This window comes from Megalobrama amblycephala, linkage group LG21 (genome assembly GCF_018812025.1).
Source record: "Megalobrama amblycephala isolate DHTTF-2021 linkage group LG21, ASM1881202v1, whole genome shotgun sequence".
In the NCBI taxonomy this organism is placed as follows: Eukaryota; Metazoa; Chordata; class Actinopteri; order Cypriniformes; family Xenocyprididae; genus Megalobrama; species Megalobrama amblycephala.
In genome coordinates, this window is record NC_063064.1 from 29419504 (window position 1) to 29707861 (window position 288358).

Below are 288358 nucleotides of genomic sequence, written 5' to 3' on the forward strand. Positions count from 1 at the left end.
ATTTGGTTTTACCAAAATTTCGGTTTTACCAAATGACACTTTTGGTTATACCGAATGACAATATTTTCAGGCTGATATCTAGCTAGCTAGCTGGCAAAAGGGCAATCAAATATTTTATATTTAGTACAAGTGTTTTAAATATTACAACATTTTCCATGTTTTATAGCAGTTGTACCAAATGACCTGATGTTTCGGGACATGTGTATGAGCAAGTGAAAACATGAATTTTTCAAGCAGTTAAGAGAGAGTTTGTTACGTCCATGTGGTCCTTTGCAGGTGTCTGAATGATGTCACATCCTGTCACATGATATTGACTTGATCCAAAATGGTCCCTTTATATTGGTTACACCGAGTGACATCAATTGACAACTTCTACACATAATTTTAATAGCATTTTGCACTATGTTGATATATGATGTTATAAAATCATGCCAGAATAAAAAATATATAAATTTATTACATTTTAATATATTTTAATCACAAATTAAATTGCTGTATTGGCCTTTGGACACTTTTGGACACTTTTGACACTTCAAAATCTTTAAAATGTTGCAAAATATAATTAAAACCTTTTGGATTCAATAAAAGAGATCTAGTTGAATGACCTTACATACTTTGGATGTCATATCTTTGTTTATTATTATTATTAAGGCCTTTGGACAAAAAAAAAAAGACCCGTCATAATAGTGTGTGTGTGTGTGTGTGTGTGTGTGTGTGTGTGTGTGTGTGTGTGTGTGTGTGTGTGTGTGTGTGTATACAGTACAGTCCAAAAGTTTGGAACCACTAAGATTTTTAATGTTTTTAAAAGAAGTTTTGTCTGCTCACCAAGGCTACATTTATTTAATTAAAAATACAGTAAAAACAGTAATATTGTGAAATATTATTACAATTTAACATAACTGTGTACTATATAAATATATTTGACAAAGTAATTTATTCCTGTGATGCAAAGCTGAATTTTCAGCATCATTACTCCAGTCTTCAGTGTCACATGATCCTTCAGAAATCATTCTAATATGCTGATTTGCTGCTCAAGAAACATTTATGATTATTTTCAATGTTGAAAACAGTTGTGTACTTTTTTTTTTTCAGGATTCCTTGATGAATAGAAAGTTCAAAAGAACAGCATTTATCTGAAGTACAAAGCTTCTGTAGCATTATACACTACCGTTCAAAAGTTTGGGGTCAGTAAGAATTTTTATTTTTATTTTTTTGAAAAGAAATTAAAGAAATGAATACTTTTATTCAGCAAGGATGCATTAAATCAATCAAAAGTGGCAGTAAAGACATTTATAATGTTACAAAAGATTAGATTTCCGATAAACACTGTTCTTTTGAACTTTCTATTCATCAAATAATCCTGAAAAACAATATTGTACACAAATATTTTGTACAATTGTACACATTAAATGTTTCTTGAGCAGCAGATCAGCATATTAGAATGATTTCTGAAGGATCATGCGACACTGAAGACTGGAGTAATGATGCTGAAAATTCAGCTTTGCATCACAGGAATAAATTACTTTGTGAAATATATTCAAATAGAAAACAGTTATTTTAAATTGTAATAATATTTCACAATATTACTGTTTTTTACTGTATTTTTAATTAAATAAATGTAGCCTTGGTGAGCAGACGAAATTTCTTTTAAAAACATTAAAAATCTTAGTGGTTCCAAACTTTTGGACTGTACTGTATATATATATATATATATATATATATATATATATATATATATATATATATATATATATATATATATAGAGAGAGAGAGAGAGTGCAGAATTATTAGGCACGTTGATTTTCTGATCATATTTTTTTCCCAAGCACATTTTACCAATTCCAATCCACATCAATCTTAATAACTACTATTAATATTGTTTTTAATCATTTATAAGTGATATATAATTGTTCATGAAGGCTGGAAATGAAAAATGCCTTATATTCAGGTGTGCAGAATTATTAGGCAAGTTTTCTTTTACAGGCAAAATGAGCCAAAAAAGAGATTTAACTCTGGATTTAACTCTTAAATCTGGCAGTAAGTTTTGGAAGATCATTTTTAGTCCATCTCTGCAAGACAGACATTTCAGGATAAGAGATGGACTAAAAGTGAACTCAAACACCTTACTGCCAGATTCTGGATAAATTCTTCAAACAGTGGTACAAGAGGATGTGGTGCTGGTCCATCAGGAGTCATTCTCAAGCTGTCTGTCTATAAGCCCTATTAAAACCCAGTCTTCGTGTATTTTATAACACTTCAGCTTGTGATTCTTATCAAGTGCAGGTCATTTTTTAGGATTCTTTAGCTAACCTAAGTCTCTGAGATCCTGAGACCTTGCACTTCTGGAGACTCCAGGTAGGTTGCAGTTCTGGAAAATGGTGGCGCTGGAGACTAAAGGGTTCCTGATGGTTTCACACATAATTCTTAATTATTTTGCAGTTAACGTGTCTTTTCTTTTCCACCTGTTTTTGTCTGACCCCGCTGACCCAATGAGCATTTTGCTGTCCCTTGGTCATGCTTTAACTTTGCAATTTCTAGTATTGCATTAGTATTGCGTCCTTCTCATGAGTATTTAATAATTTTTGACTTTTCAGTCTGAGTTAAATCTCTTTTTTGGCTCATTTTGCCTGTAAAAGAAAACTTGCCTAATAATTCTGCACACCTGAATATAAGGCATTTTTCATTTCCAGCCTTCATGAACAATTATATATCACTTATAAATGATTAAAAACAATATTAATAGTAGTTATTAAGATTGATGTGGATTGGAATTGGTAAAATGTGCTTGGGAAAAAAATATGATCAGAAAATCAACTTGCCTAATAATTCTGCACTCCCTGTGTGTATATATATATATATATATATATATATATATATATATATATATATATATATATATATATATATATGTGTATATATATATATATATATATATATATATACACACACACAATAAAAAAATTAAAACAATAATTTTTGTGTATGATTTCATCTAATATTTGTGTTACATTTGTTTGAATGGCAAAGAGAGGCCCTTATTATACTGTGTGTATGTGTGTGTGTGTGTGTGTGTGTGTGTGTGTGTGTGTGTGTGTGTGTGTGTGTGTGTGTGTGTGTAGTGTATGATTGTACAAAAGTGTGTTAGACACACACATTCCCACTTGAGTTCTTCAGGCCTGTATCGTCGAGGGTGGGCCAGTCAGGCTGGGCATCAGAATGAATCTTTTTCACCATGGTGCCACACAATGAGAAATGCCTCACCGTTGTGCTGAGGGCATGTTGATTGCTAAAACTTATCTACACTTACTTTAACTGTTCAGTCTGTAGGACACACGTTTTGTAAACCCTCAGTCTTAAGTGCCCAAACAAACCCAACAGCTTGAAGACTGGAATACCCATGAGCCCACACAACTGCATCCTCTGATGTTGTGTGTTTATTTGTGTAGGCATTACATTGACTTTCCCATGGGGAATTCTCTGTTTGTTTATGAGAAATACAACATGCTTCATAGTGGGTAAAACCCCTTTTAGGGAACATCCAGTTGGTCAAAAATAGGGACTGTCTTGATGGACGATCAGCAAACACAGTCAAATGAGAACATGTTTACAGTAAGTGCAACCAAAAATTTAAATTCGTTCATCATTTACCTTAAACTTCACTCTGTTTGGCATACAAACTAATTTAATGTATTATAGTGAATTAATAATATTTACTTCTTTTAAGGTGATCTTTTGTCATGGTGAGTATTTTTTCTGTCCTCATTGTCTGCTTTATGGTTCACGGTTTTGTTTTTTAAGACTCAAATGAGGGTGATTAAATGATTTTTTAGGGGAACAAGCCCCTTAAATGGTGTAACAGTAAAGCACAAACCTCCTTTTTACAATACTGTCCTCTAGTGGACAACTGAAGTATATATTTTATAGTTTATGCTTTTTTTGTCTCTCTTTCTCTTTCTCAATATTAAGGAAACCACATAAAATGATCTTCAAACTAAAAATTATCTTAAATTTAAAATTAAAATGAACACGGTGAGGATTTTAAAAGTAATTTTTAACGTGTTAACTCACATCCTGCCTTTCTTTCCTTAACTTGGCCGCCCATTTCCTATTGCTTAAGCTGTTGGTGTATAAAATAAAATTGCCTCCTACTCTATTTAATTCATAAAGGATCACAAAACCAGGACAGCAATGTCACATTACGTGTCAGTAAAAATCTACCATGGTAAGCATGGTTTCTGCCAAAATACTAGTTAATTTTCCTCCAGTTCAGATTTAATGTTGACTTTAAACAAATTCAGAAAACTGTTTAAACCCACATGAAATATTACTGTAGTTACAATCCCTGTGGTTAATGTGGTATTTTGCCGGAAACTGGTCAGGATCAAGTGAAATCCTCAGTCTCACGGTTATTCTCTGAGCTGCTGACAACATTAAACGCTTCAGCGCTCATATGCGTTGTGTGGATTTCTTCCGTGACGTCATTGTGCAAATAAGGTCTGAGGCCACTGAAGGACTCAGCAGATCTCTGTCCTGAGAAGTGTCTCTGTGGGTGTCACACGTATAGTGTGTGTGTAGGTGTGTGTCTGTGTGTGAGCTGTACTTTCCGCTGGTCTGGTCTGCTACTGCTCTGGGGGTGTCACTCTGGCTTTTCGCGCTGAAAGATGATGTGCTTTTGTTCGAGTGACTCCGTGATGGAACTTTCGCGGCCTACTCTGACACCTCTGCTGTGTGATCTTAAACTCAGACCAAGATGTGTGCGTGCGTGCGTGGTCTGAGGTCTTATTCTGAATATCACCTCTCCTCCACCCCCATGCTTTAGAGCTATATTCAGTTTGGCCGCTGTTAAGCCGCTTCTGGCCTGTCAGTTGTGCAGTGAAGCCCAAATTCAACGTGAAATCATAATGAACACTGTTTACTTTCTTAAAGGGATAGTACACCCAAAAATGAAAATTCTGCAATCATTTACTCACCCTCAAGTTGTTCCAAACCTGTATGAATTTCTGTCTTCTGCTGAACACAAAAGAAGATATTTTTCAAAATGTCATTAACCAGACAGTTGATGGTCCCCATTGACTTCCATATTATTATTTATTTTATTTTCAAGTCAATGGAAGTCAGTGGGGATCATCAACTGTCTGGTTACCAACATTCTTCAAAATATCTTCTTTTATGTTCAGCAGAAGAAAGAAATTCATACAGGGTCAGAACAACTTGAGGGTGAGTAAATGATTGCAGAATTTTCATTTTTGGGTGAACTATCCCTTTAATGCATGTTAATAAAAAATAAAGCTAAATAGAAATATTAAAAAATACGGAAGAGGATTAGGGCCAAGCAATAATAAAAAAATAAAACCATCTCGAGATTAAAGTTGTTAAATTTCGAGAAAAAACTCATTAAATTTCGAGAAAAAAGTCGAAATAAAATGTTGAGAATAAACTCATTAAATTACGAGAAAAAAGTCGTTAAATTATGAGAACAAATTCATAATTTAACGAATTTGTTCTCGTAATTTAATAACTTTTTTCTCATAATTTAATGAGTTTATTCTTGAAATTTAACGACTTTTTTCTCATAATTTAACGAATTTGTTATCGTAATTTAACGACTTTTTTCTCATAATATGAGTTATTCTCGTAATTTAACAACTTTTTTCTCATAATTTAATGAGTTTATTCTCGAAATTTAACGACTTTTTTCTCATAATTTAACGAATTTGTTCTCGTAATTTAACGACTTTTTTCTCATAATTTAATGACTTTATTCTCATAATTTAACAAATTTGTACTCGTAATTTAACGACTTTTTACTCGTAATTTAATGACTTTATTCTCAACATTTTATCTCGACTTTTTTCTCGAAATTTAACGACTTTTTTCTCATAATTTAACGAATTTGTACTCGTAATTTAACAACTTTTTTCTCATAATTTAATGACTTTATTCTCAACATTTTATCTCGACTTTTTTCTCGAAATTTAACGACTTTTTTCTCATAATTTAACGAATTTGTACTTGTAATTTAACGACTTTTTTCTCGTAATTTAATGACTTTATTCTCAACATTTTATCTCGACTTTTTTCTCGAAATTTAACGACTTTTTTCTCATAATTTAACGAATTTGTACTCGTAATTTAACAACTTTTTTCTCATAATTTAATGACTTTATTCTCAACATTTTATCTCGACTTTTTTCTCTAAATTTAATGAGTTTATTCTCGAAATTTAACGACTTTTTTCTCATAATTTAACGAATTTGTTCTCATAATTTAACGACTTTCTCGTAATTTATTGACTTTATTCTCAACATTTTATCTCGACTTTTTTCTCGAAATTTAACGACTTTTTTCTCATAATTTAACGAATTTGTACTTGTAATTTAACGACTTTTTTCTCGTAATTTAATGACTTTATTCTCAACATTTTATCTCGACTTTTTTCTCGAAATTTAACGACTTTTTTCTCATAATTTAACGAATTTGTACTCGTAATTTAACAACTTTTTTCTCATAATTTAATGACTTTATTCTCAACATTTTATCTCGACTTTTTTCTCTAAATTTAATGAGTTTATTCTCGAAATTTAACGACTTTTTTCTCATAATTTAACGAATTTGTTCTCATAATTTAACGACTTTCTCGTAATTTATTGACTTTATTCTCAACATTTTATCTCGACTTTTTTCTCTAAATTTAACGAATTTGTTCTCGTAATTTAACGACTTTTTTCTCATAATTTAACGACTTTCTCGTAATTTATTGACTTTATTCTCAACATTTTATCTCGACTTTTTTCTCTAAATTTAACGAATTTGTTCTCGTAATTTAACGACTTTTTTCTCATAATTTAACGAATTTGTTCTCGTAATTTAACGACTTTTTTCTCATAATTTAATGACTTTATTCTCAACATTTTATCTCGACTTTTTTCTCGAAATTTAACGACTTTTTTCTCATAATTTAACGAATTTGTTCTCGTAATTTAACGACTTTTTTCTCGAAATTTAACAACTTTAATCTCGAGATGGTTTTATTTTTTTATTATTGCTTGGCCCTAATCCTCTTCCGTAAAAAAAAAGACAAAAGTGCATAGCAAAATTATTAAACTTAAACTAAAATAAAAATGATAAAATGTGCCTGTCGTGAATTATGCATCTGTGTATGTTATTCTAAAGAAATATTTTACAATCTAATCAATACCCAATGGATGAATCCAAATCCCATCTCATATTTACTTCTAATATTTACTTTTTTACTTGTAAATATGTCACACTAGGTGCATGTGTTTTGTTATTTTGTCTTTGGCTTGGTCAGCTAGGGTTTAATATTATCAGTTTAACCGCACTGACACCATCAGATGAGAACAAAACTTGAACTGAATTGCTCTGGATAATGACTTTGCAACATTGATACTGTTATTGAACTGAATTTAGCTGAATAACAACACTATTGCTTCACAGCAGCACATCATGAATCAGTCGTTTTTTTATAATTGAATTTGTGTGTGAATTGTTTTCTGAACAGGAAATTGCTAAACAGCTACAGGAAGAAGAAGAAATGGAGATGAAACGGCAGAGGGCTGATGCTGGTCACCATGAAAACAGCTGTGTTTCTCCGCTATGTGAAGGTAAATGTTTTTTGTTGTTGTTGTTAATGTAAGTACATTCATAATATGTTGCACAACTGTGGTAGGCTTTGGTCTTTAACAGCTGCTCTCCCTCCATCAGGGTTGGGAATCTGGGAGCAGGTGCTTCAGGACGCCGAGTTGGCCCGTAGACTTCAGGAGGAAGAGGACATGTTGCCTCGCAGAGATGTACGTTACGTTGAACATATTTTATTTGCTTACACGCACATTGAGGTCTGCTACTCGACCCGAGCCTGCTTTCGAACCAGGCTGGGGTTAGTTTTCATGTATAACTTCAGGTTTGCATATGGTTCGGGACCAGTATTCCTTTGTTTTTGGAGATTGTAAGCATATGTGTGCCTGTGTCTACTGCTTTGAGAGAGAATAAAAAGAAAGTGCATGGACTGGATTGGATTTGACAGTATTTGAATGAAATTTAATTTTAAATTTAAATCTAAAATTTTATTTGAATGTAATTAATGCCAATGCAGTACTTTGACTAACTTTCACCAATTTATTTATTTATTTGGTAATTGAAATAAAATAAAATACAGATTACTTAAATTTAAAAAACTTAACCTTAAAAAACTTAGAATGAAAATTAGAAATGTTGCTTAGGCAACTAACTGAAATAAAGTAAGTTGAAGTACTAAAATTACTAAAACTAAAAATAAATTAAAGCTATAGACAGAAATATAAAAAAAAATCATATAACAAAATTACTAAAACAAACTAAAATTAAAATGAAAACTGAAAATATAAATATAAAAGCTACTTTAAAATATTAATAAATAATATAATTTTATTAAGTGTATATAATATATTCTATACTATATTATATAATATTATTTAGTATATAATACTAAACATAACAGTAATAATTTTTGTCTTTTTGTTACATAAGCAAAAATTAACTAACTCAAATTAAATAAGTTGAAGTTGAAGTACTAAAATTGCTAAAACTAAAATAAATAACACTAAATATTTTAAATATATATTTCTAAAAAAAAATTAAATTACTAAAACTTAAAATAAACTTTAAAATGAAAACTGAAAATATACAAATAAAAGCTTCTAAATATGAATAAATATTGTAATTGAATATAAATAATTACTAAAACTAAATTATAAATTTACTACTAAAACAACACACATAGTATTTTTTATTATGTCATTTGTTTAGCAGTTTCCTCGCAGCTCTGGATCAGAGGTGGACTTCATTGCGGCTCAAGTAGCCCAAGATGAGGTAAAAAAATATCTTCAGGATAACTAAGATTACACTGTACAGATGATAAACAGATTGATTAAAAAAAATATATATATACAACTCCATATTTTCTTGTAATAAAGATTATAACTTAAGTACATCAAATCACATACTTCTTCTCGATTCTCAGATGTTTAAAGAAATATCATCTGTGATGTTGCCCTAAAACTCTCTAAAATACTCATCAGGAGATCGCACACTACATGCAGCGGCACCAGAGGAGAGTCAAAGACAGGCCACAAGACCTAGAGATCCAGACGAGACCTGCTGAACCAAGAGATGAAGGAAACACCTCAACCAGGAAGGTCTGAATGAACCTCATCTGCTTAATGAAAACACAGCTCTAATAATAAATGAGGGACTTGATAACACAACCTCAAACATTTTATTGATTTGATGCATGCATATACATAAAACAAACAAAATATTTGGTGTAAAAATATTTTTCGCTCAGAAATCGGTAATATAGTTCACAAACAATTACAAAGAAACTGCATGTAGCACACTGAATTAAACAAGAAATTTTGAAGCAGAAAAACCGAAGTAGTATTTTCTTGTAAAACTTACTCCTATAATTTTTGTTTAACTTAAAAAAATCTTTTTTTACAGTATATAGGTTTGAGTATTTAAGGTGAAAGAAATCTGTAACATTAAATCACAAGAATGCTTCTTTTGCATTTGGTGTGCATATATCTTTTGCAGACTTTCACATTTAAAGATTACGCCCTTTGTCTTAATTTTGTTTACTAAAATATTCAAGCATGAAAATGTTCAAAAAACACTTTGTTTTCCTCATATTCTCCATTGTTGCAGCTCCTCTCTTCCCAGTCTGTCAGTAACGCTCTGTTTAGTTTCTGTCTCTATGAAGCCCCTCCTTCCGAAAAGAACTTTGTTCTCTGATTGGTCGGCTGAATAAGTGTGTTGTGATTGGTCAAGCTCTTCCAGTGTGTTTGGGAAATGTCAGTTTCAACATACTACTAACTAACTCAACCAGGCCGTGCTTCATTATTTTGCATATGCATTGGGCGGAATTATTTAAATGTGGAAAATTGTGACATTTTTGTTTCCTAAAGACTTTCTGGGAGTTGACATTGATAAAGAGAATGACTCCCTATGGAGTGACCTTTTTCATGCTCAAACAGCAACATTAGACACTAAAGAAAGATGTAAAAAAGCACAATAGGTCCTCTTTAATTCATGGTGTGGATAGACCTTTCATTTGTAATGTCTTTCACATTATCGTTTGATGTAAATGGACATTTTCCAGACCATGTTGTCTTGAATTTCAGGCTCTTCAGATGTTGCGAGAGAGGCTGAACTCAGACGGACTGCATTCGCCAGTGGAAGAGGAAGACTACACCATTGAAAACCATCTAGCAAGCCCATCATGCACTACACTGTAAGTCACACATGCTATAATTATCACACACAATCTGCCATTCCTCAAGACCGCATTTCAACCGTTACTGTATCTTTGCAACTTATCTCTTTTCAGCCGAAACCAACACTTACACAACATTGCAGAGGAACTGGACCCAACGTTCAAGGCTAGAAAGCGTGAGAGCCAAATTTCCACCAGCCCCCCGTCAGGTACCAATGCATTGTTATATAATAGGAAAGTTCAATAACTATATTTGTGCCACATCAGCAGCCATTTCCTGTTTCCTCAGCAGGTCTGTGCTTGGCCCCTCGTAACCCGCACAGTATCTTTTATGACTATTTACCAGAACCCACCTTCATACCACCAACTAAGCGGCAGAGCGACAAAGCAGGACGTCACAAAGCCAAAGACAAGAAAGAGAACTGTAAACAACAGTGAACAAATGACTAATTCAGTAGAGTCTCTCAGTTCTGTCTTTTGAGTGAATAAACAAGTATTATATAATCAATTGTATAGACACAGACTAATCTGTTGTTAGACATTCTCTGATTCATTCTGTGATTCTCTGATGTTCCATCCATGCACTCTTAGGATAAAAAAGGTTCTTTGGGGTTCTATATAGATGTTTAAAGACCCCCTGTGGTGAAAATCAAGTTTTTAATATTGTTTATATGTCTATGGTGTTTTTAATATGATTTAGGACAAACCATGTGCACATTCATAAGTCGACACCATTGCAGAGTATTTTCTGTTTAAAACTGCAGCGATCTAAAGACACGGTTTGAAATCGCTGGTGTTTCTGATATCACAAACTACCTTGTAACCAATCACGTCACTGTGCCAGCAGGCTTTAGCATATCATTAACTATGACCGATCTGAAGCAGGAGAGTCTCAAGAGAAGGTTATCCCGGTATATTTTTCTGTTGACATGAAAAATCGGGTGATTTAGCAATATAGCGAGTGTATGATGTGTATTACGATGCTATAATGAACTATAAGCCTTTCTAAGTCGTTAAAAAAGTTTGTAAAGATGCTGATTTTTAGAAGACAGCTGTCTGACTCTGAGATGAAGAACGGGAACATGGTTTGCAACACATTATTAGTTGTTTGATAACATAGTCAAGCAAAAGGCTAATCATATTAATTACCGTTATGCGTCCGACGTTGTAAAAAGTGATACCATTGTGCAGCGTTTACATCAGTAAGTTGACCGAGTGGATCTCTGAGCTCGTGCGAGTGAGTGGAGGCGGGGCTAATTAGCATATTCATAGATCCGTGTATATTAAATAATGCATTCAAGCTTTTTTAAAGCATGAAGACATTTTTTCACAGGAAAAAAACGTGTAAATATGTCATTTTGTTGAGTTTTAAGGGATAAAATTATTCACTACAGGGGGACTTTAACGGGTTATTTCAATTTTTTCTGTTTAACTCATAAAATTTAATCTAAATAAAGAAGGAATTAAAACTAAATGTATTAAATCTAAATCCATAAAACGATCCCATGATGGAAACCCTTGAAGCTCCTGACAGAACCCTTTAAGGTTCTATATAGAACCTTTTCTTCTAAAAGTGTGCAACTTGTAAATGGAACACTTGAAGTTGGTCTTCAAACTTTGACTCTAAAGCTGCGATTCCATCCTGTTGTTGAGGGAAATGTATTATACATAATTAATGTTAAACACTCGCTTTTAATCGTTTAAAATACACTGAGTCAAATTCTTTCATTGAATGATGATGAAACCTGTTTTGCATGCACTTGTGTACAACACTATCATTTTTTAAAATCTCTGTTGTTAATTGTACACCTGCAAAATGAGTATTAGCATAGAATGCTGCAGGGATTATGCATTTTTGTTGGCCAAAACTTGGAAACGAGTTAGTATTCAAGTCAATAACATTAAATGTCATTAGCCTGAACTGGGAAACTCATCTACATCTACTCAACCTCATTGTTCATAATCTTGTTCTTGTAAACTCAAACTTTAAGAGAAAATGTTTTAAATAAAAGGTGCATACACGCCATAAATACCGTAATTACAAGATTTCAACTTGTAAAAAGCATTCACGTCCTCACAGAGCTCATAAATACAACTTTTTTGTACTTTACAAGCATTTTCTGAGAGCTCCTACTTGTACCACCTGACCACTGCAGATTCATTTAGGCACAAATGAATAGTTAGTTTTGCCACAGTAATTACGACATGGCGTGAATGCAGCACTTTGAACGCATTTTACAAGTTGAAATCTTGTAATTATGATAATTACGATATGGCATGAACGCACCATGGTGACATTGAAGTCATGGTGTATTTTTGTTTATAGCCCACGTTTAGCTTTTCACTTCTGCCAATTATATTTAGGCTTCAAAATCATAAAAGTTTATCATGATGAAGAATCAAGAATCACAAACTTTTGTTGGTCAAAGACCTTATTTTCTGTAATAATCCAAAAGACAATGCAAAAATCAATGTCAACTGAGCCTTACGAAAATACGTCATCACTGCAGCTTCCTATAAGTGATGTTTCACAATTAGATATCCAGGAGACATCTTGTTGACAATCAAATACCTGCTAAGAGAACACCAAGTCCCTTTAAGACAAGTCATTTCACTCGGCGGCCATCTTTGAAACGCCTCTCGGGCATCCTAGGCATCTTCTGACAACAACTGTCTCATAATTTTTTTTTGTCTAAACGCTCGAATCATGACAAAAAAAACTGTATTTTTTAGGCTGGATCAAGCTAATGCGCATGCGCAGACCTAAATGCGTCTCTTGTGCCTCATTTCGGAGGCGTGCGTCTGACTGTTTCTATAGAAACCAAAGCTTCTAAAGGCCACTGCAGTGACGCGATGACTTTACCAGTCGGCGATTGGCTCTTATTTTGAAGGCGGGACTTATTCCGCCATATTGCGCGTTACACTTTCTCCCATTCAAAACAATACGAGTGACATGTCTTGTGTTATTCTATAGTCTTTGATAACACTCTCCACATGTTGGGCAATAGATCATCTTTATGGTCAAAAGTTGGAAATATCGCGTGTGATTTTGGATAGAACGCAGCATAATCTGTGATCATGTACAAGACTTTTGAGGTTAAATACAAATCTGAATATATAGTTTTTTAATCTTCAGGTTAATAGGAGTCTTTTAATAACATCTTTGTTAAATAAAACAGGTCAACTGGAATACGCCATAGACCTAAGTTTGTATGAGGGATATAATGCCTTATTTCTGCTGTCTTTGTGTTGTGCCGCACAATTGCTTTATTTCACAGCATTTTCAAAGGGTTTTAGTCCACATTTGTTTTGTACATTTATGTTCCTCATTTTCACTTCTAAAAAAAGAGCAGCGTTTAATGGTATTGCGCAACATGATGCTAAAGGTCAGAGGTCAGAAAAGACCCCGAGAAGTCTTTTACCAGAATGTGAAGATTCAGGGGTTTTGCACTTGGAAATTCAGTGGATTTCAAATAATGCTATGCAGGGGAATTCTGATGGTGTTGAATTAAAATATCAAATGCAGTCACATCCTGACAGCCTACAGTATTTCAGTGCCGAGGTCTCCGCTCCCCCCCACACATACTGTAACCTTTTGTGCATGTGCACCGTGGCGATGACATCAGCCGCTTGAACGCCTCTTTGATCTCAAAGGCTAGAGGTCGACTGAACTTCTACAAAGTTTAAAGGTCTCATATTTTGAGGATTTCTTTTTTTTATGTAATATGTGTTAACATCGTGTGTGTCTTCATAATAAAAGTCATCTGAGCACATCATTTTGTACTTGTTTTGTTACAGGCTGATTTAGCATCAAACATTAAACAATTATCAATTATTTCACTTGTTGAAATTATCTATTGATTCACAACAGAATAATGTTTTCCCAAACTGGGATTTTGTGAGCTGATAAAAAAACAAATTATAAAAATGTCAAATTAACATAATTCTAAAATAAAGCAAAAAAGCTTACTAAAAAGAGATATTTGTTTACCTGCATGTCATGTGACCATTGGCCAACATCAGAAAACATGCAAATATATAGTTAAATTATTAAAATATTTTAAATATAAAAAAAAAAAAAAACATTTTACAACAAAGGGGTTCACTAAAAAAAAGTCACTAAAAAAAAAACATAGTTCAACTTTCTCAGTAGGCATATGATTTTGCCAAATTTGATCCTGGAGCAAAAACATTTCACGCGATGCATGTTGTAGAACACGGATGGACAAAGGCTGTGTCCGAAATCGCATACTCTCGACTACATATTTTGAATAAGTACTTTGCGAGCGCTAAAAAAAGTATGTTCAATCTAGTATGAATGCCTACTCTTTTATGAGTACTGTGAATTCGGACACTTTTCATACTGTTTTTCACCTACTATGGAAGTATGCAATTCCTAACACCGCCAAAGTGGTAGTTCGCAAAATCACAATAATGTATTAAACAAAAATGAACCCTAATATTAAGTTTATGTAACTCTCAAGAAGAAGTTTTGACCCACAGAGGTAACCCTGAGTAAATAAGTACTCTAGAACACGGGCATAATATGAAAATACTGCTTTAATGGCAACAAAATGTCACTGACATCATGATTTACAATTTCAATAACAGGATTCTAGTAGAATTCAGTAAATAAATTATACATTACATAGCAACACTATACATATCCTCAGATAATTACAAATTATGTTCACAATACATGTTCATGCTTCTAAAGGGCCGATGCTCTGTGAGAGCAGCGAGTCCATCGAACTCTGACTGCTGCTGCCGTGTTCCTGCTGAGGAAAACAGAAGCTGCCCGCTTCAGAATGACGTGCTGGAGTCTGTTCTCCTTCTGATCACAAGACACAAAAAAACATGTCTGCATGAGGATACGGGAACCCTTTGTGCTGGGTAAATGTGTATAACTAAAGAAAACCGTTTACCTGGTTGCTTTTTTTCTTTATTGGTGGCCTTTCTTTTTCTCCACGCCAGGAAGAGGATTACAGCAACAGGTATTGATATGCAGAGGAGCCCAAAGCTGATGAGGATAGCAATGACCTCTGTAGCAAAGAGCAACAATGAGTGAATCACTTGAAAAGGTCATGGTCAGAAATACTGCATGAATAATTACCATTTACATTTGTTTTTAAAGGGGACCTTTTCACAATATTTAATATAAGTCTCTGGTGTCCCCAGAATGTGTCTGTGAAGTTCCAGCTCAAAATCCCCCACAGATCATCTATTATAGCTTGTCAAATTTGCCCCTATTTGGGTGTGAGCAAAAACATGCCGTTTTTGTGTGTGTCCCTTTAAATGCAAATGAGCTGCTGCTCCCAGCCCCCTTTTCCAGAAGAGGGCGGAGCTTTAACAGCTCGCGCTTCGGTTGCTCAACAACAACAAAGCTGGAGAATCTCACGCAGCCAAAATGAGGATTGTCAGTAACGGTGTTCAGCCTTACATTGTTCAAACCGGAGTCGACACTGATGGAGAGACTCAGGAAGAAGTTACAACTTTTAGATATTTCTGAACGGTAGTGGATAAATTTATGTAGTTGCTGTGGAGTTGATTCAACTCATCCACTAGCATGTGCCGTCATGTTAATCTTTTGTGCAAATCCAGCACTGAATTGACCCTCGTTTGTGAAGCAGTCCGGCGTAAAATGAATGTATGTCAGGGTCATCAGTGTGGTCGCTATCACACCCACAGATTTCATACGTACTGATTTCTGCATCAGTTGTCGGCATCGCTGTTGGTTTGTTATCTGGTTTAGGGCCACAGATTACATCTGTAGATGAATTTCCAGGAATCATTATTTGATGGTCAGGCGTACATCTGTGGGTTGAAAGAACATCTTTTTAAATAGCTTGTTTCATCAGCTCTAAAACATTTTTAACAGACAGATCTATATCAGAAACAATGAATAGATGTGAAATGCATCATACTTGGTCCAGTTCATGCAGTATTGATGGATCTTGTCATTGTACATCCCTGAAGGACATGGCTCACACTTGCCTGAATTCATACAAGAAAGACCTTGCAGTTAGATGCATATTAGTTATTCATATCAAAAGACTGATCAGTTATCTTTATCCAGACGTACCTTTTGCAGTGGGTTGCTCTCCCTTGCCACACTCGGTAATGCAGTTAGAGCATTTATCATTTCCACATCGAAATCCTTGTGAACACTCACAAACTGTGTCTCTGCTGGGGGTGCATTTCTCCTTCACCCGCCTGCCACCTGAAGCAGAGGAGAGGAGCGAGACTTCATCACAACTTTTACAATACAGTTCCAGCATTCAAAGCTTTGATGACACTTGACGTGAACAGCACAGAAACAGGTCAAACACGTTCTCACTGTTAATGTTGCTAATCTCCGATACTGCTGCATGTCCAAATTAACGTGGCTGTTCAAACTAAAAATCATACCTAAATATTATACTCCAACACAAACTAGCATTAAAGGGTTAGTTCACCCAAAAATGAAAATTCTGTCACTTATTACTTACCCTCATGCCGTTCCACACCCGTAAGACCTTCGATAATCTTCGGAACACAAATTAATATATTTTAGTTGAAATCCGATGGCTCAGTGAGGCCTCCATAGGGAGCAATGACATTTCCTCTCTCAAGATCCATAAAGGTACTAAAAACATATTTAAATCGGTTCATGTGAGTACAGTGGTTCAATATTAATATTATAAAGCGACGAGAATATTTTTGGTGCGCCAAAAAAACAAAATAACGACTTATTTAGTGATGGCCGATTTCAAAACACTGCTTCAGGAAGATTCGGAGCACAAATGAATCAGTGTATCGAGTCATGATTCAGATCGCGTGTCCAACTGCCAACGGCTGAAATCACGTGACTTTGGCGCTCCGAACAGCAGATTCGACACACTGATTCATTTGTGCTCCGAATCTTCCTGAAGCAGTGTTTTGAAATCGGCCATCACTAAATAAGTCGTTATTTTGTTTTTTTGGCGCACCAAAAATATTCTCGTCGCTTTATAATATTAATATTGAACCACTGTACTCACATGAACCGATTTAAATATGTTTTAGTACCTTGAGAGAGGAAGTGTCATTGCTTCCTATGGAGGCCTCACGGAGCCATCGGATTTCAACTAAAATATCTTAATTTGTTTTCTGAAGATTAACGAAGATCTTACTTACGGGTGTGAAACGGCATGAGGGTGAGTAATAAATGGCAGAATTTTCATTTTTGGGTGAACTAACTCTTTAAGATATGATTTCCATGGCTTTTGCATCAGTCTATTAACGCCAACAGTTTATCATTGAAAGCAACGATGGGCTCGCCAGTTCCGCCTAATTATTAAATAGCTCACCCAAAAATGAAAATTCTGCCATCATTTACTCACCCATATGTCATTCCAAACTCGTAAGACTTTCGCTCATCTTCGGAACACAAATTAAGATATTTTAATTAAATCTGATAGATTTCTGTCCCTACATTGACCGTCCACACAACTGCCATTTTGATGCTTCAAAATGTTCATAAAGAGATCGTAAAACTAATCCATATGAATCAAGCGGTTTAGTCAAAATTTTCTGAAGACACACGAAAGCTTTATATGATGAACAGATTGAATTTAGGCTTTTATTCACATATAAACATTCATCAACGTACACATGGAAGCTTAATCATATTTGCCTGACACGTGAGAACCAAAGAGGTTCATTCTTGTGTTACGCAGCACATTTGTTCTCACGCATCAAGCAAGTACGGTTGAGTGTCTGTTTGTTTGCTGATCAATTTTTATGACATTAATAAATAAAAGCCGTGTCTCTTCAGCCTAAACCGCTCAATTCATACGGATTAGTTTTACGATCTCTTTATGAGCTTTTTGAACCATCAGAGATAGTTGCGTAGCTTTCTATGGAGAGAGAGAAAGCTTTCAGATTTCATTTAAAATATCCACATCTGTGTTTCGAAAATGACTGAAAGTCTTATGGGTCTTGACCGAAGTGAGGGTGAGGAAATTATGACAGAATTTCAATTTTTGGGTGAACTATCCCTTTAAACTCACTTGGTTGAGGCTGTTACCTGATTGGTCCTTTCCCTAAGACCCGCCCACACCTCTAAGCATACTGGGGTCAGTCAGGGTTGCCAAGTCTGCAGTTATTGAACTTGCAGAGGGTTTTAAACTTGCAGAGGGTTGCTTTTCCGCCGCTGGATTAAGGTTTGACATATTGCATAAATTATATTTGACTGAAATGCTTGAGATGAAGTATTTTATATTCTACCAATGATAAAACTGTGCTTAAAAAGTTAAGTGTTGTGAGGGTAGGGAGCCTTTGAGACCTAGCGAGTCTCTTTATGAAAACAGGCTATGTTTATGTTTACTATTACTATTATTTTGCGACTGCAAAATATGTATTTTAGGTATGCGAGTATGTACATATTTTGATATTTTATTTTATTAGGCTAGTTTGGGGCTAGTTTCACTGATCATGGTCTAGTCTTGTTACACAGACCTGGCAACCCTGCAGTCAGCAAATGCATTTTTGGCATTTGTATCGTGATTGTCAGAGCACTTGAAGAAAAAAACACAATGAAGAAGTCTTTAGCGTCAGTTAAAAAGTAAAAGATATATACTGAATGCCGTACCTCCTATACACTGATCACACCTCGGACAGATCCATGGATTTTCGTCACGATTTGTGTCGGAGATGAAAGTGTCATTTTCACAGGGTTTACACAGTTTGCTTGGGTCTGAACCGCATTGACTGACTAGACGGTTTCCTGCAACAAACACACACGCATACAGTGGGATTAGAAGTCTGAAAACCAACACATGTCCTCTTTTTCATACCTTAAAGACATAGTTCAGCCAAAAATGAAAACCTTGTCATCATTTACTCACCCTCAAGTTTTTCTAAACCTTTCTTTTGCTGAACACAAAAGATGATATTTTGATGATAAAGATGATATAAAATTGGTCACCAAACAGTTGATGGACCCCATTGACTTCCATCGTATAGAAAAAAAATACTATGGAGGTCAATAGGGTTTTGGTTACCAACATTCTTCAAAATATCTTCTTTTATGTTCAAAAGAAGAAAGAACTTGCGGATGAGTAAATGAGGACAACATTTTCATTTTGGGGTGAACTATCCCTATAACCAAAAGGAAAGAGTTGGGAGCTAAATTATAACATTAGTTAATGCATTTGGTAACAATAAACAATATTATTTTATACATTTATGAATAGAGGTTAATGTTAATTTTTACATATACTAATAATATACTGATATATTACTAATTTTAACACTTAAGTTGTTTAAATAGTATATGTATTCTTAGATTAATGATTGCTAATTCATTAAATAATGCATTAATAGTAATCTTATTTTTTTTCTTTTTTTTTTTTTTTTTGGTGGGGGAGCACAATATGTTTACCCTAACATAGATTTAGTATATATACATATACATACATACATATATATATATATATATATATATATATATATATATATATATATATATATATATATATATATATATATATATAAAACAATGAAACATTGTGTTATAAAATGAACAAGAAATATTTAATATTATGCACTATTTCTAAGTGAATGTCATGTGATCATGTGACTGTACAGATGAACCTTGAGCAGTGAAGCACAAGATTCTTAATCATGCTGCCATCAGTCATTAACTCAAAAGATGGACACACCAACAGTCATGATAAGTATTTTGTTTACTTTCAGTTGCCAACTGTAATAAATTAAACAGAAAATGCAACATAGAAGCATTTTCACAAGTGGACTTTTGAACCTCACTCTGTTTCTAAATATATATATATATATATATATATATATAATATACTAATACATTACTAACCCTAACCCTACATCTGACTGAGTTTCCTTCCTGTGAAGATTATACATCTCTGGTGCACGATAATAAAAACGAAAGTAATGTGTATAAGGAAAGCAGCTGTGTGTTGTGGTTTTTTTTAATCACATGATCACACTGTGTCATGAGGGGAAACAAGACACACATTATATCAGTGTTCATGTGTAATTAAATACAGGCTAAACACTGTGGACTACATTTACATAGTTGTGTTCACTTGATAACATTATTATTAATAGCACAAATCAATAACTGTATATTCAATTCTGACATCTGAGCTTCACAAGCCTCTTATGAAAACATAATTACATTAAAAATTATGCATATCTGAAATTAAATGGACAGACAAAAATGGTCAGTTCACAAAGTTACATACTATATATGATTTTTTCCCCATTTGTTTTCCATTTATATTTGTAGTGTTGTTTGATAACACATTGTTATTAATATTATCAAAGTAATAAAATATGTAGGCCTAACAAAATTCCAGTTGAGACAAAACCTTAATGTTACTAAAAAAAAAACGAGCAATTAAACAATAAGCATAGACCATTGTTTCTCAAACCTTTCTGAACCAATGGCCACATTGAAAGCCAGCTTTTTGCAGATCTACAATAAGTGATTTAATTTTTTTTTCCAAATTCACCCTATCCACAATCATAATCCTTACTATGGAAACACTCCTGTGGAGCACTGTATGTTTAACTATAAACTTATAATATATTGTATCTTGATACTTATACCCAAAGGTAAAGTCAAGATCCATAGTTTATCATATCTATACTTGCCCTTTTTTGCCACACACAATCCTGTTGAGTTTGAGAAACTATTATTATTGCAGACAATGCAGAGGTTATATTCAGGGTTTTATCAGTCATTTTATCCCAGAGCTAAATCTGCCTTTGCAAAACTCACCTGGTTTACACTTCTTACAGCACACAATTTTGGGGTCATCACTCATATTCCAGTCGTGACATCCAGATTCCACACTTTGTCCTGCAGCCAGAACCAGGACAGCCACAGCCAGGATCAGTCCATGGAGCAGCTTCATCCTCCACGACACGTCTGTCTGTTCACACACTTCACACACAGTTCTCTGCTGAGAATAAAGATCTTCTCAAGTGAGCTGCTTCTATACAAAGTCTGAAACGCTCACACAAGGAACCACAATTTGTAGTTCCAAAACGTCAGACACCCCCCCCCACACACACACGCACGCACGCACACACACACACACACAAACACATACTTAAAATGTCTAAGTGACTCATCAGCTTTCAGCAGTTTTTTCATCGATGATGATGATCCAGTTCAAAAATGCAGGGATATTCCTTCATGTTAAATTATCAAATAATGTTTTTAATTTCATTTTAGAGGGGAACTACAACCATTGTGCAATCTGTGCCTATTATTTCTTTTTTAAATACATTTTATATCAGGAATAATAATATAATGATTACACATTTACAATTACAATCCAACGTATGTTTCATTATTTAAAGGTACACTACAGTTTGTAACTTTTTGCCCTCAAGCAGTAAAAATGAAAAAGAAACTAGAAAAAAGAACTTTGTTTTTGTTGTGCTTCAGCTCTGACATATAATCAGATTACCCAGTTTAGATGGAAAGGACCTATAATTTTACCAATTAATAGACACGGTACTTCCTTGAAAAAAAATTCCAGTACAGCGCTAAACTACTATAATGAAAGACACAGTAGATAATGCTTTACAATGAACACAATATGGCAATTTATCTGTTTAATTAAATACCTTACTCACCTGTTGAGTAATACAAACGCCACCATCTCCACGTCGCTTTTCCAACATTTCAAATCCCTCAATTCTCGCCATCTCCAAAAAGCCAAGCCGATGTTGATTCTTGTTTTATTACGAGCTCTGTCGCAGTTTCTTTTTGCCAGCAGATGCTCTTCTGTTCACCATTTATTTAACTATCTGGTGTTGTTTGGTCATTTTGACCGAAAAAAACAAAATGTTTTGAATTTTTTAAAATCGCTACTTCATCAGAATGGTACAATACTACGGAAGAGGATTAGGGCCAAGCAATAATAAAAAAATAAATCCATCTCGAGATTAAAGTTGTTAAATTTCAAGAAAAAAGTCGAGATAAAATGTTGAGAATAAAGTCATTAAATTATGAGAATAAAGTCATTAAAAAAAAGTCGGAATTTAACGAATTTAACATAATTTAATGAGTTTATTCTCAACATTTTATCTTGACTTTTTTCTCGAAATTTAATGACATTTTTCTCATAATTTAACGAATTTGTTCTCGTAATTTAACAACTTTTTTCTCGTAATTTAATGACTTTATTCTCAACATTTTATCTCGACTTTTTTCTCGAAATTTAACAACTTTAATCTCGAGATGGTTTTATTTTTTTTATTATTGCTTGGCCCTAATCCTCTTCCGTACAATACTCTGTGTGACCACAAAAAAGTTTTGACTCAAAGACTTGAGATATAAGACTTGATTTGAAAACGCTAAATGGTCATAATAAAATAGCCTATGACACTAATATGCCTTCAAAAAATAGATTTTTAAGGCTTTCTCTCTATTTTAAAATGAAATACAGCTTTAATTGAAAAAATAAATAAATAAATGTATTATTTTCAATGGGGGAAAAAATTGTCATAATTATTGCATAAATATTCATTAGTAACATAAAAATAAAAAAGGAAAAATATTATTGTACAAAAACATATTACATTGATTTTACTGAAAATAAAAAAAAGTTATATTTTAGTTGTTCCGTCACTTTTGACTTCAAACAACACAAGTGTGACTCCCAAATGAACAATTCCAGAGGGTTAAAATGGGTGATTCCCCGGATTTAGTCAGAGCAACTTCTCCATTTATGGATATGACGAAAGACGAGTGACGTATGTACACAATTTCCCACTAAAACCATCCCAACAGGTCTAACATACACAAAAAATAATAGACTTACCATAGTGAATCAGAACACGTTTTCAAAGGAGTATTGATGATTTTGACTCATTGAAATTTATTTTAAACAAAAAAAGTTACAAAAAAGGTACAAAGTGTACCTTTAAGAAACAATTTTCTATTATATCATAAAACAAACTATTTTTTTTATACTTGAGGAATTTTGTTTAATCTTAGCAGCCCGTCCAGTCCAGAAAGGTCTAATGATTTAAAATCAACATGAAATTAAATTTGATCCTTACGCTTTCCTGGTATATTTGGAATGATTCCCTCAGTGCACATTATTCCAAAGGTCTTTCTTTGTAATCTTTAAATAAAATGTAATAACCTGCTCCTCTGAAGCAACTTTCCTTTGCAGCCGATGGATGTACTGAAATAAAACAGGCTGCAAACATAATTTCATGATGACTTAATGAGCATATTAGAATATTTGTGGTATTCAATTTTATAAATGAAGGTATATCTTAAATGGTAGGCAGCATAAACATTTGACCTTAAAATTCCCTTTTCATTGAGAAAATATGACAGTTCATAGGTCATGAGTCCATCACATCTTTCAATAACACATGTAAATCAGGCATATGTTAATAGACTTATTCTTCAAGTGTGACATCATTGCTGATGAATATTTACTCTCATTAAGCAGGAAACTCCCCTTGTACACGCAGCGCTGCTTATTACAGTAATATTTACATATTTAAATACGTGGGAATTATTGTAACACTGGTGATGTCATTGTCTGGGCTTTCCTGCATAACATCAGTGCTCCTCCTCACTTCTATGGCTTCTGAAAGGGGATCGCCACAGTGGCTCCCTCTGCAGGCCAAAGCCGGGAGTTCTGAATCCAGATGAAAACACGCTGGGCATGTTCCTCAGCATTCCCGATTTAACATCATCGTTTCTCTTTTTCATAAGTGCCAGAGCTGGAGTCAGAGGAAGATTGTCACAGTTCTGAAAGACAATAGAAATTTCTTAGAGTTTTAAAGATATATCGCATGATTAAGCGTTGAGTGCACCAGCATGTCTTTTTGTCGATTTCCACGGAAATCATGACATATGGTGTGCATAAATAAATAGAAATGCATCACAGTAAAATGCACTTAACATTAGAACATAATCAGAGGGTTGCAAGCACCGTGCGTTCAAGTCTTCCTGGGAAGCTCTGAAATGAAGATCAAATAATATGCATCACGTGTGTTCTACTTTTTATGTTTTTAATGAATGAATGAATGAATGAATGAATGAATTGTTATATTTTGTGCTGGCAGCTTATTTTGTTGTCGGTTAAATAAAAATCCCCAGTGTCACTGCTAAATACCTATACAAGTATTGTTGTATTACACCATGTTTCTCAGTGACGCCACCAACTTGTAAACTCTAGGCTTAAAGAAAATCCCCAGCTTCCCACTCGTAATTACAACATGTGTTGGCGTTCATGTGCGTTCAGCTCGTAAATACGATCTTTCCAACAATTGACTTGAATGCATAAGCTCTTCAGTAAAATGTGGGTGGGGCTATTTTCAAGGACAATGAACTTATGATTATGCATTGACAATATAGGATTATTTGCACAAGCAGGCTAACTGTTCAAAAGTTTGGGGTCTGTACAATTTTTTTTTTTTTTTTACATTTTTTAAAGTTTTATGCTCACCAAGGCTGCATTTATTTGATTGATAAAAACTGTAGTATTGTGAGATATTATTACAATTTAAAATATTTGTTTTCTACTTGAATATAGGCTACTTTAAACAGTAATTTATTCCTGTGATTGAAAGCTGAATTTTCAGCATCGTTACTCCAGTCTTCAGTGTCACATGATCCTTCAGAAATCATTCTAATATGCTGATTTGCTGCTCAATAAACATTTATGATTATTTTCAATGTTGAAAACAGTTGTGTACTTTTTTTTCAGGATTCCTTGATGAATAGAAACTTCAAAAGAACAGCATTTATCTGAAATACAAAGCTTCTGTAGCATTATACACTACCGTTCAAAAGTTTGGGGTCAGTAAGAATTTGTATTTTTATTTTTTTGAAAAAAAATTTAAGAAATGATTACTTTTATTCAGCAAGGATGCATTAAATCAATCAAAAGTGGCAGTAAAGACATTTATAATGTTACAAAAGATTAGATTTCAGATAAACACTGTTCTTTTGAACTTTCTATTCATCAAATAATCCTGAAAAAAAATATTGTACACAAATATTTTGTACAATTGTACACATTAAATGTTTCTTGAGCAGCAGATCAGCATATTAGAATGATTTCTGAAGGATCATGTGACACTGAAGACTGGAGTAATGATGCTGAAAATTCAGCTTTGCATCACAGGAATAAATTACTTTGTGAAATATATTCAAATAGAAAACAGTTATTTTAAATTGTAATAATATTTCACAATATTACTGTTTTTACTGTATTTTTAATTAAATAAATGTAGCCTTGGTGAGCAGACGAAACTTCTTTTAAAAACATTAAAAATCTTAGTGGTTCCAAACTTTTGGACTGTACTGTACATAACTATGTTTTCAGTGGAGACCTTACATAATTATTACCTTAGAATGAGGCATTTCTATCTACATAAACCGTGGGACCCCTTACATCGAATTCGGCATTTTGCGCCGCTATGTTTCTACAGTAGCCCTAAATGGACAAACTGCTCTACAGAGCGTGTTTGCTTGACTGGCTACTCTCTGCGGTCTCAGATGATGACATTTTTGTCCTGTGTCGGCCACCGTAGCTTCTCTATGTGCTTTGAAAGGGAGGGGTGAACAGTGGACTGAGCCGTCGGTTGCATTTCACAACCTCACCGCTAGATGCCGCTAAAATTTACACACCGCACCTTTAAATGTAGAGTACATTTCTTCTAGGCTTCTGTTGTACATTGATTTACTGTAAACATGTGCATTTGTACACACTTAGGAATGAGTAATGTCATAACTGACAACATGCACAAATATGGTTAATAGAAATTCAAAATAATCATTTTCCGTTATTATTACTGAATAAGACTTGAAATGTCAGCTGAGCAATATTTAGTTATGGCTATTTAGGGCTAATTGTATGTTTTGTTCCAACTGCTGCCACATAAACTGCATATAAATATGAAATCTAAATCTGTCTTACGGTGGTTCGAGCAGTTGATGCCGTGTCTGAACGCTGTAGATTGAGCTCCAGCGTGGATTTGCTGATGCCTGGCGCTTGGTTTTCTGTCCTAGTCTGTCCTGAGGAACAGGCACGTGCATTGACCCGTTTAAGAATGTCACTCAAAGTGCTGAAAGTCTTGCTCCGGGAAAGTTCTGATGACTTCTGTGTAAGAAAACAAAACAGGAAAGAGAACAGAAAGAATGATAAAAGGTCATAACGTTCCGAAGCTTCATGAAGCAGTGTTTTGAAATCGGCCATCACTATAATTAGTCGTTATTTTGTTTTTTTGGCGCACCAAAAATATCCTCGTCGCTTTATAATATTAATATTGAACCACTGTACTCACATGAACAGATTTAAATATGTTTTTAGTACATTAATGGATCTTGAGAGAGGAAATGTCATTGCTCCCTATGGAGGCCTCACTGAGTCATCGGATTTCAACAAAAATATCTTCATTTGTGTTCCGAAGATTAAATCGTGAAGACGACATCTCCCATGATTCTGCGCTCAATTTTACCTATATAGGCGACCTCTAGTGGCGAAAAGCTACATAGTGTTCCTTTAATATTTATACTGTGTGGTAATCATTTTATAAAAGCAATAAGGTACGAGAGGCCATGCTGTATAATGCGAATACAGTCACTGCTTCGCCTCGTGCCCAACACAAGTAACAACACCCGAGTGCATTCACTTTAAAGCACGGCCTGTTGTACCTTATTGCTTACGTATAGCAGCAGCATATACCTTTAGATGGGATTGTGTGGTTCCTTCTGGGTTTATCGTATCTCCTAAAACTCTGTCCCTCCTCAGGAAAGAATCTCGTCTCATCTCTTCCTCTGATGTCATGTCGTTTCTGTGGATGCGGGATTTGTACACAGGATACCTCTCCTCATTTTCAGGATTCAGCAGAGGATACATGATTCTCTCAGGTATCTGCAGATGCCTTTGGATGAAAGAGATGAGCACAACTCTCTAAGAGGTTTGCTAACATCTATTCAAATAATTGCCTTCTTGTTTGTCTCTTGTCTTTTTTTCTCTTGGACCGCTTGTAGTATTTACCTGTTCATCAAGTCATTGCTATGCATTTCGCCTGGAGAGTAATGCCGCCTATAAAAAACAAAAGAAAGCACATATGTTGCACAAACACATCTAACAATGCATCCATACTTATGAGCTCACATGAAAAGCCTTTTGAGAAATGCTGACCTTTGCCTTTGATATTCTGGATGCCTAAAGTCTGACAGAAACATAGAATTGAACCTGAAATGCAGATAAGACAGAGTGAGTTTAAACAGAAACTGCCTTTTAAGGGCAAATATTGTAGCTTATTCTGAAATACAACAGGCAGCAGCTTTAAGATTGTGCTCTTAAAAGTTATCACAGTATATTAAATATGGAGTCATACATGTTGGGGTTTAGTCATCATCACATATCAAAAACTGCATATTCAATTCTACAAGCCGTTCATGAAAACACAAAATACATTCAAAACTTTCATTCAATTACAGCATGTTTATTTTTGTTACCTATCTTTTTTGTCATACGCTCCTGCACATTAAAGTTGGATTGAACACATGGAAGCGTGAATTATGAATTTTACAATAATAATTTTATATATTTAAAATTTTTGTTACACAAGTGATGTCTCCATTGCATTTTATGTTTTATTTTGTGGCAATATGTAAAGTAATATTGCAAAAAATTGCAGTCAAATTCTGCTTTTAATTACTACACTTTCAAATTACGGTAATTTCTTGTTGTTTAATGCAGATTGATCTTTTCAAATGATGCTTAAAGTTGTAATTTTTAATTGAGATCATCTTTTATATGCACTACCGCTCAAAATTTAGGTTTAGAAAGATTTTTGTTTGTTTTTGAAAGACGTCTCTTATGCTCACAAAGGCTGCATTTATTTGATCAAAAATACTGTATGATGAAACATTACAATTTACAATAACCGTTTTCTATTTTAAAGGTACACTATGTTACTTTTTTTGTTCAAAATTAATACTCTTTAAATAATGAGTCAGTACATTATCCAAAACATATTTTTGTCTTACCCTGATGCTCACTACAGTAAGCCTAATATAAGTGTTTATATTTTAGACCTGACGGCATGCTTTTCGTGGGAAATTGCAAACATATGCGTGTATCTCATCATATCTGTAAATAGAGAAAAATTGCTAGTCAGCTTAAAATCATTTCCGTCTAAACTGGTTATATCTCTTAAGCCTCGTAGTGATTGTTTTATGAGAAGTAGGAAAACCACAGTCATCCTCACAGGACTGTCTAATATTATATCTGAAGTCAAATAACTTTGTATTTTGTACTTACTTAACCTCCTCTTGATGTCCAGGCAGCAGTCTGCTGTTAAAGTCATTGTAGGAGACCTCCCATCCTCCTGGATGTCTGTCCAGGTGGTGTCGATGATGGAACTGCATCTCCGCAGCATCAGGTGCAGGACTAAGAGGGCTGTCCGGGAATCTCTTGATGACCCCCATCTCCTCCCAGTCCAGAGGGCTGTCCATAGGAGGAGGCGGAGGATTGGAGACGTACTCGGCGAGTTCGATTTTGTTGCTGTTTATGTGCAGGGGTGGGAGTTTATTATATATTTTGGGTTCAGTTGCTGGTTTTCCAGTTTTCCATGCTTCTGGGATTGGGAGTGAGGCAGCGTAGAGGGTCCGAAACTCACGATCGAAAGATTCCACGACTGGGCCGCTCATAAGGGTGACGAGCTGACGATGCAGGTGAGCATCGCTCCAGGTAAGACTGATCAAGACAATGAAATCAAAATCAAGAGATTATAAAGGATTTAGATATAACTATCCAAAAAGGGACAAAAGTAGCAACTATAATAAAGTAGTCAATATGACTCGTGCAAAAATTTCCACGACTTCATTTGAAAGAAAAGACATCGTTATTAAATGAAAATCTCATTCAAACATTAATGCATATGTCTTGTGACAGACAGCGATGTGTGTTTGAATGCATATGTTTGAATATTTCATATCTCTTGTCACAAAGAAAAAAACATTTGTTCCTTATATAAAGTGATAAAAAAAAATCGTGGTTTCCACAAAAATATTAAACAGCACAACTGTTGTCAGCATTAATAATAATAAGAAATGTTTTTTGAGCAGCGAATCAGCATATTAGAATGATTTCTGAGGGATCATGTGGCACTGAAGACTGGAGTAATTAAGCTTTGCATCACAGAAATAAATTATATTTTAACATATATTCAAATAGAAAACAAGTCTATAAACTATAATAATATTTCATAATTTTTAAGGATGCATTGATATGAGAATTTTGGCCGATACCAATAACCGATAATTCTTTATATGTGAAGGCCGATAACCGATATATTGGCCGATAAATCTGAATACAAATTGTTATTTAATTTTTGAGAGCCTGATTACAAAGACAAAAGTTTCACATTATAATGTTCTCATTATGATTTTATGTAGCCTATATGACAGACTTGCGCTGCCCGTGTTTCACTGTCAACTGTATTTTCCTTTTTGAAGTGATTTCAATCATATTTCAAGCAATTCAAAACCATCATGGTGAACAGTGTGCATCTGAAGTGTCTCAGATGGAGGAAATAATCCATTATTCATCAGCTTTAATATATTTGTCAAATTTTCTTATTGAGCCAATAACATTAAAAATGAACATATATCAGCCGATACCGTTATGGTGGCAGATATATCATGCATCCCTAATAATTTTACAGTTTTACTGTATTTCTGATCAAATAAATGCAGACTTGGTAAGCATAAGACCTCTTTAAATAAAGCATTAAGACGTCTTCAAAAAGTATTAAAAAATTCGTACTGACCCTAAACTTTTTAACAGTAGTGAACTTTAACAACTGTGAAAGAGGCAAAAAAAAAGTTCCCACAGAGTGTTAATTTCAATAATTGTCTGTAATGTAGGGGTGGTGTGGCTTATAGTCTTTAAAGGTATGAGCTGGCAACCCAAAAGTTGGTTCAAATCCCAGAATGTTCCCACCCTTATTCCCTTGAGCAAGTCGTTCAACTGCAGGTAATGTGTTTCTCGACTCTATAAAAAAACTGATTTACAAGCTCTCTTATGAAACCATCCTTTACCTGTAGCTCCCCAACATCACTGTCTCCAGATCCACCAACACAAAGTTGTCCTTTAGTTCTCCAACAACCATCTTCGTGTCATGCGTCAGGAACGTTTTACCTCCAAGAATGCGCACCATGATATTCTGAAAAATGTCATCAAGGAAGAGATTCCCATGAACTACATCGCAAAATCAATCTTCAATCTTCAATGCATAACTCAACTGTTTTTTCAGTTGGTTTCCAGAAAATTCTAAACTTTCAGCTTTCAACCAAAGGTCAGTTCCAGTTAAGTTTCAGAGATGTGGAGTGATTATCCAAGCCAAAAACATTCCACAACCACACGCCAATCATCTGCACCGGATGAATGTAGTTGAACCTGTTCACCATGGCTTTGTGAGTTCTTCTCATTCATACTTACAGAGACAGAAAGAGAAACTCTGTGATGAAGAGTAACATGTGTCAACAGATGCAGAGTTATCCACTAAGGTGTGTCCAAGTCTTTTGTTTAGAGGAACAGCCTAAAGTTCAAGTCTGTTAAGGTGTGCATGGAGTTTTTGTTTCTTAAAGGTTACAACTCGCGTAACTATAAGTGGACCAGTAAAACCAGCACAAACTCATGCTCGAGTCATTGATCGCTGTAATAATTTTATCCACTCACCGGATGTTGAAGCTGATGCGAAGAGCAGTTCTCCTCCGCGGATCTTCTGTTGAGGATGATGTAAACCGGAACCCCCCGGGATGCAGCGTTTTGGAGGTCACTAATCACTGCTTTGTCCGACAATTTATCTGTTACCACGGCGATCACCTGCCCAATACAAATGCAGAAAACTAGTGGACTTCCTGCAGGTTCACGCTTAGATTAGTTTTTTGCATTCAACCAACTAAGGGCTTGTTTTGGCTTTGACACATTAAAGTTTCTGAAATTTTCCTATGAATGATTTATACAACATCCATATGCAGAAAAAAGTTCCCTGTATAAATCACAGTAATTTTAAAGTCACAAATGGAATATTGCCGTAATTATTATAAATTAATTATCTGTGCATGTCATTATTTTTTAATTCATGTGTCCTCGTAATCTTTAATCACATCTCTTCTCTGACGTTTACTGGTGCAAGGGCGGGGCAACCTGTCACTCACATGAGATCCACCAATAGCAAACCACAACCATCCAATCAATTCCCCATGGACAAAACCAAGCCCCGCCCTACATTTTTTCTTGTTCGAAAAGCCGTTTCATTCGGATATACGTCACAATAGAGAAGAAAATACTTTTTCAACTTCTGAATTTACAACTACAAATGAAGACTTCAGATGCAAAAGCCTCTAAGTGCCGTCTGATTTTCTTGTAAAATAAGCATTTTTATCAAGCTCGTATGTTTATGTTCACTTATTTCACTTTAATGGCAATGAAAAGGACCTATTAATTGCCATTAAAGTGGAATAACTGAACCTAAACATACGAGCTTGATAAAAATGCTTATTTTAGAAGAAAATTTTAGATGGCACTTAGAGGCTTTTGCATCTGAAGTCTTCAAATATCTCTTTATAGTTCAGAAGTATGGCTCTCATCATCAATAGGCGAGGAAATCCAAGGAAATCAGAAAACGTACGAGCGCATAGACCGGTTTCTGTTAATATTGTTATTATTTTCAGGAAATCATTAATATTAATTAATTTCAGTGATGCAATTATTAAAATGCAATAGTTAAATGCAATAGTTAAAAATGTTACATAAACACATCACAATATGCATGAAATAATTGAATTACTGGTATACGAGGCCAATACGTTTCAGTTGGGGTATGCATAAGAACACTTTCACATCGGTTTCTGCCTTTATAGGCTAAATGCCGATTTGTTCCTCACTTTTGATGTACTGTAGGATAAAATCCATGGTATTTAGGATCAAATCCGACTGTATAATTGCGTTTTATAAATGAGGCCCCTGGTCTTACCTAATTTTTTTTTAAGATTTACGCAATTTAAATAATAGTAAAATTCTATCAAATTGAGTTGAATAATCCGTATGCAATTACGAAGGTACGTTCACTCCAAGAATGATAACTATAAAGATAACGATAAAGATAAAGTTCTAAAAATCGTTCTAAAAAGTAGTAAAAGAATAGCACAGCTATAATGCTATAGAGAAACAATATCGTTTGGATCACTTTTAGAACATTTTTTTCCAGCTGTTGAACGATAAAACGACAGCCAATCAGAATCCGTTCTATTGTATTTAAAATGGCAGGCGACATTGCGGAGAAGGTCCAGAAAAAGCCACCATCCACTTTTCAAGAAGGATACTTTAAAGAAAATGGATATATTGAAAACAATCGGTCAAACCCTCGGAATAAATGGTGAAAAGTATTAACGGAGATGAGATCATAATGCCAGGCTAGCAAACAGTGTAACATAAAATGCCCTCAGGTATCCAGTGCCAGTTTCGACAACATTGTCTTGCTTCCTTTGAAGTTGCAGTGAAAAAGACTAGGCGTTGTTTTTTCCACTATTTTGACTTTGTCAGCGAAATTCACTGTTAGATTAGATCGATTACACATGAATTCATAGCATGCTGAGGACATCTGCTGGTTAAAAACGATTAAATGCAACAAAAACATGTTGTAGACACTTTAAAGCAGAACTCAGTAAGATTTGCGAAGCTCCCCCTACAGGTTCCTTCCGTGAATCACACTGTCGTAAATACTCCAAGCGCAGCTCTGGACTACAACGCTCACCAGCGCAGTAGTTTTGCAAATACAGTACAAGAAATCTCGATGGAGGTTGGTAATTTTAGAAATTGTCTTATAAAGTCATAATATATACATTGTTTTTGAATTACCATAAAGCATTTTGGAAAGATCACTCTCGCGTGGACGTGAACATGAGGTGAGATTGTGTCGGGTTGGCGCAGCTCAACTTGCAAGTGCTGTTTTCTGGCGTAGACGTGCCAGAGGGTGTTAGTACACGCCTCAAACACACCACTACAAGTCAATTAACCATCGTAAGGACTTAGAAAACTATTTATGAAGGTAAAAAAGTTACTTAGTTCTGCTTTAAAACCGCAGCCAGTTCGTTGGTGTGGACGCAAATATAGTTATCGTTATAGTTATCGTTCTCGGTGTGAACGTGCCTTATTTGATGGAATTTTACTATTAATTAAACTGTGTAAATCTAAAAAAAGTCTTAACATTTTTTGAGTGCACTGTCTCCTTTAGAGATGCTTTATAGCTGAATCGACATTCTTTCATAATTGATGAATTTTACAACATCGACACTGTTATCAAACTCAACATTGAACTGACTCAAGCTGAATAACATAACTATTGTCTTCTGCTTGTAGCTGAATTGAACCCATTTCATAACTGCCAAACTTTACACAGTCATTGAACTGAACTGAGCTGAATAATGACACTGATGTCTTTTTAGAACAGAATTTGAATTTCTCATATCTGATTAAGTTTGCATCTGTTATTTTTCTGTTTATTTAACAATATTTTATATTTTATAAAGTGCTATATAAATAAAGCTGACTTGACTTACCCTAGTGGCCCCTTGTAAGAGTCTCCTGAGGACTACCCGTATGGAGGGCTCCGGTTCTGTAGGAGGATTGGTATACACATGAACCTGACCCATGTCCATCCAGTTGTACCTTTCTGGCCATCCTAGTTCCAGGGATGGTGCCGGAGTGTCAGACTCTGTGGGAAAATAATGTCCAGAGAAGTCGTCCCCATCAGAACCGACCTCCACCTCACCATTTCCATCCTCCAGGACCGCATCGCTTTGATGATAGTCCTCGACCCAGCTGGAGATCTGGTTCACCTCGCCGGTGGACAAGAACGATCCGACTTGTTCCCGGTGGAGTTTGGTGTAGAAAGCCTCAGGACCGGAGCTCACCAGGCTTTCCACACAATAGCGTTCTTCCTCGCAGTGCAAGAAGTCCGGACTGGATTCCGTCAACGGAGTGAAGATGACATTCTCATTGAGGCTCTGCTCATGAGAGTTTGACATGATTGGAACCCGATGATGGATGGAGGTCTTCTACAAAAAAATGACTGTGGAAAATTGCATGTTGAGGTGTAGATAATAACTGGCAGCTGCTCTAAGTTACTTGGAGGAGGATGTTGGTGAATTATTCAAATAGCTGAGGTTCTTCCTCATGCGTTGAAGATATTTAACTCTTTTTAGCCACCAAAAGTCAAGAGAAAAGCAGGATACTCCATGGAGGAATTGTCGCCATAGTTCCTGGAAGATTTGGAGAACTTGAAGACGGTCTTGAGGGAAAATAGCAACATCAGAGTTTAAGAACATTCCCAGCCTTTTCCAGACCTCTTTAATTTGATTTTGTGACCACCCTTGTGGAAAAGAAGTGCACTTAATTGTATTGAATGTGCACTTGTAGTGTTCTTCTTCAAAACTTAAATGCATATTTAAAATAAATAAAAGGCCACTTACTTAAAGAGAGCTTTTAAAAAGTTCACTTTGTCAATTTAAAAGTTTTATTTTAAGGTGAATTTTAAAGCCAAACCTTTGCCGTGTTTTAAAGAAGCGCACTCATTTTGATGTGTTGACTTGTGAAGTACGTGATTATAATTTTAGCTGTAGTGTGTTATTCGATAGTCAGTATATTGTAATTGTAATTGCAACATCATCACTACAAATGTGTAATTAAATACATGACATAGTTTCAATAGGAATGTCCTTAGAGTAAATTTTAGTTTACCATAAATGCTTGACATTACATTCGGCAGTACACTTTAAGCATACTTCAAAAGACAATAGAAGTAATTATGAAATTACATATAAAGAGGGCCAAAAAGCACTCTGATTTTAACATAAATTTTAACTTATTACAACATTTTTTTTTAGTTACAATTAACATGCAATTAAGTGTCAGAACTATTACACACTTAAAAAATAAGTCTTTCTTTATAAAGTATGCAAATGTGTACTTCTTTTTCACAAGGGCGTGTTAAAATCTATGCATTTCTATTTATCTATTTTATGTTAATACTTAACAAGAACAGATTGTGTACTAAAAGTCGAGACTCACCCGTCAGCGCCTGTCTCACTCACACACCCTCAGTCCATCGCCTCTTTCCATCAAGTTCTGACATATCTCTGCTATCTCCTCCCATTCTAAATGGCCTCACTCTGTCTGGTGTTAAATTACTCCCCGTCACCAGCCAACGTGAGCAACAAGTCATCGCTGTGATCTGCCCATTTTTAGCTTCCGTGCAAATCCATGTCTTGAGTCAGCAAATCATCAACCATCCCCAAAACATGTTCTGAAACACTCTGGTCTCCCTTCAGCCCTCGTCCTTTCTCATAAGGTTAGATTTCTGTCTTTCTTGTGACTTTAGTAAACACATAGAGTGCCTCTCTGTTGCCGGCGCTCTATTGTGACTGGTTATACCAGCCGAGCCAGTCCTCTCTAGGGAGCAGAGATTGAGACCTTCCTTCCCTCCCAGCTACAGTCAAAAGGGGGCGAGGCTGGAACTCAACACCTGCCTAGTGGTCTCTTTTCACATCATACACTTCAAGCATTGATGCTTAGACACGTGTGGAGAAGTTACATGTGTTTTAATCCCCTGAAGATAGTATGGGGAGCTCACCTTTGTTCACCTTTTGGTTCTGCATGAACAAGTAACTGGAATTCCATGCAACTCATTAATGCACACATTCCTCTTTAATCACCTCTTCTATCATCTCTAATGCTAACGTTTATTTTGTCCCTTTGACAGAATCAGCAGTGCTTTTAAAAGCAGATAATGTGTGGTACGATGGTATGTTGTTCTAAGTCATGTACACAACAACCAAACACAATGATATAGTTTTTTTTAGAGCTGTTCAAATTGAATATTTGAGTATTTAAAATAGCATTGAAGATTGTTAATAATTACTAATTCAAACTCATTACTATGTAAACCACTTAAACAGCACTAAGACTTACAAGTTACTAGAGGACAAGTTCCTGTTGATCCTACTTGAACTGCAGCATTTTTGTAGCACTATTCTTCTGTTTTGTTTATTCATAGTTGCACTGATTGTGTTGTTTACTCTAACCTAAAACAACAACTACTGAGGGGATTTTTATAAAATGTATTTTATTTATAGAGTTTGCATACATAAAAACATATAATAATACAAAGACACATATTCAATATTGGGGTAAAAGAAGGGGTTTGAGGTTTCCAGTTCTGAGATTTTCACTTTGGAAATCCAACGAATTGATCTAGAAACCTTTTCTGTTTATTACACTCCAGTTTTCTTAAAGCATGATTTAAGCATTTGGTATTGAAATCCCACTATCAGCATCAAACTTAAAGCAGCAGTTTCCCCACTATGGGAAATTCAGCATTTTTTGATGCAACTTCCCAAAAGCTGCAAAGCAGATGTTGGGAGTTTGATCCTACGGACTAGTAGGATAATAATAAATTACAAATAGCAATAAGCCATATATCATAAACTGGCTCACCTAAGAAGAGCCATAAGCATATATAATCTCATAGAAGACTAGACAACTAAAGTACATGTGTGGTGTTAAAGGTTTAGTTCACCCAAAAATGAAAATTATCCCATGATTTACTCACCCTCAAGCCATCATCCTGGATGTATATGACTATCTTCTTCAGACGAACACAATCAGAGATGTATTTAAAAATATCCTTGCTCCTCCAAGCTTTATAATGCTTAGGAATGGGAGGCACGATTTTGAAGCCAAAATTTTTTTTAAAAATGCATCCATCCATCATGAAAATAATCGGGCATCCGCCGGAAGCTAATTATTTGAATTTATAAAGTTTTAAATATGGATATTTTTCTTACAAAAATGCATAGCTTCGCTTCAAAAGGCCTTTATTAACACCCTGGAGCCGTATGGATTATTTTTTATAGTGGATGGCTGAATGTTTTTGGGCTTCAAAAAAATTCAGTACCATTATAAAGCTTGGAAAAGCAAGGATATTTTTAAATATATCTTCGATTGTGCTTGTCTGAAAGAAGATGAGTAAATCATGGGATAAATTTCATTTTTGGGTGAACTATCCCTTTAAGCAGAAAATCAGGCCCGTTTGCGCAGATGCACATAAAGTGCACCACTAATAAGTAAAAGGGGCACACAGACCCAGGCTAGAATGTAACAGTAGCCAAAACGACCCATTTTCAGTTCCCGAACATCTTGAAGAATCTCGCTCCTTTGAAAAGTGTAGATAAGAACAGCTGCAAATGCTGCAAAACCTGCGAGAGTGGAGAGGGTGAATGGAGTGAGAAGAGAAAGTGGCCACAAGGGGGCAGCACATATGGAACTATATAGGAAATAATATTGTGACATCAATGTACTACTTAAATAAATACAAAATTATAGTTTATATAGCCTAATTAGTTTATAAGTATTTGATGAAAACACTTACCTGCGAAAAACTGACACAGGCCAGTGAAGTAGAAAAGTCCCCCTTTGGACATGGTGAAGAGCTGTCCGAGGAACACCATGAAGGAGATGGAAGAGAGCACCACAGATAATATCATGAGGGCCTGGACTGACTGCAGCCATTCTGAGAGAGAAAAAACAGACAAAATTGCTATTTATTTAAAAAGATTATTAGTCAACCTCAGTGTACACATAGTGTGCAGTCAAAGAAACAACAAAAACATCATTTTAAATGTTTTTCTGATGCAACGTCGTAGTTATGCTGTCAGTTAGTAAGCCATGAAGTTACGTAACTGGTACATGGTGTTAGCTGCATGCATGTTCATTCTATTCATCAGTATCAGTGTCCATGTGTTTTATTAAGAGTTCATGCGAGTATTGTATATTTATCATAGTAACTGTAGTTACCCACCGTTCTCGCCGACAGATGCACATAACCAGGTATCTGTGCCGTTGTCATACATGCACTTATACCAGAGATCCGTGTTCTCTATGTCTCCCCAAGACCACCAGGACTAAAAAAAAGAATAATAAATAATAAAATACATAAAAATTAATAATAATAATATTAAATTCATTTTATTTGTATAACAACAAACAAACAAACATGCTAACTTAGATGTAACAATGTGAAGATGCTTTTACAAAATAAAAGTAAATTTTTCAGTTTATTGCAGTAGCTACTGATGTTTGTGTCAGTGAATTCTGACTAACCTTCTCCATGGTGGCAATGAAAAGCATGGCCAGGGTGACCAAATGCAGAAGGGTCACAAACATCAACAGGAAAGACATTTTGGTAGATTCTGTTGGTAGAATAAAATACAAAAAAAGTTCAGTTTGAGAGCATCCATCTCAGTCTCATTTACTCACAAAGGAAAATGAGGAATCATTTGGGATTTATAAAGCCTCTGATGTGGCCGACATTCGGAGCGCTGTGTAAACATACAGTCAGTGTCTGATCTCCAGCCTTGAATGAGATTACACAAACTGAAAGATACATTTTCTTCTGTTCTGATGTTAATACTATGGAAGCTTGTTTCCACCATGAAATAAAAAGTAAAAAAGGTAATTGCAACTTTTTATCTCACAATTTGTTTCTCAGAATTGCATGACAAAAACTCACAATTGCAAGAAAAAAGTCAGAATTGCCTGAAAAGTCAGAGTTTATAACTCGCAATTTTGACTATATATCTTACAATTCTGACTTTATAACTCACAATTCTGACTTTATATCATGCAATTTTGACATTATAACACAATTCTATCTTTATATCTCGCAATTCTGACTTTATACTCACAATTCTGACTTTATAACTCGCAATTCTGACTTTATATCTCACAATTCTGACTTTATACTCACAATTCTGACTTTATAACTCGCAATTCTGACTTTATACTCACAATTCTGACTTTATAACTCGCAATTCTGACTTTACTGTATATCTCACAATTCTGACTTTATATCACGCAATTCTGACTTTATATCTCGCAATTCTGACTTTATATCTCACAATTCTGACTTTATACTCACAATTCTGACTTTATAACTCGCAATTCTGACTTTACTGTATATCTCACAATTCTGACTTTATATCACGCAATTCTGACTTTATACTCACAATTCTGACTTTATACTCACAATTCTGACTTTATAACTCGCAATTCTGACTTTACTGTATATCTCACAATTCTGACTTTATATCACGCAATTCTGACTTTATATCTCGCAATTCTGACTTTATATCTCGCAATTCTGACTTTATATCTCACAATTCTGACTTTATACTCACAATTCTGACTTTATAACTCGCAATTCTGACTTTACTGTATATCTCACAATTCTGACTTTATATCTCACAATTCTGACTTTATATCACGCAATTCTGACTTTATATCTCACAATTCTGACTTTATACTCACAATTCTGACTTTATAACTCGCAATTCTGACTTTACTGTATATCTCACAATTCTGACTTTATAACTCACAATTCTGACTTTATATCACGCAATTCTGACTTTATATCTCGCAATTCTGACTTTATATCTCACAATTCTGACTTTATACTCACAATTCTGACTTTATAACTCGCAATTCTGACTTTACTGTATATCTCACAATTCTGACTTTATATCACGCAATTCTGACTTTATACTCACAATTCTGACTTTATACTCACAATTCTGACTTTATAACTCGCAATTCTGACTTTATACTCACAATTCTGACTTTATAACTCGCAATTCTGACTTTACTGTATATCTCACAATTCTGACTTTATATCACGCAATTCTGACTTTATATCTCGCAATTCTGACTTTATATCTCGCAATTCTGACTTTATATCTCACAATTCTGACTTTATACTCACAATTCTGACTTTATAACTCGCAATTCTGACTTTACTGTATATCTCACAATTCTGACTTTATATCTCACAATTCTGACTTTATAACTCGCAATTCTGACTTTACTGTATATCTCGCAATTCTGACTTTATATCTCACAATTCTGACTTTACTGTATATCTCACAATTCTGACTTTATATCACGCAATTCTGACTTTATATCTCGCAATTCTGACTTTATATCTCACAATTCTGACTTTATATCTCACAATTCTGACTTTATATCACGCAATTCTGACTTTATATCTCGCAATTCTGACTTTATACTCACAATTCTGACTTTATATCTCGCAATTCTGACTTTATATCTCGCAATTCTGACTTTATATCTCACAATTCTGACTTTATACTCACAATTCTGACTTTATAACTCGCAATTCTGACTTTACTGTATATCTCACAATTCTGACTTTATACTCACAATTCTGACTTTATAACTCGCAATTCTGACTTTATACTCACAATTCTGACTTTATAACTCGCAATTCTGACTTTATACTCACAATTCTGACTTTATATCTCACAATTCTGACTTTATATCTCGCAATTCTGACTTTATATCTTACAATTCTGACTTTATACTCGCAATTCTGACTTTACTGTATATCTCACAATTCTGACTTTATATCACGCAATTCTGACTTTATACTCACAATTCTGACTTTATACTCACAATTCTGACTTTATAACTCGCAATTCTGACTTTATACTCACAATTCTGACTTTATATCTCACAATTCTGACTTTATACTCACAATTCTGACTTTATATCATGCAATTTTGACTTTATAACACAATTCTATCTTTATATCTCGCAATTCTGACTTTATATCTCGCAATTCTGACTTTATATCTCGCAATTCTGACTTTATAACTCGCAATTCTGACTTTATATCTCACAATTGTGTGATAAATAGTTGCAATTAACTTTTTAATTTTTTTTATTTAGTGGCAGAAACAACCTTCCATAGAATATGCATCCCATACAGTACAAAAGTTTGTTTTTGAAAGATGTAACTGAAAAAATGTAATTTATTCCTGTGAGCAAAGCTTAATTTTCAGCATCATCACTCCAGTCTTCAGTGTCACATGATCCTTCAGAAATCATTCTAATATGCTGATTTGCTGCTCAAGAAACATTTCTGATTATTATCAATGTTGAAAACAGTTGTGCTGCTCCCTATTTTTGTGGGAACTGAGATACATTTGGTTTTCAGGATCCTTTGATGAATAGAAAGTTCAAAAGAACATCATTGTTTTTAAAGTTTTTTTGGTGTCACATTTGATGCATCCTTTCTGAATAAAAATATTTAAAAAAACAAATCATACTGACATGTACTGTATGATGCCAAATAGAGGCTCTCTGGAAATGTTCTTGGCTCATGGAGAGGCTGAATGAGGTTTATTTGATCAAAATTATGCCATTTGCTGACAGCATCTTTCCAGGAAAAAAATGTAGGACTTGCGTGTGAACTTTAATTCAAGCGCTGTAATAATACTTCACTGGCATCATACCTATAAATGAATTTTCACCTCACTGCTAGACGCTTTTGCATCATCGTGTTTCCATAACATGGCTATACCACAAACGCTCCATGACTTTTCCATCCATAAGATGAACGTAGACTTCAACAAAACGTCCATTCATAACTAAGGAGTGTGTGACGGATCGGGATGGGGAAGGAAGACTGGGAACGACACACACAGATCCCAAGATTCCACACCCTCTATGTCACTACTGTGCGGTGAAAATAACTTGCACTGCATGTAAGATCTCTTTCCAAAATAGAGACCAAGAGGCCCTTTGTGGTGGCCGTAAGATTACGTATTTAGTCAACATTCTCTAACTCATGGTTTTCATTATATCGGCCCCCACCTCTCCATGTTTACATGCAGGAGCTGCTCGTTATGTGTTCCTGGCACCGATTCGGACAGTTCGTTCTCTTTAGTCACTCTGTCTGCCATGCAAGACTTTACTGAGATGCTCTTTAAACTACAGAGGAGCTGTAATTACCAATCGTAAAAGCTACATCTTACAGAAACACCTCCGACAGACCAGGACAGACACATTTTGTATGTATGATTGCAGAATCTTCAAGTCTGTTTGGTTGCATCTTATTTCTACATATAAGATCTTTATGGATTGTTCTATGAACAAACAAACAGAAGAACAGAAGAGTTTGACTCTTAATAATAAAGGTTTTTCAGTGGTTCTTTCGCATATGAACTATTAGGGTTCTTTTGAAATGAAGTATTCTTGATGACCGTATTGGTTCGTAGTCTCATGCATTAAAGTAAAAGACCTTCTGCGTTCCTTATGCAGCAGTACATCCAAAGTTTTCTGAAGAACCATGGCACATCAGGCTCTAAAATTATTATTTTTAAGTGTGGAAATACTTTCTGTTGTTGAAGAAATAAAAATGCAGCTTACCTTGTGTTCTCGTACCAACAGATCTTCTGAAAACTTTCGTCTCTAGAAGTCCTGTGTAGTTTCTCAGCAGGTCTCCTCCCCTCTTCTCTCCTCCACACACTCACTCTCTCCACAGTCTCCCACGTTTGGGAAAAAACGGTCCAGGAAGGAATGCGGGCTCGGTTAGAGGAGGAGTTTCCTTCACAGCTCCAGAAAAACGTAGTTTCTGCAAACTAAAAATGGGATTGAGTTTGTGTCCGCCCAAACCCAGAGAGAGTCTATTACACAATTACTCAACAATCAATGCAGTGATGTTCTGATATGGCAGATTTAGCAATAAAAAAGTGCATTTTTGAATTAAATGCATATAGGCCTATATGTTTTCAAAGGTTATACACTTCTTTGATGATTAATGATTATATTCACGCCTTGTTCAATTCATTGATGGTCACGTGCTGTTTACAAAGCAATTAAAAACTCATGGAGCAATCTGGACGATTGTTTCCTGTTGGAGGAAACACAGACCACCCAGAGAAACATCAGTTCACACCCATAAATCCCCTGTGAAGTGTTTCAAACTAAATTTATCTAGTCCTGTACATTCAAGAGGTTATATTTAGTTAGCTTAAATAAGCTAAATACTCTAATGTGAAGAAAGGAATCTTTAGTAATTTAATCCAATATTTTATTATGTACCAACATGCTTTTAATATCTGGGTCATTCCATGAAAAGGATGCATTTTGTGTCCCTCATGAATAATGAATGTTTTTAAAAACAATGAAAAACTGACACCAGTTTTGATGTGTTGTTATGCATGGTCTTATATGCATTATATATATATATATATATATATATATATATATATATATATATATATATATATATATATATTGGCATGGTCTTTAGACAGTGAGGAAGGATGCATTATTATTTTAAAACAAATTTTATGCATTATTATTTTATATATATATATATATATATATATATATATATATATATATATATAATGCATCCTTCCTCAATGACTAAAGACCATGCATATATATATAAAAATTCACTTTTTTAATGCATATATATAAAAATGCACTTTAAATTACCTTTTCTACGTGTTAAAGGCAGACTGGACCTTATACTTGTTTGGGAACCGCGTTTCTTATTACGGAGTTTATGGGGTTCTTTTGCAGGACGTCCCACACAAAGACACTCACACGGTCTGCTGTCGCTGATGAACGTACATTCCAAGTAAATTCTGAAAAATACTGAAGGTGGTGATACATTAACATCGGTTACTAGGCGACAGTGAACATCTGAGAGTTTTGTAAGGACGCGACAGTTATATGAAAGAAAAACAGTTCAGTCAAGTCACTTTGGACAAGCGGCGATGTGATAATTCTCTTATAAGGCAATAATAACTCTTAACAATAGCTAAAAAGTAACTTCAATGGTTTTGAATAACGGGAGGAGATGTGCACAGCACAGGTAAGATCTGTTTTTATAAACCTTTCCGAGGAGAATCGCTCATTTTACTGATTTTTTTAAAGGGCAACACATCACGATCTGGCTTTGTGGTAAATATCAGTCTGTTATAAGTTATGTAAGTACTATCTGGTACGTTCGCTTTATTATTTTCGCAGAAAAACAAATGTAACTGAAAGTAGTAAAGTTTTCATGCTAGAAAACCGCAAAGTCGTTTAAAAGGGGAAAAACAGATGTGCGCATGTGCGCCACCTCCTCCGATCTCCAACAACAACTGTCAAAGGATGTTTAAACAACATGCCAAATGTCTTATTCTCTTTACTGTATGTTTACTGTAATGCAATAAATAAATATTTAGTGTATCATTGCAGTAGGCCTATATGTTGTATGTGTCCCTAATGCTGATTTAATTTTTTTTAAAAGTGCTTAATTGTTATAAACATAATGTCACAATCTTAATAGTACTAAAATAAGCTTTGTTGTCTTGTGATTTTTATAAGTGAAATGCAACACTGATGTATTTCTTGCACAATGCAACCAAACGTCTCAAATTCGGTAGTTTTGGTTCTGAGACACCATAATCTCATATGCAAAAGAGGGTAGAATTAGTAAATGTGTGTCTGTAAGTGTTTAGAAGGCGCTTTCATGGGGTTTATGCCTCAGCGAACACATTTGGCATGTGCACCACCTCCTCCGATCTCCAACAACAGCTGTCAAAGGATGTTTAACAACATGAGCAGATCACGTGTTTGATGCAAACATTCTAAACGCCGATCTGGGATACAGTTAGATACATAGACAGGCACATACAGATAGACATAACATGGATCTTTATGTCTGTTTAGGATGGAAAGATGTTGCAGGACATGGAGCAGCGGCTGCAGGAGGAGGGTTTGGACCCCTCGGCCTCCGTTAATGAGCGCTTGTCTCTGCTGTGGCAGCTTTACAAGAGCAGTGAAAGTACCGTGAAGTCCCTCAACCAACAGATACAAGATCTTCAGAAGGAACGTGTCGCTGAGATTGAAAAGGTGAGTTGGGGTAAATCATCATTTACTCACCTGCGTTTAGTATCAGATCCATATGATTGCGGGACACAAAATGAGATGTTTAGGTCAGTGGCATGCGGTGGTGTTCTGAAATGAGGAGGCACATTTTTTTAATTTTTCATGAATCAAATGTAAATCATGTGCATTACTCTTAACATTGACACATCTTCCTTGTTAAATGAACATTACTTTACATTACATCAAAAAAGAAAAAAAGACCAAATACAATTCTATTTTGGAATTTTACATTAACAATGTAATGTTCTATTTATCAAAACCAAGTCAATCTCATCAAGTCAGTGTTTTAAGCATTTCTGCATTAATTCCAAAATAATAACTACATGCAATAATAATTTAAACAATATATTTTATTTGTGTATTGATGTTTTTCTTTTTAATAGTCAACTTAGGCTATTTTGGATCATCAGTCATGCTCCGTAAACACCGTCTGTCACAGACACAAGATGTATTTTTAATTTCACCAAGCTAATTGCACTAAAAATCATGTTTTCAGTCCATTTCAAGTTTGATTTTGATTTGATATAAAGCGGTGATATCTAACTGGGTGATCTGTTTACTTACTTTTCAATTAGTCTTCCCATTGACGCCATCATTTGTCAATCATATCCAATCATAACCAATTACAACCAATCATAGCGTGATGGAGACATTGCCTCCTCTCACGTGACTTTCCCCCATTCATTCTCAATTAACCCCACAAAATCCACTGCACGCTTTAGGGGTCTAATGGTTTTCTATGAGAGCAAAGAGAGGCATGACTCCTGCTGTAACTTCACCTGCGGGTGTCGCTGTTGGGCAGTGTTCTTTTAGAAATATGAGTGACTTGCGCTCTTTTAATGTCATAATTTGTAATATTTGTGTTGTTTTATATGTAATATGGATTAATTTCTCCTTTTTTTTTTTTTCTTTTTTTTTTTTGAGGAGGCACTGCCTCCCTTGCCTCCTCGGAGAAAATGCCCCAGGTTTAAATAAATAGACAATAAATAGAGACTATGTGTGTTCTCAGGTTCAGCAATACATCAATCACATTAAGAGTCTCACAAAGACCCGAGACTCTGTGGCTTTACATCTCGAACAAGAAAACATAACGCTCCGTGCTACTCTGGATGACATCCACCTGCAGCAAGGTGCGTTTTTGTCTGTTCTCTCCTCTATCAATCTGGCTCTTCACCACTCATATGACATCTGAATCTATATGTACAGAGGCACAGAGGAGCGAGGTCTCGGAGATGTTACTTCAGGAAGGTCTGGCTGATATTATTCCCATCAGCTTGAGCGAACAGGTGGCCTACCTTCTCGCAGACAGAGCATCCCTGCTGGAGAAAATACAAAGCCAGGATGATGTGGATGTGAAGACCGCATGTGATCCTGATGTCCATAAGGAGCAAACGTCACAGGATCATGGAGACAATGTGGTCAAAGTAAGAGAATCAGTTCCAAGGTTATCCTACATGTTAAGTCAAATTTATTTAAATACATGTTTTAAAGCAGGTTTACAGACATTCATGATGTTAGTGTTTATAATATCATATTATAAACCTTATAGTCACATTAAGCTGATTGGAGCTGGATGATAATATAGTTTATATTTTGCAATGATGCAAACAATCAAGCAGTTGAAATTTGCTATACAGTATATATTGCTTTATGTGAGTATACTGTATATAATTTAATATAGTTTACATTTTTCAACATTGCATCATGTTCCTGACCTAATTATTGTTTTCTGTTTTTGATGAAACTGCAAAATGTCTGATTAGAGACTTAATAAAAATACCTCCTCGTCTTTCCACAAGGTGTCAGCACTACACGTTCAGAGCCCTTGGAAGCGGCTCCTAGGACTCAGAAAGGCAGCTCAGAGTAAACAGAAATTAACGCCTGTATGTTTATAATGATTAACCTGATGAATGTAACTGAAATGCACAACAAAAAGCAGGAGGAGAGATTTCAGAGGCTTTAGTATTGCTTCTTGTTGTCTTATTTCAAGTGGATTCCAAAAAACCTTGCAGTATACTGTGTGTTTAAAGGGTTAGTTCACCCAAAAATGAAATTTCTGTCATTAGGTACTAACTCTCATGTCATCCCAAACCCGTAAGACCTTCATTTATCTTCAGAACACAAATTAAGATATTTTTTGATGAAATCCGAGGGTATCTGATCCACACATAGGCAGCAACAACATTGCACCTTTTGAGGTCCAGAAAGGTACCAAAGACATTGTTAAAGGTGCCCTAGAACCAGTTTTTACAAGATGTAATATAAGTCTAAGGTGTCCCCTGAATGTGTCTGTGAAGTTTCAGCTCATTCTGAATCATTCTTATTCTGCCTATTTTGGGGTATCATTAACTATGCACCGATTCAGCGCGTGGCCCCTTTAAATCTCGTGCTCCCTGCCCTCCTGAACTCTCGACTATAATACAGTGCATTTACAAAGTTCACACAGCTAATATAACCCTCAAATGGATCTTTACAAGATGTTCGTCATGTATGCTGCATGCATGCATCAGATCATGTAAGTATAGTATTTATTTGGATGTTTACATTTGATTCTGAATGAGTTTGATAGTGCTCCGTGGCTAAAGCTAACATTACACACTGTTGGAGAGATTTATAAAGAATGAAGTTGTGTTTATGCATTATACAGACTGCAAGTGTTTAAAAATGAAAATAGCGACGGCTCTTGTCTCTGTGAATACAGTAATAAACGATGGTAACTTTAACCACATTTAACAGTACATTAGCAACATGCTAACAAAACATTTAGAAAGACAATTAACAAATATCACTAAAAATATCATGTTATCATGGATCATGTCAGTTATTATTGCTCCATCTGCCATTTTTCGCTGTTGTCCTTGCTTGCTTACCTAGTCTGATGATTCAGCTGTGCTCATCCAGATGTCCTGCCCTTGTCTAATGCCTTGAACATGGGCTGGCATATGCAAATATTGGGGGCGTACATATTAACATATTAACAGTCGGTGTTATGTTGAGATTCGCCTGTTCTTCTGAGGTTTTTTAAACAAATGAGATTTACATAAGAAGGAGGAAACAATGGAGTTTGAGACTCACTGTATGTCTTTTCCACGTACTGAACTCTTGTTATTCAACTATGCCAAGGTAAATTCAATTTTTGATTCTAGGGCACCTTTAAAACAGGGTTTACGTCTGAATGGTGGCTCAGTATTGGCCGGCCAATAGGGCTGGGTATTGACCATAGATTTTCACGATTCGATTCGATTACTATTCACATGCTTTCGATTCGATTCGATTTGATATCGATTATTTTGTATGTAGTGTTTCAGTTACAGTACATGGCAAATTTTCTAGAGGAAAAAAATCTCTCAACTAATGCTGTAAACTACACATGTCAGTCAGTTGGTGCTACTATAATAATATTGATGGTTAAATTAACTTATTTATATACAAAGACTTAAATTACACTCAATGATGTTTTTATTATAAATAAAGTTTAGAATTACATAATCATATTTGTACTCCAATTCGTTTTTTTGAAATGTAAACATATAAATCGCGGCTGTCATAACTGATTTATTCAAACATGCATTAAATATTGAAGAACATTAAAAATTATAATGAATATGTAATGGTGCATAGCTATATTTATCAGAATGCCGCTTTCTAGAGTTCACTTTTCTAGCTGACTGAGTTTATGGTCACTGAATATGTTTTTCTGAGGTCAATGTGACGTTACGTGACATTGTTTACAAGCTGTTTTATTGACGTCTTTCCGCGGTTGAAACACTGATTGAGCGATTACACGAGACATGATACGGATTTCAGTAAGTTGTACAGTATCATTTAACATACCTTCAGATGTTCATGCATGTTTATTTCACACTGTAACTGCCATTAAAGCGGAGGAGAGGATGTTCACATGCTTCTCTTTAACTGAGGCGCTAAAGCGATCTGTCACGCCACATTTTGAATCTCATAATAAGATGAACGTCATTTGAAATCTGAGACTTTGCTTCATATCAAAAGTAACAAAGCACAAAGATTATTGCGATTTATTGGATGGGAGGCGCGCTACATGTTCTATTCATTCATCAACTGAAAACAGACTAGACTAATCAATTTTTGGGATTTAAGAATCAATATCGGTTCGTAAAAATGAGAATCGATTAAAATCGAGAAATCAGTATTTTTTACCCAGCCCTACCGGCCAATGCTGAGCCCGCATTCAGACATAAACACTGAAGCTTTGCAACGAAAATAGCATAGCAGTATGACAAGGGAGAGATGAATTTGTTGAATAAAATCATTATTTCTGTTTTGTTTTTGTGCACAAAAAGTATTCTCGCCGCTTCTTAATATTAAGGTTGAACCATTGTAGTCACGTTAACGGTTTTAACGGTGACTTTAGTACCTCAAAAGCTGCAAATGAACAAAGGTCTTAAGGGTTTGGGATGACATGAAGGTGAGTAATTAATGCAAAAAATTTTGGGTGAACAAAGCCTTTAATTTACACACAGACCACTTTTACTAACCTTTGGTTTCTTCTACTTACACTTTTAATACTAATACAATTTACTTATTTTACACTTTTACTTACTTTACACTTACTGACCTTTACAGTATACATTTTTTTAATTGACGCAAGGACCACTTTTACTAACCTTTGATTCCTTTTCTTGTGAATGTTTTTTTTCCAAGCATGCAAGTTGAGGATTTCTTGAAGTAGCATCTTAGTTCCTGTCGGGCTCAGCGCCTATAAAGCATGCAGTGGTTAATGAAATACACAAAATACCCACTGTCAAATGTCTTAAATGAGTGTTTGTGTTTGTAGCAGGCGGTTGACCTGCAGTGCAGTGGGGACGACAAGCTGAAGGGACGGACGTTGCAAGAACTGGAGCGAGATGTAGATGAGGCCTCTGCTCGGCTCGCCATGGCCCACAAGGAGATCCGCAGACTCACAGATGAGCTGGAGTCTGCTCACTTGACGCAGAAGGCTTATGGTAAATCACTTCACTGATCTCACACTAGGGATGAGAAGGTGGGAGACACTCATGAACATACTGACATCAAAATCGTGCTTTTGTTTTAGAACCAGAGCTGCAAGAAGCTCAAATGGAAGTTGAGCACCTCCGACACGAAGTGGAGAAACTGAAGCGCTGTGGTATAATTTAGTCCCCATTTCTCTTTAGTAGTATTGACCTCTCAGCTGAAATCACCTTTAGTCTGAATTCTTTTGGTCAGAGCGCTTTTTTTTCTTTTTAGAAGTTGCTGAACTGCGAAAAACAAAAGAGATAAATGAGAAACAGGAAGAAGAATTGTGTCACCTTAGGCTGACTGTGAAAAGACTACAGGAAGAGCGTGCGAGGTTGCTTGAAATGGTAAGATAATCATCTATTTAAAGATACATGAATAAATAATTCTTCCGGAAACATACACACACACACACACATTGAAAGAATCTTTTATTTAGAAAGGATGCATTAAACTGATCAAAAGTGACAGTAAAAACATTTATAATGTCACAAAAGATTTTGATTTCAAATAAACACTGTTCTTTTGAACTTTTCTATTAATCAGAAACATCCCCAAAAAATGTATCATACTTTCCACAAAAATATTAAACAGCACAACTGTTTTCAACATTGATAATAATCAGAAATCAAAAAAATTTTGAGCAGGAAATCAGCATGATTTCTGAAGGTTCATGTGACACTGAAGACTGGAGTAATGATGCTGAAAATTCATCTTTGATCACAGGAATAAATTATATTTTACATTATATTAAAATAGAAAAAAATTCTTTTTAATTGCAATAACATGACCAATTTACTGTTTTTACTGTATTTTCGATCAAATAAATGATGGTGAGAAGATACTTTTTTTTTTTCAAAAACATAAAATATTTTTACATATTCCAAAATGCTGAATGGTAGTGTATAAATATATATAAAACTATACAACATTTGCACGCTTAAATTCATCTTGAGTAAATTATGCCATAAAAATGACCAAAGCACCATTCATCTTATTTTACTCTAACAGGAAGTAGCTCCTGACAGCAGTTTCACTCCATCCAAAGGCAAAAAGCTGCTGGAAGTGGATATTCATAAACGGTTTGGCCTCAGTTTGACTATATAATCGATAAACATACTCATGCTAATGGACCTTATTTATATATAGAATTTGGGCCTGGGCATCAATCAAAACATTGACAAACCTCTGAAAGCTCAGGTCTCATGTATTTACAGGTGTCTCGACGAGATGCAGGAGAGGTTGATCATGCTGCAAGATCTGACGCAGGTCACACTGAAGCTGCGGATGGAGTTTGAGATGGAGGCGGACCTGCGGAGGAGGGCAGTGGACGAATGTGAAGAGCAGAAGAGGAAGAGGACGGACGCAGAGCAGCTAGTGCGAGACTTCCAGAACCTCTGTGAGAAGCAGGCGGACGATTACAGGACCACCGTCGGCAGCCTTCAGGTGGAGGTGAGGACTGAGAAGGCAAACAAATACACAAGTTTAATATACAGTGGGTACGGAAAGTATTCAGACCCCCTTACATTTTTCACTCTTTGCTATATTGCAGCTAAAATCATTTAAGTTCATTTTTTTCCTCATTAATGTACACACAGCACCCCATATTGACAGAAAAACACAGAATTGTTGACATTTTTGCAGATTTATTAAAAAAGAAAAACTGAAATATCACATGGTCCTAAGTATTCAGACCCTTTGCTGTGACACTCATATATTTAACTCAGGTGCTGTCCATTTCTTCTGATCATCCTTAAGATGGTTCTACACCTTCATTTGAGTCCAGCTGTGTTTGATTATACTGATTGGACTTGATTAGGAAAGCCACACACCTGTCTATATAAGACCTTACAGCTCACAGTGCATGTCAGAGCAAATGAGAATCATGAGGTCAAAGGAACTGCCTGAAGAGCTCAGAGACAGAATTGTGGCAAGGCACAGATCTGGCCAAGGTTACAAAAACATTTCTGCTGCACTTAAGGTTCCTCAGAGCACAGTGGCCTCCATAATCCTTAAATGGAAGACGTTTGGGACGACCAGAACCCTTCCTAGAGCTGGCCGTCCGGCCAAACTGAGCTATCGGGGGAGAAGAGCCTTGGTGAGAGAGGTAAAGAAGAACCCAAAGATCACTGTGGCTGAGCTCCAGAGATGCAGTCGGGAGATGGGAGAAAGTTGTAGAAAGTCAACCATCACTGCAGCCCTCCACCAGTCGGGGCTTTATGGCAGAGTGGCCCGACGGAAGCCTCTCCTCAGTGCAAGACACATGAAAGCCCACATGGAGTTTGCCAAGATGGTGAGAAATAAGATTCTCTGGTCTGATGAGACCAAGACTTTTTGGCCTTAATTCTAAGAGGTATGTGTGGAGAAAACCAGGCACTGCTCATCACCTGTCCAATACAGTCCCAACAGTGAAGCATGGTGGTCGCAGCATCATGCTGTGGGGGTGTTTTTCAGCTGCAGGGACAGGACGACTGGTTGCAATCAAGGGAAAGATGAATGCGGCCAAGTACAGTGATATCCTGGACGAAAACCTTCTCCAGAGTGCTCAGGACCTCAGACTGGGCCGAAGGTTTACCTTCCAACAAGACAATGACCCTAAGCACACAGCTAAAATAACGAAGGAGGGACTTTACAACAACTCTGTGACTGTTCTTGAATGGCCCAGCCAGAGCCCTGACTTAAACCCAATTGAGCATCTCTGGAGAGACCTAAAAATGGCTGTCCACCAACGTTTACCATCCAACCTGACAGAACTGGAGAGGACCTGCAAGGAGGAATGGCAGAGGATCCCCAAATCCAAGTGTGAAAAACTTGTTGCATCTTTCCCAAAAAGACTCATGGCTGTATTAGATCAAAAGGGTGCTTCTACTAAATACTGAGCAAAGGGTCTGAATACTTAGGACCATGTGATATTTCAGTTTTTCTTTTTTAATAAATCTGAAAAAATGTCAACAATTCTGTGTTTTTCTGTCAATATGGGGTGCTGTGTGTACATTAATGAGGAAAAAAAATGAACTTAAATGATTTTAGCAAATGGCTGCAATATAACAAAGAGTGAAAATTTAAGGGGGTCTGAATACTTTCCATACCCACTGTAGCTAATGCATTCATGCATGAGTCTTGTGCATTCACAGATCAGAGATTTAGTATCTAAGGTACGAGAGCTGGAGGTGCAGGATGTGGAAAGACAGTGTGATAAACACCTGAAGCAGGTAACCAGAGCGATTTAACTTTGATTTGGTCACTAGTAATGCTAAGGGACTAAATCACTGACTTTTTTAGTTGTCATCTCTGGACGATGAAGTTCGCCGGCTGAAGTTTGACCTCCAGGAAGAGCAGCAGAAGACCAGGCAGCTGACAAAGACCATGCAGATGGAAACTGATCAGGCCAGAGCTTTGGTCCAGGTAAAGGAACATCTATAGAGTGCATTAATGCCCACCTTTTTTTCAGCAGCTTTGGTTCCGGAAGTATTTTTTCTATTCATTTTTCCCATAGGGATTTCAAAAAAGTCTTCAAGTGTTTAGCCATGAACTAAGTCTACCAGCTTTGAGGTGATTTATAATATTTTGTATTTGAAAGCATTTGAAAATCATACAAAGGTACAAGACTGTGTACTTAAAACAATAAAAAACGATGAAGAAATACAAAACTTGTCGGTTAAAAATATTGATTATATGTATGAAACGCTATATATTTTAAGTTTATAGCAAAATATGCATATATATTAAAATATATAAAGTATTTTCAGAGCATAGGGAGACATTTTGCTCTTTCAGCTCTCTGATTGGTCGAGTTTTCTGTACAGCATCATGGGTAATGTAGTTTTTACCACAAATTCTGCAGTTGAACACGATTATTTTAAAACTACGTTGAAATAATGTGGGCTAACAGCTTCAACAGAAGCAAATAGTGCAGTTAACCACCTCATAGCTCACAGTAAGGCTGTCTTTAAAGGTTTATGAGCTATCATTAAAAATCCATTTCCTATGGAGAAAATGAATAGAGTTTTTACTTACAGAACCTTTTCTGACCCAGGGTTCCCTAATGGGGGTTCGTAAGGGAATGACAGGGAATTTGTGAGTTAACGAAAAGCTAATGATTAAACTGAATGTGAATTAAAATGAATAAAGTGGGCTGCACAGTTAATCAAAACAAATTAGAAATCGTGATATAGCTGAGTGCTATTATCAAATCAAAGGCTGTTATTTAATTAAATAAGTGTGCAATGTGTGCTTGGCTCACATTTACACATTTGCATAATTTCTGAGAAAGTTTACAGCATTTCACTCTGCCAAAATAAAAGTTTGAGGATTTGAAATGTTAAAAGCTTGAGTGTTTGAATGTTTAAAAGTGAAGAATTTAAAGGTGCCCTTGATTCAAAAATTGAATTTACCTTGGCATAGTTAAATAACAAGAGTTCAGTACATGGAAATGACATACAGTGAGTCTCAAACTCCATTGTTTCCTCCTTCTTATATAAATCTCATTTGTTTAAAAGACCTCCGAAGAACAGGCGAATCTCAACATAACACCGACTGTTACGTAACAGTCGGGGTGTACGCCCCAATATTTGCATAATGCCAGCCCATGTTCCCAACATTATAAAAGGCATTAGACAAGGGCAGCCAGTTAACGTCTGGATGTGCACAGCCAAATCAACAGACTAGGTAGGCAAGCAATAACAACAGCGAAAAATGGCAGATGGAGCGAAAACTGACATGATTCATGATAACATGATATTTTTAGTGATATTTGTAAATTGTCTTTCTAAATGTTTCGTTAGCATGTTGCTAATGTACTGTTAAATGTGGTTAAAGTTACCATTGTTTCTTATTGTATTCACGGAGACAAGAGCCGTCACTATTTTCATTATTAAACACTTGCAGTCTGTATAATTCATAAACAACTTCATTCTTTATAAATCTCTCCAACAGTGTGTAATGTTAGCTTTAGCCACGGAGCGCTATCAAACTCATTCAGAATCAAATGTAAACATCCAAATAAATACCATACTTATGCAATTAGACATGCTGCATGATGAACACTTTGTAAAGATCTATTTTGAGGGTTATATTAGCTGTGTGAACTTTGTTTATGCACTGTTTAAGGCAAGCGCGAGCTCCGGGGGTGGGGGAGCACGAGAATTTAAGGGGCCGCAGCTTAAATCGGCGCATATTTAATGATGCCCCAAAATAGGCAGTTAAAAAAATTAATTAAAAAAAATCTATGGGGTATTTTGAGCTGAAACTTCACAGACACATTCAGGGGACACCTTAGACTTATATTACATCTTTTGAAAAGACGTTCTACGGCACCTTTAAAATAAAAACAATCAAAATAAAACATTTACTGAAAAAAGATTCAATACTTTGTGTTTACCTTCAGGTCATTTGACCTTTAACCGACATCAGAGAACCCTGAATATGTTGCTAAATTATTTAAATATGAACTTAAACTCTCATTAGGTACTTTGAGTAAATATTTTATGGGGTCCATTGATAAAAAATTTTGGGGACCCCTGCTATGACATTGAACACACACTTCAGGTCTTCGCACTTTAACACCAGTCACAGGAAGTCCAGCTTCAGCAGGACGCAGAGGAGCAGAAGAGTCTGCTTAAGGAGCTCCAGGGCATCCAGAACATCCTCAGCACCACCGAACAAGAGCTGCTGTCCCAGCGGAGAAACAACACGCAGCTTCAGAACAGCATCAGTGACGCGGAGCAGGAAAACCTCAGGGTACCTGATGCAGATCTGACATTGATTGTTTTAGTTTTATAAACCAATTTTAACTCGCATACTAACTCTGAATCTTTTGTTTGCTTTACGAGCAGCTCCAACAAGACATCAACGACTTGAGGAACAGACTAACCAGCAGTCAACAGGAGACGGACGCTCTGAGGACCGAACTTCAGCTAGCTCTAGTTAGCGTGGATGCTGAGAGGAGGTACAGAGAGCCAGGGTTATAATAGTCGACATGAAACGGAAGTTGCGATAGTCTTTTCTTCTCTATTGTGATGTATATGTAAGTGAAACAGCTTCTCAAACAAGAAAAATGTAGGGCGGGACTTGATTTTGTTCGTGGGGAATTGATTGGTTTGCTATTGATGGATCTCATTTGACTGACAGGTTGCCCCGCCCTCATCATCAGAGAAGAGATGTAAAAAGTTGAAATGTAAAAAGATGAAAGGGTTATTTTGATTAACTAATATAAGGGCACAAGAATTAAAAAAATAAATAATAATTGGCTGAGATAAATCAAATATAATAAACACTGCAATATTCCATAAAAAACAAGAATTGTCCATTTTGACTTCATGGTGACCAGTTAAAGGTGCCGTAGAACGTCTTTTTAAAAGATGTAATATAAGTCTAAGGTGTCCCCTGAATGTGTCTGTGAAGTTTCAGCTCAAAATACCCCATAGATTTTTTTTTTATTAATTTTTTTAACTGCCTATTTTGGGGCATAATTAAATATGAGCCGATTCAGGCTGCGGCCCCTTTAAATGCTCACGCTCCCCGCCCACGAAGCTCCCGCTTGCCTTAAACAGTGCATAAACAAAGTTCACACAGCTAATATAACCCTCAAAATGGATCTTTACAAAGTGTTCGTCATGCAGCATGTCTAATCGCGTAAGTATGGTATTTATTTGGATGTTTACATTTGATTCTGAATGAGTTTGATGGTGCTCCGTGGCTAAAGCTAACATTACACACTGTTGGAGAGATTTATAAAGAATGAAGTTGTTTATGAATTATACAGACTGCAAGTGTTTAATAATGAAAATAGCGACAGCTCTTGTCTCCGTGAATACAGTAATAAACGATAGTAACTTTAACCACATTTAACAGTACATTAGCAACATGCTAACGAAACATTTAGAAAGACAATTGACAAATATCACTAAAAATATCATGATATCATGGATCATGTCAGTTATTATTGCTCCATCTGCCATTTTTCGCTGTTGTTCTTGCTTGCTTACCTAGTCTGATGATTCAGCTGTGCACATCCAGACGTCCTGCCCTTGTCTAATGCCTTGAACATGAGCTGGCATATGCAAATATTGGGGGCGTACATATTAATGATCCCGACTGTTACGTAACAGTCGGTGTTATGTTGAGATTCGCCTGTTCTTCGGAGGTCTTTTAAACAAATGAGGAAACAATGGAGTTTGAGACTCACTGTATGTCATTTCCATGTACTGAACTCTTGTTATTCAACTATGCCAAGGTAAATTAAATTTTTAATTCTAGGGCACCTTTAAATGAAAACCATAAAAAAGCGTTACTTGAAATAAAATAAATGTTAACTGAAATAAAATGTAAAATATCCTTAAACTTATTTTATTTTAGCTAGTTGCCAATGTGATGTACTAGAATAACTAAAAATAAAAATGAAATTTTTTTTTTTTAAAAACAAAAGCTAATAATAATGTCAAGAAACACAGCAAAAATACTAAAATTTAACTAAAATTAAAACATTTAATATCTTAATAAAAGCAGTTTTTAGTTAGCGTCTCAGTGACACTAAAACAACACTGCAGAGAGCCTCAAACAATTTAAAATGCTTCCATGACGAGTGATTTAAAGTGTGCAATTTATTTATTTATCTGCTTTATATTTCCAGTAAATACAACGACAAGCGAATCCACTACAAAAACAAGCTGAGCCGGGCCAGAGGGGTTTACCTGAGAGAGACGGGGTGGCGTGATGAAAAAATAAAAGAGCTGGAGAAAGAGATTTTTATTCTCAGGAAACAGGAGGAGAAGGTAACATGGCAGACTAATAAAATATTCAAAAATTGTGTGTGACTTTTAAACGATGATCTCTGCTCCTCATCAGACGTCACACATGATGACGATGGTCACGTCGGAAAACGAGAGTCTGCTTCAGAAGAACAGAGATCTTCTTTTACAGCTGCACGACTTTGAAGAAGCACAGAAAAATGCTTCGGATACAGTTTCCTCTATGCAAATTAGGTACTTTTAGTTGAATATGTACAAGAATGCCAACCCCCCAAACTTTTGATCTTTTGATGGATTTTTCCAATGCATCCATCCATACTGCATTTCTTGTTTAACTTCCTCAGGATAAATTTCCTTGAAGAAGAAAACGGTCAGCTACAACAGACAACAGCACAAATGTCCGAGCACATCGAATGCCTGACGATACTGGCCGAGACGAGTTGTGATGTAAGTACAAGTACATTCATTTAAATCCAGTTTACAGGTTTACAAAGTAACAATGGATGGTTTAGGTTGTTTATGATCAATGTTCATATGTTACTGCAGGAAGTCACTGCTGAGAGTCGGGTCATAGAGGGCGAGGACCAAACCACTCTTCCTACATAAACAACTTCATTTTTCTTTCCAGTGTAAATTGTTTAAATTATTTTTGTAAACATAAATATTTCTAAAATAAAGATCTCAACAACTTTTATTTCTTCATTATCTCAAAAAACCTTGCCTTTTCCTCATGTGAAAACATTGACACGCTCAGACTGCAGGTAAATGTGGCCCAAATCTGATTTTTTTTGCTCATATGTGACTAGGTTGACGTTTGACTAGGTTTAAGTTCCCTTTCACCAACACCAGAACACAAATGTGACTCTGGACCACAAATCCAGTCATAAGTTGCACAGGTATATTTGTAGCGATAGCCAACAATACTTGTATGGGTCAAAATGATCGATTTTTCTTTAAAATCATTTGGATATTAAGTAAAGATCATGTTCCATGAAGATATTTTGTAAATTTCCTACCGTGAATATATCAAAAATGTATTTTTGTGAGTGGATATGCATTGCTAAGGACTTCATTTGGACAACTTTAAAGGCGATTTTCTCAATATTTTGATTTTTTTTTGCATCCTCAAATAGTTGTATCTCGATCAAATATTGTCCTATCCTAACAAACCATACATCAATGGAAAGCTTATTTATTCAGATTTCAGATGATGTATAAATCTCAATTTAAAAAAAATTGACCCTTATGATTGGTTTTGTGGTCCAGGGTCACAAATGTGTAACTCTAGATTATCTACATACTAGAAATCACTAAGCATTATTAATGATATTATTGGTCACTTTTTAAAAAAGGTTGGGGAATACCAGTTATCGGCTTACCTGAGAGTATATCAGCAGCATTTCACAAACAGGAAGTGTGGACTGCTCTAATTGGACAGAAGCTTTGCTTATTTGTCATAATACAGACAGTGACACGAAGATCAGTTTAACACTGATATCCTGTCTGCTTGTTTTCATCAGAAAAACTATTTCAAGTCTGACCAACATCAATGTATTCGCTTCATAATCATAAGTATTTGTGATAACCTAGCATGCATAAACGCACACACCGACACAGAATTTTCTCATATATTTATTTGCTTACTTTTACAAAGTCCGTTCCCTCTCCGTGTCTTGACTTTGCATGTAGCAGCCAAGGCAAATCTTATAGAGTACCACATTTCAAGACAATTAAAAAGGTATATTTTATAATAACTAGACATGTAGTCATTTTATATAAACTGGTTAACACTTAAGTACTGTATAGTTTATTTACAGCATGTTCATGCTAGGAAATAAAATTACATAAAAGTACGGAGTACACAAGTAAACACCAATATGGTATAAAATATATAAAATGTGATGGTAAACAACTAGTGATAAAATGGTTAAGGCTTAAAATGTGTAAAATTAACATGTTAGTTGTTAATATTTAAACATGATAATAAGTATAAACATGTATAATAAGCCAAGGAGGTATTCTAGACATCGATGCAGCTACACAAATCTCATGGGCAACTCCACATTATAATCCAGCTCTTTCCCCCCAATATTGTTCTGTCCTGTGTGAAATTTAGAACGGCATATGGCTGAATCGTTACATTTCACCCCAAAAAAAACAAATGAAAAATACTAAATTGTATTTTGAATAAATGAAAATGAAGCCTGTTTGTAGGACCGTTGTTTGCATTATGACAATTAAGAGCATTTTCCCCAAAAAATCCCCCAAACCAAAAGAAAAAATAAATGAACATAAAATAAAATCTCATTTCTGTAATACAGTAATAAATACTGTCTGGACAGGACCTCATTTTTTATTCCAAATGAATATTAATACTTAATATTAAAATAAAAGCTTAATATAACTGTAACACTTTACAATAAGGTTTCATTTGTTGACATTAGTTAACTACACTAACTAACAATGAACAATACTTCTACAACATTTATTATTCTAAGATAATGTTAGCAAAAGTTGTATTTGTTATCAGTTAATGGACCGTGAACTGACATAAACAATGAACAACTGTATTTTTATTAACTAACATAAAGTGTGTGAATTTGAGTGCATGAGAGCAGAAAAAGATGTGCTTTCTGTACATAATAAAACGTAATTTTGTGGCAAAAAACATGGGAATAATTTGTCGTTTTTATCTTATTTATTATATTTTAGTGCTGTCAAATTGATTAATCATGATTAATCACATCTAAAATAAAAGTTTGTGCTGTAAGGACTTTTGAAATAACTGAAATCATTTGGCGAAGTGATACGGAACTGTAATGCGGTCAAGACCTGCCTGGAACTACTTTAGCTGTGCCTTACCCTGAAAATAACTGCACACCTTAGAACGTTCGTCAGCCAATCAGATTCAAGCATTCAACAGCCCAGCCAGTAGTATAATAAAGATTAGGGGTTGACCGATTATCGGCACCGATATTAAGCATTTTTATGGTTACCGTTCATTTTCAAAACCGATTTTCAGATAAAATAATTTAATTTTTAAATGAGCTATTTGGCTCTGATGCAGCCACCTCTGTCGGAACTCACCACTCTGTGGCCTAGAGCAAGCTCCGCCCACCGCCAATCTGATTTGTTGGGAGTCACGAGTCCGGCCAATCAATGCAGAGGGCTGAAGGCACTGAAAGTTTTGCATTCACACAGAGCCATTGTTATTCTTAAATTTGACATTAATTTTCATTTTTACACCAGACATACATATCGGTTCAAAATATCGGTTATCGGTCTACTGTAATAATCGGCATTGGCCCTGAAAAACACATGTTGGTCGACCCCTAACAAAGGTCAATGAATGTTGTAAGTAATGCATTGCTCACTGTTAGTTCATGTTAGTTAATACATGTTAACAAATGAGACCTTTTTGTAAAGTGTTACTAATACAACAAAAACAAATTCTACAATACTGCACTCCACAATTTAAATAATAAGGGGGAGGACGAAAATAACGGCTTTAATGCAAAAAATCTTCATTTTATTTATGCAAAATATAAGATTGTGGACATTTCTTGGCAGTTTTCACCAATTTAGAATGTCAAATGCATGCTGACAAATGTGTAACGTAACACGGTGTTTGAGTCGTCGCGGGTTTACACTTTTATAAAGTGTAAATTCTAAACACTGTACGTGTTCATTCTGAAACATCCGAATTTTCTGCCATTTTCATATTCCATTTTTTGGCACCAGACCACTAAACAAATTGGTAAAGCACTAAGATTTGTCTATAAAGTCCTCTGCAGATTTGTAACAGTCCTCTTGAGAAGTTTACTTTAATGCTAAAGCTATTTTTAGTACAGTTTCCCTACAAGCAAGGAAATGAAAACATTTTACGATTGACATTATCAAAACACAAGACCATTGGTCTCTAAACCAACTTTGAGTTGCCCAAAAGAAGGGGATTTTTCCCAGACACTATAGAAAAATATGAGAGGAGGTACTGGACTTGGTCCAAGCTTAAAACATACAACGTATGTCTTCTGATTTTATAATGCATAATACCTACAGTCCCAAACGTTTAGCTGCCAAGAGCAATGCCTTTATTGTCATAACAGACCAGAAACGTTTAAAGCCAAACTTGTGTGGCCTGAAAGTGCTGTGAAACCATCTTTGGATTTCCCGACTGTTCCCTCTCAACTCAACAATGAGTTCCAGAAGAGGAACGCGTGTAACAGAACCTTCCCAAATCGCTGCTGTGTTTTGAGCCTCTATCCACACAGTCTAATACCTTTTGGAATGTTCTCAAAAAGTAAAACAAACAAACACACACACACAAAAAAAATAGTAATGTCAAACCACCAAGAACAGGCGATTTCGCTTGCTTATGCCAAGGTTGGGAAAGACTGACCACAGGACCGGGGATCTCAGATGAGGGAAATGCGAACGGGAACGTTGGGGGATTCGGTCCTTTGCGGCGAATGCTGACTCACTAGATGTTCTACCACCGTGTGCTTAGACATGTGCTTCATTAGGTAGGTCTCCTGGGAAGTGACATTATATGACAAGATTAAAGATATTGCATATATTGCTAATAAACTGCATGAATATGTTCACTAAAGTGGTATATTCCACAGGGCGATAAGACGATGAAAGCTCTAGTACTCACAGAGGTGTAGGCTCGACCGCACATGCTGCAGCAATACGCCTTGGCGTTTTTGATTGCGTGAGCCGACATGTGGATTTGGAGGGAGGCGGAGTCTGAGTAAGCGCGGTAACAGTTGGAGCACTTGTAAGGCTTGTCTTTATTATGTGATCTCTGGTGAGACTGCAGAAACACACAAAGCTCTCGTTATACACACAGACAGACAGATGACAGCAGATGCTTTCTTTTTTTATCAACACTTAAATGCAAGTAAAGGTAAGTTTCAATAAAAAAGCAAGATTTTGAACAAAAACTAAAGACTACAATGTGCATAAGCAATGCTTTTATCACTTGATTCTGCTCCTTTTTTGCCTGTGTTTTGATTCGGAGCTTCTGTACTCTTTCAGAAGGTGAAAAATAGCGCCCCCTACCCCATAACAGTGAAAACACAGAAATTCCGTCTATGGCGGGGAAAGAGTTAATGAAGCATGTGAACGATTACAAAAGAAGAGATATTTGGGTCTTACTTGCAGATTGGAGAGCTGCGTGAAGGCCTTTTCACAGCCTGGATGGAGACATTTATACGGCCGATCACCTGTGTGGATTCTGTTGAATGCAAAAAACACAAGATTAAATGTCTTACAATCTCAAAACATCCTAGTTCATTCTGGTAATACCATGCCGTCGCCATTTGTGTTTGTACACGGCACGTTTGTCGACACGAGCTCTTAAAAGTCAAATATAACTGAGGCTGAAGAAGTACCTGGTGTGCTGCTGTAAGTGGGAGAGCTGGCGGAAGGATTTCTCGCAGTAGGAGCAGTGATACGGCTTCACTCCCAGGTGAATGCGCAGGTGCTGCGACAGGTAGGACGCGTTGGCGAAGGACTTGGTGCAGTGAGGGCACTTGTGTGGCTTTGCTTCTGTGTGAGACTTGGAGTGTATCTGCATGTCCGACTTGGAGAAGAACGTCAGCGGACACACTTTACATCTGCAAAATGTAAAAAATCTTTATTGTTTTTATTTTGAAAATGGGGGTCGGGACTCGGGAGTATGGATTATTCTGTGGTTAGTACTGTTTGTATATGGATGCAAACCTATGTAGATGACATATACTGCAGTTTGAAGCCAAATATAACAGTGAAAAGATAATTCAATTTGGATTTGGACCAAGAGATCAAGATCCGTAGACCATGCTCTATGTCTTAACACACCATATTTGTACACAAATAAAATGCATATAATAAATGTCATGAAATATGAGAGCAATACTAGAGGAGAATATTTTAATTTTGGGGCGAAGTGTTCCTTTAAACATAAATCATTTTAACTTTTACCTGTATGTTTTGCCTTCTTTGGCAGTGATGCTGACAGGTGATTGGTCGGCTCCAGAGGCCAGGATTGGGTAAGGAACGACTAAGAGCGGCCCAGAAGGGTTTTCAGCTTTGATCTTTTTGCGACCTCGTCCTATGCTCTTGGGAGGTGGACCCAGCAGTCCTGCCAGTCCTCCGCTGTTTTTGAAAGCCTCCATCCCCGGCCCGCAGGCCAGTCCTGAGATGAGGTTTGGGGAAGGAGCGCCGCCCTGACGCGTCTGACTGCTGGTGGTTGGAGTGGTCGGGGTGGTCGGCGTCACGCTCTCTGACGTGTTGTGGTTGGCAGTTCGAGAAGACGTCAGTGACAGTCCTGAAAACACACCTCAATTAGAGAGGCCATATTATGCCCTTTAACAAAGTCTTGATGTTGTTTTTAGGCTCTACTAGAACAGGTTTTCATGCTTAAATGTTCATTATTTTTCACATATATGACATTGTTGCAGCTCCTCTCTTCCCAGTCTGTCAGTAACGCTCTGTTTAGTTCCTGTTTCTATGAAGCCCCTCCTTCTGAAAAGCTCAATGTGCTCTGATTGGTCAGCTGGACCAGTGTGTTGTGATTGGTCAACCGCTTCAAGCATGTTTGGGAAATGTCCCGCCCCCTTACCATAACCGCAAGTTTCAACACACTACGGCTGAATCCCAAATGGCACACTTCTATGCAGTTTCGGTCTTGTGGACTTACAATGGCTGCTGCGTACATGTGTCCGTTAAGTCCACAAGACCATAGGGTGTCCCTTTAATCATTTTAGGTTTCAGAGGGTTGCTCGCAAGCGCCCCCCTTTGCGGCCGCTATGCGCCCTCGATGCGCACTTCAGCTGAGCCCGCATGTTTACAAGCTACGCAGAGGACTTTACCCATGACATTACGTCATGAAAGTGCGGACTCAGAGGAAGGCCGTGAGGGTTTAGGGTGCCATTTGGGATAAACCAGGCCCCGCCCCTTTATTTTGCATATGCCTTGGGCGAGAATTATTTAAATGAGGAATATTGTGACAGCACCATTACACACTAAAGAAAGATGAACTTGTAAAAAGGCATAATAGGTCCTCTAAGTATATTGTGGAAAAACATAATTGCATTAAAGGAGACCTATAATACCCCTTTTACAAGATGTAATATAAGTCTCTGGTGTCCCCAGAATGTGTCTGTGAAGTTTCAGCTCAAAATCCCCCACAGATCATTTATTATAGCTTGTCAAATTTGTCCCTATTTGGGTTTGAGCAAAAACACGCTGTTTTAGTGTGTGTCCCTTTAAATGCAAATGAGCTGCTGCTCCCCGCCCCCTTTCCAGTAGAGGGCGGAGCTTTAACAGCTCAACAACAACAAAGCTGGAGAATCTCACGCAGCCAAAATGAGGATTGTCAGTAACGGTGTTCAGCCTTACATTGTTCAAACCGGAGTCGACACTGATGGAGAGACTCAGGAAGAAGTTACAACTTTTAGAATGAAACTGGACGTTTCTGAATGGTTAGTGGATAAATGTATGTAGTTGCTGTGGAGTTGATTCAACTCATCCACTAGCATGTGCCGTCATGTTAATCTTTTGTGCAAAACCAGCGTTGAATCGACCCTCGTTTGTGAAGCAGTCCGGCGTAAAATGACGCAAAACTCTACTACAACAACTCTTCCTCTTCTCTAAAGCAGCCCAACATGGCCTCACCCCCTTTGCTGTGTGTTCCTGGGGGCGGGGTTTATGTAAATTTTGGGGTTTGTGATGTCACCAACCCGGTAAGAAGCTTGTTGTAGTCCCTACCAGCCGTTAAACGGTGAATTCTTTAAAAGAAAATATCTCTCTTTGCATTGAACTTTGAGCATCATAACTTTGCAGATGTTGTTTATGCTCAAACAGCAACATTACACATTAACTAAAATTAAAAAAGTGAAATCATAATCAAGGACCCGTTTAAACAATAACAATAATTTACATGCACGTACCTGACAGATGATTCACTCTGGATGGCTGGTCTATGATTTGCCGCAAATGCCAGTCTTCCCACAATCCTCTTGCTTTAATGGCAGTCTTGTCGTCCAGATTCAAGTTCACGTCACCCAGAATACGACCTGCCCATGTTATTGCACAATTAGCATTATTCATGTGCCTCAGTGAGCAGATTTGTTCCATGCAATTGAGAATTTACCTGCGACGCTGCTGGAGGCGGGTCGTGCGTGTAGGGCGATGTCGGGCTGGGAGGTGCTGTGCACATGGAGCCCTGGCATCTGCTGCAGCTTAGGCGTTGATATATTGTGCTGCCCGCCTTCTGTGGATGTGGGTGGAACCAGCAAGGGCTGCTGGGAAGGGACAGAAGTGGGCGGCAGGTGTGGAGGTCTGATTTTCTCCGCCATGAGCTGCTCTTTGATCTTGTTGATCAGCACGAGGTTATCCAACTGGGAAAAAGTGAGATCAACCAGATGGTTCTGACATGATGAGCAGAACTTGTGTTTAACCCTATAAAACCAGCATGGTTGATACACAATTTTTTAAAGCCTTCATGCCTTGAATGATAATTTATATACCTTTTTAGCAAGTAAAACACCTTTTAGTATAATTCTAAAAAATTTTCTGTACAATTTTTTTCTGATTCTTATGAAGTAAACGTAAAAATAACTTTTATATTGCTAGTAATATTTTAAGATGAACATTGCTGGACTGAAGCACCTTAGGTTTACTTGATTTTCCATGCATTTAGAAAATTCATGTTAAAATGTGAATATCAAATATGATTCACCAGGCTTTTGAGGAACGTTTATTTGTACAGTTCTTAATCATCAATGTGTTGCATGTTTCCACCCACAATAAAAACTAAGCATTGCAGAGTGACAAAGGATATTTATATGCATTTTCTACAAGTAATCTGTTATAATGTGATGAAGACTATCAAGCTATCAGAATTTCATCTTTTCTTTTTGGATGTATAAATATCGGCAATTGCATATCTTTTGAATAAAATTCAGATGTTTTTCCTTTTATGAGCTCCATATTCTACTATATCACACTATATGATAATACAGTATATCATACTATATTACAAAAGCACTTGTGTATCAAATATGATACTGAACAAAAATTTGATTTTTTTCTGAATATTATTTCACTTTCCAGGCATAAGAGTGTTTATGGACTAGAGAAAGATCTGACTGTTTGAAGAACTCTAATCTTTCGAGTGTTTGCGCCCTTATCTAAGACAACTAGTAAACAGCAATGATTCTGAGGACTGGTTGTCTAGAACTAAAGTAAACTATTGATTATGTTACTGTGAAGATTCTTTTTAGATAAGAGACCAGGATTAATTATGTCTGTCCATTGATGCATGTTCGTGTTCCTTACCTGACCAGGAATAGAAGGTGGAGGAGGCCAGAAGTATGGATTATTAAATCTAGGTTCTGCCATTCTGAAACACACACAGTCATGCTTGATTAATGATGCTTTATTTTCAGATCATTCGCTGTTAAGTGAAAACATCCAAATTCTCACTAAAGGCTCTCGGCTCATATGTGAATGAATGAAAGTGAGGCGAATGAAAAAAGAAGCATAGATTAGGTCTGATCTCCTTGGATTATTTATCGATTAGAAATGCAGATCTAATCCAAGGAGGTGACTTAAAGTAAACAGCAGCTCGGTGCAATATATGTTGAGAAATGACATTCACAACCAATTTAACTTTCAAAAAGTGCCATATTTAAGAATAAAACAATATATTCAAGAAAGTGCTCAAAGATTGAAAAACCAAATAGTTCACCCAAATAGAAATTTATCCCATGATTTACTCACCCTCAAGCCAGCCTAGGTGTATGTGACTATCTTCTAAATATGGATATTTTTCTTACAAATACCCATTGCTTCGCTTCAGAGGGTCTTTATTAACCCGCTGGAGCTGTATGGATTATTTTTATGATGGATGGATGCATTTTTTGGGCCTTCAAAACATGCCCCCCATTCACAACCATGATAAATGCTTGGAAGAGCCAGAATATTTTTTTAAATATATCTCCAATATCTTCGTCTGAAAGAAGGAGGGATGGCTTGAGGCTGAGTAAATCATGTGATAATTTTCATTTTTGGGTGAACTATCCATTTAACAGAATAGTTTTCTTTAAAACACTGATCATTCATGCACAACATGACCAGTTAGGATTAATTTCCACTTTAAAAGGTATAATTCTGATTTAATCAAACGGATCAAACACTACAGTAAAGCTTCATTACAGTGACATAGAATCACTGCCGTTGTTCAGAAGATTTTGTTGTTGGCTTAAGACTTGCACAAATACTTATTAATTGCAGACTGTGACTTTAAATGCATCGGAACATTATTCGTGACACAGTGGTATGAATATGATACAACGCAGAACAAGTATTTCAAGCAAACTCACACTGTTTGTTCACACACCTACAGCAGGTTATTAAAAAATGCCTCAACATGACACCCGTTGGGAAAATCAAACAACTTCTTAATGCAAGACACTTTGAGTGCACTTTGCTTGTTGCATTGTTATGGCAAAATACAAATGCATAAAAAAAATTAGCAAACATGCTTTGCTGTGATGTTGCAAACTGCTTCAAATTATGTTGGTCTTATCACAACACTGTAAGAAAATTTCCACCTATTTCAACTTAAAAACTTAAGTTCGGCTGCTGCCTTATATTTTTAAGAAATCAAAATAGCTGGTCAAGTCATTTAAACGTATATTAATATTTATATTAAACTGACCTAAAAAAATCAAGTTGGGACTCATATAACTTATAAAATGAAGCTGAAATTACTTAACACCTTGCCTTGACATATTGATCATATCATTTTTTACACCGGAAAGCTTATAAACAGAAAGCACTTTATTAACTTGATCTGAAAACTACGTAGAGAAAAGGAAATGACAATATTTGAGTATTTGAAGCTAAAAATGTCAACTGCATGTAAAAGCATCAGATTCATATGGAAAAGTGAAAACTCTACCCCACAGTTTTAGCAGGAAGTGAAACAGACACCCTTTCAGCATCATTAAGGAAATATTCAGCAGGGTCTGGGCTCATATATTTGGACGTATCGCTTTTATTATTTTTGGCTCCGGTAAATGAACTTCTCTGCAAGGCCCCTTAGTCAAACACTCTCAAGACCCATAAGCACTGCCAACACATTCATAGCGCAGTGTCATAGACATAATGTATGAAAATGATACGCCTAAAGTAATCACACCGTATGGAAACGTTTCTCAAGGTCCAGCGCTCCCAACCGAGCAGGTAAAGATTAGAAGGGCGGAAGGATGGGCATCATTATTCCTGTTTGTTCAATACAACCACTTCAAGGAATCATTTACTATTTAATAAAAAAGTACTGTGGTGAAAACAAGGTACAGCGCTGGACTGTTTAGACCTGCAAAGTTGTATGAATGGGTCAATGACATGATGAGTCTTTTTTTTGTCCAAAGGCCTTAATAATAATAATAAAAAACTAAGATATGACATCCAAAGTATGTAAGGTCATACAACTAGATCTCTTTTTATTGAATCCAAAAGGTTTTAATTATATTTTGCATCATTTTAAAGATTTTGAAGTGTCAAAAGGTCATTTGGTTTAACCGTCCAAAGGCCAATACAGACATTTCATTTGTGATTAAAATATCTTAAAATGTAATAAATGTATATGTTTTTTATTCTGGCATGATTTTATAACATCATATATCAACACAGTGCAAAATGCTATTAAAATTATGTGTAGAAGTCGTTGCTTTGTTATGAGAAAGAATGTCCGGAGAAATGAATTTCATTGATGTCATTCGGAGTAACCAATATAAAGGGACCATTTTGGATCAAGTCATGTGACAGGATGTGACATCATTCAGACACCTGCCAAGGACCACATGGTCATGAATCAAATTAACTAACTCTCTCTTAACTATTTGAAAAATTCATGTTTTCATACGCATGTACCGAAACATCAGGTCATTCGGTGCAACCGATATAAAACATGGAAAATGTTGTAATATTTTAAAAACTTGTACTAAATATAAAATGTTTGATATGTTAGCATTTTATGAAAATATCGTCATTCGGTATAACCAAAAGTGTCATTCGGTAAAACCGAAATTTTGGTTAAACCAAATGACTTTTTTGTTGACAAATTTTGTCCATCTTGTAAAAAATGACAAAAGCAGTGTTAATTGACTATAAAAATCACATAATCTCATTGTTAACACTTAATAAAACTTCAAAATTAATTATATATCCATTATATTTTTTTACACGTTTAAAAAACATATTCGTCAATGACCCAAATAATAGTATGAAGACAATGAAATTTACAAAATAGATATAAAATAGCTTATCCACACTAAAAATGAACATTGCAGGGTATCTCAAATTATTATGAAGATCTCATCAACTAATGTGGCACTGAAATTCATGTACACTGGTAGTATTTCCATGGTACTACCATAGTAAATGTCCCTCAAGAAACAAACAAACACACAAAAACATGAAAGTACCATATAAGTGGTGCATATAGAGGTGCATTACAAATATATAAGTTAGTCTAAATCTCTGAAACTACAAAGACTTCTCCCTAGTTTTTTTTTTTTTTTTTAATGAAATCTGTGAAGCCTCCTATGACATTTAAAACTATTTAACACGCATTTAAATTCGCCCAGCACCTTTTTAAACAACATGTACATATCAAAACAAACATTTCAGCGAGGAATGACACGTCTCTGAGTCTCGATATAAACTGAGATCAAACTTACTCAACTTTTTCTTTTATTCTATCGGCATCCTTGAAATCATTCCCAATTAAAGCACGTCGTCTTTGATCAAACATCAAATTAAAAACTCTCGCGCAATAAGGCGAACGGACGCATTTCGAGGCTTCTGAGAGTGCAGGTCCCCGGTGTCTGCCTCTCCCACATTCTCAGACAGTTTTATTAAAAATTTCAGACAAAAGGAAAACAAAAATGGCAGCCTGTCTTATTTTTATAAGGACAGGGCGCCATATTCTGCAGATCCCACATTTTTTAGCGACAAAAATAAAGCGCGTGAATTCAGATGAAAGGAGCGACGCGTAAAACGCCGCATTATTTGCATTAAGTGAGCGAATGATTGTTTACTTAGATCTGCAGGTTTGAATAGCCCGGCTGGAGGAGAGAAAAAAAAACGGGAGGAAAAAAAAAACGAGAGACTTCCTACAACAATCATGCGATGCGAACAAACCACGCAGATGGAAACAGACGCGCATCCCTCCCGCGAAAATATAACATTTCTATCATGACGCAATTATGCACGAGAGTGCAGATGGTAATATTGTTGCAACACGCGTCTGCTTTTGATTTTTTTCTTTTATTTGAACTTTTTTGCTCACTCGAATGACTGTGATAACTAGCATCGTTTCACTGCATCCTGCAAATGTCAAAAAAATTATATGCATTCGTGAAGATGAAAAGAGAGCGACAGACATACCTTACAGCCCTCGACGGTGGATTTATTAGATTTAATGAAAGGTTCAGATGTTCTTTCGGCTTTGCCTTCAGAGGGAGTTCAGACCTTCCGGGTCGCCTGCCGTTCACTTCTGGGTGCTGCAGGCACAGCGAAACCATATATGATCAAACATACAGCAGAGCCCTCAACATAAAATCATTCAAAACCATGACTTGTTAACATTTTGGGTTACTGTAATTCCTCTGAGAAGGTCAGGGAAGTGATTTACAGGGTATGGAGTTCAAATGAAGACACTGAGATATGGATTAACAGATCACAGACAGTCACGAACAACATCTAATATGCATTTTCTATTAATACGACATGAACTGTTTTTGTAGCAACACTGACGAATTGCATCCATTTATACATGTCTTATTACTGAATGTAAACAGATTTGATTTGGGTAGGAATAGAATAGAGTAGTTATACTATGTGCAAACAAAAACAACACAATATACACTAATACTACCAGACAAAAGTTTGAACACATTTACTACGTTTTATTTAGTCTGCTATTTTGTCTTGAAATACTTGAAATGGTATTATGAGATATGCAATGACCTCAATATATGAAACAAACAACAACACAGAAAACATATGTATCTGAGCTTCTGTCTCAAGATAGCTGTAAAAAACAAAACAAATTTACACAGTAAAAAACCTTTTCCTATTGAAACAGTAATATACCTTAAAAACAATGCATTCTGGGTAGTATTTGTTGTTTTCGAGAAAGTGGCCTAGCTTATAGGCCACTTTCTCGAAAACGACAAATAATATTACCCAGAATGCACTGTAATTTAGAGAATACATTGCAATAAACAGGAGTAATATACCATAAAACAATGCATTCTGGGTAATATTTGCCGTTTTCGAGAAAGTAGCTTAGCTTATAGGCCACTTTCCCGAAAACTACAATTAATATTACCCAGAATGCACTGTAATTTACAGAATGCATTGTAATAAACAGGAGTAATATACCATAAATCAATGCATTCTGGGTAATATTTGTCGTTTTCGAGAAAGTAGCCTAGCTTATAGGCCACTTTCTCGAAAACAACATATGATATTACCTAGAATACATTGTAATTTACAGAATGCGTTGTAATAAACAGGAGTAATATACATTCTGGGTAATATTTGTCGTTTTCGAGAAAGTAGCTAAGCTTATAGGCCACTTTCTGGAAAACGACAAATAATATTACCCAAAATGCATTGCAATTTGCAAAATGCATTGTAATAAACAAGAGTAATATACCATAAAACAATGCATTTTGGGTAATATTTGTCGTTTTCGACAATAAAATACAGTTTTTGATTGAAACAGTAATATACTGTAAAAACAATGCATCCTGGGTAATATTTGTCGTTTTCGAGAAAGTAGCTAAGCTTATAGGCCACTTTCTCAAAAACGACAAATAATATTACCCAGAATGCAATGTAATATACAGAATGCATTGTAATAAACAGGAGTAATATACCATAAAACAATGCATTCTGGGTAATATTTGTCGTTTTCAACAATAAAATACAGTTTTTGATTGAAACACTAATATACTGTAAAAACAATGCATCCTGGGTAATATTTGTCATTTTCGAGTTAGCTAAGCTTATAGGCCACTTTTTCAAAAACAACAAATAATATTACCCAGAATGCAATGCAATATACAGAATGCGTTGTAATAAACAGGAGTAATATACTGTAAAACAATGCATTCTGGGTAATATTTGTCATTTTCGAGAAAGTAGCTAAGCTTATATGCCACTTTCTCAAAAACGACAAATAATATTACCCAGAATGCATTGTAATTTACAGAATACATTGTAATAAACAGGAGTAATATACCGTAAACTATGCATTCTGGCTAATATTTGTCGTTTTTGACAATAAAATACAGTTTTTGATTGAAACAGTAATATACTGTAAAAACAATGCATCCTGGGTAATATTTGTAGACAAATATTACCCAGAATGCATTGTAATTTACAGAATGCATTGCAATAAACAGGAGTAATATACCGTAAAGCAATGCATTCTGGGTCATATTTGTCGTTTTTGAGAAAGTTGCCTATAGGCATACTATCCATCCTTGAAATAGTATGTGACATTAGTAATATTCAATACTGTTTAATTAATGTATATCTGAGGGGAATTGACTGTGTTCAGAAAAGTTTAAATGTTTTTTTCTTTTCATCTTACCTCCATACAATGCATTTCAAAGTAGTGTTTATAAGCGCGCAGCACTGCTTTGTTCACGGCGGTAACCAAGGATGCGCTGTATTGCAGCTGTTCCATAAGCGCCACCTGCTGTCAGACAGTGAGTTTGCGTTCTCATGCAGCCTGTCTGCTGTTATGAAGTTTTGTAGCATAATTTCACAAAGAAATATGCAACATTTTGTCAGAGAAATAATAAAAAGACACTTTCTCATTTTTAATTTGTCTTAAATCTCATTTTGTTAAAAAAATGTGAGAAAATCGTATCGTGAAACTAGTATCGTGAATAGGTTTCTGATAATTTCCTCTCTTCTTTAGTATCTTAGTTGATTGTCATTCTCTTATCTGAACAATAGATGGCAGCACACGCCCAGTCAGACTGTTCCAGGATTCAAGCGTTTTTAAACGAGTGCGTGGACCCACAAACAGCGTTCTTGGAGGAGCTCTTTAGAGTTTGCCACGCTGTCAGTCAAATAAAGCTCGATGAAGCGTGATGTGTGCTGTCAGAGACACGAGATCTGCATTATGAAGCAGCATGCACACATGTGTTTGAGTAGGAAGCAGATGGACTGGTTTCTGTGAGATCTAGCCAAACACTGACACTCCCTCTCCATAGACACGTGCTTTGAGTCCAGGTGAGACAAGAAAAGAGCTTGAATGTTTAGACACGTCCCACTGGGGGAGGGTAAAGAGAAATGCACACACACTCTATGAAAAAAAACTCACAAAGAATGACTGACTGCTGATGTGTTGAGGTAGGGATCAGTGTCTCCTAACTGCCTTGACTAATGTTCATCCAGCTTCTCTTCACTGGAGGTCTGTCTGTGGACCTGCAGCTTTCAGCGTGGCATCACTTGAAGCACCTCTGATGTCAGAAGCTTTACCACATCACTTCATCTCTGGTTTCTGGTGAGTGAGACAATCAGCTTGGACTGGCCCTGTAATTATAGCATTGCTGTGCAAATAACCAAATGATCTTGATTGTATTTGATTTTACGTCATTATTTAAATATGCATGCTTTTATGTTATATGTGTGAAAATAACACACACACACACACACACACACACAGACATATATATATATATATATATATATATAGACATATATATATATATATGCATACACATACATACACACATATGTATACATAGGCGTAATTTGCGGGTGGGACAGGTGGGACACGTCCCCACCACTTTTCACCAGGGTCGATATTGTCCCTACCACTTTTTGAAACATCTTGCGGCATGGATGTACCTAATACACATGAAACATCTCCAGTTGACTAGCAAAGCATTCATTTCATTCGTTTTTTAAATAAGAGGTGAACTAGCGCTGGAAGGTGTTGTTTTTGAAACCATGTTGCCGCTGTTATCAGAGGCATGCAACTGTGCTCTCTTGGCGCTCATACACAGTCCACACGTAAGAGCGCTTTATCACTGAACGCAGGTTTTAAAGGTGCCCTAGAATCAAAAATTGAATTAAAAGTTCAATAGTAGCATAGTTAAATAACAAGAGTTCAGTACATGGAAAAGACATACATTGAGTTTCAAACCCCATTGCTTCAAACAGGAGGATCTCAACATAACACCGACTGTTACGCAACCGTCGGGATCATTAATATGTATGACCCCAATATTTGCATATATGCCAGCCCATGTTCAAGGCATTAGACAAGGAAAGGCAGTATTAACGTCTGGATCTGTGCACAGACAAGGTAAGCCAGCAAGAACAACAGCGAAAAATGGCAGATGGAGCAATAATAACTGACATGATCCATGATATCATGATATTTTTAGTGATATTTGTAAATTGTCTTTATAAATGTTTCGTTAGCATGTTGCTAATGTACTGTTAAATGTGGTTAAAGTTACCATCATTTCTTACTGTATTCACGGAGACGAGAGCCGTCGCTATTTTCATTTTTAAACATGTGCAGTCTGTATAATGCATAAACAACTTCATTCTTTATAAATCTAGAATTAGCCGTCAAACTCATACAGAATCAAACGTAAACATCAAAATAAATACTTTACTCACATAATTCGAAGCATGCATACAGCATGCATGACGAACATCTTGTAAAGATCCATTTGAGGGTTATATTAGCTGTGTGAACTTTGTAAATGCACTGCAATATAGTCGAGAGCTCGTGTGGCAGGGAGCGCGCCATTTAAAGGGGCGGCGCTGCCAAAATCAGTAGTTAACCCTTTGAGCGGTACGGTCCCACATATGGGATTTTTATTTCAGTGCCCCTGGGCGTACGGTCCCACATATGGGATTTTGAACGTTCAGCGACGTCACATAACTGCCAGATTCAAACTGCGCTTTCGCGCTTTTACTGTGAGACGGACATGCGCAGCTCTTGTCATATATCACAACTATGCAGTGTTTTCAACCACATAACGTTTCTTTTAAGGTTTCAGACATTTAAATATGCATAAGCACCATTAAAACAATATATTTAGAGTTTATAAAATACACACTGATGTCAGACATCAGTGGAAGGAGCAATAACAATCCATTCATATACAATTTGCCGACATTTATTCATATCAGACACACATAATGGGCCCAAGTAACTATAAAGTTTACTCTATTACTCTTCCAGTTCACCAGCCACTTGAAATGAATGAATTCACCTGCTGTAAATCCGGCTGACAGGACTCTGCGAACTGCGGGGCAAACTAAGATGGCGCCGCCCATCTCGCGTTATAGATCAAGATAAAGATAATTTATAAAGGATTTTAAACGACAAAACACACTCCCTTACACATATTTGAGGATCGGAATATCAGATAGTTGATAACATGGAAAGCAAGTTTGTGAATATTTTAAATAAACAAGGAAAAACTAAATAATAGCGATCCACCTGTCATACAGTGTTATTGTGGCTGCGCTCAGCGCTCCTGACACGCATGACGCGTCGCTATGGAAACATTAAAGGCAAACGTTCTAAAATAACGGTCGCCTTAAAAAAAACTCACTCTGGGGGGACAGTTAGAATATTTTAAACTCACGCTTGAAAGGGTTAATGATGCCCCAAAATAGGCAGTTAAAAAAATTAATTAAAAAAAATCTATGGGGTATTTTGAGCTGAAACTTCACAGACACAGACACCTTAGACTTATATTACATCTTGTGAAAAAGCATTCTTGGGCACCTTTAATAGAGGGTATGCACGTGACGTCATCGTCAACCGTCACACAAAACACATCCAAAACGGGAAAGAGCCTTTGTGATTGACTGAACAAATAGCTTTGACACAAAACCCTGAGGTATATATTTAAAGACTGCCGAAAGCTACAGAAAAAAAAGCAAACGGATCGCTGCAATTCACAGAAACAACTGGACTCCAGGCAGAGAAACATGGATTTGCAGTTATCATTTTGTCAAATTGTTGGATTTTGAGGTAAAATCATACCGTATTGTATTGTTATATATTGTGTTGACAACTCATCAATTAAATATTTATTATCTTATATTCTGCATAATTTGGTGTTTTTAAATAAACACTTACAAAAACTATATAGGGCTGGACAATATGACGATATAACATTGATATAAGTGATTACGCGGATTTAAACCTACCTATATTGTGGTTATATCAAATATTTACAGGCAGATTTGCTTTATGTAATTCCCCGGCGTCAAATCAGGCACATATAAATGTCAGGAAACACGACTCCTGGGTGCATGTCAATATCCATGGATTAGGTTTATTTGACAAGTTGTAAGGAACACATTCAATTCCAGCATTTAGAGTAATTCGTTTGTTTTTCGCTCGTTTTCGCAATTTCCCCTATTAAATCCAGTCATGCAGCAGGTTCTTTTGCCACTCAGTCCAGCTGAGGGAGCGCGTTTTCGGCGGGAAAGTGACGTCGATGCATACCCTCTATAAGGGAGGGGTCGGTGAACTTAAAAAATGGTGTGTACTGATGTTAATTCATGTTTGTAGTAGGAAGAGATGATCGGTTCATGTACGCTTGAACTAAAAGGCAGCGATCACACACACACACTCATGTCCCACCCACTTTTTAAAACAAAGTTACGCCACTGTGTATATATCACATTTTTGGTCAAAGTTTAATGACACTGGACCACAAAACCAGTCATAGGGTCCATTTTTTGAAATTGGGATTTAAGCTGAATAAATAAGCTTTTGATGTAGGTATGTTATGATATGACAATATTTGGTCGAGATACAACTTTGAAAATCTGGAATCTGAGGGTGCAAAAAAATCAAAATATTGAGAAAATTGCCTTTAAAGTTGTCCAAATGAAGTCCTTATCAATGCATATCCACTCACAAAAATAAATTTTTGATATATTTACGGTAGGAAATTTACTTAATATCCTAATGATTTTTGACATAAAAAAATTTTGACCCATTATTTTGACCCATACAATGTATTGTTGGCTATTGCTACAAATTGCTACGACTTATGACTGGTTTTGTGGTCCAAGGTCATATATATATATATAGATTTTACTTATTGGGAATTGATTGGATTGTGAAAAATGGGTGTTCCAGCCCAAAATGCAGCCACTTTTTGGTTGGCGATCTTGGTTGGCAGAACAAGTTACTTCTGATGAAACATTACAAAGACTTTTTAAACACTTTTGGAGGGGAAAAAAGATAAGATGCCATTATAAATCCTCCACAATAAGACCAGTACCATGTATTAGGAAAACAGATCTGATTTCATATCGACTTTAATGTATGTGGCGCCTGGAACATAGTCCTGTACAATTTGACTTTCTTTTTAAAATCTACTTGTGCATTTATCATCAGCTTCCTTCAAGAGAATGTGCATTATGACTATTTAATGAAACATCAACTGACAGTGTGTTTTTAATGTCTGTCTTCTAAGTGTGAACATGGAGGGTGTTCTGGATGCTACGCTCCGTCTGTGTGTGTGCAAACTGATGAGCAGCATGCTGTTGTGTCCGTCTGTAGTCACACACACCATCACTGCGGTCAGCCTTTGCTGCTGCTGCCTGTTGTTATTCACAGACCTCGCCGTCACCTGTAAGCAGAACCCCACATTTTGTCCTCATTTTCCACTTAGAGGGTTTGTTCTCCCAAAAATGAAAATTCTGTCATTATTTACTCACTCTCATGTCGTTCCACACCTGTAAGACCTTCATTCATCTTTGGAACACAAATTAAGATATTCTGATGAAATCCTATCAGATTTTGCTGCGGTATGCGTGCATAGACGAAACTTCATATGAGTTTGCGTGGACATTGACAGATCAGCCATCTCCTTTTGCAGTTTTCAGCATTCTCGTATGCCGTTTATGTCGAGCGCTTCCAGGTTCTACGTCAGAACGCAGACTCATTATTGGATTTCATCAAAAATATCTTAATTTGTGTTCTGAAGATGGGTGTGGAACGACACGAGGGTGAATAATTAATGACAGAAATTTAATTTTTGGGTGAACTAACCCTTTAATTCATCAGTTTGATGCCTCTTTTCTGTTCCTCCAGTGTTTCTGCTCTACATCTGGCTCACGGGGTCCTGGTTGACGCCTTTTTACGTTTCCTCGGATGTCATCGCCCTTCGATTCCTGTTCTTTCTTTGCCAGGCCTATGGAGTCGTGCTGCTGCTGACGCCGCCTCTGATTGCTGTGGAGTTGTTGGTTAATCTGCTGCGTCCTCAAGACAGGCGAACGAAGGGACGCTTGGAGCAAAATGCAAGTGAATCCGATTGTCTCTCAAGGAGAGTCGGATGTTTTGGATGTCTTCTAGCATGGATTGTGAGTGGAACATGCAGAGGCCGTGACTGGACGCTGGAGCGGTTCTCTGTGGAAGCCTGTTTGAAAAGAGGCGGATGCCTTGTTACATGCATTCCCGACATGGATGAGTTATCCTGGGTTCTTCCTGCAATGGTGGTTCTGTTGAGTTTGACGGGGAGTTTGGGTCGGCTCAAGTCTCGAGGTCCACCTGACACACAGAAAAGGGACTATGTTGTCCTCGGGCAAATGCATATGTCACTAAGTCTGATTGAGTCAGAAAAAGCACCCAACAGCTGTGGCGTTCACAGGACTGGCGAGCCACAATGGACCTGTCCTGGGAATGATGTCCTGTGCGCTCACCAAACCAGTTTGGCAGACAATTATATCCAGAAACAAAAGCAATCAGCGTTTGCACAGTCTAAAACCGATCTTCTGCTAGAGGTCACATCAACAGAGCGATGTGTTTTTAACAGGTCTCAAGGCAAACACTGTTGGCCTCCCGAAAGGGAAAGTCCCTGCTTGTGGCGAGAAACATTCACAGGGTTGGTATGCATGCTTCTGGTTTGTTTTTTTCCCACAGTCGTCAGTGGTAATATTCTCCTAATCTTTAACCTGGAGAACTTGGTGGCACACAGCTTGAAACTCTTATCTCAATCATTTAACAGAGTCCCAGATCTGTAAGTGATAGCAAAAAAATGTGATTGCAAATTCACACTGTGGTTTGTGGAGCTGAAAACTGCAAAAGGAGATGGCTGATCTGTCAATGTCCTCGCAAACTCATTTGAAGGATCGTCTGTGCACGCATACCGCAGAAAAATCTGATAGACAAAGACAAATTAAGATTGTAAAAACAGATGTGTTAAAAATTCATGAGTTTATGCGGTGCATTTTCTTTGCAAAGTAAATAAACTGTTCGTTTTGAGAGCACCAGCTGGTTTCATATGAGATAGATGAGTTATTTTTAAACCTAAAACCAGTTTACGGTTCCCTAAAAAGGGAATAGGGCCCGAGGGGTGCTGTGCTTCACAGAACAATAGTGACACATGAGCAGTGGCATTTAGAGTTAACATAAAAAATCAAATTGTGCAATAAAGTATTTATGCATACAGAAGTGCTCAAGGCGCTGGTTATTTGTCATGAGCACATTCATCAAACTCTGAAATTCTCCATAACTTGACAGTTTGAATCAGTTCAGTGGAATGAACAGACACGTTCATGACCGAACAAGTAAAAATAAGAACAATCACAAAAGTTCAATGGGAAAACAAACCTCCTGCAGCTGTTGAAGTATACATTTCAACACCAGAGGTCTCCCTGCGCTGTCTTTTGGAAATCTGCATTTGAAACCGAAGCTTTTGTTAAGTGGCTCATCTTCCTTTTTTGCCCTTCTAGTTCAGCTCTTTGGAAAAGCACCACATAGCAAACGCTACAACAAACGCGTCCTGCTGAAGAACTCAGACTTGCACAGACACATGCAGGAGAATCTCTGTAAACACAGAAGAGCAAACAACTCTGATCAAAGCTTGCTTATTAGTAAAGGCAGTGCGGCAAAACTGGGTGGCAATAAATGCATTAAAAACTGTTATTTTAGTATTATTTATATACTATTATAGTTTTTATTAATATTTTGAATTAGCTCTTATTTTTCTATTTTCAGATTTTATTTTAAGTTTAGTTTTAGTCATTTTATGTGATTTTTTTTTTTTTTTTTTATATTCCTATTTATTTTTAATTTTTGTTTTTTAATATTTCAATTAAAATTCAACTTCTAGATAGTTGCCAAGGGCACATTTCTAATTTTCATTTTGTTCAAATATTATTTAATACATTATTTTATTTCAGCTTCAGTTAACAAATTATTTTTATTAGTTTTTAATAAAAACACTGGTTAGCAGTAGAGCAGTAGGGTTATTATATTTAATTGAAACTACAAGTATATAAAAAAGTTGTTAAAGTTATATTTATATATATACACACATATGTATATACAATTTCAGTTAATGTTTATATATATACATATATATAATCTGAAATTATATGTGTGTATATATATAACTGAAATTTTATATATGTGTATATATGTAGTCAACATTATTATTTTAATGTTTATTTCAAGTAACAAAAATATCTAAAGCTATAAAAAAATTTCTTTGCTCAATATATATATATAAAATAATATATATATATATTACAGCTCTGGAAAAAAAAAAGAGTTCAGAAATCAATGTTAAGTGGTCTCTTATTTTTTTCCAGAGCTGTATATATATAATATTATATATATTGTATTATATCATATATATAATAATATATATATATAATAATAATAATAATTATTATTATTATTATATATATATGTGTGTGTGTGTGTGTGTGTGTGTATGTTTATTTCAATTAACAAAAATATCTAAAACTTAAAAAATATATATTTTTGTTACTTGAAATAAACATGTTGGCTCTCTCTCTTTCTCTCTCTCTCTCTCTCTCTCTATATATATATATGTATATAAAATTTAGTTATATATATATATATATATATATATATATATATATATATATATATATAAATATATAATCAATGGTGTACTAAAATGACATACTAAAACTGAAAAATACAATTTTAATAAAAACTAAAAATTGTATAATAACAAATTACTAACATTTTAAAATGAAAATAAAAACTAATTCAAAATATTAATAAAAACTAAAATAGTATCTCAATTATGAACACTGGTTAGCAATAACAGTTTGGCATATAAAAATGTCAGCATTGTTTGGATAGGATGTTCATTATGAGTTTGCATCTGTCATGTGAAGAAAAGAAAAAAAAAGATTGAAGAGCAAGGACCAACTTACATAATCAAATACACAAGTGACTGCATCTCGAAACCTATTGAAATGCCCATCTATACAGAACTTTTGAGCATTAAAGGGTTAGTTCACCCAAAAATTTAATTTCTGTCATTAATTACTCACCCTCATGTTGTTCCACACCTGTAAGACCTTCATTCATCTTCAGAACACAAATTAAGATATTTTTGCAGTCAACTACTGCAGTCACGTGGACTATTTTAACGTTTTTACTACTTTTCTGGACCTTGAATGTGATAATATCATTGCTTTCTATTGAGGAAAAAAAAAGAAAAAAACTCAGATTTCATCAAAAAAGATCTTAATTTGTGTTCTGAAGATGAACGAAGGTCTTACGGGTGTGGAACAACATGAGGGTGAATAATTAATGACAGAAATTTCATTTTTGGGTGAACTAACCCTTTAAAGTTGTTTTGAATGCTTTAACCAGCCTATGATGCCCCGTCATATCTAGATACGATTTAAACCAGCATATGATGCCCAAGGTGATATCTAGGTTGGTTGCCCACTAGTTTTTAAGACAGCCACAAAGTGTAATGACTTCCTTGAAGCGGAAATATTGCAATGACATCCTCTCATGTATCGAGTGTGTGAGAAAGTGAACATCTCATTATAATGATGGTGAGGTGTCTTTAAGACAGTGTGACGGCATTCTTTCTGACTTTTGTCTCATTTTAAAGCTCGTCTCCCAAGTGAAACCTCACACCGCCCACACCTAGTTATATTGGTATGACAGCATCTATTCTTGTAGAGGTGCATTGAACAAAAGGTCTATAGGTTTGACACTTTTCCCGAGGGATACTTATACAATTACACTCTTTGCTTGGAATCCAGCAGCGATGCAGGCGGCTGTGTAATAGCAGCTGTCGTCTAATAACATAAAAAGCTTGTGCAATGTAAGATCCATAAACAAACAATGTCCCAACTCTCCAGAGTTTCACTGTGTCTTGTTGGACACAGGTTGATGCAATGATTTCATTAAAAATGCAAGGAAAATCAATTCTTCTCTTTGCACACAAGCCATTTTTCTGCAGTCTGGAGGACTATGTGCCAAATCGCAATACATTGTTTTCAGATGGCAAGAGTGAATTGTTGGGATGCTTGCTTTGTCTTGTGATGCATCATCAGCAGCTGTTGGGAAAAGAGAAGAGCGTGTAGGGACAGGAAGTTGGAAATTGCTAAAGATGGCATTTTGGTTTTGAGAATTCACAGTAATATGTTGATTTTGCAGAGAATATACTAAGTCATAATGCAAAATAATTTCAAATTCTGGTATATTGGAGCAGAACCCAACTTTCTTGCCTATGGTAAATGACATTCAATACTTTAAACAAACTCATTCAAAATCATTCATATCATCATGCATCTATTTTATTTCAGCTTTACTTCAGTTAACGGAAACTTTTTAAAATAGTTTTAAAGTTATTATAGTTAACTGAAATGAAAACATTTAAACATTTTGTTACTTGAAATAAAATAATCATTAAATGAAATTTAAAAAAAAATGCTAATAATTTCAAATACTGGCCATATTGGACCAAGGTCCAAAATCAACTTTTTTTGCCAATGGTAAATGACATTCGATACGTTCGATACACTAGCCAGTATTTCTGTGAAATGTCATTTGAATCAACAATTTTGCTCTACATCAGTGCTGTTTATTTTTTTGAATAATTCACAATTTATTTAATTTGGAGTAATTTGGCCCTTCATAGCTGTTACTGTTAAACTATTAAAAATCAGTAATTGAAAAAAAAAAAAAAAAAAAAAAAAAAAAAAAAAAATATATTATATATATATATATATATATATATATATGAAAAACAAATGAAAATTAGAAATGTTGGCTTGGCAACTAACTGAATTAAAATAAGTTTAAGTACTAAAATGACTAAAAGTAGATCCATCTATCTATCGATTTGACAGCACTAATGATAATAAATTAAAGCGAAATAGAAACAAAAAAAAAAAACTAATAAAAATGACAAGCACATAACAAAATGAAAAAAAAAAAAAAAATTGAATTCAAAATATTAATAATTAACAGAGAAGTATATGAATATTACTAAAATAACACTGCTCCAGTTCACATATTTATGTTTGTGTGGTTTAACGGCCAAAATGTGTCTCCACAGTTCTGGAGAATAATTTAAATAAACAAAAATTGCTTCCTACTAGTTAAACCCCTGAAGGCGAAATAATCCTTGAATAACACTCACTGACATTTTCTTCAGCAGACAATCTAGATCTCCAGCTAGCAACTTTGTTTTGACACTCGTGGAGTTAGTTTTGGACCAAAAGTCATTCAAAAGTAATGAAGAGTCAGAAATGCTTTTGGATTTACCATTTTTTTAATTGAACATTAAAACATTTTCCCATGAACCTCCAGCTTCAAGAGCTCAGCAGAATGCATTTAGACAATGATGGGTGTAAAGCAGCTTTCATCCAAACACACAAATCATCATCATCAACAACAAACAACAACAACAATCCTCAGTAATATATAACTATATATCTTAAAAGAACCCATCACCATCACCTAACAATAATAATCATCATCATCGGACTGCCTCATAACAAAATCAACAACCTTGTGTAACACTGACCCCATTGAGGTCTCGGTCATAAATGTCCAACGCCTTTATCCTTTAACACCAAAAATGACAGAACACACAGATAACATCATAACCAAACAGGAGTGAAGTACAGAATAAAACATGGAATAGATTTCGAACCTGTCCGTCATTTCAGGTAAGATCAGTGGAATTTATTTCAACCAGGTGTATTGCTCCATTGACAAGAATTCATGGAGAAAAAAGGCTATAATTACTGAGTATTACAACTCAAGGATCAGGATGTCTTGGAGAACATCAATGCACCAAATTGTAACAGTGGCCACATTTAAACAATCAAGGAAAATTTACGAGTGCATTCTGAAGAGTGTGTAGTGATTCCATTTAAAACTATATATGCACTGTAAAAATTCCTATATATATTTATTTTTTTCTTTAAAAAAGGCATTGAAATTGGATCAGGTGCTTGTTTACACTCATAAGGAAAAATACAGCTATTTCAACACTTCTGAAGAGCAACAGATGCAGTTTCTCGAAAAATGGAAATGTCTTTCACCATCTCGCACGATTATCACCCGATTTGATGCGATAAAGCTGACAGATGACTCCGCATCCTCTTTTTATCACAGTTCGGCCATCCTAATGAGATGTCCCGGGACCCCAAACACTGGAATGTTCTAGAAAGTAAGCACAGGATGAATAAATAAAAGCGATACCAAGCTAAAGGGAAAAGGAAGGCGCGGGTGACGCACTTTTCACTGATATAGCAAAGCCAAAGCTGTCCTGCGATATGTACAAATGCGCAAAGTCCCTTTTTTTGATAGCAGCAGATGCGCCCCTCTGCATTTGAGCCCCTCTGCCCTGAATCTCGAGTAAAAGGGAATAAGAATACATACACAATCACTCACACACAAGGCCGGGGGTCAAACACCGTCACCGTTGTGAATAAGCATGACCTGAGGAACACGATATTCCACTCACCGTTCATGCAGTTATTGAAAAATAAAATAAAGCAATAAGTTGGTACAGCACTACCTCAGTGTTGAGTAACGGCCTGACACACTCCACAAACACGCCAAAGCCAATTGCACAAAACGAAACAGGCAACACATTTCTTATTTCTGTCTGCACAACAGATAAGCTCTTTTTTTCCCCCGACTGGAGCCATGAAAGGAGCGTTTGGACCCTGCAGGGGCTGAGGGAACATAAGTCGGGGTATTGTGTACAAGCAGCTGGGAAATCTTGGGCAAGCAGGCCGGCCATGGCAAGATTACAAATGACCAGCAACAGTAAAATGTACAAAACGCCCATAGGCACCTCTCAGAAAAGTGCAAGGCTCTCCATTTTATTTACCAACTCCAGGCGCTCTCAGAGCCTTACGTCACAATCCATCAGTCAGATCGCTTCATTCAGTTCCATGTCGGCTACCCACCGAGCGCCCTAAGGTAAGCTGAAAGAAATTTTTGTACACCCTAGTTTTTTCAGTTCCTTCTTTTTATCCCCGAAACTTCTCTGCTGACTCAGTATCTATAAACGCACGGTGTTAATTCGCAAGGGCTGCACATTTTTTCCGTTAGCGTGACTTTGACCGGGGCTGAAGTATGGAAAAAGTTTGGCTAGAAACTTCTCTCTGTAGGTGTAGAGCCAGGACATGTCGTCGGCGTTGTAGAAAACCAGCAAACCTTTGGGGTAGTCCAAGTAGACGCCCACTTTCTCGAGCTTGCTTTTTACGTTGAGGCGCGTCCAGGGCTCGGTGCAAGCGCTGTATTGGTTACCGTCGTGCATGACGATGCAGTAGAAGCCTCGGCTGGGTTGGATCTGAATGCTGCCCTTGCGGTTCACCGTCTCATTGGCCACGCCGATCATCCACTGGGTTTTCTCGGACACCATCACTTCCCAATAGTGGACGCCCCCGGAGAAGCCCTCGGCGCCCAGCACCGACACCTCGACGTCGAAGCGGCGCGGCGAATCCTGAAGGGGCTGTGGGTGAAGGTTCCCGTACGCAACGATGGTGCAGTCGTCCGACAATATGAGCCGCTGGTGAGCAGTGATGGGGTCCATGGTTAAAGCAGCGGGCACTGGGAACAGAAGGATAGAGGAAATGAAAATCAGTGCATCCAATATGCTTGTTAAGACAGTTATGTTACAGTAGGTAAACGTACATTAAAATAAATAAATAATATATAAATAAAAATATATTAAAAAGATAAAAATGAATAAACAAAAAAAAAAAAACTAAAAACAAAAATAAATATATAAATGAGTACATTTAAAAATATATATAAAAATCTAAATAAACTAAACTAAATAAAAATAAATCTATTTTTATTATCTACAATAAATTTGTATTATTTTATTATAAACATTTTATTATCTAAAATAAATCTAGGAATAAAAAAAACTAAAAATTGCATTTATAAATGAGTAAATTTAAAAAAATATATATAAAATCTAAATAAGCAAAAATAAATCTAAATAAACAAAAATAAATATATATAAACAAATAAATATAAATAAAAATACATGCATACACCAGTTTAAAAGTTTGGACATTTTACTATTTTTAATGTTTTTGTCCCTTATGCTCATCAAGACTGCATTTATTTGATCAAAAATACAGAAAAAAAACTTTAATAGTGTGAAATATTATTACAATTTAAAATAATGGTTTTCTTTTTGAATATATTTTAAAATGTAATTTATTTCTACGATGCAAAGCTAAATTTTCAGCATCATTATTCCAGTCTTCAGTGTCACATGATCCTTCAGAAATCATTCTAATATGTTGATTTATGATCAATGTTGGAAACGGTTGTGCTGCTTAGTATTTCTTTATAACCTGTGATACTTTTTTCATGATTCTCTGATGAAAAAAATAACAACAGCATTTATTAAAAATAGAACTCTTTTGTAACAATATACCGTTCAAAAGTTTGAGATCTGTAATTTTCTTTCTTTCTTTGTTTTGAAAGAAATTAACACTTTTATTCAGCAAGGATGTGTTAAATTGATAAAAAGTGATATTAAAGACATACTTTTAGAAAAGAATTATAGACATAAAGACTTTATATTAAATGTCATTATTATAATTTTATATGCCTTTAATACCTACGGCAAGCATGCACTCCACAATCATGTCTGGATTACATGCTTTGGTGTGAATTAAGTTTTCAATAATTCATCAAGTCATCAATTGTTCCTTAACATAATCAAATCACTTTTCTGTTATAGCGGTTAGCGCATCCCGTTCCACCTCTTCATCATTTCCTTTTCTCCCTCTTCCATACTCAACAAAGAGAAAAGGTTCAAAAAGGCTAAATGAGCAGCTGGAAATGGCTGGTCTGGGAGGTCATTCTTGTCAATCAAAAGCGCTGACACAATCACTACCTGAGCTGGTGGAATAATACTCCTCTGAAACACAAACACACTCGCTCTAATTCATTATCGTCAGGTCATTTTAAGCGTACGCTCCTTTGTGTGAAAGCACTTTCATGGCAGGAGCAAAGCTGAAAAAGGTTTGCAGTACTGGCCAGTGTTTTAGCGCTTTTGCCAGACATTGAGTACTTTGTTGAAGAAGGATAAATAAACCCCCATCCATCAACCTCTGCCTGGCTAGTGACGCCTGCAGCAGACAGTCTGCAGTGCCCATTATGGTGCCAGCTTGCTGTGGGTTCAATGGCGGGCAAGTGTGCCAAAGGAATGGACTGAGAGAAGAGCAAACCCTGGAAAAAGAACAAGCTTCCTGCATACAGACAAAAACAATGGACACATGCCACTTAACGAAAAGAGTCCAAACTAGCTTGGACCTGAAAAAGAAACCCGAGCCAAGCAGTTGCAACACATTACGATACGCGGGACGCCAAGATGTAATCCTGGAAAGTTGAGCTACGATGAACTATACATCAAGATTATGAAATGTGATGAGGAAATATGGGGAGAAAATTAATCTTGGGTAAAGAATGCTTATCTGAAGCAATCACTTATCAGGCATGTTATGCATTCTTTTGCACTGAAAAAATGCTGTATGTGCATATTTAGGGTTCATAAGAAATTAGGCTCAGTGAAACAATGCTGGCTTGTTTTCCTGCGGTCCATAGATAGGCATGCCTGCCAGAGACCAAGAGTGAAATTTGCAAAATATTTTCATCTTGGCTATTTAAAACCTTCGCCACAAATGGCAGAGCCAGAAGCCAGTCCAGAGGATAGGATGTCGACATTTCCACTCTTTGACATTGGCAGTTTGCGCTTCAGGTAACCTATAAATAATTTAACCTCTGTCGCCTTGCTTTCGATCCATCTCTGCCTCTCCTCTCTCTCTCTCTCTCTCTCTCTCTCTCTGAGTCACGCAAACAAAACAAGCACCAGAAACAGGCTTTGGATTCAGAATGGGAGGAAAAACAAATAAGGATATTGGAAATAAATTTTAAAAAAAATGCCACGCCAGTACAGAATAAAAGGTTGGTGAGTGCAGCAGTGTGGATGGAAGGATTTGAACTGGATTTGTTTCACGTGACAGGCTACGTGTCGGCCCTTGCCTATTTCTGACGGTGTAAAAGACGCTGGTAAACTGGAGAATTGATTGAGAGAGCGAGATATTCCCTGCGGTGTTATTTTAAATAATGCTCTGCCTCAGGTGGGTACTGAGGGGGAATGCAGATGGTGGAGGCCTTCAGTGCTTCCTGTCGCAGCTATTAAAATGGGCCACTCGTACAGAGCTCAATCAGATGCATATTATCTCATTCACAGGGCTGTAAACATGCAGGTTGTGTTTATGTTAATTAGATCATCTCTAATTTGATGCACTAACAAATACATAAGTGTTAGATCTCTGGACATGATTACTATATTAATGTACTACAAATGCACAAATAACAACAGGCTATTCAAGGAGATTAATAATTGGATGCAATTACTTTCTAAACAAAATGTGAGTAGTGCTTGAATCTCGCTGCCACAATGCTAGGTTGTTGCTATTCAGCTGAAATAAAATAAAAATAATATTAAATGAAAAAATAAATAAATAAATAAATAAATAAATAAATAAAGAAAATCAGAAATTGGAAATGTTGCCTTGGCAAATAACTGAAATAAGTTTAACTAAACTAAAACTAAAATAAAATAAAAAAAAATTAAAAAAATAAAATAAAATTAAAAACAACATAAAAATAAATAAAAATAAAATAAATAATAACAAACAAGTAATATTTAAAAAAAGCAAAATTACTAAAAATGACAAACAGCAAAATTCCAAAAAAAAAAAAAAAATTTAAATGCAAATTCAAAATACAGAATAAAAAACTATATTAAACAATACATAAATAAGTTATATAAACAATGGTCTGAAAAGTAAAATATACCTTTCGTTGATAAGCTGCACAATTTGAGGTATCATTCATGCCTATAGCACGAACAGTGCTGGCTTTGTTCAAATTTGTCAAGCCAAGTGCATACGAGACAAACTAATTGCCCTGTGCAAATTTAAAAGTTTCTCGTATGAAATCAAGCGACCATAATCTTGACCCACCTAGTCTACAATTAGTGATGTAAAATGAGCTCCAACATGACAGCAAATAAGATTGAAATTAGTGTCTGCACTCAATAGAAAGGGCAACACTTCAGTCCTGAAGTGTGCGCTTGGCTGAACCTCAAATACGTGTGACAGTAATGTCGCGCTTGCCTTGGCAAATGCCGTAAAATTTAATTTTCACTGTTCCGAATGCTTATGCCTGCATAAGCACATGATAATGTTAGCATTGAGATGCTGGGAAGTATTTGTTAAACACAAGCACACATCCTAGATCAAGGTTTACCAAACAGGATTCACAAGGGAATCTCATTAACCCTGTTTGGGAAACCTTGATCTAGTATTTTTGTGCAAATTATAGAATTCTCGTGTGGTTAAATTCCAGGCATAAGCATTCTGAACAGTGAAAAATTAATTAATTAATTACAAAAATTAATTTCCTTCTGGAGGGATGCTTGTCATTTTCTCAATAATGACACATAGTATGTACAATACCACTATTTAAAACTTTAGTTATGGAGTATTACCTGGCGATATATCCAGAAAAAGAGACTTCCAGATTGTGTATTGTAGGGGCCCCATGTATTTGGAAGTCGGAAAGTCTTCATAGGTGAGGTTCGTTTCATGGATCTTTCCCTTTATTCTGTGGAGACACAGGACAACAACTGCATTATTCAAATTCAACACTGGCAACCCACCAAAACCCAAGCAACCGATTCTTCCTCAAAGCCTAGATCCTGTTTCCAAACACTCATTTTCGAATCATACTGTTTTCTACATAGCTGTGCCGACCCTGCAAAGTCAAACAGCTCATATTCACCGTTGGGAATGAGGTCAATCTGGGCAACACTGCAGATCACTTTCATTAGTTCAACCCTAACATTAATCATGCTATTCCTTTCCCATATGGCTAACTCATTCCCCTCTCGTCATTACCAAAAACAACGACTGATACACATCCATTCAGAAATGCGTTTCTCTTTTAGAATGGCTTAAGGGATTAGTTCACTTCAGAATTAACATTTTCTGATAATTTACTCACCCTCATGTCATCCAAGATGTTTATGTCTTTCTTTCTTCATTCAAACAGGAATTAAGGTTTTTGAGGAAAACATTCCAGGATTTTTCTCCATATAGTGGACTTCAGCAGGGAACAACGGGTTGAAGGTCCAAATGTCAGTTTCAGTGCAGCTTCAAAGAGCTCTACATGATCCCAGATGAGGAATAAGAGTCTTATCTAGCGAAACGATTAGTCATTTTCTAAAGAAAATAAATCTATATACCTTTTAACCACAAATGCTCATCTTGCACTGCTCTGCGATGCACCACGCATTATGTAATCATGCCTCGGGTTCGTTTTTTTGGTTTAACGCGCCGCGTTAAAAACTGGCCGACCAATGAGATTGGTGCTTTTGTTCACGTGCCCTGAGCTGCTGAAGTTACAGTAAAACACGACTTGGTGGCGCTCAAGCACAAAACAGTCTTGCCGAGCACACAAGACGACGAAGAGAAAGTAAGTAGATGAGGAAGACCCCTACAAACTATCCCTGCATCTCAAACAGCTCCCTAGCTTCCTAGGTCGTGTATCAGTATACCATTTAAATGAATGTGGCCGACTCCCTGATCAGTGCCCTGACTAGTGAACTAGGGAGCTGATTGAGACGCATGCTATGGGTGCTCTGCCAGTTCTTGGCCATACCAATAGATGTGTATTATTTCTGTATTTTTGCTGTTTTTTTTCTTTTACATTCAAGAAATATAGTTGAGAATGTCTATTTCATAAATGTTTATTTGCACTACTGTTTCTGACTACCATCTCTCATATATGCCATTTAATATCCGCATTTTTATCTTCTTTAACTTTATTAATATCATATGTTTATTTGCACTACCGTTTCTGACTACCATCTCTCATATATATATATGCCATTTAATATCTGCATTTTTATCTTCTTTAACTTTATTAATATCATAAATATGCAGTACCATTAAGCACAAGCACCACATACTGTCAGGGAGTGAATTTGCACGTTCACTCTGCGCATCGCCAGTGAAAATCGCTTGGGTGTGAACATAAAAACTTCTCAAAAAACGCTGGGAATAAACGCGTGCGATATTCGTCCCGGTGTGTACAGGCCTTAAGTCAAACGGCCTTTACAATAAAAAAAAAAAAAAAAAAAAGCTAAAACAACGATGTCGGACGATTTTGAAGTTGGAGGAGAAAATGTCTACATCTACGTCACGAGTGACCTTTCCAACATGATTATGTAACGTGTGGTGCATCACAGAGCTAGTGCAAGACAAGCATTTGTGGTTAAATTTTATTTTTTTATTTTTTTATTTTATTTTTTTTTTTAAGAAAATGACCGATCGTTTCTCTAGATAAGACTCTTATTCCTCGTCTGGTATCGTTTAAAGCCCTTTGAAGCTGCATTGAAACTGTGATTTGGACCTTCAACCCACTGAACCCCATTGAAGTCCACTATATGGAGAAAAATCCTAGAATGTTTTCCTCAAAAACCTTAATTTCTTTTGACTGAAGAAAGAAAGACAAACATCTTGGATGACATGGGGTTGAGTAAATTATCAGGAAATTTGAATTCTGAAGTGAACTAATCCTTTAAAACTTAAATATTTAGTGCAACAATGATCCCTCTACCCCCTAACTAACCTTAACCTAGTCTGTCTCTTTTCTGACTGGGTTCCTGTGACATATAGCAAAGGGCAATGGTCACATACATAAGTCAAATAACCTGACTTGCCTTGGTAGCTTCCACCAGCAATACCCTCCACGAATCACTTGCTCCCTGACCAGCAGTTACAAGAAAAAAGACAAAACGTTTTAGACCAGAGAATCTCAAACTACCACACAAAACACCCTCAACATACGCTCATCCACTCATCTCCGAGCCACACCGCATCCTTAGTACCTGTCCGACGTCAGGGCTATTCCTTCCAAGAATTCGTGCCGGCTGGTCTCACTGAGTCGCTCCTGAAGGATCTGGATCCCTTCCTTGACGTCACGGAGCTGTTGGCTGTAGCGCTGGATCTTGTGCTCAATATCAGAGAGCGTGCGCGCCGTGTCCGCCTCCAGTTCCTCCAGCATGCTCTTCTGTCGCTCGCGCAGGAAACGGTGCAGTCGCTCGAATGCTTCGCCGATTGTGGCACGAAGGCTCTTTGCTGATGACTATAAAGTAGAGAAGAATGTTAAGACTTGTTAGGCTAGACTTTGTTCAGTTAAAATAGTACAAGCCGTTTCAAATAACAACCCTTCACTACGCACTGTGCATACACTAATTGAGATGTCAATCAAGCATGTTTGTTTTTAAACAAGCATTTACTCTAGGGCAAATGGGTGCATGAGAAAATCCTCATAATGGCTGAAAGTTTCTCTCATAAATTTACCTGAAGATATATACACTACAGTTCAAAAGTTTGGGCTTTTTTTAAAGAAATGAATAAATTTATTTAGCAAGAATTTATGAAATTGATCAAAAGTGACAGTAAAGACATAGGGCCCTATAATACACCCGACGCAAGGCGCAGCGCAAGTGTGTTTGCTAGTTTGCGTCCGGCGCCGTTCACGTTTTTCCATTCAGCACCACGTCCTTAAATTAGTAAATGCATTTGCACCAGTTAGTGCGCCCATGGGAGTGCTGGTCTAAAAAAAGAGGTGTGTTCAGGTGCATTGCCGGCGCATTGCTATTTTAAGGAGCTGAAAATAGACTGCGCCATAGACCAACTCAAACCTGGTCTAAAGTCTAAAGTCAATGGTGCAATATTTTTTTGTTAGAGCGCGTTGGTAGAAACTGCGCCTCTGGGCGCATCCACAGTGCGTGTTGACTTTGCTTATTACACACAGGGATGCGCATCACGCAAACATGCCAAATATTAAAACAAAAGGATTACAGTGTAAAAGAATATTATTGTGTAGGCCACATAAATATAAAAATGTAATGATGAATAGTCATTGCGTGTATTAGAATTAGGCTACCTATTTTCAATTCAGCCTATTACTACTTATAATGATGAACGAAATTGGCTAATTAATTGAACAATCGTGCCAATACACACACATATATATTAACTGACTCATCGCGCGGAACTATTTGAAAGCCTGCATCCAACGCAGATGACTGAAAGATTGACTGGCCACTTAACAGGTAATTTAAGCAAAACATCTGATGCCAGAAGACGAGGACACAATCACTGCTAATTCATCCCACGCCTTTAACTTTGCGCACGAGCAGATCGGTTTCTTCGCTTGAAAAGCGTTCAGCTTTTCCGCCAACAAATTCCGCCAAGTAAATAGCAATCCACCATGGCGCGAGCGCATCTCGCTCTTAAAGGGAATGGGAGATGACACTCTGATTAGTTTATTGAACGTTACGCCCATTACTCATTAAGAGAATAGGGACAACCCATTTCAAAAATGCGCCCCGGCGCACGGACCGTTTTTCCGTTGTTAAAATAGCAAAAGTGGATTTGGACACGCCCTGAGTGCACCTGCGCCGTGCGCTTTACACTTTGCGTTTAGATTGTTAAAATAGGGCCCATAATGTGACATTTTGTAATGTTACAAAAAACATTCTATTTTAAATTTCTTTAGTTCACTTGAACTTTGTTCAAAGAATCCTCATAAAAACATTGATGCATTGATATTCATCAACATATTTATTAGTTTTTAAACCGTATTTGATAAAAAAAAAAAAATGCAGCCTTGGTGAATATAAGTATTCCTTTCTATACTTAAAAAAAATTCTTACTGACCACAAACTATTGAATGGCAGTATACATGTCTGTCTGCACAAACTTACTGTTTCATTTTGATCTCATGATTACAAAAACTTGTCATCAAAAGATTTATTTACATAATTGGAACAAGCTGGCAGTTCATTTGCCTACAGTAGAGTACATTCTGTGTCAACAGTTTTTATTAAAAATTATTTACAATTTTTAAGCTACTTCGTGCAAGCATTAAAGGGATAGTTCACCAAAAAAATAAAAAAAATCACTCACCCTCATGTTGTTCCAAACCCATAAGACCTTTGTTCATCTTCAGAACTTAAAAGAAGATATTTTTAATGAAGTTCAAGATCTTTCTGTCTTTCCATTGGGAGCAACGTAACTACCACATTTAAGGTCAAGAACGGCAGTAAAGACATCATTAAAGTAATCCATGTGTCTCCAGTGGTTTAACCTCAATTTTATGAATCGACGTGAGTGCTTTGTTTAAACACACACAAAAACATAATTTACCACTTTATTTAAGAAAATATTGACCTGCACTCAAGTAGGGGGAGCACCACGGCACATGCATGTTGTGTTGAATCAAGACCGGAAGTTAATATAAATTATTTTGTAAATAAAGTGGTAAATTATGTGTTTTTGAGCAAACAAAGCACTCGCGTCACTTCATAAAACTGAGATTAAACCACTGGAGTCACAAGGATTACTTTAATGAGCTCTTGGATTTCATCAAAAATATCTTCATTTGTGTTCCAAAGATGAAGGAATGTCTTATGGGTGTGGAACGACACAAGGGTGAGTAATTAACGACTTTTTTGGGTCAACTAACCCTTTAAACGCTAAAATAACTAATCATTATTTATTTAGTAGTGTGTCTAAATGAAGCAAACTTCATACATCAAGTTAAATTTGACCATCAAATCTAAAATTGTGATTATGCATCCATGTTATGTAAAGATAATGGTATATGCAGTCTGAGATGTTTGAAAATGGTGGTGTAAGTAGTCAATGACAACCTAGACAGGGAAAAGATGGTTAGAAAAAAGCACTGTCCTAACCAGGCATGACATGACAATTTTCAAGCATCCAGTAATTTGTGTGTCTGAAATAAAATACAAAACCACAGACAAACAGAGCATATTTGATGTTTAAACTGGAGTGTGAACTGAAACTACGGAGCTACTCATGAGGAAAAAAGAGAATTTAGGGAGCGGAAAAATGCCTCATTGTGGATTCAAATAGTTATGAAAAGTATAAATAGTATATGAAAAGAAATCAACAAGATATTATATTGAAATTATATGATAATTATACACATACATATATTATAGATTTTTATATGTATTATTATTTCTGCAGAGCTAGTGGAAACTGCCTCATAAGAATGCATCACTAGAGAAGGGGACACGGTCTAATAGTCATTGGAAATGGCATTAGGTTGCTCCTCCCTCAATCTTTGGGGTTAGTGTAGGACAGCCTACATGATTACACATGCAGACGAGCAGATGAGCAACGAGATAAAAGCGAAGGGTTTGATGCAGAACGTAAAAGAGAATTGTGAAACTAGCTAACAAAAAAAAGTCAAAGAGATAAAACAAGATGTTTCTGAGAAAACCGGTCATCTCCATTAAAGCGTAAAGAACATCAGTTACAGTCGACGGATCAAAGATCTGAAACCTCAAGGTCGAATCGATGCAGGACAGAAGCCGTTCCACTGATGGCCGTCCATACAAACAAGGCAAGCTCAGAAACGTACTATATTTCCTTTTCTTTCTTCGCCTACAATAAGAACTGGAAAAACAGACTTCACCGATTACAAGATTACTCCTACTAACAAATAAAATAAAGGACTTGTTCCGCTTCTGTCTTTCCAAAGGGAAATGTGATTTTCTTGCCACTGGGAAGATGAAATCCTATTAAGATCACGTCTCGCTCTGGAGTCATTTGCATCGGCTGAGTCAGCCCACCTGGTGTCGCCTGATGGATGATTGGGACTTAGTGATGCTGAAGTGGTGTTGGTCTCTTGAAACCATTCTCCCCATGGGCCGCGCTGTCTCTATTTAAAGCCAGTAAACACGTCCCATGAGCCTAGTGTGATTCGGCCTCCAAGCAGCCTGCTCGCTACGACATCTGCTAATCAGACACATCTTTCCTTGGGGTCTTCCATTCAGATTCAACATCGGCACTTCAGACGAGAGGGTCTGTCAGCAAGCCTGCCGCAGAGCTAAATCTAGAGCATGCTAGCGGGGAGGTGGCAACAAGTTAAAAACGTACAAGGCAAACATGAACTAGAAGTATCATTGACATGAGCTACATGCTAAAGTTTAATTTTTGGGGTTAGAGGTTCGACCGTTCAAAAAAGTTCAGGGTCAGTATGAAGTCACGATTTGTAGCAATAATAATAATAATAATAGTAATGCCTGTTTTAGTACCACTAATGATATGATAGTTACTTTACAAGATTAAAGGTCAAACACAGCATTTAATCAGCCAGGTGTTTAGGAGTTAAAAGTAAGCTTACTTTATTATCATTTAGAAGTCATGAGCCCGCTTTATTACTGTATTCATTTTACTCCATAAATCCACTTCTCAAAAGGTTGTGCTGTGACAGCTCTCTTGAGACAGCAAATGTAAAATAACCTGCTGTCCTCTTATCTCTACAGGAGAGTCTGGGCTGCAGGAGACATTTTGCATTGATGGTCCTGAATGTCAATGTCAAGCGTCTGGCTCTTCGTAAGCATCTTAAATCACTGCATCAATAAATCCAGACAGGATACGTTTGGCTGGTCAATGTGCACATCTACATTTTACAGGGAAAGAACTGAAAGATACTTTCAAGATAAATATGCAATCTGTATGATCAATGGAATGAAAACATGGTTTGCTTCCATAAAATGCAATCACAGGGATAGAAGTAGAGTTTAAATCAACTTAAGAGGCTACAAGGAATTTGTTCTTCAAAAATTCAGCTTGTAACAGGGTCTGCAATCCATTTGACTTCTGTAATATAAATCCTGTGGAAAAGGATAATCAATAGAAAAAAAAAAATAAAACTTGATTTTTGTGCATTAGGAATAGATTAGACTATAAAAAGAGTAAAAACTAAGAATTTGAAAGCATTTTGAAAGCGGGAGTGGGAGCATTTGAAAGCAGGCGTCTATCAGCAGACTAGTCCGCGATAGACGCCTGCTTTCAAATGCTCCCGTGTGCATCTCGGTAAGTGCTTGGCTTTTACAGCGTTGATCATTGAAACCAATCACAGACATATTCGCTGAGACGTGAAAACAATGGCCAATCAGAGGCGTTTACGAATCCATTCAACAACACTCAAAGCGTCACATTTTTAAAATTTCAGCACCGAAAAGATACGGAAGTCGGTACTTTTGACAACTCTACAAAGGACTGAAATAATATTTTACGTATTATCTCAATTTTAAAAATAAATAAAATGTATAGATAAAAGGAAATATTTTTTTTTATTTCTAAATAGAAAAAAATAAAAAATTGAAAAATATATATAGATAAATAAATACAAGACAAATAAGTCAAATACAGACAGATAAAATAAATAGACGAACAAATATTATATATATCCTAGTAAAAATGTAATATATATTTAAAATACATTTACTTCATACTAAGTATAGTTTAAATCTATTAACATATTCTTAATATTAAGCCTAAAATTAAGCCCAAAACAATACTTTTGAAAAGGACTGTATGATGAATGAATCTTTAAATGTAAGATTTATTATCAATAGTTCCACTTTAGCACAATCAAATATACTTAAGTATGTCTTTAGTTGGACCTCAGCACTACTTCCACACAATTAAAGTGCATTAACCCTTTAAGACCTGAAGGCTTTTTTTTTTTTAGAGTTTTTTTCCTGAGCGACATACACAAATGTAAAGACTCATAACTCCAAAACTCTAGCAAGGAGAGTCAAAAGGTGGGTATCATTTGATAGACTTTTTAAATTTTTGGACATTTTCATGCTGAGAAACTGCTGATAAAAAGACTTATATAAAAAGATATATAAAAAGATTATAATACATTTTTTCTTTTTTTTATTTGACATGGAATAACTCAGGAAGGCAATAAGATCGGAGAAAATTTCTTTTTTGGTGATGCTTTCCTATATGTGAGCTGCATCTGGTTCAAATTTTGTGGTGATAGCATAAAGTATAGTTGAATAAAGTGCTATTAATTTTTTCACAGCTAGACGGTAAACTCCGGCACTTCTCAGCACTCTTTAGGAGTTTTTCAAAATGATTAGATTTTGAAGTTAGTTTCTAAGCTTTAAAATGATATCTATTTTGTGTTATTCCACGTTGGAAAACGAACATGGATGGTTCAGGGATCATTGGATACACACTGCATACCGGAAAGATGAGAGACATGTTTTTAGCCAAGTATTTTACTTCATTCCGTGAGTAATATCTTGTGATCAACGCAATATATTATGTTGATTTTAATCGTGAGAATCTGCTTTAAATAATGCCATTTCCTATGATCTGTGCATTTTTCATGAAGTTATGAGCATGTGAAATCTACATATTTGTATTCAGTTAGCGGCTATGCTGTTTTTGTTGTAAACGCATATTACTCAGACTCATTAGAGGGTGAAAACAACGGGAGCATGTGGGAAGCTTCATCTGAACGTGTAAAGTCTCTGGTTTTGTATGCAAAATAATTTTTGTGCTACCTATATGGGTTAAAGAGAGACACTCAAATGGGAGCACGGGCGCTCCATCCGGTCTTAAAGGGTTACGTTCAAAATTAGTTGTTCCAATTTAGCAGACTTTAAGTATACCAGTTTAGTATACAAAGTACAATTGCAGGGTATTTTTTATTACGTACATAATACGTAAATGTATTTGTAGTATACTTAGCATGAAATAAATGTATTTCAAACACATTGTAGTATACATTAGTATACATGTGACCCCCCACACACACACCAGTGGGGCTGCGGTCAATGTTGTATAAAACATAGGCTGAAGACTAACCTGTGAAAACATAAGCCCAGAGCTCTTCCTCTGCAATAGACCCCAATCCCAAACAAAGGGATAATTAAAAAAAGAGGGTGAAGAAAGCAGGAAGACGGACAAAGTTGCAGTATTGACCGTGGAGTCTCTCTCCGCTGATTAAAACAAGGTGTCGAGATTAAAGACCTGCTCAATAAACCAATTTGCTTGTTGGGAATTCAATGTCAACAGAATAGAGAGAGGGAGAGAGAAAGAGAGAGAGAGAGATGAGCAATGAACAGATTGAGAGACCTGCCATGAATCAGTAATGGACAAGATGGGCAGTATGAGCTGTTTGACAGCAACATTTCTATTTCCATGCGGCCTGATTCTAGATGTGGTTTAATAGAGTCCCAGCAGAGGTGAAACATAGATGTGGTTTCAATATCAAGCCACAGTGATTTGAATAAAGCTGTCAAATGTGTGGATGCCTGCCTGATAAATCACTCTTGGTCCATCAATCTAGAACTGATCCTCCGGCTTAAAACATTTAGCAATAAACACTTCTATACCTATTACATTTCATAAAGTGAATCTGATCACAAGGGAGTGGAGGAGCATTCAAAATGACAGCAGCAAACAGCATTCACTTTAATCGTTATATGGCTTGAGTTGGCCTTTTAATGAAAGTTCAAGGGGAAACTGATTTCTATGGAACACCAGGCTAAATCGCTGTCTTTTTTCTCTTCAGAATTAGGGGTGGGAATCGGAGGGTACCTCACGATACGATACGACCACGATAAATGGCTCACGATAACGATAATATCGCGAGTCAGCGATTCTGCGATAATCGATATATCGCTAGACAATCCTATAATGATACATCGCGATATTGGTCTTAATATGAAAACAAAATGCACGTGAAAAGGTTAAGTGCAGGTTAACGGATAAATCCAATCTTATATGTACATTTAATAGAGTTCACGTCACCGAAAGCAAGAAATATGAGGTGCATTTTATTGACCATCAGTTAATTTCAAAATCAAAGACTGCAATAGGAGAGAGCGGCAACAGCACTGGTATAAGGTCTCATTACTTTTAATGAAGATAATTGTCTGTTATGCGTCTGCGACTTACTTTCACTTTCATATGCGGCAGTTTGCGCGTCAGCTTGCTGAAGAGATCTGCGGCGATGTGTGATGCAGTAACGTTGTCATATCTGACTCTCACATGTTTCAGTTTTAGTATTTTTGGGAGAAGTGAAATTTACATATGTAGTTTCAACAACCAGATGCATTTAGACTGAGCATAGACAGTTTTGACTGGAATGCGTCCCAGACCATCTCCTGAAGTGGTTTGAGCGATCGGATTTAAATCCGTCTCAAATGCGTTTTTAGGCATTTAGGCATTTAGACCTGGTCTTTTCACGATCGGATAGCTATCCGATCATAGAAAATGCATGAAGTCACCAGGTGCAAACAGACCCTTTGACGTTCTTCAAGCGCTTAGATATACACGGGAGCGTTCGAAAGCAGGCGTCTATCAGAGGATCCCTAATATATGCTTTCAAATGCTCCCGTGTATATCTAAGCGCTCGGTGAAGAACGTCAAAGATGTCTACGACTGTCACATCAATGGTATAAAAGTGCGTCAAGACTTTGAACTTAAACGTGGCTGGGGCATCTATTTTACTCACACTGCTGTCCGCCATCCTGTTAATAACCTCTTTTTCTTAGGCTAGTTAACTTAAGTTCACGTTTCCCTCATTCATGTGTTGAGCGCCGCCTTGAAGTAGGACGCTTTGAGCAAAGAAATCTATATATAGCGCTTTATTTTTTTTAAATTAAAATATCGATATTTGGCGCAGCGATACGATTCTCGTATCGCACAGAGAAGGATGACGATATATCGCCATATCGATATTTTGTCCCACCCCTATTCAGAATAATATACACTGATAAATGGCATATGCAGAAGTTTACCTTGGTTTCAGTGAGTTGCCTCTGCAGTAGCTGCAAAGCCTCTGTATGACCCTTCTCACTGTCCTGTAGAGTCGCCAGCTGCTCCTTCATCTCCCTCTGTAAGAAAACCACAGTGCAACATGTCACGTCATTTATTGCCCATTAATCTGGCAACCTCTAACCCAAAGTAATTAGTCTGAACCACTTCCAAAGCCTTTCAAAGAGAGATACCACAACTCTGACAGCAATAAATGTGATACTACTGACACTTTACACAACCCTTCACTGCATAATCACCCAAAATAAAAATCATTGGGCAACTCAGACAGAGATTGAAAGTGCACTTTTCTTTACCACTGGAGTCCTTATCTTCAGTATACAAGACATAACTGGGGTGTCATAATGGAAATGAGCTCCATTAAGACCTGAACAATGAGAAGGATTTCAATTTGATTCAACTTTGACTTGATGTCTTCAGCTTCTATGAAGCTTGCCAAGTGCTGATATCTGATAAAAGCTTTAATAGGCTATATCACTATAATTCTATCATGGCTTTGATCTAGACTGGAAGTTTCAAATTGTAAGAAAGGTACAAAGTAAGGTGGCTTTATAGTAACAGGCAAAAAGGAAAAGCAGAAATAAACAGTGAGTCTCCAGAGAGGTCTGTGTCAGAGAAAGTGGGTCTCTGCTGCAGTGGACGTGGCAGAATTGGGACGACGGGGCCATGTTTGCTCGCCTGGAGGCAGAATATGAACAGGCAAAAAGCACCAGCCCCTTTACAATACACCAGAGCCAGAGCTCATCTGTATAAAATACATATATTAATACATAACATAGGGTTGCACATTTTGGGGGAAAAATATTGTATTGCAAGTTTGTTGTGATTGTTTGTAGGGATGCACAATTTGGCCAAAATTGTGAGATTATATATCAATATGACTATAATAATAATTAGGATGCACCAAAATTTGGGCTACCAAAAACTTTCAGCCAAAACAGCCGTTTTTGATTTTGGAGGGGCGAAATCAGTGACCAAAACAAACATTTAATTAGCACGTCTCCATTGGCATGATTTGACTGTGTTCAGCGTATATTTTGTGCACACAACACGCAACAGTTAAACATGTCAACACTAGCTTTGGATTGACAATATTAATTTCTCGATTTTAATCAGTAATGATATGGTTTCTTATATCTAAAATCTTTTAGTCTGTGCTGTTTTCTGTTGATGTGGGAACAAAACTAAACATTTGTAGCACGCCTGCCATCCAATAAATCACAAAAGACTTTGTGCTTTGTTACTTTTAATATGAAAGAAAAGTCTCAATTTTAAAATTCTGCCAATTTTACTATGAAATTCAGTAGCCACCTCAATTCAAGCGGCAACGTCGATCAAGCGCAAGTGAACCAATCATCTCATCTCCTCTTTACTACTAGTTACATCATGAAATAAACATGGGTGAACATCAGAAGGTATGTTGAAAGATGCATTACAACTTACCGAAATTAATCCTGTCTCAAGCAATCGCTCAATCGATGTTTCAACCGGGGAAAGACGTCAATTAAAACAGCTTGTAGGCAATACAATATCACTTAACGTTATATTTACCTCAAGAATGCTATTCAATGTCCATAAACTGATTAATTAGCTAGAAAAATAACTCTAGAGAAGAGCATTTTGCTAAATATATGCACTGTATTACATATTCATTATATATTTTTTCTTAACATGTTAGTGATGTGTTCATTATTTTATGTATGTGTAAATAAATCTGTCATGAAAATAAGCTATTACAGTTTATTGTTGTTAAAATGTTTATATTTCACTAACTCCCACAAAAACAATTCTATTAAAAAGTTGATATAAAAAAAAACTGCCTTATGTGCAATTTCAATGTACAACTTTGAAGTGCTGATTAATCAATTTGATTGATTGATTGACGTCCCAGAATATTTATTTTGGTGCATCCCTAATAATCATAATAAATAGCATTACAATACTAATATTTATGGTTGTCTCGATTTTGTTTTTTTATTCAGATAATGTGTGCAGAACTTATATATACACAAGACATCATGAATTAACTCAAGTTGTTCACAAGATTTCTGTTTAAATTGTCAGACAAGTGAAACATCTCAAGAACAAGCAGCACATTGTCAGGTTTCATTCATGACCGTAACACAAATGGTGAGAGATGATTTACTCAATGAAGTTTAATACTTAAGATTAGGGATTTGAACAAACCTCTAATGCTCAAGTGTGAGAAATACTTGATGCTAGCCTCAGGAAACATCACTAACTCATGCTCTTATTGTTTCAGGTTGAAATGAACACCAACGAGACCAGGTCACATATTTTATAAACAAGATTATCCTGAAAAACATATTCATCTGACATTCCAGCATCATGTCGTTTTGATAGAGGTGATTCATTGAAAATGAATGATATGACTATGAAATGCTGTTGGAATCCATTTTTCACTATATATTTTAACGACCCAGTTCACTAACACTTAAAAAGTGAACCACAATATTTCCGGCAGTATTATTTGATGGCTTTGAGACTCAAATACATGCAAGCATTAAAATAGTTATTAATTGTATCCAGGACAAGGAGTAGAGGAAATAATTTGTTTCTTTATAAAGCTCATTACTTCAGGGAAATGCTGTCTGTGCTCTACAAGTACCTAAACGCCCTTCCCAGCATCCAAACCACCTGGTTTCAGTATGTATGCCTGATAGATGAGAGCAGTCTTTGATGTGTCGAGTAAAAGCAACATAACCAACCGGTGCACTTTAGAAGTAAAATGCAACTGGTTATTGGATCATTATAGACCATACATTTTTTATGTGCCATTTACCTCCACCTTTCAAAAGTGTATTCAGAGAACTAACAACTTCTTAAAACAAAAAAAATCTCTGTAATGTTGCGGCACAAAGCCTGCAAATTTTTTGCAGCAAATCAAGTTAGCACGCTCAAAATGTCTGAACAAAGGACTGAGTGTGCTGAGTGCGGAGAGCACAGAGCACTGGAGGTCAGAGGCGGCCCACGTTTATATCAATCTGAGCTGGCGTGAGGAAGTCTGACATGACATTTCCCCCAGGATCCCACAGAGCAGGGTGAAGAAGGTCACTGAAGGCTGATTGGAAGACTAAAACTTATTTCACTCTGGCTTGACTCATCTTTGCGTTTGCATTTGAGCAACATATTCATAATAAAAACGGAAGTGCGTGTAATTATATGCGATTTATATAATTACAATTTTTCATTTTCTTCACAGGCATTTCAGAAAGACACCAATCCAACAACTCTGAATTAATTACATACGATTTAAAGCCAAATACTGTATAAGCTATGCAAACCCCCAAATTATTTACTTGCCCTCATGTCGTTCCAGACCCTTATGGCTAATAATTATGCAACAGAAAAGGATATGTTCATGCTTGCTCTTGTAATGGAAGTGAACGTGACCACTAACCATGGCTGCTGTGGGTCCATATCCACTTACATTGTATGATTTTCTGACATGTTGTCCCTTAAAAGGGTCCTTGATTATGATTTAACTTTTTTCACTTTAGTGTGTAATGTTGCTGCTTGAGCATAAACAACATCTGCAAAGTTACGACACTCAAAAGTTCAATGCAAAGGGAAACAAACAAACGGCTGGAAGAGGAATACAATGAGGGTCTTCCCTGGTTAGGGACATCACAAACCCTAAAATTTACATAAACACTGCCCGCAGGAACACGCAACAAAGGGGGTGAGGCCATGTTGGGCTGCTTTAGAGAAGAGGAAGAGTTGATGTAGTAGAGTGTTGCATCATTTTACGCCGGACTGCTTCACAAACGAGGGTCAATTCAACACTGGATTTACACAAAAGATTGATGTGACGGCACATGCTAGTCGATGAGTTGAATCAACTCCACAGAAACTACATAAATTTATCCACTAACCATTCAGAAACGTCTAAAAGTTGTAACTTCTTCCTGAGTCTCTCCATCAGTGTCGACTCCGGTTTGAACAATGTAAGGCTGAACACCGTTACTGACAATCCTCATTTTGGCTGCGTGAGATTCTCCAGCTTTGTTGTTGTTGAGCTGTTAAAGCTCCGCCCTCTTCTGGAAAGGGGGCCGGGAGCAGCAGCTCATTTGCATTTAAAGGGACACACACAAAAATTTTGTGTTTTTGCTCACACCCAAATAGGGGCAAATTTGACAAGCTATAATAAATGATCTGTGGGGGATTTTGAGCTGAAACTTCACAGACACATTCTGGGGACACCAGAGATTTATAGTAGGCTACATCTTGTGAAAAAGGGCATGAATGGTCCCCTTAAGAAAGAAAGATGAACTACTCTTCCCCTAAATCAGATAATGTTATCTAGCCAGTCTACGATACCCTGCAAAAACTCACCACAAACCTAATTGCAAAGCTTTTGATTTTCCACTGTAACCGCAACAGCAACCTCTCTGACTGGTGGTTCTTTTTATCACTATTGTGTAGTTCTGCACTGGAAATTAGGCAAACAAACAAATCCACAGACTTTTGTGAAAGTATATAACATCCATCTTCTAAAGTTCGGCTGTTAATACTAATAAACTTTCGCAATGGAGATTTTGAATTGCGTTTTTGCTTCAGGAACCCTAGTATTGAGCTCGATTCAGCTATATTGTTCATTCCATAAACTTCCTCAAAGGTTCATTAAACCACCACCTGCTTAGAAGCTAAAGATACATTCGAACTGCTGGCACTGATGAGAGTGAAGGAGATAATCAAGGGTGCATAAATAATGAAATGCACCAGGCGTGCTCAAAATACTTCACGCATCCCTTCAAACCCTGAGAACAAATGCATTCTAAGTGGAGCAGTTTGACGTCATTATTGATGAACCTCGAGTGAAAGACCAGGAAACTTGCACAGAATCATCAGATGGTGAACATCTTTTCATTCCTGAAAAACACTCAGATGACACAAAATGCAGAACCACTCACTCACACATAGCAATTTGTTGTCATGAGGAAATAGTTTGCCAAATAATCCAACTCCACAGTACTCATCAGCCCGAAGGGTCACAATCAAGGACACTTTGGCATAACCTTGTATGTGCCAGTGTCATAATTCTGCAAGGCAGCAGGATGCGAAGTAATAAACAGCCTGGGTGCACAAGGCCGGTCCTGCCGGCCCTCTTTATGACTCGTGTGTAAATCACATCTGAAGATGACAGCAAATGTGTCATCTGCACTCCTTCTTTAACAGGGTCCAATCAAACCAACTCAACCACATATAACAAACATGAATCATAAGGGTAGTGGACACATGTGAGTCATTTGGCCATCTCAGTGAATCACTTGCAAGGACACAACATGTCTGTTTGCAAGACATCACTACAAGTTGTTTCTGATGTCAACAGAAGATATCTGAATTTAAAAAAACAACACGAAATCTTATACTACTAAAAAGGTTGTTCTTTACACAACAGATGTGGGTGCTAGAGAATCCTTGGATTGCATTGTAATGTAAACAACCAAACATAATACATGCAGTGTGATTTCTGCAAGTTTCAGCAGCATGAGTGTCTTTGTCACACAAAACAGTCACAGACATACTCTTGTCTTGTTTATTAAAAAATAATCCAATTTCATTCACTTGTTTATTAATTTCCATTTACCGTTGCTCCCTCATAATTGTGTTAGAAACGCTCATTAACTAGTTATCCTAAAGGGTTAGTTCACCCAAAAATGAATTTTCTGTCATTAATTACTCACCCTTATGTCATCCCAAACCCGTAAGACCTTTCTTCATCTTTGAAACACAAATTAAGATATTCTTGATGAAATCCAAGGTTTCTGAACCACACACGTCATTGCACCTTTCAAGGCCCAGAAAGGTAGTAAATACATCGTTAAAATAGTCAACGTGACTACAGTAGTTCAACCTCAATGTTATGAAGCAACAAGAATACTTTGTGCACAAAGTCAATATAAAAAATTAAAAAAAAATAAAGAAATAATAAAAATTCAACAATTTCTTCTCATCCCTGTCAGTCTCCTATGCAGTTGACGTAGTAAACACAGTGTAGCGCTTCCGGGTTCTATGTCAGAATGCCGGCTCAGTATTGGCCGATGCCATTCACGTGAGCAGCACGATGCATGCGTGTGATGCTGACGCAGGAGCTGGCCAATAATGAGTCAGAGAATGCGTAGAAGAATGACAGGGGAGAGAAAATATTGTTGAATAAAGTCTTTGTTTTTGTCGTCCCTTCATAACATTAAGGTTGAACCACTGTAGTCACATGGACTATTTTAACCATGGATGTACCTTGAAATTTGTTATGACATTGCTGTGTATAGGGAGATCAGAAACCTCTCGGATTTCATCAAAAATATCTTAATATTTGTGTTCCGAAAATGAACGAAGGTCTTACGTGTTGGGAATGACATGAGGATGTGTTCACACTTGTCATGTTTGGTTCGATTAAAACGAACCCTGGTGTGATTGCTCTGTTAGTGCGGTTCATTTGAACATGTGTGAACGCTGCCATCCGAACCCTGGTGCGCACCAAAAAAGCGGGCCGAGAAAAGAAAAGATGGGTCGTGGTCCTCTTCCAAACGAACTCTGATGCGGTTCGAATTATATGAACGCAACACGAACCAAAGACATGTAAACAAACCAAAAACAGGAAGATGAGACCTTAAAAAGGACAGAATCTTCACGCATATCGGTTTTTCTCGTCATAGTCGTGAGTTTGCCCATCACAGGCATCAGACACGTGTCTCCACGCAGCAGATCGTTTGTGTGTGTGACACATTTTATAAGCTCTTCACAAGTTCCCAGCTGGCCAAAATACCATCATATGCAGACTATGCACACACAACAAGCGCATGTATCTCAGCACACAGCATTGTTTTGGATGTTCCGTAAGTTCCGTCTCAAAATAGGCAATGCGTCATAAAATCCGACCAATTAAATTGTGAACGTATCCCCATGCCTTTAGGTTCGGTGATAAAATTGCCAATCTGAATGCTTAATCGGACCAGGACTAAATGTTTGTTGTTTTTTTTGGGTCCAGACCAAACGAACCAAACTACAAGTGTGAACGCACCCTAATTAATGACAGAAATTTCATTTTTGGGTGAACTAACTCTTTAAATGTAAAGCCAAGGTCATATAACACAAAGTATAGTCTTATAAATGCACGTTCATTTTTTTAAAAATTAAAATATTATATATATATATATATATATATATATATATACATGTGTGTATGTATGTATGTATGTTAATAAATGTGGAAATGCGTCATCCTGAGAAAAGGATTCATTATCCATAATTCTTCTTACTGACTCACATCTGAGATATTTGAGGAGGCCCTTCATTAAATTATTCTGTTATTTGTAAAACTGCTGCATCATACAGTATAATTTTGCAAACTTAGTTTGAGTTTATTATGCACCTAGCGGGTGATTCAGCTGCACTTGCCCTCTATGCTGTCCATTACTGCGGTAATGGTGAGATCTCAGGGAAGATCATCCCTGCTGTGCTCACCTGGGGAAAAAAACGGTTCAGAGGATATGAGTACCCTTGTATATTATTCATTAAACACAACCTGAATATAAAAAAAGGAAATATGAAGAAAAAAGCAATATGCCTGTGCACAAATCGGGCTGCTGAGTCAAGCCAAAGAGACCTCACAGCTTCTCGTCCTCTTTTCTACATATGAAAATGTGCTCAAACTGTGCCACAAATGCTTATGGCTGCTTTTCTCCCGGTATCAGCAGAGACTACAGCCTGTGTGAGGGGAGGGAGGGCCTGCACCCTGCAGTCTAAGCACGTCATCTTTGCCACAGCACACTGACACAGCTTGCAGCAGCATGACAATGCAGCTGAAATGCAGAAAATGTATAGTGGATGCATCATAGCTTTCATACAGCAAATTCGGATCTGGACAAAAATAAATGCTCCTGCGTGATTTGCATACATTCAACTGGTTTCTCAAAACAGTGTTGAATCCACCAATTGCACGTACAGGTTGTGTGGTTGCACCTGGTGCTACCATGAAAAGACTGAAATGCTACCATGAAAGCCCCAAATGCTTTTGTGTTATAACGTCAATAAATACAGTGAAGCACAAAGGCCGACTTTGTTTACAACCAAGCAGCAATTGCACAAACCGTTGACAGTGCGGTTGGTGTCTATCACTGTCACGACTTCCAGCCTGAGAAGGTTTGTGCAACACGCTAGATGCCGATAACAAACAAAGATACAGCTTACAACTGACAAATCTAACCTTTTTCCTGCTGATCCAGCCCTCCCATTCAGTCCAGTGCATTGAGGAAAATGAATGCCGGCAGGTTTGATGGATGTCAGCTCTGTGGATCAAAGATGTGGCCAGCAGGAAAAGTTGCCAGCACAAAGTGGTTTGGATCATTGCTTTGACTCTCATAAACGGTGCAGAAATCGCTTGCAATACACAATAATTTGAATAAATCAGCTGAATTGGGACTAAAACCTAATCATAAAGGAAGTCAGGCAGTGCAGAAGCAATCAGCATGCTGTCACTGTCACCTCGATGGAGGCTGCCTCACGGAAAGCTGTTTTAGATCTACCTCATAAATTTCCTTTGTGGGTAAACGAGTGACTCTGAGTTGAGTAAACCGTGGAATTTAAAAAAAAAAAATCCTGTCATGACAGCTGAGAATGAACTGCGCTGAGGTAACCGGCTCAAAATCTTCAGCAAAATACGATGCAAGGTAAATGGAAATGAGGGAAGTGGGTTGTGGAGAGTTTCCTCTAGAGGTTAGAATGTAGGACAAGTCGTGTAAATGATGAATGCAGCGACCCCCTCTTTTCTCAGGACAGAGTTTAAACATAGTGCATGCAAACTCTCCCCATCCCTCCATCTGGACCATGACAAAATGGATTTGCAATAGCATTCCAGTATCAATAAAGGTGGCTCTTCAGAGATTTTCCTCTGCAGGACTGAGACCTGGATTTAAGACTTGGCAATTTTTTTTTAAACTGATTTGCGGTATACCATCATATTGCCAATAAGCAGAACATTATAGTCTACCCAGCAAACTTTCACCAATGGACTCTTTCAGTAGCTTGCAGAGTAGATGATAGTTTTCATTGCTTTCATCAAGTTGCACCACTGCATGATACAAAACTGTGAGCAATGAATAATAAATAAACTTCTTTAAAAAAAAAAAAAAAAACTATAATATATAAATTCTATTTAGCTCAATATTCAGCTCTATGCTAGTGTTTAAACGGATTGTAGGTGATCCATGCAGTGTTTCGGGGATTAATTGCTAAATTTCACCATTAATTCGGTACTCACACACTGTTATCTGTGTGTGCAGCTGAGCTGTGCGTTTCAGATTGATTCTTCTTTTGCATCTTGATGCGCTTGAACGGACACATACACACAAAATGACGTCAAAATACCAGTCTCGGCAAGTATTCTCGTAAACACAGTTGGTGAACATAAAGAGATGAGAAAAAAATCGTATGTGTATCATTATATTGGATCCATGCATTCAGTCTTAAAGTGACAGTAACCTATAAATACCTATAAAGTCATTAATGTTAAAGGATTAGTCCACTTTTAAATAAACTTTTCCTGATAATTTACTCACCCCCCATGTCATCCAAGATCTCCATGTCTTTCTTTCTTCAGTCAAAAAGAAATTAAAGTTTTTGATGAAAACATTCCAGGATTATTCTCCTTATAGTAGACTTCAATGGGCACCAAACAGTTGAAGGTCATAATTGAATTCACTGCAGCTTCAAATTGTTCTGCACGATCCCAGATGAGAAATAAGGGTCTTACCTAGTGAAACCATCGCTCATTTTCTGAAAAAAATTGAAAATTATATAAGTTTTAACCTTAAATGCTCATCTTGAACTAGCTCTCTTCTTCTCCTCCATTAGAATTCCAGCAGTGTAGTCCACTAAATGTATTACTGCCCTCCACAGGCCAAAGCTTGAACTATTTTTTATATGCAATATGCTAGTTCAATAGTATATAACAATTAGTTCAAACTTTGGCCTGTGGAGGGCAGTATTACGCTTAGCAGTGTCTACACTGCCCGAATTCTAATGGAGGAGAAGAAGAAGAGAGCTAGTTCAAGATGAGCATTTAAGGTTAAAACTTATATAATTTTCAATTTTTTTCAGAAAATGAGCGATGGTTTCACTAGGTAAGACCCTTATTTCTCATCTGGGATCGTGCAGAACAATTTGAAGCTGCAGTGAATTCAATTATGACCTTCAACTGTTTGGTGCCCATTGAAGTCTACTATAAGGAGAATAATCCTGGAATGTTTTCATCAAAAACTTTAATTTCTTTTTGACTGAAGATGACATCTTGGATGACATGGGGGTGAGTAAATGATCAGGAAAAGTTTATTTAAAAGTGGACTAATCCTTTAAACAACAAAACACAGCTTTAACAAAGATTAATAGATATATTTATACATTTAATTATTACATGTGTGTACCTGAATACACTACACTTTACTTTGTGTAACTTTGTTATATTGTATTTATCTATGCTTGTAATTAGTGTATTTGAAAATGTGTAGATGCCAATGTATAAAAAATAAATACAATTTAGAAATATTAAGAAATAAATAAAATATTTTAATGAAATTATGTCATTAATTAAAAATGATTTAGAATGTAAATATTTAAGAAATATTATCAAGTCACTAAATTACTATGTAATTTATAAAACGTTTTGAGGTTGAATTTCCTGCCAAAAACTATTTTATATATATATATATATATATATATCCATCCATCCATCCATCCATCCATCCACACCTGTATTTATCCATTATTAAAAAAGTACTGAATATGGTGGGTATGAGGGGAGTCTTGTCGATTTGCCACATTAGGCAGAACCCTGGGTTTTGGCAGGCACTGTGTGTATTGCCTGCTGCTTCTACTGAAAGCTGCCAAAAGGACTTGTTGAAGTCACAAAGGCCTTTAAGAGCGAGAAAAAGACAGAGCTCCAAGCGATTTGAACTTGCTGTGCAGGGAACAAGGAATAAAACAGAAAATTAGGCAGAACTGACACATCAGTTAGACAGTTCATTCAAAAGCAACAGGGGTTTGGAACAACACACATGTTGAACCATCCTAAAGCAACCTTGCATGGTGCACTGAGAGTATCAAGCCATCTACATTAGATACCATCTATATTAGATCATCTAGAGTAGTTTGCTCAAACATGCCCCCTCTTCAACAGATGCATCCTAGCACTCCACAGAGACAGGGAGAGGCTTCCTTTACAATCCTGTTGGCAGGAAGTGCAAGGATAGAGGGGGGAGGTCACCTCCAGTGAGGCTGTGGATTGGAAAACACTGACTGTCCACAAGACTGTTTAATAGCATTAACTTAGATAAAGAAGACACCTCTGGTTTATTCATTTTGGCTCAGATTGATGGCACTTTAGCCAAAATACATGTTTGTTTTTTTCACCCCAATTGTCTCTCCAGTAACTGTGAAAAGACCATTTATTTTAATGCAACACAAGCCGGCATGAAACTGAAACTAAAAATATCCTTTACTGGGGAGATTATAGCAAAGCCCAATATATAATCATGTCATCTTAAAAAAAGCTTCTTAGGATTAAATAAAACCTCTGATACTCAGCTTGTTGCTTATTTATAAAGTTGCAATGCACACACATTTGTGTGTATAATATATTATATATATATATATATATATATATATATATATATATATATATATATATATATATATATATATATATATATATATATATATATATATATATATATATATATATATATATATATAGCTATTTCGCAATTTGCAATGCTTTATGGGCAGTCACTGCTGAGTTCTTTTCTATTGTAACAGCAGCTTTTCTGATTGGAGAATTTCTCTTAAGGATTGGCTAGTGTAGTTCCAGGAATTATGCTAGCAATTTTTTATTTGTAAATAAATTTGAATACACGCTGACTTTAACTTTATGGCATGTATGAATTTAGTACTATTCTTAAAGGGTTAGTTCACCCAAAAATGAACATTATGTAACTTATTACTCACCCTCATGTTGTTCCACACCCGTAAGACACAAATTAAGATATTTTTGATAAAATCTGATGGCTCAGTAAGGCCTGCACTGACTCAAAACAAATGATTTGTAAAGCTTCATGAAGCATCGTTTTGAAATCGCCCATCACTAGTGCGCTTATCACACATATTGTGGAATAAAGTCGCTATTTTCTTATTTATGGCGCACAAAAAAATATTCTCGTTGCTTTATAATATTAAGGTTAAACCACTGTAGTCACATGAACTGATTTAAATATGTTTTTAGTAGCTTTCTGTGCATTGAAAAAGGGAGTGTTATTTCTGGCAATGCAGGCCTCACTGAGCCATCTGATTTTATCAAAAATCTTAAAATTTGTGTTCCGAAGATGAACGAAGGTCTTACGGGTGTGGAACAACATGAGGGTGAGTAATAAATGACATTTTTCATTTTTGGGTGAACTAACCCTTTAAATGACAGTGGATTGGTGACTCATTTGTGAAACATGCAATAAGAAAGCATTTTGCCCATTGTTGTCAACAGTTGATTGTGAAAAATAAGAGAAAAAAATTCAGCTATGGAGAATGTGAGTGGGATTTTTACTTCAAGAACCTTACTATTGCAATCGACAAACACTTTGACCATCTAAATATAACTTTTTGCATTCAGAAAGCATTAACACATGGCCATAAGTAGAACCAGACCCATTAACATATAAACCCAATCTTGATTCAACAATCTTAAACAGCCTCTGTTTCCAAGTGTCCTCTTTTAGCTCCCAGCAGAGTCATCTCATTCTGGTCCTACAGCAGACAAAGCGACAACTGTTTGACAATAAATAGCTTTGGGCAGCGGATGTCAAAAGTGGTTGAACAGAGCTGAACACAGCACTCAAACACACATCAAAATGGACGAGCAGCTTCCATTTACTGAGCTGCTGAAAGAGTCTAATGTGTCCAATGAGCCTTGCAACGGTCACTAACAGCTCCATCAAAGGCTGGTTGCAGAATGAAGAAAAACCCTAAATTGGTTCTTCAAGGTGAACCATGTAATTTCTCAAGTAGCGGAACGAAACAAAATGACATCCTTCACCCTTAAGGACAGTAATTAACATCATGCATCATAGATTAATATCACGCTGTGTTGAAATCAAAACAGTCTTTTAGCGTTTAAGCTGTGATTCCATTTCCCAGTAGGGATGTGACGGTGAGGAAATAAACTTGCGTCAACACCGGTATTACGATAACACCAGGGGTGGGGGGGAGATATTGTATATAATTTCAGGGAGCTGCTACCAGTATGTGAGGTATTGAAATCGCTTTTGAATGCACCCTTGCTTTTTCTTTTCTCTGTAGGGCCCTATGAAATCCATCCAAATCCTTTTCTTCCCTTTTAAGTTTCCTGGATTCCATTTTTTTTCCTGTTTTATTTTCGTGACGAGAGGTGACTGACAAGACCATAGCGGAGGATTCGTTGCACAACAGAGCTTAAGCGACTGATAAATGTCTTGTAGAATTCGCACTCAGCACGAAAATGTTTTCCTTGTATCAATACACCACATTAAACATACTTCAGTTTAGAAATTAGGGCTGGGACAATAAATCGATTCATCACGATTCGTGGATCGATTTTGAGATTTTCCAAATGCATCATGATTCTCTCTTGAATCGATTCTGAGGTTAGTTTTTAACAGTAGATGGCGTTCTAGGCTAGTTTTTAACTGCACGCTCAAATATTGTTGTCAGGATACCAAAATTTTGACTTCGATACGATACCCAACTTAAATATCACGATACCGATACTTAAACGATATTATGGTAAAAACCTAAAACAGCAGGAAAAGTAAATAAATAACATATGACAGAACTTCTTTCTTCACCAGTGTGCAGGCTGATAATTCTGGATGCCATGAAGTTAGAGTTAGACTTAATATAATTTTTAATGTTTATTATTTTCATGCTCAATAAAATTGTAAATTATTTGCTGTTATGCTTTTTTTTATACATTTAGGTGTTTTTGAAATTATATTACTTTAAATAATTAGAGCAATGTTATTAAAGCATAAATTGGTTTAAAATAACTGTATATACCCTTCACATATTTATGTATTTTTAAATTAATTTTATTTTTGCAACCAGATATCACTTATTAAACTTAGACTCAATAATACACCTCTTTGCGGAGGTCTGCTTGCACGAGTAAAATAAATAAAAAACACTCATTTAATGTTTGAGAGCATAAACATAATGTTGGTATCACATTCACTAACCTGTCGCTCTTTAAATTCTTTGTACAAATTGGGATGTTTGTCGGCAAGATGCTTTTGACTCCCTTCGCTTGCGCTATTTTGTAACATCTTTTGCAGACGGGCTTTGTGGTGTCCGTGGGCTTGCCCTGGCTGTCGGCAATGTAAGTAAAATAATGCCATATTTCGCTTCGTGCATCTGCTTTCTCAACAATTTGTGGACGGTCTGCAAGAGCACCTGTATTTGCAACCATACCTCTCGTTCCGTCACCATAAAAGCCGTTGCGCAGATGAGAGGAATAAACGCACTCAATTTGCCTTAGAAGCAGCGCGCTGCACGCACACTGCCCCCTGCTGTTGCACATTAGGAAATACAGCTGGCACTCAAAGTACTGGTACTAATAAAATGAAGAACCGGACCATTTTTAAAAGCAGGGTATCGCAATACCTTTCTAGTACCGGTATATCGTGCAACACTACGCTCAAATGCTCACAAAGAAGAGTGCTCGTACGTTCCGCACCTCAGAATGCTTTTATGATGTGAGAATAATGTAAACAGCCCACAGCAAACACCCTTTTAATTCGCTTCAACATTTTCGAACTTTATGAAGAATTATTTTATAGAAAGTTCAAGTGGTGTGTGTAAGGAATTGGAAGCAAGCAGAGTACGGGTGTTTCTAAAGCACGCAGTGCCATCTGCTGTTAAAAACTAGGCTCAGAATTGATTTAAGAGAGAATCGCGATGCATTCGGAAAATCTCAGAATTGATCCAGAATCATTTCTTGATTCGCGATTCAATGATTTATTGTCCCAGCCCTAATAGATTTAAATTTATTAGGGAATAAAGAGGTAGATGGGTCATTTGATCTAAAACAGAAGCTATTCATACTTGGCAAACCAAGTATATATCAAGAAATATCTTTATCTGCTGTGATCAACTCAGAATTCAGGCTCTGGGGCCAGATTCACAAAACACACTTAAGAATAAAATATTTCTTAAATGCCATTTTCTTATTTTTTACCTTAAGAATAAAAATGTAAAAAAATTTGTATTCCCAAAAACTTTTAACATCATAGTTCTTAACATCATAGTAAATAACCTCTTAGGATTACTTTAGGATAACTTTTTAAAATAACTCTTAAACTAACAACTTAATATACACATCACATTAAAAAAAATTCAACTGCAAGTGCTGTATTTACAACGAAAACAGTGTGTAATGACTATTACGGAAATCTGTAGAGAGCACAATAAGACAGCCTTTGAGGCATTTTTCGTTGAGTTATTTAGCAAGTCTTCGGCAAGAACCGCCAGATCAGATAACCAGTCAGTTTTTAATATAAGATCTTAAGAGAATTTCTCAAGAATTGATTTCTACTAACCTTCTTTCATGAATCCGACCTCTAAACATGAGCATGAAAAACTTTAGCTATCTCAGATTAGCATTCAACAGTACCAGCTTGTTAAATAAGAAAAGGTTTTCAAATGCTGTAAACATTTGCAAAAAGCGTAAGGTGCGATTCAACTCTTTTCTTCCTACTAGGGTCATGCTTATTGAATGGTGGGACATATTTCCCTAGAGTCTCGGCGGTGGGCTTTGAGCTATTGAACAGATCACCTCAATCTGATGTTGAAAACAGGCTCAGGCTCCTCATGGACCAAATGGATGCCAAAGCACAGTGCGGAACGATGAAGGGGGCAGCTGGGGCACAGATGAAACACACAGACATGAGCCAGAGCCTGTAGCTCGCCGCAGGCGGTCTGGCATGATTTCCCGTGGCCGGAACACTTCACCGAACCCAAAGAGGCAACAGACATCACTTCATTCCAGTACCCATCTGCATGGCAGAGTCCTGGTAAAGATATATAGCAAACATATGGCTGCACGGAGATGCTCTGATGTACAGTGCTAATGAACGTCCATCACCAGGCCATCTAATTGAGTCATTTGGAGCTAATCATGGGCAGGAATTAGAGGAGATTACATCCTAGTCTAGCGCTGGCCTCAGAACAATGGTCAGTAATCTCTGCTAATTCCCAAACCCAATCAGGGGTGAGGAGCTCTACAGATCCGGGTTTAGGAGGGGGCCTGCGTATGTCATAAACAACAGCAAGAGCTCGATGTGCAGGAAAAACATACAAAGAAAACTGGGTATAGACAGTAATGACAGGGCTTAAAAAAGGACTGATATAATGACAAGAAAGGTTAAAACATAACCATTCACAATTAAAAGTATATAATTTACAGTTATCATAGTAAATGAAACACCTAAAAATTTAAATGCAAATAAAAATGAAGAGAATAAATATTTTTTAATGTTAAAATCTGACTTTTTCCATGTTTAAGCACTATAATCGGGTCCCAGTTGCATCTACCAACAAAGGACAACCCGGTAACTTTGTTTTGGTAAGCCTTTCTTTGCAAGCATATGAAAAAATGAGTTGCTCAAATTTCGCTTCCCTTGTGACGTAGGAAGGGATCTTATTATAATATTACCAACCCTTAATCTGCAAGTTTCCACCCACAGCGCCGCCATTTCATTTTCGCAAGTGAAAACTGTGTACCAGTTCTAAAGCCATGGCAAAAGTTTGAGTAAAGCATGCTAACTGTTCTGTCGTTGGCTGCACAGACGAGCACAGAACACTATTTAGAGTCTCGTTTAGGTTGGATAGCCTGAGAGTTGACCCTGGCGAGCTCGATTGCTAAAAAAATGGAGTGTTTCTGTCCGAGCAATATTTTAGAAAAAAATATTAGACCATTCACAGTATTTGACAGCAATCATAAACGTTAGCCTGGTGTGTCCGGCTCCGTTTGGCAAACAGGTACGCTATGAATAGTGGGCGTCCATACGCGTTTTGAACAAAAGATGAAGATGACGGCACATGCTAGTGGATGAGTTGAATCAACTCCACAGCAACTACATACATTTATCCACTAACCATTCAGAAACGTCTAAAAGTTGTAACTTCTTCCTGATTCTCTCCATCAGTGTCGACTCCGGTTTGAACAATGTAAGGCTGAACACCGTTACTGACAATCCTCATTTTGACTGCGTGAGATTCTCCAGCTTTGTTGTTGTTGAGCAACTGAAGCGTGAGCTGTAAAAGCTCCGCCCTCTTCTGGAAAGGGGGCGGGGAGCATCAGCTCATTTGCATTTAAAGGGACACACACAAAAACAGAGTGTTTTTGCTCACACTCAAATAGGGGCAAATTGGACAAGCTATAATAAATGATCTGTGGGGGATTTTGAGCTGAAACTTCAGAGACACATTCTGGGGACACCAGAGACTTATATTACATCTTGTGAAAAGAGGCATTGTAGGTCCCTTTTAAAATGTGTTTCTAAAAGGAAAAAAAAAAATGTTTACAAGGCAAGTAAAAGCTTGAACTACTGGGCCATTTAAAAAATAAAAATAAAAAATAAATAAATTGGAAAGGTCAAACTGCACAAGCATCAGGCTGTATTCTAGTTAAAGGGCACTTGTTCAATGTGCAGCTAAAAAGCTTATTCACTATTGTGCAAAAAAATATTTCTTATGTTAGCAGACCATGTGCTGTTAACGTGCCATGGAAAATCTCTTCATTAAGAGATAACATTAATTCTGACAAACCTACAAAAAGATTAATATGTGAAAAGTGTAACAATGTACAGGTCTTATCTCAGCTGAATGAGTGGCAGGTTGAATCGTAAGCACCTGCCCTCATGAACCAATCCCATATCTGAGGATCAGCATAAGAACGTGTTTAAAGACTTCAAAAGGTTTAAAGGTTTAGCGGACCACTTTCACTTCCACTTCTCTCGGATGACACACAAATCCGCTGTTCTTTCAGGAAACGCTGGAAGGGAATCTCCAAACAATCCAATTCCACTGAAAACAAAGGAATTGGGAAGCTGCTAAACCATGTGACTGTTACAGTGAACATGAAGCTCAAATAAAAGCATGAACTTAAGTTTAAACATTTGATTATTTATTTATAAATCTTATTATATGAAGTAATTTAAAGGTGCCCAAGAATGCTTTTTCACAAGATGTAATATAAGTCTAAGGTGTCTCCTGACTGTGTCTGAAGTTTCAGCTCAAAATACCCCATAGATTTTTTTTTATTATTATTTTTTTTAACTGCCTATTTTGGGGCATCATTAACAATGCACTGATTTACACTCGGCGCCGCCCCCTTAAATCGCGTGCCCCCTGCCACATGAGCTGTCGACTATATTACAGCGCATTTACAAAGTTCACACAGCTAATATAACCCTCAAATGTCTCTTTACAAGATGTTCGTCATGCATGCTGTATGCATGCTTCGAATTATGTGAGTAAAGTATTTATTTGGATGTTAAAGTTTTATTCTGAGTGAATTTGAGGCTGTCCTCCGTGGCTAACGGCTAATGCTACACTGTTGGAGAGATTTATAAAGAATGAAGTTGTGTTTATGCATTATACAGACTGCAAGTGTTTAAAAAATGAAAATAGCGACGGCTCTTGTCTCCGTGAATACAGTAAGAAACGATGGTAACTTTAACCACATTTAACAGTACATTAGCAACATGCTAACGAAACATTTAGAAAGACAATTTACAAATATCAGTAAAAATATCATGCTATCATGGATTATGTCAGTTATTATTGCTCCATCTGCCATTTTTCGCTGTTGTTCTTGCTTACCTAGTCTGATGATTCGGCTGTGTGCAGCTCCAGACGTTAACTGGCTGCCCTTGTGTAATCCCTTTCATAATGTTGGGAACATGGGCTGGCATATGCAAATATTGGGGCGTACACCCCGACTGTTACGTAACAGTCGGTGTTATGTTGAGATTCGCCTGTTCTTCGGAGGTCGTTTAAACAAATGAGATTTATATAAGGAGGAGGAAACAATGGGGTTTGAGACTCACTGTATGTCTTTTCCATGTACTGAACTGAAGGTAAATTCAATTTTTGAATCTAGGGCACCTTTAAGATTGGTGCAATGCAGAAACAAGTTAAAGCTACTATAGTAGTCTGGGACAAACTTTAAAAATGTTTATAAAAGAAATGCTGGACCTGACACCATTCATAAAACACTTAAGGGGTAAAATAGATCAATATCCAATAACTGTATGAATAAATTAAAGGGTAAAAGTCAAATATTAGCTAAAGGGAGTTATTCGTCCTCATGTCACATTGCTAATATTGGTTTAGAATGATATGCGAGTGAGGAAATATCAGAATTTTCTTTTTTAGGTGTTGTTGTTGTTGTTTATTTTGTTTGTTTTACTTCAATAGAGGCCCATTGTGTTTATGTCCAATAATACATGCAAAGATGCAACTAACCCCAGCTTGTTCTCTGTTCAAGGTTGCATCAGGTCACAATCTCTCCTACTGCCTCCATGCAAAGCAGCCAGAATGTTATGCTGTATGCTTTGTCACTGTGCATTAGCCTTCCGTCAAACACGTAAAGCCTGTAATGTATTTAATGCAACATGACCGTTCTGCTGTTCCTTTTGGCGAGGATTCAGTGTGAACGTGACAGCTCCTCACCGACCACCCGCTGCCTTTTCATTTGTTAGCAAACCTGAGGGAAAATAAATCACTTGGTAACGATCTCAGAAGCCCTTAAAAATCCCTTACCAACGAAAAGAGCTTGTATTTTTCAAAAGGAAGTCGTGAGATGAGGTTGAAGGAGAAAATGGACATGATGATATAGTTCAAAGAGAAAAAGAGCAAAAAGGTATAGAAGTTGATCACAGGTAATCTTAAAAATGCATGACAGCAAGGAACAGAAAAAAAGATCAAAACTTCAAGATGGGTGACAGATTTGATCAATTTGATTTCAGCCGTTTGGCGAATAATGTTCAACAACTCGATATTCAAAAGTGTCATTTAAATATAACTTCAACAGCCATTACGGCCAATCTGATATCAAATGTTTAATGCAAGAAGTAAACTTTTTGTTTAAAGGTCCCGTTTTTCGTGGTTTTTTGAAGCTTTGATTGTGTTTATAGTGTGCAATATAACATGTGTTCATGTTTCGCGTGTAAAAAAACACAGTATTTTTCACATAATTTACTTATCTGTATACCGCTGTTTCCACTGTCATAAAAATGGGCCGATGACTTCCTTGTTCTATGAAGTCCCTCCTTCAGAAATACGTAACGAGTTCTGATTGTGCCAGCGGTTCCTGTGTTGTGATTCGACAGCTCTGAGTGCACCTTGCCCGGAAAAGTCACGCCTCTTACCATAACGTGGAGATGCATGCGCTCAGTGTTATTGTAAACATGTCTTTAATTTTACCCTATCAATTTGAGCCGGAATCAGACCCGGTGATTGGACTGCAGCATGAAAATAACAGCGTTTCGACGACATGGCGACAAACACACTCTACAAACGCAACTCTTGTGTATTCCTGTGGGCGGAGGTTAGTCAAAAAACTGTTTTAGTGACGTCATTAAAGAAGGAAGTAGAGGGATGTAGTCCAAACTGGCCGTTCGATGTAGGCGACTTCTGTTAAATAAAATATCTCGCTTGCCATTGAACTTTGAGCTTTAAAATTTTACAGATTTTATTTATACTCTAACAACAACATTACACACTAACTAAAGTTTGAAACATGGGATCACGAAGAACGGGACCTTTAAAATAGTCATGATTTTCACCAAATGAACAAGAAAAATCTGCTTATATGCACCAATATAACAAACCTTAATATTGACCAACATAGCCTATAAGCCATATTTTGACAACAAAATGATTGTGAATGTTCAATATATCATCTAGCCCTTCCAGCACACAACTTAGGTATAACAACAAAGTGAATTTAAGCTGCTTTTTTTAGACAGGCATGTAGGAATCGGTCAGAAATCTCAAATTCCTGAATTTAGTGCCTGTTGACAGCATACAGCCTAGTTTTGATCACAAACTAACTGCCTCAAGCTGATGTTTCAAGCTGATTTCCATAAGATGACTCACTATTATTTCTTTTAGACTCATTCGCCTGCTAACACCACGCACACACCTACAAACACACACACTGTATCAAGTTAAAGGGCCTCAGGGTTGTAGGAGACAAAGAACAAACAGACCTGCCATAGGCATCTCAAATTAACACACCCACAACAGACTCTCTAGGGTTCACTTATTAAGGCTTCAGCAACAAGTAAAAGCCATTTTTGTAAGGCAGTCAGCTCCCTTACAACATTTTCAACCCACACATCTTCAAAGCATAGATCGCAATTAAAGACTAGATCCTCCATTGCAGAAAAGAGAAAATGAAGTATTCAAAAAGCTATTGTTTAGGGGCCCATATGACAAAGGACTATTCAGATTAAAATATTTACACAAATAAATTACCACCCAATTATTATTATTTTTTTTTTTTAAGTAGCAGCTTACTGGTCAAAATAGCATCAAATTTGTCAAAATATTTAAACATACAAAAGTCATCTTCATGTGTAAAACTGCAGAGTTGTGCATGGAAATACTGTGTGGTTATCTCAAATTTTTCAATTCATGTTGAGACCAGCTATAAAAGTGAAATAGGTTATTTCTGCATGATGTCTGCATGAGGATAACAGGAAGAGACTAGGGCTGGGACGATACATCGATTCTCGATCGATACAATTAATCTAAATCGATCCTGATATTTTAGCTCTCTTATCGATTCTGAGCTAGTTTTAACAGACGATGGCGCTCCATACTCTCAAGAAGACTGCTAGACAGCGCTCGTGCGTTCGGCTGAGTCATGTAGTGGTTACATATACTTGCACCTCGCCTCAGAATAGTTTTATGATGCGAGATTTGTAATTCGCTTCAACCTTTTCGGACTTTATGAATGATTATTTTAGGTTTAAGTGGTGTGTGTAAAGGAACCGGAAACAGGCAGTGTACGAGTGTTTCTAAAGCACGTATAGTAGCGCCATCTACTGTTTAAAAACTAAGCTCAGAATCGATTCGAGAGAGAATCGCGATACATCGGAAAATACCAGAATCGCTCGAGATTCTTCGAATCGCAAATCGAGATTCGATCTATTGTCCCAGCCCTATAATGCTGCGTTCACACCGAACGCGTCTGGGGCGTCAAATTCGCGTCAGATGCAACTAGTTGGACGCTTGAACATTTTGAAGTCAGACGCTTCAGACGCGAATTTGCGTCATGGGAGGGGCTTCCATCTCTTTCTGCACAAATCCTCTGAATAAACATCATCTCATCAGTTGGAAACCAGTAGCGGCAATTTAACTCGGTTATGCCGGCCGGCTTTTGCTAGCTAGCAGGTGGGCTAGTATCAACGGCTAAAATCATGCAAAGCGTTTTAATAACTAACCAGATTGTCCAATTTCGTCGCTTATCCTCTTTCAGGCAATGTCCTTTTTATTCCTGTCCAGATAAAAATATGATGACACATCATGGGTGGCCACACACAGCGACTATTATCTTTGGTCTCCACCGCTGATCACGTCATAAACACGTTACTACCAAAGCAGAGTCCCTGATTGGTTAACGCGCCACAAATTTTTGCCAAAGTTCAGATTTTTCAACTCGGGCGTCTAGGGCGTCAGATGCTCAATTCACGCGTCAGGCGCATGAACGCTCCATTCGCGCGTCAACGGGCGATTCGCGTTGCGCTAGACGCTTGATTCACGTCTAGACGCGTGTTTACATTGACTTAAAGGGATAGTTCACCCAAAAATGAAAATTTGATGTTTATCTGCTTACCCCCAGGGCATCCAAGATGTAGGTGACTTTTTTCCTTCAGTAGAACACAAATGATGATTTTTAACTCCAACCGTTGATGTCTGTCAGGCTTATAATGCGAGTCAATGGTAACACAATTTATAAGAGTCAATAAACATGCACAGACAAATCCAATTTAAACCCTGCGGCTCGTGACGGCACATTGATGTCCTAAGACACGAAGCGATCGGTTTGTGCAAGAAACCGAACAGTATTTATATCATTTTTTACCTCTAAAACACCACTATGTCCAACTGCGTTCAGCATTCGCTTAGTAAGGTCTGATCGCGCTCTGACAACTGCAGTGATGTCTAGCACTCATTGAAGTATAGGCGCGAGACATCACTGCCATTGTCTGAGCGCGATCAGACCTCACTAAGCGAATGCTGAACGCAGTTGGACATAGTGGTGTTTTAGAGGTAAAAAAATGATATAAATACTGTTCGGTTTCTTGCACAAATCAATCGTTTCGTGTCTTAGGACATCAATGTGCTGTTATAAGCCTGACAGACATCAACGGTTGGAGTTAAAAATCATCATTTGTGTTCTACTGAAGAAACAAAGTCACCTACATCTTGGATGCGCTGGTGGTAAGCAGATAAACATCAAATTTTCATTTTTGGGTGAACTATCCCTTTAACATGTAAATCAGACGCCCCAGACGCGTTCGGTGTGAACGCAGCATAAGAGACATAGTTATGTGACATAACAACAGTGTTTCCTACAGAATTATGTTTTTAGAATAGCGGTCCAGGAAACATGGCATAACCATCCGCAAAGTAATGTTTTGAATAGAGCAAAGTGCATCTACAGAAATTCATCCACTATAGCCTAGTGTTGTCAAAAGTACCGACTTTGGTACCAAAGCTGTTACTTTTGACAACACTAAAAATTGACAATTTTGAAGACTTTAAAGGTAAAATAATAATTTTGTAATGAAGTATTCATGCGATTTAGAATATATGCCAGGTACCTTGTTTTGCCTGATCACTGAATGCACCAAATCATAATATACGCTTATGTTCAAATGTTTGGGATCAGTAAGTTTTTTTTGCTATGACTTCAGAAAAGGGAACATGCATTCACTATTAACTACAAATTTTGCCTCAATTAACTCCTAATTTACTGCTTATGAATAGTTAGTAAGGTAACTTTTGTAATGTTTAAATTTAGGTACAGGGTAGGATTAAGAGGTGTAGAATGAGGTCATGCAGAATAAGGCTTTAATGTGCTTTATAAGTACTAATAAACAACCAAAATACTAGTAAAATGCAAGCTAATAAGCACCTAGTTAAAAGTGAGAATTGAACCCTAAAATAAAGCCATACTGTTTTTTTTTTTTCTTTAAAAAAAAAAAATGAAAAAAAATCAGCAAGGACACATTAAATTGATCTAAAGTGACAGTCAAGACATTTATAATGTTACAAAAGATTCCAGAAAATGCTGTTTTTGAACTTTCTATTCATCAAAGAATCAACAAATATCATGGTTTCCACAAAAAAACAAACAAAACAATTGATAATGAAAAATGTTTCTTGAGCAGCAAATCATCATATTAGAATGTTTTTTGAAGAATATTGTGACACTGAAGACTGGAGTAATGCATTACAGGAATAGAACATTTTAAATTGTAATAATATTTCACAATATTACTCTTTTTACTGTATTTTACCGACCCCAAATTTCATAATCAGTAGTGTATTTCTTACAGGACACAGCACAAAAAAGATGAGAGAGCACAAATGCTGGCAATAGTTGACAGCCCACATCAAGTACATTAAGAAAAGCCTTGTCCCTGAGGGATAAGAGTGCATTAGTTTGCAGTGAAAACCCGCTTTCCATGAAGCAAACACTAGAGCCCTAAACAAATCCATTCCTATCCTCTATAACATCTACATTAAAACACACAGAGCATGTTGAAGAGGGTGCACGGCTACATGCTTCTGGGCCGGTCGATGTTCAAGTGCATTAGGAATGTAACAATAGCACCTGGGAGGGAGATGAAAGGATGGAGAAGAGTGGTATGAGCAAACGTCCATCAACAGATGCCGTCGCTGCATCTGATAGGTCAAAGGGTTGAGACATGCAAAGTTAAGTAGATTACACAAACAATCATATACTGCAAGAGGCAAAATCCAAATCTCACAGCGTTGTGTGGACAAGCAGAGAGAGTCGACATATGTTTATTGCTCGACACGAGCTTGCTGGGCAGCTGAAAACCGCTCCAATTAGCTCTGCCTACATCAGAGTCCTTGATTACATACTTTGTGAAAAGCTGGCACAAAAACATCATGTAAGCAGCATTAATAAGTCTTTTGAGACTGCACGGACTACAAATGAGACAACAAGGATGGGAATCATAAACAATTTAACATAGCGGTTCCAGTTATTTAATGATTCCATTAACAATTCTTCAAGTATACACCCAATATAGTTCACACAAAAATGAAAATTAACCCATGATTTAATCACCCTCAAGCCACCCTAGGTGTATATGACTATCTTCTCTCAGAACACAATCAGAGTTATATTAAAAAAAATATATATATCCTGGCTCTTCCAAGCTTTATTATGGTAGTGAATGGCGCTCACAATTTTGAAGCCCAAAAAAGTGCATCTATCCATGATAAAAGTAATCCACATGGCTTCAGGGGGTTAAAAAAGGCCTTCTGAAGCGAAGCGATGGGTTTTTGTAAGAAAAATATCCATATTTACAACTTTATAAACTATAATAACCAGCTACCGACAAACATCAGTACACAAGTCCACTTACGGCGGAAGCGTGACCTCTGATCATGGGATAATTTTCATTTTTGGGTGAACTATCACTTTAACACTGATTTAAAGATTTGTTCATTAATCAGCCTGCATGGGTCACACTTTATGACACTGCCTATAATAAGGAAGCACATTGCAATAGTTCAACATTTTGTCTAATTATCATCTTTTTCAGTTCAATCTTTCTTTACTTCACTTACCAATCAGCTAAATCTTTAGTACAGTATTTTTAGTACATTGCTCAAATGTGGAGCCACTTAAAAAATTATATATATATATATATATATATATATATATGGGAAGAAAAAAAAAAAATATTTCAATGCTTTAGTGTTCACTTCCAAAAAACTCAAAAGTTTTGTGAGCAAATGTGAAGTTTCTTGGGGGAACGCAACACTTTTGAAAGAGAAATATTTTTTTCCTCCCATATCATATTTTATTTTTACATCACCATGTCCCTTTAGAGACTCCATACTCAAGAGACGTTAATCGAAGCAAATTCATTTTGAGCTAGTTTTTATTGCTTAAATGGAATTGGTTTTTAGTTGCCAACCCTAAAGAACCACCTTTACAATAAGTTTTTATTTGTTAACATTAGTTACCTACCGTGAATGTACTGCAAATGCTCTAAAGAACATGGCAGTCCAGCAGAAATTAAAGGGAGGGTCTAATGCTATTTCATGCATTCGGACTTATTTACACTGTTCAAGAGTTGGGTTCTCATGCTAAACATGGCTAAAGTTTAAAAAAAACGAGTTGGACGTATAACGGAGTATTTCTGTGCCAAAAATACTCTTCAGATTTCTCACAGACTTCGTACAGTTTTTTTTCGAGTAAAATAAGGATAAAGTTGTGTCTGATAGTTGCAATCATTTTTTTTTTATTGGTTAAATGAATGGAGAATATCTCATGTTTTTCCATGGCTGCACGAGCCCTCAGGATCGGCGCTTGTGGTTTTATAAACAAGGCTCAGTTCCACGCTGGATTTACAGATCATTTGAAACTGAAAGATGGAGCGGTCACAGTGATAATGATCCCAGTCATGAGTTGGAACCGCAGGTGGTTAGTAAAACTGCATCAAATGTCTGTTTTGTTGGCAATAGGCGCTTAAGTGCATATAATGTAAACAACACGAACATAGTGAATTTATTATTCACTATATGCTATATGTGACCCGTCACGGAATCCAGGGACACAAGTCGGCAGCACAACTCTCGAGCAAAATGAGAAAGAAGCATTTTTTTTCAAAATTGGTGATTTTCGTTTTTTTGCAGAATCTGTTAGTTGAGATCATGAAGAAGCCTTTCCGTGTTTGAGATAGCAGTATTGGTATATTTAAAAGCGTACATTTTGAGGTCGAAATCGGCTTGTTTTTCGGAGATTCTAGCACGCAGTAGGGGCGTGTCATTGTCTGTGTGTACTTCCATACTGGGAAGCGTGGCTACTTATTATGCAGCGCTCTGGCCGGCTCTAGCTGATATCAAAATTCAATGAAGAACCGTGGCCGTTACACCGAAAATGTTTTGAAGTACTTCTTCGACAAGCCGGATGCTTATGAACAAGCGCTCAATGATTCTGAAGACGATCTGAGCGTCGATGAAAGCGGCATAATAAGACATTACCTCTCTGGAGTCGGGTAACGCGCCGGCGCGTTTTGCAGGTTTTTTTTCACATTGCAGCAAAACAGACTTAAAATACTCCATCATATTTTGTCATAGAGACATAAGTAATATATATCAATTGAAACTATAGAATGTCTTCTTTTATTTGTGTACACTCAGAGTAAAAACAAAATGTTGTGCTTTTTGAAAAATAAAGAAAACTAACATGATGCGTGATCTCTCATCTCCCTCTGAACGAAGTCCAATCTGATAGTTCTCAGAAAATGAACTGTAACTTAGTGAATACTAATCATAAAAAAAATTATACTTATGTCTGAAAAAACTTTGAAATGTCAAGTTTTAAAATGTGTAAGTCAAATCGAAAACAAACCTTCTGTGTTTATGTAATCTGTATGAAAAGAGAGCCATGTCAGAAGTCCGTGATTCAGCTCATTATCCGCTAATGCGGCCACGCCCACGGAGCCAGCGCTATTCAGATGCAAATTCAGTCAATACATGCATTCATCGCCTCAATCGTGTATTTATTGTCTTGAAAAGTGTTTTGAATAGCCATAGTTAGCGATCTCTGGCCTCTGTTAGTCCAGTTATTTCCTGGATTGCCTATTCTTCTTTAACAGGCTTCTCAGGTGAGAACATTTCATTTCATGATTAGTGACCAAAATGATCACGGTTATCACAGAATCCTGTTCAAAAAGTCAATTCACCAAGTTTTATGTGGAAAACCAGCAAATAAAAAATAAAATTAGCATCAATATGTACTTTTTCTTTACATAAACATTAAAATAATAACATTAAAAATGATGGGCAGATTTTAAAGGAGTGTCTTGCAACATGTTATCTACAATGCACAAGTTCAAATAGAGTTTTGACAAAAAAGTCACATATTTCAGCCTCTAAATCGTTTTTATAAAAGTAAAAAAAAAAAAAATTACTGACATTTACAATGCACATTAACCTTTATTATTAATAGTATGCAGTCCATGCAGCTTTACAGGGGGTATGGCTTATCTAAATGAGATGTAAATGAGCCCTATTGTCACTCCCAGCAGGTGAGAACAGGTGAGAACTGCACAAACTTTAAAGGGGTTTTTCTCCCTCTTGAGCTTTATTATCAGATTTCCATGTGTCACACATCGTTGGAAAGCTTGGAGACTGCACTTTCAGAATCTGTGAATAACTCAAAATGCCCCAAAACCGACTTGTGTCCCTACTTTCCGTGACTGGTCACATATTCATTATAGTAATTCAAAAGTTATCCATGGATAATGCGATGGTGTATTGTGTGTGTTTAAATACATTTGTTTAGCTGACCATTGATAGCTTGCAGACGATCACTACACAAAAGCTGCGCGTGCTCGTCACTCTTTAGCTCTGCTCACATGGCACGCCTCCAGGAGCTCAGCTGTTTTTGGAAAGACTCGGTACAGCTTAGGGCTGGGCGATATATCGCATGCGATTGTCGCGCATTTCATCAGTAAAGCCGGTTCCCTGATTACTGCTAAATCGCCATCACCTGCTTTCAAATGGAGTGCCATTTAATACACAGAACCATAGATCACTGACAAGCTACGCAATATTGCGTTCATTATCGCAGATGAATCGCCTTCGATAATGAACGCGATATTGCGTAGCTTGTCAGTGAACTACGGTTCTGTCTATTAAATGCCGCTCCATTTGAAAGCAGGTGATGGCGATTTAGCGGTAATCAGGGAACCGGCTTTACTGACGAAATGCGTGTGACAATCGCATGCGATATATCCCCCAGCCCTAGTACAGCTTATCTTTTATAAATATGATAAAACTAAAGACTCTTCGGAGATATGAAGGATGCAATATTACTCTATAGGTACTCAAAATTAACATGAGATTGGCAGAAACTGTGTGTATTATGTACCCCTTACATAGATATATTTAAGTCCCTGTTTCAGAACAATGCAATCGATCTACAGGTGTGAAAAGCCCTTAATCTCAACATTTAATATGTATTTTTGTTTGACTAGCATTACCAAATGTGCATTAACTAATAACTAACATTAACAATGCATTAACTAATAACAAATGGGACCTTAATGTAAAGTCTTACAATTATTCCTGTGGTAAAACAAAGTTAACATGTAACGAGAAGCAACATCATGCATCAACGCAAGATTTCATGACATAGGATGAGAAACCTGCACGGTCATTCCACCTAAATAACTGTTCCTTATCTGGCATGGAGCCGATGGAACACCTGCACAGAATTTTTATTTCCCTTCCCAGCAGCCTATTTCCCTCAGCCTCCACTCAATCTCTGGCTGAAACAGAGGTGCCTGAACTCGAAAGGTGTCATTACAACAGGAGAGATGGGGCATGAATAAGAAGAGCAAAAAAAAAAAAAAAAAAGCACACTGTGCGAAAGATAGGCAAAGACTTTGAGAGAGAGAAGGAGACTGATGGAGTATGAGAAACGAGACTGCGTGAGAGAGACTATAGACACAACTGAAGGAACAAAAGAAAAATCAAACGAGAAGATCTATACATATCATCATGCAATGTAATAACGATGTAATTAGCCAAAGTAATCAGCCATTGGCAATATTTTGGTCTAAAAGAGACTATACATTATCATCAAAGTTCCTGTCCTGCCAGTGCTGACATCTGCAGACAGTCGACTATTTATTAAATCTAATAAAAGCACTGAACAGTGGCACTTCAAATAAAAAAAATGACCTCTTGAGTCTGTTTCAGTACAGACAATGAGCTTTCTATATTCTCACTGAATCACAGGCTCAGTCTAAGTAGAGTGATCTATTGTCGACTTAGTAAGTCATTTGTTGATGGAGGTTCAGATCTGTGCCGCCTGTGTATGATTTTTTCTTTAAACCAGAAATCTAACTAGTTCACTGAAATTGGTGTTGTATAATACCAGAGACATCTGGAAGCCGGAAACAGCAGACTATAAACATCAACAAAGAAAGATACACGAGCTTAAAAAGCATTATATTTTCACAGAAACTCATAAAAGCAAAAGGGGAAAAAAAGAGGGGAAATATTGTGCTTATAAGAAAAATAAGTCCTTCATTTACAAAAATATACAATGCCAGATAATATACAATAAAATAAAAAAATAGTTGACTTTTTTGTTGTGAATTCTGATAAAAGTGTAGTGTTCTGTGAATTATTTCTGTAAAATATGCCAAATTTGGTCAGTTTCCAAAACCAATGACTAACTTGTCCAATCAACACTAGTATGCCAATTAAATTAGCATTGGCCACAGCTTATTAGTACATTAAATCAAAATGCATAATTTGGCACAAAAGTTATCAAGTAACTGCTGCATTGTTTTCCAGAAAGAAATAAGCTTCACAACTACAGCTTTCTCAGGTTAGTGCTAAAGGAATAAACCTTACAAGCGCTTCATTGATTCACATGTAATGCCACATCTTATGAACCCCCATCCAACACTCCAACACACTACCTCATTTAGCCAAAGGGGCTTTTTTGAGGATAAACAGTTTCATTTGCACCCAAGAGCTGCCCAGGAATTCCCAAGCAATTTACTCTTTGTTGCGTTAGACTAAATTGCTGAAAAACGTGTGTATAAAGTACACACTTGGCATTAGCGAGTGCACGGTTTCTCATAGGGAGTATTTGTTCATGACGGAGGCTTTCAGTGTGCATCTCTGAGCTATTTAAAATGCTGAAGAGGAGATGCGTTTTGTGTTTGTCTCAAAAGACATGGAACGGAATAAAGTCCGTCCCTAGAGAGAGTGTCTCTAAAGAGACCGCTGCTAATTGTCTGACAACTGCAGCATGTTGCTTCTATTAATTCCCCAACAGGAGTTTAGAAGCGTTTCACCCTTCTATGGCGCCGACTACAAAAGGTACTCTAATAGAAGTCCAATTTGACCAAATATTATGCTGTTATGTTTAAAAAAAAATGCAAAACAGCATGTAGAATTAAAGGATTTGTTCACTTCAGAATTAAAATTAATTGATAATTTACTCACCCCCATGTCATCCAAGATGTTTATGTCGTTCTTTCTTAGGTCGAAAAGAAATTAAGGTTTCTGAGGAAAACATTCCAGGATTCAAGGATTCGGGTTGAAGGTCCAAATTGCAGCTTTCACGATCTCAGCCAAGGAATAAGGGTCTTATCTAGCAAAACGATCGGTCATTTTCTAAGTACTTTTTTACCACAAATGCTCATCTTGCATTGCTCTGCGATGCGCCACGCATTATGTAATCACGTTAGAAAGGTCACGCGTGACGTAGGCGAAAGTAACGATCCAGTGTTTACAAAACAAACGTGCAAAGATTAAGTCAAACGCCCTTTACCAAAAAAAGGTAAAACAATGATGTCTCCAATTTTGAAGTTGGAGGAGAAAATGAATTTTTCGCCCAACCACACTACTTCTGCCTACGTCACAAATTACCTTTCCAATGTGACTACGTAATGCATGGCGCATCGCAGAAGTAGTGCAAAATGAGCATTTGTGTTTAAAAAGTATAAAAAAAACATATATATATATATATATATATATATATATATATATATATATATTTTATACAGTTATTTTAAATATAATTGTTTCTCTAGAGAAGACTCTTATTCCTTGTCTGGGATCATGTAGAGCTCTTTGAAGCTGCACTGAAACTGACATTTGAACCCGTTGAGTAACTGTTGAAGTCTTCTATATGGAGAAAAATCCTGGAATGTTTTCCTCAAAAACCTTAATATCTTTTCAACTGAAGAAAAAAAGACAAACATCTTGGATGACATGGGGGTGAGTAAATTATCAGGAAATTTGAATTCTAAAGTGAACTAATCCTTTAAAAATGAAAATTGTCATTAATTACACACCCTCATGCCGTTCCAAACCCATAAGACTTTTCATATTCAGAACACAAATGAAGACCTTTTTGATGAAATCTGAGAGCTTTCTGTCCTTCCATAGACAGCTACGCAACTGACACCATGATGCTTCAAAAAGTTCATAAAGAGATCGTAAAACGAATCCATATGAATTGAGCAGTTTAATCCAAATTTTCTGAAGAGACACGATCTCTTTATATGATGAACAGATTTAACTATTCACTTTTATTCACATATTTTGGAACAACATGAGGGTGAGTAAATGACAAAATTTTAATTTTTGATTGAACTATACCTTTAAAAGAAAATAGGTGCAAAATTATGCAACTGCGGCACAAAAATATATAGAATGTTTATGAGTATGACATCATCTCAGCCAAGTTCTAAAGATTGTGTATAAAACAATCTGTTCCACTCAAACACTTCACTTGTGCTTGGTTGTCTTACTGACACTGTGTCACTTCTGTTTCCTATCTGTTTCTCAAGTACTTTCTCACTTCCAGACAATAAAACAGTCCTAAACAGATAAGACCAAGTTGCATGTTATCATACCACAGGAGTAGGTGCTGAATAACCAATAGGTCAAACTCTTGAGTCAGTTGAGATAAACAAAAAGCAAAAAACAAAAAGCAAATATGCATCTTTACAGACACATCATATGAACAGTCAATCAATAAACTTTAAGTACATAAAGTTATTCTTGTTCACTTAAATTCAGACTAATAATTCTGCACGCAGGCTAAAATGACCAAAAAAAAAAAAAAATGCATTAAGCAGATGTCCTTAATGAGGGGCACAGCTCATGATGATAGTGTAATATTGACTTGTACAAAGCTGAACATTTCCATTTCACATGTACACTGGCAGTACAACAAGACGCTAGTATTCAAAGTATACATGAATAAACAAAAATGGAAGAAATATGATGCATTATGCTTCATAGAGCGAGCATGCATATGCACACAACAGGAAACACTCACTGAAAAATATAGAAAAGAGTTGACCTCTTTCAAAGATATGGTACTTTTGAGAACAGTGTTTACAATTTACAGGTAGGCAATGTTTGGTTGTAAAGACCAGGAAGTATGGTGAAAAAAAAGGGAACCTCACAAAGAGGCCTGCGTCGACTAAATAAGTTATATGAAAAGCATTCAAGGCAAGCAACAGAAAGCTGTGAAAGCTCTTGAACGACCTAAAACTCAAACCGAAAAGTACATTTTCAAAAGCATTTCCAAGCTCGTAAAGTAAATAAATGGGACATGCTTCATTAATATCTCTCCAGAACAGCTGTTCAGATTAAACAAACAGATATTATTACTGGCTTCTATTCAAATTCCAATAATAAAAGTAAAATGTACCACCTAAAAAGACCAAGAATGAACTCCTGAAAACATATTTCTGCACTAATTTTCCTTTGCATCTCCAAACAAGGATGGAGAAAGAAAAACTGCATATGCTCTGAACATATACTATACACCAGCTATTCAGATAAACTGAACAGACAAACCAAACAATGTTTACCACTGGAATTAGAAAGGCTTAGAAAAATGTTTACAAGACTCATGGACTAAATACTTAAACCCTGTTCTACAGAAGAGCTATGACCATTTTAAATAAATGCAGTGTGGGTTTGGACACTAACTCCACACCTCATTCTTTGTCACAGTAATCAGAAACCCTCCCAATGACAACAGCAAGTTTTTAGATTCTAAACAATTCATATTATGTCACATTTGACAAATACTGATAACGCCTAACTGTCAAAAGAGTAAACAAATAATCCATCTGGCAATGACGCTAATGTAGTTAGCCTAAGAACTGACCTTCCTCAAGGCCTGGCATCTTGTTTATTTCAGAACATTTTAATTGCTATTTGCAACCTTTAAAGGATTAGTTCACTTCAGAATTAAAATTCCCTGATAATTTACTCACCCCCATTTCATCCAAGATGTTCATGTCTTTCTTTCTTCAGTCGAAAAGATATTAAGGTTTTTGAGGAATATATTCCAGGATTTTTCTCCATACAGTGGACTTCACTGGGGACCAACGGGTTGAAGGTCCAAAATGAAGTTTGAATGCAGCTTCAAAGAGCTCTACATGATCCCAGCTGAGGAATAAGGGTCTTATCTAGCAAAACGGTAGGCCATTTTCTAAAAGAAATACAAATTTCTATACTTTTTAACTACAAATCCTTGTCTTGCACTAGCTCTTATATGCGCCACGCATTACGCAATCATGTTGGAAAGGTCAAGCGTGACGTAGGCTGAAGTATCGCGGTAGGGTGAAAAACTCGATCTTATTTTCTCCTCCAACTTCATCTGACATCATTGTTTTATTTTTTATTTGTAAAAGGTCTTTTGGATCAGTACTTTCGCCAAATCGGTAATGTCACGCGTGACCTTTCCAACATGATTACGTAATGCGTGGCGCATCGCAGAGAGGTGCAAGACGAGCATTTGTGGTTAAAAAAAAATATATAGAAATTTAAATTTTTTTTTTCACTAGATAAGACCCTTATTCCTCATCTGGGATCATGTAGAGACCTTTGAAGCTGCACTGAACCTGCAATTTGGACCTTCAACCCGTTGGTCCCTGTTGAAGTCCACTATATAAACAAAAATCCTGGAATGTTTTCCTTATAAACCTTAATTTCTTTTTGACTGAAGAAATAACGACAAACATCTTGGATGACATGGGGGTGAGTAAATTATCAGGAAATTTTAATTCTGAAGTGAACTAATCCTTTAAGAAAACCATAAAACTTGCGGGATTATCAATAAGAGCTTTCATGAAAACACCCTGACCCAGAGGAGAATAAAAGCTCCGAAATCCCAAATAAAACAGACCTGTATTTCCTCATAGGCCTCGTCGACGGTGGTGACTTGGTGCTGTTCGTGTAAGGCGGGCTCATCGCAGAAGAAGCACACCAAGCTCTTGTCACTTAAGCAGAAGAGCTTGACCTTTTCATGGTCCTTGCATGGGTACGTGTTCCTCTGGGCGTTGAGGATGGCGTCCAGAGGGAAAGCGGCGTACCTCTCCACGATGTTGGAGAGCTTCAAGCTCGGGGATAAAAGGGGATCTGTGAAGGTCCTCCTGCACTCCGGGCAGTCTCGTGTGCCGTGATGCTCCTGTCTGCTCCAGTGCTCAGTGATGCACTTACGACAGAAGTAGTGCTCGCAGCCGAAACTGACTGGGTCTTGATAAATGCTCAGACAAATGGAACACAAGAGCTCGTCCTTCAGACAGCAAGCCATTTGAATCTATGGAGAGGTCGGTCATGCACTGTGCAGGTTGCAGGATGCACAATCCCTGATTCTCCAAACCAGCTGGGCTTCCTAAATGTGCGTGTGAGTCTTGAAAATGTTCCTCTAGTGAATCAGGTGAAATGTTCTTGAAAAGAAAAAGCAGAAACAGAGAGGATAAGCAAAACATTTAAAAGACGGTTCTGCAACAGGTACACTAAGTTTAACATTTTAGACATGGACTTTGCCCTAAATTATCATGCACTGATGAGTGAATGCAGATAAATCTCCCACCGATTGAAAGCAGAGGAGAAAATGTTGATTTTCCTTAATTAAAAGAGACTTGCCTGAAAATCTGATTATTTACTGCCCTCATTCTGCAGGACCTTATCAAGCCCATTAAAAATATAATTACATTTTCATTTAAGAATCTGAAACGATATTCCCTGGGCCTGGCTAATTAAAGACATTCATTTCTACTTTTTTTTTTTTTTTTGCATAATGTCACTCAGTCACCATCCAATTTACCAGGATTCAAAGGAATACAAACATGCAGAAATTAAAAAATGTTGTATTACTTTTTCCTTTATTATTTTCTGTATTTATTTAACTATTTATTCCTATTTTTACATTTATTTATTCATTTATTTATTTAATTTTATTTGCAGGTTTGGGATTCCAAAATCTTGTCAAGTCCATTTAAAGAACAAATTTAATCATTGAGAATATTGCATTTAAAATTCTAAAATTATTCCAATTGCTAATTAAAGACATTCATTTATAAAACAGGTTAGTTTATACAAGCTGTCACTCAGTCACCAAACACTTTACATCAAGACCTTTTAAAATAAATTTAAAGAATGTAATATACAAACATCTGAAATTATCAAAATAAATTTCCAGTTGCTAATTAAGCACCTCGAATCTCTACATAAGGTTATACACATTTCCACCATAGGCTTCAACTGAAGTTAATTGGATCTTATCAAGTCCGTTTAAATCAGCGGTATACATATCAGAAAGCTCTTGTACACCATGGCAATTGCACAAAAGTTATGAGCATCACTGCTTTGTTTCAAAAAACAGCTTTTTAACCATCTCTCCTCCCTTTTTCCATAAATATCTTCTTATTGTTTATCAAAGCCGGCTGCTAAATAATTAGCCAGCTAGCAGGATGTGTAAACAGGTTTCCCATGTATTCAATCCTCTGAAAAAACTGACATTATCACTTAATTCACTTACCCTAAACGGTCCTGACGCGTTATACACTGGAAACAGCAGACTGTCACATAATTAGAAGAGCGGGTCGTTGTTTTAATTAGACATTTTCATCACGTCAGATTCTTCTAGGCTGAAGCGACCGACCGCACGCGCAGCTCCTCACAATCCCACTGCTCTAAACTCGATCCAGAGGCGCACAGCAACGGAACGAACCAAATCCACACAGGGGGGGAGACACACAAATAGAGGACAAGCTAATACTGCTCTCTAGGGACTTTTATTCGTGGTATAAGAAAATAAGGTAAAGTACATACTTTTAATTTGTGTTTATCATCTCGGCTGGATTCGTGAAGAATATAAGACATTTTTACACGGATGACGGGTGAATCCCTCCCGCTGCTCTGATGGTACAGCTCCGGCTTCCTCATCACAGGCAGAAATGAGCATATATGATAATATCAGGGTGATTGCTCGCACTCTGCTGGCGTGTATTTGTAGGTCGACACAAAACACAAATGTGTTTTTATACAATGAGTTCAGCATAGAATCCAATTATTTAAATTAAATAAAATTTGATGTCAATCCAAAAATAAGCATGCAAATAATTTAGTTTATTGTTTTCTTAATCTGCAATGCAAATTGTCAGTTTTTGTTCAGTGCAACTTGGAAAAAGGACATTAGGATTTTACATAATGACAATAATCTCATGAAGTCTGTTAAAGGGTTAGTTCACCCAAAGATTAAAATTCATTTATTGCTCACCCTCATGCCGTTCCACACCCGTAAAACTTTCGTTAATCTTCGGAACACAAATTAAGATATTTTTGTTGAAATGCAATGGCTAAGTGAGGCCTGCATAGCCAGCAATGACATTTCCTCTCTCAAGATCCATAAAGGTACTAAAAACATATTTAAATCAGTTCATGTGAGTACAGTGGTTCAATATTAATATTATAAAGCGACGAGAAAAACATAATAACGACTTATATAGTGATGGCTGATTTCAAAACACTGCTTCAGGAAGCTTTGGAGCGTAATTGATCAGTGTGTCGAATCAGCGGTTCGGAGTGCCAAAGTCACATGATTTCAGCAGTTTGGCGGTTTGACACGCAATCCGAATCATAGATTCATAACGCTCCGAAGCTTCCTGAAGCAGTGTTTTGAAATCGGCCATCACTATACAAGTCGTTATTTTGTTTTTTTGCCGCACCAAAAATATTCTCGTCGCTTTATAATATTAATATTGAACCACTGTACTCACATGAACTCTTTTAAATATGTTTTTAGTACCTTTATGGATCTTGAGAGAGGAAATGTCATTGCTGGCTATGCAGAGCTATCGGATTTCAACAAAAATATCTTAATTTGTGTTCCAAAGATGAATGAAGGCCTTACGGGTGTGGAACGGCATGAGGGTGAGTAATAAATGACATTATTTTCATTTTTGGGTGAACTAACCCTTTAAAAACATGTCCAGGATAATAATATTACTATATTATATAAAGACATATTTTGCATAAGGAAGATTGCTGCAATTAATGCAAAGTATTTATATGTCATGGAAGCATTTGTCCTGCTTTACTCGTGATTAAATAAATAAGAGGAGAATTTTTTTCCAGCTGATGAACAATAAAAATGACAGCCAATCAAAATTCCATTCTACTTTTAAAGAGCTCGAGCCATTAAAAGTAGGGTAGGCAATTTCAGAGAGGCTAGCAATTGAAAGCATTAGATCCCACCCTCCCTTCAGACTGAGTGCTCCCTCCAAAGCCACGCCTTCTTCAAAACACGTGAAGGCACACGGCTGAGGCTGCATCCAAAAACTTAAAAATGCTGCCTCCAGAGGTAGGAAGGCATCAAGGCACGAATCCAATGTAAGCTTCACTCCTGAGATACCTTCATCTGATGGATTTTTGAAGGCAGCATAGATGTATCCTTCGCAGCCTTTGATATCCCACAATCCTATGCATTCCACTCGACAACTAGAAAAAGAAAGATGGCATCTGAAAGTTGCAGTTTCTGGTCAGTTTGTGTGGAAATGTATGTTTTTGACCAACATGATCCACTTATGATGGCTAGTGAGATATTCCTACTGTAGTAATTAAATATTTGTTTAATTCTCAACAAAGCTCGCTCAATTTTGCTGTAGATCATTAAACTGTTACGCTGCCTCAGAAGTCTGTCCAAAATCTGTTTCTCGTGAGGTACCTATGCAAACACTGCCTGCAAAGTCATTGCCTACAAGGCAGCGAAGCAACAAATCAGATGCCTAAAGCCCTGGGTATACTTTGTTTTTTACGCATATGCTAGTGTACGTGCACAGTCGAACACACCGCCTTGCAAAGTATACTTCATTTGACTTGTACACGTACACAGGCATTCGACACATGCACAGTTTTGAGCATTCTCTTGCCACGAGTTACAACCCATGTAAACATCTTTGTATTTTTTCATGCTAGAGTTGTACAAATGAGGGTACTTTCTAACCTCTTCGTACAATTTCTCGTCTATGTAGGCATCCATTGTCGCTGTAGCTTGCATGCGTTCCGATCTGTTCGGTTTATGCAGTTTTTCTTTGACTACCTTGTGAATTGATGCCCCCAGGGCATGTTTGCCACCTTGTGGATAAATTAATTACTGCTAAAAAAATTAAATGCGCATGTACGATACATAGTACACGCGATTACAAATATCCAGCAGTGCGCATACACTATACACGTACTGTTCTGATGACGAAATTCGCATCACGCGCACTATACGCTGACACTCGCGTATTCGTAAAAAGTGAAGTATACTTTGGGCATAATTTTTCAGATGCAGCCAGAGTCTGCAAAGTCACGAGATGAGAAACAGCATTAAATTACCTCATGTCTCAAAGCACATAACATCTCAATAATAATGAACATAAACTACGGAGTTCTGACTTGTACCACCTGACTGCTGCAGATTCATTCTGGCGTTGACAGTGCTGCCAGAGAAATGCTTAAGTACGAATCTGAGGACATGAATAGCTCTGTGTAGAACATGCTGATGACACATGTTGTCTGCGCAAGCTGGGTCCACGGAGGTATGGAAATACATATGTTGGACAAGCTGGTAGGACATCCTAGGACAGGTAGGTCAAACATTTTTTGGAAGATATATGTACATTTTTTTTTTAAATTTAGACTAGTGCTGTCACTAACGATTATTTTGAATATCTAAAATATCTAAGCAAAGACCTAAGCCTTTAAAATGACTTAAATCACATAATAACAATGAGGCAATGATATTTGGTTCAAATAATGTATCAAAAGCAAGTAATCATATGCTTTTTATACAACAAAACTGTTAAAATACATAATATACATAACAATCATCTTATGCACATTATGTATTAAAACAAATGCCTGCAGAGGGCGCCAACGGCCTGGTGATTGTTGTTGTTACACTCACAGCAAATAATATCCTTATTTAATATTGATCAACACTGTAAAAAAAATCCCGTTGTTTCTACGGAAAAATACCGGCAGCTGTGGTTACCAGAACAATACTGTAAAAATGACATCAAACCGTAAACATACTTACGGAGTTACATGTGAATTTTACATTTTAAATATGTATATTTAACATTGGATTTCAGTACACTGTAAAAAAAATCCCAGTAAAATTTACGGTAAAATAACATATTTCATTAACTGATATAATGTTAATTTACCAACCAATTGACCAAGTCACCAAACACAGTGGTGATAAGAGTCACATGATGAATCAAAGTTCATCACAAGCAGCTTTTCCACAAGCTGAGGAGGACAATACTAATATATAGAAGGTGCACACAGTGTCATTCACACACACACTAAACACCATCATGGTAACATGCATGAAATTTAAAAAATGCAATAAACATTAATTTAACAACATTAGATGTAACATAAAACCCTAATGTACATAACTGATTAGAAAAAAATGAGAAAAACTAAGAAGAAACAGAGTTATTTCAACAAAAATATATCAAATGTGAAGTGTCACGCAGGGAATTGTGGGAATGTCAATTTACGGTTTTTCACTGTAAATTTTACAATGAATTGTTATTTTTCACTTTCAAAAACTGTGAATTTAATGGTATTTTACCGTAAAATTACATTAAATGTACCGTTAGATCTATTACAGTTATTCACCGTATATAGTACGGAAACTTTCTGTAAACCAATTAACAGTTTTTCACCGCAGCATTTTTACAGTCTTTTACTGTTAAAATCACGGTAATTTTTTACAGTGAAAGGACATTTAATTGAAATGTTTACTCAATCTTTATTATTTGGCCACTTCTTTACGCTACAGCCACTGTAATTTCTTGAACAAGAATACATGGATATCAAAACATGCAAACTCAGTTTGAACTTTTATTTTGAAATCGCGATGAATGGTTAGCATATTTAGAAACATATTGATGTATGTTGCTTTGGTTTATAAATGATTTACCTTAAAAATCTGATGAAATCTCATGGATTCTCGTATGGAATGCGCCGGTGTTGTGCTAAATTCTGACCCACGCCAAATTATTTCCCCCTTAGTATTGGTAGGTTTAGGATTAGGGGTGGGGTAAGGTAGCAACTTCATCAAGGGGGGTAATAATTTGGCAGGGGGTCGAAATTCGGCACAACACCGGCCACTCGACACAGGTAAATTGCAATCGATGATTTTTTTAAATGGCGTAGGGCCTACTGGGAATTAATCGAGGAATTATGACAGTCCTAATTAAGACCACTTCTATTATTGATTGCTATCAGGATGTGAAGACGGTTTCAACCATAATAACAAAAAGTGTTAAGGAAAAAAATTGCCTACCCTTCCTTTAAAGTGGCAGACGACTTGTGCGCTTATAAATACCAGAACAATATCATCCGCTGGACACTAATATAATAGTTATCTATAGTTATTGTTTTTGATGTGGGTCATTAACCTTATTGCAGTTTTGCCTTTTAAAGTCAATCTGTCTTGTTTGCTATTTTAGGGGGAAATAAAAGGATTTTTGCAGTGCAGGAAACAATGTAAATTTTAGTTTTCTCATTTTTTTTTTAAATTGGCATTTGTTGATAGAGAAAGAGAAAGTGTTTTTCTAACTTTCTTGTTTGTTTGTGTATAACTATTGTAGGCCATACAAAGGCTGCAGGTTAGCGGAAAAAGTGTTGTGCAAAACCACCTGGTGCATCATTGGTCAACTGCCTGACGTAATTATTGTCAAAGCTCTTTCCAAAAAATGCCCATGTAGTTGGCACATTGTGTTTTCACCTTTACTCATGCACCCACACTTCCCGACACTGTCCTCACATTTCAATTAAGACACTAACCTTTGACCACCAACCCTCTTTCTGAGTTATTCTGGTGCTTGTGGTTTGACTTGTGCAAAGACACATTTAACAACATTGACAACACTTACTGTATCACTAAAACAAACAAGGATGCCTTCTTCACCTGTCCACACTTTAAAGGAAAAAGTGAAAATTTATGAATCAGCAGTTTATGAGGTTGTCAGACATCAATGCAAACCTTGTTTATCTCTGTAGTTTCGGTGTGTGAAAATCTTGAGGTCCTGTGGTTTACATTCATTGTTTGCAACTCAGTTGCAGTGCAATCAGTATCTTCAGTACAACACACTGTGTTCATTATAAAAGCATGCAACAAGATACTATCAAAATTCATTCATACCTTGCATACATTGCATTGGAGAAATGGCATGCTGTTGATGGTTAGATTGTCGGTTTGCTTCCCTGCCTCAAGTTGATGTCAGGATTTCCTGTCACAGAGCACAGCGCAAAGTGCAAACAAGCGATTTCCCACAAATTGAATGCTATCTGTTGTTTGCTTACTCATAATCAACTTTTTGTGCTTTTAACACATTGCTGTGGTTTCACAACAGGGATAGATTAGAATGGAGAACACAGCTTATAAAATGACTCACCTCGAGCAACTATTGGGTTTCTGAAAACTATATGCTTTGCTGGATCTGTGAACTTTTAGAAGATAAACTCTTTCTAAATTCTTTTTTTAAACCAATTTCATTTCCAATATCACATTGCAATTTATCATTCTGTCAGGAAAATGATGCACTAAACCGAGGGATGCAAAAACATACAATGAAAAAATGATGCAAAACGTATTGAAAGTGACATACATTTCCTTACAGCTATAGATTTAAACAGGTTTTATCATGCATTTTATTTAAAAAAATAATATTTTATTATGCATTTTCATATTGTAAGACTTAAAGTCTGGGTCTGTGATGAGGGTGAAACCAAATTTATACAGAAAAAAGAAACTGAAAATAAAACAGAAATAAAAAAATAAAACAATAAAACAAATGGGAATATATATATATATATATATATATATATATATATATATATATATATATATATATATAATATATAATATATATATATATATATATAAAATAAAAATAAATGAAAAATTGTTCATTTTTGAGCTACAGGAATCACAATTAATATTAAAATCATTGATATAGATGACCATAATTTTTAAATATTTGATAATTATTTTTATCTTATTTAAAAATAATATTTTATGATGGATTTTTATGTAGCAAGACTGAAAGTCTGGGTCTGTGACGAAGATAAAACAAAATCTACACATAAAAAAGACTGGAAAAAAAAAAAACAGAAATAATTATATATATTTATATATATATATATAGATGGCCATAATTTTTATTTTACTTTTTTGAAAAATAAATGGGCAAAAAATAATTTATATAATAAAAATTTTAAATATAGGTTATATATATATATATGTATAATGTGTGTGAGTGTGTGTGTAAATACCCATTTGTCTGAATAAAAATCCATCTGTCATAAGTGTTCACACCCAAATATTCCCCAACTGGATTTCAGTGGTGTTACTGTGTCCAAAAAACATCTGTACATTCCTATACATCATCTGTTCTAATTCTGAATAATTCAAGTGCTTACTCAATGAACTAGAAATGAAAACCAGGCTTCCTGAACCAGTCCCACAACAAACAGACTGTGGCTTACAGAAAACTTTGTTCCACGCTCAGAAGCAGCAAGCAGCTCAATCCACAGTGCAATATCGACGTGGGAGTACAGCAACCATCAAAACAGTGGTGGAGGGCATGATCAATATTTAATCAGCTCCTAAAGAGATACTTCTCTGTGATTCCTTAAGTCTGTTAACAGCTGCATTGATCCACCACTGGAGGCTGTCCTCCGGCCTCATATTAAACATACTTTAATCTTAAACTGCTTTTCGTGCTGGTGGTCTACCAACAGCATGTATATAATGGATGTTCTGGAAAGTAGATCCACAGTCTTTACTACACTGTGCTTCCACAGCTGTCGGTCTGAGGAAATATATGAATCAAAGCAATGCACTTAATAAAATATGACATGTGATAGATTCCTGTGCAAAACTCTCTGACATAATACCAAGGCATTACTAGGTCATTCAAATTATTTTTTAGCCTATTTAATTGTCCACCAGGTGAGTTAGAGGTTTCGTCCATGTCCGTAGCACAAACGATGCCGGATGAGTTAGTTAGACAACTTATAAGCGATAGTAATAGCATGTAAGCAATAGTAATAGCTTGCCTAATAGAAAAAAAACCCCGATATAGACAAACAATTATTAATAATATTGTGTTTTATACGTATATATACATTTTTTTTTTTTTTACAATGACAATTCATTTACAGGTTTAAAACATATAAAAATAACTATATACATATCTATCATCTTTGGTAAAATACTTGGCTTTGCAAAATATACAGTATGTTGACTCCATTATAATCTAACAAATGATTTGGACAACCTGTGTTGAAACAGAAGGCTCTACTTCTCATTCATCTCATGTAAAAACACATTCACAGAGTCTATATATTGTAATGGGGAAAAAAAAAAAACAATAGGACAGAAAACACCTTGTAGATTTGCAAGGGAGGTAGAGAAAATAACCACTGGGTGGCACTAGCTTCATATATCTAAACAAATCTGTTTACTATTCATTAAAGGGATGAAAATGAAAATCCTGTCATTTACTCACCCTCAAGTAGTTGAGTTTTTTTGCTCTGTTGAACATAAAAGAAGACGTTCTGAAGAATGTGGGTATTCAAACAATTGTTGGTCCCCATTGACTTCCATAGTATGAAAAAAAATACTATGGAAGTCAATGGGGACCAGAAACTGCGTGGTTACCAACATTCTTCAGAACATACCCTTTTCATTTCCACAGAACAAAAAAACTCATAAAACAACTTTCATTTTTGGGTGAATTATCCCTTTAAAGGATTAGAATTTCCTGATAATTTAATTAAATTTTTCACACTACCGTGGCACTTTGGCCTACGTCACGCGTGACCTTTCAACGTAATGCGTGGTGCATCGCAGAGCAGTGCAAGACGAGCATTTGTGGTTATAAAGTATATACATTTTTATTTTAAAAAAAGACAAAAAAAAAGAAAGACATAAACATCTTGGATGACATGGTGGTGAGTAAATTATCAGGAAATTTTACTTCTAAAGTGAACTAATCCTTTAAAGGGTTAGTTCACCCAGAAACGCCCTCATGTCGTTCTACACCCGTAAGACATTCGTTCATCTTCGGAACACAAATTAAGATATTGTTGATGAAATCCGATGGCTATGTGAGGACATTCAAACTCTCAAGATCCATAAAGGTACTAAAAACATATTTAAATCAGTTCATGTGAGTACAGTGGTTCTATCTTAATATTATACAGCGACAAGAATACTTTTTGTGCGCCAAAAACACTCAAAATAACAACTTTTCAACAATATCTTGTGATGGGTCGATTTCAAAACACTGCTTCATGAAGCTTCTGAGCTTTATGAATCTTTTGTTTTGATTCAGTGATTCGGATCTCCTATCAAACGTCTAAACTGCTGAAATCATGTGACTTTGGTGCTCCGAATCACTGATCCGATTCGTAAAGCTCTGAAGCAGTGTTTGAAATCGGCCCATATAGATATTGTTGAAAAGTCTTTATTTTGTTTTTTTTGGCGCACAAAAAGTATTCTTGTCACTTTATAATATTAAGTTCAGAACCACTGAACTCACATGAACTGTTTCAAATATGTTTTTAGTACCTTTATGGACCTTGAGTTTGAATGGGTGGCCTCACTGAGCCATCGGATTTCATCAACAATATCTTCATTTGTGTTCAGAAGATGAACGAAGGTCTTACAGGTGTAAATCGACATGAGGGTGAGTAATAAATTACATTATTTTCATTTTGGGTGAACTAACACTTTAAGTATCATCAGAGAGGAGCATTTTATGGGTCAAATGTCAAACACAACTACTAAATACGTAATCATAAAGCTTTATAACAATGAAATGTCACTGATGTAAAGAATTCGCACCGGAGGTCAAATGATATGAGCATCAGATGGTGAAAAACATATCGGTAACCCCTAATTAGCTCTTAAAGGGATAGTTCACCCAAAAATGAAAATTCTGTCATCATTTGCTCACCCTCAACTTGTATGAGTTTCTTTCTTTGGTAATCAAACCACTGATAGACCCCACTGACTTCCATAGTAGGAAAAAAATTTTATGGAATTCAATGGCCACCGTCAACTGTCTGCTTACCAACATTCTTCAAAATATCTTCTTTTGTGTTCAACAGAAGAAAGAAACTTGTACAGGTTTGGAACAACATGAGGGTGAGTAAATGATGACAGAATTTTCATTTTTGGGTGAACCGTCACTTTACGTACTAACATAAGCTATTTTGTATATCAGCCTTACATTTGAAAATGCAATAAATGTCTTTTAAATCCCTGTGTAACATTTCATTGCATTCGTGCATTTGGCAAAAACATTTACCTAAACTTAGGCTATACATTTTATCAGTTCGTCTGATCAGAAGGCACACGGGCTGCTCTCCTGCACTGACTGCAGAGCTTCTTTGCCGTCCTCCTGTTGGCAGGATATACAGACCTCCTCTTGAGAAAGCGGCACCGGAGCTTCAACGTGGGGAGTCAGTGCAGATGGGTTCAGGGGGATGGAACAGGAAGCTGTCGTCGGATTCACCTGGCAGTTGAAGGTGGCCGTGATGCTGAGATTGACTAACGGGCTGGAGACGGATGGCTGCTCCGGTAGGGATTCCTCCTGGCTGGCGCGTTCCAGCCAATCACCGCTGCTGTGACTCTGGCTGGAGTCTGGCTGACTCTGGCTGTCCGATGAAGTCATGGAGGGCTCCTTCTGGCACTTGTCAGCGTGTAATAGACACTGATGATCAAGTATGCCGTTCTCTGAGGCATCCTGCACTAGCTGAAGAGAACAAGAGATGGGAAAGTTGAAATGAGGATGTGTGGAATACTGTATCCCACAATGCAATGGGTTTGGTTTGAAATTCCATTACCATATTTTTCCACATTATTTAATTGGATTAATGAAAATAATACATTAAATGACACTGAATTAAATATGCAATGTGGAAATAAGGTCATGTGACTTTAGTTTAGTGTAGTACTGTTTGAAGAATTTGTTGTTGTATATTGCACACTGTTGTAGAGAAGGTAAACCAAATACACCAATTTCGAAATAGAATACGAGAAATACGACTCTTTCTATGTATGCTATATAAAATTATGCCATTTCTTTATTTGGAAGAAAACAAGATATACTCTTATTATATATCTCTATTTGGCTCTATTCTGGAACAACAACAATGATAATCTCAGGTAATGTCAAAGACTCGTATTGTTTTGAATGGGAGAAAGTGTAAAGCGCAATATGGCGGAATAAGTCCCGCCTTCTAAACAAGAGCCAATCGCCGACTGGTAAAGTCATCGTGTCACTTCAGCGGCCGTTAGAATCACCGGTTTCTATAGAAACAGTCAGACGCGCGCCTCCGAAGAGACGCGCATTTAGGTCTGAAAAATACAGTTTTTTTTGTCATGATTCGAGCGTTTAGAAACTAAATTTATGAGCCGGTTGTTGTTAGATTTCATTGGTGATTTCAAATATGAAATTTAATCGTAAGGTTGGCGAACAGTTTTGGAGAATTTGATGTTTCCCCATTCAAAGAGATAGGAGCTGCATGATGCCCAGGATGCCCGAGAGGCGTTTCAAAGATGGCCGCCGAGTGAAATGACTTGTCTTAAAGGGACTTTGGTAATGTTTATGTGCTTTATTTAACGGTATACTACGGGGCTGTTGAATGCTCAAATCTGATTGGTTGATTAGGGAAACGCACGGCTAAAGTAGTTCCAGGGTCTTGACCGCATTGCAGTTCCATATCACTTCACCAAATGATTTCAGTTATTTCAAAAGGTCCTTACAGCCTACAACAGCAAAAGAAACGAAACCCACAATGACACCAACCAAGCAAATAAATATAGTAAACAACAGGATGAAAACGACAAATTATTGTCATGGTTTTTGCCACAAAATACATTTTATTGAAAGAGTGCGCATACTCTCCCGCTCTCTCTCTCTTTCAAACGCACACACACACAGAAACGATTTGTCAGCGCTGCTCTGACTAATTAATCAGTAAAATAGTTTAGCAACTTAAAAGCTAAATTACATTTTAACTGTGCGGTTCTTGAGGTAGATAAACTTATTATAGTTTCGCTATTAGTAGAGATACTGCTGCCGTGTGAGACGCACAGATTCGGGTAGTTCACATATGCTTATTCTCTCTCTCTCTCTCTCTCTCTCTCAACTGCGTTAATAACTGTATCATCTGTATTGTTCTGCTATCAAGTCTCAACCCTCCATTACTAGTTCTGAAATGACGTTTTGGTATTAGGTTTTGGTAACCGTAGTATAAGCAGAATAATTGACTCCGGGCCATTGAATTCTTAGAAAATAACCTAGAAGTCCCGCTTTGTTTCATGTCGTAGCTGCATTACCTCCTCGGGTGTGCATTATTTTCTAAGAATTCAATGGCCCGGAGTCAATTATCCCTTACTTAAAAGCGTGTAATGTGAGTTTGAACATCATCTTGTGTGTCTTTTATTGCCGTACTGAAAGCAACAATGCACAATTCACCTCAGATCTTCAAAATAAAAAAAGTAAACAACAATGTTCAAACTGTCAACTCATTATTGTGAACAGACACGTGTATTCTATGACAAAGATTGTAGGGGGGAAATGGTTAAATTTTAGTTTTAGTACGCTATTTTCGTCTTCCGGGTTTAAAATCTTCATCCTGTGCAGAGCATGATAGTACTTTGATGACTCATCGGTGTTTCATAATTATTAACGAGACTGAGTTTTTTATCCAATGAGAAGACACTCTCTTAATTATTCATGACACCACGTGGATCTTTCCAATGACGAGGACGGTTAACGGCACTAAACAGCGAGAGAGACTGACTGACTGACGGTACGTGTCTGTTGGCGCGGAGCGAGCGGGTAAGCGCGAGTGTCTTCGGTTTATGGAAGTTGAGCCGCGCGTAAGTTAAATGTGACGCTCAACTTCCATAGGAATGAATCTAAAAATGCTCTGGTCGCTTGCTCTGCTCCAGTTGACACGCAGCCTGACTGACTGAGCGTGTTGCAGGTTCGGCGCGTAGATCTATGCTATGTACGCAAGGTTTTTTTTTAAGCGTTATTTTTTTTTCAAATATATGCATGTATAGTGTGTATATAAACAACTATATATTTTATAATGACTGTAATTACACATGTACATTAATATGTTTTAAATAGAATTACTGTTACTGTAGGATATATGTAGCAGGGCATTCAGTAACTCTTGAAAAGACAAAAATAAAGTGTCAGTGTATTTCATTAGATTTTAACTTTTCCAGTTTTTTAAAAAATTGTAGTATTTCCTCACGTTTTACCACTGATTTTTAGTGACAGTCGATATGCATGGGCTACTGGCGATGAGAGTTTCCCCCCTCCCCTCTCCTCTCCTCTCACAGCCACCACGCCCATTTAAGTTGCATTTTTCAAAAAGATTGTGAGCTAGACTTGAGCTGAAAGAGGGGGGTTTCATGACCCTTTAAACCTCTGGCCCCTCTTACCTCTTTCTAGCCCCAACCTACTTTTTTAGTACAAACTACATAGTACATACTGTGCAGTGTGCACTTAAAAAAAAAAAACATACCTTGTTGCCCCCTGCGACCGGAACCTTTTTTATACCTGCTGGAGAAAGACGTCACCGAAAGCATAAAAAGGTGATCTTGATAATTTTTTTTTTTTTTTAAAGAGCCAAATCTGAATCTAAAAAGCTGATAACATTTAACTAATCTAGCAAAATCACTTTATTGATCTTTGATCTCTTCATAATTGAAATGAAAATAACCACAATACCTTTTCTCTTTCGTAACTTGCAAGTAATCACCATCAATGTCAGCGCTAGCAAAACCAGAACACCACAAACTATGACTGCAGAGTACAGACAGAGAGATAAAGTCACAGACAAAACAAGAAGAAACAAAGAAATGTTAAAGGTGACAGAAAGTGGGGAAGGAAATGCATGACTAGGGGAATAAAAATGAAAACAATGTTAAAAGCAATACATCAAAAAGTGACTCACCACTGACAGACACAACAACATGAAGTTGATTAATTGTTCGCTTACAAAAAGTACCAGGTTTTACAGTTATCTTTGGATGTGCCTTCATGAAGTGCCACATAAATTTCATGGCACATAACAAGTTCTGGAAGTAATAATTCCATTAATTTTCTCAATAGGGGAATTGATTTTAACAAGAACTTGCATCTTAAAAACAGCCTTACCGCAGTTGTTAATCAATGATATACTGTATGCTTCTGTTAAAGCAATCAGCTCACATTATTCCAACTTATTTTTTAAAATAATCTTGTTTAACAGTGCAATTCCTGGTAAAAAAACTACATTACCCATGATTCTGCAGAGAAATCTCCACCAATCGGGGGATTGTGACAAGCGAATCATGTCAAAAGAACTCTGCGCTTTCAAACAATGCATATACATATTTGCATTTTTATATATACAAAATCAATACTTTTGTATTCATCCATCATTCGTATCACTTGCAATGCTTCATGGGATTGTAGTTCTTTCCCTCATACTTCCCAATGAATGTAGTCCTTTTTGTCTGATTTTCAAATATTTTTTTGCTTCAAATCAAAGTTTGTAATATTTTGATTCACCTCGTAGCTATTTGGTTTAATTCATGGTTTATGGCATTCAAGGAAGCTGAAAAACTGGGTGGGACTGTTCTGGAATACTTGTTTCTGATTGGTTAATCACAGCATTCTGCAGTCACACATTTTGCATAATGATCGCGAAACTGATTTTTGTACTAGACAACTGATTTCCTGCATAGTATTCTGATACCATGGTAACAATACTGTACTTTTTTAAGGGTTGTAAACTACATTTTAATGAAATGGCCTCATATTTACCAGTGCAGTAGATTAGAGTCGGGGTATCTGTGTCAGAGCTGTTTGTGGTTTTGATTGCTGTCATGCTGCTCGATGGAAGCAGAGATGGTGTGGTGGTCGCGTTCATAGGCTGTGCCGTTAGACTCCTGAAACTACTTGGTTTAGTTAAGCGAGGATGAGGATGCTTGGGTGAGCTCTGAAGAGAAACCTCTGTTGTGTTTGTTAAAGGGGGTGGTGTCACATCACACAGTGTGTCAGCTGTAGAACTGCCTTGTCTTAAAACTGAACCACCTTCACATCTAACAGGGAGAGAGAAAAAAAGAGACAAATAAGCTGTATGCATTTGTGTGTAATTTGCAAGTAGTAAGTCTTTCTTTCCATTCACATCTTACTGTGTGTGTGGTTGGCAGGACTCAGCATTAATGTGGTTTGAAAACGTTCCAGACTGACACTTTTCACACTTGACATCATTTTTAGGTGTTCCTGCATTCACAAACACAAACACAATGATGACGCCACAATTAACTGGCCCAATGAAACAAATATTCACATATTGCATTTTTATGTTAGCAATAAGGTACAAAAGGCTGTGCTGAAAAAGCTTTGCGCCATGCCTAACAATGCCCTTCAGCAGACCAGCATGACCAACACCTTTGAAGAAACGGCACCAACTCCTGCGAGGACTTCAGATGACGCAACGTCATGAGCTCATTGCTTCTACCTTCAATTAAACTGCTAACAGTGATTGTAAATTAATTGCCTAAATTTTTACATTATTAGCTAACTGCATTCTCTAAATTATAATGTTGACATGCATTCTCTGTAAAGCTGCTTTGAAACGATATGTATCGTGAAAAGCGCTATACAAATAAATGCGAATTGAATTGAATTCAGCCTTGACTTATTCACGATACAGCACTAGCCTTCAGTACATTATTGCTTTTATAAAACGGTTACCACATAATACAAATATTAAAGCCAAAAATATGTATCAATACAACTTTCATTAAGTAAACTTTCAATTAATTGCCTTCCTTCCGCCGGAAAAATTTGTCCCTGACCGAGAACATCTACAGAACTTACATTATTACGCCATTAGAGGGCGGCAAAGACTGTCTTTATGAGTGTGTCAGTCAGTAGCACAGACTTTTACATTGAAAAGATAGAATTGTTGTGAACACGGAACAAGACGCAACTGACAAATGCTTTGACTAGTGCTGTCAGTCATGGGAAAACCCCTTAAATGTTAAAAGGACAAGATAATACATCGGACATTTAAACATATTTTTTTATTATGAACATAGGACTGACTTGAAGGAAAATGCTAAATCTGAATGCAGGTAATAAACTCGCTCACTCGATCTCTTTCTCACAACACTCTTCTACATAATACAGTAAGCTTCAATGAACGATATCAATTGAGAACAAACAGTTTACATTGCTAAGAGTGGTTGTGTAGTGAAACACATAACCGTTGGGTGAAGCGGTCATAGCCGTGTTTTGACTGTATTTATATCATAATATCTTTTTTGTATTTGTAACTGTATTTTTACAGTTTTCCCAGAAGAGACTGTAAATTTTAGAAGTGAATGTGTGCTAAAAAAATGTATTTCGTCAACAGACATGTTGCTAAATTCTGGCTTCACAGGCTCTTATTAGTGTTTAGTAGCTAGATTATGTTTGCCTCTTACCTTTTCTGGCTGTGTATTCACCAGGTTTGCAAGATTTATATTTTCTACATTCCTCACATTCAGAAAGGAAACCAATCTTCGAACAGAACATTCCAGGCTTGCAAACGCAAACAGATTTGGTATCAGCGGAGCACTTCGTGCCATAAGCCAGTCCTTTCTCTAACAAGAAGAAGTGAACAGCAAAAATTCAATGTGAAGAAAAGTGAAATAAATATTAATTATACAAGTAAATTCTGTAATACTTATCAGTAAGGTTCCATTTGTTAACATTAGTTCAATCTTGACAACTTGCTGAATAGTTTTAGCATTATTGTTATTGAATATGACAATGTTAATGTATTTGGTCTTGGTGGACTAGATCTGCTACGCTGCTGTAGAACAAGTATGGACTTGCTACTGCTTATAGACACACAGACACGCTACTGTGAGCATGTAAGATATGCTGCTGCTGCATAAATAGACATACAGAAATCCTAAAGCAGATCTAGGCAGGTGGAGCTGGGGAGGTGGAGGGGTTCAGAGGAACTCAGCTTACAGCAAACACTGAATCAGACTATTTAAATGTTGAGCAAGCAATCTGCAGGATCAGCAGAGGCCAATAAGCTTGTGCCATGTGGTAATCATGTGATTGTTAACAGATTGAGCCCACTAGAGTTTCATGACTGAACTAGATATTTAACTATATTAGTAAAAAATTAACTAACAAAGAGCATTTATTAATCTTAGTTAATGTTAAAGGATTAGCTCACTTTCAAAGGAAAATTTCCCCAAGCTTTACTCACCCTCAAGCCATCCTAGGTGTTTATGACTTTCTTCTTTCTGATGAACACAATCAGAGAAATATTAATAAATATCCTGATGCATCCAAGCTTTATAATGGCAGTAATGCGCTACCAAATGAGTATGAGCTGAAGAAAGTGTTTTCATCCACATCCATCCATCTTAAACATATTCCATGTGGCTCCGGAGGGTTAATAAAGGCCTTCTGAAGCGAAGCGATGCATTTGTGTAAAAAAATATCCATATGTAACAAGTAATGAAGTAACATATGTAGCCAGACTGCCTTCTGTATTCAAATTACGGAAAAAACAGAACTGGCGTCGCATCACTTACGTAAGTTGAATAGGGAAGGCGTAGGACGTACAGCTGTCTGGCAGAAGCTACATATTTTACTTCATAACTTGTTAAATATGGATATTTTTTTACACAAGTGCATCGCTTCGCTTCAGAAGGCCTTTATTAACCCTCCGGAGCTGCGTTGAATATGTTTAAGATGGATGGATGTGGATGGAGACGCTTTCTTCAGCTCATACTCACTGCCATTATAAAGCTCGGATGCGTCAGGATATTTATTAATATATCTCCGATTGTGTTCGTCAGAAAGAAGAAAGTCATATACACCTAGGACGGCTTGAGGGTGAGTAAAGCTTGGGCTAATTTTCATTTGAAAGTGAACTAATCCTTTAATTTCAATATTTACGAACACATTATTCAAATCAAAAGTTGTATCTGTTAATATTATTTAATGGACCTGAGCTAACATGAACTAACAATGAACATTAATTTAATTTAGACGTAAAACTAAAGTTAACTAAAGTTAACAAGATGAATAAATACTGTAACAAACATATTGCTCATTTTTACTGTAAATTCATAAGACTGTGATTTTGCGGCAATTTTGTGGAAATCAGCATTTAGTTTGTGTACATTTTATATTTTAATTTGTAATTTTCTAAAATTTAAAGGAATAGTTCATCCAAAATGCAAATTCTCTTAAGTCTAACGGTAGCTTTCTGTGAAGAACAGTTCACTGATAACCTTCACCTCTGTATGCTCATATTCAGATTACATGGATTATAGTTGAAACATAGTCATATGGACTACTTTATGGTGCTTTTTTGTCATTTTTGTTGCTTGACAGCCTCTGGTCACAATTCACTTCCACTGTACAGAAAAGTCAAGTGTGCTTAATATCTCTTTTTGTAGTTTATTAAAGAAAGAAAATCTTCAAGGGTTTGGAAGGGCAAGCGGGTGAGTAAATGATGGCAGAATTATTTTTATGATGAACTATCCCTCTAAGATATATTCCAATTAATACTAAAACAAGCCTTTTTGATTGTGGAGTGTTTTTATTAAAATAGTCGACTCACCATCTTTACACTGTGGACAGGAGAAACAATTTTTAAAATGGTTATAATTTTCTGAGTACTGTCCTTGTTGACAGGGCTCACAGACGGTGTCTGAATTCCTAGTGCACTGCACATGCTGACGCGTCCCTAGAATAAATTATAAATATGTCAGAACTGTCGTGGTAAAAACACAGAAACATTTGTAATCTTGTTTTACAACCAACCTGGTTTGCATTTACTGCAGCATATTTGCAGATCTTTGGCGTAATATTCAGAGGTCAAGTCGTTACATTTTCCTTCTGAGCTATATGGAAGTGATGCCTATGAAAGCAAAGGGACAAAGCCAAAAATATCAGACAGTGACATTTTATTTGGACTATCAGGAAGTGATACTTATGAAACAAGTCATGTGACTTGTTTCCTCATAGCCACAATATACATCTTTGAGTCTTTTTCCCATGGTCACCAATGCTGCTGTAAGACAGATGTTGCTTTCTCACAACGTTAACTGACATGATGAAAAACAGAGTAACTTCAAATGGATGGATGTTGAAAATGCTGACGTGATAGTTTCAAATCTGCACTCATCAGCTACAAAAACTCAAAGAGACTCAGTCTAGTGACAGACTGAATTAACTAACTCATATTGACAAATCCATTGATGAATGAAAAACAGTTTTATTTCAACAAACAACTTATTTAATAAGTGTTCCTTTAATTACTGAAATTTTCAGGAATCACTATCAAACACTGAAAAACTCACATGGTCAACCACTAATTTGGCAAACAAAAATCTACTTTCTAGAGTTTTGACAGATGTGGTTTTTCACTGCGGTTGCAGATTTGTAAATATAGATACAATCAATACGATTCAATTTATTGAAAGGAAATGGGAAATATATAAATCCACAAACACAACTCTCCTTTAACCTACGCAGTGAAGAGGTGAACCACACGCACAGTGGAAACTGACACGAGCCGGTATGAATAGCCAAAATTGGCCAATGGCAATAGAGAGTGGCAAAGATAATCTTCTGACCAATAGATATGATATAGATATCTTGAGAGCTTTGCATGCATACTGAATCTCCAGCGGTTTGCTGTCTGAGTGCATATATGAAGGTGTCCATATATGAACGTACACATGATAAACACTGACTCACAGGATGGAGGTGGAGCAGAAGAGGACAAAAGGAGAAGTGAAATCAGAGGGATATGACTAGCTAAATAATAATATACAAATTAGTGAGGGAGAAACAATAATGACTGGGAAACACAGATCGGGAAACCTGAAAAACTGTTTAGAGGAAAAGCAAGGGACTTTTGCAAATCATCGGGAACTTTTTGACTGCTTTAATAGTCAAGCTTGAATTTGTTTGTGCGTTTCCAAAACATGCCACACATAAAATATACCAAGAGGAGATTTATATTTAATGATGTGCAGAATCTTGCTACATTGATATCCACAAGAATTATACAGAGCATATTAATGAGGTCACATCTACGGAAGCTTGTTTCAGCCACTGAATAAAAAGGATAAAAAAAAAGGGTAACATTTCCTCTCAGAATTTTGGCTTTTCTTACGAGTTTAAATCACAGAATTTAAATGTGAGTTATACAGTCAGAATAGCGAGATATAACTTGGAATTGCGAGTTATAAAGTCAGAATTGTAAGATATAAACTTGCAATTGAGTTATAAAGTCAGAATTGTGAGATATAAAGTCACAACTGCAAGTTATAAAGTCAGAATTGTATGATATAAACTTGCAATTGCATGTTATAATGTCAGAATTGTAAGATATAAACTCGTAATTGCATGATATAAAGTGAGAATTGCAAAATAAACTTGCAATTGAGTTATAAAGTCAGAATTGCGAGATACAAACTCGTAACTGCATGATATAAAGTCAGAATTGTGAGTTATAAAGTCAGAATTTAGAGATATAAACTCGTAATTGCAAATTACAAAGTCAGAATTGTGAGATATAAACTCGTAATTCCAAGTTTTAAAGTCAGAATTGTGAGTTATAAAGTCAGAATTGTGAGATATAAACTCGTAATTGCATGTTATAAAGTCAGAATTGCAAAATAAACTTGCAATTGAGTTATAAAGTCAGATTTGTGAGATGTAAACTCACAATTCTGAAAAAAAAGAAAAAAAAAGAAGTTTCCTCTGAATTGGACTTTATCTCTTAATTTTACATCTCATATTTTTACATCCTGTTTATATCTCAGTCTTACTAGGCATACTAGAAACTTCCAGGCAAGTTGGAGCTAACCTCTGCAGGCCAGTGGCCCTTCAATCAAATTTAACATAAAATCATTACAAAACACATTTTACATTCAAAGATCCAGGTATTTCCCAGTGTGAACACTAAATCTGATGGTTATCTAAAAAAGGAAGTTGCAAAAGGATTGAGCTTTCCGCCAGACCATAATGCACAGAATGATCTAAGAGTTGTTGCAATCGATTCACGCTCAATTCATGTGGTGCATTCACAAATGACTCATTTATAACTGAAAAAAGACAGACAGAACAAAAACCTGGCTCAAGAAACTATCAAAGATGAAACGACGACCATTAACGTCAACTTCCAAATAAAAAAAATCAAGCTTTTCAGCAGGAAACCCACATTCTGAGATAATCCTGCAGATTAGACGTTACGAAAAATGACTGCATCATCTCTCAAAACCACTGACGTCCTCTCAGACAAATGACAAGCACTCAAGATGTTGAGAGGAAATTGCTGAGGTGTGTTACTGGGAAACGACCCACATTTACAGGCCAGCAGACTTCCTCCATGCAATAGTGAGCTTCACTGAAGAACAGACCCGGAGCGCTTATCGTTATGATATCTGTGTCCTTGTAAGTCAGCTAAACAAGTAAAAGCCGGTCTCTTAGCTGATTACAGTGACAAAACATTTACACATTGCATGCAAAATGCACACACATATTTCTAGTTAAAAATCTTTATAACCTTTGATCTTGTAATCTTTTATCTTGTAATCTTTAAAAAAAATAATCACTACAGTATATCTGTTTACTATTTAAGCATGCTGTTTAATCTGGGCTCCAGCACATTTACCCATGACCTACAGATCCTGCAAGTGGAATTACAACAAGTACAGCAAGTGGAACCCGCAATGCAACTTTTTAAAAGGTTAACTTGTTGAGACTATACAAAACAAGGCTGGTTAACAACATTTCATTAGCATGCTCACTTGTCAGTCCTTTGTTACATGGTAAAGTACGCGGATGTGTTCTAGTTAAGATGTGATATACGTGAACTCCCCACCCTCTCAATCTAGACCACAAGAGCTACTTGACATTACACTGCATGACTGTATTGTACAATCTAATGACCTGCCAATCTAGACACAGCACTTGCAGTAGTGCTTATCAACCTGTAATGCCCAAACAGCACACTTGGTTTTGAGATACTTATAATAGATAAAAATGCTGTCTAAGCCAGCACACTTTTATTTTGCCTAGGACACCACATATGCAGCTCATTAGGTTTTTCTTATTTATTATGTCTAGATGGGTAGCTGCTGGCCAATGATGGCCAAAATGTTTTAAGATATCTATGTATGTAGTTCGGGCATGCAGTTCACTAAAATGCTCAAAAATGCCGTCTAGGTTGGCAGGTCAACTAGGTATTTCCCATGTCCATCATTCCCAAAAATACCGTTTAGGTTAGCAGCTCGCTGAGTTTTGCATATGCCCACGATGACCAAAAATTTAGACTATAGAGTTGTGCTTATACCCAAGATGTCTAACATTTTGTCTAAATAGGCAGCACACTATTTTTTAAAATATCTATGATGCTAAAAATGCAGTTTGGCAAGGCAGTTCACTAGTTTTGCCAACGTCGCGTCTATTATGTTTTATGATGCCCAAATATGCTATCTGGTAGGCAGGTAGGTTTTTTCCCAAAAATAACATCTAAGTTAGCAGGTTGCTGTCTTTTGCATATGCCCACGATGACCAAAAATTCAGTCTGTAGAGTTGTGCTTACACCCAAGACGCCTAAAATTTTGTCTAAATAGGCAGCACACTATGTTTAAAGATACCTATTATGCTAAAAAAAAAATGCAGTTTGGCTAAGCAGTTCACTACAATGTAAAAATTATTAAATATATATAATAAATATATAAATATATATATATATATTATTAAATAAATTTAATGTGGTTCAGAGAACATAATATTTTGGGTTTCTGTTGCTGAAATCAATCGCCTTCATTGTATTAACTCAAATTTTTAATTTCAGTGAACTCAATTTTCTCAAAAGGCAAACAGGAACTTACTTTTTAAAGTTAAACCAACAATTCATTTTTACAGTGTAAATGTTGTGTGCGTAGGCACACTTGTTGTGAGATGCTTATGATGTCCAGGACAGGTCATTTTGTTTTGCAAAAGACACCCAAAAATGCTGTCTATGTAGGTAGTACATTATGCTTTACGATGCCCAAACATGCTATCTAGGTAGGCAGGTCACTTGTTTTTCTTTCTCATGTCCATCTTTCACACAAATACCATCTAGGTAAGCAGCTTCCTGGGCTTTAGTGATGACCAAAAATATATTCTAAGTAGAGTGGTGCCCTAAGATTCCCAAAAATACTGCTTAGATAGGCAGCACACCAGGTTTAGGATGCCTATGAAGCCCAAATTAAAAATCAAGGCATGTAGCTCATTAGGTCACTATGACACCCACACTGTTGTCTACGTAGGAAGCACACTACGTCCAAACATGCAGCCTAGGTAGACATCTATGTTGCCTATGCACGTGATGCCCAAAACAGTAGGCAGCTCACTATTTGAGACATAACCAAGCACGCAAGCTCGGCTGGAAATTCCAACAGCAAAAGACCAAAACATAACTGAAAATAAATATATTTTTCATTTACGAAACACATTTAGAAAACGAGAATAACATTTGTTTTTTCTTTTAGTGTTTTTCAGAAGTATATTTTCACGTCTATCAAATACACTTGTGAAAGTCTTAAGTATAAGAATGAATCATTACATTGTGTTTGTCAGCAACACATATAAACCTGCTCGTTACCTTCCCCTCCGCCACACGCCACACCGCCGTCATCAATATTAACCGTGAGATGAGAATCAACATGATCCTTCGGCGACCCGCGACACTGACTGCGAACTGACCATCACTCGAGCTCTCGGCGTCCCGGAAATGTTGCACGATGCAATCCCCCTGCAAACCAGGAAGCGACGGCGTGTGTATGACACACAAACACAGACCTCTAAAGTCCCCACACATGCACATGAGCTCACATGAGCAAAAACTTCATTATGCCTGGAAATAAGGAGTTAGAAAAAATACAACAATTGACAAAAATACTACGTGAATGGTCACTAAGCAAATTTGTGAGAATTTTTTTCAGCTGAATAACTCAAATGTTATATATTCGATATAATTGAAGTAATAGACTTTATTTGCTTGCATTTCATTATTTGCTTTTATTAGTTTGCATCAGAACACATTCATTAACAAAACCTCAATGCACACTGCCAAAGACAAATATCAATGAAGAAAAACAAAGCAACATAAATAAAGCTGAGACTGGAAACAAGACAAACACACATGCTAAAGTGAATGGAGGACGTGAGATGTATGAAGGCACTCTATCACAATATAGAAATGTCCTTTTTAAGAGGTGCTGTAAAGGTTGCAGGGTAAACGCAGCCTGCCCTGAACTCCTACAGAAGTCAAATCAGACGCCTTCTTTCCAGAGGTGAGGTTGGGTATTTTTAGACATGCATATTAAACACCCACATGCTAGAACAAAAGCCTGTGTTTAAACATACAGATGAAGTCTGTAACTTCTTGACCACTCACTTAAACGATAAAACAATTCAAGTGCATCACCTGCATTTTAGTTTTATTGCCTGTGTCTTAGAGGATACATGTTATGAAAACCTCATAGTCATAACACTTTCGTGGGTGTTTTCTCACCCTTTAGTCTGTACCTCCTGTGCAAACATTCTTCATACAGTGTTTCTAAGAGGAAAAACACACTGTCTGATATCAAATTTTTTTGCTTCAGCAGCAATTCAGATGTGCATTTCTTGTAAAATTGACAAACGTAAATTAAGCGTAACTCATCTTGATGTGCAAAAAAGCAAAACTCATTACTCGACGCTCTTCGTCAAGAGCATTTGTGCATTCGGTATTCGACTCAACAGTTCATTCAAGGTAGCCTAACCTATACATTATGTCAGCATGCGTGTTCCTCAGGAAGTGAAACCATGACCTTGGCATTAAATATCATGCCCCGATCGACCAGGGATCTTACATCTGGCCACTTGTGATTTTCAGCCTTGTGATTCATCCTGGAACCTTTTTGAAGGCAATTCTGAAGTTGATGCAAAAAACCACATGTTCAAGTTCTCACTTTCCAGTTGCTGGCACAGGAAAACTCAAGCTCAGTTCCTCCTTGGCCTCTTCCTGTGCACTCATTCTTATTCTGACCTCCTGTGAGGGTGGATTCGACTCTTGCTGTGGTGAGCCGATGAGGGGACGGGCTTCTTCGCAAACTCCCGCCTCTTCCTTTTTATCGCCCGAGTTGGAGCCTAAAATCACTGTTCCAGGAGAGTAGATGTAGATGGACCCTAAAATAGACAAATGATAATAAAGTCAACACACTTTTTCTTGTTCTTAAAATCCAAACAGGCCTTATTTATGCCCTCTTAATGCAAAAATGTATGCAGCAAACTTATACTGGCTTCTAAGGTACCTTTTTTAGCCCAAATCTATGGTAGGATCAATAAAACAACCCAGTTCTAATGTCTCCTGGGGTGCACTTATAATGTTAGTTTGCTTTTTACATCAAAAATTGTCATAATTTAGAAATAAAAGGCATTTTTCCTACCCTGATTTTAGCCCTCAGATTTGAACTCTCTGTTTTAAGGGGCGTGTCTGCTTTGAGACTTCAGTGTAAACGCCCACTGCTGTGATTGGCTGACATCTTTGCATATGAAATAGCTTAGTATTACTCTCTCGAAAACTTTTAGCACATTTTACAATTACAGCTCTCAAGGTTTACTAATCGGAAAAAGTGTTGATTATAGCATTATATTTCGATCGTGGCATGAAAGGTTGCAGTGATGAACATTGTAGCTGATCACATTCTGCACACTAACGAATGCTTTCATCATAACTAATAGTGCAAACACAATGTAAATAAGAGATTCGTTGAATAATTGGGAGTTTTGGCTCGAGTCCAGAACTCAGTCACTTGCGCTGTTTGATTGACAGCTCAAAGGGATTGTAAAGGGAGCGTTCTTTGAACGCGTTCTATATATAATTTAATCACTGTTAAATAACAGATCATTTTCATTCTACTAAGAGAAACAAGGTGAAGTTGACAGTTTAGTCACTGGTAGTCCTGTATCGTTCTTCTCTCCTCCATCTCACTAACACGCCAGTGGGCGGGGCTAATGTTGCAATGATGAAGTAGGCGTTGATTTCTTCTGCAGAGGTGGGGTTTCCCCTGTCTATGACATGGCACACTCTGGGACGAGTCATTCACTAGGTCTGGTGTCAGTAAAAGCTTTTATTGGACTAACAAGGAAGTTTTCAGTTCGGAAATTTACAGGATATTCTTATAGTACGATGACCTCAAAACTCAAGGAAAAGTTGATTTCTCAATTCATGACTCCTTTAAAAAGGACTTATTCTTTTTTTCTAAGTTCATCTTTAGTGTGTAATGTTGCTGTTTGAGCATGCAAAAGGTCTGCAAAGTTACAAAGCACAAAGTCCCTCCAGCGGGAGTTATTCTCTATATCAGTGTCACTGTTTCTGAACTCCATGAAATGCCTCCAGTGTAGTCTTGAGGTTTTTTTTCCAGGAACAAACACGTCACAATATTCCTCATTTAAATAATTCTCACCCAAGGCATTTGCAAAATAAAGGGGCAGGGCCTGGTTGAGTTAGTTATTATCACAACACACTGCTCCAGCTGACCAATCAGAGCACTTTTCGGAAGGAGGGGCTTCAGAGAGACAGGAACTAAACAAGGGTGTGTTTCCCAAAAGCATTCTTATCCAACTACGGTCACAAGTTACTGACTAGGAAGGGAAGTGTTGCGACAATGTCAAATGTGTGAAAAATGAGGTGTTTTTTGAACATTCAATCTGTAGACCCTAAAAGAAAAAATTTTTTGTAAAAGGGCATAATTTGGCCTCTTTAAAATACTGTCTAGGTGGTAGACAGCAGTGCCGATCCTACACTTCTGGGGGCCCTAAGCAAAACTTTGGTGCCCCTGTCAGTGCATTCTTAAAACCCCCAAAATGTCCTTAATCTTTATTATTGCATAAACCAATAATTACAATGGTTTTTGCAAGGTGCACTGCTGGTTTTATAGTTAATTGAATTAAAACATCAAGGAAACAATCTGCAAGTTATGAAGAACGCATATAAATATGTAAAGGGAATATGTTCTTCTTTAGGAGGCATTTGTGGACTAAAGGTGCACAGAGCGCCCTCCGGCTGCCAGTATGAATTGAAAACACAGTATCCTGCGTTCATAGTGATGACAATAAATATGAACTAAATATTACTCCTCTGTATAGAAAATTGACATATATGACATGAGAATCTATCAATAATTCTCCAAATGTGCATGCTTTTAAGCTAAAAGGCTATATGAAACGCCATAGAGGTAACATGAATGTTCAGACGCTTTGCATCACAGAAATACATTATATTTTAAAGTATATAATAGAATACCATTATTTTAAATTGTAATAATATTTCACAGTATTGCTGTTTTTTCTGCATGTTTGATTTACACCATCATGAGCTTTGAGACATGATCACAGAGGGTTTTTTCACAGCCTACCTGACTGAAAGAGCTCATTATGCAAATCTTTTGTGTTCTCAGGTGTGAATCACAGCATTATTCATGAAGATTCGTGCCTCCACGCATACAGTCTTTCTTGACAAAAAGTGTCTTACAAAAACTAAATCAATATATTGTTTTATATGAACGAGTAGGCAGGGTCATTTTTACATAATTTTGAAGCAAAAACTCTAGTCTACAATCTCCAATACCCATAAGTCTTGTGAACACAGATTTAATATAATTTGTTTGGTCTTATTTCAGTGACTTAAGTTTTTTGTTTTTTCAATAACCACGCATAAACGTTATTTTTTCAAAAAAACAAACATGTACATACATGTTCCTCACATATTATGGTAGCCTAGTTTGTGCTGAATACAGTGTAATGACACTTTTGTATTTAGTATGTTTATGAACAGCTGAAAAAAGCACAAATGTCAGGGCATGTCAAAACTTCTCCAGGGCCCAAAAATCCTCAGCCCCCTGAGGGTTAAAACACATTAAATTGGCAATAAAAACAAGTAAAATTAAAACCAAATTTTCGATGACAGCGAAATAAATTTTATTTTTTTGCTATATGTTTTATCTTTTATATTTTACTTTTATACACTCCTCTGCCTGTGAAGCACTTTGGGCAGCAAAGTTGTTTTTAAATGTGCTATATAAATTAATAAAAGTTTTGGGTCGAATATGGAAGATCTCTTGGATTTTACTCTCCCCATTTTTCCTGGTTCAGTAGCTTACATCCATTTTTGGGTGTTTTTGTTATTATAGACTATTGAGTCTTGAAAAATTAATGTTAGAAGGAAATCCAAAATGAACAAAAAAGCGCCTATGTTGTAAAAGAAAAAAAAACCCACATACAGTAACAGGAAGTGAAAATCGGAATTTAGACAATAGTGGATGTCAAGATAAAGTGCAAGGAAATGTGTGTTTGCTCTAAAGGTTAAGTGACAGAGCACAAGTTAATCACACATTACCATCACAAAAGCAGAAACATTCAAGTTCCAACTTGCTTAAGTGAGCTGGTTCTAACAAAAAAGAAATATTCTATGGAAAGTATTGCAGCTGTTTCTTCCTTGTGAGTGGTTTCCCAAAAATGAATTGTCATCATTTACTCATCAGCAGGGTGCGAACTACAGGGGAGCTAGGGCTCCCGTTAATAAGACATGGGCTCCCCTGAAAAGATGATTTGTGAAATTTTGGGGGTCTCAAAAAATATTGACAATGTGTTATTTTGACGTGCAGTTTCAGTTTTGTGTAATGTGATCATTGTGGATTATTATGTGTAAAATTGCAAAAATATCATTCATTCATGCATGACGGCATAGGCGTAATTTGCGGGTGGGACAGGTGGGACACGTCCCCACCACTTTTCACCAGGGTCGATATTGTCCCTACCACTTTTTGAAACATATTGCGGCATGGATGTACCTAATACACATGAAACATCTCCAGTTGACTAGCAAAGCATTCATTTCATTCGTTTTTTAAATAAGAGGTGAACTAGCGCTGGAAGGTGTTGTTTTTGAAACCATACTGAGCGTTCGTAGATGTTGCCGCTGTTATCAGAGGCATGCAACTGTGCTCTCTTGGCGCTCATACACAGTCCACACGTAAGAGCGCTTTATCACTGAACGCAGGTTTTAAAGGTGCCCTAGAATCAAAAATTGAATTAAAAGTTCAATAGTAGCATAGTTAAATAACAAGAGTTCAGTACATGGAAAAGACATACATTGAGTTTCAAACCCCATTGCTTCCTCCTTCTTATATAAATCTCATTTGTTTAAAAGACTTCCGGAAAACACGAGGATCTCAACATAACACCGACTGTTACGCAACAGTCGGATCATTAATATGTATGACCCCAATATTTGCATATATGCCAGCCCATGTTCAAGGCATTAGACAAGGAAAGGCAGTATTAACGTCTGGATCTGTGCACAGACTAGGTAAGCAAGCAAGAACAACAGCGAAAAATGGCAGATGGAGCAACAATAACTGACATGATCCATGATATCATGATATTTTTAGTGATATTTGTAAATTGTCTTTATAAATGTTTCGTTAGCATGTTGCTAATGTACTGTTAAATGTGGTTAAAGTTACCATCGTTTATTACTGTATTCGCAGAGACAAGAGCCATCGCTATTTTCATTTTTAAACACTTGCAGTCTGTATAATGCATAAACAACTTCATTCTTTATAAATCTAGAATTAGCCGTTAGCCACGGAGCATAGCGTCAAACTCATACAGAATCAAACGTAAACATCAAAATAAATACTTTACTCACATAATTCGAAGCATGCATACAGCATGCATGACGAACATCTTGTAAAGATCCATTTGAGGGTTATATTAGCTGTGTGAACTTTGTAAATGCACTGCAATATAGTCGAGAGCTCGTGTGGCAGGGAGCGCGCCATTTAAAGGGGCGGCGCTGCCAAAATCAGTAGTTAATGATGCCCCAAAATAGACAGTTAAAAAAATTAATTAAAAAAAATCTATGGGGTATTTTGAGCTGAAACTTCACAGACACATTCAGGAGACACCTTAGACTTATATTACATCTTGTGAAAAAGCATTCTTGGGCACCTTTAATAGAGGGTATGCACGTGACGTCATCGTCGACCGTTATGGCTGCGGTCACGTCCACTGAGTGGCACAAAGAATTAGCGTGAATGCCGCGAAAAACACACAAAACACATCCAAAACGGGAAAGAGCCTTTGTGATTGACTGAACAAATAGCTCTGACACAAAACCCTGAGGTATATATTTAAAGACTGCCGAAAGCTACAGAAAAAAAAGCAAACGGATCGCTGCAATTCACAGAAACAACTGGACTCCAGGCAGAGAAACATGGATTTGCAGTTATCATTTTGTCAAATTGTTGGATTTTGAGGTAAAATCATACCGTATTGTATTGTTATATATTGTGTTGACAACTCATCAATTAAATATTTACTATCTTATATTCTGCATAATTTGGTGTTTTTAAATAAACACTTACAAAAACTATATAGGGCTGGACAATATGACGATATAACATTGATATAAGTGATTACGCGGATTTAAACCTACCTATTGTTACAGATCCTCTTGTTTCCGTTTTCCCCGTGACCTAGTTTCCCCATTCTGTTCATTAGTTCATTTGCTGCACCTGTGTCTAATCATCCCATCACCTTGTTAAGTTCCCTTTGTTTGATACTTGTATTTAAGCCCTGTGTTCACCCTCATTCCTCGTCCGTTCTCGTCTGTGTAAGGTTGTGTATATTCTAAGTGTTATCATTAAAGCTTGTATTCCTCAACTCCCCTTCGTTTACCCTGGTGTTTGCTACCAACTGTGACACCTATATTGTGGTTATATAAAATATTTACAGGCAGATTTGCTTTATGTAATTCCCCGGCATCAAATCAGGCACATATAAATGTCAGGAAACACGACTCCTGGGTGCATGTCAATATCCATGGATTAGGTTTATTTGACAAGTTGTAAGGAACACATTCACATGCGTTTTCGGCGGGAAAGTGACGTCGATGCATACCCTCTATAAGGGAGGGGTCGGTGAACTTAAAAAATGGTGTGTACTGATGTTAATTCATGTTTGTAGTAGGAAGAGATGATCGGTTCATGTACGCTTTAACTAAAAGGCAGCGATCTCACACACACACACACTCATGTCCCACCCACTTTTTAAAACAAAGTTACGCCACTGCATGACGGTGATTTAAACCTAAATCACTTCAATAAAGATAACTATTCATGCTATTCTTGTAATGAGCATCAAGGTGTGGGGGCGCTGCGGTGCAAATTCCACTCATGTTTCCACTGCGTTCCAAATTATTATGCAAGTGACATATCAGTAAGATTTCAGTACAATAAACATTCAGATTTTAGTTTTTCTAAGAAAATGTTTGTTTGTTTATTTATCCATGTCTTTTTAGATAACTGGTATCAATCTCAGACAAAATAATTTGCCAGGTCAATGGAAACCCTACTTAGAGGTTGTTCCACATTATTAAGCAAGTCACAGTTCTCATGCAATATGGGGATGAAGAAGGATCTTTCTGAAGATGAAAAGCATGAAATGGTGCAATGTTGTGCAAAAGGCATGAAAACAACTAATATTGTGTGAAAACTGAATGGAGATTATTGAATTATCATAAGATTTGTGAGTGATTAGAGCACAGCAGAACTCGGTCAGATAAAGGCTTATTAATGAAAGTTCCTGTCAAAAAAATAATTGCATTAAAAGGGCAGCTATAAAAAAGCCAGTGTTGAGCAGCAAACGGGTATTTGAAGCTGCTGGTGTCTCTGGAGTCTCAAGAAGCTCTCCATTCAGGCTGGCAGTTGTGCGTAAAGATGCATTTCAGCCACCCCTAATCAAACCTCACAAAGAGAAACATTAACAGTGTGTGTAGAAATACAAGAAGACTCATTTTTAAATAGTTTTATTTACTGACTAATGGCGTACTACAATGGATGGTCTAAACGGATGGATTTCTGGATGGTTGGTGAATGGCCACCACGTTCCAACAAGACTGCAACATCAGCAAGGAGCTGGCGGGTGATGATTTGGGCTGGAATATTGGGAAGTGAGATGGAAGGTCCCTTTAGGGTCTTTGAGGGTGTTAAAATGACTTCATCAGGATATGTGGAGTTCATAACTGGCCATTTTCAGCTTCGGTATAAAAAGGAGGATAGTGCCTTCTGAAATACAATGCACTATCCCATGCTGCAAAAAAACACCACAGCAATAAAACTGTTTGAAAATGTATTTCTACACCCACTGTAAATGTTTCTCTCTGTGAGGTTTGGTTAGTGATGGCTGAAATGCATCTTTACGCACAACTGCCAGCCTGCATGGAGAGCTTCTTGAGACTCCAGAGACACCAGCAGCTTCAAATACCCGTTTGCTGCTCAACACTCGCTTTTCTAAAGCTGCCCTTTTAATGCAATTTTTTTTTTTTTTGACAGGAACTTTCCTTTATCTGACCGAGTTCTGCTGTGCTCTAATCACTCACAAATCTTATGATAATTTGATAACCTCCATTCATTTTCACACAATATTAGTTGTTTTCATGCCTTTTGCACAACATTGCACCATTTCATGCTTTTCATCTTCAGAAAGATCTTTCTTCCTCTCCATATGGCATAAGAACTGTGACTTGCTTAATAATGTGGAACAACCTCTAAGTAGGGTTTCCATTGACCTGGCAAATTATTTTGTCTGAGATTGATACCAGTTATCTAAAAAGACATGGATAAATAAACAAACAAACATTTTCTTAGAAAAACTAAAATCTGAATGTTTATTCTACTGAAATCTTACTGATATGTCACTTGCATAATAATTTGGAACGCAGTGTAAACATGTAGCAAAGGAAGCTGACCCCAGGCCTGTGTTAAGGTGAGGCATGTTATGTTAACGGAGGAATTTTGGTATTCTTCTGTAGCCTGACGAGTAACTTTAACCGTTGTTCTTGTGAACTCAAAGACAGCCTGATGCTTTGTTTATAGACTATTTGTAGGTAGCTGTTTGTTGTTTCACCTATCAATTTGTGTCAATAATGTAAAAAATAGGGTAAATCCTGTATAGTGATTTGTCCTCAATAGTGCTTGCATAAAGCAAGTAGTGTACACAGTCGAAGCTGTTATGTATCTTTGTTACTCATTGTAAGCCCTCTTTTGAGGCACGCACAATCGCACCCACATTATAAAAAAAAAAATCAAATGGGCTCCCCCAAAGTCCACGGTATAGTTCGAACACTGCTCATCAGACCGTGGAAACACAAAAGATGCTGCTCATTTGCCTACAACAAAAAAATGATGGCGATTTAAAGTCCGTTCACATAAAGGACGATAACTATAAAGATAACAATTAAGATACAGTTCTAAAACTCGTTCTTAATATTTAAGATTAGAAGAGTTCACACCACCGCTATAACGATAACGGCACAGAAACGACATTGTTGGAATCAATTTCAGAACGATTTTATCCAGCTGATGAACAATAAAAACATTGACAGCCAATCAGAATTCTTCCTGCTGTAACAAGCTCAAGCACGCTTATAATAAACAGAACAATATCGCTAATATATTTATCTTTATAGTTATTGTTCTTGGTGTGAACAGTCCTTTACACTGTCAACCTCTGAAAAAGACAAAAACACCATGAAAGTGGTCCTCAGCAAGAAGTGATGTCCTATTCCACGTCGCTCCTTTTCCATTGTTTTTCTATGTAAAAATAAATGGCAGCTCACAGAAAGCTTCCAGTTATTGTGCTTCTTCCTAAGATCTGACAGCATTTTTATTCCTTTAAATCTTTGACAAAGATCCTGTACAATAAGTTCAAATGCAAATTCAAACATGATGTTAAACCTAAATTTTTGTGACTCTAATGCTAAAGAAGGCTTCCAGGACTCACCTACAGTATTGTTGACGTTCTCACCCCTCCCGTTGTGCTCGACTGTGACCTGCCGCACAACCCCAGATTGGGGCGTCATCTCCATATTCTGACCTTTGACCTCTCTGACATTATTGCCGAGCGGTATCTTAGTCTCCATGTCTGTTGAGATGTTGGATTGGGAATTGGACAAAATTTGGTGATCACCTGCGATCGAGTGCTGCTGCTCTTCCTACAGTGACCATAAAACAGAATTAAAGGGGAAGTTTCACTTTAAAGAGGACCTTTTATGCTTTTTTTTCCCCCTTCAACTTTCTGTCTGCAAAGTTCTAAAGCACAAAGTCCCTTCAGCGGGAGTTATTCTCTGTATCAGTGTGCACTGTTTCTGAACTCCATGAAACGCCTCTCTAAAAAATGCTGGGTTAAAAACAACTGAAGTTGAGTTGAAAATGGACAAACCAAGTAATTAGGTTGTTTTAACCCAGCAGTTGGGTTAAAGGATTAGTTCACTTTCAAATTAAAATTTCATGATAATTTACTCACCCTCATGTCATCCAAGATGTTTATGTCTTTCTTTCTTCAGTCGAAAAGAAATGAAGGTTTTTGATGAAAACATTCCAGGATTATTCTCCTTATAGTGGACTTCAATGGACTCCAAACAGTTGAAGGTCAAAATTACAGTTTCAGTGCAGCTTCAAAGGGCTTTAAACGATACCAGACAAGGAATAAGAGTCTTATCTAGTGAAACGATTGGTCATTTTCTAAAAATTTTTTAAAAATTATATACTTTTAACCATAAATGCTCATCTTGAACTAGCTCTCTTCTTCTTCTTCTTCTCTATTATAATTCCGGCAGTGTAGACACTGCTAAGTGTATTACTGCCCTCCACAGGTCAAAGTTTGAACTAAATTGTCATATACAATATGCTAGTGCAAGTATATAACAATTAGTTCAAACTTTGACCTGTGGAGGGCAGTAATACACTTAGCAGTGTCTACACTGCCGGAATTCTAATAGAGAAGAAGAAGCTAGTTCAAGATGAGTGTTTATGGTTAAAAGTAATATATTATATATATATATATATATATATATATATATATATATATATATATATATATATATATATATATATATATATATATATATATATATATATATATATGAAAGTGATATTTGGACCTTCAATCGTTTGGAGTCCACTGAAGTCCACTATATGGAGAAAAATACAGGAATGTTTTCATCAAAAACCTTAACTTGTTTTCGACTGAAGAAAGAAAGACATAAACATCTTGGCTGACATGAGGGTGAGTAAATTATCAGGAAATTTTAATTTGAAAGTGAACTAATCCTATAAATATTTGCCCAACGTGCTGGGTAGTTTTATTTAACTCAACTAAAGTTGTTTAAAAATTACTGTATGTCTGGCTTGAAATGAACCCAAAATAGGTTGGAAATTAAAAATCAAACACATAATTACTAGAGGCAACAATGATAATCAAAAGGTGAACATTTATTAATAAGCAATTTAATAAATGTTTATTGTTTAATTATTATTCATTAAACTTATTAATAAATGCTCATGTACTAAACATGTTAATAAATGTTCATTTTCAACATATTTTGGGTTCATTTTAAGCAAGTAATACAGTCATTTTTAAACAATAGTTGAGTTAAATAAAACTGGGTTTGTCCATTTTCAAACCAACTTGGGTTGTTTTTAACCCAGCATTTTTTAGAGTGAAGAGTTTTCTTCCAGGAATGAACACATCACAATATTCCTCATGTAAATAATTCCCACCCAATGCGTACGCAAAATAAAGCAGGGTTCCCACTCTTTTTCAGCGATCATTTTCCAGGACATTTTCAATTTTACTATGGCAGGAATAAAAGACAAGGACCACACCCTAAAGTGATATATTGCTTTCCAAGTCTTTAAAAGGCGTACAGTTTATTGCCATGAATTAACTATAAAATCAGTTTTTAATATGAGCTCTTAAACATACATCATGACAATGGAAGCTTGTTTCTGCCACAGAATAAAATAAAAAAAAAAAAAAAAAAAAAAATCACAATTTCCTTTTTTGTATCTCACTATTCTGACTTTTTTTTCTTGCAATTGTGAGTTTATATTACAGTTATGCAATTCATAATTCTGACTTTATAACACAATTGCGAGTTTATATCACATTTGATATAAAAAGTTACAATTACCTTTTTTATTTTTTATTTTTTATTCAGCAGCAGACACTTCCATAGTTTAATGCCATAACTTAACTATAAAATCAGTTTAATATGAGCTCTTAATCATACATTATGACAAATTGTTCTCGTTACCAGTGTCCACATCATAGCAAAAAATATTGGAACTATTTTAATGTCTCGTTTAACTATTTGAAAATAAAAATATTAGTCAAAGACAAAGTTGATGAACAACAAAGAACACGTAATAGAATATGTGGCAGATCTATTAGTCTGTCCCGTCCAATGCTGGTTATCATCAATCAATATAATTTTGGATTCAAACCCGGATTTAAATAAGTTAGTCATTCCCAAAACTTTGCAGTGTGTATACTTAGCAGCATGAAAAACTTTCCAATTGCGAATGGGTTATATACAGATTTTCCTTTTTTAATCACTGCAGCTGTCAATCATTTCAGCGCAAACTCACAAAGTTCTGCACTGTTGTGAAAACTCCTGTTATAATCAATGAAGTTGGCTACACTGCACAATGAACCCCTTTATTGACCTTATATTGCATCAAAATTAGTAGTTAGCAAGTTATTGAATTAGGTAGCTGCTTAATAATGAACATTTTCTGCATACATTTGAGCAGTTTATAGCATTAGCTAACTGCAACAAGATTTTCCAGGACATTTTTCATTTTCTCTAATTCTCCATGTGTTTTCCAGGACTGGAAATTTTGTCATCAATTTTCCAGATTTTCAAGGTTTTCCAGGATGAGTGGGAACCCTGATATAGGAGCGGGGCCTGGATGAGTTATAGTGTGATGAAACTGTGGTAAGGGGCGGGGCATTTTCCAAACATGCTTGAAGCAGGGGAGGGCCTTCATAGAGACAGGAACTAAACAGAGCGTTACTGACAGACTGGGAAGAGAGGAGCTGCAACAATGGAGAATATGAAAACCTGTTCTAGTAGAGCCCAAAAACAAAATCAAGACTTTGAAAAAGAGCATAATAGGTCCTCTTTAACACTTTGGCTATATGAAAAAAATAAAGTTCATTTCATTTATTGTGATATGCAATCTCAAAAAGTACTTACATGTTTTCCTTTTATTAAACCTAAAATGAAAACAAGAAATAAGTTAACATGCTGCATGTGTAAGACAGTCAGAGCAGCTCATGTAGGAAATGTGCTAATGGGCGTTCTGTGGTTTCTCAGGTTGAACAGATGTGTTAATTGCATGTCATTCTGAAACGCTGTGAATGTTTATGTTGAGTGCGACCTTATGGGAATTAAAGCACGTGAGACACAATGCAATTCATTTTACTGTAAGAAGTGATTTGGGTGGATTCCAGGCCGCTTATAGCCATTACCTGCACTTTAGACATGACAAAAGAATGCTGTGGTTCAAAAGGAGTTTCTTGGGTTTAGATTTCATTTTTTGAAAACTCCACCAAAAAAAACACAGTATCATTGCAGGGTTGTGTTATTTGTATTGATTTGTAACTTATTGCATGCTAAAGTATTCAAAAGATCCAATGCATTATAGTCTTCATATCATACCGAAGCATTTTGAAAGGGTTTTCAGAGCCTTGCCTTTCATCAGCATACAAAACCCAGCCATGAACAAGAGCATCAGAAGTAAGATTAGTAGCAGCAGCCAATGGAACTCGCTTTTCTCTTTGTCCTGGTCTATGGGTTGAGCTGTGCCCTCTGGTGATGACAAAGAGAAACACAATGTCATTTCACTCAATAACGCTATGTATTACTGTATATTCAACAGTATTATTGATTTGACTGCATTGACACTATTGGATGAGAACTGAAATGAGCTGGACGATGACATCACTGTTTTTCTGCAGAACTGCTTTATGGATGAAATAAACTAATTTAATAACTAACGATCTTTATAACAGAACTGGATTAATCAATGCTGAACCGATTCAGCTGAACAGTGACGCCGTTTTCTTTTAAATCTGCTGTAAAGCTGAAATGATCTCTGTTTGCATCAGTGAATCATTTTCCTGTTATCACTGGAAAGTTGCTTTGAAATAATCTGTATTGTATAAAGCACTATATAAATAAAGGTTACTTGATTATTAGTTTTATGGTCATTCCAAGAAAATGTAATTACTTTTTATCCATAAATCTCACAAAAAACATTCTCCCTAAACTGAAAGAAACAAAATTATTATTATTATTTTTTAAATTAAGCCATTTTTTATTTATTTTGACATTATTTTAATTACAGTTAAGCACACTTTCCCCACAAATTCTCATTACAATAAAGATTTGCTTTTCATTTGAGGCCATGATTATCATGGTGATTCTCATTTTATTATTTAAATAAGCACAAAAATACTACCATATTATAAAAATATTTTAATTTGGATTTGAAAAATGTGCATCATTTTCATGAAACTAATGCTACAAAAAAACGTAACGGTCCTAAAGTTGGCTTGATTTTCTTTGATGATTCATTTCAAATTTTAGGTGATATATTCTTTATTTTTCATTAAATAAATCTGGTTATTTCTGCCCATGAAAAAAAATTAATCAACAAAAAAGTTCATTTTTATTATTTTTTCTTCTCTTTAAGAATCAAATATTTGATACATTACATTCCAAAAAGACATGATAGTATATCCAAACACATCCCAACAGTACCTCTTAGGATGGAAGCTGCATTGGTATAGATGGTATTAATGGTACTGGAGGGGATAGACGACGCTGCCATCTTTGTTGTGGAATACACGTTCTCTCCATTGTGTGTCGTTGTGCTCTCTTCGACCAAGCTCCCTATGTTTTTCACATTAAGATTCAAATATTTTATACATTAGATTCCAAAAAGACATGATTGTATATCCAAACAACATATATCAACAGTACCTCTCTTCAGGGTGGAAGTTGTATTGGTATAGGTGGCATTAATGGTACTGGAGGGAATGGACGATGGTTCCATCTTTGTTGTGGTATACACATTCTCTCCGTCATGTTTCGCTGTGTCCTCTTTGATCAAGCCACCCCTGGTTACTATTTTTTTTTAAGATATATTTATAATAATAAAAGATATAACAATATTTTAAACATTAGATTCCAAAAAAGACATAATTTTATATCCAAACAACTCATCCCAAAAGTACCTCTCCTCAGGGTGGAAGCTGTATTGGTAGAGATGTTACTGGAGGGGGTTGATGACGCTGCCATCTTTGTTGTGGAATACACGCTCTCTCCATCCTGTGTCGTTGTGCTCTCTTCGACCAAGCTCCCTATGGTTTTCACATTAAGATTCAAATATTTTATACATTCGATTTCAAAAAGACATGACTGTATATCCAAACAACATATATCAACAGTACCTGTCATCAGGGTGGAAGCTGTATTGATGGTATTAATGATACTGGAGGGGGTGTACAATAATCCCCTCTTTGGTGTTGCATATCCACACTCATTGTCGTGTGTCTTATTGCCCACATTCAGTGTCGTCATTCCCAACCGAACACAACTGTGGAAAAGGCCAGAGAGAGAATGCATGAGACAAGAACGGCTCAGCCTTGTGTGTTTGTAAGGCAGCACTGGTTCAGAGTTTGTTCTAATCCTTCTAGTAAATAATATCAAAGTCCCTTTAAGACAAGTCATTTCTCTCGGCGGCCATCTTTGAAACGCCTCTCAGGCATGCAAGTGCAGCTCCTATCTCTTTGAATGGGGAAACATCAAATTCTCCAAAGCTGTTCACCAAGCTTTCGATTAAATGTCATATTTGAAATCACCAATGAAATCTCACAACAATGCTCTCATAAATGTTGTTTCCAAACGCTCGAAACATGACAAAAAACAGCTGGATCAAGCTAATGCACATGCACAGTCCTAAGTGCGCATCTGACTGTTTCTGTAGGAACCAGAGCTTCTAATGGCCTCTTCAGTGACACTTTCTCCCATTTATAATAATGTGAGTGCACCGTCTTTCTATGTATAAAGTCGTTGAAAATATGCAAATAACTCACTCTTATGTATGCTCGTTAACCTCAACCTTCCCAGATAGAATGTTCGGAATTCTAAAAGTAACCGTCAGAGCTGTTCTCACTGTAATTTGCATACTGAATTGTGATTAGTTTCATCTTCCTTGCACATATTTAACCATTTATATCTGTCTGTACACTTCACAGGGACTGTGTGTTGATTCTCAGTATTTACATATTTTTATATTCTCAGTATGCAGTATTTACAGTTATGATGAACCATTTACTGTAGTACTAACAAACCGAATGTTAAAGTTGCACTGTAAACAGAAGTGACAAGCAGAAACCTCAAAGATATAAAATGTGTGAGAGAGCGAGATAGAGAAAGTGAGTGAGGAAAAAAAATAAAAAATAGAGATAGGAGAGTGAAACTAGGTGACACTGCCATATGTGACCTCACATTACTCTTAATCTTACTTTCAAATTAATTTCTGCTGTGTTCATTCTCTTTAAATTTTCCCTGCTGAATTGTTACAGTACATTAAAGACTAGCTGTTTATTGGCAATTAAAAATAATGTGTAAATCACACATTTGCCTATTAAAAAAATCCCCTAAAACACTTGTTGCCACAGTGCTAGTTTCATGAAGGTCAAAAAAAGAGCCCATCAGCAAGATATTCTGGCCCCAATAATGCATGTCTGAGGAAGTTGCACGCATTACTTCTAACATATTCAAAGGTATTATGGAAAAACAAATGCAGACCATAGATGAATGTTCTAATATGTATGAATATTACTCACTCTTTATGACGCGTGCAGAATGAGTCCAGAGAAGGTTTGCTGGAGAATGTGCCGGTCTCACAGGCAACACATGGATATTTGCAGTATGTTTCATAATTGTATCTTTCCTCACAGTAAAATCCAGGTTTGCAGAAGCACACCCGATTGCTTTCCTGAGTGCATGGAGTTACTTCCATCTGATTTTTATCCTCTGTTTCCACCCAAATAAGCAAAGACACAGAGCATCAATGACAATAATTCTACGAAACCATATAAACATCTTACAGTTTTTTTATTAGTATGAAAAACTTTCCATTTGAAGTGTGCTTTTCACATTACGCTTGACCCAGGTTAGGCACAATTCGCACAGAAAGTGCTTTTGGATTCCACTGTGCTGCTTCTATCATTTTTCCATGTAAAGATGAGTCATAGACGGACACCTTTGGTCGCTGTGCTCGCGGATGTCACGCAGCCTTCTAAAAACATGGTGCTCAATTTAAAATAAGTTCAACTTTTAACACGTCTCAAGGCCTTGCATTTGTTTCCATTCCACTGGTCCGCATCTTGCGTTTCTGCATTCTATAATGCAACTTGCGTCATAGAAAGACATGTTTGAGAGCTGCGCTCACGTCTTTTGCAGCGTTTTTCGCACTTGACACGGCGTTCTTAAATCTAAATTTAAGTTAGCTTTTAGTATGAATATGTTAGCCTTAAGGTTATGAATAAGCTGGTGTGTTCCAAAACAATGACTAAATTCGCATTTAGGAGATATAAGCATTCAAAACTTACAGTCTCTCACTTCTGCTAAAATAGATCACGGATTTTCATGACATCACAGCGGACTTCTCATTAGATCTTCTGTCCAATCGAATGCTCTTTAGAATCTGAAGTCCCGCCCCCTGCTACACTATAAACAGACTGCTGAAATCAGTCATTTGTTCACAAATTCACTAGTTTCTATATATGGTGAATGGCACACAGTGCACTATATAGAGGATAGGGAACGATTCAGACAGTAAATATGCTTTCCATTGACGCCAACGAAGTCCGTTTTCACGTCAGTGTCACGTGAACTGCAACAGCACGAGCACAGTCTGCTCCGGTTCGGAGCCACGCGAGTCGGCACAGACCACAAAACATTCAGGCACATTTGAATTCTACAAACAATGCTATATTTTAAAGCAATGTGGAGGAGAAACGGTTAGAGATTATGAGGAAAATTGGGTTTTATGAGCTCAACGGCTCTGGCCGAGCTGTGATCTAGGCGAAGCGCTATTGGCTATTTTGAAGAAGGGGGAGGAGCTTCTAGATATATCCCGCCCTGTCTTTCTGTTTCATTGGAAATTATGTAAACACAGTGAAGCTGCACGTTCCAAAGCACTTCAGTGGGCCTTTAAAACGCAGTGCTCAAATGTGCAAAAACATGTCTTTAACATTGGAGTTTTTTACATTGAAAAACGTGAGACGCCAGCAGTGGAAAGGATAAGAACGCAAGGTCTCGAGATGCGTTTTTGAACTTATTTTAAATTAAGTTCACGTTTTTAGAACGCTTGTCATGTGCAAGACGATGCAAAAGTCAACATTAAATTGACTGTTTGCCTTCTTATATCACATGCCCAGTCTTGTGCACGATTTGTCAGTTTTTACATCTGTAAAAGGCAAACCTTTCCTGAGTGAAATGGGATATTCACATTACCCAGCGACAAAATGGGGTGTCATTTGATTTTATCCAGTGTGAATGAATTGGATGATGAAATGTGGGCATTCCAGATTATTACCCTCCCAGAAACTTCCTTAACGTCCTTAGTGACATCATTGGAAAATTAATGTTTCATAGGAACTTACTACATATTGTTGAAAGACAATCTATGCATTATTATAAAAGATAATGTTTTTCTATGTGATAATTCACACTGGTGAGTCACACACGGCAAGATCAGATTTATGTATGAAGAAAGTAAATAAAGGATTACATTAATCTATGGCCCTTTGTTAGCCCTCTCAAATGCTGGGAAATGTCATGCAGTCACTAACCAGAACACATTTCGGTGCAGCGTTGACATGTCTGGATTCCTTGTCTGGTTTCCCGGTAACAATTACTTTCACACTTACAATCCCGTACGTTATAACCTACATGAGAAACAGAACACAAACAACACCGACATCAAAAGTAATCTTTATGTGATACTCTGCTGGATGTGCAAGAGTAAAAGCACATTATGCAGCATGATTACAAGAGTTTTGAAGTGACTGGTGGTTTCTATAAGCACACACTCATACACAAACATACAGACATTCTGAAACCTGAGGGAAAGGCATTCAGTTAAAGGCTGAGTAAACTCCCTATAGTCAGTTTGCTCAAGTCAAGGCTTTATTGTGACAGATGGTGCAAGCTTTTGGTCAATGTAAAAAACATGGGAGATGGTCTGCTCATGTTTGTAAATGCAAGTTAGGGACAGATTGACTGTTTTAAACAACCCATCTGTCACTTTAACCTATGTTGACTGGCAGCATGACACTAGATTTTTCAATTTCACAAGGAAACACGAGGGTTGCAAAAACCTTATGACTGTTCCAAAAGGTTTCTATGTGGTTTTTAAGGTGTTCAGAATAGTTTCTAGGTGTTTTTTACTGCCCAAGTTGAAAGAGTCCATCTCCAAGAGTTGGTTATATATAATATTCTAGTCTTTAGATAGCTATAGTATATAGGAGTCTGACTGCTTAAAGTAAGAGCACACTTCTCCTCAAGCTGCACGATTTAAAGGGACAGTTCACCCAAAAATGAAAATTCTGTCATCATTTATTCACCGACCCTCAGGTTCTTCCAAACCGAAGATATTTTGACGAATAGGGGTGAATTGAGGTGAATTGCCATTGAGATGACTGGGAAAAAGTGTCCCAATCAACCAGAATTCAGCCTACTATGGGAGTCAATGGAGTCCATCAACTGTCCGGCATCTTCTTTTGAGTTCAGCAGAAGGAAGAAACTCAGAACTTGAGGGTGAGTAAATGATGACAGAATTTTCATTTTTGGGTGAACTACCCTTATCATTTCTCGCATTTGTCTAGTGATGCTTGACTCAAAATACACCACTAATTGTAGCGTAAGGCTTATGTAATACAAAATTGCATGAGACTAAATAGAAAGGTTGAGCAAGTAACCACTGTTACTATGAAAGGACATTAGGTCATGCTGCTTACGCTATAAGGTTGTTTAATGTCTAGAGTATAGTTTTATTTAGACCATTTCACATTAAAGCTAATGCTTACAGAGTGGTGTGGTCATAACGTTGAGGTGAAACAGCCCAGAAAGTTCAGCCACAGAGTTTGCATATAAAAAGTACTGGTATTGATGGTTCCATGAAGAACCTTTAAAATTCCATTCCACTGCACAAAAGGTTCTTTAAATTGGATTATTATTCTTTTAAGAACTGTTCTCTGAAAGGGTTCTAAAATGGTTCTTCCATTGCAACCTCCTTTTGGAGCCTGTGTTTTAAGACCCAGACTTGGGCAATCTTGATAAAAACATAAGATCTAGCTGTTTAAATGTCATTGACATCAATCAGCCTTCAAAGGACGTGTACTTTTGTTACCCACTATCTTTATCATGGCTTTTTTTTCTCTTCCAGATATTTCAAGATAATAGCCTAAAGATATATCATGAGTGAGTAATGGACTGAGATCAGTCATTGGGTCATAATGGTCATAGTTACCCAGAATGCTATAGGCGGATCTAATTCAACTCAGGAAGTGGTAAACTTACCATTGGCACATTTTTTAGGACAGCTGGCATGTATAAATGGAAAAAGCTGAAAAAGAAGAACAACAGTGGAAATACAAATGTGTACATGGATCCTAATAATACATATTGTTACTTATATCAGATGTCCCAAATCTCTTTGGCCTTTCTTTGTTTTTCTGTATTCTGTCAATCATTAAGCCGGACGTAGTAAACTAGGTTTGTTTACTGTAAGGTTTAAACTTGAGCGAAAATACACAGTTGCAGCCAAGGTGACGACAGCAAACAAGCCTCTATGATCGCATCTGCCAAAAAACGTTTGGGTACGCACGTGCACTGCAGGTATAGCGAACGATATCTATAGAACAATCAAGTTCCTTTTAATTGAACCCGAACCTGCCAAGTGTGAACACACCCTGAATCTAAGTGTCTTTTGGAAAAGAGGTAAAGGTTAAAAAAACACCTCCAATACATTTGCTGTAACCAAGAGATGTTTCTTTGCTTTGACCAGTTTTAGGATTGCATAATCAGTTCAAAAACAGGTGGGTAAGTTTGACCCCAAATAAACTAGTAACATGAGCTTGTGACATTATTAAATAGAGGATATAGTGAAAAGTTCATGAACTTTGAATTATTCAATTTACTAGGAAGGGTGTGCAGTTTTAAAGAGTCATTTGATGATGAACTGTGTTTGTTTTGAAGGTCTGCCAACTTGTTAGACAGCCTTTATTGTGACATATGCTTTTAACTAGAGTATCTCAAATGAAAACAAATGAGCTGGCAAGATGAGTCTGAAATTGACATCTGGTTTAATCAATTTGAAAACAAAACAGACCGTGTCGCCCTATCGCAGAGTAAAAACAGGTACCGTCCACCTGTTGATGTCGACTAACTTCTAGGAAAAACGCCACTGAAGGTCAATCGATCTGACTGCCAAATTCACATAAACATGTAATCATTTTTTTGTCAAACTGCCTGGGAACAAACAGATAAGGGACAGGTCACAAAATGGAAATTTCTCAACCCGAGAAACACCCACAGAAAAATTCTTATCAGGTTTGCTCTTCTGACCTGGTCATTAAAAACCACACAAAATGTACAGGGAAACAAGTTATGAAAAGCAAGTCAAGAGACACGGTTTCATTCCCGTTGTGAGTGTGGGCTGGTTCTGCATTGGGGATCCCTGCGTAATATCAAACCAGCTAAACTGAATGTCCATTCTATCCAGGGTTCATCTCACTGATCTGTTTTGAAAGATCCTTTTATAGATCGGTTATTTTATCTTGGTCATATTGTGGTAGAGCTATCACAACTCAAAGCTCTCTTTTGTCTCTGAGGGAAGAAATGAGTAGGTACAAATGAAGATTACCAGTAATTGACAGGCTTGGTTGTCCTCTTACTAAAATGACTGGAAATTCTTTTGTGACTAAATTGTGAAATGCATTTGGTTAAAGCCTTTCAAAGGGTCAGTGTGCTGGAACTGAGAAGCAGTGTTTTGCATTCAATGCCTCTTGGTTTAAACTCTTTTACTCAGTGTGAATATTTAATAGCAATCACCAGATTTAACATGCAAAACGTTTGACTAATTATTAAATCTCATTAAAGACCAAGAGTGAGAGTCTCAGAACCATTCTAGGCGGCATTTTTAAACAATAAAGGTTCTTTCTAACACTCATGCCTCTTAGCAAGAACCATTTAGAACGTGTATGGTTGTTTGGAATTCTAAAACGTTGTTTGATGTTAAATTCTATTTGTTTGTTTATCTTTGTGGAACTTGAATAAGAACTTCTGTGGCGTCAAATTTTACAGGCGCTAATTGGAACCTTTATTTTGAAGCTAAATTCTACAGCGACAATAATAATAATTATAATAAAAGTCCCTTTGTAAAACACCCGTGATAAACTAATATTATTGAAAACAGAAAGTAAGAAAATAGAAAGAAAAGCCAAACTCACCAGATAAAAGAGCAGAATAAAAGTGTTGCTTCTTGAGGTAGATGGTGTCATGATGAACAGATGCAGATTCTGAGAGCTGCAGTAAATGTGTCATTCAGTTTGATGCCTTTATATATGAGAGCAATGGGGGCGTCAACTCTAAGATGCACTAGGCTACAATTAACTTTTCTACATGTAAAAAAAAATAATAAAATCAGCACGTCCATATCAATAAGTCAACATTTACACATTAATTTGTCATTAATTTGAAAATTGTCAGCGTGGTCCATCAACTGTTTAACGAGTTCGTTTGCCCATATAATCTTTAGGGTATTAGGTTGCTGTCCACTGAGGAGGAGCTCGATGAAGCAGCTTCAACTCGAGCCCCCCTGAGATGAGATGCTGGAACATCTGTGACTGACGAGAGGTCAGCAGCTGCTTATATACTCTGGCTGTTGATTGGAAGATTAGATGGGCTCGCTCTTCCCTAAATTACATTTACACTTGACTTATTCTTCAAAAATATCTTCTTTTGTGTTCAGCAGAAGAAAGACATTCATAAAGATTTGAAATTACTTGAGGGTGAGTAAATGATGTTTTTTTTTGGGTGAACTATCCCTTTTTAGCTTTGCCAAATGTGCAGTTTATTTAGTGAATTAATGTAACACAGTAATGTGCATTTAAATATGTGCATAACTGACCATAACACATTTGTGAGTATTTACAAACTGGTTGTGTATAGCACTTACATTAAAGTTTTACTGTTCAGTGAACATTAAAAGACTCGCCAGATGATGCTTTGAGAACAGAAATGACTGTTACATTTCATTTATTTATATGGACAAAAAAAGCAAACATCACCACCATGAAACAGAAGTGATTCATACAAATGGTTTATGTTTGTTCATTATTACACATACAAAAAAATGTTACTTTTAAACAAGCACTCATTTCAGAAAATCCAGTGGACGGTGACACGTTCGTGTTGCTTCATTTTGAACGCAACTTCTTCAGTGACATCAGTAAAGCGTGTAAGAGCGGCTGTGGGGTTCTGGCCTCTTTGGGTCTAAATGCTGAAAGGCATACCGTGGCAAACGAGACACGTTTTGAAGCTGGTCAGAATGCCGTTGTCTTGATGCATTGGGCAGAGATGAATCCTAAAAATATGATTAAAAGTCATTCAAAGTTGTTAAAAATGTTGAGCTGACTCAAACCATCCAAGATAAACAGGCATGAAGCCATGTTATCTACAGTTTTTCCTACACTAGCACGTGTATGCAAATGTGATATTAGAAGACTGCATGGAAACAAACATTACTGATTTGACACACAAAATTTCCAATGCATTTGCAAAACAAACATGACTACGTGTTTCACCGCAAAATTTTGAGTCCTTGGCCATTCAAACGAAGACAGTCAGATTTCTAAATAAGATCAGATTTTTTTTTTTCTTTCAGAGTTTCCCAAGAAAACTACATTTTGTTTCCTATCTGTTGACTGACTGTAAAGTAAACTTGATATAGATTATCTGATTTGCATGATGCCTGAAACATGATAGCAGAAAAAGCAGGTACATTATGAAACAGACATTAACAGTAAGATGAAATATATATTAATCAACAACACTACTGTTTGCATATAAAGCGATACTGAAATGCCATTAATAATTAAAGTGACAACTATAAATATGCAGTAGTCGCTATGGTTGCTTAACAGTTAAACACCTGGCCTGTGCTCTTCTATAATGTCTCACCAGTTTATTGTCAAACCAGGATGAGAATGAGCCTCTCGTGGCCGCTGGTTTTGTCACGGAGCCCCGCAGGTCCAGACTGCTCATCTGAGAGCCAGAGTTCAGCGTGGGATTGGACCACCCCGACAAACAGTGCTGTAAAATACATATGTGCATGTTTTTAGCTTTTGAGAATAAAATGGTTAGCAGATGTTCACAATCATCATAATGATGTATAGTCATTATGATACAAAAAATGTGAATTATCCATTAACAAAGCTGAGGAGCACATTATTGGCCAATGGCAATAATCCCCAAAACCAAATATCACTCATATAATAGGTCTCTCTCCGTCTCTCTCTCATATATATATATATATATATATATATATATATATATATATATATATATATATATATATATATATATATATATATAGGGTCAAAATTGTGAAATTGGTTGCACATGCTTCTGAAATTTAATCTGCGCGACCTCAAAATATATTTGAGTGCAAATTATTGTTGAGGTGCAACCTGTTTTCATTTCTTTACAAAATGTTGGCCAATTACTGCACAGTATGTGCCTGCTGTCAGCTGATACAGTGACTGGTCCACCGTTCTATCACATAACCAATTAAACTTCATCTTTACGTTCTTAACTTAAAAGCAGATTTTAGGTTGGTTAATATTAGCCATCAATCACTCCCTTTCACTGCGCTCTGTTGTCACGTGAAGGGAAGCTAACTAGCACGCAAAATGTAAAGAGCTAAAGAGAGAGGATGAAAAGAACCAGCACTTGACTTAACTTCCTAGTTAACTACTTCACTAAAACGCTCCCATGTGGTACTTTACTTTCCTTTCTTTTGTTTTTTATTCTCCTTTTTGAAATATCTCTTGGATCTGTTTTGCCTCCATTGCTGCTTAAAGGATGAGTTCACTTCAGAATTCAAATTTCCTAATAATTTACTCACCCCCATGTCATCCAAGATGTTTATGTCTTTCTTTCTTCAGTTGTAAGAAATTAATGATGAAAACATTCCAGGATTATTCTCTTTATAGTGGACTTCAATTGGCCCCAAACGATTGAAGGTCAAAATGTCAGTTTCAGTGCAGCTTCAAAGGGCTTTAAACAATACCAGACGAGGAATAAGGGTCTTATCTAGTGAAATGATCGGTCATTGTCTAAAAAAAAAAAATTAAAATGTATATGCATTATAAACAAATGATTGCCTTGTAAGTGCTTCCGCCAGACCACCTCAAAAAGCTTATGCTGTATGTCCTACATCTTCCCTATTCAACTTACGGATTGCTTAATTGCAACTGAAGAAAGACAGACATAAATATCTTGGATGACACGGGGATGAGTAAATTACCAGGAAATTTGAATTCTGAAGTGAACTAATCCTTTTTAGACCCCACAACTGCGTAGCTTAAGGACATTAAGCAATTTATTGTAGGTTTTTTCCTTTGTGTTTTAATAATCATAAATAATGGTCACTAGGAGACGCTCAAGGCATGTGATCCTTGATTGGATTAGCTCACTTTCAAATGAAAATCAGCCCAAGCTTTCCTCACCCTCAAGCCATCCTTTCTTCTTTCTGATGAACACAATCTGAGAAATATTAATATCCTGACGCTTCTGAGCTTTATAATTGCAGTGAACTGGACCAACGAGTAGAGCTGAACAAAGTGCTTCCATCCACATAAATATGTGCTCCACACGGCTCCAGAGGGTTAATAAAGGCCTTCTGAAGCAAAGCAATGCTTTTTTGTAAAAAAAATAAATAAATCCATATTTAACAAGTTATGATGTAAAATATCTAGCTCCCGCCAGACCGCCTTCCGTATTCAAGTTATGAAGAAAGTGTAAACTGGCGTTGCATCAGTTACACTTTTCCCATAAGTTGTTGTGTAGGAAGGTGTAGGAAGTAGCGTAAGCTTTGTGAACTGCAAGAGTTTTACACTTTCTTCGTGCGTTAATATCATTGGTCCCGTTCACTGCTATTATAAGGCGTCAGAATATTTATTAGTATTTCTCCGATTATGTTCATCAGAAGGAAGAAAGTCATATACACCTAGGATGTCTTGAGGGTGAGTAAAGCTTGGGTTCATTTTCATTTCAAAGTGAACTAATCCTTTAAGAGATATATGTTGTTGTTGTTGAAACCGAAAGTAAAAATGTTCATTGTGTTTTATCACAAAATGACAGTTCTTTATTAAAATCATATTTTATATATATATATATATATATATACACATACATATTTTATATATATATATATATATATATATATATATATATATATATACAGTATATATATAAAATATGCTGATTTCCCATTATGAAACTCACTGAGGGCAAACTCAGACTATCAGAGGAATCAAAACTGCAGCGACGATGGGCTTTGTATCGGTGTGCTGGCAGCAGTGTTGAGCGAGGAATACTGACCCTGAAACAAAAGCAGAGAGATGGTCAGACAGTCACTCATTCACAGGGTTATATGACTCAAGTCTTGGAAACGGCAGTAACGTCTGAGCTGTAATGTCTACAGATCCACTGAACTGTTTTATATTCAACTGACACACAATTCTGTCGAACATGGTTTTTTGAGAGTCTTTGTCTGGAATTCAGATCCAATAATTTAATCAAAAAATAAATAGATAAATAATAAAAAAATAAGTTTGTTTGTTTGTTTCTTTATGATTTAACGGCATGCCATTTCAAGTTTAATCATTAAAATAAACATTTTGTTTGAAATGGTATAAACAACATTCCTTACAAACATATTTCTAAAGGAAATGCCATATGCATTTTTCTCTTTCATCATCTTCAAACATCTTAATTTGTCATTGACACTTTAAAGCAATTCAATTAAACCACTATTGACTATTCTAAACTATTTTAGATTTTTACCATTCAAAAGTTTGGGGGTGGAAGGATTTTGTAATGTTTTTGAAAAAAGTCTCTTCTGCTCATCAAGGCTGCATTTATTTGATACAATAAAAACAGTAATATTGTGATTTATTATTACAATTTAAAATAACTGTTTTTTATTTGAATAACTTAAAATATAATTTATTTCTGTGATGCAAAGCTGAATTTTCTTCATCATTACTCCAGTCTTCAGTGTCACATGATTCATTCTGATATGCTGATTTGCTGCTCAAGAAACATATCTGATTATCATCAGTGTTAAAGACAGTCATATTTCTGTGGAAACCGAATTTTTTCTGGATTCTTTGATGTATAGAACGTTTATTTGATACACGCATTTATTTGATATTGAAATCTTTTGTAACATTATAAATGTCTTTACTGTCACTTTTGATCAGATTAATGCATCCTTGCTGAATAACGATATCAATTTTTAACTACAGCGTATTAATAAGTAGGCACACACAAAACCGTTTATGAATTTTTGCTGTATTCACCTGATTAAAGCAGGCTCTTTTTCAGTATGAGGGTGTTCAGATTTAGGCATCTTACACACTGGACAGGCGGCCTGTGCGTCCAGCGGAACCGCAAACAGTCGACTGTTTATTCTGTAGCAGAACGTGCCTGTGGGCCGAAGGCCAAATGGAGAGACTTCAGTTTTCTGGACAAAGTGATGTTATGCAAACACAAATCAGCAGATCTCTTACACTGATGTGTGTCTGCAGGTGGCTGCGGCTCTTCGCCATCAAGTGTGGAAGATGCAAGATCAGCAACAGATGGAAATCTGTGAAGAAAACAAAACAGCATTTGCATGATCAAAACATCTTTTGACATGGAGGCCTTGTGAAGCATCTCAAAATTAAGCACAAGATTTCTTGATAGAAGAGTCATGATAGAATTATGCAAGAAAAAAAGCCATGTTCAACGTGGTTTAAGACATCTAAAGGAATGGTGAAGGTAACCAGCATATTGTCTAACAGATGACACAATCCGAAGTTTTACAGAGAGAGACCGACCCATATAACAAGTTGTGGACGCACTCGTCTCGGTTGACCTGACGGAAGCTGCGGAGCTCGCTAAAGAACTGCTCCGAACGATCAGCAAGAGAGCTCTCAGCGTCCAGCAGGCCTACAAACAAATCAAAACGTTCCCTTCGCTGGTTTCCAAACAGCACCTGCACTGAAAACTGTTTTGAAACTTGAAAGTAATTATTTATACATTATCCAAATAACTTACCTGCTATCCAATCATAGCCCAGTAAAGGCTGTATGTGTCTCTCTGGTACAGTATCCTCCAGCCCATCAGTCGTTGCGCTGTCAGTCTCTCTCTGCAGTCCCAAGAAAGGGAGAAAAAACAGAAAACCATATACTTCTGCTACTCTTGAAATGAAAACACTCTGGCTGAACTGTAACAGGTGGGGATTTCTTTCTTCGTAGGTGCTTTTTCACATTTTCACTTCTTTGGAAATCAATATAAACCGCCAGATCTCCATTAGATTAACTATTTTTTCCCCTCTCTGCTGTAGCCTGGTTACGTGGCGCCATCTGGCTTCGTCAGCTGACCAGCCCAGCAGTCTAAAAGGATTAGTTCACTTTCATATTAAAATTCCCTGATAATTTACTCACCCTCATGTCATCCAAGATGTATGTGTCTCTTTCTTCAGTCGAAAAGAAATTAAGGTTTTTGATGAAAACATTCCAGGATTTTTCTCCATATAGTGGACTTCAATGGCCTCCAAACAGTTGAAGGTCAAAATTACAGTTTCAGTGCAGCTTCAAAGCATTCTACACGATCCCAGATGAGAAATAAGGGTCTTATCTAGTCATTTTCTAAAAAAAAATTACAATTTTATACATTTTAACCACAAATGCTCATCTTGAACTAGCTCTCTTCTTCTCTATTAGAATTCTGGCAGTGTAGACACTGCTAAGAGTATTACTGCCCTCCACAGGTCAAAGTTTGAACTAATTGTTATATACTTGCACTAGCATATTTTATATGACAATTAGTTCAAACTTTGGAGGGCAGTAATACACTTAGCATTGTCTACACTGCCGGAATTCTAATAGAGAAGAAGAAGAGAGCTACCCTGCGTCCCAGTGTCCATACCATCCATCCTAAATAGTATGTGAGATTAAAATAAGTGTGTCCCAAAGCATAGTATGTTGAAGAGTGTGCCAAAAGTCCCCGGATGGTCTACTATTTCCGGTAGATTTTCGATACAGTGCACACTATAAAGGCTAATATTGCCCACAACCCATTGTGCATTGGGCAAGGATTCAGTTCAGAACTACAAACACGAGTAAAAAGTGTTAAAAAACTACAAAACATGGCGGATATGCACGATCGACGCTGAGAGGTTTGAGTGACTAATAATCAGTTCAACCTGATAGAAAATAATTATTTAATGTTATCTGTGTTATTTTTCATCTGTGGACTTTTATAAAGATCCGATTGGCCATTAACTTTTAAATGCATCATTATGCATTAACATGAGGAGAGTTGATGAAAGACTCGCGACTACAGATGAACGAGCTGCATTTCTCTCCGATACGCTAGGAAATTAGCTAAATGAAATGTGGAGGATGTAAGACGATTGACAGGCCAGTTTACGGTGACAGGATGCGACAGAGAGAAAAGACGCAATTGTATGACGTGATAGTATGTCCCAAAGCTTGTCTACTCTTTTGCTACACACTCAAAAGTAAGTACTTTTTCTTCACAAAAAGAGTACATACTTTTAGGGAGTAGTATAAGTAGGCGAATTCGGACGCAGCACTAGTTCAAGATGAACATTTATGGTTAAAACGTATAAAATTAGTAGAAAATGAGCGATGGTTTCTCTAGATAAGACCCTTATTTCTCATATGGGATCGTGTAAAGCTTTGAAGCTGCACTGAAACTGTAATTTTGACCTTCAACCGTTTGGGCTCCATTGAAGTCCACTATATGGAGAAAAATACAGTAATGTTTTCATCAAAAACCTCAATTTATTTTCGACTGAAGAAAGAAAGACATGAACATCTTGGATGACATGAGGGTGAGTAAATTATCAGGAAATTTTCATTTTAAAGTGAACTAATCCTTTAAAATGTGAATGTGTCAATGTTGAAGTAGGCTACACACACCTGGTCACTATCCGCTGTGAGAGGAGCAGATTTGGGCAGCATGAGCCTCACAGATCTGCTCCGTCCCTTCCAGCGTCTGTTGTCCGAGTCTTGCAGGAGTGTGCTGTATTTGGTCACTTCTGAACTTGGCTTGTGTTTGGGTTTATGTTGGTCTGGTGTGGGGTCTTCACAATGTTCAGAAACTTGTTCATCTTAAGATACAAAGACAGCTAATTTTAACAAACACACATTTTAATATGTGACAGGAATGAAAAGACATACTGAAAGACAGATAAGAAGATAAACAATAGACATAAACACGACGTATTTAAAAAATACTTAAATATATTATTTACTGCTTCCATACACACTTTAAACTGAGCCCATAAGTTGTAAACAACACCTCGCCGTGTATTGAACATATCTTAAAAGACATCATGTTTCAAAGGGATACGAAGTTTATTATTCTGACCGGATATTTTGATGGTTTTCAGTGCTGTTGGTGAAGAAGGCAACGGCTCTGCTCCGTTTCTCTCCGTTAAAAAGACACTCCCGACGGTAAACGCTTTGTATTCAGAGCGGTGACTTTTATCTTTCTCCTCCGGCCACGAGAGAGTCAGTTGATGCAGTTTTTCGCTTTGTTTCTTGAGGTTCTTCAGTAAATCTTTGTTCTGCTTTCGCAAAGCGTCGATCTGCTCGAGCGCGGCCATTCCGTCGCCATAGCAACGGGTTAAAAACCCCAGCGCGCGAATCAGGCGTGGAACAAATTAAACACACACCATTGGGCACGTTTACATCGTCGGTAACTAAATATTAGTTTATTTAAGCATGTTGTGTGAAATATGATTAAAATAAAATAATAAGAGATTCTAAACGTCCCCCACAAGCGTAAAACGGTCAAACTCAAACAGTACACGGAAAACAGTGATTGGCTCCGGACATTTCCCACAATGCAACTGTGTGACCACTGGGCTTATTTAAAGAGACAAGCACATCTATCTATCTATCTATCTATCTATCTATCTATCTATCTATCTATCTATCTATCTATCTATCTATCTATCTATCTATCTATCTAGTCTGTCTATTGCTATATCTATCTATCTATCTATCCATCTTGTTTGTCTATCTTATCTATCTATCTATCTATCTATCTTGTTTGTCTCTCTTTCTATCTATCTATCTATCTATCGAGTCTGTCTATTGCTCTATCTATCTATCTATCTATCTATCTATCTATCTATCTATCTATCTATCTAGTCTGTCTATCGATCTATCTTATCTATCTATTTATCTATCTAGTCTGTCTATTGCTCTATCTATCTATCTATCTATCTAGTCTGTCTATTGCTCTATCTATCTATCTATCTAGTCTGTCTATTGCTCTATCTATCTATCTATCTATCTATCTATCTATCTTGTCTGTCTTGTCTATCTATCTCTATCTATCTATCTATCTAGTCTGTCTATTGCTCTATCTATCTATCTATCTATCTTGTTTGTCTGTCTATCTTATCTATCTATCTATCTATCTATCTATCGAGTCTGTCTATTGCTCTATCTATCTATCTATCTATCTATCTATCTATCTATCTATCTAGTCTGTCTATTGCTCTATCTTATCTATCTATCTATCTATCTATCTAGTCTGTCTATTGCTCTATCTATCTATCTATCTATCTAGTCTGTCTATCGCTCTATCTTATCTATCTATCTATCTATCTATCATCTATCTATCTAGTCTGTCTATTGCTCTATCTATCTATCTAGTCTGTCTATCGCTCTATCTATCTATCTTGTTTGTTTCTCTCTATCTTTCTATCTATCTAGTCTGTCTATCTATCTATCTGTCTGTCTATCTTGTTTGTCTCTCTATCTTGTCTCTCTATCTATCTATCTATCTATCTATCTAAAAATGTTATTAGATTTTTATATTTTTTTCTCATCTGTTTGAAAAATGCTGGTCATTTTATTTTGCAAGTGCCACAAAGAAAGAAAAAGTATATACATTCAATGATTTTTGTTATTTTTATTAAGTTTCTATTATTTTTTTTTAAATGCATTTTGGGGGTAAAAGGTCAGCAACAGTACATGATTTTATAATACTTTTTTATTGAGATTCATTTAAATAAATCCTCTTTTTTACACCAAAGTCAAGAGAAAATTTGAGCCTACATTTGACCTACTATATTCATTTTTGCATAACACCCCAGTACGCTTAAAATCTTTCATATATTACTTCATATTTATTTGTACATTAGTTTAATCACCTTATATTTTGATTCTTAAGTGCTCAGCTTCACTCTCAGTGCTGTCCAGACATAATGGCAGTAATCAAAGCACAGCATGTGACCGTGAGCGAGGACAGTAATGATATGGACATGGCCCTGCAGCGCAGTGCAGACTAGTGTAGGCGCATTAGCTCTCCATATTCAGAGCACGTATCTAATGTGTTCAGAGCTGTCCAGGCAAGTGCAATGTCATTAGACTGACCACTGCACTGTTGTGTTGCATCCCATTAACGTTAAACGGTGCTGGTCATGGAGTCAGGTCACCTCTAACCATCCCTATAATTTCTCGCTTCACAGTTTGTGCTGTGGACAATTAATGCATGCTGCTTGAATACTTCATAGCTCATTAATGAGGGATCATTTATCACGCTACAGGAAGAAAAACAAACATGTGGACAAGATGTAAATAGTGGAATAGATCAAAATAGGTTGCAGTAACAAACAGAGCATTTTGGGCCTAAGAAAACATATCAGTTTAACTAATCAAATGCACGACCTAATGTGAAATAAAGTCTGTTATTTGCGTGTGTATTTGAGATATTCCAACAGAGGGCAGCATTTGGCAAATTAGACAAGTAAGTAAATGTCATGGTGAATGCCTGGATTTCTGTAGGCCTATGACAGGCTAAAATCTTAACTGTTAACGGCATGCTCAAATGTTTAATATGAATTTAAATGCATAACATTTAAACAGAATAAGAATATTTAGCATGAAAATGTGAACTTGTAAGTGAAAAAGTCGAATGGTCAAATGGATAAGATCAGCAGAGGCGGTTGCTGTATAGAACAGGTATCCTGATATTGAACAGGCTGTGAATGCACTGATAAAAGAGCACTTTTGGGTCGATTGTTTCTGCAGTGTGCCAGATAGAGGGTGGATGTTATTAAGATAAGACGGATTAGTCGGGTAGATGGAAAAGTCTTGAGCCAAGTGCTGTTGAATATAACAAGAACACACTGGATGACAAGCTCAGGGCAACAAGGTCTAACGGTTCACTTTATGAACTGCTGTTTTGGCATTATCAAAATAATTTCAATGCAGTATAACACAACAGTAAAGTGGCTGTAATGATGCTAAAGAAAAATCCACAACATGCATTTTCTGGAGAGGGGTCAACCTCTACACAAGGGAATTCATGCACTTCCTCGCATTGCCTTGGAAACATGGGCAGTAATAACAGGTTAGCGGGCGCCTAAAGTACAGCATAATTATTTTGTTGTGCATGTGATTAAAAGTGCTACTGCAAGGCACTTTTGGGAAGTGCGGCTTAGTGGTTAAAGATCCTGGCTAATAACCCGAATGTTGTGGGTTTAGACCCTGAAACCTTGAGCAAAGCTCTTTGTTGTACTAGGAGATTTGGAGTCACTTTGGATCAGAAAGAGTCTATTAAATGGCAAAACGCTTCTGAGAGAAATTTTCTGTGGTATATTACTACACTCAGAAAAAAGGTTCCTGTATAGAACCTTATGGTTCTTGACTCAGTTTTAAAGAACGCTTTATGCCACAAAGGTCCTATATAAGGAGAAATGTCAAAAATGATTGTGTAATACTTTCATGTTTAATAGGTTCTATCAGCATCAGAAATAAGCAACAGCAGCAGCAATAAGGCCGTGTGTCCACCAGAGCGTTTTTCCCAGCTGCTAGTGTACTTTTTCAATTGTTTTCAATGGGAACGCCGCGTTTTTTAAACGGCAGGAGTGTAACGAGGCGCTGAGCGTCTTTTTCACGCTCAAGCGCTGAGAGCTCGGTGTTTTTCACTGGTCGCCTCGAGTTGAAGAATGTTCAACTTTGAGTAAAACGCTGCGCTCATCACTGTCCCTTTTAGCCAGCCGTCCAATCAGAATGGAGGAGGGGCGGGACAAATACAACACCGACCAACTGTCACAACATTCTTGCTGTACAGCGACATCAACAAACAGAGAACGAAACAAAATGGATGAGAAATTAATATTGCTGGTCTCCGAACATACATAGCAAGTAATTCTAGATTGTGTGGACATTTTTAGTCTGAAACAAATTACCTGCAAAATCAGTTATAAGTAACAGTGCCATAGATATTCCGTATCATAGCAACAAAACGTCTCAACGGGAAAAAACGCTGCGCTGCAGAAGCGCTCTCAAGCGCTCACAGATAGGCGTTTTAAGCAGAGCGCCTAGCGTTTTCAGCTGGCTAAAAACGCTTTGGTGGACACACGGCCTAACATCAGCAGCAGCAATAACAGCAGCAGTAGCAATAAGGAACAGCATCAGCAATAACAACAGCAGCAGCAGCAGCAATAAGGAACAGCATCAGCAACAGCAACAACATCAGCATCATCAATAAGCAACAGCAGCAGCAACAATAACCAACAGCAGCAGCAATAAGCAACAGCAGCAGCAATAACATCAGCAGCAGCAGCAGCAATAAGCAACAGCATCAACAACAGCAATAACATCAGCATCAGCAATAAGCAACAGCAGCAGCAATAACATCAGCATCAGCAATAAGCAACAGCAGCAGCAACAATAACCAACAGCAGCAGCAATAAGGCACAGCAGCAGCAATAACATCAGCAGCAGCAATAAGCAACAGCAGCAGCAATAAGCAGCAGCAGCAATAAGGAACAGCAGCAGCAACAATAACTAACAGCAGCAGCAATAAGGAACAGCAGAAGCAATAACAGCAGCAACAACTACCAACACCTGTTTTATGTAACAGGTGGTTGAAAAAGCTGAAAAATAAGAGGATTTGATGATGTCAGCCAAAAAAGTTAATTAATTCTGATGAAACATTACAAAGTCAAACTTTTTTCATTGAAATAATGTACACCAATAAAAATATCTACAATCTGATCAAGAATATGAATTAAGAAAGTAAGAAAGGTCAATTTTTATTTGATTCTTGTTCTTCACAGTATTTTGACCACTTAGTTTACAGAGCTTAACCAATAGGATTAGATTTAAGACCAAGGCTAGTTTAATTCCTGGTTATTCATGAGCTAATTGGCCGAACAAAAAGTTACATTCTGATTACAGGGTGTACTGTGACTGATGGCCTCTTGCCGTCTCGTTTTGCACCTTCTGTTCCTTGTCTGATGATTTAAATTCAAGCAGTAAATCTCCTGAAGGGAACATAGCAGTCAGTCAGGAATGGAATGAGAGTGTGATGGAGAGCAGGTCACCACACCATGACCAAGGCACATGAATCTGCCAAGAGCTGCTTGCACAAAAGATGGACATCTTCAGCATTCGTGTCGCTCAACACCAGCGTGTAATTCCTTATCTTAACTCAAGTCATCATAGTAAATCGTATTGAAAAATCAAATACGTTTTTTTGTCTAAATCCAGTTTAGTTTATGGTGTCTTTCTATGAAGTTGTTTGCCAATGTCTATTTATCAATACATGTATTAATTTTCATTTTTTACATTTAATACATAATTGAATGCAGTTACTAAAACAGGCAAAAAGTGATACAAATATATATACATCTAAAATTAACACTTGCTAAGTGCCAAATGCAAGTAAAAATCGCAAGTTGGCTGGTAACATTTTTATGAATTCTTCTAACAATGCAATTGTAACACAGTTTGTAGATACGGGAAGAAGAAGGCAGGAACCGGCGGACGTTAAACAAAACTTTAATTCAAAATAAACCAATACAAAACGAAAGTAATGCCGACAGACCCTCGCGGACGTCTGCCGGCCACACAAACATAATAAAACATAAAATAAAGTCTTTCATGTGTTTTTGCTCTTGAACAGATATATTCAAACACAATTATGTCAAAATGCCGTCTTGGCAAGTATCCTCGTAAACATAGTCAGTTATGTCTTAAGTGAACGTAAACAGTTGAGAAAGAAAACACATTATGCATTATATCTTAAAGTGACAGCAGCCTAATATTCCTGCTGCTGTCTGTGTTTTTAATGTTAATTAAACAACAAAAGACAAAGAATCACTCTGCTCTAGATGGAATAACTTTTGGAACTTTAATAAGGATTAATGAATCTATGTTTCATGGCTGGTAAAAATTATTTATGGCCAGTAAATTTTCTTTAAGGGATAGTTTACCCAAAAATGTTGTCATCACTTACTCTCAAGTTGTTACAAACCTGTACGAGATTTTTTGTTCTGAAGAAGATATTTTAAAGAATATTGGTAATCAAACAGTTGACGTAGCCATTGATGTCCATATTAGGAAAAAAATACAATGGAAGTCAATGGGGCCCGTCTACTGTCTGGTTACCAACATTCTTCAAAATATCTTCTTTTGTGTTCAGAAGAAAGAAACTCACACAGGTTTAGAACAACTTGAGGGTGAGTAAGTGATGACAAAATTTTCAGTTTTTGGGTAAACTATCATTGGCAGGTGTCGAAAAAAGTTAGTTTTAGGTCCTACACACAAACTCAAGGTTTGTTGAGTTAAAATAGCGTAATGTGCAAAATTTCAGGCAAACTGTTTGATATAACATTCATTCAGACAAGTTATGTTCCAATTTAATACTTAATGTTAGGAGTTAGCTACATGAATGATATCTCAAATCATGAGAAGAGCTGTACATTTACTTTTCTAAGCAATCAGACTTTTTATTTTTCACCTGGCGGATGATAAAATGCATGAAAACTCCTTAAAGTTAAATTGAAACCATATTACATAATCACCTAGCAACCATCCACAACACCCTAGCAACCAAATAGCAATGCCCCAGCAACCCCCCATAACATCCTAGACGCTCATGAGTTTTCCAATCACGCACCACTCACATTTTCTCTGGAAAATGTCAAAATCCAGTTTGATTGTCGCCATTTAAAGAGCATTTGCCTGAGTGTTGACATTAATACATGCTGCTGCGCAGCCCTGATTTCCTGGAACCAAGATGCATGCTTATTAAACGTAAATTCAGCAGATTTTCCAAGCTGTATCATTCACCGTTGCACTTTAATCTTATGTAGCACACTGAACTCTCTTATTAAAATAAAACCTCTCCTGCATAGAGGCTTTAATGTGAAGTCGTGCTTCTACCTCTGAGTTTTAGCTGATTCGTGAACCTGCGGCCTCTAATGTGACACGAAGCAAAGATGAATGCTCTTGGTCTCAGATGTCTGCTTGCACTTATTACTGGCTTCATGGCTTGTCATTTGAATGCTCAGGCACCTGGAGGCAGACTGAGGACTCGGCTCTTCTTGGCAAAACGTGTCTAATTGTGTACCAGTGCAGGGAGAACAAATTCAGTCATTAGAGATTTATTTGCCATGCTGTGTAGGACCGGGGATTGAGTTCGCTCAGGTAAATACTTCACTGTCTCAATGATTAGGAACAAAGAAAAAAACAAGCTTTGAAAGCTTTTTAATTAAGCTGTTAAGGCAGAACTCGTATCTTAAAAGAGCAGCTTAGCTGATATTTGCTAAAAGCCCATTATTTAAATGAGGTTTCTGCTGATGAACTAATATTTATTGCAATGATATTTGGTTCTCTGAGTAATACTTGTTCTTTTATGAGTTCTGTTGTTAAATATTACAATAATACATATAAAATATTTTTAATTACTGTGACCTATTATATAAGTTTTTATTGCTTTTTATTAATATTATTTAAGGAGTTGTTGTAGCAAACTTATGTTCAGATTTGCACCATTCTGGTGTGTAATGGCCACTTTTCACAATCTAATCAATCAATGCATTAATTCAAGTCCCGTCCCACTTTTTTTCCTACTGAATGTGTCGTTTCATTTAAAAAATGCATCATATTGTGGATGGTAATTCACATTGATTTTAAGTGTTTAAATTCTGTACCATATTTCTGTCCATATTTTTAGAGGGTCAAGCACGTAGTCGCTACAGCGGTGAAAAGTACAAAATCGCTCATAACTGCTAAAATTTTGCCGAAATTTTCGTGTGTTTTGGATTTTTTGAAAAACCTACTTTTGCGAACAAGTCCTTGGTTTTTGGCCCGATCTGAACCAAACCAGTGCAGCAAGATTCTCTGGAGTCTGATTGTCAATAACTATCAAAAAAAGGTTGAATTTTCGATTCACGATCCCTAAAAAGTTAAAAGTGGGAGGAGCCACTTTTACTAAAATGGCTATAACTCGTGAACGGAATGAGATATTTTCACCAAACTCAGCGCACCTATGTAACCGCTCATTCTGTGGTCATGTGAAAAAGGACATGACGACTGGTCACTTGGTGGCGCTATAACAGAAAAAACATGAACGTGGCTAAAACTACTTCACCGTTAGCCTGAATGACTTGACAATTGGCATGCAGGGTCTTTGTCCAACGTGCCATGATTGTCTATGAGGACACTGATGTATCTCAAAAAACATGTCTGCCATTGGCCAATGAATTTAGAGTAGCTATCAGACAAGCTTAACGGAGGCCAATCGGAATGAAACTCTCTGGGGCTGTTTGACTGTGAGAAATTTGAAAGAAATCATGTTTTTCACGTGTGTAAAGGATTGTGTGTCGCATGATTTTTTGCACACACTCACGACATTCCTACCACATGGTAGAACTCCTCATTCTGAGCAACTTTGCCTCTAGGACTGCTGCTGTCAATCTAATCATTTGTTAAATATTGGAGATTATTTCAAAAACCAACTTTAGCGAACTAGTCCTAGGTTTCTGGCTCAACCTCGATAACTGTTAAAAACTTTAACCATATATTTCCTACGATATATTGCCTGTATTGGCTGTAAATGGTATTTTCCATCTATGATCGAGATGGCTTGCTAATTAAAACAATTATACCTTTTTTACGCATGTGCTTAAAGGCCTTAAAGCCTTGAACCCCGATAATTGCTGCTCGCAGCTATATTTTTTTATTGCTATTATTAGGGTTAGGGGTTTGTTCAGATCACTAACCTTAAGTAATATGCTTACTTTAGCAGGCAGCACTAAACTGAATACATTTGGAAATAATAATAATAATTTTGCAGAACTGAGCACAGACATACTCATCTTGTTTCTATGTCTAAACCTGAGTAGAGATCACCCTACAGAAGTTCATCATCTTTAATGGGTGGTGGTAATTAGCAGCCATTCACCCATGTTCCCTATAGTGAGCTAAAGGTTGTTCTCATTCTATTCTGGTCTCTAGCATTTATCCCTCGACTTGTGTTATGATGGGCTAACTGATATGGACAGCTGGGCAGTTCTGCACCAGTGCTGATCGCCGCCACCGGTGGCTCTCGCTTTCTCTAATATCAGCTAATTACAGTGGTTAATCAGGCTGGTAATGAGTATGGGCACCATGCCATTTCAATCTGACACCGGTGGGAGTGAAGCTCACTTCCCCGCCAAGCTGATGTCAGTTCCTGCCAGCTCCCCGACTGCGCTGCGATCTTCAGTCCACCTGGCCTATGAATAATGAGAGGCCAGCGGACATTAACCTGCGTGCTGCTCTTCCAGATTTGGACTACCTCTGTTTAACAGGCGCTGTGAGGTGAAATAAAGATGGCTAATAAATAAGAGCTTTGGGATTTTTTTATTCTGCTTTACTGTAATGCTATTAAAAAACAACTAATTCTAAGTGTTATACTTTGGCTCATAACTCGGAGTAACAATATACAGTATATATTGATATTACAAAAATAAAACAATGGAAATATTACAAAATGTGGCATTAAAAAGTATAAAAGTCACTTGTTTTTATAATGTAACAGTGTCCAACAGCGACACCCGCAGGTGAAGTTACAGCAAGAGGCTTGCCTCCCCTGAGCCCATTGACTTTTATCAGACCCCCTAAAGCATGCAGTGGGTTTATTGGGGGGTAATTGAGAATGAATGGGGGAAAGTCACGTGAGAGGAGGCAATGCCTCCATCGCGCTATGATTGGATATGATTGGTTCTGATTAAATATGATTGGCTTGTGCGATAAATCCCGCCTCTTGTTTTCGTGTACATTCTCGAATCGGCCTGAATGAAGGAAATGCCACTTAGATTAAAATTAAACTCAAACTGGTCTGAAATATGATGACTGTGGGGTTTTTTAGTGAGCAATCAGCTTGGTGAAATTAAAGGTGCAATGTGTTTTTCCAATTTTAGGAGGATCTATTGACAGAAATGCAATATAATATACATAACTATGTTTTCAGTGGTGTATAAAGACCTTACATAATGAACCGTTATGTTTTTATTGCAAACCCGATTCCAAAAAAAGTTGGGACACTGTACAAATTGTGAATAAAAAAGGAATGCAATAATTTACAAATCTCATAAACTTATATTTTATTCACAATAGAATATAGATAACATATCAAATGTTGAAAGTGAGACATTTTAAAATGTCATGCCAAATATTGGCTCATTTTGGATTTCATGAGACCTACACATTCCAAAAAAGTTGGGACAGGTAGCAATAAGAGGCTGGAAAAGTTAAATGTACATATAAGGAACAGCTGGAGGACCAATTTGCAACTTATTAGGTCAATTGGCAACATGATTGGGTATAAAAAGAGCCTCTCAGAGTGGCAGTGTCTCTCAGAAGTCAAGATAGGCAGAGGATCACCAATTCCCCCAATGCTGCGGTGAAAAATAGTGGAGCAATATCAGAAAGGAGTTTCTCAGAGAAAAATTGCAAAGAGTTTGAAGTTATCATCATCTACAGTGCATAATATCATCCAAAGATTCAGAGAATCTGGAACAATCTCTGTGCGTAAGGGTCAAGGCCGGAAAACCATACTGGATGCCCGTGATCTTCGGGCCCTTAGACGGCACTGCATCACATACAGGAATGCTACTGTAATGGAAATCACAACATGGGCTCAGGAATACTTCCAGAAAACATTGTCGGTGAACACAATCCACCGTGCCATTCGCCGTTGCCGGCTTAAACTCTGTTGGTCAAAAAAGAAGCCATATCTAAACATGATCCAGAAGCGCAGGCGTTTTCTCTGGGCCAAGGCTCATTTAAAATGGACTGTGGCAAAGTGGAAAACTGTTCTGTGGTCAGACGAATCAAAATTTGAAGTTCTTTTTGGAAAACTGGGACGCCATGTCATCCGGACTAAAGAGGACAAGGACAACCCAAGCTGTTATCAGCGCTCAGTTCAGAAGCCTGCATCTCTGATGGTATGGGGTTGCATGAGTGCGTGTGGCATGGGCAGCTTACACATCTGGAAAGGCACCATCAATGCTGAAAGGTATTTCCAAGTTCTAGAACAACATATGCTCCCATCCATACGTCGTCTCTTTCAGGGAAGACCTTGCATTTTCCAACATGACAATGCCAGACCACATACTGCATCAATTACAACATCATGGCTGCGTAGAAGGAGGATCCGGGTACTGAAATGGCCAGCCTGCAGTCCAGATCTTTCACCCATAGAAAACATTTGGCGCATCATAAAGAGGAAGATGCGACAAAGAAGACCTAAGACGGTTGAGCAACTAGAAGCCTGTATTAGACAAGAATGGGACAACATTCCTATTCCTAAACTTGAGCAACTTGTCTCCTCAGTCCCCAGACGTTTGCAGACTGTTATAAAAAGAAGAGGGGATGCCACACAGTGGTAAACATGGCCTTGTCCCAACTTTTTTGAGATGTGTTGATGCCATGAAATTTAAAATCAACTTCTTTTTCCCTTAAAATGATACATTTTCTCAATTTAAACATTTGATATGTCATCTATGTTATATTCTGAATAAAATATTGAAATTTGAAACTTCCACATCATTGCATTCTGTTTTTATTCACAATTTGTACAGTGTCCCAACTTTTTTGGAATCGGGTTTGTACCTTAGAATGAGCCATTTCTATCTACTGCTGTACAGAGCGTGTTTGCTTGGCTGGCTACTGTCTGCTGTCTCAGATGACGACATCTTTGTCCTGTGTCTGCCACCGTGGCTTCTCTATATTGCAATTCGCAACCTCACCGATAGATGCTACTAAAATTTACACACTGCATCTTTATGTCTGATCAGTGTTTACAGAACTTGATGACTGATGAAAATAAGTTGACTGTTAAAAAGGACAGCTGAACATCAGTTAAAAATAAAATATATAGTTTGAATTGCTACTGCCTTTAGTTATTATTTTAAAATAAATGTAAAAATGTGTAAAAACACTAACTTGATGAGATTTATACTTGGTTTTAATAGTGTAAAAATACAATAGAATTGTATTTGATTTCTCTTTTTTATGTAATGTTTATTTAACCAGAAAAAAATGTGGCATTAAGCGTAACAGGGACATGAATTTACATTTGATACATACCTGTGAAGACTTTGCCACCTCATTTTAAAACTGCACGCCATATGATATATATCAAAATGGCCAAAATTTGTCACCAAAAAAGCAATTTGGTTTAAAGGTGCCCAAGAATGCTTTTTCACAAGATGTAATATAAGTCTAAGGTGTCTCCTGAATGTGTCTGTGAAGTTTCAGCTCAAAATACCCCATAGATTTTTTTTAATACATTTTTTTAACTGCCTATTTTGGGGCATCATTAACAATGCACTGATTTACACTCGGTGCCGCCCCCTTAAATCGCATGCTCCCTGCCACACGAGCTGTCGACTATATTACAGTGCATTTACAAAGTTCACACAGCTAATATAACCCTCAAATGGATCTGAATATGCATGCTTCGAATTATGTGAGTAAAGTATTTATTTGGATGTTAAAGTTTTATTCTGAGTGAATTTGAGGCTGTCCTCCGTGGCTAACGGCTAATGCTACACTGTTGGAGAGATTTATAAAGAATGAAGTTGTGTTTATGCATTATACAGACTGCAAGTGTTTAAAAAATGAAAATAGCGAAGGCTCTTGTCTCCGTGAATACAGTAAGAAACGATGGTAACTTTAACCTCATTTAACAGTACATTAGCAACATGCTAACGAAACATTTAGAAAGACAATTTACAAATATCAGTAAAAATATCATGCTATCATGGATTATGTCAGTTATTATTGCTCCATCTGCCATTTTTCGCTGTTGTTCTTGCTTACCTAGTCTGATGATTCGGCTGTGTGCAGCTCCAGACGTTAACTGGCTGCCCTTGTGTAATCCCTTTCATAATGTTGGGAACATGGGCTGGCATTATGCAAATATTGGGGCGTACACCCCGACTGTTACGTAACAGTCGGTGTTATGTTGAGATTCGCCTGTTCTTCGGAGGTCTTTTAAACAAATGAGATTTATATAAGAAGGAGGAAACAATGGGGTTTAAGACTCACTGTATGTCTTTTTCCATGTACTGAACTCTTGTTATTCAACTATGCCAAGGTAAATTCAATTTTTGAATCTAGGGCACCTTTAACCAAAATTTCGGTTTTACCGAATGACACTTTTGGTTATACTGAATGACGATATTTTCAAACAATGCTAACAGGCTGATATCTAGCTAGCTGGCAAAAGGGCAATCAAATATTTTATATTTAGTACACATTTTTTAAAATATTACAACATTTTCCATGTTTTATAGCGGTTGTACCGAATGACTTGATGTTTCGGGACATGCGTATGATCAAGTGAAAACATGAATTTTTCAAATAACAAGAGAGTTAGTTACTTTGCTTCATGACCATGTGGTCCTTTGCAGGTGTCTGAATGATGTCACATCCTGTCACATGATATTGACCGCATGACTTGATCAAAATGGTCCCTTTATATTGGTTACGCCTTACATACTTTGGATGTCATATCTTTGTTTTTTATTATTATTAAGGCCCTTTGGACACAAAGAAATTGACATATATATATATATATATTTTCCCACCACTGACCCTCCTCTGAAGCCCCTCTTGATTTCTCCTCAAAACCACCATCATCAGGCACAAACAGCGTCCCTCGATCGCCCCTCCTCCTTTACATCCCTCCCTCTCTCTTCCTCTGTTCTGCATTTTCCTCACTCACTCAGTCACTCAGTCAGAGGAACATCAGAACAGACAGCTTCTCCGACACCCAGCTGTCGGACGCTGCTTCATTTCACCACACACCAGCTCTGGGTGCAAACTCAGAAGGGGTGTTTGGGAAATTGAAAGGCGTCCTAACAGGGCCAACAAGGACTCCATCATCTGAGAGGTACGGAAGCTTCACATTCTACAGCATGAGGGTGTTTTGTGTCGGAACTGAATGGAATAGTTTTTCTGTAGTTTACAGGTGGAGTTTTGTGCTGAGGTGATGCAAACGGCTGTTTGTAAAAGGACTTTAATTAATGCTTCGCTGATTTTGCACATCAATTATTGAGTCGTTGTTTAGAGTAATGCAGATTCTTTTCTGTGCTGCTTTCTGGTTTTTCTTGACTAGATTGTTTGATCAATGGCATTGCTGAATGTGACTCTTTAGCCATAAGCCATCATTTACTCTGTAAGAAAAAGAAACAGCTAATTTTCTTAATGCATACATGCAGATGAACTGTACTTGTAAGTGCTTCCCATGATAAATGCAAATTGCACACATGACAGTTAAAATGAAATACGCATGCTATACTTTATTTAAAACTATTTTAAACAGTATATCACTACTAAATGTGCAGTTTTTATGTAATTTTGGAATGGAATATTTACACTTTAAAAAATGCAATTGACCTTTGACCTGCAGAAAAGCTAAACTTTTGTTTGGTGTATGTGGGCAATCTAATTTATTGATATGGGCAGATATTTAGGACAGACAATATACACAATATATATTCAAAACACATATGTGCATTTCATAGCATCAAATATATGCAAAAAAAAAAGAAGAAGAAGAAGAAACATTCTGGATTCTAATGATTTTCCGCATGTAGTTTAATGCCAAATAGTCTCTACAATGATTTAGTCTGAATTTATCAATATGAACACATAAAAAATGTGCATTTTTTGCCTTGTGCATACTAGCTGAGAGCTTTAAAACAAAAACATAATAGAAAAGAAACTAATTTCTATGAGCCTGTTTTCTATGATTATTGTTTTGCCTTCAGACATCAAATGAGTCAGGAAATTAAAAATTTTGCAGGAAATTTATCAGCACTTTCCAGCTTCCAAGACACAAAAAAAAGTGCTGAGGCTGACATGAAGCAAAACATCAATTCTAAAACCACAGATTACAAACATTTTATGACAGGGATGAAGACACCTCAAGAATGGTTCATACTCATACCCTTGCTTGGATCTAGCCGTCATTAAAAATTAAACAAGAACAAAGCGGTTTCTCATTCTGAGTGCATTATGGCAATCATATAACGATTAATAGATCAACTACATTAACTTTTTATCAGCTACATTAACTGCCTCATGTTTTGCTTGCCTAATGTCTTCAAGTCAATTTTCTTTCTTAATATGCATTCTGGGTCCTACTGTTAACGATTCATCATTGCAGGTTATTCCAAAGAAGAGAAACAAATCAAAACATGCTCCACCATTTGAGCTGATGTCACTTAGTGCGCGCAGATTATTGAATAGCTAAAAATCTGGTGCTGTAGTAGTGAACGCGCATTCTGATTTGGACCATTCTGGTGTGTAACGCCCACTTTTCACAATCCAATCAATCGATGCATTAAATCATGCTATAAATCAACCGCCCCGCATCTTTTCTACTGTATGCGTCATTTCATTTAAGAATTATATCATATTATCAAAGTAAATATATATATATAAAATTTCACCTCTAAATATATATTTATCTTAGTGAATGTAATCGTCAAGAAAGACTGGAAAAGTCACTGAAATTCGTGGGGTCATTGTTTGAAATGTGTAAATATATCACGTGTAGTCCTAATTCTCAGTGAAATCTCTTAATGAGCCTCTTGTTCATTAGCTACACAGCTTCCACATTAAAAATCGTTGTTTCTTTGGAGGAAAAAGTCGAAAACAGGATGCACTGATGCTCCACCTGTGGCTCTCTGCGCTCACACGCGCGTTCATGCGCAATTACGCGCGCTCTCGGCCCACTCCACAAACACTTTAATACTCTATTCCACAGCTCCAAGAATGGGAAAATCAGAGAGCCAAATGGATATCATGGAGAAAAGCACTAAACCGAGGAAGCATCGCTGGACTGTGGTGGAGATCGGACTGTCTGTCATTGTTCTTCTGATGAGCTGCGCTCTGGCTGGACTCATAGTGCTCTACACTTCAGCTCTGAGAGGTGGGAAACATTTCTGCTGCAAATCACGAGTATTTCGAATGCTATTCAAAACCATTAAAAAAGACATCAAACATTCATTTATTTATAGCCCACGTGGAGCAGCTCTGTGCAACGAGAATGAAAAAAAGCTTAAAATTAATATTAATGAAATATATAAAAAATATAATATTATTTAATTATATATATATATATATATATATATATATATACACACACACACACACACACAAATTATTTAATATATATAATATTAAATAATATATATATATATATCTATAATTTTTTTAATACATTTATATATATTTATTATTATATATATATATATATATTATTATTATTTAATATATATATATTAAAAAATAAATATTATAACTTATACATACTTATTTTATATATACTTTTAAAGTTTATATAAGTACTGTCAAATCAATTAAGCGCGATTAATCACATCTAACATAAAAGTTTGTAAATATATGTATAAATATATGTGTATACACACACACAAACACATATATTTAAATGTATATTTACGAACTTTTGTCAGATGCCATTAATCACGATTAATCGATTAATCATATGTATATTTATCATATAATATCTCATAAATTTGCACATAAATTAAAATATAAAAAATGTAACTAACTTAAAGCATCTATCGAATGGTTTGCATCTGATTATATTCTTTAAGATCTTGCATTTTCTTTTTATATTTCAGAGCGTTTTAACATAAATGATTCTTCAAAAGGTAAAGTATGCTGTTAAGTTGATCATAAATATTAAAGTTTGGCAGATTTTATCATTTAAATCTGAGGTTTTTTTATTTTATTTTGAGGTTTGCTTTGCCATAAATTCTGTTTAATCACTCCATGTACTGTACAATATTATTGCACATTATATACAGTGGATATACTACACATATGCCACAATGTCAGGTTTACAAAATGTATTTCTAATGCCTAACCTTTCGCATGAGCAAACGATAGATTTATTTCAATAAATTGCATTAAATTATTCCAGTTTTCCAGTTACATACTACCCGCAATGTTAAGCTGAAGCAATAAGCTCTCACTATAGAGCTGGACTTTTGAGTGGATTATGTCACATGATCTCAGCCGCGTTTCAGTCAGACATTAACCTCAATTGTGTTGTTCATCTCACCACATCACAACAGGGCTGAAATATCGATCAAAAGCTGACAGCAATGTCTGTACGACCCCACAGTGTGTCACTGCCGGTAATGTCTGAAAGCTTTCCTTTTATATACCATCTCGAAACTTGTATTCAACATCTGAAATGATTTATTGGCTCATGTCTGGGTTCTTGTCAATGATATAGCGGCCCGACTGCTCCAGAACATGGACCCCAGCGTGGAGCCGTGCCAGAACTTCTATCAGTACGCATGCGGAGGCTGGATCGAGCGGCACGTCATTCCAGAAACCAGCTCGCTCCACAGCGTATTCAATATCCTGAGAGACGAGCTGGAAATTGTGCTCAAGGGTCGGTTACGTCAACAATCACGATGAGTGTTGTGGGTTTGTGTAGATTTCTTTTAAACAGTTTCTTCTTGTTGGTGTTGATTGATTATCTCACAGGAGTTCTGGAGATGGAAAGTAAGGATGACAGAGAGGCCTTCAAGAAAGCCAAAACGCTCTACAGCTCATGCATGAACGAGAGTGAGTACACACACATTAAAACACATACTGTGATCTACTTATACTATGCAATATATAGACTCTGTTATTATTTACCACTACACATAAAAATAGGATTTACTTTGAAACGGTTTTCACTCAGAAATGACTGAATTAAACATGATATTTTGCAGTAGAAAGACTGAAATTATATTTTAATTGTATTAAACATGCTCCAATAATCATTGTTTTATATGTTTTACATGTATAGTGTGCAATCCCATAAAGCATCGCATGACATGATTCAGTTTCATAACTATGTGCATGTATATTTGCAATAAACATAAAGGCACAATATGTAATTTTTCACCACTAGAGGTCACTTATTCAAAACAAAGGTGTAGCTTGATGATGCCCTGATTTCGCAGAATCATGGGAAGTGTCGTCTTCACAACTCTGTCCATTCGCTGTCCATATGAGACACTGCAGTAAGCTAGATCGATATTAGCCATGGTAAAACATGGTAATCGCGGTAAATCAAGAAAACGAGATTTAAACAATAAGACTTACTGTGTTGAGCTATATAACATGATTAGTTGAAACAGCTGCGCACTTGTCTAATAAAACACATAATATATTAAAGCGTCTTTGGTGTTTCCATGGTTTCTACAAAATGAAACCAGGAGTCACGTGGGTATGATGTCATTGATGGTTCGTGTCCCTGGTTAAAATTGCTTATTTCTCTGGATTTAAACATTATTGGAAACATCCGGGATAATTTAAGTACACAAGTCACAAAATATATAACACTGTTCTAGTGGTTTTTCAATATTTTAATCCAAAAATCTTACATGTTGTGCCTTTAATGAATATATTGCATTTTATATTTCAAATCGATTGTGTTTTATATTGTCATTTTTGATTCTGTTACATTATTAGCAATGCTTTATTGGATGAGTTTTTAAACATTGTAATGTTCTAATTGATCTGATTAGTTGCAGGGTTATTATAGTTAACAAAAACTATTAAAGGTGCCCAAGAATGCTTTTTCACAAGATGTAATATAAGTCTAAGGTGTCCCCTGAATGTGTCTGTGAAGTTTCAGCTCAAAATACCCCATAGATTTTTTTTAATTAATTTTTTTAACTGCCTATTTTGGGGCATCATTAACTATACACTGATTTTGGCAGCGCACCGCCCCTTTAATTTGCGTGCTCCCTGCCACACGAGCTCTCGACTATATTACAGCGCATTTACAAAGTTCACACAGCTAATATAACCCTCAAATGGATCTTTACAAGATGTTCGTCATGCATGCTGTATGCATGCTTCGAATTATGTGAGTAAAGTATTTATTTTGATGTTTACGTTTGATTCTGAATGAGTTTGAGGCTGTGCTCCGTGGCTAACGGCTAATGCTACACTGTTGGAGAGATTTATAAAGAATGAAGTTGTTTATGCATTACACAGACTGCAAGTGTTTAAAAATGAAAATAGCGACGGCTCTCTTGTCACCGTGAATACAGTAAGAAACGATGGTAACTTTAACCACATTTAACAGTACATTAGCAACATGTTAATGAAACATTTAGAAAGACAATTTACAAATATCACTAAAAATATCATGATATCATAGATCATGTCAGTTATTATTGCTCCATCTGCCATTTTTCGCTGTTGTTCTTGCTGGCTTACCTTGTCTGTGCACAGATCCAGATGTTAATACTGCCTTTCCTTGTCTAGTGCCTTGAACATGGGCTGGCATATATGCAAATATTGGGGTCATACATATTAATGATCCTGACTGTTACGTAACAGTCGGTGTTATGTTGAGATCCGCGTGTTTTCCGGAAGTCTTTTAAACAAATGAGATTTACATAAGAAGGAGGAAGCAGTGGGGTTTGAAACTCAATGTATGTCTTTTCCATGTACTGAACTCTTGTTATTTAACTATGCCGAGGTAAATTCAAATTTTGATTCTAGGGCACCTTTAAAATGATTTTTGTTGATTGAAATAAAGCTGAAATAAAATATAAATCTTAAAGTTGTTAAAGAACTGAAATGAGCTGACGCACTATGCATGTAACTCTACACCCTTGCCTCATTTAGAATACGCAGTTTTATGAATATGCAAATTAGCCCCGCCTCCACTCACTCACACTAGCTCAGAGATCCACACATTGATGATCACATGTTGACGTGATTGGTTACAAGGTAGTTTGTGACGTCAGAAACACCAGAAATTTTAAACCGCGTTTTTGAAACTGAAGCTTTAAAGAGAAAATACTCAGCAATGGTGTTGACTTGCACATGGTTTGTCCTAAATCATATTAAATTAGACATATAAACAACATTAAAAACTTTATATATTTGAAACAAACAATAAAAATGACAAAATTATTATTGTTAATAAAAACTATAAGAGTATATAAATAATACTAAAATAACACTGGTTTTAATTCTTTACTGAAAATTCAGGCCACCTACTAAGTTGCTGTTCCGCTCGATTTGTGGACAAAACCAACATTGTCTTGTCTCTCTGCTTCCCCCTGCAGTTCTGATAGAGCAGCGCGACTCGCAGCCTCTTCTCAGGCTCATTGACAGTATCGGCGACTGGCCCGTGGCCTCTGAGGTCTGGAACGGCACATCAGGTACTGGAGATAGCGCAGGCCGTCTCTAATTCACTCTCGCTGAGAATGGCAGCATCTTGGGCTTATCTAAATGGGATAAATGCAATCGCTTCAGCCGTGCTGTCGCTGGGTGTTGATAAGACGCTAGACTGATGGAAAAGCCCAGTGGTTTCACCCAGCAGTGGCCGTCCTGCTCATCTGTCATGTGAGATAGAGCCGTGTCGAGGAGGGTGAGAGGATGAGACAGTGATGATTGGCACTGTGGCTCGTTATAGACCTTGAGAGAGGGCAGAATAATTAAACGTAATAGAATAAGATCGCTGGCGTAGAATCTACATATGCAGACATCAACCCAAACACACAAACACACACTCTAGCCTTTGCTGACAGATTTATTATGTGTCTTTAAAGCAGTGGACAGGTCATTAATGCTGTTGGAGACGTTTAACCATAACTGGCCTTTGGAAAACCAGGCTGTAATTATGATACTAAGTAATTTTTGTACACTGGGTTTTAGGGGTAATTTTTAAGATAGTTTCTTCCCAGAATTTTTAATAATACAGAAATTGACCAGTGATGATGTGCAATGCACTCATTTAACATCATCTGTGGTTACTGGAACAGTCTTCGCAACATATTTTTACTTATAATGTGATGCATTTGTAGGTGAAGCAAGAAAAATGTAGGACTTGCTTGTATCCATTGGGAATTAACTGGATTGCGAAATGGAGAATGAAACCACAAATGAGAAAGCTGGATGAAAAGTAAAATATATTTTTGGTTAGGGTCCAGTTCTTACTATTATCTAACTATGAACTATGACTTTTGCCTCAATGAACTCCTAATTACTGATTATTAAGGTAGTTATGGTTAGGTATTGGGTTCAATTATGGGATGTAGAATATGTTCATGCAGAATAAGGCATTAATATCTGCTTTATAAGTACTAATAAACAGCCAATATCCTAGTAATATGCATGCTAATAAGCAACTTAATAGTGAGATTTGGACCCTAAAATAAAGTGTTCCCATTTTTTTCTTTGGAAAACATGCACTGATGAATCACATGCAAGAAACAAACAAACAAAACAAAACAAAAAAAACAATTTAAAAGCAGTGCAACTGAATGCAAAATGTGTTCTGTGTGAACCAGCTCTAATTACTATATTGAAGTAATGATGCGTTGACATGGAATTTGCAGTTCAGTAAGTGAGTCATTTCATGATTCAGTTGCAATTCTGATTGATTCATTCAGTGAAGTATTCTTCAGGCTGATCCAAAAAACTCTTTTCAACTGATTCATAAGAATCGACTCATTTGTTCACGAATCGGACTACACAGATCATGCTGTATGTTTGCCAGTCCCAGCCTGTGTAGTCTGAACAAATGAGTCGATTCTTATGAATCAATTGAAAAGAGTTATTTGGATCAGCCTGAAGAATCATTCACTGAATGAATCCATTGGCCCCAATTGTTATGCCGAATTCCCCATTATGGTCTTGGGTTCTGGAGGGGGTGTGGCCTTAAATAATGCAACCAATCAGATAGCAGCTGCAAGGAGGGGCGGGGAATTCTGCATCACTTTGAAAACAAACAAAACTGTGCATGAAATACTGCTGTGATCTGAAATGCACTTGTCAAAAAGTTATGCACACCAATGACTGCATTTGACAACATTTATTTTTCCATGTTTCTGAAATGTCATGAACACAGCACCATTCTCACAGGTTGAAAGCCGCTGATAATAGAGTCAGAACTAAACATAATAAACACACATCTGTGCAAAATTTATTTGGGGAGCACGCTTATGTAATTATGTAGACAAAGCGAACAGACATGGTCTAAAAGCCTCAAAACTTTGATCTTGCAGAGCAAGCGTGGAGCCTGGAGGACACACTGGCTGTTCTGAACGCACGTTACAATAAGAAGGCCGTGCTTGAGATGTTTGTGTGGCCAGATGATCGCGACTCCAGCCGCCACATTATCCATGTAAGTTGTTGAACATACTGTGTAATTTACATTTATGTAATATTATGGTACTACTTCCATATTTTCTAGACATGTATGATGGTAATACCCTAGCTTTTTGGACATGTATGATGGTGCAAACTATGGTACCTATATGCAAAACCATGTTCTTGGACATTTTTTGGTAGTCTATAAATATGGTAATCATTCAGCATCAAAGTGTTTATGTCAGTTTGATTGGTTGTTTTAGTGGCGCTTCACCTTTGAAAACACACAGTGGCTAATTGCAATTTATTTTACATAATACACCCTGATTAAAATGCCATTTGGAGCATGAGATAATAAAACAGAGTGTGTGATTTTATGTTGGTTTAATTATGAACGGATGATCTTATGCATGCTGCACCCAACAAAAGCGATGTAGATATGTGTTTGGTAACACTTTATTTTAGGGTCTTTTAACTAGTTGCTTATTAGCATGCATATTACTAGAATATTGGCTATTTATTAGTACTTATTTAGCACATATTAATGCCTTATTCTGCATGACCTTATTCTACTTTCTTAATCCTACCAAACTACCTTACAAACTATTAATAAGTAGTAAATTAAGAGTTTATTGAGGGTAAAGTCATAGTTCATAGTTTATATGTGTTCACTATACTAAAGTGTTACCATGCTTTTTCATAACAAATGACTTTGTCATTAAACTACATCTTTCTGATTGCACAGGTTGACCAACCAGCACTAGGAATGCCTTCAAGAGATTATTACCTCAGTGATGGGAACTATAAGAAGGTACGTTGTGTCATTTTGGGAGAGGCATTCTCTCCCTCAATGCTTTTGTTATAATTACATGAATCAGCAGCTCCCCCGTCATGTATCTTTGTGGGCAGGTGCGCGAGGCCTACCTGGAGTTCATGGTTTCCATGGCGAGGATCGCACGAGAAGACAGGAACTTGACCCAGGATGAAGAGCGAGTGTGGGAGGACATGACTCAAGTGTTGGAGCTGGAGACAGACATCGCTAACGTGAGTTTAACTGGAGACGGTAAAAAACAACAACCAAAAAAATGGCATGCATTAAGTTACCCAAAAGCGTTCTGATGCTGTAAATGTCATGCATGAATCATGTGAGCGATTGCATCTGTTTTCTGCTCTGTGCTTCAACAGGCTACCTCACCTGCAGAAGAACGCAACGACATCACCGTGCTCTACAACAAAATGACACTGGGAGAAGTGCAGCAAGCTTTCAACCTCAATGTAAGCGCAGAAAAGCAATTTTTTTTCTTTTACACTTGGTCCTCATCAGTATTTAATGTAATAAATGAAAACTGCACCAGAAAAAGATGGTAAAAAAATAAAATAAAACAAGTCTTATGCTCACCAAAGCTCCATTTGATCAAAAATACAGTAAAAACAGTAATATTGTGAAATGTTATTACAATTTAGAATAACGGTTTTCTATTTAAATATATTTTAAAATGTAATTTATTTCTGTGATGCAAAGCTGAATTTTCAGCATCATCACATGATCCTTCAGAAATCATTCTAATATGATTTCATGCACAAATCATTAACATTATAAATGTCTTTACTGTCACTTTTTATCAATTTGGTGCATCCAAATAATTTCTTTAAAAAATCGTACTGACCCCAAACTTTTGAAAGGTAGTTTATAAACCTGAAGAGAAACTATGGGTGTTAATAGAACAAAATAATTTTGAATAATGTCATGATTTCCCACCAGTCTTTAGCAGCCAGAATATAAATGTAATAATGTCAAATTTGGTCAATAGTTATAGTTATTTATTATTATTTTAATGCTTCTCCAAATGATGCTCAGTATGGAAGAGGATTAGGGCCAAGCAATAATAAAAAAATAAAACCATCTCGAGATTAAAGTTGTTAAATTTTGAGAAAAAACTCGTTAAATTTCGAGCAAAAAGTCGAAATAAAATGTTGAGAATAAACTCATTAAATTACGAGAAAAAACTCGTTAAATTTCAAGAAAAAAGTCGAGATAAAATGTTGAGAATAAAGTCATTAAATTACGAGAAAAATGTCGTTAAATTTCGAGAAAAAATAGAGATAAAATGTTGAGAATAAACTCATTAAATTATGAGAATAGTCATTAAATTACGAGAAAAAAGTTGTTAAATTATGAGAACAAATTCGTAATTTAACGAATTTGTTCTCGTAATTTAACGACTTTTTTCTCATAATTTAATGAGTTTATTCTCAACATTTTATCTCAACTTTTTTCTCTTAATTTAATGACTTTATTCTCGTAATTTAACGAGTTTATTCTCAACATTTTATCTTGACTTTTTTCTCGAAATTTAACGTCATTTTTCTCATAATTTAACAAATTTGTTCTCGTAATTTAATGACTTTTTTCTTGTAATTTAATGACTTTATTCTCAACATTTTATCTCAACTTTTTTCTCGTAATTTAATGACTTTATTCTCGTAATTTAATGACTTTATTCTCAACATTTTATCTTGACTTTTTTCTTGAAATTTAACGACATTTTTCTCATAATTTAACAAATTTGTTCTCGTAATTTAACAACGTTTTTCTCGTAATTTAATGACTTTATTCTCAACATTTTATCTAAACTTTTTTCTCGTAATTTAATGACTTTATTCTCGTAATTTAATGACTTTATTCTCAACATTTTATCTTGACTTTTTTCTTGAAATTTAACGACATTTTTCTCATAATTTAACAAATTTGTTCTCGTAATTTAACAACGTTTTTCTCGTAATTTAATGACTTTATTCTCAACATTTTATCTCAACTTTTTTCTCGTAATTTAATGACTTTATTCTCGTAATTTAATGACTTTATTCTCAACATTTTATCTTGACTTTTTTCTCGAAATTTAACGACATTTTTCTCATAATTTAACAAATTTGTTCTCGTAATTTAACGACGTTTTTCTCATAATTTAATGACTTTATTCTCAACATTTTATCTTTTTTTTCTCTAAATGTAACGAGCTTTTTCTCATAATTTAATGACTTTATTCTCAACATTTTATCTCGACTTTTCTCTCGAAATTTAACGAGTTTTTTCTCGTAATTTAACGAGTTTATTCTCAACATTTTATCTCGACTTTTTTCTCGAAATTTAACAAAATTTTTCTCATAATTTAACAAATTTGTTCTCGTAATTTAACGACTTTTTTCTCGTAATTTAATGACTTTATTCTCAACATTTTATCTTGATTTTTTTCTCGAAATTTAACGAGTTTTTTCTCATAATTTAATGACTTTATTCTAAACATTTTATCTCGACCTTTTTCTCTAAATTTAACGAGTTTTTTCTCGTAATTTAACAAATTTATTCTCAACATTTTATTTAGACTTTTTTCTCTAAATTTAACGAGCTTTTTCTCATAATTTAATGACTTTATTCTCAACATTTTATCTCGACTTTTCTCTCGAAATTTAACGAGTTTTTTCTCGTAATTTAACGAGTTTATTCTCAACATTTTATCTCGACTTTTTTCTCGAAATTTAACAAAATTTTTCTCATAATTTAACAAATTTGTTCTCGTAATTTAACGACTTTTTTCTCGTAATTTAATGACTTTATTCTCAACATTTTATCTTGATTTTTTTCTCGAAATTTAACGAGCTTTTTCTCATAATTTAATGACTTTATTCTAAACATTTTATCTCGACCTTTTTCTCTAAATTTAACAATCTCGAGATGGTTTTATTTTTTTATTATTGCTTGGCCCTAATCCTCTTCCGTAGCTCAGTGACCGTTGATATAAGATTGTGTTTTCTCAACAGAGCACACATGCTTCTTTTGTTTCTCTTTATGAAATGTCAGGGCTTTAATTGGACACGCTACATCCAGGGTATCATGTCTAGCGTGTCAGTTGTGGTGCAACCCGAAGAACCCATTGTTGTGTACTGCTCACCTTACCTGGAGAAGCTCCGTGATGTTCTTTCCAAGCACAGTCACAGGTGATGTTCTTAGCTGTTTGACACATGAAAAATTGTCATGTCAATTATGGTCATCCAGAAGACATAAATATTGCTCAGAGGTTCAGTGGTTTCAGAGATGAGAAACTTAAAAGGTGAAAGTTATGTTCAAACTTACTTTGTCACCTGTGCTTCTCCTAAAATTGCTAAAAGGAAAAATAAAATCATTGACACACAAATGAGAGTAAAGAGCTATAAAATGATTGTGCATTTGATTTTGAAAGAGTCTGTATTGAGATCTCTGACTTCTGAACACAGTTTCAGACATAATTATTCTTATTGATGTCTAGGAGACACAACTTAATTATTAAGGAGATTCCATTTAGAATTTCTCTACACTATTAATATACATTTATGCATCTGGCAGATGCTTTATCCAAAGTGATTTACATTGCATTTAAGCTATTATAGTATTTATTCTTATTTTAATTTTTATATTTTCAGTTTTCATTTAAATTTTGTTGTTTTTATTCATTTTTACAAATATTTATTTTACAAATATTTTTATTTTTATATATTTAAATTTTTATTGGAAAGAGATACAATTTCATCTATCATCTATCAATAACATCTGTTTATGACATCTGTCACTTTTACAGCATTTCTAAAAAACAAACTGCTCAAAAAGTTCTTCACGATCAATATATCTCGTTAAATTATATTCCAATCATAGCAAAAACTATTTACAAAAGAAAGGGGATGTAGGCACAATATTTATATATAAACACAATACATATGTTCTATAACAAAAAAACATTTGGTTCAATAGGAGTTATAAACTGTCCATTTGGACCAAAAGTCAACAAACATATCTTTTTGGTTATTTATACAGAATGTAATTTTCTCCATACTTTTTACAATGTCAATCCAGTCCTGTATTTGTGGCGGATTAGGTTTATATTTTAGTATTTTTAATATTTAAACTATTTTATTTAAATTAATTGAAGTTTTTTCATCTTAAATAAAAAAAAAAAACTTATTTCAATTAAGTTTTTTGGCTAACAGTAACACTGCTTCAATAATCCACAACAAAAACTTTAAATGTAAATTTAAATGTAAATGAAATGTCAAAATGCATAGTGTTATGCTGTATGGCATTAAATGGTTTGCACATTTGTGATCTCCGCAGGACTCTGCAGAACTATCTGGCATGGATGCTCATCATGGAGAGGGTCAGCAGTATGAGCCGTCGCTTCAAAGACGTGAGAGCGCACTACAGAAAGGTCAGTCGCACTCTGAACAAACAGAGGAGAGCTCTCATGGCATTCAACTGCTGTTTCAGTCCAAAAGAGAAAGGGAAATAGGGAATAATCTATAGGGAAACTGATTTATAAACCTTTAAAGACAGACCTACTGTGAGCTACGAGGTTGCTAATCGACGGTATTTGCTTATGCTGAAGCCGTCAGCCTGTATTATTTCAATTTATTCTTAAAATAATCTTGTTTAACAAGAATTCCTGATGAAAAACTACATTACCCATGATGCTGTGCAGACAATTCCTCCAATCAGAGAGTCACTACAATCAAAACATGCCAGAATAGCTCTTTAGCTCCACTCACTCCCATGAAGCACTGCAAATGACGTAATCGGGTCCATCTTCCTATGCTCTCAAAATACCTAAATATTTGGATATGTGCTTCATGGATTGTAGCTCTTTCCCTCAGTAAACCATTAAAGGTGCCCTAGAATGCTTTTTCACAATGTAATATATGTAATATAAGTCTAAGGTGTCCACTGAATGTGTCTGTGAAGTTTCAGTTCAAAATACCCCATAGATTTTTTTTAATTCATTTTTGTAACTGCCTATTTTGGGGCATCATTAACTATGCACCGATTCAGGCTGCTTCCCCTTTAAATCCTCGCGCTCCCTGCCCCCGAGCTCGCGACTCTAATACATTGCATAAACAAAGTTCACACAGCTAATATAACCCTCAAAATGGATCTTCACAAAATGTTCATCATGCATACTGCATGCATGCATCAGATCATGTAAGTATAGTATTTATTTGGATGTTTACATTTGATTCTGAATGAGTTTGAGGCTGTGCTCCGTGGCTAAAGCTAACATTACACACTGTTGGAGAGATTTATAAAGAATGAAGTTGTGTTTATGAATTATACAGACTGCAAAAGTTTTAAAAATGAAAGTAGCGACAGCTCTTGTCTCCATGAATACAGTAATAAACGATGGTAACTTTAACCACATTTAACAGTACATTAGCAACATGCTAACAAAACATTTAGAAAGACAATTTACAAATATCGCTAAAAATATCATGATATCATGGATCATGTCAGTTATTATTGCTCCATCTGCCATTTTTCGCTATTGTTCTTGCTTGCTTACCTAGTCTGATGATTCAGCTGTGCACATCCAGACGTTGGCTTGTCTAATGCCTTGAACATGGGCTGGCATATGCAAATATTGGGGGCGTACATATTAATGATCCCGACTGTTACGTAACAGTCAGTGTTATGTTGAGATTCGCCTGTTCTTTAGTGGTCTTTTAAACAAATCAAATTTACATAAGAAGGAGGAAACAATGGAGTTTGAGATTCACTGTATGTCATTTCCATGTACTGAACTATGCCAAGGTAAATTCAATTTTCGATTCTATGGCACCTTTAAGTATGTCACAGTTGTTTTTTTGTCCAATTTTCAAATACATTTTTGCTTCAAATCAAAGTTTGTAGTGTTGTGATTCACCTCTTTGCTGATTGGCTTGGTTCATGGCCTATAACATTTTAACAAAGACTTTTTAAAAATCCATATGGGATAAATGAATGGAAAAAATACTGGAACCAGCTCCTCTGAAAAAGGGGACGGGCACTTATGCCCTCTATAGGTTATATTTATGTTTATTACACGGCTCTCTGAAATACTTGATTCTGATTGGTCTGTCACTACATTCCGAGGTTATTCCCCGATAACCGTCATCAAAAGCAATGGAGATCGGAGGACTTCAGTATATTAGTAGTCCTGCAATGTTGTTGCTGTGATCTTCTTGCCAGGAACAGTTTCATCTCAGATTACTATCTCTTGTACCCATAATTATTTATATGGTGAAAAACCATGTAATAAGTGGTATGACTGGTTTTTATCCCTTAAATGTTTGTCTAGTTTGAACTTGTTCAGTTGTCTTGGCTAAAAGCCAACTGTTAGCTACTGTTTTCTTGACAGAAGCTTTGTGTTTATGAGCTGATTAAATATTTCAACAAAAATCTATATTTTGTGTGCAATTATTTACTTACACCTTGTCATGAGCGGCGCAACGGGACAAGAGAAAACGGAATCCATTATAAACAGTGATGCTGTCTACACTGGATACGGAGCGGCACAACAAATCTCCGACTGTAAACTGATGCCCTATGTACTTAAAGAGCTCACGCTACTTCTGACATGAAGAACAAATGGATTTGCAACAGTCACTTTGTCGTGTCCAGTGTAGACAGCCTCAAGCTCAACCATCGCATCCGGTGTAGACAGGTGTTATTTGGGAAGTAGCCATGTTATAAGTGGGATAACGTACATCCAGCCGGTTGTTATCATAAAATAAACCCCTTCGGGGTGATGCAATGCCCCTCCACTTCATGCCAGGGTCCTGATGACCTTGTTTGGTTTTATTCTGCGATAACAACCAACTGGATGTACATTATAGGCATACAGGGTGTTCTCAACCTTATTTTGGTCCATTTATTTTATTGCATATTGTGTGTGTTCACTCAGGCTTTGCATGGCACTACAGTGGAGGAGGCGAGGTGGAGAGACTGTGTCCGTTACGTCCAGGGCAACATGGAGAACGCCGTCGGGGCCCTGTACGTCCGGGAAACCTTCTCTGGAAACAGCAAACGCATGGTAAGACCAAAAGACCAACTTGGCCCTAAAAAACACACCGCTAGACATAACAGGAACATCCTCCTTCAATTCTTTACACAATCAGCTATTATCAGATTGACATGGATTGTTTAGACTGGATTCAGTGATTTGACTGTAAGTCATCTCAGTTTTTTAAGTTTCTTTTTAATCTGGGATGATTTTATGTAACTCTGCATTGAATATAGATGTATGTGGCTTTATATAGTATTTCTAGGACAGGCAAATAGTTTTATTCATTTTAAAGTCAACATAAATTATCATCATCTTTCATGAAAATGATGAAAAATGACTTTTCCTTTTCGGCTGACATGACATAGGCCTTCTGAAAAACATAATTTATTATTCCCTTATATAGTAAACAATTAGTGCTATTAATCAATTAAGATTTTAAGCTGATTTATTATTCATTTTTATTTATTTATAATATTTATTTTTAAATTTTATAATTTTTAATAATAATAATAATTGTATTATTATTTTTATTGAATGTATTTATAAAATAATGTTTTTTTAAAATAAATAATTTATTTTAACATTTTAATCAGATTAATTGCATGATATGCCAACTATTTAACCAATAGGCAAATAGCTATTTTGGCTGTGTGAAAAAGGGCAATTTCATGTTCACTTGAAATGTGTCTCTCCGCTGTTGTTCAGGTGGGTGAACTGATCAAAAAGATTCAGGAAGCTTATGTGGAAACATTGGAAGAATTGAGCTGGATGGATGAACAATCCAAGGAGAAGGCCAGAGAGAAGGTGAGATGGCATTAATGGTCACAACTTCCCGAAGAGTTTTTATTTCTTTCCTTAATCCCAGGGATTCCCAAACTTTTTGGTCAGCCGAACCCCTTTGAGATAAAATATTTACTTGAGGTACTTTTAAGTTAATATTTCAATAATTTAACAACACATTCGCATGTTTACTGTTCTCTGATATCGGTTAATGATCACATGACATGCAGGTAAATAAAATTTATCTTTTTTAGAAAGTGCTTTAATTTGATTATTAAATTATTTATAAAATTGTTATATTTTTATGATTTAACTAATTATTAGCTTTTCATCAACTCACAAACCATCTGCAGTTCCCTCACAAACCCATTAGGACACAAGTAACTTTGTTAATAAATTAAACATTTGAATCAAATTAATTATATAATATTCCAGTTAATTTTTAAGCACAATTTTAATAAAGATTAATAGTATATATCAACATTATTTGGCTTTAATTTCCATTTTTGCTATGCATTTATATTACTTTTATCTTGTTATTATCATTATTAAGTGGGTTTGATCTTTAATCTTATGTTATTAATTATGGTATTTTTATTCACTTTTATGTTAAGTACTTAGTGCTTACTATAATGCTTTTTTATTGTAAAACACTTGCATGAAATGTACTGCAAGTAATGTTTATTATCATTATTATAATATTTGCTCTTACTATCCTGCAGTCTGAGCTATTCTCGCTTTCCAACCTCCTGTTTTGCAGGCAATGGCAATATCAGAACAAATCGGTTATCCCGACCACATCCTTGAGGAGGAAAATAAGAAACTGGACGAGGAATACACACACGTATGGGAACTATTGAGCTCTGAATAACTTACCATTCAAACCTACTTGTCTCTCATTCACATCAATACAAGAACGATGACAACTTAGACAGAAATACATCTATGTAATGTATTATGTTTCTGCTCACAGCTTAATTTCAGTGAGGAGAACTACTTTGAGAACATTCTGGAAAATCTGGCAGCATCAGCCCAGAAAGGTCATAAAAAGCTGAGGGAGCCTGTGGATCCTGACATGTACGAAACACATGAATATATGCTTGAAAGACAGTTTTTCCCTTCTTGACCTGTCACTGAGTCATTGCTTTTTCTCTGTCTCTGTGAATGTTGTAGGTGGATTATTGGTGCAGCTGTGGTCAACGCGTTCTACTCGCACAACAGAAACCAGATTGGTAAGTTCATATACTATAAATATAGCCATATAGTCATATAGAATATTACATACAGGGCTTGACATTAACACTCGCCAAATGCGGGTGGATTTCAGCAGTGGCGTGTAACGCAGTCACTCCTACTAGACACTTTGGCGGGTTGATTTTTATATATAATATATACATTTTTTAATTGTAGCCTTTTAAAAAGGCATCTGAAATAATAAACTAAGTGAAATAGCATTGTCAAAAATATAGATTTTTCGATACATATCAATACTGAAATATCTGAAACGCTTCCAATACTCATTTTCAGCAGAAAAGATACACGATATCAGCTGTGCTTTCTCGCTCTCTCATCTCTAAGAGCGAGTTGACACACAAACCCACCTCATTTTATTTGCTCCGGATGAATATTATTGTTATTACAGGGCCTGAATTTCGGTATCATATTGCGCATATTGCACATAATTTTACTCATTTCTGTAGATTTTGTGCTGACACCCTATGTGCACACACATAAAGCCGCCTCTCAGTACTAAATTTAGTTCTTTTCTGCTGTTTATTGCACTTAAACAGTCAAATACAACCTGGTCTCATGAGTCGCGAAATACGTACCAGCGAGTACATATCGCTGCGGTTTCGATGCGAAATGTCCACTGAGCGGCGCTAAAAGCGTTTTTTGTTTTTTTGCCGGAGCAGATAATAGGGTAAATGCGGTACGTTTTTATGACGTTGATTTTTAGACGAATCGCAGCGTTTCTCGATTTGACGTTTGCGCTCCGTTGCGTTTTAAAATAACTTCCCACCGACACTACGCCTAAACCTACCCGATAGTGTTAACAAAAGCAAACGTGATGTAAGAAGCATCTGGGATCGTACCGTTTTACAGCTCGTTTAGATCTCTCTTTGAGCTCTCTTGTTACCGTCAGTCGCCTTTCACGGGATTCGTACCCAGGCAGGGGGGGAATCGACTCCTCGTCGTAAGTTCAACTCCGTATCGGCCGAGCTACCGAGCAAGCTTGGTTGCGGCCAAAAAAAGGGAAACGCGTAGAGCCGGAAAGTCCAAAGTACGTTCGTTTACAAATCGGGCGCTCCGGTAAGAAGCGTTTTGAAGTCGTGACATGATATTGCGCGAGGAGACGTCAAAACCAGTCTTTATGAATCCATAATCCGACCCCGGATTATGTGTGAAAACGAGCCAAAGCCTCTAGCGTTCGTTTCTGTCGGAAACTGCAGCCAGACGTACATACGTAATTTTGTGTCTCACGAAAACGTGCCCACGGGTACGTCTCTCCCATGAGACCAGGTTGGTCAAATACACACAAAATAGTGTCAAAAGCTGGTCTAGGCGAGTATTCACGTAAAAACAGTCAGTTATGTTTTACATGAACGTAAACAGATAAAGAAAACGCATGTGTAACAGTATATTGGATCCGTGCATCAGGTCTTAAAGTGACAGCAGACTAATAAACCTGCTGCCAAATTATGAAATATCTATTAAAAATATCTATATTTTCCACATGGTATCGATGTCAAAATTGTGGCCAGTGAAAATGCTGACTTTGGAAAACCACTAGCCGCAGTGGCTGATGTGCAAAAAAGTTAATGTCAAGCCCTGATTATATAATATATCATATTCTGTTCTGTATTCTATAATATAAATAATTTGGTAATGCTTTATAATAAGCTTTCTACTATATTAACATGAACTAACAAGGAACAATACCTCTACAGCATTTAATATGCTGCCTTCACGTCTAAATTATCGAGTTTCCTAGTTAAAAATTGGACATGAATGCCCCTCGAGTCGTATTTACCACTGGGAAGTTTGTGATACAAAATGAAACAACAAAATGCCTGAATGCACACCTTTACTCTACAATCCTTCCAGTCTATCTACAGCAAAGAGCCTTTCCAAGTCCACCAGCTGGACCAGCACAAACCAGTCTAGTCCAGCACTGAGATTCACGATGGACTAAACAGATCTTTCCACTAGAGAAGGCAAACTAAAAAAAGCAGCATTGTCCAAACGCAGGTCTTTTGTGAAGTATTTGTTCTGGTCAGATTTCTCCTAAGCTGTTGAGGGCTCTCAATATAAATGCTTTCTCAGCCCATTGTCATAATGGCTCTAGTGCCTGTAGTGCTTTTCTCTTGTAGATTAAACAAAGCTAGTTTCAGGCTCCAGTGCCCACAAAGCTTGTGCCTTCTAGAGATGGGCTGTGGACGCCAAGCACTGGCTATTCAGGCTGGGTTAATACAGAGATTACAAAAGCCAAGTGATTATGCAGATTTTCAGCGGGAGAAATTTCCACATAATTACTCTTAGATTGCACATTTTAATGTTCCTGGACAATCTGGGAAACACTTCAAGCTGAATTGCCATTTTAGAAACAAGAGCGGCAGCTGTAACTGCCGGCACGATGGCATTTTGAGCCCTATATTCTATAGCTGGAGGACAGTACACAGTAGAGATCTTACTATCGTGCTTTTGCTATCCAGCGTATACCATTACCATCACATTATTTCAACTATAAGCACTTTTAGAGTCTCTTAAAAAGCACTTTCCACACTCTCATTTATCTAATTTGTTCACTAACATGATGTCCACCAACTTTTGACATTTCTCCTCAACCAACAAATGTCATTCCACCAAATCTCAAATCAACATGCATGCTGTGATGGAAATGACATTTTAAACATTTGTGGAATAATGTGTTGTTAAGGCTAATTTCAGTATCCTAATGGCATACAATTATATGATATTACAACACACTTTGCATAATTTGCCCAGACATTTGCACAGCTCGATTGGAAATGACACACAGTTGTCACGTGTACAGTGTGTTTTGGTTCTGTTTTCCCTGTTCCTGTCTACCTGAGTCTGCCTGTGTTCCCTAGTTGGTTTCCTTGGTTGTTAATTAGTCCTACACACCTGTTCAGTTTTATATTTATTACTCTCCCCATGTATTTAAGCCCAGATTAAGCCCTGGTATCGTCAATGTTAACGTGGTTGTGTTTCAATGATTATTGTTTCTTTTATCTCCTGCGTGTTCCTGGTTTGATTTATAATTAAAGACTTTATTAGTGATATTCTCCTGCGTCGTGTGCATCACAGCCACAGTGTGACAACAATACAAATATTTAGTGATATTTACCTAGATTTTCTTCAAACATTACATGTCTCATATTTTACAGACACTGTTTTCTCATGGGTAAACATGAACGCTAACATTAAAAAACAAAACATTATTATTAAGGGAAATGTTGATTGGGAAAATTGTTGATGTCACAACTAAGCACTTTGGCTTCATAAATAATTTGTACACTATATATATATATATATATATATATATATATATATATATATATATATATATATATATATAAAATGCTAAATATGCCAAACTTTAAATATAATAAATAATTTAAATATATTATATTAAATTATCATACTTTAGAAGATTTTTTACATTAAATAAGATACTATATTAAATGCATTTTCTCAAAATAAATCTACTTTATGGATATTTTGCTTCTTTTAAGACATTTAAATATTTTACTGACTCTCAGAATGTACTCAAACTGTCCCCAAATATCATATTTTCAATATAATAGATAATATTAATATATCATGCTAAATTATCATACTATAGAACATGAAATGTATATATTTTTTAAAAATCAAATATAATATTTTGAAAGTCTGAGTCTGGGGCAATGATAAAACTAGTGTTAATTTGACCTTCAAAAAAAAAAAAAAAGTTTTTAGAAAAAAAATGAAATCTGTTAGTTCTAATGAAACAAAAATCTACTTCTGGGACATAAAAGTGTCCAAAGTTAACACTTTTTTTCAGTTAACAGTTTTTTTCTCATGTGACTCAATTAGTATCTCAAAAACGCATTTCCTGGTCAATTATCCATGCATTATGCTGAATTCTATCTCTTTCTATGCATTCATCTTTCTTTCCTTCAGTGTTTCCTGCTGGCATCCTCCAGCCTCCGTTCTTCAGTGAAAAACAGCTGCAAGCTCTAAACTTTGGTGGAATTGGGATGGTTATAGGACATGAAATCACTCATGGATTTGATGACCACGGTAAAATGGGTCTCATCTGATGGATTGTACTAATTATCAGTTAGCTGTGGATGAATAAACAATGTGATTTTGTTGATTATCTTGTTTATTGGTGATGTATTAAACTCTGTGCTAAAGGAGGGGTTTTAAATATCACGGATAAATTGTTCTCCTTTGGACCAAAGCAGCATGCAAAAGAGCAACCACAACTCTTGTCTGTTTAAAATATGGCTGTGTTCCACAAAATTAAATATTTATTTTCATAGGCCGGAATTTTGACAAGGATGGGAACATGAACAATTGGTGGAGCAACTACTCTGCGGAGCAGTTTGAGGATCAATCTAAATGCATGGTGGAACAGTACGGCAAATTCAGCTGGAAACTTGCAGGAGGCCAAAATGTAAGTTGAACCTCGGTTCAGTACAATGGAAAGAATCTGCATATGAACTTCAGAAAACAAACAAATAAAACTCATATGAAGATCGTACTTGTAGAATGTTCATGCTCTGGGTCTGATCTAAGCATTTCCACTGCCCTAAAAAAGATTCAAGGCAGCAATGAAATTAAATGCAGAGCAAATTAAAACTTTTGCAGACATAAAACTTTTCAACACACTTAAATATAGAAAAAAATCTGCTGATTGGGCATGCAAAAATAACTAGGTATAAATTGAATACTAAAATAAATTTCTAGCCACTAAAAATTAATGGATTTTAAATTAGACTGAAATGTACGGAAGAGGATTAGGGCCAAGCAATAATAAAAAAATAAAACCATCTCGAGATTAAAGTTGTTAAATTTCGAGAAAAAACTCGAAAATAAAAAGTCATTAAATTAGGAGAAAAAAGTCGTTAAATTATGAGAACAAATTCGTAATTTAACAAATTTGTTCTCGTAATTTAACGACTTTTTTCTCATAATTTAATGAGTTTATTCTCAACATTTTATCTCGACTTTTTTCTCAAAATTTAACGAGTTTTTTCTCGAAATTTAACAACTTTAATCTCGAGATGGTTTTATTTTTTTATTATTGCTTGGCCCTAATCCTCTTCCGTAGAAATGTTTACATTTAGATTAAGAATTTTAACTTTTTACAAACATTAAAAATGTTTAGTAAAGTTTTAGTGTACTCATGCTACCATGTTGTTTTTTTTAAGGGGCATTTATTTAAAAAAATGGTTTGAATGAATGATTCAATGACTCACTCATAAAGACTTCACTTGTTTAATTACTGGATGAATCAGTGTTTTTGAACAAATCTCTTGAATGAATGATTCAATGACAAATAATTTTTTTTGTTGCCACATACTGGTGTAATGATGTAAATGATACAATCATTATTTGAAGCATCAAGCTACTTTCAAAAGGTGATTTGCTCTATTTTGATTTTCACTACCGTAGACATCAGTGTTTATATCTGAACTATAAACTTTTATCCCAATACTTCTATGATATTATGAATTATTGTAAGAATATAATAATGAAATAATAATATAATAATGAAATATAACTAAAACTTGTGAAATTAAGTTATTCAAATAGTTTTTTTATTAATCGAAATAAAGCTGAAATAAAAGAAAACATAAAAAAATAGTAATGTTGCCAAATTAAAATAAGTTGAAAAAAAAAAAATTACTAAAATTAAAATATTCTTAATTACTATAATAGCACAAAAATAACACTAAACAATGTTACATTCATGTTTCTGCAGGTCAGTGGCATCACAACACTAGGAGAGAATATTGCTGATAACGGTGGAGTTCGCCAAGCATATAAGGTTTGTATCATTAATTCTCGTTAAACAACCAATTGGTAACCTGATAAAAACTACTCAACACCTTAGCAAACACATAGTTGTGTTCCTCATTTGTAAGTGGCTTTGGATAAAAGTGTCTGCTAAGTGAATAAATGTAAATACCCTATAGCTTCATGACAAGCACTATTTTCTTCAGAAAAATGTGTTTATGTGAATCTGTTTTTGTGTGTGTGATATTAGGCGTATATAAAGTGGGTGGAGAGAGAGGGCGAGGAGCCCCATCTTCCCGGACTGGATATGGATCACAAACAGCTCTTCTTTCTGAACTTTGCCCAGGTATGTGACCATGAATTACATGCACTTTAAAACGCCAGCATTTGTTCACCTTTATGCCCATGCAAGGTCAGTTTCACAAAGACCGCATCAAATTAAACTGACATTTGAAAGATACAGGTGCTGCTTAATCTCAGGAAAATAAATGACTACAGGCTGTCTAATATGTGCTTAAGGCATGAAATCAATGGCTGAATCACGTCATCCAATGGGATGAGTACTGCGTTAAAGGACTGGGATTAGAAATGTCATTATTTGGACAGGCAGATGTCAAAATATGTGTTAAAATACACAACTGATCTGTTTTGCAGAATCCTACAAATGACATTCAGGCATAAAGTGCATGCTAGGTCAGAAATAATATGTTTAAAATCCATGCGTTCAGCTGACTATAATATGACTGGGTTAATTTTATTGAATGTAAAAATATCTCATGCTTTCTGTAGGTCTGGTGTGGTGCCTGTCGCCCTGAGTATGCCATTCAGTCGATCAAAACAGACCCACACAGCCCTCTGGAATACAGGCAAGATCTTTCTACAAGATTTGTCAATTAAAAATGAAAAAATGTCACACTTAAAAATGTAATTCGATAAGGTTACAGATAAAACATGCTATTAAACACAAGCAAAAAGAATAAGCAAAAATGAGTTGGCAAGAACTCTTGAAACTAACGTAAATTTTTCCCCACTAAAAATTTTAATGCATCTTAAAACTCAAAGTTTTTACAAACATTATACATTACCGTGCAAAAGTTTGGGGTCGGTAAGATTTTTAAAAATTCTAATGCTTTATTTTAAAAGTAATATTGTGAATTGTGCTTCAAATCGATTAATCACAATTAATTGCATAAAAGTTTGTAAACATATATGTGTGTATTATATATGTATGTATATATGTATATGTATGTATATATATATATACACACATACTTTTATGTCAGATGCGTTTAATCACGATTAATCGATTTGATAGAACTAATTGTGAAATATTTTTACAATTTTAAATAACTGTTTTCTGTTTGAATATGTATATAAAGTGTAATTTATTCCTGTGATTGAAAGCTGAATTTTCAGCATCATTACTTCAGTGTCACATGATTCTTCAGAAATCATTCTAATATGATGATTTGCTGCTCAAGAAACTTTTCTGGTTATTATCAATGTTGAAAACAGTTGTGCTGTTTATTTTTGTGGAAGTCATGATAAAGTTTTTCAGGATTCTTTGATGAATAGAAATCTTAATGACCTAAAACTTTTGAACAGTAATGTACATATATATATATATATAAAGGAACTTTATTTTTCCTTACCCCAGTTGCTATATATTTTAATAGATGCGCAAATAATATAACAGTTCTAACATGTGGTTAAACTTGTGTGAACTTGAGGATAACTGACTTCATACATCCACTAAAAATCACCAAAACAAAAAGTGATGTTTTGAAAAGTGATGTTGGCGAAGAGAAAAGATCCTGCAGTGATTTTGTTGTTTAATGCAACATTTTACGTGTGAATTAACCATGTTTTATGAGACTGATGTTGTTTTGTGTTGAACAGGGTTCTAGGTTCCCTTCAGAACTTTGAGGCTTTTTCCGAAGCATTTCATTGTGCACGAGGAACTCCCATGAACCCCGAGGAGAAATGTCGAGTTTGGTAACCACTTCGGAGTTGCGGGAGTCTGTGTATATTTTACAAACGAGGCAGCGGTTAGGAGAGCTTGGAGAATATTATGTTGTGCTGTTATTCTGCAGTGGCAGCTGCCTGTCTGTTAGTCTGATGTGACAGACATGACCAAGGTGTTAGACACCTACATGTGTGACTGCATAGATGTCTACTGTGAACTTTCAAAAGCGCACATATAACCAACAAGTGCAGGCGTCGTGAACGTGCACAGTGAGGGTGTTGTTTTTCTGAAAAAGAGGCATGCTTTTTCATCGTCTGTTTATGAGACTTTTTAAGCAAGATTTCGTCCTGTTTGCCTGTTTTTGTTGACACATTATTAGTTTTGGCACCGAAAAATACATGTAAACGTACTAGTTTCATTGTAACGAGGGGGCTTATTGACATCAGATTATTTTTCCAGATTATGTAAACGGATAAATCCCTCGGTTGGCTTTTGATTCTGTCGGCTCTCCAAGAAGATATCCGTTGTGCTTGAGCGAGCCCAAAATTAGCCAACAACTGGAGGCTTGGAAGCCGAACGAGATTGTGGTTTGAATAGAACCCAGTCAAGGCATCGTGTTTCGTTTCATAATAAGCAGCCTTGAAATATTTTGATTATTGTATAAGATTTTTTTTTCTAAAGCATGCAGTGGTAAGAGGCAAAAGCGAGAGTCCTATTGAGCGCTGTTTTCCCGAAAATAATCCTAATGTATGTCCTAGCTACACTACGTTTCACAGAAGAATCTGTATTTCTTTGAAAGCGAGGGCTTAACGTTACATAAACGGCCCGTGTTGACAATTACCTGACAACCTTAAGACTGTTAAAACCATATCGCTTTAAGCTTTATGTGTTTTTGTCCATAAATAGATCCTATTCATGTCTGCCTTGCAATTACACTACAGACTTCTGTTAAAGCCAGCAGATAATGGCAGGAAGCCGCTGCAATACTGGAACAAAATAGTTACAACAGGTCAACGAGAACTCGAGACTGTATATTTGTTTCATACAAGCTGTTCGTTCTGCCAGGGAGCGCTTCGGTACGTTGCTATTGTTAACACTTACCTATGGATGTTTTGGCAATGTTTAGGGGCAAGAATCAGATCCAGAGAGACATTCTTCAACGGTTCAGTCCTCCTGGTTTGGCTTTCTTTTTGCATCATTAACTTCTGCAAATAAACAGAGAGAAATTGTGTTTTTTACTGTACAACCATTTGATAATTGGTGGAAATGTTCATGTCGCATAACTCTGCTGGAAAAAACAAACAAAAAACTAATTGAAGTGATCAAGTTGGAAATTCCCAGTAAATTTCACAATTTATTCCTGTGATCAAAGCTGAATTTTCAGCATCATTACTCCAGTCTTCAGTCACATGATCCTTCAGAAATCATTCTAATTTGCTGCTCAAGAAACATTTCTGATTATCCATGATGAAAACAGTTTCACATTTTTGTGGAAACCGTGATACGGCAAGTAACACATTAAATTAAACATGAAATCTTTGAAATAGTATTTTCTTGTAAAGCATACACTCTAAAAAAATATTTCAATGATTTATCACAACATTTTTTCTTTTGTCAAATCAACTTCAATAATTAATGTGGTTCAGATAACATAATATTTCAAGTTTCTGTTGATTAAACCAATCGCCTTCATTGTATTAACTCAAATTTTTAATTTCAATGAACTCAAATTTTTAAGGCAACCAGGGAACTTACTTTTTTAAGTTAAACCAACAATTCTTTTTTACAGTGTGGTCGACCAACTCTAACCAGCAGGGGCCGGTTGCATAAACGGCTAAGACGAGTCTTAAAAATTAGCCATCAAATGTTTTTCCTTAAGATCTTTCAATTACATAAAAACATAGATTAGTCTAACTTGATACCAAAAAAGTAAGATTGATTACCCCTAAGTAACTGCTAGTTGTTCATACTAGTTTTTATGACTAGTCTTAATGTAATGGTTATGGTATAACTGGCCCCAGGTCAATCTAAACTAGCCTGGACCAACTCTAAAATCTCATAAACCTTGATTTTCCAGCAGGGAATATGTAATTTTATACATAAAAGGTGCCATGTAGCACCTTTACCCTTAACAGACAGGAGGAATCATTAAGCAAAGGTCTCACTTAAGGATCTGTAAACCAGTGGGTTTGTGATTTTAGGGAAGTAAGCAAAGTTATATTGATCTGAGACACAGGCTAATGGGGCAGCAGGGGTTCATGTGTTAGCTGGAGTGAAGCGGACGAGGCCACAGCAAGCAGTTGTCTCTCAAATGGACACTTTTGGGAGGCAGCCTCCTCATTAGAGATCCGGTCAAGGCCGGTGACTGTTATTTTCCGTCTTGATTAAGCAGTAATGACAGCAGAACTAAAGAGCCGAGCAGGACGCATGAAAAATGATAGAATGGAAAAGATCAAACGGACGTCAAGGCGGCCACTGCAGGAAAAATGGTCGAGTTCTTGGAAAGCTTAGCGGAGTCGATATTGGGTTGCCTTGGGTTATTGATTATGACTGTTATCTCTCACGACAGAGACTTTGATCATTTGAATGTTCATATCTGCCTTCATTGCTAGCCAATCTAAACCTCGACACCACTGTAATGGCACGTACTGTTTGATGCACGGGAGACGAGCGACATATTGAACGCAAGCAACTTCAGAACAAATTAAATATGAAAACTTTGGATTCTGTTAGCGGGGGAACGGGTTTTACGGTGATGAAATGCCCAATAAAACATAATCCCTGAATTATTAGTGCATGCATTTTCCAATGCAAGACCTGCCAGACAAGAAATGCATTTTAATAAAACATTGAAATTGGATTTCGAAGGATTTGAGCTTTTAAAAGTGCTGGACAGAATCCGATCTTGTTTAGAAACAATAGTAGACCCAATAATGCAGACTATATAGCTATATAAAGTACAAAGAGAAATGTGCATTACTGTAATGTTTCGGTATGGTCAGGGAAGAGAATGCGCATATTGGTTTTATGTACAGTATTTAACAACGTTTGGGTTGATTTACTTGCCAATCACGCCAATGCTATTAAGGTGCATTATGGCAAAACTATGTTATATATGCATACACAACATTATCAATTCCCTGACTGCACGCATTCATCACCCAGACACCCATTTGTGCAGATTTTTCTGGCCTTGAGGCTTTTAATATTATGACTATTGAGAGCAAATCAAATGAGGTGCGATGTGAACTACCTGTTCTTTTTACCGCATTAAAGAGCGACATCTCTGTGCCAAGGATTGCTGATGTGCTTTTGAGAAAATCGCATTTTAAAACAGCTATTTTGTATCTCTTGGAATACAAAATCACCCTCTGTGATTGTTTATATGACTGCCTTGAAGAAACCTGAAGTGAAGGAAAAATAACTACATATTATCTATAAAATACTTTGCCAAGTGTGAATTGTAAAATATCATTTGTGTGCATTTTAGTGTCTGTGGTTCTGAAGGTGTTTAATTAGAAATAAGCTTATGATGACTAAATATGAAGTCAGGAATTATGTTCTTTTTTCAATGCATTGTATCCGGAAAATGCCAAGAACTTGTCAGACGCAAGAATGATTCACAATTCAGTTTTTCTTTTCAGTTCACGGATGAATCTCATGAAAACATGTCCAGGTTTCATTACACCACAATGTAATGATCTGGACATGTTCTTTAAGGTTTTGTGAGATTCACGCTCATGTTAAGATATGCCACATGACCACAGATGCTGCTATATGAATAATTCATCTATGGGGTTGGTCTTGTTCTGTACATAAACTCGTTGACTGTTGAAAGATCTCAGTTAATATTTACTGACAGAAATGCTCTTGATATTATATGGGGTCCATGTTTGATTGAGACCATATATGTTTTAATGACTTTCCAAGTGAATGCTTTGTAATTATATTGTTCTGCCTATATTGATTGTTCAAGCAAAAATATATGGCTTAAAAATGTTATTTAGCTACCTTAAACTTATTGAAATATTGTTATGATATATAAGAGAAAATATGTAAGCATCAAAAAATAAACTTATATAAAGCAACATATATTTTATGCATCTGTATTTTTTTTCACATTCATACATAAAAACCCACAAATATACTTTGGTAAGAGTTTTAATATGTACATCTTTATAAATGTCAGTCACATTCTTAAATTAACAAGTCACATTTGGTCAGATGCGTTTAGAAAAAAAAATCAATAAATGCAGATTTATAAAATAATCTCATTAAAAGGAGTACATTTTAGCTTCTAGTGCAAAGCTTATGACAAAACACACTTGTGATTATTTATTTTAACAGTTAAAAAAAATTGAGGATCAAAGCAGCATTAGTGTTTATTCACATGATTACTGTGAGAGTTTAATTACTCATCAACAAAAAAATTGCTTATTGTAATTGTATGATCAGTGTATTATAGTTTACCATCTAAACCAAAGTATCACATAAATGTAAAAGATGATTTGCGTCAGATTAGGGGGAATATAACACTTGATAACCAGGAATCACAAAGTCCATTCATCTCTGAAGAACACTGAGTCCTCTATCTTGTGCAAACATCTTCATTGCACTGTAAAGGACACAAAAATAATAAAATCATTTGGTTGATCATGTGAAAATGAATAATTAAAACTTGAGTATCCTCGAGTACGTAACATTGGACCTCATTTACAGTATGGAAACACGGACACATTTATAAAATATCTTTTATATAGTTTGACACAGGTTTGGAACGGTGAGTAAATAATGACAGAACTGCCATTTTTTTTTTACGGTGAATCACAACTTTAATAACAGGAAAGTCAATCTTTTAAGCTATAATCAAAGGAGAACTGGGATACATTTTACGGCCGTGTGAAAGTAACCATCACACAACCACACTCCCACAGAGGAAATGGCATCGTTGGCTCAAAAATGACAAAACAGACGCCGGTAGTCTTTAATGGGTAAACAAGACCTGCGACACGTCCTGTTATTGAACTTCAAAGCAACGTAACCGTTTTTAATATAGAGCAGATGTGGTGCTTAGTTATATTAATAGAAATATTTAAGTTACTGTCTGCCAAACCAATATTAATGTTCATGAGCATCATCTAATGGTTGAAGACATGAAACTGGATTGTGAGAACTTAAATGTAAGAAAGTTATCTGGAGGCTTTTTCAAACCATAATGCCCTTGACGGATCAGTTATTGAGTGCATACAATTTAAATCATCCAATTGATTTCCCTTGGGACTCTCCCATGTCATTCAGTGACGACACTTGGGTTTGGGCTCTTGACTGTCTGTTGGGCCCTTTCCTTCCTCACAAGACCCATGGGAGCGATCTGCTCTGAGATATGCTGCTGAATGACACCATGTTTATTCTTCAGATGAACTAAAGGTCTTTTGGTAGATCTAAGGGTGTGGTACGACACAATGTATGTTTCTCGTGTAGCCAGACTTTTGACTTCGGCGTGAAGTAAAACAAATGAGACCACAATAATAGCGCAGAATAAAACATTCTAAAAATATGGAGAGCGACTTCACAAAATGTGCAACTGATGAAATTAATGGGAATTTCTATTTTGTCCTTTGCAATCACAATTGCTGATTTGAGTTGATAATAAGAATTATTACTATTAGAATGATTTCTGAAGGATCATGTGACACTGAAGACGAGTAATGATGCTGAAAATTCAGCTTTGCATCAAATGATATTAAAATAAAAAGAAGTTATTTTAAATTTCAATAATATTTCACAATATTACAGTTTTTACTGTACTTTTGATCAAATAAATACAGCCCATTTTTTAAAAGTCTTAATTATTCCAAATGTTTGACCGGTAGTGTAGTATGCAAACTAAACTCATTTAATTTTTTTCAACGATCACAAGCTACAAGCTTGTTGCATTTTGGCAAATCTGTTTCATAATATCAATGTGCTATCTTCTAAACATGATGTTTTGTGTCACTAGCACTGAATAATAAGATTTATTTTGACAAATTACAAGAACTACTTACCATTCCATGAAAGAATGGCACATATTTGTTATTTTGGCACGTTTAGTTCAAATGAGAACAAACATGTTTTTAGAACATCTATAAGTGTTTTTGCTGGTTCATATGCATTTACCATTCACCTTATTAAAATCACAAGGAAAAAAAGAGTGTTGTACTCTCTGAATTGTCGCGAGACATTTAATTAACAAACCACGCCATTGGAGCCTCGTGCATCCAGGCCAGAAATCTAGGAGAATACATGTTTTGTCATCTAATGTTAAGACTTTTAGACTATTTTAAGTGTCCACATAGCTCTTGGGAAAAAAAGGTAACAGAAGGAAAATCTCAGTTGGAACTGGAATGTTTTGGAAATCCAAAAATCTAAATTCCGTCATTATTTACTCACGCATGTCTTTCTTTCTTACATGCAATCAGTATGATGAAAGTGAATGAATACTGGGACAGTTGAGCTCCAAAAATGACAACAAAGCACCATAAAAGCATCATAAATGTTGTCCATTTGACTTGTGCACTATATTCAAAGTCCCCTGAAGTCATATAATAGCTTTGTATGTAGAATTGAACATCTACACATGCAGAGTTTACTATACTATATAACTCTATAAAGCCTACTGTTTCATATTTGTTACTTACTAGTTAAATACTTGATAGCAACTAGTATTAACTAGTTGCTTATTAGCATGAATATTACTTGGATATTGGCTGTTTATTAGTACTTATAAAGCACATAATAATGCCCATATTCTACATCGCTTAATCCTAAACTTAACAACTACCTTACTAACTATTAATAAGCAGTAATTAGGAGTTTATAGAGGCAAAAGTCATGGTTAATACATGTTATATATGTTAATGTATATAATGTATACATGTTATGTAATATATGTTAATACATGGTTAGTTAATAGTGAGAATTGGACCCTAAACTAAAGTGTGACCAAAATATTTCATATGTCAGGCTTTTATTCTAGCAATCAATTACTCTATTTCTTCTGTTTCTCAGGGGATTCTTGGTCTACTTCACCTCATCTTGAGCTTGACAAGGAAAAGAGAGGCCAAAAGTGCCATTTCCTGCAGGATACCATGGTTAAGTCCTTACCTCAGACCACACATGACGTTAGGGGTTGCACGTCTGCGTAAAACCCCCTGTAATAACCAGCGGCGAAAATAGCATCCGCTGGTTTTAGTGGGTTTTGTTGTGAGATGAGCTCCACTGAAATCTCACGCCCAGGTGCATCATGGGGCCTCGGGGCGGTTAAGATCACGCTAAACCAGGAGATCGGTCTCACAACAAGACTCTGTTCTACCCCACAATCACTTCACTTGTTCAAACATCCACTTACATAAGCCAAAGCATCTGTGCTCCAACATTAGACAGATTCATGCCTTTCTTTCTAGAACAGCTATTGGTGAAGCTGCTCGTTGACATGAATTAGGTCACGCTGCGGCAGAACACAGATTCTTTAGCATGTCTTGTGGAGGCCTGTAAGGGTTTAATTGCGCTTTTCCTCATATTCTGGTCTATTTAAGCTACTGAGGAAAAGTAAGATATTATTCCAGTGGAATTCCGCAAAACAAGGTAAGGATTTCTCTGGTGTCATGGTTTCACCATGTTTTTGTGTGGTTGCATGGACCAATGCACCCAAAATCTTATACTTTACTGCAGTAAAAACCACAGTGAAATTGTCATTGTAAAGTAACCCTACACAATACACAATAGGAATATTTAGACTGGCCTCAAAAATGCATTAATATAATAGCATGGTCACATTTTTTGAGTCAATTAAAGTAAAAACTTACAAAACTGGGTAATTTTAGAGACTTTGTGGAGAAGAAACTCTTGTTCTTTGACCATAAGTAATAATATATCAAGCATCAACATGGGAATAATACTAAAAACCTCTTGTTCAAAAGAACATCAGAGTTATTTTAAAAGCCAAAACTTCAATGTGAGCCATTTAATATCACTTCAGATAGTAGAGGTGGGCAGTACAACTAAAATCCTATGCATATGACTAATATCATGAGTAATTTTATTTCATAATACTGTTATCTTGCTAAGTTCTTCATCTCATGTGTTTTATTTGGGACATGATGAACGCAAACTGAATAAATTATAAGTCTGTGCAAAAACAGCCTAAAGTTATGTAAAAACAGTAACACATATTCTAAAATGGATAGTTCAGATTTTTCTGTATTAGTTGCATTTAAAGTCGTTTTATGATTATTTATGCAAACATTAGAGCTGCATGATACATTTTGAATCACAATTAATTTTAGAGATCACGATTCTCTCATGATTCTGAAAGGACAACTAAACAAAATAGCATGCAATAAAGTTCTGATAAAATGTCTATTTAAAATAATAATTACATTTTTTTTTAATTCTTTTTGGTTTGAATGACTGATTTACTGACTTGCTTCTTTTATAATACATTTTTAAATAAATTTAACAGTCATTTATCGCCACATACTGGTGTAACCTATACATGACAATTGCTCTCTCTTGAATGTTTGCTGTGATCATACTTGTCAAAGGATTAATAGACATAGCCCAATCATTGTAATTTAGGAATAAGGTCGTAAATGGAGATTGTGACCTTTTAACTATTAATCGTGCAGCTCTAGCACTTGTTTAATTCTATATTAATGCATCAAGAAATGCACTTCAGTGGTTCTCAACCTTTTTGACTTTTGAGCACATTGAAGACCCGACCTTCCTAGATTCTGTAAATTAAATTGCAGGACAATTTTAAGAGCTGAATGTTCCTGCTCATGTTAACAAATGAATTTGCCAGTTGTTCATCATTTACTGGCTAAGGATTAAGTACAACAAGTTTAAAAAAATAGTATTACTCACTTTTACTTACTAATTTCTATCAGATAAAATGTTTTAGAGCATGGCATAAGTTTAAAAAAAAATTCCCATGAAGTTTTTATGCATTTACATGAATTTTCCAGGTCTAGAAAAGACAATTTCAAAATTAGTCCATTTCATTAATCCAAGTTTTTCAAGACTGTGTGAACCTTGGTTCTTCAAAGGGGAAAAAACAGTTATTGAGGGGGTGAAATAAAAGAAGAAATAACTTGATTTTAGTGTTGTTTTAGATAGCTTTAAATCATCTTGAGGCCCTCTTGAAAGTTTGCTGAAACCTTTATTAAGAACCACTGATGCACTTGATGCATTTCTATCTAGTCCTAATGGATTTCCTCATGTATTGCAATGTTGTTCCTATTACCATTAAATACCCAGAAACAACTCAGAGGAAGTACTCCTGACTGGTTTACCCACCGATAATCACAACCACTAACTTTTCACGAGACATCTAACTATACTCCAGTATCAAAGAGGTTTGACACTTCCTGTGTTTTACCTGTGGCTTTTCTCCAGCCTGGACGCTGGCAGAGATCCCGAGAGCTTTGGTGATGTCCTCAAGAGATGCGTTGTCTGCAGGCGTTTTCTGGACAAAATGCAGCAAAACCTTTTCTCCACCTGAACAGAGTGACACATTCATGCACTGTGATATTATTTTATAAAATAATTGTACTGGACAAATATTACTCTGTTACAGTAATAAGAATCTAATGAGAATCATCATGAGATTAATGAGAGCCTCAACATCCAGATGAATTCAAGTAATGAGATTTGTGGGAAAACATGTTTAGTTGTATTGCTGAATTAGTGCTCTTAAGCTACCCATACTGTTGACACTAAGACCCAGAAACAGTTCAGAGACTCATCAAATCCACAAACATCAAGGTTTACTCTAAAATGTTCATCTCTGCTACAAGCAGATTTCTTCACATTATTTCTCATTGTTGAGCACATAACAGATTTGCATGTGCTAAATGTGAAGTCATGCTGCCCTCTAGTGACAATAATGCAGACTGCTTACATTACAAGCTTCGGTTCTCTTCTATGACACACTTGTCAGTACACAAGAGGAACTAAAAAATAAAAATTAACACTAGACTAATACATTTTCCTTGCAAAAAATGATGAAAATGCATGAAAATATTACTCTTACTCAGTAACTTTTTTTACCTTTTGTGACGATGAGCATGCCTCCACTCTGCAGAAGATCTCCACTAAAGTTTCCTTGAATTCCTTCTGCACTTGCCTTCAAGACAGGGTGAAAAAATATGAATCAAAAGCTTTATCTAAAAGTTTTCAGCACATCTTGAAATAAGGTATTATTATTTAACACCTCAAATTTGGTCATGTTTACAAATAAGGCATCTAATTAAAGTTATTTAATCACTAATTATCAGTGGACCAGAATTATAATTTTCATTTCACTATTTAAGGCAATGTATGATGCGTTGTAAATACCTTAGAGGCAATTTCTCGTACTTTCTTTCCCATGGCAGCTGGAACCACATTCATGGCATTGTACCTGAGTTTGGAAACCAGAAAGATTTTTGGTCATTTTGACATGCTTGTGTCATGGATAAACATCATGCACTCGTTCACCTAAAAATAAAAATTCTGTCATTATTTACTCACACTCAAGTTCTTCCAAACCTGTAAGAATTTCTTTCTTCTGTCAAACTCAAAAGAAGATATATTAAAGAAATATAAAAAAAAATAAAATACTATGATAGTCAATGGGGTCCATCAACTACGGAAGAGGATTAGGGCCAAGCAATAATAAAAAAATAAAACCATCTCGAGATTAAAGTTGTTAAATTTAGAGAAAAAACTCGTTAAATTTCAAGAAAAAAGTCGAGATAAAATGTTGAGAATAAACAAATTCGTTAAATTACAAATTTGTTCTCATAATTTAACGACATTTTTCTCGTAATTTAATGACTTTATTCTCAACATTTTATCTCGACTTTTTTTCTCGAAATTTAACGACATTTTTCTCGTAATTTAACAAATTTGTTCTCATAATCTAACGACTTTTTTCTCGTAATTTAACGACTTTTTCTCATAATTTAACGAATTTGTTCTCAATCTAACGACTTTTTTCTCGCAATTTAATGAGTTTATTCTCAACATTTTATCTCGACTTTTTTCTCTAAATTTAACGAGTTTTTTCTCATAATTTAATGAGTTTATTCTCAACATTTTATCTCGACTTTTTTCTCTAAATTTAACAAGTTTTTTCTTGTAATTTAATGAGTTTATTTTCAACATTTTATCTCGACTTTTTTCTCGAAATTTAACGAATTTTTTCTCGTAATTTAATGAGTTTATTCTCAACATTTTATCTCGACTTTTTTCTCGAAATTTAACGAGGTTTTTCTCGTAATTTAATGAGTTTATTCTCAACATTTTATTTCAACTTTTTTCTCTAAGTTTAACAAGTTTTTTCTCGTGATTTAAAAACTTTAATCTCGAGATGGTTTTATTTTTTTACTATTGCTTGGCCCTAATCCTTTTCCGTAATCAACTGTTTGGTTACCGACACTCTTCAAAATATCTTCTTTGTGTTCAGAACAAGAAAGAAATTCATACAGGTTTGGAACAACTTGAGTGTGAGTAAATGATGACAGAATTTTCAGTTTTGGGTGAACTATCCCATTAAGTAAAAATAATCATGAATATGCTCAAGTTGTACCTCATACCTTTTAAAGCCTAAATCTTTGTAACACTGTTTCTTCTCGTCAATGTAGATGTCTAAACAAAGAAAAAGTTAAATATTCACAGGATCAGACACCTTTTATCAGTGACAAACCCAAGGCAAACACAGGCATGGTAAGCATAGTAACAGGCAAAAAGGACAGTAAAAGACAGGAATTCAATCAGTAATAAATTCAAAACAAAACCCACACATTGAGCTTAACCTGAGGTTATCACTTATTTCAGAAGAAAGAATGCAGAGTATTGAAATCCCTTTTTAACTCAATGGTGTCCAAGAGCGCACTTGTGAAAACTGCTTATTTCCTGCTTTCGAGATGCTCGAATAAATCCTGAATCCAGCACAAGCTGAATTTGAGTATATTGTGCTTCAATGGAAGGATCAATATCACTCAGTTACATGCACTTAATCAGACACTTTGTGTTTTATGTTATGTCATGCATTATTTTACAGACCCGGATGCATTATAAGTTAAGGCACGTTCACACCAAGAAAGATAACTATAAAGATAAAGACGATGACAACTATATTAGCTTTCACACCAGCGGACAATATGGTTCTGTTTATTCTAAAGGCTCGTTCACACCAAGGTCGATAACTCTAATGATAAAGATATAGTTCTATTGTTGTAAGTATGAAAGAATAGCAGAGTCCACACCACAACTATAACGATAACGGCACAGAGAAATAATTCACTTTCAAAAAGTTTTTTTCCATCTAATGAACGATAAAAACATTGACAGCCAATCAGAATCCATCCTCCTTTAAAGAGCTCGAGCGCCTAAAGCGGCATGTATGGAAGCTTGTTACTGCCATAATATAAAAAACAAAAAAAAGATAATTGCGACTTTTTATTGCGAGATTTTAACTCACAACTTTGAGTTATGAAGTCAGAATTGCCTGAAAAAAAGTTATAATTGCTTGATATAATGTTGAATTTTGAGGGAAAAAAGACTGACGTTTTTTTCTCAGAATTGCAAGTTTATATCACAGTTTTAAGAAAAAAGTCAATTGTAACATATAAAGTCAAAATTGTGAGTTTATTCTGACTTTTTCCTCGTAATTGCAAGTTTATATCACGCAATTCTGACTTTACATCTTACAATTCTGACTTTATATCACACAATTCTCACTTTCCTCAAAACTGGGAGATATAAACTCACAATTCTGAGAAAAACGTCAAAATAAACTCACAGTTCTGACTTAATAAGACACAATTGCGAGTTTATATCATGCAATTTTGAGAAAAAAGTCAGAATTGTGAGATGCAAACTCGCAATTGTGAGAAAAAAAGTCGCAATGACCTTTTTTTATTTTTTTTTTTATTTTGCAAAATTGCAGTGTGCACTTTTAAGTTCAAACCAAGAAAGATAACTGTTATATAAAGATAACTATAACTGCATCAGCGTCCACACCAGCGGACAATATCGTTCTGTTTATTATAAGCACGCACTGCAGTTCTGTCGTGAAATACTCCAGCTCGTTACAGCAGGATGGATTCTGATTGGCTGTCAATGTTTTTATCATTCATCAGCTAGGAAAAATCATTCTAAAAGTGATTCCAACAATATCATTTCTCTGTGCCGTCATCGTAATAATCGTGGTGTGCTATTCTTTTATATTTAGAATGATACAGAACATCATTAGTGTAAAACTAAGAAATTAGGAACAATATTAAACAATAAAGTCAAGCTATCAGTGTCAAATCCTCACCGCCCTTGAAGAATCCCCCATCCTTGAACTCTTTCACTCCCGTCTCTTCAGGTCCGATGCCAATCAGAGCGATGCCATTTGCTTTCAGGTCTTTCTCCAGTTTACTGACCTCCGCTGCCATCCACCGGCACACCTGACAACCAAACCTCCTCAAGAAGAAGAGAATGACCGTCTGCTCCCGCCACAGAGAGCCAACCTCCACCATCTAATGAACAAGAGACAAACAGATACAGCTCATAAACAGTCATTCATAGGGATGAAACAAACTTTATTTACATTTTTGGGTAGTTGACATTACATATGAAGCCGTGACATGCTACAATGCATTTTCTAATCAATTTAAAAATTTTACACACGGCATTTTTATGAGCTCATAATTGAGACTACATATTTACAATTTTCAAATGTAACAATAACCTGAATTCCTGATTCTGAAAATAATTAAAGCTCATGGACATAATCGGTTCATGGAAATTTAAGTGACTTCTATTGAGCGAGAAGAATTTATTTCAATAAACTTATTAAATTTAAGTATTTAAAAGTCACATGCATATAAAATATGCCTTCAAAGATGTAAAACTAAAAAAAAAATAATTTAAATATTATTTAGAAGTAGAGATGCACCAATACCGATTATTCAGAGTGATATCTGCCGATGCCGATAACAATACCGATAGTTTGGGGGTTCTCCCTTTTATACCTTCTTTTAAATTAATGATAATTTCATTATAATTCATCATATTTTTAATTATTATATTTTGAAAGAAATGCAAATAAAAACTTAATTCTCTCAATTTCATCAACTTTTTTTCAGAGTAACTGGTATCAGTTATAAACATTACTCAAATTAATATTAACACACGTTAACTAAATTCTTAAGATTAAATTAATATTTCTTAACTTTCTGAATGTTATTAATTCATAAATTACTATTAATATTAAACATCAAACTGATTTCTTAGCATTTTCTTTACACAAAGCACAAATTCAGTGCATTTTCCTGCCCTCTTTTGATTGACAGGATATATCGGTCCTGACTATGGGCTATTTTTAATCATGTGAAAATTTGCTTTTATCAGCCGATACCGATTATTGGCCGATATATCGGTGCATCTCTACTTAGAAGGCAAATAACATTACATATATTAATCATATTTAATATGTTTTAAACTGTATTTTATTTTGGCAGTACAGATACATAAAAATATAACCAATTAGAACAAGAAACCCATAACTGCATAGGTTTGAAGCATTATTTTGTTGCATTACATTATAAAGACTCATAATGAGTTTTCATTGCATTTGACACCTGCAAGCAGTCAGTGAGTTGTTATTTACACCTCGAGTGTCAATGTTTTCATATCACATCAGGAATAAGAGCAAACTGATCCTCCTAGGGATCATCACTTCACAAACATCAACTAAATCTTAACAGCTGCAGTGTGAGAAGAGCTTTACATTTGTTTACAGTCATGTGCACATCAGAACAGGAAGTGTTTTTCATGAAAACACTTTGAAATGGTCATTTAAATGGTTTAAATATAAAGTAATATTTCTTGTTTTCAATAACCAGGTTTCTTTAGTACGTTACTCATTATTTAAGTTTTGTAAATGATTCAGTCAGTGACCGCTTGCATCTGAACATCACTATAGTCTGCTAGTAGTAGGCTAACATATAGAAACAGAATTATTACCTCTCCAGACGTGGTGTTTTTCAGTTGGTTGGCTCCTAGGCTGGTCAAGTTTACAGATGACATTTTCGTAGTGTTTATTTTTTTGCCTTTAGGTGTGAAATTCGCTCTTACTCCTTCAACAGTTTTTTACACTTTACACAACCACACAAACTCGCCGCTGTTATATACACACGCCCACTTGTGTAAGACATGACGTGAGTGACACGCGTATCGACCAATCACAGCTTCGGGAATTCAAACCATGCGCTCGAGGGGCGGGGCATATTACATAAATATGACAATGGCAACTCTGTCATTATCTGTTAGTTATTTAATCAACGTCCCGAAATAATTTTTAATATAATTGTAAATGTAAATGTATGCTATGAATCACTCCAGTCTACAATATATACACATTTGAGCCCAAGATCAAGGTTAACATATTCTATAAGATCATTTAGGGTGTGGTTGAGCCTATTTGTACATCAAAGGTCAATCATTTCAGTCTGTCTTCCTCCATTTGAAAGTTGTAATGATTTACATTCAATAATCAGTATAGACCTAGGGAGGAAAAAAAAAATATTTACTCAATATTTGTATAGCTAGTAAATTATTAACTTCAGAATGGGTTAGTTTACCCAAAAATGAAAATAATGTAATTTATTACTCACCCTCATGCCGTTTCACACCCGTAAGACCTTCGTTAAGATATTTTTGTTGAAATCCGATGGCTCTGCAATGAAATTTCCTCTCTCAAGATCCATAAATGTACTAAAAACATATTTAAATCAGTTCATGTGAGTACAGTGGTTCAATATTAATATTATAGAGTGACGAGAATATTTTTGGTGCACCAAAAAAACAAAATAACTACTTATATAGTGATGGTCGATTTCAAAACACTGCAGTGCTTCAGGAAGCTTCGGAGCATTATGAATCTTTTGTGTCGAATCAGCGGTTCGGAGCGCCAAAGTCACGTGATTTCAGCAGTTTGGCGGTTTGACACGCGATCCGAATCATGATTCGACACAAAAGATTCATAACGCTTCGAAGCTTCCTGAAGCAGTGTTTTGAAATCGGCCATCACTATATAAGTCTTATTTTGTTTTTTTGCCACACCAAAAATATTCTCGTCGCTTTATAATATAAATACTGAACCGCTGTACTCACATGAACTCTTTTAAATATGTTTTTAGTACATTCATGGATCTTGAGAGAGGAAATGTCATTGCTGTCAATGCAGGCCTCACTGAGCCATCGGATTTCATCAAAAATATCTTAATTTGCGTTCAGAAGACTAACAAAGGTCATACGGGTGTGGAACGGCATGAGGGTGAGTAATAAATGACATTATTTTCATTTTTGGGTGATCTAACCCTTTAATATCGTTCCTAACAGGGCTTTCCACATAAAATAAAATAGATTAATAGTAAATAAATTAATAAAATAATAAAAAAAACTTTATAATTTAACATTTCCAAAGAAATGCAGATTGTTTTTATTTGTAAACGCAAAGTATACACACAACGAACAGGTTCATAACGTATTTCCAATATTAAAATAGTCGATTTAAATAAATAAATTAATAAATAACATCTTGAAGGTCCAAAGGTGTTTTTGACAGGTGTCAGTTTTCAGTTGATGCTGATGCTGCAGATTTGCGCGGGAGGGGCGATGCCGTGACGTCACGGGGGGGGGGAGAGCCGAGGAGAGAAGAGAGAACAGGGGAAGACCGGAGGAGCACGATAAAAGCTGAGAAATGACTGCGCCAGAAAGGACGAAAAAGGACGAAACGTTAAACAGCAGCGTTAACATGATGTGCCGTTCCGTCTGCTGTTTGCAAACCAGTAATGCATGAAGAGCATCCCGGATAAAGGTAATATTTCCATCCGCACGCCTCTCTCACAAAGAACAAACGAGTGGAGTCGATTCAATTGTATAATGTTTACCTTGAAAGCAAATGATTGGGGTGATTATTTCACCGCTAAAGTGCAGGTGGTTTGGTCCAACTGAAAATAAAAAGATGTTTTGCTCTCCAAGCATCCTCCTTGTCATCCATTATTAAACATTTCTATGACACAAAAGATCATGTGCGCTTTTTATGCACGCATGAATTTAAAAAAAATAGAGATAATCAGAAACCTGAAGTGTGAAGGAACGAGTCTGCAGTTATGCGTTTTGCTTCCTCAGCTATAGAGGAGCCACATGTGCACTGCGCATCTTGACAGTGGAGCTGCGCATTGGTTGCAGTGCGTCGTGTGCACGAGGGAAGTGTCATACAATGACCTCCTTGAAGCAATGGCGCTTCTTCACGATACTTTTCTGCTAATTTGATGTACAAAACCCCTGTTGTGGTGCTTTGCACCATTGCTTTATGCAGTTGTGTTGTTTATCTTGTCCTCAATGTCACCATGACCTGAGAGCGCTCGGTGCAGATGGTGCTTTTCCTTGTCTTTTGTAATTTGCACACTTTTTTCCCCTTGCAGTGTGATCAGAATGTTATCTCCTGGAATGGGCACCTCGAGCGACCCCCTGTTGTCCAGTCCTGTAGGGGGGAAGTTCGGGACTGCCCAGGATGGCACTTGGAGACCCACTCTGTCCAAGACGTCCAGTTTCCCATCGTCCACCACACGGCACCTCAGTCACAGAGCCAACAACTTCCAGAGGCACCCGAAGAGACGGAAACTGATCAGACCGTCTCCGCCACCGCCGCCAAACACTCCGTGCCCCCTGGAACAGCTGGACCTGAGCGAGCTGCCTCCGAGACGCACTTTCCCCGAGCTTCTCTTCAACGGATGCATTTTGTTTGGTATCGAGTTCAGCTACGCGATGGAGACGGCGTACGTTACTCCTGTGTTACTTCAGATGGGGCTGCCCGACCAGTTCTACAGTCTTGTGTGGTTCATCAGTCCAATTTTAGGTAAGTAAGTATTAAAAGAAATGAACGTTCCTTTTTATTCTGCTACGGAATATAAAAGGAGACATTATCCTGGCTGCTCTTTTCAATATTAAAATTAAAAAGTGAATGAGGATTGTAAATTATTATTATCAAACACTAGATCATGGTGCTAACAACATCGGTTCGATTCCCACAAATTTATGCTTTTAGTGGTCTATAACACTATATTCAAATTCCTCTGAAGCCATGTATCTTTGTATAAAAAACAGACCTATAGAGGACCTATAATGCCCCTTTTACGTAATGTAATATAAGTCTCTGGTGTCCCCAGAATGTGTCTGTGAAGTTTCAGCTCAAAATCCCCCACAGATCATTTATTATAGCTTGTCAAATTTGCCCCTATTTGGGTGCGAAAGTTTTTGTGTTTGTCCCTTTAAATGCAAATGAGCTGCTGCTCCCCTTTCCAGAAGAGGGCGGAGCTTTAACAGCTCACGCTTCGATTGCTCAGCAACAACAAAGCTGGAGAATCTCACACAGCCAAAATGAGGATTGTCAGTAACGGTGTTCAGCCTTACATTGTTCAAACCGGAGTCGACACTGATGGAGAGACTCAGGAAGAAGTTACAACTTTTAGAATGAAACTGGACATTTCTGAATGGTTAGTGGATAAATTTATGTAGTTGCTGTGGAGTTGATTCAACTCATCCACTAGCATGTGCCATCATGTTCATCTTTTGTGCAAATCCAGTGTTGAATTGACCCTCGTTTGTGAAGCAGTCCGGTGTAAAATGATGGCATGTCAACAACACTATACTACAACAACTCTTTGTCTTCTCTAAAGCACCCCAACATGGCCTCACCCCCTTTGTTGCGTGTTCCCGGGGGCGGGGTTTATGTAAATTTGAGGGTTTGTGATGTCACCAACCCAGGAAGAAGCTCGTTGTAGTCCCTTACCAGCCATTTGTTGTAGTCTTTAAACAGAGAATTCGTTAAAATCTCCATTTGCATTGAACTTTGAGTGTCGTAACTTCACAGATGTTGTTTATGCTCAAACAGCAACATTACACACTAACTAAAGTTAAAAAAAGAGAAATCATATAAATCAAGGACCTCTTTAAGCTGCCTGTTAACTGTTGTAACCAGAGTCCAGTTGCATGAACATAGCCACTGTGTTTTAAACTAGTCTTACCAACTAGCAGTCATTCAAGGTTTAATCAGTCTTACTCTTCAGATTCAAATTAGATCTACTTTTAGTTACGAGCAAGAAATAATTAGACGACTCTCTAACTTTTAATACTAATCTAAGCAACTTATGAAAGCGGGCGCCTTTCATTGAGAATCTTTCAAATACTGGATCCGTCAGATCTGTGAATGAATCATTCAACTCAAGCAAGCAATTCATTCACAAATCAGACTCAAAAATATATACTTTTCTCCTGAACATAAGCTAGAGCAGATGCCAAGTTTTTGGGTCTGTTTCACACACAAAGCAATTGTATGCCTTTGTAAAAGCATTCGCTTTCATTATATTGAAAAGAATAAGCTGGATATCCTAAAAAGTTCCACCGAAGAAATAAAGGATTAGTCTGCTAGATGTAGTATGTTTTTTGCTTCCAATATCTGTTTCCAGTTTGTTTTATTATGCAATACATCAGCATTCATTTTATATTTGAAGCATGTTGTTTGTGCACTTACTGTAATAAACATCATACAATAGTGAAATAGGCTATAATTAGTCAAGACATCACAATAATAACTTTTGATCAGGCATTACTGCCTGGGTCCTAAAGGAGACCTGATTCCTGGGGGGACTCGATTACTCATGACACCGGCATAGGAGTCGGGCAAGGACGCTGAAGAACGCATCAATTGCTAGTGCGCCTCTTGAGGCCAGGGCAGTGAGGTTTACCTGGGTCACGGCACCAACGCGACCCCTCCAGCTCTACTCGCCCCATTCCGAGCAGTTTCCGGCATGTCTTTTATCCAGTTGCGTTTTGTACACTCTCTTCTTTTTTCTGATTGTCAGGATTCCTACTGCAACCAATTCTTGGGGCATGGAGTGACCGATGTACGTCTCGCTTTGGCCGCAGGAGACCTTTTATTTTTGCCCTGGCGATAGGTAAGCAGTACTGAATTTAGTTATTGCAAACTTCACTAATTGCTCAATCAAGCATCTGTTTCTCTGTTTAGAACTCTTTGCTGTTTATAGTTTACTGTGTTTTACTTTTATTTTTCAAATAATTTAATCAATTGCAATCACTTGTTAAACTTGCATTCTTAACTTGCATTAAAGAAATGAGTGTAAATGTTGTTCTTTTGCTGTGTTTGTAGGGGCTCTGATGGGGCTAACACTGGTGCTGAATGGAAGGGACATTGGATCAGCTCTGGCAGACACAACCCTCGATCACAAGTGGGGCATCGTGCTGACGGTGTGCGGCGTGGTTCTGATGGACTTCAGTGCGGACTCAGCTGACAACCCCAGTCATGCGTACATGATGGACGTGTGTAGCCCAGAGGACCAAGACCGAGGTCTAAATATACATGCTCTTCTGGCAGGTTAGAGCACAACTTTGAGATTAATTATGGCTAATTACTTATTTAAAGCATATGTTTGTTATGGAACTAACTGTCAGCATATGCTGCAAGATGTTATAGTACTCATATAGACTTTTTTTCATAATCCAATATATGTCTAATAACATTAGTGCTATTTTAGAAATATCTATATATATATACTACTATAGTATTTATTAATATTTTGAATTAGCTTTTAATTTTAGTTAAAATGTCTTAGTAATTGTATTATGTGCTTTTGTCACTTTTAACAAAGTTGTATATTTTGACTCATTTGACTATGTTTTCAGTTACGTATAAAAGTATTGTACTCCTAGGTCTATTTAACACATTTTCCATATTTAAATAATTTGCCTGAAAATCTGTGTTATTTTAATATTATTTATATATTAATATAGTATTTTTTATTTTTTTTAATTAGCTTTTTTTATATAAATATTTTCATTTTAATTTGTTTCATTGTTAGTAATTTTGTTTTGTGCTCTTTTCACTTTTTTTTTTAAATATTTCTATTTAGCTTTAATTTATTTTTATTACAGTTTTAGTAATTTTAGTACTTCAGCTGTAACTTATTTATTTCAATTAGTTGTGAAGGAAACATTTCTAATTATTTTGGCTAATTTTACCAACTATTCAGTTACTTATAAAAGTATAGACCCATTTAACTCACTTTAATTTAACATATTTAAATTCATTAATTGAAAATCAGTGTTAAATCAGTTTAGTATTATTTACAATATATACAATTATAGTATTTATTAATATTGTGAATTTAATTTTTTTTTTATATTTTAATTTTAGTTTAAGTTGTCATTGTGTTATGTGCTTTTGTAATTGTTATAAGTTTTATTTAGTTTAGGACTTACTTTAGCACTTATTTCAGTTAGTTGTGAAGGCAACTTTTCTAATTTTTAAGTTTTTTAAGTTTTTCATCTAATATTTATATTTTATTTCAGCTTTATTTCAATGACACAAAATTATTTTAATAGTTTTATTTAACAATAACACTACTGTATAACAATACTATTGCATCATTCATTTCACTTCTAACCTTTCATCTATCTATTGCATCTTTCATTTAACTCAGGCCTTGGAGGTGGGTTTGGTTACATTGTGGGTGGCATTAACTGGGACAAAACTGAGTTCGGAAGGTCAATGGGTGGCCAGCTCCGGGTCATATACCTGTTCACCAGTATCACCCTCGCCGCCACCACGGCCATGACCCTCACGAGTATTCCTGAGCGACCTCTACCCCAGTCCCAGCCTCAAACGAGAAGCGGCCAGAACCTCAAGAGCCCCAATTTCCCTCTGCCGCCCTCCCCACCGCCGCCTCCTGGAGCTGCTGCAGACCAGGACGATGAGGACGAGGAGGAAGCCCTATATAACAGCCAGTTCTCCAACTGCCGCTACCAGGATCCACTGGGTCGCTCGAGCAGCGCCAACGCACGTCTCTACGCAGGCCTCACCAGCCCCATCTCCCCTATCAGTCCTTTGACACCCAAATACGGCAGCTTCATCAGTCGGGATAACTCGCTCACAGGCATTAATGAGTTTGCTTCCTCTTTAGGCACCTCCTACATAGACAGAGTATTGATTGAATGCTACACCGGACAGCAGACTCCTCAGCCATTAGAACCGGAGGCGGTGGCTCCGCCTCTGCCACCAGGAGACACGCCCCCTCCTCAAGGGCAAAGTGAAACGCCTGGTGAAAATGAAGTTGCACAGCAAAACAAACTCTCACAGCCTAACGGAGAGTTGCTGGCGACTGAAGCGTTGCAAGCTAATGAGCAAAAACAAGCCATTGAACCTGCCGACCAGCCTAATGAGGCCGTGGCGGGGTCACAGCGAGGCAGTACCTCAGGGATACTGAAGCGCCCCCAGAGTCTGGCCTTAATGGAGGACCCGATAATTACTCCAAGTGGTGGCTTGGACAACGGTCGTAGACGCACTGTCACTTTCAGTCAACAGGTCGGTGTGCACTGTAGGTTTGACTATGTACATTGTATGTATACAACTTTGCATTGAACTTTAGCCTGTTTTTATCTCTGATCTTTTCTCAAGGTGGCAAATATATTGCTGAATGGAATGCGCTATGACAGTGACCTCGGTGGCAGCCATGAAGGAGCAGACTCTCAGATGTCAATCAAGCTGCTCTGTACTGCCATCTGCAGGATGCCTCCATGTTTACGAAGCCTGTGCACCAACCATTTCCTGGGTAATATAGGTTTTGAATTTCATTAGCCATATACAAAATGTCTGAGGCTGATATTTTATATGCATTTTTGTTGTTGTTTTAAAGAGCACTGATATTAAGATTTTGATAACAAATTAAGGTGTTAGCAAAGACCTACAGCTGATTAAAATCCTTAACTGCAAAATAATAAAATATGGAAGTATTAGCTACCGTTTTTTTTGCATTTTTTGCACTGATTTGGAGGGAAATCTGATCAATTTTGCATTGTTATTGTTAATAAAAAAATGTAAAATAATTTTTGACAGTACAATAAAAGTAAATTGAAATAAAGCTGAAATATACTAAAATAAAATTTTAATATTAGATACAGTTAGATTAAAAAATTAGCAATGTTTCCTTGCAACTAACTGAAAAAACTTAAAGTAATAAAAATTAAACTAATAAAAATGTAAAAAATAAATAAACAAAAAGTAAATAATACAATGTCTAATAATAAATGAATAAATTAAATACATTTGAAAATAAATAAATATATAAATACCAAAATACAAAATTATTAATAAATTTTACAGCAATAGAGGATAAATAATACTAAAATAAAATAACACTGATTTTAGGGAATGGATTTAAATATGGTAAGATATTAAAATAATTTTTGACAGTACAATAAAAGTTCATTGAAATAAAGCTGAAATAAGCTAAAATAACATTTAAATATTAGATGAAACATTTTGCAGTTAGGTTCAAAAATTTGCAATGTTTCCTTGCAACTAACTGAAAAGTTTAAGTTAAAGTACTAAAACTAAAACTGAAATACAATTAATTAAAATTAAATAGAAATATTTTTTAAAAATGACATAAATGAATAAATTAAATAAATGTGAAAATAAATAAAAATATAAATACTAAAATACAAAATTATTAATAAAATAAAATAACTGATTGGAATGGATTTAAATATGGTAAGATCAGATGTATTAGATCTGGGAATGTTATACATTTATAGGTAAAAATGATTTAAATTATAATAAAAAATTCAAATGATGTGTACAACTTTGTGAATAATAATCTTGGGGTTTCTTGCTTATCTAAAGTTATTTCAAGTGTTTTGAGAGTGTTTTTAAAAGTCCTACTATGTCATCTTCCATCATAAATTTGGACACGATCCTCAGGTTGGTTATCGTTTGAGGGGATGCTGCTCTTCTACACCGACTTCATGGGGGAGGTTGTGTTTGGTGGAGACCCAAAGGCTCACCACGATTCAGAGGAGTACAAACGCTACAATTCGGGCGTCACCATGGGCTGCTGGGGGATGTGCATCTATGCATTTAGTGCTGCTTTTTATTCAGGTTGGTGAAAGTGTGACCGATACTGTACAACTTGACCATGCATAAAGACTATTGTGTAATAGCATTTCTTTCTTTTGTCATCAGCCATTCTTGAGAAGCTGGAGGAGCGCTTCTCATTGCGTTCACTGTATTTTTTTGCCTATCTGGCCTTTGGTTTGGGCACAGGGCTGGCCACTCTCTCCACCAACCTGTATGTGCTGCTGTCTCTCTGCGTCACCTACGGAGTTCTCTTCTCCTCTCTCTGTACGCTGCCTTACTCTCTGCTCTGTGAATACTACCAGAGCCCACAGGTGAGAGGAAGATCATCTGCAGCGCAGAAACACACAATAATTAGATGTAAAAAACACAAAGGCCAGGTTTCAGAGACAGGTCTTAGTTAAATTAGGACATGTAAAAGATTAGTTCACTTCAGAATTAAAATTCCCTGATAATTTACTCACCCCCATGTCATCCAAGATGATTGTCTTCAGTAAAAAAGAAATTAAGGTTTTTGATGAAAACATTCCAGGATTTTTCTCCATATAGTGGACTTCACTGGGATTCAACAGGTTGAAGGTCCAAATGTCAGTTTCAGCGCAGCTTCAAAGAGCTCTACATGATCCCAGATGAGGAATAAGAGTCTTATCTAGAGAAATGATTGGTTATTTAAAAAAAACAAAATATATATATATATATACTTTTTAACGTCTTGCACTGCTCTGAGATGCGCCACGCATTACGTAATCACGTTAGAAAGGTCACGGCCTTTACAAAAAAAGGTAAAACAACGATGTCGGAGTTTTTCGTGTGACCTTTCCAACGTGATTAGGTAATGTGTGGCGCATTGCAGAGCAGAGCAAGATGAGCATTTGTGGTTAAAAAGTATATAAGTTTTATTTTTTTTAGAAAATGACCGATCGTTTTGCTAGATATTCCTCATCTGGGATCATGTAGAGCCCTTTGAAGCTGCACTGAAACTGACATTTGGACCTTCAACCTGTTGAACCCAGTGAAGTCCTCTGTTTGGAGAAAAATCCTGGAATGTTTTCCTCAAAAACCTTCTTTCTTTTCGACTGAAGAAAGAAAGACAAACATCTTGGATGACATGGGTGTGAGTAAATTATCAAGAAATTTTAATTCTGAAGTGAACTAATCCTTTAAGTAGCTTTAATAAGCGTGCCTTGGAAAATAACGCATTACTGATGTGCATCTTGATACAAAACATTGCCATATTTTAAGATATGTCAGTGCACGTTGCTTTCAGTTAAGACGACTCAAACATGCATTTTAGTTTGGGAATAGGCATAAACCTTGTCTGTGAAACCGGACAAGATTGTGTTTATGGGAATGCATTTGCAATAGAATCAGTATAAACATCAAAATTGTGTTCACATGAGACTAGTGACCAAATTGCTTATACTAACCTTGTTTGTGCAAAATTATATAGAATCTTTAAATTCCTTTCACAACTATAGTGAACATAGTAGTTTTTAGACAATACCCCTACAATAGGGATATAAATAATAGGGAAAATTGGAATTTAACATAACTATTTGCAATAATATGTTGGCAACACATAAAATGATGATTTTATACATCTTTACAGCTCATGAAAGACATTTTTTAACAACAATATAAGTGGCACATTTCTGCTTTTAAACCCTCTTTAATATTTTTCCCCATAGACTTCATTGTAAGTACAATACAGGACATGCATTTTGCATGTTTTCACACCCAAAATACTTGTCAGTGGAAATCGACAGCATGATGATGGAGTTTAACTTGTATATAAGTTGCAGTACTAAATGTTTACTGAATCTATCTGACTGCAATTAGTCTTCACTCACTCATTGTGACTTCAGATTTCATTGATCTCAGTCATGAATGTCCACATGTTCTTCCGGCAGTTCTGCGGCTCATCAGAGAACGGGACCAGGCGAGGGATGGGGGTGGACATCTCCCTGCTCAGCTGTCAGTACTTCCTGGCACAAATCCTGGTTTCCGTGGCGATGGGCCCACTGACAACGCTGGTGGGTGGGGCCCAGGGCGTGATGTACTTTTCAAGTCTGATGTCATTTGTGGGGTGCCTGTACTCCTCACTGTGTGTGGTGTACCATCTGCCAGCACCCGAGGGTGAGCCTCCCCAGAGTGAGACCCAGCCACTACTGGTGCACATTTAGATCTGTTCTCTCACACCGAACACACACACACCGGGTCCAAAATTAACACTCCATCAGCACCACACGAGTTACCAGACAGTTGTTTGGTAGCTGTCTTGATTTGCAACATAACATAAACCATGATGTAAGAACGATAGTCTAAAGCTCTTTGATATCCAAGAATCAAAGCAGAGAAATTCCAACAGTCCTCTAAATAAAAGATCAGTGACTGTTGTGTATCTTCAAACACCTTTTACCCTAGTGGAAAACTTGCTGTCAGATGTTTATAGGAAGCCAAATGTTTTCACTTCAGTACACTATAGACAACACTACAGAGAAATTTCACCAAAACTAAATTTTGAGGAACAGAACCACGTTTTTGTAACCATTTTCATATATGACGCAAATATGTAAGGGATAAAGGGATGTTTTTCTTCAAAAGTACAAAAATATACATACATTAGGGTCCTTAAGTCTGAGACCACATTGAAATTTCTATTTTTTTCCCCCATAAAAATAAAGTTTTAAGATTTAGGACACATACATACAGTATATACAGTAAATATAACTTTGTTTATTTTTACATGAAAAACTGTTTGTTTTTCCCAATGTAAAAATAAACAGTAACGTTTTATGATTTTTATATATATATATATATATATATATATATAGTCAAACCAAAATGTATTCAGACACCTTGAACATTTCATTCATTAATTCAGTTTATTCACTATAATTTAAAAAAATTGTAATAAAATATGACAAGATCTCAGAGTTAAACTGTGTCAGAAAAAAATAATCTTAATTATGTCAGATAACACTTAAGCAAAACATGGTCAGGTCAAAGTGTCTGAATAATTTTTGGTAGTCCACTGTATGAAGAATTTTTGGGGATAATATGTCACAGTTTACTTTATTTTGCTATCCTCACTTACATAAATGAACTATAGTGTCCTGTACCCACTAGTAAAAATATATCAAAAATATCAAAAATGTCTGAATAATTTTTGGTTTGACTATATATATATATATATATATATATATATATATATATACAGTAAATTATGTCATTTTCTAAACATTCTGATAAACATAATCATCTGGTTTTGTTTAAATCATATGGAAGCCCATTTCCACCATATAAGGAAAAAAAGTCATGCTCTGGTAAATCATATTATGTAATCAAATTATGAAAAAAAAGTCAAAATTATGACATACTACTGAGTCATAATTATGAGATGAAAAGTTGAAATTAGGAAAAAAAGTCAAAATTATTAATCGAAAATTATGAAATAAGTCGAAATTATGACAGTGGAAATTATGAAATAAAAAGTCTAAAACTGACATACTTAAAAAGTCGAAATTGACAAAAAGTTGAAAATATGACATACCAAGTTGAAATTATTAAAAAGTGGAAACTGACATCTTTAGTTAAAATTATTACTAAATTAATAATTATTGTCTAAATTATGACATCAAAAGTCAAAAATGACATACTAAGTTGAAATTATGACTTTTTAAGTCATAATTTCACCTTATAATGTCATAATTTTGACTTTTCATCTCATTTTGATTTACCAAAGCATGATTTTTTTTGTTCTTATGTGGTGGAAATGGGCTTCCATAAAATAATCTTCAGTGCTGCTGTCATGCAAATAGACAAACCAAATTCTGAGCTCACTAATTTCAGATAAATCTCACTCAATTTTTGCTAATTGTTTTAAATTAGAAAAGAATGCAAAAACAATACAGACTTTTGGACCCAATGTTGTATATAAATTGTGCAAAAATATTCAACAGCCGTTGGAAAACATGGTAAAAAGTTAATTTTGGACCCCGTCCACACAAACAAACAGCCCAGACTCTTTGAGCTTGCTTCAGATACATCTTCCTCACTTTACGCAGTCCTGGAGATGTGAGAGAGGGTAAAAGAGCTGCGTTTTTTGACTATGCATCTCACTCAGATCTCTTAACGTAAGCATGCTGCAAACAGTGACTGCATGAAGGCAAGCTTGTGTAGTGTGTGTATGAGAGAAAGTGTGTTTGTGAACATGTGATGCCTGACTACTTTCATCTGGCGTGTACATATGTCAAATGTTTTTTTTTTTTTACTGCCGATTCCTCGTAACAGAGGAAGCCAAAACTGTTTATAGCTCTCTGAGCTCTCTTTATATTGTTTATGATCAGCTAATTGTTAAAGTTCATTGCTTTTAATAAAAGTAAACCCCTCTCACATGTCCAAAGCAAATGTATCCTGTCAACATGAACTGTTTGAAGATGTCACCTGTCGGTTTGTTTGCATGTAAAGCCGCATTGATGCCTTACTGTAGGCCTCTGTTTCAAACTGTATGACAGTAAAACAGAGAATGTCTGTGTCTCTATTGGTTCTTCGTTTTGCACATAGTATTTTAAAGTGATTAGGCTCGTCATTTGAATACTAGCTACCTACTACACAGTTTATGAGTGCCGATATTCCTTTCGCATGTTTGCCATACTGTAACATGGCTCGTAGCTTGACACTGGTGGACGCTCCAATGACATATTTGTAAGAAAAACATAAATGACGTATTTATGGTTCCCCTACTGAGCCATGTCATGGAACGCACGCTCTCATGCCTGCTTTCCTGTGGTCTGGCGTGATCGTTGTAATGACCGTCGTTCTTGTCATTATCAGGCAGAGCGGACGTTGAGGCTGGGGCGTGAGTGATCGCAATACGGAAACAGGCCCTGTGCGGAAGAACAAGCCAAATGTATTGTTTGGTGACTACGACAAATCTGGACAACAAATATGGACTCTCCACCAGAGCGCTCAGAATTGTGTGCCTGTATTGCTAAGCATCTTTTTTGTTTTGTTTGTTTTGCTTTGCAATACATGCAACACTTCATACTTAAAAAAAAAACTCATGTTCACCAGGTAGCAAGCAAATCAAGAAGCGACGAATAAAGAACTGAATGAGTTGAAATCATCACATTCTTTGCTTAATCTACACGAGCATGTACAGATATGGTATCTTCCACTAAGGAAAATGATGTAAATAAGTGGCATTGTACAGGTAAATGCTCTGAGAATTAAACAGATGTCACAGGATGAAGGTTTTGTGCTGCAGATGTTGTTCCAGTTGACTGGTGTAGCTTCTAGTAGGTCCATGTTTAAAGTCCCCCTGTAGTCAATGATTTTATCCCTTAAAACTCATATTTGATTATCTTCAAATCTTCATGCGTTAAAATAGCTTGAATGTAACTCTACACCCTTGCTTTATTTAGTATATGCGGATCTATGAATATGCTAATTAGCCCCGCCTCCACTCACTCGCACGAGCTCAGAGATCCACTCAGTCAGCTTACCGAGGTAAACGCTGCACAATAGACCCTTTTCACATTTCCGGGTTTCTCAGAAGCGGAAGTCGTCATAGTTGGGTAAAATTCTATATGAGAGAATATATTAAATATATTTTTTGTGTTTCCATTTTCTCAAATAGCAAAAGAAAAACTTCACAATAGTGTTTTCACAACTTTCAAAGAGGAAAAAAATAGCTAGAGCGATTGATAACGGCAGTCAGAAGAGAGAAAGATGTCAATTTTACCGTCACTCCCATAGCCGCTGTATTAGAAACACTCTCACAGCGGCGTTAACTAGTTTTTTTGTAATTTGATGCAAAGGTAATATAATACTAAGTATAGTGTTATAAATGTACATACGTTTTTTTTAAAAATAAAAATATTAAAAACTTTGAAAACGCGTCATTACAATCTGTGAAAGGGTCTATGGCAGGGTTGCCAGGTTTTCACAACAAAACCCGCCCAATTGCTTCTCAAAACTAGCCCAATGGTATTTCAGTGGGGTCCCATGGTAAAAATCGTGTCCGGGGGGTAAAATTCGCATTTTTTGGCGGGGCTCCCCTGATAAAATCCGATATCATGTTTTGGATCGATTCAACCCGCGGACATGAAAAACAACCCGCGGCAACAGTGTAAAAGTAGCCCAATTTCGCGGGAAAACCGCAGACTTGGCAACACTGGTCTATGGTATCGCTTTTTACAACGTCGGACACATAACGGTAATTAATATGATTAGCCTTTTGCTTGACTACATTATCAAACAGCTAATAATGTGTTGTTAATGTTACATGACTCCCTTGCTTCAGAGCGGTCATAGTTAATGATATGCTAAAGCCTGCCGGCACATTGACGTGATTGGTTACAAGGAAGTTTGAGACGTCAGAAACACCAGCGATTTCAAACCGCGTGTCTTAAACTCTTTAGATCACTGCAGTTTTAAAGACAAAATACTCAGCAATAGACCCTTTTCACGGACTTGATGACGCATTTTAACGGTCATCAGCATTCTAAATCTTGCCAAGTTTATTATATATATATATATATATTTTTTTTAAATGTATGTACATTTATGACACTATACCAAAGACTATAAAACACAAGACGCGTCACTCGTATTGTTTTGAATGGGAGAAAGTGGCACGCACAATATGGCGGAATAAGTCCCGCCTTCAAAAATAAGAACCAATCACCGATTGGTAAAGTCATCGCGTCACTGCAGCGGCCATTCCTCCGGTTCCTATAGAAACAGTCAGACGTGCGCCTCAGACAAAGAATATCCGGTTGTTAAGTCTGACGTCACACGGCAGCGCTTCCGGGTCCTAACGGTCTATCATACCACAAGAAAACAACAAATGGTGCTAATATACACACACGATGTGGTGTAATACTAGAAAAAATATATATAATTATAACCTTTATCTTCATACCAAAATTCCAGATGGCCAGACAATGATTCATCTTTTATAAATCGTTAAAATATTAATATCTGTGACGCTGTGAGCACGGAGACTGTTGTATAGACTGTAAGTATTTAAAATGTTTAAGTTTTTAAAATGATTGATGTTTAAAATGAATAAATAGCGCTCATAAACGGCCGTTGATGGCATTCTCAAGTGAAACGAGTCGAGGCTTGGACCTGGAAACGGCGTTCCTTACGCCTCCAAAATGAGACATGAGACGCGCACTTAGGACTGCGCATGCGCATTAGCTTGATCCAGCCTGAAAAATACAGTTTTTTGTCATGATTCGAGCGTTTAGAAACAAAATTTATGAGACAGTTGTTGTCAGATTTCATTGGTGATTTCAAATATAAAATTTAATCGAAAGCTTGGCAAACAGCTTTGGAGAATTTGATGTTTCCCCATTCAAAGAGATTGGAGCTGCACTTGCATGCCTGAGAGGCATTTCAAAGATGGCCGCCAAGTGAAATGAGTTGTCTTAAAGGGACTTTGGTATAGTGTAATAAATGTACATTTAAAAAAAAAGAAAAGAAAATATAAACAACTTAGCAAGATTTATGATGCTGATGACCATCATCACAAGTCCGTGAAAAGGGTCTATTGCTGAGAATTTCAAAGATGGCCACAGAGTAAAATGACAAAGGGACTTTGACTATACTTAGTATTTAGTATATTAACTTTGCATCAAATTACACAATCAGTTAACACTGCTGTGAGGGTGTTTCCAATACAGTGGCTCATTTCCAATACAATTGAGATATTTCTCTCTTCTGACTGCCATTATCAATCTATTTTTTTCCTGTTTTTGAAAGTTGTGAAACCACTGTTGTTTTTCTTTTGCTGTTTTGAGCAAATGGAAACAAAAAAAAAAAAATGTTTAATGTATTCTCTCATTCACAGCTATCGAATTTTACACAACTATAGAGACTTTAGCTTCTGAGAAACTTGGAAATGTTAAAAGGGTCAATGGTGTTGACTTATGAATTTGCACATGGTTTGTCTTAAATCATATTAAAAACACCACATAGACAGATATAAACAACATTAAAAATTTGATTTTCACCACAGGGGGACTTTAAGACTTTAACCAGCAGGGGGCGCAGTAGGATCACAAATGGAGTTCAAACCTGGCCTATAAACAAAAGAAAATCCTAGTAACTAGTCTTCCTTGTGTGAAAAGCTACTTTTAGTTTTTACACTTTCAAATACTTGGTGCATGTTCAATCATGTTTCAAACAGCTCTCCAAAGGTTTTGCAACCCCCAACAAGACGTTTAAAAAAAAAGACCCCAGAGGCACTCATTTTAAAAAGACGACTGTTTTTTTTTTTTATTTATAATCCTGAACCAAACTATACAAAGCAGTGGTCAAAAAGCAACCAAAACACAATAATAAAAAAAGGTTTTGCTTTGAAGGACTGAAAGAACACCAGTACCAGCATACAGTTCTGTTATAGATTGTTTTCATTCTGCACTTCCCATATAAAACACAATGATAAAACAAAAACCCCCAAAACTGTACATAAGGATAGAAAGATATAATCCTTTTAAATGCATATGGAACAAAAGACCTTCAAGATTTAAAAAGGGGTTAATTAACATGTTAGAGGCTGTTCAGAAAAGGGGGCGGGCGATGCGATGACTAAGAAAACCCTCTCATTCATGTGAGCCATCTGTTATGTTAACTGATCTGCCAAAGCGAGGGATTAACTTCTAGCAGCACAACCAGGTTAAACATTGTCTATTAGCCCCTGCTTAAAACTCATCTTTGGTCTTTAGTGGATCAGAAAAATGTCACCCATGAAAAATGACAGAACCTCAGGCTTTCAGTTGCTTTGTGTGTGCATCCGCTGGTCAAATAACAGAGTAGAATGTGTGCTTGTTAAACGTGCGCTAAAATAAACTGTCCGTCGTTTCTTTGAACACAGGGTTCTAATGTTGGTCCTACACCAATAAATAAGGTCTTACAAAAAGGGGACAGGGTCATGATGATGTTATGGGCCTCAGTGCAATAAAAAAAGATCTTGTAGCGGCAAAAAGAATGTGTAAAATATACAGAAAAGCACAAACTCTACTAGGTCGAACTGACCATACAGACAGAGCTACTGAAGGGCAGCGAGAACTTTAAGCTTTGACTTCAGCCTCTGTGGAGTCGCCGTTCTCCTCTGTCTTCTGTTTCTTTGTTTCCACTGCCTCCTGTAAGCAGACAAGCAAAGATTAGACGTGCTGGAAACGTTAGGGTTTGTGTCCATGTGTGGACTGAAACTCGAACCCACCTCCTCTTCCGCTGGACGTTTCACTGGATGTTCATCTGCCTTTTCCTCAGCACCGTTCTTCTCCTCCTCCTCTGCCTCTCCTGCTGTTGACAACCAGAAGTGTGTCAATAATCAGTTTTTGCATTGGTGGAAAAATGCGCAGTTTATGAGTCAAAGTCAAACTCACCCTCCTCATCATCCCCACCCTCTTCATCCTCATTGGTTTCCTCTTCTTCATGTGAAGCACCATTAGTAGTCTAGTAGAGAGAAAACACAGTGAGTGAAACCGATACCAAGTTTGTTATGTCACCAGATGATTTGGGGATTTATGACAATTAAGTATCATTATGATAATTTCCAACGTTTGTGGGAAGGTCGGTTATGTGCTGAGAAACCATGTGCACAGCCTCAGATGATGCATCTGTGTCAGTTCTCGAACCCTAAACAAAGAGCCGGGTGATGAAAGAGGGGGAGGGGGCCCTCCAACACCTGCGCGGCGAGCGGGTAACTAGGGGACAAAAGCCACAAGGCCTGCTGGGAAATACTCAACGCTTACTGTTCCATTTCCATTGGCAGGTGCGTCTTCGCTGCCGTTTTCCTTCGCGGCCTCCGCTGCCTCTTCAACAACCTCTTTCTTTTCTTTCAGGTCCTGAAATAAAGCAGAAGTTTATCGGTTAATAAATAAACCCCCTCAGACTGCATAAACAAGGCGGCATGTGCTTATTTCACATTGATAGCGTAAGCGTTTCTCATGGTAGTATAGGGGAAAGTTTGTTTCCGTGAGTTTCTTCCCCACCCACACACACAGATGAGCCACAGACCACACACACCAGCTGGATGACGGCCTGTTAAAATACATTAAATGGCAAACCAACACCAGGGTCGTGAAAACCACCTCAGGTTTTGGCTTTAAAAACACTTTCAGAAACTATGTCATCATTTTTTATATAAATTTAGTATGAACCACGCTTTCTAATGGTTAATCGGAATGGAAAAAATGTAATCTTTCTTTTTTGTAATGTTGTCAGCACTACTATATAGACAATCAATTTAAGTTCACGGCTTAGTGGATTAAATCTATTGTTCAGACACACATGTCGAGGTCACTTAAGGTTATTTAGCGCCGTCTTGCCCCTTTTATTCCCCGATAGGGGTCGTGCACGCGCATGCGCGCACACGCGCCGAGCTGGAAACAAAAGGAGGCAGAGCGCGCGCCAAGACAACGTGCTCGGGAGACTGGGGGCGGGAGGCGCGAACGATTTACAGCACGCGGCGGCGATATTCCCGCCTATTCGAGCGGCAGAGATCAAGAGCCTTGACTCTTGCACACACACAAAAATTTCAAAGAACGAGAGAAAAAAAAAAAATTGGCAGATGGGTTCACCAATTCACTCCCCCCGAAACCCCATACTTAACGTTAATTGGATATGATTACATATGGGAATATATGTCGAATTCGGTCCTCAGAGGTTTGCCTCATTTTTAACGACTTTTAGCGGTTCTGCTTTTAACCGTTACATTTAAACACGACTCGGCGCGAACCACGAATTAACGGAAAATATGATACTGGTGTACGGAGAATACTAATTTAACATTTTCACATTAAGAATAACATTTACCGCTGTTAAAAATCAGCTTTTCCCCTCTGTTTTAATTTCCAAATTAGCCTAATTACCTCAAATACATTATTTTCAAGCGAACTTACCTTTGCGGTGACCTCGGGAGTGGTGGTTGTGTCAACAGCGGTATCAGCCATGGTGTTTATAGAGATGTTTTAAAGAAAAATGTCCGAAAAAAGCGTTAGAAGTGGTGGGATGAGGTAGGAGACGGTCGGACGTGAGGAGGAAGAGTGAATCAAAACTGCCAGAACCTGAGAACTGAAAGGCGCGTTGAGAGCAGCGTCAACCTCACTGGCATCTGATTGGACAGAAGTGTAGCAACGTAAATCCTTTCTTCGATTTGATTGGAGAAGCCACTGTCAATTGTTTCATAAAGTTCCGCCTCTTCTTGTAAAGCTCCCGTCTTGTCTTATTGGTGGAATATTTAATTTTACCCTTTACCCGGTCTTTTAAAAATACTGTTTTGAGTGTGTCGAAAAGGTCATGATCAATTCAAGCCATTTTGGTGACGTAAATCTAAATTTCTTTGTTTTGGTTCCTCATTCTCTATGTAAATTTAAGGCGAGACACCCTAGGGTAAAAAAGTTAACTAATAGAAATCACAATACTTCCCCAGCTGATTGATTACATTAAAAATTGCTGACATTTTTTGTGTTTTTTTAAAATGTTATGTTTAAATATGCAAATTAGGCGTTATTTAATTAAATATGCGCTAATTTGCATACATTTCTAGAACAAAAATCTAAATATTGGATGATGTCAGATTCAAAATTCTTGTTTATTTATTTATTTATTTATTTTTGGACATATCAAACTAAAAGGTTTTTACAGAGAGAATCTCTTTTTAATCACTCCATAAATCAGAAAATACTATCAACAGCCAGAAAAAAAAAAATAAAAATTTTCACAATTTTTTTAGGAATAAAATGTTGCATAAAATCAGGCTAATTATATATCAACAAATCCTTCTGTAAAAACCTTCAAAATATCGATAAAACTGTAAAGTTTGGTGTATGTAAGTTCTGCTGAAGTGGAGATTTCTGACTCAATTTTGAGAAAATGGCTTTTAAAGATATTTACTGTAATTGAAATCTATAGACGCAAATAGATAAAGTGCTATAAAATATACACTTGAAAGTGTATTTTGGATGTTTTATTTCCACCAGTCTGAAAAAACACTTTATGAAAAGCCAAAAAGTGCAAAATCTCAAAATTGACAGGTGCCTGAAAAAACAGTGTTCCCCCTTAAAGAGAGTTGTTGCAGTTATAATAGCCTAAACTGACATGGTTTATCAATAATATAGGCCTAAATAATTTGTAAGTTAATTAACTTAAAGTTTTTCGTCTTCTCTCTCGCTTTTGAGAAAGAACTGTTGTATTTTTATGTCACATACTATTTTGTGTTGGTTGTCATTATTTCCCATTCTCTTTGCAAACCACACAAATCTTTTTCTATTTTCCTTGACCTTTCTTTTGACGTCATCTCTTGATAGTTGTTTTGTGTGGTTGGAACCTGCCTCCAAGCTTGCATAGATGAATTCAAGCTTCTTTGGGGGCTTTGTTTACAGCCACAGTTTCATTAGCATGTTGTATTCAGAGGCCATTGTGTCCCAGATGGAGACGCACCAGGCAGCTGTTTCATTCATAATAAGAAGTCACACTAAGATGCTAACATGACTATTCCACACCATCAAACATCTCAGCACAGATAGCGAACAGATTTATTGCTCAAAAGATAAGACTTGAGAGTAGCCTGTTGCACAACGAACAGATTACAGGTTGTAGTTAATAATGTTCCCCTTTCAAGGGGTCAAATGAGTCAGACCCTGCCTCACATCTGTAATTCCTCAAAAGGAGCAAGTACTCGGATATACTAAACTAGAAATCCTGTTTGTCTCAATAAACAACACATCTTATAGTTCTTCAGACAGTTCTAGTCACAAATGTCCATAGAGGTGAAACTTTAATCAGGGATTTCTTTCAAGCAGACAAAGATAAAGACCCCCTCCCCATTTGAATCTCATCAGATCTGCCGTACCGTGGTAACAAAGCCCACTTGGTGGTCACAGATGGTGTGGGACTATAGTGTGCTCTGTGAGGGGTCAGCATGTAGTCTTTGTTTTATCAGATGGAGTATTATCCAGTACTAGAACCTCAGCTTTGGTTCCGATGTAAACGAGAAGCTGAAAACAGCGATTTAATTGCTTCATTCAGACTAGTTTTCCATTAGGAGGTGAGGTAAATAGAAGTACTTTGTTATTTTACTTCTATCCGAACTTTGGCAAAAAAAAAAAAAATATTACACAAAGTATAGCGTTTTTCTGATGAAGTCTAACCCATAACGTTTTGCTGATATAACATTTTCAAAATATACTTCTCATTTATTTTGACCTTTGTTGAATACTTGTTTTCTTGTTGTGTGCGGATCTTCTGATTGCATGATTCACTTTCATTATGAATTCAAGCCTTTTTGCTGGGACATTCCAAAACGCTTAACCTGAAAAACGCTTAACATGGCTTAATGTACAGTGATTTTTACAGACCAAACTCACTAAATATCATGCTAATAAAGTATACTATGTTATATTCTGGGCTCATCTGATTTTTTGGACATAGTATACTTTATCAGCATGATATTTAGTGAGTTTGGTCGGTTAAAATCATTGTCTTAGTACATTAAGGCACGTTAAACCTTTTCTTATAACGGTTTTCTATGGGAGGAAAAGGCTTAACATGTTATTAAACGTGTTAAGATCATATTCTGGGCTCATCTGATTTTTTGCACATAGTATACTTTATTAGCATGATATTTAGTGAGTTTGGTTGGTTAAAATCACTGTCTTTAAGCGTTTTTCACGTTAAGCGTTTTAGAATGTCCCCTTTTTGCTACTCTAAAAAAAACGCTGGGTTCAAAACAACCCAAGTTGGGTTGAAAATGGACAAACCCAGCAGCGGTTGGATTAAATGTTTGCCCAACCTGCTGGGTACACTGTAAAAATGATTTAAATACTGATTTAAATACTATACAGAAAAAAACAAATATAATTTTTACATGAAAAAGTTAGTTAAAAACTAAGTAAATTCTATAATAGTACTTAATATAAGCTTGTAGAAATTAAAGTGTGAATATCAACATTATAAAATTAAGTAAAACTACTCAACTTTTCTGGTACTGGTGTTCCCATCATGCACTGGGCCTTGAATAATTAATGAGGTCAATTTTTCGCTGTTTTCCAGCTGTTTTTACACAGTTTTATCATTGCTTTTGTGGTTATGTTTAGCAACTTGCCATTTTGTGACATTTGGAGTTCATTTTCTACTCAAAATGGCACATTCACACTCAAACGATCCATTGAATGTTACCGTCATTGTGGATTGTGTACCAAGTATTGAGGTCTTCTTCTATTTAACTATGTTGTCTACACAATATTTATTGTATTAGTTATTTAGGTGTTTTCAAGTAAAGCATACATTTTAAAAGCATGGTTTAATTCAGTGTTACATTGTTTGAGTAAAATTTGTTGCAAATGAAACTTCAACAAAGTAGAAATTACTCATTCTTTTACTGGCTAAGTTAAAGTTACTTATTTTCTTTATTTATTTTAGTTAACTTAGTTAAGTAGAGTAACTTAATTCCATATTTGAAATTTACTTTAAAAATATGCATGCAAAAACTTGCAAAAGAAAAATTAACTAAATTTTACTTATTGTTTTTAACAGTGTAGTTTTATTTAACTCAACTATTGTTTAATAATTACTGTATTGCTTGCTTAAAATAAACCCAAAATATGTTAGAAATTAACATTTATTTAAAAAAATTAACTTTTATAAATAATAATTAAACTATTTATTTAATTTCTTATTAATATATGTCCACCTTTTGATTATTATTGTTGCCTCTAGTAATTATGTATCTGATTTTTCATTTCCAACCTAATTTGGGTTCATATTAAGCCAGCCATATAGTCATTTTTAAACAATAGTTGAGTTAATAAAACTGCCAAGCACATCGGGCAAACATTTAACCCAACCACTGGGTTAAAACAACCCAATCACTGGGTTTGTCCATTTTCAACCCAACTTGGGTTGTTTTTAACCCAGCATTTTTTTTATCGCTCTTAACTGTTATCCCATTCAAAGTAAAATAAAAATATAAAAAGATCAATCATTTCATTTAAAAAAATGGAAATGGACAGAAAAACTGCCTCAAACTCATGCCATTGGTTGAGCAGATGTTGGTGCAAGCAAAGCTAAGTTTTCAACTCTATTTATAAATAAATTATATAAAACAAATGTACACATCCATCTGCATCCAAGCACTAATCCCAGATCATAATCCCATCTGCATGCGTACATGAAATGAACATTTTTATAATAACTGCAATCCTGTCAAAACAGTGCTTAAGAAAGAAAACACAACATCCAAAGTCTTCAGATTGAAAGGTGGATGTAATTAGTCTGAGATGAAAGTGCTACATGCATTCTTAATCTGAGGAGGTCTTAAGGGCTTGTGTTTGGATTGATTTGGAGTTTGGCAGTTTGTCAGAGTGGGTGGAGACTCGTAAGACTGACAGAAAATTAATTCAATCACATAAAGCCTTGGACGTAAACTCAGTGGAACACATGCACATAGAGGCTCTTTCATTGGGGAAATGAAGACCATATGTAACACACACCGAAACAGCCGTCTGCTGCTGGAAGCCCACGATGTGTCTGCCGTAGAAATCCAGACAAGAAACAGACGTTTTTCAAAAAAAAATTTTTTTTAAAGAAAACACTTCTTGTCCAAGCATTACTCATTCCCTGCAACTGGAAAATGGGAGCAATTGGAGAGGAGAGAGTCTTTGTTAGGTCATTTCCTGTAGTTTTTTTTTCTCTCCTTCTAGTATACCCACAGCCTGCCCACGAGCTAGATTTGTTTCCATGGATACTGGAACAATTCCAACGATTGCCTGCTGGTTTTTAGTGCACTCTTTGATGAAGGAAAGCCTCGGAATAACCAGAGATGGGAAAAAGAAGAAAAGAACCAACATGCTCCTTTAATCCTCACATTTTCTTTCATGCCGTGTGAATGGTTACTCTTTCTTTCTTTCTTTCTTTCTTTCTTTCTTGGATATCAAAAAGGCTGCAGTTTTTTCTTGATTTTCATTAAAATCCGAGATGAAATCAAAATCCATCCTACATGTTTCTGATCTTACTATGCACATTTATGAGTGCATGTCATTCCAAATAAAAAAATAGCTTGCTCCGCCTCTGAAACGACTTTCCTTTAGATGACGTTATAAATCTCTGATGAATAAAATCAAGTCCTGCCTACTTTATTTCTTTATTTGAATATCCCTGTTCATTATGTCAGATATGAAAATAAAATGGGTTGTGAATGGCATTTTATTAAGTAAATTCTGAGAAACGCTGTTGAAAGTGGATCAGACTGAGCACCAAAACACACTTGTAGCCAATCAGCCTTAAGGGGTGTGTCCACTCATAAAGGGGGAGGGGCATGTGTTGCATAGCATGGATTTGGGGGTGGAGCTATCAAGATATGGGTAGAGGCATGTTTGATTTGCAAATATCAATAGCGTTTCTCAGAAATTGCTTACTGCACCTTTAATTTCTGCCGTGTGATTCACTGACTTGTATAGCAATTATATATTTGAGTCAGAAATGACATAGTCACACATGATCAAACTCCAGGCTCCTAGTAACCTCAGGAAACCCCCATATATCTGTGGTTACTACAGAGACCTGTTTTTAAAAGTTGAGTCTGTGACTTCCTCTTTGGTCCGTGAGCGAAGTAATTTGCAGATGCACCTGAATTTTTGAGACAAAAGGCTGCAACCTGACTCTTGGAATTTCAGGGCTTTAAGGAAGCTTGAGGAGGGGTTTGTCAAAGATCAGGGGTCAGGATTAGGGAAGAAAAGGTCACCGTAATTGGAAAAATCAGAAGGAGGGCTCGGTGTTCCAACTGTGTGCTTTTGTCTTGAACAGCGGTAACCCTTACCACTCTGAAACGCTTTCTCTTGGCCGTGTGAGTACCTGGTGAAAATCAGCTTTTTGGTCAGTTTTGCATCTGCATATGAAATTGGCTATTCTTAAAAAGAGTTCATATGTTTATATATGTTTATATATATATATATATATAAAATTGAAAAATGTATTGGAAACAAAATATTGTGAATAAATCAAATAAAATCCTGCCAAATCTGCATGAATCAATTACAATCAGACAGGGTCACATTTAACATGCACTTTTGACCAAGCAGATTTTATTTGCATCTCTCGTTTATCCTCTGTGTGCACACTGTAAAACTCCAGGGTCAGTCCTTTGTGTCCTCTATCCAAGCACAGACTTTCTAATAGGGCATGATGCTGTGGAATGTGGCCAATTTGCCCCCCGTCCTGAATAGTGACGCTCAATGAGGCATGCTGGGTGCTGGGTACTCCAGTAAGTGTGTCCACTGGACTGGCAGTTAACATAACAAAGACTACAAGATGTAGATGAATGAATTACAGAGCAAGGGCAGTTAAAGTAATGTTTTTTTCTTTTTGTTGCACGTTTTTTTGACTGTTATAGGCTAAAGTCACAGTCTGATTATAATAGCACACCTCTTCACAACAACTTCATTGGAGGAAATCAGTCATGTCCAGTGCACAGGATGAGTTGCAAGTTAAAGTTTAATATTTTGGGTTAGGTGCTGTTCTAATTACTTAACCTACACTACTGGTTTTTGAAAGAAGTCTCTTCAAGGCTGCATTTGATTAAAAAATCAGTAAAAACAGCAATATTATGACAATTTAAAACAGCTGTTTTCTATTTTAATATATTTTCAAATGTAATTTATTCAAAGCTGAATTTTCAGCATCATTACTCCAGTCTTCAGTGTCACATGATCCTTCAGAAATCATTCTGATTTGCTGATTTGCTGCTCAAGAAACATTTTTGATTATTATCAATGCTGAAGTTTTTGCTGCTTAATATTTTTGTGGAAACGGTGATAAACTACAATTCAGAACTGGGGTAAGAAAGATTATTTAACAAGATTAATTTTACTTTTAATTAACAAGGATTCATTAAATTGTTTAAAAGTGACAATAAAGACATTTATAATGTTTCAAAAGTTTTCTATTTCATATAAATGCTGTTCTTTTAAACTTTCTATTCATCAAAGAATTCTGAAAAAATGTATAATGGTTTCCACAAAAAATGAAGGATTATGTGACACTGAAGACTGGAGTAACGATGCTGAAAATTCAGCTTTGATCACAGGAATAAATTACACTTTAAAATATATTCATGTAGAAAATAATTTTTAAATGTAATGTTTCACAACATTATTGTTTTCACTGTATTTTTGATCAAATAAATGCAGCCTTAGTAAGCAAAAGAGACTTCTTTCAAAGACATTAAAAATATTCCAAACTTTTGACCAACAGTGTAAGTATAACGGCTTACAGAACAATAAAGCTCTATCTGAATGAAATATAAAGATGCAGTTTTCCCTTTATAATCTACTGTCTAAGAGACTTGATTACTTGCTTGCATTTCCAGTGGAAATTTCCATGCTTTCCCAACAGGGAGGGTCTTCTAAGCAGTTCCCTCCCATCTCCTTACCTGTGATGAGATGCTTCACCCATATTCAGGAGGATGATCTCATCAGCGAAGCCACTCCTCGCTAGACAGTTTTCCAGCGGTCTGCAGGTCTTAGCAGGTCATAGTCAAAATGAAGGTGGTCTCATGTTCCTACATGTGGTTGCCTAATGTATGTTAAATGCTTAGTGTGGTACAGTTATCCAGATTTTGCATCCCACTGGATATTTTAACAGTTTGAGAAGTAACCAGAGGGGCTTCATCCTTGCAGATCTGTTTCGTTTGCAGAAGATGCTTTTTCACAAGGGAATTAAACAAATGCCCAATAATCCAGATGGCAAATTAGCATTTCCTTCTTCAAGCGGCAGCTGACATTTTTCCCATTGGATTTGATTTGGGACAGATGCAAGTTCAAACATATACAAAGAGATATTCATACTTTACCAATTAAATTATCCGCAAACTGCAAGATTTGCTCATTGAAACATGTAGTTTTCCAGAGAAACACTGGCAGATGCAGTGTTGAGCTAATCCTAAATGCAACCCACAAGAGCTGCCATATACACATTGGTTTTTAGAGGACAAAGAAGTCTTTATACACAGCCAGAGCTGCTCAGAAGTTATTGCCCAGTGTGCAACCATCACCTACTATACATTATCAAATCATTTCATCAATCCATGCTGCAAGGTTAACTGTTATGTTTACATTTTCTGAAGAAATGAATGGTGTTTGCAGTGCTGTGCAACTCTAGCAAATCTCACAAGTCAGTTGTGCCTAGTTGTTTGCATGGTAAAATGTAAGTAAATCTTTGTTGTCACTGTTTTTGAGCTTCCAACACTGTGGTTTTAAGAGAGCGTATATCAAGTTATAAATAGCCCATCTTTAAAAAAGATCTTCTGTTCCATGGCAATCTATCAATCTGAGTATGAACGTGAGAACAAGTTTCAAGTCTTATGTAAACAGTCCCGAATAAATGTTTCTGACTGTGGTCAGATTAATTAGAAAGCCTAGCCTTATTAAACATAAGCCTTTTAAGCCTCAAATATGAAATAGTGGTCATAAATATAAGTTTGCATATGTGTTTTTTGTTGCTAATCATATTTGATGCATCAGGCTTTTATGAATATGAAGCTCATACTCGAGGAGAAAAACACCAGTTTTATTTTGAGGCCCAAACTGAGCAAAAATATGCAATTTGATGCAGTTTCTGATATTTATATGGCCAAAAGTAAGATAAAATTCTGATAGTTTGTAATGTAAATCAATGAGAACTTTATAACAGTATAGCAGATACTTACATAAAAATCATATAAATATTAATTCCCCAAAAATATGTCTTAGTAAGATGATATGATGATATGCTTAGTTTAGAATGATGAACAAATAAACGTTCCTTAAAAGCCTGATGGATGATTTTAACATGATTTATGTATTTATAATCAAGTAAATCTAAGTAGCTGTTAGCTGTCTAAGTGTTCATCTTGAAATATTACTAACAATATAAAAGCTATTCTTACGTTTACTAAAAAGATTTCACAGCAAAAAGACACCTGAACCACGAGCTGAAGGGGGACGTTTTTACAATTATACCAAAAGGCCTTTTACTCGCTTAAAAAGTCTAAACTATCAATCAGACAACAAAAGGCATGTTATAGATCGTGTACAACAGTTTTCAGCAAAGTTTTGATCATTTAGGGGAATTATTATTCGACAAGCCTTCAATGTCAGTCCGAGCATTTTGAAAAGTAATAGCAAACCTCTTCTTAACAAGACAGTGTTTTGAGCACAAACACTGCAGAATGAGTTACACGTCAAAGTTAGTTAGGGTTAGTGGTTTGCTTAAACCTTGAGTGATGCTTGCTTTAGCAAACATCAAAAGTATGCAAGTACAGAACCATGGGGCAGCTAAAGTTGATGTGATGGGTTTTTTGCGTCTGTTTTAGGCCATACTGACCTCAGCCCCTTTGTGAGGCTCCAACAAAGAACCATCTGCATGGCAAGCGGAGCCGAGACAAGAGACAGAAACATGGAGGACTGACTGGGGGAGGGACAGCAGCTCGAAAAAGATGTAGAAACAGGACAGAGAAGAACAAAGACAGATGAGAAAGTTGAACAGGATAGGTGAGCATGTTCTGCTGAGGACTTAGATCTTAGGTACTTTCGCTGTGGTTAAACCAACTGACTTCTCAAATGAGAGTGCAGAACGAAACCCTGCACATGCACGGTCAATAAGGGCTCCTGTAATCTTTTGCAAACATACTTCCTTACAGGACTGGATGAAAGTAATTAGAGCTCTTGGGGGCTGGGTTCTGGTTAACCATTTCATGACCAGTTTACTTTTTTTCTTTCTTTCTTTATAAAGCACTTTCACACAACTACTAGTTGATCCAAAGTGCTGTACAATACAGGTAGAATAAAATAAGAGGCAAAACATTGAAACACAACATAACAATATGACATAACAATAAGATTAAAATTTTAAAACTAATTGTAAATTTAACTGGTAACCAGTTTAGTGAAATAAGAATGGGCGAGATGTGGTCGAACTTTCGTCTGCCTGAAATCAATCTTGCAGCAGCATTTTGAACCATCTCATAGTTTAACAGCCTTTCCGTTTAAACTCCTGGTTGTCTAAAATAAGAAGGATCCTCCAAAATCTAAAAATGTTGCAACTGTACCTATAAAACATTTAACAACTGTTCCTGCATGCAAATTTGCAATGCAAAGCAGAAGTGAAGATCGAGAAGTCAAGAGATGCATGGCACTGTTGTCTGTTTTAAAGATCAAATCAACAAGAAGTTTGAATTGATGCCGTTTTGTGATCAGGAAGAGGTCAGAAAATCAAGTCTATTTTTAGGACATTTTTATGATATTTGCATGATAATTAATTTTCATTACTAAGCATTCCCATTATTTTCAATGGTAATTCTCACCATTAATCTAACACAAAATGATTTTGTTTAAATATGCATAAATGAATACTAAGCAATTATACAGTAATACTGTACAGTTTAAACAGTGTATATTAGCAATATGCTAAACACAATGCTAAAAATATTCTTCATTTTCTTAAAAAAACAACAACATTAACTTAATTTTTTAAAATAATTTTCTTGATTTCGAGGTGCAATTATGATTCAGACATCCTTGTACTCAGTTTTACCTTATTCATTGTTAGTAAATCTATTTTTCAAACACGTAGCATACAAGATAAATCACGGATAATCATTTTGCTAAAAATATGCTGCTGTACTATATACTATACATATTGGAATCATATCACAACTAGACACTTAAACAATGGTATAAACTAGCACATAAGCTGAATAAAATTGATAAAAGTCGTCATTTACTAGATTAATGGATACGAGCATTAGTGATGAACAGCCATGTAACATGACAAACAGGTGCAGATGGATCACCTAGCAACAGCAGCCTTCGTTCTCGCCACACTCTTCGCCCATGACTGTTATCACCATCTAGTGGCATGTGCAGTGATTTGATTGATAATAAACTGATGGTACATTCACAACTAAACAAACATAACCTGTTCCTTGAGAACTTTTTAAACCATTCAGTGCTTGTTTCTCCTTATAGGACCTTGATATCCCACATATGCATGATAAGGGATCATGCACATAAAGCTAACAACAGAGCATTCATGTATGGTGACATCTGGAACCCATTAAAATTAGGCTTTGTTCAAACAGGCAACAAAAATTAGATTTGTGTGACTTCATCTGTTCAATGTTTTCAAACCTGTGCATGCATGTAACACATCATTAGCGCATGTTGGTCAGAGTGGGAAAGATGTGATTACACCGTATCTATGCGTGTAAAATGCGTACTCCACTGTGATTATGTTTACTCTAATTATGAGCATAACCACATTAACATAATCACAGCACTGCCTTAATCACATTGTAAGAGGGTGTGTAATGTTTCATCACAGTCCTAAAGGTTCTAAAAATAGGTGCAAAAGCAAACGTTTTTTATAACTAGAATCAAAAACTCATCTCACATTTAAAAACAAACAAAGCTCCTGATTGGTCAGATCAGCGCAAGATCTCAGGTTGCCTAACAACACAATCAGAGTCGGGGGAGGGCCTCTGGGAACGCATTTTGTGGATGAAGAGAGAAAAGAAAATACTTGGAATTCTGCCAAGAAAAATAAACAAGGAGAAAGAGAGAGAGAGAGGGCAGACCTTATAAAGGTGTGAAGAGAGAATACAGTACATTATCAGTCAGAAGATCTGGCGGCAAAGAACGCAGCCTTCAGGAACTTAACACAAGGAAGCAATCTATAATTGCACCCTCATAAAATGTAACTTTAGTGTATGCAGTGAATATTGTTTCAGTTTTAGAAAAAATGCTGGGCTGTTTCAACCCATGGTTTGGTCAAATATGGACAAACCCAATCTTTGGGTTTAAAAATGTAATTAAAAAATTGAAACCAACGGTTGGGTTTTGTCTTGGACCCAACCGTGGGTTGAAACAACGCAGCATTTTTTAGAGTGAGGTATAAATCATTAAAATACTCAATAAAAAACCTGAGGTCTAGAGCTTCATTGTGTTTATTAATTAATTTTCAGTACGATTCATATCTAGGGGTAGATTTAAAATGTTACTTTATTTATACATCTTTTTGTATGTCCATAAAAGTGAACATACTTTGGAAACTTGCAAACTGATTTTTTCACCCCTTGGGCCAGTAAGCCACCACCCAGAACCCCCTAGCAACGGCGTAGCAACACACTAAAAATCGTCCAAAGAGTTTAGCTTCTGCAAAAACATAGTAACCACTCAAAACTCCCTAGCAACAGTAGAGCAATGCAATAGAAAACAATCAGAAGAGCTTAACATATGCATAGCAGCACCTTAGCAATGGCAGAGTAACAAACTAAAAACTCCCAGAAGAGATTAGTATCTGCATAGGAACACCCTAGCAACCACCCAGAACCCCCTAGCAATGGAATAGCAATGAATGCACTATAAACCACTCAGAAGTGCTTAGCATCTGCATAACAACACCCTAGTAATGACAAAGCAATGCATTAAAAGCCACTCAGAAGACCTTAGCAACCACTCAGACCCCCTAGCAATGGTTTAGCGCTAAAACCCACTCAGAAAAACTTCACATATGCATAGCAAAAAAACTAGTAACCACTTAGAACCCGATGGCATAGCAACGCAATAAAAACAGCTTGGAAGAGATTAGCACCTACATAGCAACCCCCTAGCAATGACATAGCAACGTACTAAAAACAAAGAGCTTAGTATCTGCATAGCAACACTCTAGAAACCACTTAGAACCCACTAGCAATGGAATAGCAATGCAATAAAAACCACTCAGAAGAGCTTAACATATGCATAGCAACACCTTAGCAATGCCAGAGTAACAAACTAAAAACACCCAGAAGAGATTAGTGTCTGCATAGCAACACCCTAGCAACCACCCAGAACCCCCTAGCAATGGCATACCAATGTATGCACTATAAACCACTCAGAAGTGCTTAGCATCTGCATAACAACCCCCCCTAGTAATGACATAGCAACGCACTAAAAACAAAGGAAGAGCTTAGTATCTGCATAGCAACACTCTAGAAACCATTTTAACCCACTGGCAACAGAATAGCAATGCAAAAATACCACTAAGAAGAGCTTAGCATATGCATAGCAACACCTTAATAATGGTGGAGTAACAAACTAAAAACACCCAGATGAGATTAGCATCTGCATAGAAACACCCTAGCAACCACCCAGAACCCCCTAGCAATGGGATAGCAATGCACTATAAACTAGGATGCTTAGCATCCTCATAGAAACAGCCTAGCAACCACTCAGACCCCCTAGTAATGGTTAAGGACTAAAAACCACTCAGAATAACATAGACTCTGCTTAACAATATGCTAGTAACCACTTAGAACCCGATGGCACAGCAACGCAATAAAAACCATTTGGAAGAGATGAGCACGTACATAGCAACCCCCTAGAAACGACATAGCCACGTACTAAAACCCCAGAAGAGCTTAGCATGTGCATAGCAGCAGTCTAGAAACCACTTAGAACCCACTAGCAACCACTCAGAAGAGCTTGGCATCTGCATAGCAACACCCTAGCAACAGCACAGCAACCCACTAGTGACCACCATGCAAAAAATTCAAAAAGCTGTTTAGTAGATGTCACTTCAAAATAACAAATGAGCAGATATCAAGAACCAGATGTAGCCAGACATGGATGAAAAATGTTTGATAAAAAAAGAAGTGTGTGAATGACTAAACAGGATGTGTTTTCAAGTGCTGTCAAGATAGACAGAGAAAAATGAACAGGATATGGGCCGGTTTGGGTGGTGAAGATAACGGTGAATGAATGTGGCTGGTGTTTTTTAAGTGCAACTTTTTGTGTCCATAAAAGTGCACATAGTTTGAAAGCAATAAGCCAATAAATTTACTGTCAGCAATCACAAATGAACATTCAAAACAAACATATATGTGCAGTTTAAACTACAATTTATGTCGCCCACCTCTACTCTGATTACTTAGAAAACCTTTCCTTAAAAAGCCTCACAATTTGAGAATTTATGTCTAAAACAATTGGTGCAGGACCAGTTATGTGCCAAAGTTTAATTGCATTTGCAAACACTAATAATGGATTAAAATGATAATAAATCAAGCCCAACATACTAGTTTTTAAAACAAACAAAAAACGCTGTAAGATAGACAGGAAGGAACTTAAATGCATCCTGGGAAGAGAAAAAGAGCAGAGGGAGGATGAGATAAGAACGAAGTGATAGTAAATGGCTAAGTTGTAGTAGTCAGTGTTTTCCTTTGTGTCAGTGTGATCTCTGATTGGCTGCTTGTTTTGCAGTGTGGGCGGTCCTTATGAGTGGGTGAGAGCGAGCAGTTGTTAGTATGAGGAAATGAGCCTCGGCTGTGATAAAAAAAGGAGGGGGGGTGTAGTAGCATTGCCATGGTAACCCAGTGGGCCGTGTGCACAAAACATTTTGCAGCAAATGGAGGGGGTTAAAAAGGGTCGAATTTCAAAGCATCTAAACCAATCTAAACTTCCATCTTGAGTTGAATCTGATGCATTATCTGTGCGAGTTTGTTTCCACAGAATGAAGCAGAGAGCGTTTTCAAAGCCACACTGGCATCAAAAGAGAAACAAATACTTAAAGGGTTAAGATTTCTTTTTATCCCCCCATCGAATTACTATTACAAACATAATATTTAGTAGAGAATGAATACAAAAATATGCTTAATAAAATAAAATAAATGTGTGGTGGCCAATGCAACCTTCAAACCCTCCAGTATTCTGGAGTGTACAGTGTTTCTAAAATGTAAAGTTAGAATTAAAGAATTACAATAATTAAAATGTGTTATTATTATTTTAATTAAAGACTATAAATAAGATATTTCCAGTCTTTGATGCTGATTGGTCAATAGCATTCATTTTAAAGTACTTAGAATGGCACTATATATACTTATAGTTTAAAGGGTTACAAACTCCACTGATTGTTTTACTATATTCATAATATAACATGACCTCAAGTGCCTTATTGCTGAAATAATGCCTAATCAGTCAAAATATAGTAATTGAGATAAACAGTCTCCAAAATAGATTTGCGAAAATGATCTAATGTCTGATAAAAGTTGAAAACACAATACCTGAAAACTGTTGTTTTGCCAAACTTTTATTGCCTTAACTAATAATCACTCAGAAGAACATAGAATCTGCGTAGCAACACACTAGTAACCACTTAAAAACCCAATAGCATAGCAACGCAATAACAACCATTTGGAAGAGATTAGCATGTACATAGAAACACTTTAAAAACCACTTAGAAGCCACTAGCAACCACTCAGGAGATCTTGGCATCTACATAGCAACACCCTAACAACGGAACAGCAACGCACTAGTGACCACCATGCAAAAAAATGCAAAAAGTTGTTTTGTAGATGTCACTTCAGAATAACAAATGTGCAGATATGCTATATATACTTATACTTACACTATATAGTTTAAAAGGTTACAATCTCCACTGATTGTTTTACTATATTCATAATTTAACATGACCTCAAGTGCCTCATTGCTGAAATAATGCCCAATCAAGTCAAAATATAGTAATTGAGATAAATAGTCTCCAAAATAGATTTGCTAAAATGATCTAATGTCTGATAAAAGTTGAAAACACAATACCTGGAAATTGTTGTTTTGCCAAACTTTTATTGCCTTAACTAAAAATCAGTCAGAAGAAAATAGAATCTGCATAGCAACACACTAGTAACCACTTAGAACCCAATAGCATAGCAACGCAATAAAAACCATTTGGAAGAGATTAGCATGTACATAGCAACACTCTAAAAACCACTTAGAACCCACTAGCAACCACTCAGGAGAGCTTGGCATCTACATAGCAACACCCTAACAACGGAACAGCAACGCACTAGTGACCACCATGCAAAAAAATGCAAAAAGTTGTTTTGTAGATGTCACTTCAGAATAACAAATGTGCAGATATGCTATATATACTTACACTTACACTATATAGTTTAAAAGGTTACAATCTCCACTGATTGTTTTACTATATTCATAATTTAACATGACCTCAAGTGCCTCATTGCTGAAATAATGCCCAATCAGTCAAAATATAGTAATTGAGATAAATAGTCTCCAAAATAGATTTGCTAAAATGATCTAATGTCTGATAAAAGTTGAAAACACAATACCTGGAAATTGTTGTTATGCCAAACTTTTATTGCCTCACTCTGAAGCATAACTGTCTTAAATAGAAACATGGCAAACACAAAAGCAAGTGACCACTTGACGATTTATTTAACAAAACAAAGAACTGGGTACTGGAAAAAGATTATTTAGATTTATTCAGGCAACATGACAGACATGAGGGCATTGTGGGAATTCTAGTATGATCTGACTCGCTAACATGGATAAATTCTGCCCTCTTCTGTTTGTTGTTAGGAACACTCATTTCATTCCAAACTTCTAACATTTGTTCCTTAGAACAGCATATGGGGTGATGAGTCAACAATGACAGAATTTTTATCTTGTCATAAATTATCTAGGTATAGTCTAGGTAGATAACCATTTAGCAAGAATTAGAGCCTAAATTTCATATTCAGCATTTTTATTAGAACACAAGAGTGTGTCTTAAGCCTCCAGTGAACGCTGTCTGCTGCTAGACATGGTGCTGCTCTTTGGGGTTTTCACATCTTTTCCTCTTCCTGTATGTAGAGACTCGTCTTTACGCAGGACCTGTGACAGATAACCAACAAACACCTTGTAACTGCAATGCAACGTTGTTAATGAATAAATCAAAATGGGAATGAGCCATTCTGTGTGTCTTACACTGCTCATCATAACGTGCTGATGGAGTTCTTTGTGGGTCAAAGGTCGATCCTCCTCATCTGTGAGAGAAGAGTCCTCTGCCTCATAATCCTGCCTGAATCGTGCACAATAAGACCAGGAGCATATATTAACGAACTAGAGTCATCTTTTCCACATATTATGTGTAAATTTGTTTTATCTCCATACACTGTGCCTATACGGAAGCTGCTCTCACCTGGTAATGGGGGGCTGAACGATCGCTGCATGTTTCTGCACATCTGGCTTCTGACCCAGCAGGAACTGAGCGACCTCTTTCAGGTCGTAACTCTTCTCCTCGTCCTATTTATTTACATTACAGATACACTACTGGTCAGCAGTTTGGAATAAACCTCTTATACCAGTCAAGGATGCATTTATTTGATCAAAAACACTGTAAAACAGTGAAATATTATTATAATTTAAAAGCACTGTTTTCTATTTTAATATATATTTTTAAAAGTAATTTATTCCTGTGATCAAAGCTGAATTTTCAGCATCATTACTCCAGTCTTCAGTGTCACATGATCCTTCAGAAATCATTCTAATATGTTGATTTGCCGCTCAAGAAATATTTCTGATTATTATCAATGTTGAAAACAGTTGTGCTGCTTAATATTTTTGTGTAAACTGTGATACTACCATTCAAGCTAATGCTTTTATTCTGCAAGGATGTTTTAAAGTGATCAAAAGTGACAGTAAAGGCACAATTCTAATGTTACAAAAGATTTCTATTTCAAATGAATGCTGTTCATTGATCCTTCTATTCATCAAAGTATCCTGAAAACAATGTATCATGGTTTCTACAAAAATACTAATCAGCAAAAACTAATTACTGATAATAATAAGAACCTTTAATAATAATTAAGCACCAATAATAACTGATAATAATTGGGCACCAATTCTCCGGGGTACAACAGATGCCCTTTTTAGACTATTTTAAGTATTCTACACTACTTTTTTTACCATAGTAAAACTGCTCTAATGCATGGCTTTGCATTGTTTGTTTAATGTTGTTAAAGCAACAAAGATAAAAAAAATCGCCCCCTATACCCTCATTCACTATTCTCTACATTAGTCCACTAATATACAGTCAAACCAAAAAATATACAGACATTTTTTATATTTTTGATATATTTTTTACTAGTGGGTGCAGGACACTATAGTTCATTTATGTAAGATAAAGTGTTATCTGACATAATTAAGATGATTTTTTTCTGAGATCTTGTCATATTTGATTATCATTTTTTTAATCTATAGTGAATAAACTATATGAATGTTAATGAATGAAAGGTGTCTGAATAAATTTTGGTTTGACTGTAGTTCACCTGAAGGAGTGAATAAAAATTAGTGAGTGAATTCTGACACTGAGTACATCTTTTGCATATAGTGCTTGTTGTTTAATAATTATTTAAAACTTTGCAAAACTTGAACTCTGTCATATATAAACCTTAATTAAACAATTTAACAATCAATTAAATAGGAATTTATACCTGTATGATATTACGCTATAGCCACATTTAACCAGTGGTTTGGAAAGCAGATGCTGGAGGCGCCATCTCCTGGTCAGATGCAGGAATTCCCTTGGCATGACCCTCACAGTGCATTATGGGTATTCTCTAGCTATGAGCATACATTGGTTGTACACTCGTTGTGGGATTGAATGAGTGCACTCGATAACATTCACTACGGTTTTGGGCACAACTACTACAAATGGCTGTCCCCTCAAAAAGTGCCCTATTTAAGGGTATAGGGGGAGATTTCGGACACAGCTTATGAAATAACCTGTTGGTACCTTCTGGTACATGTGTGGCTGTACCTTAGATTTAATGAAGGCTTGAATGGTGAGCAGGTCACTGGTCCTCTGCTCCACCAGGCTGAGGTACGTCATGACGTTACTGCCACTAATCCCAGAGGAAGAGCCCAGCATGTCTACCACCAGTGTGGGGTCGCAGTCAATCTTATTGAACACACTGTCTATCCCTAGAATGACATCAACATGTGCAACTGCTACTTTTGTGTATAAAAACACAAGTTTCATTTAAGTATAATTCTTCTTCTAAGACAATACTATGACAAGTTATCTTGATTCTTCCAGGGTTTATCCATGTGGTTATGGTAATGCATGTTAGGGTGACTTTTACTAGTACCTGTGTTGATCTGATCAAGGATCTTGTTGATGTCATTGGCCTGGGCTTCATACTGTTGGGTCTGTCTCTCACACTCTTCCTGTAGATCCTTCACCTGTTGTAACGCCACCTGATTTTCCTGTTCCTGTTGGACACCTTTCATGTGCAACTGCTCCATCTCTTCTCCAATCTGGAACAGCATCAACACAAAAAATGTTTTTCTACTGTTGTGCCTATATTAAAATGTGAATGTGAATAACATTATGCATGTTCCTTGGCAACTACCTGAAATAAAATGAGTACTAAAATTACTACAACTAAAAACTAAATTAAAGCTAAACAGAAAAAAACTAAATATAATAAAAATGATAAAATCACATAACAAAATCAATAATATATATATATATATATATAATAGTATAAATACTACACTATATTAACACTATAATAGTAAATAAATAATACTAAAATAACAAAGTAATTTTTCAATACTACATTTTCACTGCTAAGTAAAATAAACCTCATGAAACTCGAATCATTATCTCACAAAAAGTGGAGGGGGCTAAACTGTCCTTCCTCATCATCTTATGTAAATTAAATGATTATGTCAACTTGTGAACAATATGTATGTTTTGGGTCTTATTCTACTAGTTCTGTGATTCGCACTGACCTGATGGATTTGCTCTCTCAGTTTCTCAGCTTCTATGTTCTGTTCATTCACATAGTTGAAAAGAGCAAAGTTCCTGTCCTCAACTGTTAAAAAACAAAAAGAGTTGTAGCATAAAACAATGCAATCATTTGTTATCATAAATCAGAAAACTCACCCTTGATGAATTTTGTAACTAACATCTCCAAATTATCTTCTCCAGTCAATCTCTTAATCTGCTGGAAAACCTCCTCCAGAGTTTCAAATGTGACCTCTCCGGCGTCTGCCCTCCTCTGCTGCTTCATCTCTGCCATCAGCACACATTGTTAACTTTTCGGCCAAAAAATAGTACTCAGTATTCAGAAAAGATGCATTAAATTAAATTCTGTCATGACAACTCTTGCATGGTAATGGATGTGACAATGTTGATATGTTTGGTCTTGGCGGAATAGATCTGCTATACTGCTGCTGTTGGTTACTGATGAAGGGTTTCTGAAAGCGTGCTGCAACTGCTACAGCAAATGCTGACCAAGCAATTGAAGGCTGAGCAGCAAGCTTATTGGCTACTGATTCAACAGGAACCAATCAGCTGTCCCCTATATAGAATCAGCTGACCTATCTAGAGTTTCATGACAGAAATTTGATCTTACTGATCCCAAACTTCTGAACGGTAGTGTATACAATTTAATTAACAACAATTTTTGGTTACAATTATTGCTCTCTGACCTTGTCTGCGTCTCATTTCCTGTCCATCATCCATAGCGGTTCTCTCGTTACTCTTGGTGGCCATGAACTCTTTGAGTCTGCGTTCATGAGCGATGACTCTCTCCAACTCCTTCTTCTCAGCTGAGTACTGCGCAAAATCCTTTATCGCCTTCTCCTTCATCATGGTCATTTTGGTCTGAGCCTCCTCTCTTAAATACACACATTTAATTAGAACCGGCAACAAATGTCCACTTATTGAGGGTGGAGCAATTTGTAATACCATACAAAATGATAACTCTCTATTAAAAGTGACGTTTGCAATTTTTCTGTGTTGA

At 36.3% G+C, this 288358-nt stretch overlaps 16 protein-coding genes and 1 long non-coding RNA gene across 40 annotated transcripts in view; 5 read left to right on the forward strand and 12 right to left on the reverse strand.

Moving 5' to 3' along the window:
- ccdc50b (coiled-coil domain containing 50b) overlaps window positions 1-10781 on the forward strand; it is a 24982-nt gene extending 14201 nt beyond the window's left edge. For 2 of the 5 annotated variants that reach the window (XM_048173206.1, XM_048173203.1), the window contains 7 exons: window positions 7524-7626; window positions 7727-7812; window positions 8807-8869; window positions 9079-9195; window positions 10180-10289; window positions 10386-10480; window positions 10561-10781. In XM_048173206.1, coding sequence (XP_048029163.1) covers window positions 7524-7626; window positions 7727-7812; window positions 8807-8869; window positions 9079-9195; window positions 10180-10289; window positions 10386-10480; window positions 10561-10709 — 723 coding nt within the window. In that variant the 3' untranslated portion in view covers window positions 10710-10781. The remainder of the gene's footprint in view (window positions 1-7523; window positions 7627-7726; window positions 7813-8806; window positions 8870-9078; window positions 9196-10179; window positions 10290-10385; window positions 10481-10560) is intronic. The other 3 variants (XM_048173208.1, XM_048173205.1, XM_048173204.1) reach the window with 3 other exon arrangements.
- Window positions 10782-14813: 4032 nt separating this feature from the next.
- tnfrsf9b (tumor necrosis factor receptor superfamily, member 9b) lies at window positions 14814-21340 on the reverse strand. Its single transcript, XM_048173604.1, has 7 exons — window positions 21052-21340; window positions 18883-19017; window positions 16354-16491; window positions 16196-16265; window positions 15973-16085; window positions 15197-15313; window positions 14814-15105 (listed from the first exon to the last, which is right to left on the reverse strand). Exons 1-7 carry the CDS (start codon window positions 21185-21187, stop codon window positions 14975-14977), a joined length of 840 nt encoding a protein of 279 aa, XP_048029561.1. The 5' UTR covers window positions 21188-21340; the 3' UTR covers window positions 14814-14974.
- Window positions 21341-23144: 1804 nt separating this feature from the next.
- On the reverse strand, window positions 23145-37264 carry fam83e (family with sequence similarity 83 member E). Of its 2 annotated transcripts, none has more exons than XM_048172852.1 (10): window positions 35408-37264; window positions 33898-34628; window positions 31013-31159; window positions 30373-30497; window positions 28592-29026; window positions 27464-27517; window positions 27317-27364; window positions 27002-27200; window positions 26234-26416; window positions 23145-24057 (listed from the first exon to the last, which is right to left on the reverse strand). In XM_048172852.1, exons 2-10 carry the CDS (start codon window positions 34363-34365, stop codon window positions 23866-23868), a joined length of 1851 nt encoding a protein of 616 aa, XP_048028809.1. In that variant the 5' UTR covers window positions 34366-34628; window positions 35408-37264; the 3' UTR covers window positions 23145-23865. The 2 variants fall into 2 exon arrangements, with proteins under 2 accessions (XP_048028809.1, XP_048028810.1); XM_048172853.1 differs by having other exon boundaries at window positions 33898-34709.
- Window positions 37265-37302: 38 nt separating this feature from the next.
- Window positions 37303-46490, reverse strand: emp3a (epithelial membrane protein 3a). Its single transcript, XM_048172858.1, has 8 exons — window positions 46438-46490; window positions 45137-45211; window positions 43700-43861; window positions 42623-42834; window positions 38498-38586; window positions 38196-38298; window positions 37767-37907; window positions 37303-37593 (listed from the first exon to the last, which is right to left on the reverse strand). The coding sequence occupies exons 5-8, from the start codon at window positions 38573-38575 to the stop codon at window positions 37418-37420; spliced, it is 498 nt and encodes a 165-aa protein (XP_048028815.1). The 5' UTR covers window positions 38576-38586; window positions 42623-42834; window positions 43700-43861; window positions 45137-45211; window positions 46438-46490; the 3' UTR covers window positions 37303-37417.
- si:dkey-264d12.5 (trichohyalin) lies at window positions 43944-58608 on the forward strand. Of its 4 annotated transcripts, none has more exons than XM_048172854.1 (18): window positions 43944-44081; window positions 44924-45106; window positions 46152-46272; window positions 46349-46566; window positions 46942-47025; window positions 49956-50124; window positions 50214-50285; window positions 50387-50502; window positions 51167-51237; window positions 51373-51607; window positions 53290-53367; window positions 53438-53560; window positions 55724-55894; window positions 55990-56102; window positions 57786-57927; window positions 58001-58137; window positions 58248-58350; window positions 58450-58608. In XM_048172854.1, the coding sequence occupies exons 1-18, from the start codon at window positions 44067-44069 to the stop codon at window positions 58507-58509; spliced, it is 2211 nt and encodes a 736-aa protein (XP_048028811.1). In that variant the 5' UTR covers window positions 43944-44066; the 3' UTR covers window positions 58510-58608. The 4 variants fall into 4 exon arrangements, with proteins under 4 accessions (XP_048028811.1, XP_048028813.1, XP_048028812.1 ...); XM_048172856.1 differs by having other exon boundaries at window positions 50390-50502; XM_048172855.1 differs by having other exon boundaries at window positions 49959-50124.
- Window positions 58609-59522: 914 nt separating this feature from the next.
- On the reverse strand, window positions 59523-74436 carry znf362a (zinc finger protein 362a). 4 transcript variants are annotated; one of them, XM_048172579.1, is made up of 10 exons: window positions 74309-74436; window positions 71350-71465; window positions 67231-67294; window positions 66044-66290; window positions 65841-65966; window positions 63871-64216; window positions 63300-63524; window positions 63064-63142; window positions 62561-62719; window positions 59523-62435 (listed from the first exon to the last, which is right to left on the reverse strand). In XM_048172579.1, the coding sequence occupies exons 3-10, from the start codon at window positions 67291-67293 to the stop codon at window positions 62319-62321; spliced, it is 1362 nt and encodes a 453-aa protein (XP_048028536.1). In that variant the 5' UTR covers window position 67294; window positions 71350-71465; window positions 74309-74436; the 3' UTR covers window positions 59523-62318. The 4 variants fall into 4 exon arrangements, with proteins under 4 accessions (XP_048028536.1, XP_048028534.1, XP_048028535.1 ...); XM_048172577.1 differs by lacking the exon at window positions 74309-74436 and having other exon boundaries at window positions 71350-71908; XM_048172578.1 differs by lacking the exons at window positions 71350-71465; window positions 74309-74436 and adding an exon at window positions 70641-71271.
- On the forward strand, window positions 74358-80429 carry LOC125256522. 3 transcript variants are annotated; one of them, XM_048172581.1, is made up of 3 exons: window positions 74358-74491; window positions 78456-78613; window positions 79076-80429. In XM_048172581.1, exons 1-3 carry the CDS (start codon window positions 74451-74453, stop codon window positions 80002-80004), a joined length of 1128 nt encoding a protein of 375 aa, XP_048028538.1. In that variant the 5' UTR covers window positions 74358-74450; the 3' UTR covers window positions 80005-80429. The 3 variants fall into 3 exon arrangements, with proteins under 3 accessions (XP_048028538.1, XP_048028540.1, XP_048028539.1); XM_048172583.1 differs by lacking the exon at window positions 74358-74491 and adding an exon at window positions 75241-75298; XM_048172582.1 differs by lacking the exon at window positions 74358-74491 and adding an exon at window positions 76942-76993.
- Window positions 80430-84523: 4094 nt separating this feature from the next.
- On the reverse strand, window positions 84524-139008 carry LOC125256255 (E3 ubiquitin-protein ligase TRIM62-like). 3 transcript variants are annotated; one of them, XR_007182082.1, is made up of 8 exons: window positions 138731-139008; window positions 137093-137636; window positions 101988-102083; window positions 93219-93475; window positions 93051-93095; window positions 90816-90931; window positions 85517-86842; window positions 84524-85441 (listed from the first exon to the last, which is right to left on the reverse strand). XR_007182082.1 is itself a non-coding variant. In XM_048172083.1 (7 exons), the coding sequence occupies exons 2-7, from the start codon at window positions 137498-137500 to the stop codon at window positions 86292-86294; spliced, it is 1473 nt and encodes a 490-aa protein (XP_048028040.1). In that variant the 5' UTR covers window positions 137501-137636; window positions 138731-139008; the 3' UTR covers window positions 84524-86291. The 3 variants fall into 3 exon arrangements, 2 of the variants coding, with proteins under 2 accessions (XP_048028040.1, XP_048028041.1); XM_048172083.1 differs by having other exon boundaries at window positions 84524-86842; XM_048172084.1 differs by lacking the exon at window positions 93051-93095 and having other exon boundaries at window positions 84524-86842; window positions 138731-138994.
- An 8941-nt stretch (window positions 139009-147949) lies between these two features.
- tnfrsf1b (tumor necrosis factor receptor superfamily, member 1B) lies at window positions 147950-162155 on the reverse strand. 2 transcript variants are annotated; one of them, XM_048172052.1, is made up of 9 exons: window positions 161974-162155; window positions 157128-157224; window positions 156925-157050; window positions 154775-154933; window positions 153476-153566; window positions 153105-153382; window positions 152025-152099; window positions 151819-151853; window positions 147950-149024 (listed from the first exon to the last, which is right to left on the reverse strand). In XM_048172052.1, exons 1-9 carry the CDS (start codon window positions 162034-162036, stop codon window positions 148614-148616), a joined length of 1335 nt encoding a protein of 444 aa, XP_048028009.1. In that variant the 5' UTR covers window positions 162037-162155; the 3' UTR covers window positions 147950-148613. The 2 variants fall into 2 exon arrangements, with proteins under 2 accessions (XP_048028009.1, XP_048028008.1); XM_048172051.1 differs by having other exon boundaries at window positions 151819-151856; window positions 161974-162153.
- A 209-nt stretch (window positions 162156-162364) lies between these two features.
- On the reverse strand, window positions 162365-185173 carry si:dkeyp-61b2.1. 2 transcript variants are annotated; one of them, XM_048172050.1, is made up of 12 exons: window positions 184797-185173; window positions 182866-182911; window positions 181137-181232; window positions 179124-179313; window positions 177723-177868; window positions 177507-177632; window positions 177253-177396; window positions 177031-177162; window positions 175960-176076; window positions 175462-175481; window positions 172203-172413; window positions 162365-163541 (listed from the first exon to the last, which is right to left on the reverse strand). In XM_048172050.1, exons 1-12 carry the CDS (start codon window positions 184845-184847, stop codon window positions 163321-163323), a joined length of 1500 nt encoding a protein of 499 aa, XP_048028007.1. In that variant the 5' UTR covers window positions 184848-185173; the 3' UTR covers window positions 162365-163320. The 2 variants fall into 2 exon arrangements, with proteins under 2 accessions (XP_048028007.1, XP_048028005.1); XM_048172048.1 differs by having other exon boundaries at window positions 175927-176076; window positions 184797-185169.
- A 397-nt stretch (window positions 185174-185570) lies between these two features.
- LOC125256233 (migration and invasion inhibitory protein) lies at window positions 185571-193493 on the reverse strand. The gene is made up of 9 exons (XM_048172053.1): window positions 193018-193493; window positions 192567-192757; window positions 190675-190765; window positions 190455-190566; window positions 190146-190222; window positions 189936-190062; window positions 188857-188953; window positions 186529-186660; window positions 185571-185932 (listed from the first exon to the last, which is right to left on the reverse strand). Exons 1-9 carry the CDS (start codon window positions 193253-193255, stop codon window positions 185795-185797), a joined length of 1203 nt encoding a protein of 400 aa, XP_048028010.1. The 5' UTR covers window positions 193256-193493; the 3' UTR covers window positions 185571-185794.
- A 13080-nt stretch (window positions 193494-206573) lies between these two features.
- Window positions 206574-233835, forward strand: mmel1 (membrane metallo-endopeptidase-like 1). Its single transcript, XM_048172818.1, has 24 exons — window positions 206574-206844; window positions 208726-208890; window positions 209606-209635; window positions 210062-210124; window positions 210226-210387; window positions 210483-210563; window positions 213077-213172; window positions 215021-215139; window positions 215851-215916; window positions 216015-216149; window positions 216291-216380; window positions 218965-219101; window positions 220249-220342; window positions 222848-222976; window positions 223655-223753; window positions 224490-224573; window positions 224703-224806; window positions 224903-224961; window positions 228917-229036; window positions 229282-229415; window positions 230727-230792; window positions 231012-231107; window positions 231551-231627; window positions 232661-233835. Exons 2-24 carry the CDS (start codon window positions 208734-208736, stop codon window positions 232758-232760), a joined length of 2298 nt encoding a protein of 765 aa, XP_048028775.1. The 5' UTR covers window positions 206574-206844; window positions 208726-208733; the 3' UTR covers window positions 232761-233835.
- On the reverse strand, window positions 213166-233935 carry LOC125256649. Of its 3 annotated transcripts, none has more exons than XR_007182159.1 (6): window positions 233829-233903; window positions 219238-219265; window positions 219061-219114; window positions 216210-216300; window positions 216030-216128; window positions 213166-213428 (listed from the first exon to the last, which is right to left on the reverse strand). It is a non-coding gene; the product is annotated as an uncharacterized LOC125256649 (long non-coding RNA). The 3 variants fall into 3 exon arrangements; XR_007182161.1 differs by having other exon boundaries at window positions 219056-219114; window positions 233829-233899; XR_007182160.1 differs by lacking the exon at window positions 219238-219265 and having other exon boundaries at window positions 233829-233935.
- Window positions 233936-236872: 2937 nt separating this feature from the next.
- prxl2b (peroxiredoxin like 2B) lies at window positions 236873-247965 on the reverse strand. The gene is made up of 7 exons (XM_048172797.1): window positions 247770-247965; window positions 246076-246280; window positions 244349-244400; window positions 243108-243171; window positions 242820-242895; window positions 242149-242267; window positions 236873-237342 (listed from the first exon to the last, which is right to left on the reverse strand). The coding sequence occupies exons 1-7, from the start codon at window positions 247830-247832 to the stop codon at window positions 237316-237318; spliced, it is 606 nt and encodes a 201-aa protein (XP_048028754.1). The 5' UTR covers window positions 247833-247965; the 3' UTR covers window positions 236873-237315.
- Window positions 247966-249369: 1404 nt separating this feature from the next.
- On the forward strand, window positions 249370-261990 carry slc45a1 (solute carrier family 45 member 1). 2 transcript variants are annotated; one of them, XM_048173331.1, is made up of 10 exons: window positions 249370-249624; window positions 250235-250668; window positions 252674-252766; window positions 252979-253203; window positions 254309-255189; window positions 255283-255436; window positions 256588-256764; window positions 256849-257054; window positions 258651-258876; window positions 261577-261990. In XM_048173331.1, the coding sequence occupies exons 2-10, from the start codon at window positions 250245-250247 to the stop codon at window positions 261603-261605; spliced, it is 2415 nt and encodes an 804-aa protein (XP_048029288.1). In that variant the 5' UTR covers window positions 249370-249624; window positions 250235-250244; the 3' UTR covers window positions 261606-261990. The 2 variants fall into 2 exon arrangements, with proteins under 2 accessions (XP_048029288.1, XP_048029287.1); XM_048173330.1 differs by lacking the exon at window positions 261577-261990 and having other exon boundaries at window positions 258651-259514.
- Window positions 261991-265002: 3012 nt separating this feature from the next.
- si:ch211-222l21.1 (prothymosin alpha) lies at window positions 265003-267889 on the reverse strand. Of its 2 annotated transcripts, none has more exons than XM_048172910.1 (5): window positions 267660-267889; window positions 266511-266603; window positions 266142-266211; window positions 265976-266055; window positions 265003-265895 (listed from the first exon to the last, which is right to left on the reverse strand). In XM_048172910.1, exons 1-5 carry the CDS (start codon window positions 267708-267710, stop codon window positions 265824-265826), a joined length of 366 nt encoding a protein of 121 aa, XP_048028867.1. In that variant the 5' UTR covers window positions 267711-267889; the 3' UTR covers window positions 265003-265823. The 2 variants fall into 2 exon arrangements, with proteins under 2 accessions (XP_048028867.1, XP_048028866.1); XM_048172909.1 differs by having other exon boundaries at window positions 265976-266058.
- Window positions 267890-283978: 16089 nt separating this feature from the next.
- The window catches only part of odad1 (outer dynein arm docking complex subunit 1), an 8769-nt gene continuing 4389 nt past the window's right edge, over window positions 283979-288358 (reverse strand). For all 3 annotated transcript variants that reach the window (XM_048173508.1, XM_048173509.1, XM_048173510.1), the window contains exons 8-15: window positions 288045-288232; window positions 287497-287625; window positions 287343-287425; window positions 286694-286862; window positions 286363-286526; window positions 284743-284846; window positions 284529-284622; window positions 283979-284435 (exon numbers count right to left, since the gene is read on the reverse strand). In XM_048173508.1, coding sequence (XP_048029465.1) covers window positions 284331-284435; window positions 284529-284622; window positions 284743-284846; window positions 286363-286526; window positions 286694-286862; window positions 287343-287425; window positions 287497-287625; window positions 288045-288232 — 1036 coding nt within the window. In that variant the 3' untranslated portion in view covers window positions 283979-284330. The remainder of the gene's footprint in view (window positions 284436-284528; window positions 284623-284742; window positions 284847-286362; window positions 286527-286693; window positions 286863-287342; window positions 287426-287496; window positions 287626-288044; window positions 288233-288358) is intronic.

Bases quoted from the DNA above. Each gene is read 5' to 3' on its own strand.
- LOC125256233 (XM_048172053.1), bottom strand. From the start codon at position 193,255: ATGGCCGCGCTCGAGCAGATCGACGCTTTGCGAAAGCAGAACAAAGAT. The intron at 190,063-190,145 runs GTAAGAGATCTG...TTCGGCCCACAG, and splicing joins ACCTGCAGACACACATCAGT to GCACGTTCTGCTACAGAATA. The intron at 188,954-189,935 runs GTGAATACAGCA...CTTTTGTTTCAG, and splicing joins AAAGAGCCTGCTTTAATCAG to GGTCAGTATTCCTCGCTCAA.
- mmel1 (XM_048172818.1), top strand. From the start codon at position 208,734: ATGGGAAAATCAGAGAGCCAAATGGATATCATGGAGAAAAGCACTAAA. The intron at 219,102-220,248 runs GTGATGTTCTTA...TGATCTCCGCAG, and splicing joins CTTTCCAAGCACAGTCACAG to GACTCTGCAGAACTATCTGG. The intron at 230,793-231,011 runs GTTTGTATCATT...GTGTGATATTAG, and splicing joins GAGTTCGCCAAGCATATAAG to GCGTATATAAAGTGGGTGGA.
- LOC125256522 (XM_048172581.1), top strand. From the start codon at position 74,451: ATGTCAGAAGCTTTACCACATCACTTCATCTCTGGTTTCTG. The intron at 74,492-78,455 runs GTGAGTGAGACA...CTGTCTTCTAAG, and splicing joins CACTTCATCTCTGGTTTCTG to TGTGAACATGGAGGGTGTTC. The intron at 78,614-79,075 runs GTAAGCAGAACC...CTGTTCCTCCAG, and splicing joins CACAGACCTCGCCGTCACCT to TGTTTCTGCTCTACATCTGG.
- si:ch211-222l21.1 (XM_048172909.1), bottom strand. From the start codon at position 267,710: ATGGCTGATACCGCTGTTGACACAACCACCACTCCCGAGGTCACCGCA. The intron at 266,212-266,510 runs GTAAGCGTTGAG...TCTCTCTACTAG, and splicing joins CTGCCAATGGAAATGGAACA to ACTACTAATGGTGCTTCACA. The intron at 265,896-265,975 runs GTGGGTTCGAGT...GTCTGCTTACAG, and splicing joins AACGTCCAGCGGAAGAGGAG to GAGGCAGTGGAAACAAAGAA.
- tnfrsf1b (XM_048172051.1), bottom strand. From the start codon at position 162,036: ATGTTGATTCTCATCTCACGGTTAATATTGATGACGGCGGTGTGGCGT. The intron at 153,383-153,475 runs GTAAGATGTGAA...TCTCCCTGTTAG, and splicing joins TCCTGCCAACCACACACACA to ATGTGAAGGTGGTTCAGTTT. The intron at 151,857-152,024 runs GTATTGTGGTTA...GTCTTTCTCCAG, and splicing joins CAAGTTACGAAAGAGAAAAG to CAGGTATAAAAAAGGTTCCG.
- LOC125256255 (XM_048172083.1), bottom strand. From the start codon at position 137,500: ATGGCTTGCTGTCTGAAGGACGAGCTCTTGTGTTCCATTTGTCTGAGC. The intron at 93,096-93,218 runs GTACTAAGGATG...ACTGCTGGTCAG, and splicing joins ATAGCCCTGACGTCGGACAG to GGAGCAAGTGATTCGTGGAG. The intron at 86,843-90,815 runs GTAATACTCCAT...TTCTGTTCCCAG, and splicing joins TTTTCTGGATATATCGCCAG to TGCCCGCTGCTTTAACCATG.
- znf362a (XM_048172577.1), bottom strand. From the start codon at position 71,486: ATGGTTTCGCTGTGCCTGCAGCACCCAGAAGTGAACGGCAGGCGACCC. The intron at 64,217-65,840 runs GTACGTGCATGT...GTGTGTTTTCAG, and splicing joins CAGAGTGAATCATCTGTCAG to GACTGTCACTGACGTCTTCT. The intron at 63,525-63,870 runs GTAAAAGTTAAA...TACATTTTGCAG, and splicing joins AAAGAAGGCAAAACATACAG to ATGTAAAGTGTGTCCGCTGA.
- slc45a1 (XM_048173330.1), top strand. From the start codon at position 250,245: ATGTTATCTCCTGGAATGGGCACCTCGAGCGACCCCCTGTTGTCCAGT. The intron at 252,767-252,978 runs GTAAGCAGTACT...CTGTGTTTGTAG, and splicing joins TATTTTTGCCCTGGCGATAG to GGGCTCTGATGGGGCTAACA. The intron at 255,190-255,282 runs GTCGGTGTGCAC...TCTTTTCTCAAG, and splicing joins CTGTCACTTTCAGTCAACAG to GTGGCAAATATATTGCTGAA.
- prxl2b (XM_048172797.1), bottom strand. From the start codon at position 247,832: ATGTCATCTGTAAACTTGACCAGCCTAGGAGCCAACCAACTGAAAAAC. The intron at 246,281-247,769 runs GTAATAATTCTG...CTTGTTCATTAG, and splicing joins AAAACACCACGTCTGGAGAG to ATGGTGGAGGTTGGCTCTCT. The intron at 244,401-246,075 runs GTGAGGATTTGA...TTCTTTGTTTAG, and splicing joins TGGGGGATTCTTCAAGGGCG to ACATCTACATTGACGAGAAG.
- si:dkey-264d12.5 (XM_048172854.1), top strand. The intron at 45,107-46,151 runs GTGAGTTGGGGT...GTGTGTTCTCAG, and splicing joins GTGTCGCTGAGATTGAAAAG to GTTCAGCAATACATCAATCA. The intron at 50,286-50,386 runs GTATAATTTAGT...TTTTCTTTTTAG, and splicing joins GGAGAAACTGAAGCGCTGTG to AAGTTGCTGAACTGCGAAAA.
- fam83e (XM_048172852.1), bottom strand. From the start codon at position 34,365: ATGTCAAACTCTCATGAGCAGAGCCTCAATGAGAATGTCATCTTCACT. The intron at 29,027-30,372 runs GTAAAGGATGGT...TGTCTTGATCAG, and splicing joins GTGATGTTGGGGAGCTACAG to TCTTACCTGGAGCGATGCTC. The intron at 27,365-27,463 runs GTCAGCATTTCT...TGTTTTTTATAG, and splicing joins CCAGAATATCAAAGGCAAAG to GCGGCATTACTCTCCAGGCG.
- tnfrsf9b (XM_048173604.1), bottom strand. From the start codon at position 21,187: ATGAAGCTGCTCCATGGACTGATCCTGGCTGTGGCTGTCCTGGTTCTG. The intron at 16,492-18,882 runs GTACGGCATTCA...CCTCTGCTTCAG, and splicing joins GTGTGATCAGTGTATAGGAG to GTGGCAGGCGGGTGAAGGAG. The intron at 15,314-15,972 runs GTACGTATGAAA...TCTTTGCTACAG, and splicing joins GACAACTGATGCAGAAATCA to AGGTCATTGCTATCCTCATC.
- emp3a (XM_048172858.1), bottom strand. From the start codon at position 38,575: ATGTCTTTCCTGTTGATGTTTGTGACCCTTCTGCATTTGGTCACCCTG. The intron at 38,299-38,497 runs GTTAGTCAGAAT...TCTTTTTTTTAG, and splicing joins TCATTGCCACCATGGAGAAG to TCCTGGTGGTCTTGGGGAGA. The intron at 37,594-37,766 runs GTAAGTGTTTTC...CCACTCTCGCAG, and splicing joins CCTGTGTCAGTTTTTCGCAG to GTTTTGCAGCATTTGCAGCT.
- si:dkeyp-61b2.1 (XM_048172048.1), bottom strand. From the start codon at position 184,847: ATGACACCATCTACCTCAAGAAGCAACACTTTTATTCTGCTCTTTTAT. The intron at 182,912-184,796 runs GTGAGTTTGGCT...CTTCTTTTTCAG, and splicing joins TTATTCTGCTCTTTTATCTG to CTTTTTCCATTTATACATGC. The intron at 163,542-172,202 runs GTGAGTCCTGGA...TGTCTATTTTAG, and splicing joins GAACGTCAACAATACTGTAG to GGTCCATCTACATCTACTCT.